The 288,358-nt window shown below is 39.9% G+C and overlaps 11 protein-coding genes across 17 annotated transcripts; 3 read left to right on the forward strand and 8 right to left on the reverse strand.

Moving 5' to 3' along the window:
* Positions 1-36,041: 36,041 nt before the first annotated feature.
* On the reverse strand, positions 36,042-118,903 carry efnb1 (ephrin-B1). The gene is made up of 5 exons (XM_086084865.1): positions 118,022-118,903; positions 83,061-83,338; positions 54,466-54,558; positions 46,256-46,372; positions 36,042-41,944 (listed from the first exon to the last, which is right to left on the reverse strand). Exons 1-5 carry the CDS (start codon positions 118,135-118,137, stop codon positions 41,550-41,552), a joined length of 999 nt encoding a protein of 332 aa, XP_085940991.1. The 5' UTR covers positions 118,138-118,903; the 3' UTR covers positions 36,042-41,549.
* Positions 118,904-135,506: 16,603 nt separating this feature from the next.
* stag2b (STAG2 cohesin complex component b) lies at positions 135,507-156,079 on the reverse strand. 2 transcript variants are annotated; one of them, XM_086084669.1, is made up of 34 exons: positions 155,985-156,079; positions 154,040-154,132; positions 153,871-153,952; positions 153,093-153,236; positions 152,907-153,003; positions 152,361-152,437; positions 151,989-152,193; positions 151,703-151,854; positions 150,774-150,847; positions 150,539-150,662; positions 149,130-149,228; positions 148,888-148,967; positions 148,613-148,720; positions 147,966-148,077; positions 147,755-147,872; positions 147,556-147,659; positions 147,013-147,105; positions 146,847-146,936; positions 146,381-146,584; positions 144,944-145,014; positions 144,748-144,835; positions 144,568-144,648; positions 144,395-144,487; positions 144,088-144,262; positions 142,970-143,109; positions 142,712-142,813; positions 142,456-142,604; positions 142,086-142,214; positions 141,764-141,990; positions 141,054-141,276; positions 139,858-139,965; positions 139,622-139,748; positions 138,330-138,407; positions 135,507-137,272 (listed from the first exon to the last, which is right to left on the reverse strand). In XM_086084669.1, exons 2-34 carry the CDS (start codon positions 154,081-154,083, stop codon positions 137,249-137,251), a joined length of 3,822 nt encoding a protein of 1,273 aa, XP_085940795.1. In that variant the 5' UTR covers positions 154,084-154,132; positions 155,985-156,079; the 3' UTR covers positions 135,507-137,248. The 2 variants fall into 2 exon arrangements, with proteins under 2 accessions (XP_085940795.1, XP_085940794.1); XM_086084668.1 differs by having other exon boundaries at positions 155,851-156,027.
* A 286-nt stretch (positions 156,080-156,365) lies between these two features.
* On the reverse strand, positions 156,366-164,769 carry xiap (X-linked inhibitor of apoptosis). 2 transcript variants are annotated; one of them, XM_086085810.1, is made up of 7 exons: positions 164,643-164,769; positions 162,680-162,939; positions 162,049-162,607; positions 160,195-160,294; positions 160,032-160,110; positions 157,531-157,570; positions 156,366-156,910 (listed from the first exon to the last, which is right to left on the reverse strand). In XM_086085810.1, exons 2-7 carry the CDS (start codon positions 162,917-162,919, stop codon positions 156,717-156,719), a joined length of 1,212 nt encoding a protein of 403 aa, XP_085941936.1. In that variant the 5' UTR covers positions 162,920-162,939; positions 164,643-164,769; the 3' UTR covers positions 156,366-156,716. The 2 variants fall into 2 exon arrangements, with proteins under 2 accessions (XP_085941936.1, XP_085941937.1); XM_086085811.1 differs by lacking the exon at positions 164,643-164,769 and adding an exon at positions 164,202-164,352.
* A 743-nt stretch (positions 164,770-165,512) lies between these two features.
* On the reverse strand, positions 165,513-169,526 carry psmd10 (proteasome 26S subunit, non-ATPase 10). The gene is made up of 5 exons (XM_086084359.1): positions 168,746-169,526; positions 168,558-168,656; positions 167,941-168,087; positions 167,367-167,533; positions 165,513-167,238 (listed from the first exon to the last, which is right to left on the reverse strand). Exons 1-5 carry the CDS (start codon positions 168,857-168,859, stop codon positions 167,085-167,087), a joined length of 681 nt encoding a protein of 226 aa, XP_085940485.1. The 5' UTR covers positions 168,860-169,526; the 3' UTR covers positions 165,513-167,084.
* nxt2 (nuclear transport factor 2-like export factor 2) lies at positions 169,187-172,458 on the forward strand. The gene is made up of 4 exons (XM_086084361.1): positions 169,187-169,354; positions 169,475-169,561; positions 170,800-170,944; positions 172,081-172,458. Exons 1-4 carry the CDS (start codon positions 169,340-169,342, stop codon positions 172,263-172,265), a joined length of 432 nt encoding a protein of 143 aa, XP_085940487.1. The 5' UTR covers positions 169,187-169,339; the 3' UTR covers positions 172,266-172,458.
* On the reverse strand, positions 172,334-186,953 carry acsl4a (acyl-CoA synthetase long chain family member 4a). 3 transcript variants are annotated; one of them, XM_086084358.1, is made up of 16 exons: positions 186,811-186,953; positions 183,874-184,043; positions 183,518-183,751; positions 183,242-183,419; positions 183,052-183,161; positions 182,134-182,272; positions 181,488-181,638; positions 179,391-179,514; positions 179,216-179,287; positions 178,997-179,136; positions 178,693-178,865; positions 176,848-176,922; positions 175,086-175,274; positions 174,884-174,998; positions 173,425-173,582; positions 172,334-173,336 (listed from the first exon to the last, which is right to left on the reverse strand). In XM_086084358.1, the coding sequence occupies exons 3-16, from the start codon at positions 183,743-183,745 to the stop codon at positions 173,179-173,181; spliced, it is 2,010 nt and encodes a 669-aa protein (XP_085940484.1). In that variant the 5' UTR covers positions 183,746-183,751; positions 183,874-184,043; positions 186,811-186,953; the 3' UTR covers positions 172,334-173,178. The 3 variants fall into 3 exon arrangements, with proteins under 3 accessions (XP_085940484.1, XP_085940483.1, XP_085940482.1); XM_086084357.1 differs by having other exon boundaries at positions 183,518-183,754; XM_086084356.1 differs by having other exon boundaries at positions 183,518-184,043.
* A 1,226-nt stretch (positions 186,954-188,179) lies between these two features.
* Positions 188,180-209,881, reverse strand: LOC147168256 (centrosome and spindle pole-associated protein 1-like). Of its 3 annotated transcripts, XM_086085670.1 has the most exons (29): positions 209,825-209,881; positions 208,039-208,169; positions 207,620-207,692; positions 206,663-206,766; positions 206,003-206,256; positions 204,750-204,850; positions 204,540-204,636; positions 203,674-203,731; positions 201,174-201,430; positions 200,823-200,941; positions 200,594-200,726; positions 199,526-199,637; positions 198,139-198,195; positions 197,386-197,533; positions 197,150-197,275; positions 195,908-196,021; positions 194,213-194,313; positions 193,714-193,863; positions 193,498-193,626; positions 193,240-193,368; positions 193,035-193,101; positions 191,471-191,597; positions 190,717-190,853; positions 190,497-190,625; positions 190,251-190,288; positions 190,085-190,145; positions 188,826-188,935; positions 188,605-188,716; positions 188,180-188,529 (listed from the first exon to the last, which is right to left on the reverse strand). In XM_086085670.1, the coding sequence occupies exons 2-29, from the start codon at positions 208,135-208,137 to the stop codon at positions 188,357-188,359; spliced, it is 3,315 nt and encodes a 1,104-aa protein (XP_085941796.1). In that variant the 5' UTR covers positions 208,138-208,169; positions 209,825-209,881; the 3' UTR covers positions 188,180-188,356. The 3 variants fall into 3 exon arrangements, with proteins under 3 accessions (XP_085941796.1, XP_085941797.1, XP_085941798.1); XM_086085671.1 differs by lacking the exon at positions 198,139-198,195; XM_086085672.1 differs by lacking the exons at positions 188,180-188,529; positions 188,605-188,716; positions 188,826-188,935 and having other exon boundaries at positions 190,085-190,173.
* Positions 209,882-210,775: 894 nt separating this feature from the next.
* Positions 210,776-223,408, reverse strand: snx25 (sorting nexin 25). Its single transcript, XM_086085579.1, has 23 exons — positions 223,279-223,408; positions 222,256-222,956; positions 221,026-221,110; positions 220,018-220,234; positions 219,702-219,874; positions 218,409-218,595; positions 217,915-217,985; positions 217,052-217,242; positions 216,832-216,963; positions 216,599-216,748; positions 216,376-216,501; positions 216,076-216,240; positions 215,749-215,880; positions 215,176-215,316; positions 214,949-215,062; positions 214,198-214,275; positions 213,852-213,935; positions 213,660-213,777; positions 212,629-212,695; positions 212,333-212,514; positions 212,093-212,193; positions 211,944-212,013; positions 210,776-211,850 (listed from the first exon to the last, which is right to left on the reverse strand). Exons 2-22 carry the CDS (start codon positions 222,598-222,600, stop codon positions 211,948-211,950), a joined length of 2,925 nt encoding a protein of 974 aa, XP_085941705.1. The 5' UTR covers positions 222,601-222,956; positions 223,279-223,408; the 3' UTR covers positions 210,776-211,850; positions 211,944-211,947.
* Positions 223,409-246,542: 23,134 nt separating this feature from the next.
* fgf20b (fibroblast growth factor 20b) lies at positions 246,543-249,081 on the forward strand. Its single transcript, XM_086084946.1, has 3 exons — positions 246,543-247,131; positions 247,357-247,460; positions 248,009-249,081. The coding sequence occupies exons 1-3, from the start codon at positions 246,846-246,848 to the stop codon at positions 248,252-248,254; spliced, it is 636 nt and encodes a 211-aa protein (XP_085941072.1). The 5' UTR covers positions 246,543-246,845; the 3' UTR covers positions 248,255-249,081.
* Positions 249,082-275,716: 26,635 nt separating this feature from the next.
* Positions 275,717-278,133, reverse strand: LOC147168259 (transcription factor HES-7-like). Its single transcript, XM_086085281.1, has 4 exons — positions 278,080-278,133; positions 277,422-277,517; positions 277,237-277,330; positions 275,717-276,333 (listed from the first exon to the last, which is right to left on the reverse strand). The coding sequence occupies exons 1-4, from the start codon at positions 278,131-278,133 to the stop codon at positions 275,717-275,719; spliced, it is 861 nt and encodes a 286-aa protein (XP_085941407.1).
* A 5,750-nt stretch (positions 278,134-283,883) lies between these two features.
* Positions 283,884-285,403, forward strand: her5 (hairy-related 5). Its single transcript, XM_086085282.1, has 3 exons — positions 283,884-284,002; positions 284,080-284,175; positions 284,599-285,403. Exons 1-3 carry the CDS (start codon positions 283,955-283,957, stop codon positions 285,040-285,042), a joined length of 588 nt encoding a protein of 195 aa, XP_085941408.1. The 5' UTR covers positions 283,884-283,954; the 3' UTR covers positions 285,043-285,403.
* The last annotated feature ends 2,955 nt before the right edge of the window (positions 285,404-288,358 follow it).

Genomic DNA, 288,358 nt, shown 5'->3' on the forward strand with positions numbered 1-288,358 from the left:
GCCCTGAGCAACTGTGATGTCATTTTCAGTCAACAGCAAGTGGCAAAATGGCCGCCCCCAGATTTTGCTGCCGAATTCATATTCCACAACCACAATATTAATCAGAATGTCGTGCTTTGGGTAGTAGAACATATTGAAAATAACATTTTTGACTTGAGTCCCCCTTCAAGTCTCATTCAAATTTGGCGGAGTTATTATCAACACTACAGTACACATTTTCAGTCACGTTTTATTTGACTTAACATCTCCAAAAGTCAAAGGGTGTATAATTATTAATTAAAGTTGAAAATCAATAAGTGATGTACTCGCCCTTGGCATGTTATGTTTTAAAAAATTAATGTGCAAAACTGATTTACAGTAGATGCTTACTGACCTGAAGTGTTACAAGACAATACAAGCAGCCTTTGTGCGTGATGGCAGTTGTACGCAGTAAAAGGCCGTCCTTCGTGTTCAGATTTTTGTGGAGCTTCAAGTGGTATGACCCTCGGGGTACGCGAGGTTTCAAAACATCTGATAAAGAAGGACACCTGCATTATTTACCAGCCAGAGGGGAAGATAAGCTTACAGTGAAGAGCAAGATAGACATCCCTGAATGATCCAAGCAGGACATATTTCAAACACAGCCGTCAAGAAATGACAAGTGAAATGCCTGCAGTCAAACTTTACAGACCACTAAAGTGTAACTTAATAAAGGCCGTGAAGTCACTGCTGCATCGGCTATATTGATGCAGCCATATCTTGATTCCGCAGTGATGAAAGATGCCCTTAAAAGCATTATTGATGACCTAACGCCGTTCCTGTAATCAAATTTTGATGTTCATCAGTGTCCTAACTAACGGCGGGGAGTAAAAAATAGTGTTTACTACACAGGTTGACATCCAGCAGCATGCACTTCCCTCAGGCCCTTTTCTGGGTAATCACACTGCAATTTCTTTCGTTCTAGGTCATTCACCCCAGCAGATCTGGCAACGGCACGGAGTTTGATGATTCTCGGAAAGCGGCGTTTTATCATCCCAGCAAGTGCAGTCTTTATAGGACAGGTCAATTCATCCAGTCAAAAGATGTTTGAGTTGGCAGGCTGTTGAGCTTTTTAAAAAGATATTTGGGCGATGGGGAGAAAGGCTCATTTTACCGCGACTGTTAGCAGCATCCAAAGTAAACCTTTTCATTTCAAATGATACAGAACCAGTGAGGCAGAGGGAGCGCGAGCGTGAGGGTGGGAGGGAGTATGTGAGAGCGCTGCCATTGTAAATTAATCAGTCTTTTGGAGGAGAAACAGGAAACAGCACTCCTCAAATTGTACAAACCCCAGCCCCAGCATGATGCAGGCGAGCCCTGGCTGTGACATGGCCGCCGTCCACTTCTCATGCCGAGCCAAGGAAAATTCTGGCTGAAATTGCCCAGGTCTGTTACAGGTTAACCTCCCTTGGCCAAATTGCTTCTCAGATACCCCCGTGAGTGCACTGTGTCATTGCGATGCACACGCGCGAGGATCTGAAGGCCACCAAAAAGTGTTGTTTTCTTCGGGATGTGACAACAAAGTCTGACTGTTTCTTTGGTATCCAGAAACATTCCAACTGCTGAGTTGCAGTGGACTCATGGCTTTTCCTGTGATCTGGGAACGCAGTAGGGAGGAGCCAAAGGGTGGATGTGGGGGGGCACATCCAAGCTGCTCCGTCTGGGCCGCATTGGACGGGTTCAGCCTGTCCTGCCTGTCCAGTTCCTTCACAGAGACAGTGCTGGGTTTAATTATCCCCAGCTGTGCTTCATCCCTCCCCAGCTGGGCTCGGCGTCCCAGTGTCCTCTGCCAGCATGCCGCAGTCGCACTCATGACAAGGTGAGACACATACACACGCACGCACACACACTGACAAGCACTAACACAGTATATGCATGGACAAATTAACATGGACAGACACAATAACATGAGCAGATGTACAAAAACTTAATTAAATCATCCTTCACCACCCGTTAACATTATTGTACTTGTAATATGAAGTTGTGATCCTCAAAGAGCCCTTAATTCAATTCACAGTATGAGGATGTCTGCAATTTTTGGTGTTTTGTTGGGTCATGTTGTTGTGTCATTTTCATTTTCTTTGATTTAGTTAGCACGTCTGCTGCACAATTCTGTGGTCAGGGATCTAAAATCTAAAATCTCCATTGACATTGTCCATGTATGTCTTCATGTGCCCTGTGAATGGCTGGAGACCAGTCCAGCGTGTACCCAAGGGGTGGGCAATTAATGGGCAAAGGGGTCACAAGGGGCTAAGCCAACATACGCACCTCAACTTATTATTATTATATGGTATATCTATATTATTTTTAATGCATTTAGAAAAAGCATATTTTCTTGTTTCAATAAATTGCTACTTGTGTAGATAACATATGTGTTGTTATACTTAACATTATAAACAACTTATTAAATACATATATATATATATATATATATATATATATATATATATATATATATATATATATATATATATATATACAGTGTGTAAGGGGTGTCAAAATTTGTGCGTTAATTTTTAGTTAATTTAAGGTTTCTTTAACACCACTAATTTTTTTAACACACGATTAATGACCGTCCCTCACTTGGTAAGCCTGTACTGGGGGAATGTATTTTACAATTTAAAAAATGTCCAGAATTTCACAAGTTACTTAATGTTAAAGATTAGACAGCTCATAATATGAAAAGAAAAATGCACTGGGCTCTCACTTACAAATGCAATGATGCCATCTAGTGGCAGAAAAATTACCCCAACATAAATCATTATCACACTTTTAGTTTTTTACAGTACAGTACATGTTTTTAATTTTAACTACATTTTCTGTATTATTATGAAATTACTGTAGCAATGACTAAAATATGCAACCATATTTAAGTTTAATGTTAACAAGAGTATGAAAACCTAGAGAAAAAAATATTTTATCGTACATTTAAAAGAGATATAAAATTTGTGATTAATCGTGAGGTAACTATTGAAGTGTCTGTGCAGGAAAGGGCCACTGTTGTCATTTTTGCTAGTCTCTTTTTGGGCAAATTGTCGCTAGATGGGCTGGAAAATTTGCTTAGTTAGCAGCACTTCAGACACAAGTTTTAGTTTGTGGTTGCTACCTCACTTGTACTAGCGTTCATGTGTGTGCACATAAAGTAAAACTGCAACTTTCAAAATAAAAGCACTGCATATTTTGCATTTTACTTTGACTTCACTGTCACTGTGAGGGCCGGTCAGAGACTGTGGGTGGGTCGGATGTGGCCCCCGAGCCATACTTTGCCCAGATTTGGTGCGCCCCACCCTCTAGCCGAATGTCAACTGGGATAGGCTCCAGATCAACCACCACTCTAATGAGGTTAAGTGTTATAAACAATTTATGGATGGATGGTGTGTTGTTATCCTCTACAACGTGTGATGTGATGATAATATACAAAAATGCTCCATGGTATATACATTAGGCATCTGACGAGATGTTATATTATGTTATGTTATGTTATGTTATGTTATGTTATGTTACGTTATGTTATGTTATGTTATGTTATGTTACAGCAAAAAATCCAACTGTCCGTCCATTTTCTATACAACTTTTCCTCATTATGGTAGCAGGTGTGCTGGAGCCTATCCCAGCTGACTTTGGACGAGAGGCAGGATACTCGAGACTGATCGCCAGCCAATCGTTATTCATGTCAATGTTTTGTACAGCAAAAAATCCAAAAGTAATTTTCAAGGGACTTTGCAGTGGAGTGCCATATGGTCCCAGGAACCACCCTGGGGCCTCGTCTCATTTCTCTATTAGATACTTTCTAGGTTCTTTCTCATTATATGCTAGCGCTTCACACAAGATATTCAATTGAGGACACAAGGAGATTGACAAAGGAGTGAGGTGGGAGAAAATGGAAATATTTTGGGGAAATTAAATAAGACAATCATTCCTCGACTCATCATTTTATGGCGATGTCTACTAAAGTCATTGACGCATGTTTCAAATCGATTGTCTGCATGGCCGAATTATTCCTATTACCACAAATATCAACTTCAATTCAATTAAAGTCAAATATAAAAATAATACTGTTACTCTTTACAACTTTGCAGATGAAAGCACAATCAAAACACGATCACGATATCAGCTATACAAACAAGATGCGAGGATTGTGGGCTGCAGGGGATTCGATGGGATTTGACAACAAAACGTTTGTAAATTCAAAGAAAGGGCGACCGCGCTACCTCTTGGAAGACTCACACTGTTAGAGTAGAGTTCAAGTGTCAGATTGAATTTCCGAATGCACCCTAATTAATAGAAGATCTACTACATACAGGCTGCATGGCCAATGTGAAAAAGATGAGGTTCCTGAACACCAATCTTTATTTGTGAAAGTAAAAACATCTTAAAAAGGTATGTTCTTATTATTCGTATTTATTATTAACTTAATTATTTGTACTTTTAGTATTATTTATTTGCTTTTCCCTATAGACAATTGTTTTGATGAATAATCCTGGTCACCACAAATATGGTTAATTTGACAAAGTAAAATGTCATTTTCTCTCATTCATTTATAATTAATTTATATTTACGTTATTTGTATTTGTAGATTGATGATCTATACTTCTCTCCTTTCCCTGTTCAATGTAAGTGTGTCTATAGGACACCAGGATCTTCACTTGACATATTAAATGAAAAACTAGCAGGTATGCTCAGTTACACAAATGATTTTTTTTTTAAATCACGAATAATATGTGGTGACTTTAACATTGATTTGTTAAATTCGGACATTAGAAAACAACTGATTTTATGAATACAATGTATAGTAACAGTCTTTTCCCTGCAATTATAAAACCTAGCAGAATAAGAGTTGATACAGCCACACTAATTGATAATATATTTATAAATAAAATTGAATATAAAAAGAGTGGACTTCTTATAAATGATATCTTCTTGTCTTTGTAATCTTACAAAACTATTTTGATTTAAAAAAAGAAAAGAAAAAAAGCTAAGCTAACATCTCACATAGCAGAAATACCTTAAAAGTACAACAACAATATTTAAATTAGGTATAATACAGTACAAATGTAGAAAATAGAGTGCAATTAAAAATGTATGTGTAAGCTTTTGTGCTGATTTATAAATCTGTAAAAATGTTTGCTTAACAACTAAATGTACAATACTGCCCGCTTATCTATGCACGTATAAGTGCAGCTGTTTATATGTAAGTTTGTGTTGTTGTTTTTTTGCTTTTGTGAGGGGGTAGGACTCAATAAGTTTTTTATTTTTATTTTTTTTACTCCTTCTCCCTTTTGAACATGTAAGCTGTGCTTAATGATGATTATGTATGTAAAAAAAATATATATTTTAAATATTTGTATTTTAATTGCAGTATTTCTATTACTGGTTTAAATAGGTTCAATAAACAAACAAGCAAAAAATATGCAGTATGCAGTACAGTTACGCACCTTTTATTTAAAAAAATGATTAGGGATGAGTGAGTGCCGATACCAGGTACTTACTCATCCATGGACTCACTGGATACCAGGCTGATACCTGCCAATAAGGTATCGGCAGAAATTAGGAGTAGCGAAAATAGCCATTAATTTTATCCTATTTTAACCCCCCATAATAAAAAAAATACTATATTGTGATATACTGTATTGGTCTTTCTTTAACATATTCTGCCATTGTTTTGTTTTTTTACTATAATTTTATGTACCAAAAATACTAGTAGCATCAGTACTTGGTTTCTGTGACTACTCAAGATTTGAGTCTTCGTACTTGGTATCGGTCAAACAAAAAGTGATATCAAACATCCCTAAAGATTTTTAAGTATTGTAATTTTTAATCATCAATATGTTACGAACAAATTTTTTTATAAATACAAATGTTAAATGGTCAGTTTATGTCAGGTTTTTAATTTTAATTTAAAAAAAACTAACTATTAACTTAATTTAAAAATATTAACTCGTGACTGAAGTGCCCCTGTGCAATTTGCTCACTAATTTCAACCTTTTCAAACACAACACTTGAACTTAATTGTTTTGCCTGTCAGATAGATGAACAAAATATATATTTGTAATTAATAAAAACAAATTAAAAAAAATAATTGGCCAAATGAAGTGTAATTGTATACTTTCTCTTGGCAACACTGGTTGGAAATCACAGAGATAGTGTCTTCATTCAAAAGAGCAAATTGAAGATTGCTGAAGACATTTGCAGAGTACTGTGTGTCCCAGTAACTTTTCACTGCAGTTTTTATTCACATTGGAATTATTTACTAGTTCACATGAAACACTGTATTCACTCGCCCCAACCTGAAGTACGCCTACACAATCAAATGATATGCAATACCAGAGCTGCAATAAACATTGTGCCTTTATAACGATTGTAATGCTGTTTTGATCAATACCGTTGCAGGGGTAATCATTTAACAACATATAACATCATTGTAGTTGCAGTTTACAGTGGTGGAGAACTGTATAGTATATTCATACTGAGAGCTGTTTCTTATGTTGTGATGATGCAATTTACCTACATGGGAGGGGCAAATTACAAACACATCTTTGTAAAGGTGTATCTATATTTATAGAGATCAAACTCATCCCTCTGGTTTGGCAGTTCAGAGTTTTACCAGAGAGCTAAAGTTCTGGGCCACCGACACAGCTCAGACCTTATTGGATGTACATAAAACGCTGACCAAAACCCACCTTTGTTTTCCCACTAAACACCCATTAAACGGACATTTTCATGAATTTAGAACATCCACCCTACCCTCCAAATCCTCAGGATGTAAAAAAATAAAAATAAAAAAGAAGAGGACATGTCAAGGCAAAAGAGGACGTTTGGTTACCCAAATAAAATGTATTGCATTTTAACCGAGTACCTAATGAAGTAGTGCGAGTTTATTTCATCATGAATTGGTTCATTGTCTCTATGAATGCATAGTCACACATAGTCACATAACACAGATGTGATTTGCCCCATGCGGTGCTGAGAATGAAACAAATGCTTGTGGAAGGCGTCCCTGCATGAGGCAGAGCATGACCACGGGGCAAGCAGGTTTGATTGAACCCCAGTCTGAGCGGGTCTGACTTGGTCCATCTGCTCGACTGTCCTTGGCCTGGCTTCCCGTTTGGAGCTGTAGGGGACTGCGGTGTTATCACACTGAGAGGCTGTTATGGTCATTAGAACCCTGTGCTTCAAAATTTCCACTTTGTTTAGAGGCGGCCAAAAGCTGTGCTGGAATCCCAGACTCTTGTTTCTGTGTCTGTATCTTTTGTCTGTCTGTCTTTGTTGCCATCTTTCGCCATCCTGTCCAGGTCTACGCCTGGCACAGCTGTGAGCAGCAGCGTGTAATAAAAGTCTAATGTGAGCAGCTGCTGGGGGTTTAAACTGTAATGAGATGGTGTGTGAGATTACCACACTTCGATAGTCGCTGAAAGAAAGCTTGGCACCCCGACAATAACCCCCCCCCCCCCCACCCCCAATGGTACAATTACTCTTCAGATATGGCTAATAGAATATCCACACAACGCCTGTAAGCAAGCGGCATAATGAGCTTTAGCTTTGCTTCTTCTTCTCTCTCTCTCTCTCATGCCCACAGCTGCATGAAGCGTTCCTCCCAAGGAGCCGCTGCAAACGTCTTCGGCTTGATGCAAGAAACAGACATTTCTGGAATCAAAGTCCTGCCTAGTCAGAAGATTCCCACAGAGGAAAGCGTCTACTTTTTTTCTTTTTTTTCAAAGCTTGATGGCCTAAAATACTATTTGCCTGGTCCAACCGAGTCAACAAATAATTCAGGCCTCAAGTCATGAATAGTTGAAAGCTCTGTGTCAACTTCATTAGTCACTAAAGGGCGGGTTGTGATACAGGAAATATGCATGTCCACATGGTGCCCATCCATTCAATTGGAGGGTTACAAAGGAGAGGGGACTCCAATGAAGTTGCTTTAGGCCTGCTGTGGAGCTTTTGTTAGTTGCTATTTTATCATGCAAAATCTCCTCTTCTTTCCTGCTCTCACTCATTGTTTTGCTGATTTTCTCCATCATTTCTTTGACTTCCTTTTGTTTTCCTTTGACTCTCAACCATCAGTGGAGCCTGATGGGAAAGATGTAGGAGCATAAAAGACCATAAAAGACCTAGTTACGATTCTGGCGCCTCCTCAAAGGTTCTCTGTAATGAAAGTTCAGGGTGTCTTGGTGTGGAGGGGCTGTACCTGTCATCGCAGCAGTGCCGCGATAATGGGCCCAAAGGTGCCACGAGCTCACCAGAGTGGAGGAGGAGCTCTGCTGAATGCGTACAGCCCTTCATTACCTCATTCAGAAGGCTGCAGTCAAGATTCACAGCCCTGCGGAGCTGGATATTGTAAGTGTGACCCCGGGGGAGCAGAGCAGAGGAATTTCAATGCGCCACCCGGTCGGTATTATTCCACACCTGAATGCAGAGCCTTCCAGACAATTAGTGGAGAATTATGGAAGGCGAGGTGTTGGGTAATTTACGGAGTCCGTCTCGCCTCAGCCTTGGCCTCGCTGGGAAGCACGGACATTTCATATTCTCACAGCGGAGGTGACGGCCGGCGATGCCGCCTGCAGGCAGACGGCTTTCAAAGCACTTAAAAGGGTGCAAACTCAATTTCTACATACGCTATATTTAAAGAACGTCCACCGAGACGGCCCTGGCTATTACATTTTAAAATGTTATTCAATTCAAACCGAATGTCTGCCTGCGTCACTGCAGCAACAGTAGCAAAGAGACAACACTGGTGAGATCTCTGTTAGAAAATGGCCTGCCACTGTCATACACCCAAACTTTTATCAAGCCGGTGACTACATTTCGAATTCAAAGGATGAACAAAGTCATTAGAGAAATTGTGGAGTCTTTCGCTCTGGCTTGGCAGCTTTAACAGTGCATTGCCCTCCTCCAACGCCGCTTTCACACCACTTCATCTTGTTAGGATGATCATCAGCCGATAGAAGCACGATGGGGGTAACTGTCATGCAGCGACACGGCAAACTCTTGATTAAAGTGCCCTATTAGGTGACACGCTGATGTAGTTTGGTCATGAATCAACCTCGCCTTCTTCAGAGAATTCGCTTGATTACGGGTCGGCGTGCAAGTAATCAAAAGTTCAGCAGAATTTATGACAAGCAATCGGATGAAAACAGCAATAGCTTGAATAACAGAGCGAAGACCTCCGCCAAGGTTGAACATTGCCTGGAGAGTCTTGGCTGTGTTTGTCGACACCAATGTGGCAAATGTCATGTCATGCAATCAGCAACATGTGCCCTAATGTAGTGTTACCCAACCTTTATTTAGCCAATGCACACATTTCACACGGGAAAAAATCTCACGTCACGCCACTTAGCAAAATGATTCACAAAAAGTGGAATACGGTTAATTATTTACTTTCTGTCATCTAGTGGACGGGCATTTGGTTTTTCTGCCTATATGTGGTTGGCATAGATAAATTAACACAAACACTTTTTTAGAATAGAAAATAAATGATTTTTGTCCAAATAATTGACATTGAATAACATCTGATGTCTCACGGCACATGGCTGGGAATCACTGGTCGAACAGGAACAACATTTTCTGTGGTCTATACCATGTACATCTGTTTATTATTATTATTATTATTATTATTATTATTTATTTATTTATTTATTTATTTATTTATTTATTTATTTATTTGTTATTATTATTATTATTATTATTTTTATATATATTTTTTTTATTATTAATATTAAGTATAGATTAAGTGATCTTTTCAAGAGGGGAAGTAAAAATTAACATAATAATAATGGGGTTGGAGAAGTGTGCACACCCTTATATTACTGGGGATATGGCAGTGTTCAGTTAAGCACTCACATTCAAACTCATCTTCAATAAGGATCAGCACAACAAATATGCCTTTTATTGAACGTATATCAAGTTAAAAGCAGAAATGATGTTATTTACGTAATTACGTCGTCCGCGCGTTCCGAACGGGTTATTCCAATCTAGCACAAATGAGCATGTAAACGGGAGTAACTCTTTCCGCTACGCATGGAAACGAGTTACCTCAATTGTTTCAGAAAACAGAATTGACCTTAACCCGAATATTGACTGCATGTAAACGTTGTCAATGTGTGTTAAGTGCCTTGCCCAAAGACACGACACATGACTTGGAGAGAGCAGGAATCGAACAGTGGACCTTCCGGTTAGTGTATGAACAGTTCTACCTCCTAAACCATGGCTGCCATGATTAATATTAACATGTTATACTGTATATGGGAATAAAAATGTGTGCTGTAATAAAAAAAACACTGTATCAGTTTCCCATATCTAGTATATGGGTTAATGAGAGGCATTAACTTTGTGCACTCTGGAAGTTGTTACTTTATGAACTTGACATGACATGGTTCATGCAGAGCCCCCATCAATTTTTGTGGACATGCTCATGGCCAGAAAAGAGGAGTTTATGCATGTCCATAATAACGATTGCTTTTTTGAATGGTATAATTTCAAGACAACAATCTATCATTTAATTGTCTTCTCAATGGAATGCATAACTGACATGAAGTTTAGTTACATTTTAGTTAGTATTTGACCCGCTATCGGTGAGTTAAGCTAACTTCACAGGTCACAGATTACCAGCGTTTGATGCTACATTTACACCGAAAGTGAAACATTTCATCTCACATTTCTTTCCGGAACAATGGAGAACAGCAGGAGCTCCTACTACTTCTCTGAAAGAAAGAAAAAAGAAGTAACATTGTTAGTCAATCAGGTGGCTTGGTGCTTATGCTAAAATATTGGCTAATTCTAAATGCTATTCCTATCGTGGTTCAAAGTTCAACAGCTTTAAACAAATACTTATCAGATAGGGCCTACGCCAACTTTCTCACTCTATCATATTCCAATTGGAAGCTGGCTGTGTTGTATGACTTTGGGTTCCCACAGACCACAATGATTATTTTATTCTTCCATTGTTTATCCACGCTACCAGCTTTGTGTTTGCATTTTTAATTTCCCAACTCGAGCGAATGAACCAACCCATCCAAACACGTCAATGGATTCGTGATTTCGATCCAAACTGCTTTGACTTGATATTATGTAATGACCTTGTGTGAATAATTCAATTGGGTTTGGTTTTGACTGTAGCATGACGTCCTAGCTACTGTGTCTCTTATCTTCAAGTTGCAAACCTTGTTTGTCTTTTTCCCAGTTTCATCAAAAGGATTATTTTTGAATCCAAATATATTCATCTTTGGACCGTCCAACGTAATACTTGCTAACTGAACGAGCCATCCTCAGCCTCATATATATATATATATATATATATATATATATATATATATATATATACACACAGAGAGAGATTTTTTGTGGTTCAAGGAGAATGACGTAAGGCATCACAACTGTATTTCACTCCCAGATGCTTTTGAGCTTGCAGAGGTTTAAAAAAAAAAAATCAAACAAATGATTCTACCGATGCATAAATCAGTTTACCCAAATTCCGCTTGTCATCTGCTGCAGCTCACAGTGGAATGTTTATTCCCACATGAGAACTTGGTCGAATTCAACTCTCTCACTCCAAAACGTGTGCTCCAGCTGTTCCTCCTCTATGGAGTTGTGAGGTTATAATGAGCATGGAAGCAGCTGCTTCCTCCTACAGTAGAGGCCCCATCCTCTCTAATCCTGATCATTAAGAGAGGGAAAGGTATGGAGAACCAGAGTGCGCAAGCAGTGCAGGACACGCTGCGGACACTTGGGTTACCAGACCGTTTTATGCAAAGTTTTACAGGGTCCCAATGATCTGCTTGAAGCGTTAAAAAGTATTAATAAATTCAAGACAGCTGGACTTAAGTGTAGCACAGCCATCAGGAGCCAAACATTTGTATAAGTTGATGTACAACATCGGTGGCGTGACTGCTCCCAACGGTAATAAAAACACAGTAGCTTGATATTTCTCTTTTCACACAGCCTTAACATCACCAAGCATAAACTCAATCTTATCTTGAAAATATCAGATTATGAAATATTTATGTTCTGACCTTTCTCCTTAATGATTTCATGATTTAATTTTCTCTGCCGTACCCTTAATGTGCTCGGCGAATACAAAACAAGCAGCAGGCACAGCGGGACCAAAGATGATCTATTGAGACAATGCCATCGGCATTCAGCTTGTAAATATCAACAGCAGTCAAGCTGATTATTCATTGGTCTGGCCTTGTCTTTTCCATCACTATGTCTCTATGAGCCCTCAGACATTGGCAGAGATGTCTCTGTGAGCCTTTCAATTTCACCTTAATCGCCAATTTGAGTGACAGGAGTCGGGAAAAAAAAGACAAATGATATCCAATGAGAGTTGTAAATCCAAAGCCGTGAACGCATTACCTTTTAGGAAAAATATAGGGAGCCATAAAGATGAAATGTACCGGTGTAAAATTAATAGTGTTACATTTATAACAACAAGCCCACTCAACCTTGTCACTGCCAAGTGGACTCTAACGAGACTGCAGTGTGTCTTTGGAGCCATTTTATGTAGATTAGTAATATGCTAATTTGAAGCGTGACCTCGCTGTTTGCAATAGAAAATCACTTTCTTCTTTGATCTGCATATTAATAGCTAAAGAACAGATAGAAGTTGGGACATGAAAGCTTTAATAAAATCAGCAGGTAAAAGGCAGCTGCATAATTAATCCTGTAAAGCGCAAGTCTTGCACAGACAATGGCGGACTCTCAAATTCATAATTGGTCCCGTTATTGATATTCTCAGTGCAGCTCCTGAAACAGTGATTAATCTTCCGCTGGTGGGAAAAAGAAAAAAAATAGAACTGGCGAGACGTGCTGAACTGCCTCCTTTACCTCACTGAACGGCGAATTATCTCAACCAGAACCATAAAACCCCTGTTGATAAATAGACAAACTTGCAAAATGACTAACCAAACTCATTTCTCAACCAGGAAGGTAAATGTGGTTGCACTTGAGGGGACAGGCAGTGGCTGCAATGTGTGACCGTCTGTCATTGCGTTTGCTCTACCTAACCTCTCCTGACACCTGGAGTCAGGGACCCCCCCTCTAAATGTGTAATATTCAATCTTCCTGACAGCTCTGCTAATGACCAGGAGGAACCAAAACAGAGGTAATAGGTGAGCCTCAAAATTGTGTTCAAATTATCCTTGATAATGATTCCCTTCCATGTACAAAAAGAAATATGTGTGTGTGTGTGGGGGGGGGGGTGTATGCGCGTGCGTGTGTGTGAGTGGCAGTGTGTTTACATCAGGAGAATGTCGAATGGCGGAGCTAATTATCAGCTCTATTAAAGGTAAGTATAGCCATCTGCATCCCGGACAAGTTCTAATGAAGGACAGCAGACAGCAGGCTGGACTCTTTCATGTGTCATGCGTTGTTGGTCAATATCCACACCGGACCGCCACGGTGCCACGCTGCCCACAGTACATATGTTTCCAACATTGCACAGCTGGATCTGTATTATTCCTCACTTTATCTCACTCCCATACCGTAAGGCATAATCTATATCTACCTTCTCTGTCAATTGTACTTGAAGGAGAAGCATTTTTTAGGATGTCTTTTTTTTTCCTTTTTCCAAGGTCAACACAGTAGTAAAACGCCATAAGGGTTCGGTTAGGGTAGTTTGGTGCTCAATTTTATAGATAAACTTAAAGACTTGCAGCAAAATTGGGAAAAGCAGGGCCTGCTGAATGGCCCTCACATATTTTATGTAGTCATAATAAATTGTCAAGTTTTGTAACTTGTCGTCCTCATATCCGCAACATTCTTATTTCCTGTCAAATGGGTGGAAAAGTGGAATTTGCCCAGGTAATGTTTTGTGAGACCTAACCAGTGGCGATTGCTCTAAGACTGCAAGGGAGGCTCAGCTTCCCCTAAATGTTGCTCCCCCTGAAAAAAATCAAGTGAGGAAATATGCACTGCTGTATGTACAATTTAAGTCAGCTTCTTATCACAATTAACTCATTCATTGCCATTGACGGCTATAGACGTCAAAAATTCATTTGAACTATTTCTATTAGTTTCACTTTTTTTCCCACTTTTGTTAACAAGAGTATGGAAACCTAGAATTGTTTATTGTACATTTAGAACAGATATAAAATTAGTGATTATTCATGAGTTAACTATCCAATTCATCCAATTGTCATCCAATTAATTACAATTAAAAATTTTAATCGTCTGACACCCCTAATTTTTAATAATCTTTTCTTCTTTTTTTATTAGGGGCATCAGGCGATTACCATTTTTAATTGCAATTAATCACATGACTTCACTAGTTAACTCACGATTAATCACAAATTGTATATCTGTTCTAAATGAACAGTAAAAAAAAATCTAGGTTTTTATACTCTTGTTAACAAAAGTGGAAACAAATGTGAAACTAATAAATACCTCAAATGGATTTTTGACGCCTATAGCCGTCAATGGCAGTGAATGAGTTAACTGACACAAGTTTACCCTGCAGTTCCACAACACTTTATTTATTTACACAGTCGGACTCTGCTTCGTAGAATGAGTTGTTCCACTGCGCAAAACTGGACGGTCATTGGATAAATGCTGGCACATTGTACGCTCAGCGTCACTGGGGGTTTATAGAACAGTGGGCGGGCCTAGACATTCGGCTAATGCATGATGATTGGATGATCTGTCTGAGGCATAAAAGAAAGCGCTACCCCTCATTTGAATGACCAGCCACTGGACCTAAATACTATGAGTTAGTGGTTTGTGGAACATCAGCATATTGCAAAAAGGTAGAAACATTATCGACACTGTAGACATGTTCTTTGTGAATGTTGATTAAATGTAATGTTAAAGCTGCGTAAGGTAGAAATCTGCCCAAAATATCTTCACAATAGCCTTCTAATGTGATCATTTATGATTCAAACATCTTCTAATTAGCAGATTAAGACTTTAGCTGTTCACAATGGGTACTCCTGCGAGCCTCTGGCCAATCATTTTCAGACTAGATTCAACTTTGAATTTCCTGCCCTCTGTCTGCGTATGTGACATCATGCGCACATCGAGTACATGAAAGGAGGAATGTGCAGTTTGATTTTTTGGCCACATGTGGCAGTAGTGATAAAAAAATATTTCCTGCATTGAGCAACTTTAATATGTGTAAATATGTTATTTTAACATAACGGATAATGATTTCTATTCATTTAAAATAAGAAATTATATCAACATATACGACAATACAATTGACTACTTGGTAAAAAAAAAAAAAACATATTCATATTTAACATTATTGAGGTTAGGTGGCCCTCAACAATGGTGCCTCTTTTTAAATTCCATTGCTCATGAGCACTAGTGCACGCCTGATTATAGATGAATAAGTCTGTGCAAATCTGCTTCTTTTTTTTTTTTTTTTAACAAAGAATCAAGTCAACTGAAGAGATGTTTCATTTCTGATTTCATTATAATCTTATATCAACATTGGAGAAAACATCACTACTACGACTGCTCTTACTTAAAGTTTTTCATATTATTGTTCCCTTTCTTTGCTCGGTTTTGAGGACAAAATGGCAGACTTCTGCTGTGTGAGGCGTCCATTCTTCTTTGTATGCGTTTTGATAGAAATTCAAACATTTTCTGAATTTTCTCATTTTGTAGCCTCTATGTAGTGTCCTACTAAGATTGATGCACTTCATGTTTTATTTACCGCACTTCAATAAAAGTTGGGTTGTTTTTTCCTTCTTCTTTTTTTTTTACAAATGGGAATCCAAATTCCAAAAGGAATGCGCCTTTTCCACACTGGATCTTTTGTCTGTTGTTATTTGCTGATTTTTGTGGCTTTTGTTTTTTGTGTTATAAGACGCTGCAGTGCATATTGCGGAATTCATCAGTTCTAATCTCGCCAATTTCCCACATGGAGTCAATAAGGTCTGTCTATAGCACGTACTTCAACTCCCAGCTGCAGAAAGATTGCATGTTTTTTTCCTGACATCCTAACATAGTGTGCCAAATATTTAAAAAAATGTGACTCATTTGATAAAGGCCACACTCCTTAATTAATTACACATCAATGTATTCCAACTCTCTGGTGAACTGGCTTGTGGAGCAACACATAATATGTCTGTCTCCATTTCGTCTCTAATGCATGTAACTTTCATTTTTACATTTCTAATCAGCACTGCTTAAATCTATCAGTCGCCTCGCAGGCCCCCACTTCCACTTGTTTCTTTGCTCAAATTACAACCTTTGTAAGTGCTCTTAACTTTCCAGAGCTGGTGAATTATGAATGATATGAAATATTTAAAAAGCAGCGCAGAGCTACAGCAAGAAGCCCATAATCAGGGTGAAAACGAGGTGGTCTGTGCTTAACCAAACGAACCCGAAGTTGTGTACTGCATAGCTGTTTGACCTCTTTGTAGCACATTCATTTTCCAAACATATGTTGGCCATTTTGGCAGCTCTGCACTGTGAAAGCGAGACAGGACGAAAGAGGTCTGTCTTGCATGTGAGCGCTGAGCTAACTGGCTGTGAAAGCCGGGGACGGCGGTTTGGAAGGGAAAGTGAGCAAACCCAAAGGCGTGTTTGTGTGATCAGATGCAGATTTTTCCGTGACCCTTTGATGGGGAGGGGGGGAATTGGGGAGTAACCCCGAGCCTTAGGGCTCTGAACTCAAAATGATTTCCAAATATACTTGAGCGCACACATATATGAGTAGAAGAAGAAAATCATACCTCTAATCCCCAACATTCATAAAGCGGGCGCACCTCTTGTGAAATTAAAAGACAAGGTGACTGGGTTTGGTCTTAGGCCACCTGAGAGGTGGCGCTCCACAAGGGGCCGCGGCAATCTATTCTTCTTACTATATTGAGAGAAATTTACTCGAGCATAGCAGCAGTTCTTTCCCCCCTTGTGCTTGTCCTCTGCTTTGCTCCCAATCCTTCCATGTTTGCCTTCAAGTCGCTCCCGGTTAGAACTTTCTAGTACGAACGCCTGCAAATGTGTGTCAGCAGCACGGCTGTACGGTTGGCTAATTTCCCCATCGACGTACTGCAGGGTGCTAGCAGCGTGCTATTGTGTGATATTGATGCGCTACAGATTAGAGTGAATCACCAGTGTGTGTCGTAAATATTCTATTGTCACTTTAATGCCTCCATCAATGGCTTTGGCTGGTGAAATTCAGTCGGCTGGTGTTTTTGTCCCCTCTGGCTTCCGCCAGCTCGTAGGCTCTCCCACACACATCTGCGCACACTTCATGCACACACATGCGGCTACACAGAGACTGAAATAGAGAAAATGAGGGAAGTAGAGTGAGATAAAGGACATCATACACACACACTCACACACACTCACTCACTCCCAGATTCCGCCCCAGGCTTTTTTTCTTTTGCCGTCACAGATGATCAGGCCCAGTTTTGGCTCTGGCCAAGTCCTGGTCCTGGAGCCAAACTGTTAAAAGACATTAAGTCAGCAGAGAGACGCACCGCTGCTTCCTCTCACTGCTAACCACAGGACACTAGAATGTGTGTGCGCAGTACTGTGCAAAAGGCCATCATTAGATTAGTTGTTTGAGCGATGCTTTAATGAGCACATATAATTATTTCTCAATGTCTTTATTAGAGTCCAATTTAAAAGAAAGTGACCTCCCCTTACATGACACTTAAAATAATACACACACACGATACAAGATCAACTTTTTTCCAGGTACAGTATTTACATGAGGATCTGATTCACAATTTAGTAGATTACACCAAATTTCATGCACATGTTACATGAGCAAAAGTAGTGGAACAGATAAGAATTAAAGGAATAAAACTAGATATTTAGTTAGCTTCCATTTTTTTTAGCCTATTTTAATTATTATAATACCTGAAGGGAAATTCAGCTTGCACTGTGCTGTATATTTTGTTTTGCACACCTCAGAGAATCATATCAAGTATAGGCAGGCATACAAAAAGAAAAGTCAGAGTGAAAGAGGTGTGGGGATGGTGCCTTGCTCAAGGACTCCTTGACAGTAGCCAGCCAGCAGACTAGCATCTCCAACAACTAGTTGCCAATTTGACCTTGCTATAATTTTACAATAATGCACCGTTGCACATTCATCACTCCGCCATGTCTGTCACATGTCACCACTCATTGGTGAATACTGTCCACAACTTAATTTTGCACTTACAGTTAAGAATGTCAAATCTTCTTCAACAAGCCTCCCCTTCCACTTTATCATGCATCTTTATGGGGCCATTTTGTATTTTATTGTACTCTACAGTCACAGACAAAATGGTCATCCTTGTATCTTCAGTTAAATTGTTATTTTAACGTTACATTTACATTTGTTTGGACCAGTATTTCAGTGAAAACAAAACAAAAACAGCTATAGCATTCTACTGCTACAAATGGTGCTTTCAGGCATTCCACATTTAGTTTTGTGTCAGATCGTCACTTCATACACTTTTAGTGGTACCAGACATGGACAAAAAATGGAACAGAACATGGTGGTCCTTGATTTTTTTTTCTATGGCTGTATAGAATTAGTGTAGAGCAAGGGTCACCAATGTGGTGCCCTTGGACCCAAACAACTACATGAGTAGCCCGTGGGCCTGTTCTGAAAATAGCTCACCAGTATTGGGACATTGTGATTTTCTAGAAATGTTGTCAAAGAAATACAGTATATCGGTTGCCTGATTATTGTGGTAAATTAATAACTTGATCATTGCCTTCACATAAATAAATATCATTCATGACTACTAACATACAGTATAACATTATTTTAGGTCATTTGAGCACATTTGTCATTTCAGCAGCGTGTATGAAACTGATAGCCTTTCACATGAATTAATCAGAATATAGCTCTCAGTTTCAAAAAGATTGGTGAACCCTGATCTAGAGGTTAGCCCAGGGGTGGGCAAACTCAGTCTTCGAGTCCTGCAGGTTTTGGAGGTTTCCCTGCTCCAACGCAGCTGATTCCAATCAACAGGATCGTTATCAGGCTTATGCAGAGCTTGCCGCTGAGCTGTTCATATAGCAGCGGTGTTGGAGAAGGAAACGTCCAAAACCTGCAGGACTCTGGCCCTCGAGGACCAAGTTTGCCCTCCCCTGGGTTAGCCTTATTATACCTGACAGTGTTAGAAGTGTTAAAATTGTTACTGGGGAAAAAAAAAGCCTGTGTAGTTAATAATCAAAAGGTTTTCTTAAGGTGACCATTTAGCGCTTCCCTATTTGGAAAATGTGGTTTCAAAATTTCAACAAATCATTCAAGTCATGACAAAGTCAACTAGTATGTAGGAAAAACATCCATAAACTGGAAAAACATTATACACCACAACAATGAAAAGGTGATCTTTGAACTGTTTCAAAATATCTTTATATCGTTTAGTTAAGTGCAAGGGCAGACAAAACAAGTTTGACTTCTTTCTGTCCCCTTTCATTTCTTTTACTTTACTTTCAATTTCAATATTGCTTTATATTGTCTTTTTTTCTTTTTACAAATGAATGAAATAAATTGAATTGAATTGAATCTTACCCACAAAATGTCAAAAGGACCCTCTATGAAAAAGGTCAGATTTTGTTTCTCTTATATTTATGGTAAGAATATAGTAAGAGGGTATTTGTTGAATTATTATTACTATTGTTACAGTCTTTCCCTGCTTAGAGACTAATCGTATGTTTCTATTTCCTTGTAGTGAGGCATGTTCTATAATTTCTTACCTTATAAAGGTGCACAAGAAATCTACTGGTGGCTCAAGACCTTTACACAGTACTGCTTATACAGTATGTGTTTGATAGAAGCAGGGTGAGCATGTGCTGAGACATGCACACGTGTACCCTAATGAGCCTTTGCATGTACTGGAGCATGCGTAGCCTTCTCCTTGATGAGGTCAGGGGTAGAATATTTGGAACAGCCTTCCGTCTCTCGGCGCACCACATGCCTGTCGCAGCTCACTGAGCAGACTGTCAAGGCTTATGTAAATGACGAGCCGCTCAGATGTGAAATCAGCCCTGTATTAAATGGTTTTGTTCCACCTGTCAGAGCTGATTAGTCCAAAAGCTCTCCAAAAGCTGCACAGGTATTGTGTTGATTGTATTCACGAAGGAGAGCATGGAAAAAAAAAATCTGCAGATCATCTCAGCAAAGAGCATATGTGTAGTTAGCGGGGTGCAATTGGTTTCTGAAGTGTGATCACTTTTGTCGCAGTTATCCCATGACAGATGACTGTGGGGCTCTTTTAGGCTGCTGGGCAACCCTCAACAGATGCGAGTTGATTGCGATCCGCCCACATAGGTATCCAGGAACACTCCACCTGTCTCTTCAAACTAAGACGTTCTTGCTCCATTGCAAAGAACCAATCACAGGTCTCATTAGTCTAACCCAGTGGTCTGCAACCTGCGGTTCTGGAGCCATATGTGGCTCTTTAGACCATCTCTCGTGGCTCCCTGTGGAATCCTCCGCCCCCTCACAATACACACACACACACATATATATATATATATATTCTTCAAATTAATTAATAATTTAAATATAAAATAATTAAATATTAAAAAAAAATTAAAGTCACATTTTTAAATTTGAGGTAGATGAAAAAGTTTCAAAAACTACCTTAACATTTCCAAAAAGTGACCAGAAAATGTCCAAAAAGGAAGACGAAAAGCAGTAAATTACCATAAAATGTCCGTAAAATTGCAAAAAATTAAAAAAAGGCAGAAACAAAAACATTTGAAAAATAACTACAAAATTTCCACACAAAAAATAACAAAAAAGTCAGAATTTTTTTAAGAAAAGTCAGGAAAGAAAATGTTCAAAAAGTAACAATAAAACGTCCAAAAACAAAAGAAGAAATCCCCAAAATTACCCTAAAATGTCCTCAGAAATAGATAGCAAAAAAGGCAGAAAAAAATGCCATGTCATGTCCAAAAAAAGAAGAAAGGCAGAAAATTACCATATGTCGATAAAATTGCCACAAATGTCAGATATTTGACAGAAAGGCAGAAAATCTAAGAATGTCTGAAAAATAAAGCAGGACAAATAAAAAATAAATTAAATTCAAAAGGAAGACGAAAGGTAGAAGAAAATGAATCTCAAAGTATTTCTGTTATGATGCAGCTCTAATGGGCTCTTGGGCCCTCAGCACATTAGACTAACACTAACAGACTGTTTCCATCATCACAATGTTTAAATGTTTTATGGCTCCAGACAGATTTTCTGTAATTGATTTGGCCTAAAATGGCTCTTTTTCCAAGAAAGCTTGCCAACCCCTGGTCTAACCTTAGGTTGTGGTCGAACATAGGCCCGTAACGCTCCTTTCTTGGACACGCACAAAACACGCTTGGAAGCAACGCAGGTGGCAACGCTCTTCAGGAAATTAGAACGTGTGGGGGAGAGGGAAGCAAGTTGGTGCAGAAAGCGATACAGAGGGATACATTGCGAGAGGGGCAGTGAGGACACCGGCGGGAGGACTCCCAACATAAAGCAGGCCTTTGAAAAGGGCACACGAAAAGAAAAGGTCTCGGCCAAATACCTGAAAGAATGTCGAGAGGAAAGACGAGCGCGGCCAGAGGGAGATAAGGCGGTTAGCTGCACACTGGGGCAGCTCTTGTGTCATTAGATCAAGTTTCCTCTGCTCATGTGTGTGTATGTATCTACGTCCATTTGAGCACCAAGTCAATACTGACCCTGCTGACATTCCGGAGTGCTCTGTCTGTGTTCATGGTCCAGTGAGGTCGCTGACAAAGCCGCGATGGCCAATGGCTGTAGACGTGCGTCTGTGTGTGTGTGTGTGTTTGTGTGGCGCCTTCAGGGTGAGCCGAGGTTGATATCACTAGACTGAGTTAAGAGATGGAAGCTCTGAATCAGGAGCCAAAAAAGGATAACTAAGTCTTAATATTTGTGTCCAACCCAAGAGATGTCTGGATCCCATGTGCCGCTTTTTTCTTGCTCTTCTTCTGGGCTTCAAAGCGTCTCGAGAGAAGCGCCTGCTTTGAAAGTGATTTTCAAGTGTGGGCTTTATCTGTGTGTGGGAAATCACCCTGGAGCTATTTTGTAAGCTTAGCCACCTTTGAATAGATTAACAGGGCCTTAGGATAAAGCGATCCGCCAAGCTAACGTATAGCAGCAAAATGCATGCCAGCTTCCTGTGCGTTGCCTCGGAAGTGACAACAAAACTGTCTGGATATTAAATGTTGCGTAGTATGCGTATTGAAGCAAATCTAAGAAGTTATTAGCTGTGAATGAGGTCTGATAGCAATTAGTCTCGCTCCAGCGCACAGACTGACTCCTGTCTAATGATATCATTGACCTTGTCACCTCCCAGAGGTCAAAGTGTCCATGTTAAACCATGCGTAATGGTTCCGTGTTTAGACTACATAGGCCTGTCCGACTAAATGGTGATGGATCGCTTCTTTTGGCCGCCTCCAGTATGTGTTTCATCAAATGATACGGGCACCAACATGATACGCTGTTGATTAAATCAATACTCCAAGGAAATGAATGGTGGGCTCCATTTCAATCCAATAACACAGCGGCTTTAGGTGTGTGCATGTGCCTGCACACGTATGAGCGAGTGTGCATGTACCCTTGAGGAGCGTTTGTACGCAACACCAAATCCATGGACAAGGACGTTGTGTTTGTTTGCAATATGCTTTTGAAATGAGGCCGTAAACGCTCGCCTCTCAGGAGGCAGCCGTGATCATCAGAAAGTAAAAATCTCATCAGCGATGACAGACTCAATGATGCCCATCATTTACTGCCTCTGGTTTGAAAATCATGGGACTAAAGGGGAGATGGAAAATGACAGAAGGCCCAGCAGGGTCCTGCAAACTACTGGAGCTTTTTCTATTTCCCCTGACTTGTTTATTAGATTTATTTTGTCTAGAAGCGGCCAGCTGCTGCAGAGGCAGAAAAACTAATGAAGCCGGTGGAATGATGAAGTAGGGCAAATCTGGATGTGCTAGATATGAAAGAATATCCTCTGCTCTGACTGTTGCGTCAGGGATACTTAGCAGGACAGGTGCTGCCCTGAGGCGGTGCACATGAACGAATCTCGCCACGCAGGCACACAAACACAAATATACAGCAGCTCACGACAACACGGATCCTTTCTGCTATTTCTAAAGCCTTCCTGTTTGTCGTCTATGCTTTCTTTCTTTTTGACTCACCCCAGCGGTGACCCCTAGCAGCCCCCAATCTAATGACCGACACAGTTTGACACTCATTAAAGGTGGTCAATTAACCAGAGGGCCCAGAGTCACTTTCATTAGACGGCTTGTAAAGGTCTATTTCAGTGCCCACGTTTACATAGGGTGACCAGATGAATGAAATATAAAATGAATTCTCACCATAAACTATTAATAACAAATTTAATCGCTAGTCAACCTGGCAACCACTCGCTGTGTTATTACTTTAGCTAATGCTGAATGCTATCATGGTTAAGAGCTCAACAGCACTAAACAAGCACTCACCATTATCCAAACTTTTTTTGCTTGGTCCTAATGTAGTTTTGAAAACCCTTGTTTATAAAACTGAAAATCAAAACACACCAAAGTGTGTTCTTCATTTCTTTACGTGAAAACAAATGCAGCACCAGAAGCTACTGTCTGACTACATTTCCCATGATTCTTAGACATAGAAGCAGGAAGTAGTTCTAGTTCCAGTATGATGCAAATGTGAATGTGAAAGTAAATAGGAAGGAATTGAACAGTAAAATTGCTTTTTAATTTGGTTTTTCGTATGAGATTGACATACACATGGGCCAAACAATTGGCTTGCTGACTAGATAAATCGGGACCAAACAATGGGACTCTGGACTCAAGGCTCAAAAACCGTGACTGCTGGTCACACTCCGTTTACATGCAGTCAGTAACATTTTTAAAACCCAAATACTGGCAATATTCAAGTTTTGAAAGGCCGCGTAAACACGTAAAAACCCGAATGTGCTCAGACCCATGGGTATCCTCTTTTCTAACCCGAATATTTTCTCATATAAACATGCACAGGGTACCTCCTTTGAACAAAACTTTGGTTTGTATTCAACACATACTCCATTTGCAAGGAACCTTGGACTGACCTACTTGTGCTTGCGCTGGCCATCTTACGTTGCCACTCGCTAAACAAGCCTAACTTGAATACATTGATTTCTCTGCTACGTTTTCACCTAATATTCTGTCTTCAGTGAAAATGCCACAGTGTGTGTATTAGGATTAGCAACTCCCTGAAAAAAACATTTAAGGGACAACTCGTAGACAAGGAAGGCCCACCAGATTGCCTTTAACCTTGCTGGCGTGATTATTATTTTATTTAAAAAAAAATTAGCTTTTCTTTTTGGAGGTGAAACTATTTTTTGACTATTTAAACCTGAGTTGAACATTTTTGAATGATATTAACATATGGAAAAGCTACTATCCAGAAATGTACTTGAATACAAACTAACAAAATTAACTTATCAAAATAGATATCTCTCAAACAGAAACCTTTCCTGGTTAACTGTAAAACAATAAATAATAAGCTGAACATTCATCCTGTAATTTATGAACAGCTCAATGCCACATTATGTGGAGACAGCCTATTTTTGCCATTTATATTTCATCATCGTCATTCAGTATTCTGAGAGTCAGCTTTAGAGCACAGTCAGCTGAGTTATAGCTCAAACCATGCTTACAGTATGATAGACATGGGCTACCTCAGCAGCAGTCACCTGTAAATTACAAAAACTATTTTTTACTGCATATATTTATAGTTAGCGTTGTATAGCAACTGCATGTGCAGTAAAAAATTACACATATCTGTTTGAAGTTGTAATAAATGTAAGACTGTGTGTGTATTTATCTATTATACAAGGATTACTTGTATGTATTATCTATTTAACGTTTCCATACAACACAGATATTCATTGCACATTTCCATATTTATCTTGATCAGAGGGCTAAAGGGATACTTGACTCGTTGAGCCATTTTCAGCAGTAAGAAGTTCATATTTTGTCCAGAATATAATGATAACTTCATTATTTTTCATGTAGAATCATTATCTATAAATAAATAACAAATTTTTATGCTTTTTGTCGACTGAAGATGACATCACCTGTGCTGAGGAAGTAGGTAATGACCTATCATGGCTCAGTTTGCTGACCAAACGCTAAAAAACAGGTGACCCATGATTGGTTGTTACCTACTTCCTCAACACATTTGATGTCATCTTCAATCGACAACAAGTGTAAAAATTAGTTTTTAAAGGTATTAATTGTACATGAAAAATAATGAAGTTATCAAATTCATGTCACATAAAGGGCACTGTTGTTCATTATTTCCATTGACATTTTATGGACAATTTTTTATTCTCACGGTATTACGGGACAAAGTGCGTCCCTTCACAATTCAATACGGGACGCTTACATATAGTTCTAAACAACAGAACGATTCCATATTTCAAGGGATGGTTGAAAACCCTAGTGTGTATATACACGTATTTGTATATGTGTGTATATATGTTTGTGTGTCTGGCATGCAAACCACCGGAAGTACACACACAGAGGTAAACTAAAATGGCGAAACATGGTAACGCAGGGCAGAAACACACTTTTGGAGGAAACCGGCTACTTTATTAGTGTGGTGAGCAACATTAATATAATAACTATATATGTGTTCTTGTACGTACTTATGTCCTTGTGATTACGTGAAACGTCATCAGTCACGTCCAAGTACTGTTCCAATTAAAAGTACATTTAAAAAGAAAGCATGAAATACCCGGATGTCGATCTTGTCAGCTATCTTAAACAAGGATGCATCGGTTGTTGCTTGTGAATGCTCGGATATGCAAATATCCCAAGATGCATTTCGTGCTAAGACGAAATACAGGTACACACCTGTTCCAATTTACAAAGAGAATCACCTTCTTAGGAAGAATGTTCTCGAGTCTTTAGCGTAGCTTAGCGAAAACCGTACTTAGCATTTTTCATATTGAGAAACGGCCAATGTCTATCATTGACCGTAGATAATTAAAAGCGGAAATGACCATTTGCATGATGATGGCCGGGCATCACAGTTTAGATCGGAACATGTATATATATATAACCTGTGTCAGGTTATCCTGAATGTTGTGTCAGAAACCAGAATTTTGACCTTAACCCGAATATTGGCTACATGTAAACGGGGTCGCTGAGGGGGAACTGGCAGGCTGGGGGTTACAGCGAAACCTTGAGTGGCTGAAGTTCTGCTCTGCATAAAGACGAGGGGAGCTTTCAAACCAACTAAGAGAATAAGACCACAAAACAGCCTTGGAGAGTAATTAGTTCTGTTTGTTATTTGTTTTGTAAAACTGGATGGAGCTGGTGTTTTATAGAAACAAACTCAAACGGTGAAAAAGAATGAAATTGCTAAACAGAGCTCTCAAAATGAGATCTCATGAGAGCAAAGATGAAAAACAGAGCCATCTGCGCCGAGGGTTGGCTCTCTAAAGACAATCTGGTCTCCTCAATCCTTTGTATCACTCCTTTACAATAAATTATAAGAGACTTTTTTGAGCGTGCATGCATTCTGTCTTGCAGAATGCACAAATGTTTTTCCCATTGTGCATGCTTGTGCTGTGCTGCTGCTGCACCATATCTGGTTTGAGGTAAAAAGTCCAGGCCCCGGCCTCTGGAGTCGTCAGCCTGTGAAGGTCAAGTCCGATTCCGCGAGAGACAAGGCAGATTGGCATGGAAATGGAATCCGCTGTCTCGGTGCCAAACGTCCAGACTGACTGGCTGCCCTCAAGTTCATCTTCTCATCACGCAGTCCACTCCTCCCACTTTGCAACCACTTCAGCCTCCACACTACCAGTATAATGCAGAAAAGGAAAATTCCTATAATGGAGCTGCTCTATAATTATAGTGTATAACAATGTCGGCATGAACACGAATCCAGCTGTCAGTGCATCTCGGAACCATCTGCTCCGAGCAGAGTTGCTTCTTGCTATTGCTTCTTTTGCATATGGCAGATTTAGCCCGGAGACATTTATTTCATAACGGAACAAGAGAGGCACTAATTGAGCTCATGGAGGCAGTAACAACTGCCACCATGATGTTATTCACATCATTATCAGATGTAATCTTTACCAGGGAAGTTAAGTTAGATGGTGTGCGAGTGTGTCTTTGAGTGTGTGTTCAGCTGTAGTATGTTGCGAGCGCACACTTTTGATATGAATGAGTGCAGTGAGGCGTGAGATGAATATGTGCCTGCTGGAATGGAAAAAGTCCTTGTACTTCTTGTGTGCTTTTTTTTTTTTTAGTTTGTGTGTGTGTGCGTGTATGTGTGATTATTGAACTGAAATGAGTCCCTGCCCTTCATGAATATTCAGTTAACCCACCCGACCAACCCCCAACCCTCCCATCCACAAGTTCGCCTGATGTCAGCATCTTGCGTGTGGAAAAAGTGGTCGCCTTGGTAACAGCGCTCCCCCAAAGCTGTTTTTATTGTTGCAAAAAATGTGCAATGTTTGTTTCCAGATGGACAAATGGTTAGACTCAAGGCAAAGTCAACAAACGGTAAATCTTATGTCGCACCCTTTAAACTAGGGCAGCCTTGGGGTCCCATGTTTAGGTCAGTCACCTAAGTGAAGCGTTGTCTAATGCAACCTGACAAGTGTCCTTACTGCTGCTCCTGACTGCGCTTCTCAGCTTCAACTTTCTTTTCTTGTGACTTTTTTTCAGCTCGGCGGAAAGCCTCAAACATTTAAAAGCTCTGTTAGCATACACAATATCCTATTATTCTGATGCCGACACGGTCAAACAGATACGCGTGCATGCTCACATTCACGCATTCACTGTCCGTCCGCATCCGCCACTTTTGCCCCCGCAGATGTTAGCCAGTATTTAGGTCAGTTATTTTGCAGATGGGTGGTCAGCGATGCTTGTGTGTTGGCTTGGATTTCCAGGAATTGATACAATAAGCCCCTCAGCTCTTGGGCCACCCCGAAGCACAACTCTCTGTAATCCAAACAAACGGCGTCAACCTTACAGTATTAATGTAAAGCTCATTAGTTTTAGATTGCAGGCGAAATGTAATGTAGTGACGAATGTTGCAACTGGAGTGAAAAAGATGTGGCCTATTTATGTTATGAGTGTCGCAAGCCCGGAGGTTTGGTCATGGGGCTATGGACCTCACACAGTATTAAAAAGATAAAACAAAAGCTAAGCTTCGGAAATTACAATTGGATCATTGTCACAACCATGTGTCATATTGACACAATCTTCAAAAATGTTACTTTAGTTTAGCTCTCTTGTTATGTGGTTGTTTTAAATTTCGTTTTTAACTGTTGTGCAGCATACTTGAGGGTCTTGAAAGGCGCTTCCAAATGTTCCAAATGCATATTATTATTATTATTATTATTATTATTATTATTATTATTATTATTATTATTATTATTATTATTATTATTATTATTATTATCATTATTATTATTGTCAACAAAATGATCATTTATGAATATTTTCATAAACGTATTCAATGTTACTATTTAATAAATTTATTTTATATAATAATAATAACAATTATTATTATTATTATTAATTGATTATTATTATCATTATTATTATTATTATTATTATTATTATTGTTTTGGGTATTTTTATTTTAAAATTGTAATTATTATTTTTTTATTATTATTATTTTATTATTACTTCTGACACTGCTATATCAAGAGTGAGTGACGACTATACTTTCTACAAAAGTGAGCACACCCTCGCATTTCTGTAGATATTTCATTATATCTTTTCATGAGACAACACTGGAAAAAAAATGACACGTATGCAGAGCAGTTCTTTTTTTTTTTCAGACCTTCAGAGGTATTTGCCATGATGTGCCATGTTGATCTTTCCGTAACCAGTATGAGTAAGTATGAGAGTTGTAATACCAAATGTAACACACCTAATTTCTATTAACACCTGAGACCTCGTAACACTAAAGTCACATGACAATTGGGAGTGAAAATGACTAACTGTGCCCAATTTCGACATTTTCAATTTGGGGTGTACTCATTTTTGATGCCAGGGTATTCGCTATTAATGGTTGTATTCAGATTTATTTTAAATGGACAACAAATTTGCACTGTCATATAAGCTACCGTATATAAGATGTAATTAAATACTGTATCTGCAAAATTGTGAGGGGTCTACTCTCTTTTGTAAAATGCTGATTAGGGAGGCAATTCAGCACCAGATCCAGTGGTCAGATTTTGTCCTTTGCAATATTTACTTCATACTATATATAAGATTGAGTTAGTGTGATTTGATTGGGAAATTCATATATATACGTGAATGTGTCTTCAAATAATCTTGTTTTTGAAACAAGCTAAGGTTGTTGTTTTTTAATTATTATTATTACAGTAAGTTGTGGGACACTTATAGTTGAGCAAATTTTAAATAGCAATCCCGATGATTCAGTCCAACTGCTATAATATAATTTCACTTGTTCTATTTAATAATGAATCATAAATTATTTCTGTTGTCTGTGTGATTTATATAGCCTTAAGAAATGAGTCACATTGTACGAAAGTTTACCAAGTCTTCCTAAATTGTCCACTGAAAGATACTGCTGCGGTAAACAACTCAACGTTTTCATCACAAATGTGAACCATATATCTCTACTATCTTCCCTGTCCTTCACTTACTGTATCTGCCTTAAGGTTACCAACAACAATGTGAAAAAGGCAAGCTCCCATTCCTCTGTGTACGACTGTATCGGCAAGGTGACTCTTTGCTGGTGTCAAACATGAAGAGCAGTTTGAGTGAAAGGGGGAAATGAGAAAGTCACAAGGAAGCAAAGCTTCAAGGCATAATACTGTAATTGGAAAATTGTGCAAATGCGTTTTGGAGTCGTATTATATAAATGGCCAGCAGAGATAATGTCTATGATTCCAGGCGAGGCCTAATTGAGAGTAGAAGATGGAGGAGAGGTGGTGATGTTGGTGGTGTGGGTGAAAGATATGTGGATTGGGGTTGGGGGGGTTGGGGTGCGGATGGAAATGGGATATGAAGGAAGTCTGAGAGCAAGCTGTTCCTTTTTAAAGGGGTGGAGCACAATAAAGAGATGGAATTATTACCACTTCCACCCGTTTTTTCCACACCTATAATGCAACTGTGTGTGGGGGGGAGGGGGGTTTGAGCGGGGAGGGGGGGTCAGGTCTCTTAAAATTCCGTCACTCTATGCATGATTGATGAATCTGAGAAGAGGGCCCGTGCATTATAAGCCCGATCCGTCACGTTGCGGTCACAACAGTGACACCAATTTATGGCTGACGTTTCTGCAGGTGTGTGTGCATGAATTTTATAGAACATGAAAAGATGGGATCCAACCCAAGGAAATTTTCACTTCCTGTGTCATTCATGATTATCATATTCAGATTTAATTCCCTTCATTTGGAGTTTGAATCAAAATACAGTAACTCCAACAGGGTTACCAAACTTTTTGAAACTGAAGAGCTGTTCCTGGATGCTGATTAATGTGAAGGGCTGCCAGTTTGACATACACCTCTGAAATAACAACTTACCTTTAAGCTCAACTTACCTTTAATGATATGTTTGTTTTAATTAATAATTGACGGCATTCATATAAGACACTGATCATATTAATGGGTTTTTATAATAATGTCAACAACAATTTTACAAGGTAGAAGACAGATAAATATCAATACACAACACTTTATTAAAAAAAAAAAATTCAAATGATCTCCTCCACAACATTCCTAGGAGATCATAATGTCCCATCACCAGTGTGGTATGTTTAGAACAGGCAGAATGCAATTTCTGAATGAATTGTGTGTGAATGCTGAATTGCAGTGGCTTTAAGTGAACTGGGAACATTTTGACACAACTGTGAGTACACCCCTCTCATTGAGAGCTGCGATGCCAAATTTAATGCTCACTATTCACACCTGAGACCTTCTAACATTAACGAGCCACATGGCATTGGGAGGGTAAATGACAAATTGTGCCCAATTTGGATATTTTTACTTAGGGGTCTACTCACTTTTGTTGCCAGGGGTTAGTTATTAATCATTTTGAGTTAATTTGAGGGAACAATACATTCACACTATTATATAAGCTGTACACTGACAACTTTTCATTGTGTCAAAATGACATTTCTTCAGTGTTGTCCCATGAAATGATCAGATCTAATATCTGCAGAACAATGTAGAATAGAATTTTGTCGTGAAAAATTGGGAATTGGGGAAAAGTGGTAATTAGTATCAAGGAAGTTAGAATGAGCAAAATGAGTTGAAATGAATTGGAATGGTTTGAAATGGTCCAGAAATGTTGAAGTACGATGCAAATTTGTCAAATATGTCTGCATTAATTTGTTATCAGTAAAAATGTGGAATTAAGGAAAATGTTGAAATTTGGTTAATGTGGAAAACCAGTTCCCTAAATGTCCTGAATGTGGTTTCATAAGTTAAATATGGAAGCATGCATTAAAATTTGGAAAATGTCCCCGTTAATTTCAGTGGGAATAATTTACTTGGAAATGAGGACTTGTACGAAATGTAGGAATTTGGGGAATGTGGGAAACAGTTCTCAAGATGTATGTGATGAATATTTTTGAAGTCGTTTGAATGTAGGGAAATGCGGAAGTAGTAGAATGGTAAGAACTAATAAGAAGCATTTGCAGCTATCACAGCAAGAGCTTTATGCCTTGAGCGAGAATGTTGGCCTTTGACTAATCAAAGCTCCTTTCCTGGCTTTAGCTCCATCGTGTCATCTCCCATTTCCTGCGACGCTGAAGACCCGACCTCAAATCTGCTTGATATTTGATGAGCAACATTTGATGAAAGGCATTAGCCTGTTTGCATTATTTACGAACGGTGAGTGATGCATTAACTCATGAAATATTGATATGTGCATTACATGGCAAAGAACAATTCCCATGGCATGTCACATTGATTCCGGTGTAAGTTACGGCTCTCTCGCACGATGCATATGGAAAAACATTTTGGAGATGGCACACCAACTGGCTTGAGAGCTATTGACGACCTCTCCCCCCAGGTGTGCGGCCACAACGGAGGAGTTGACCGGTTTGATCTCGCCAGCGGTAACACAAATCAAGGGGAGCGTGAGCGCGTGAAGCAGATTTTGCGCGGGAAGCCGACTGTGTAAAATAACATCAAGTTGAAACTCCAAGATTGAGCCAACCAACACCGTCAAAGGAAATGCGCCAGTTATTGAATTCTTTCCCTCCTTTGGTTTGCTATCATGTTGCAGTCTCAACTGACAACTTTATTTTCCATTTGTGGCCTCCCTGCAGGCTCCATTGGCAGCACCTCACACGTCGTAAAAAAACAACTTGCCCCGCAGGCGCTGATCAAGACAAAAAAAGGATTCAAATACACTTCTTCATCCGTTAATTAACTCATTCACTTCCATTGACGGTTATAGACGTCCAATATTCATTTTAACTATTTCTATTAGTTAAAAAAAAAAAAATCCACTTTTGTTAACAAGAGTATGAAAACCTATAATTTGTTTATTGTACATTTAGAACAGATATAAAATGTATGATTAATCATGAGTTAACTATTGAAGTCATGCGATTAATTACGATAAAAAATTTTAATCGCCTGACGCTCCTAATTTTTTAATAATCTTTTTTTTTTTATTGCATCAGGCGATTACATTTTTTTAATTGTAATTAATCGCATGACTTCAATAGTTAACTCACAATTAATCATACATTTTATATCTGTTCTAAATGTACAATAAAAAAATTTATAGGTTTTCATACTCTTGTTAACAAAAGTGGTAACACTGTTAAACTAATAAAAATAGTTAAAATTAATTTTTGACGTCAATAGCCGTCAATGGCAGTGAATGAGTTAATCAATCAGGACATGACTTGACCACTTATTTCCATCCATTTTCAATAGCACATAGACTCTGCTCATGCGTCAATTGGAGCCTATCATGGCCTAATTCAGTGGCTGTTCTTTATAGAGTAAGGATTTCCTAGAAGAAAGGTCTTCATATATTGTAGTCACTAAGAAGTCTCACGTCATATAGTGCTGAAGAAATATAGACCCAATTATTAAATTACAATGACAAGAAATAATAATGATAAATAAGGTTGGCTACAGAAAATCAACTAATAAATAACTTATTGGATCTGGTATTTTCAAATGTATGGATATTGTGTATTGTGAAGACGATGGAAACACTTTCTCGTGTACTGAACAATAGCCTGCCTGTTTATATCCATAATTTATCATTTAAGGGGGTTTGAAACATGTAAAGTGAGGACCAACAATAATATGCCTGCTGTTTCAGCCTGTTCCGGCAAGCGGCGGGGTGCGTGGCATGGCACATTGAATTTATATTCAAACCTGTTGCACAATTTAGAATCTTCACTTAACATGCAAGTTTTTGGAATGTGGGAGGAGTCGGAGTACCAGTAGAAAATCCACATGAGCACAGGGGGAGAACTGCACAAAAATCTGCAGCCCAGATTTGAAGCACCAACCTCAGGACTGTCACGCAGATATCAGCAGTTTTGGACAGTTGTATGTTTCAAAATTTTGTGAAATAGTTTTGTTGAAGGTCCTTATTTGTGCTCCAGTACAGTGTTATTACTATTCTTTATATCAAGCCTAAGGCCACGCACCGTATCATATACTGTATACCAGGGGTGTCTAAACTTTTCCTCTGAAGTACCCAAACAGAAAAAAGGATTTAAGGGCAAAATTTAAAAAAAAGTAATCTATAGTAAGATGACATTTTTAGCATCATTGTCAATCGGACCTTGACAATAAGAAGAAAGCGGATGCAAACATATTTTGCTTATTAGCTTTACTCACCTTAATAAAGAGAATTTTTGTCGCTAATTTAGTTGTCAATATTTTCTCTGCATTTTTGCATATTGTTAGGATAGTAACTGCACAAGAGTTTTTAACAGCTGCCACAATGTCAATAAAAAATATCAGTTTGATTGTTGAACATTGTCTGTGAAGCTTCTCGGTCATCCAGGTCAGATTAATCCGTAAAGGTTGAATTGAGGCACTGGTAGTTGTTTGTTGAATTTGTTATGTTGTTTTGTTTTTTTATTGTTTTTCGAAAATGTCAAAAAATGACTTGGCTAATTATGTGGAAATCTTTATATGAAACCAAGTTTTAGTAGTATTCATACTATAGTACAGTCATTTTGAATTGTGGATTTGGGTGTGGCAACCCGCCCACTCATGCTTTTCAAGCCCCCCTTTTCAGAGAAACTAAAAAATAATGATGTGGGCAAATGTTATTTTGAGTAGGCTAAATGCTGTGGGCAGCAAAAAAAAAGGGAAAAAAAGGAAGATATGTCTCAACCAAATTGTTTTTCTTTTTCAGATTCCACACACTGGATAATAATGGCACCCAAAATTAATGTAATGTAATTAATGTAAAATGAACATCAGAAATTTAATTATTCATCACACTTTTGAATTATTGGTTGCATTTCAAAAAGAAAAAAAGAAAATAAAATACATTATCACTATAACTCCAACTATGTCCAGTGCATACAAATAATTTTAGCTTTAACTACGTATATTACTTTTCAAAAATAACATCATCTTTTCTGGCTAAAGATGACTGGATTGAAATAGTTTGTTCTTTAACTCATTTTGACGTCTGTTAGTGATTGGCTTGACACAGTTTGTGCTCATTTAATTCACATTTATAACACCAATATTTAGACATTTTATGATAAAAAGTGCAATTTTTCTCTTTTTGTTTTAAATTTAATCTGCTTCATTAAAAAAAAAATCACACTACATTATAAATGCAACGTAAGTGTAAATTACAATTTGTATTCAAAGACATGGAACATTAAATTGTTCCCAAGCCGCTTCAAACTGCTGGCAGCTGTTGCTCTCCCAGGTGACTTGTTCCATCTATAAAAACACGTGAACGTACATGTTACATGACAAAGACAAAAAATTGCTTGGGGAATTGCACATGCTCACATCAAGTGAGAACTCACAAGGGTGTAAAATGGGTTATTCAATATGCACGCGTTTTGGCGTATAGAAATGCTGAAAACTGAGAAGAGACAACATTTGTTCGTCATTAAAATATTTCAAAGATGTGATCGTATGTAAATGAAAAGAGAGTTAAATTCTTGTGCAGATGAAACATACCGGACAAGTCAATGTGGAGTAAGTTAATTCAAAAATGATCTAATGCACTCCGCTTCCAAAAAATGGAGAGAAAAAATCGTCTCCAGTGAATTATTTTGCAGTAAAAATTCCTACTTTATGTGACGTTGATTGGAACAACAGAGGAAGCCTGTGGCAACGCACATGCACACGCACACAAACGGCGCAACACACAGTAGCTCAGTGGGGGGAAGGTTTTAATAAACACACACTAATGTGGATCTATTGGGGCGTCGTAGGACTGAGCCAAGAAAGCAGATGAACGTAGCAGGCCTGGGGCACCATGAAAGCAACAGAGTGTGTGTGTGTGTGTGTGTGCTACGTGTGTGTGTGTTTGTTGGGGGGCACTGGAGCCACAGGCATGTCATATCCTTCCTCCCCCCGGACTCGTTTGCTCTCCGGCCATCAATTTCTTCTTCTCCGCCCACGTCATCAGAGACCCCCACAAAAGTAGTACACCCACCAACACTAATGTGTTAGTCAGAGAAAATGCCCAGCCGCTTTAATAATGTTTCACGCCATCTCTGCTTTCACCAAGGACGGAGAATTTGCTCTCCAGTCAGATAAACACAGACTGTAATTCCAGACAAACTCAATGGAAAGGCAAAGTGCAGCCAATCAGATGTAATCATGTATGAAGAAATGTAATTTGGGAGGACAACACGGCAGAGTGGCTTGATACGGATATTAGTTACTCTGCTAAAAAGCGTGACCACACCCGCCCAATATGAATTTATGAAGCCGGTTTGTGATTTCAATCTGACTAACGTATCAGAACAAACCCATCTGTGTCTTGCTGACCCCCGAGGTGAGCTCGACTGCTGGTTGAGCGGGAAGCACTGCGAGAGTGGGCGGGCGAGTTCCTGCCTCCACTATCAAGTGGTCAGCAAGATGAGAAAATAATGTTTCAAGCTTGCTGGAAAAACAAAGACAGAACAAAGAAAGGCCGAGTTCCATGGGAAAATTTATTTATCAATATGCAGTATTTTCCAAACTGGTGGAACATTGTCGCTCCGTTGTAGCTGGTGCTGATAGGTTACGCTGAGAAGCGGCGAACAAAAACAAAACAAGAGGAGGCAAAATAAAAAGTGAAATCAAATAATAAATGGTGACAGTAATGATTCAAACATAGGGAAACAATTTGAACAGTTTTTGCTTATACATGCACACTGAAAAATAATACTGTGGCTTGGAACAATGGCAGAAATCACCCTACAGTGCGGCTCTTGGCGAGCAACATCCACGTGCTAAATTAGAAGGATGACAAGGGCTGACGGAGGAGGCGGCAGAGAAAAAGTAAAACAAAGGACAGCCTGGGAGATAATGAGTGGAGGAAGGCGGATGATTTATTGGAGAGCGGTCACACTGTCATACATGGCCCCTTTTCTTTTCCCTCTTCGCACCCGTGTGTGTGTGTGTGTGTATCTGTGTGTGCACTTATTAAAACTGGCAAGAGTTTCAACATCTTTCACCGTTTTACTTGATATCGGATGCGGAAGTGTGGGCAGCTCCTAAAAAGTGGACCTGATGAATTCACAGGGTTAAGTGCTGTTTGCAATAGGCTATGTTCACACTGCAGCCCATTTTGCACCGCGCGGGAGGGGGAACGTGCTTCGGAGGGAAACTGCCGACAACCATCGGTGAATCTGCAAAGTTGTTTTGAGTAACAGTGTTGACTTTATGCTTGTCTTTAATTCAATCCCAATTGAAACATGAAGTTGACATTTGTGGCGATCCAAAATCCATCCTAGCAGACGGGTCATTTATTACTTATGTGGAACGACGTGATGTCATCTGTAGTGGAATTAAGAAGCGTGACCAGAATTTCAAAATAAAAAATCGGAATGCTGCAATTTTGTTGAAAATGAAATAGACAATAAATTTCACCAAATTTAATCGCTTATCAATCTTTGTCAATTGGGGAGAAGGGGGGTCAATCGAAGCTACCGATCTAGGTTGACAGTTCAACAGCGTTAAACAATGCAAATAACTCACCATTATCCAACCTTTTTTGCTCTGTCCCGGCAGCTATTGAACGGCTGACTGGAAATATACCGCTAGAAAGCGCAGCTTGCATTGCCTGTGAATCGTAGGACACCATTTCCCATGATTCTCAGATGCAAAAGCAGGAAGTAGTTCTAGCTCCAGTCAACGCCTGCTACCAATTTGGAAGTAAATAGAAAGGAATTTAACAGTTAAATTTGGTTTATCATATGACAACTGAGTGATTGACATACACAGGGATATAAAAACAAACAAAACGGAATGCCTGGATGGGACCTTTGTAATATGGAGACAAAAATGTTTTTGTTTGGGCAGCTGTTCAAAAACAGGACTGTCCTGGTCAAAAGGGGACATCACCTGATTTCCTGCAAATATTTTGAACTCCTCCCACCTCACTAGTGATATGAGATTACCATACACAGGGCCACATTTGCTTCTGTAGACACTGTATTGATGCCATTTTTTTCACAGACATTATGCGTTCACTTTAGATGTCACATTTCGCTGCCGTTGGGCCGAAACCTCGCATTGCACAATTTGGAAATTGTCATATTTTTACAAAAATCTATATTTTTGATTAGTCCACGCATGTCATTTTTACAAACTATTGACGAATCTAAACTGTTGAAAATGGGCTGACCATTTTGCTTTTGTAATGTGAACGAATACATCTGAAAAATCAGATTTAACAAAAAATCCTGCCCTGTAGTGTGAACGTAGCCTTTAAGGAGTATGTTGTCACTGGTGCTTGGAATGAACTCGCTCAGTGTCACAGACAACAAGAAGCATGTCGAATGGCCACGTCAAAACTCTGAACCGCAGTTTATGCAACACTTGTGCTAACAAAGACAATACTGGACACTGCGAAAGAAGACAGCTTTGTTGCAATGATAGGTTTGACTTTGAAAGAAATTAAAATAGACATTTTGCAAACTGAGACAAGGAGTCATACAAAACACACTTTAGAAAGACAGCTATTTACAAATATCCTCCATTACAAAATTCTAATTTGTTCTTTTTTTCTTTTCTTTTCTTTTTTTTTTTTACTTATAAGCAGTGTTCAGGTGAAATTACATCTTAAATTGGGCTCTATGCATATATTTACATTTCTCTTTTATTGTTTCTCCCCCAATTTGAATAACATTAAGTGGTCACAAGAATGGATGAAAATGAAATATGGTTTGTGGTGACGTGGTAATGACTCCCTTGGCTGGTGAAGGTAGGGGCACGCTGATCCGAAAGCAAAATATTTGATGTCAATGATTTTCGCAGAGGAACGTTGAGGGCTGCATGCTGAGTTAAAACGCAGGACCACAAAAGCCCAGGCAGCTGTTTAGGTTGTTAACTCTTGAGGTTAACGACACGCAAGAGTCTTTCCCGAGCTCCTCCAGCGCGGCTGCCTTTTAACTCAGCAGCTAACATCCATGGATGTGGCTGTAGATGATAGGTGCCTGTGACGGTGAGTAAACACCAAGCGGCAGTCTGACCTGTAGATCAACCCGGACCCGTCACTCTTAATGTGTCTGTGTGCGCACGTGTGTGTCAGCTTGCATGCTGAGGAATGGCTGTCCTCTCCTCCTACACGTCATTACGTGAAGCGTAAGGAGCAGCACCTATTTCCTGCCCAAAAACAGGTCTGCTAGACCACAAAAGCATTCATGCACGCACAAACTCGCACTCACAAACTGCAAATATAAGCAATTAGCGCTTAGCAACATGTGCGCTACAGCTGCAGTGCGCGCAAACGTAAGCTCCCGGTGCTGCTGCGAAATGAGCTGCGGCATCCTCACAGGCTCAACATCTTAACCGTGGAATTTTATGCACAACTTTTTCCTCCCCTAATTCACACCAGAACCAGTGTGAGCCAGGAAAAAGAAAATTACCTAAAGCTTACCGTCTTCTTGGCGCATTAAAGCCAACTCACAAGGATATTTTTCTCCTTCCCGGCTGGTGAACGTGGGCATGGAGATGGCACATATTAGTGTGAACTCCACTGACTCATCTACAGATGGCAGCCAATTGGCATCGGACGATAGTGTAACCATCTGTGGTTCGCCATTCAACTTATATAGGATAAGCTAACTATGTAGGCCAACCTCCCTTTAGCCCAAACTGCTTACTTGCACTGCTGCACCGCAAACTAGAGCAAACACATTGCAACATGTCTACTGTCTTAAAAAAAAAAATCCTCCACGGGCACCAGAAATATTCTTCAAATATATTAAAGTGGAATGCTGGAGGAATTTGGTGTCTTGTTTTTAAGCTTCCAACACAGCACATGTGTCAAACTCAAAGCCCGAGGGCAGGATCCGGCTCGCAACATCACAAATCATGCGCATCAACTTCCGTTATCCTCGCTATATCTGTACCAACTTTTCAAATTGTCTTGTGGAATAAATAACATTGAGATTGTGCAAGATATTTTTGGGGTAACCTTTTTACAGTAACTTGAACAAAAATTTAATAAACTATTATTCTTGACTTCTAAATATATAAATTTTCAGAATTGTAAATTTGTTTTGTACGGAAGTGAGGAATTGCCAATGTCGAGTAAACATTGTTGACTGGCAATGCGTACTTGCAAATATGTTCAAACATACTGTACTTGTAGGCTAAAAGCTAAAAAGCTTCTTTTTTTTTTATTCCCATAATGCCATAGTGTTTTGACTTGCGCATGTGCAAGTGAAAAAAAAATGCTATTTTTTAGCATTAGGCCCACATTATACCAATATGCTTATAAATTAAGTACATTAACATTGTTTATTCATAAATGTTATGATTCCTTAATATATATGCAGTGCATGACTTCCAGTCGTCATTTTCCCATAATGCCACAAGGTATTGACTCACACACGTTAAAAAAAAGACGCTTTTTTTTTAGCATTTCGCCTTCATTATACCAAAATTAATTAAGTAAACATTGTTGATTTGTTATTTTTATAATTGCTTAATATATCTGCAGTGTATGATTTCCACTTTGCATTTTTTTAATGCCACAGTATTGACTCGCGCGATAGCATTTGGCCTTCATTATACCAAAATTGAGTAAGTAAACATTGTTCACAGTATTCATAATTTTTATGATTTATTAGTATGTCTGGAGTGAAAATTTTTCCCTATAATGCCGCGGCATTTGCACATGTGCAAGTCAATACTCCATGGCATTATGGGAAAAAATATTAAGGTTTTACAATTTAGCCTTAAGTACTTTAGAACCTACTTGCAAATGTTTAAACTTATTTGGAAATACATTTACACATACTTAGAAAGATGTTAGAACGTTTACTCCGCATTGGCAGTTCCATGCTTATTATCTTCAGGCTCTTCTTTTTTTTTTTTTTGCCAAAATTATTTTTTGCCTAAATCATCTCCTCATGATACAAATGGTTAATTTATTTGTGGTTCCTAAAAAATCTGAAAAAAAAAAGACTTTTAAGAAGGCGTTGATATGCAAAAATACGATGAGCCAATTCAATATTTATCTGGTTTTATCATCATATCGGCAGTGACTAACAAATGGCCTGCAATAAAAATAAGTTTGACAACCCTGCAATACAGAAACTCACTGTTCTAACTCCCTAAGCAAATACTGTAGGTCGTTCGAGGTGCCAGGTCTGGACATGCCCAAACACACACACACACACGTACACACACAGGACACACCCTAAAGTACACGTAAGTAGGTCATAAATACCAGAGTAATGGCAAAGATGGCAATAGAGGGAGTATTGAGGGGGAAAAAGACACACCTTGATAGGAACAGTGCAGGTTTCTACTGTAATGGATGACATGAGTGGTGCGATGAGTAATAATAATGATCATCTATTCAACTCTATACATTGTGCACTTGTAGGAAAAGTCTAACAAAATACAACTGCTTTGTGAACTGAATCAGGGAAGTCCTCCATCAAAAATAGTAAGGCAAATATCCGAGGTGCGAAGGGAGAGGAACACAATATGTCACACACTGTGTCTGATACCTGAGCTATCTGGAGAGTTTCCCGGCCCGGCATGGAGCCCCCCTCTAACACACAGGTGCACGCGCAGACACGCACTAGTGTGCAAGGTTTGTGTGTAGTAGCGCCAGGGAGTCAGTTAGGGTTACATCCGGTCCATTAAAGGGGACAGCAAACCAGAAAGTTCCATCATTTGATTCGGCCCAGCCACCCTCGGCCCCCGACGCCCCTCATCGGAGCGCGGCGGGGAGACGTACGAGGTGGGAGGTGAAGGGAGGAGGAAGGAAGGGCGGGGATTTCCAAACAAGCCAAAGAATAACAACCCACAGAATAAACCTCTCTCATCAGTCTGATCAGCGGATACTGGTCCGTGCGCATCTCTCCAGATTTGTGCAGCAGGTGGTGGAAATAAGACGGGCTTGAAGTCACAATCAAGTCCCCAAACACAAAACAGAAATCCGAATCTCCTCTGGGCTGCTTCTGCTGCTGAGTGTCAGACTTTGTAGTAGATGTTGGCGGGGCTCTGGGGGGGCATCTCCTGAACGATGTAGACCGGGTGCCCATAGTCGCCGCTCACCTTCTCATAGTGAGGGCAGTAGTTGTTCTCTGTCCGCAGCGGAATGATGATGTCACTGGGCTCCGTGCCAGCAGTGCCCCCGGGCATCTTGGGATTGGACAACGTGCTGAGTGAGAGTGCGGAGGGGCGGGGCTGCGAGTGTGTGTTTTTCCTGGCCCGTTTGCGCATCTTGATGAGCAGGATGACCAGGAGGAGGATGAGCAGCAGGAAAATGATGCATCCCGCTCCGATGGCCGAGAACACGGCCACCTTGGAGCCCAGGATGCCGTCCGAGTTTGCAGACGAACCAGACTGGTCCTGGTTCATGGTGTCTGACGAGACAAGGAAAGAGAGATGGGTTACAAGTCTCGCGGTTTGCCATCTAGAAACAATAATAATAACAAAATCGCATTGAGAATTGGTCATTTTGGCATATTTGAAGGGCCAAATGTCATTGACAAAAATAAATAAATAAATAAATAAATAAATGAGCTCAACAAAAGAACAAAGGTACTGATAGTAATGATCAATGTAAAATTAACGGGGGGGGGGTTAGACTGGTATATCATTATCATAAACATGTTGCTGATTATGATTACATTAAAGTTTCTAATTATCATGTACTAATATTTTAAGTAATCCAATAGGTATATACATACATGATTGTATCATTATCAAACTTTGATAAAAAAGCTTTTTCCTCCATGTTTGTTTTTTACATTATTATTATTATTATTATTATTATTATCCATCCATCCATCCATTTTCTTAACCGCTTGTCCTCACAAGGGTTGCGGGGGGCGCTGGAGCCTATCCCAGCTGGCTTCGAGCAGTAGGCGGGGTACACCTGGTTGCAAGCCAATCGCAGATTTTTATTATTATTATATTATTATTATTATTATTATTATTATTATTTATTATCTAAGAAACCTGGTTCGCTAATTAGCGACCCACCAGGCTTCCAATTCTGTCTCGTGTTTCTGTGAAAACAAATTCCTTGTGTTTTTATATACTTGGCCAATAAACCTGATTCAGATCTTGAAATTGTCTAAATTGAGTTTTAATTAGTGCTGTCAAAGTGTTAAATCATTGCTTAAACACAAAAAAATTATCGCATTAATGATGTACTAATGTAGATTAATCACACTATTAATTTTGACCGCAGATGATCCTTTAACTTGAGAGTGGATGGTTACGTTAAAGGTAGCACAGGTTATGTTTGAGCAATAATCATAACTACAGTACATGCATTCAAATAAAGCATTTATTAAATGTTTGCATATTACGTTCAGAATATTTGCTCATGTCAAAAATATTGGGATCGGTTTTTTTTCCCCATTTTAAATTATGCAAGTAATTAACTGATTAGAAAAAGAGGAGGATGAGAGTGTGCAATGGATCAAAACATGTTGAAGACGCCCTCATAAAATTAAATGTAGAAAGAATGCACACAGGTGCTCCTCAAATTTCGCGGGCAAAAAAAGGTTGATAAAAAACCTTTTTAATTAAGTGATTAATCATGATTAATTAAAATTCTAAAATGTGACTAATCTGATTTAAAGAAAAATTATCATTTGACAGCTCTAGTTTTAATGAAAACTAGAGAAAACTAATCAATAATAAAAAATAAAAAAAATAAAGTAAAGTTAAGTGGCTTAAAATCAGATGAAAGATGTTCACCAAAAGTTAATGTGTACTTTTTATGTAACCCTATGAGGATTCAGCCGAAACAATGATTATTACATCTGCTAAAAAATACATTTTGAGTAAAACCCACAGAATTTGGAGCTACATAGTTTTCAGCGGACAGCACCAATCTTGACAAATTGACAAGGGGATATCAAAACATCCGATTTGTATCGTGTATTTATTTAAAAAGAGGCGTTTGCGGTTGAGGGGCGGAAGGAAGCTCAAATATGAGGAGAACGAACACAGTGGTTGAGGGGGGGTTGTTACTGGACATGAGAAAGACTGATTGGCTCCTCTGGTGACTGAAATCTGAGAAGCAAATCTCTTTTCCATGCATGCATGCAGCTGCTGCCAAAGCCCCCCACCCCATTACCAGCAGCACCACCTCTTACTGTCCGCTCCAGCAACATGTTGAGGAGCCTCTTCTGAGATAAACGTGCAGATTGCCATCCTACATAATGACTACGTCTGCACACTCCACTGACCACTCCGCACTTAACCATTGGCAGAGAGGCCGAACGCTGCGCCTTCAAGCTAATGACAAGTAAATGACACGACTGAAAGCTACCGATCCCTCGCCTTATCTGTGCAATCAGAGGCACGAGGAATTTCATACATTCTGCACACGGCAACGTCGGAACGAGGCTGTCAGAAATTTCATTCCAGAAATATCAGCTCTTCAAGCCGCGGTGACACTTCCTTCATTCCACCTTTCACCTGTTCACTTGACATAATCACTGATCTAACAGAAGGAGACAGGTAAAAGCCTGAGTATATGGAAAAGGGATATTAGGAAATCTTTTTATAGAGCAGCTAATGTCAAATAAGCAATTATTGAATGGAGGGTGGCTTATCACATTGGGCCCGATGGAAAATACTGTACTTAGAATGTATATATATATATTAGAGCTGTCAAACGATTACATTTTGAAATCAGATTATTCACATCTTAGAATTTTGATTAATCACAATTTAATAAAAAAGGTTTTTTTATCAATATTTTTCCTCCGCCAAATTTGAAGGGCACCGGTTATGTGTTAATTCTTTTGACATTTAATGTAATGAGGACGTCTTCAACATTTTTTGATCCACTGCACACGCTCATCCTCCTCTTTTTTCTAACTAGCTAATTACTTACATAATTTAAAATGTATTATTATTATTTTGACATGAACAAATATTCTAAATGTGATTTACTTTAATGCAGGAAATTATGTTTATTGCTCAAACACAACACGTGCTATATTAAACGTAGCCATCCGCTGTCACTAAAGGATAATCTATGATCAAAATGAATAGTGCGATTAATCTGCATTAATTCATGATTAATGTGATTATTTTTTGTGGTTAATTAATCAATTAATGCTTTAACTTTGACAGCGCTAATATATATATATATATATATATATATATATATATATATATATTAGCGCTGTCAAAGTTAAAGCATTAATTGATTGATATATATATATATATATATATATAAGCATACAAGAGCATCTGATGAAAGGTGCTGGTGAAAAAGGCAAACGAAAAGTGCAAGGAGCACGTGAGGAAGCAAAAACGACTTCTTCAACCACCCCTACATGGAATCTTAATTGCAGGTCTCATTAATTTCATAATATCTCGACACATGGATATACCTGCACAATCTAATGAGCTCCAATAGAATGTAAAAGGTAATGAGGTCTGTCTTCTTCTTTTTTTTGGTGTGCCTTACTCATGTAGACTCAGTAAGATAAGCGAAAATTAGGAACAACTCTTAGGGCCTGATTTACAAATTTGAACCTGTTTGCAAACACATGTAGAAGCTGATCTACTAACTGGGCACGATCAGAATTGCATCTGCCAAATGCGCTATACAGTATTTCCACTCAGTTCAGTTTGCGCATTGTGGTAGGAGACGTGTGTGCAAATTGATTCATTTAATTCATGAAATGTGATTCATCAAACCCAAGACAAATTGTGCTGGTTGAGTTTGTGTCTTTAAATAGCGCCTCTAAAAGGCAGGAGCAAATCATTGCCAGCGTCGCACGGAGAAAACTTTTCCACTGCGTAAACATATTTGAAATGCCAACAGAAATGATGGCAAAATAGCATCTAGTCAACAAAAATACAAATCCCAAGGCGCCGCAAGTACATTTTTCAATAAATTAAAGATTATCGAGGTCACATGCGATAATACTGTAATATTCAAAACTAAATGTCATTTGCATTTTAAACAACAAATATGCAAACTGAAATGAAATGCAATTTTCATTTTGGCATAAATGAAAATAAATGAGTGTAAAACAATTTTCTTTTTCAAGAATGAGCAAAGAATGCAATATATATAGTTTGCTCTTGCGGTGCTCTGCGAAAATTTCTGTGGTGAAAACCATCAGCTCTACCTAAAGTGCAAACCCTCTTTTAAATATGGCGGTCTTAACTACTTTTATACCCATTGCCAACCACAAGGGCAATCTTCTTTTTCTCTTCACTAGCCCTAATCCTCTTCCGTACAGTTCTACACAACTGCAACACACAACCCAAAATATGTGATCTACTCTTAAAACTAAGATTTGTTATTTCTATGAAGGGAGAATATTGTATTAGATATTATTAGATGGCATCCCAACTGTATTCTTTATGTGGCAAATTAATAATGTATACATTTATGTACAATAGGTTTTTGGATATTGCACTAACTTTATGTACAATATTGATATTGAAAAACATATGCTATATTTTAATGGCTATTCGAATGTTCTCTACACTAGTGTAACAAAAACAAAATGAGAAAATAAGCACATAGAAAAACCTCAACTATATATAATGTTTTTGTCTTGTTAGAGGTACCCTTTAGAGGCTGTGATAATTATTTTTTTTATATTTACTGTGAGAGCAAAATGTGTACTTTGTAAAAAAATAAAAATAATAATAAATAAATAAACATTTGTATTGGGAGTGTTTACCAGGGTTTCCAGGCATCTCTGGTCCTAATCGATCCTGGTCTGGAGGATTTGGACTGGACTCCGGTATGGCGTTATCTTGCGGATCCTCTGGCAGTGCAGGGTTGACTGCATTGGGGTCTGTGGGAAACGAGAAAAAAAAAAGTCAGCCTTTGGCAGTGCACATATGCGGCATTACAATTCCATGTTCCTCTGCTACAGAACAGAATCATGTGTTATCTTTTGATATATTTTTCATGTACAGACAAGGTTATCTTTGCACGTGTTGCGAGCGTCTTCGAAGACACGATGAAAGAACAAAAAGAGGAAGGACGAGTTAGCGAGCGCCTGTGAAACACAGCAGAATCCCTGTCCTGTCGTTAAAAAAAAAAAGAGCTCACATCTACATCAGCAGACATTTCCAACACCGAGACATTGACGACACACACAAGCACAAACCTAGACGCTACTTACAATACACTTAGGCATGGCAGAATGAGGGTGAAGTAGTTATATATTAACTTTTTATTGCTTTACATTATTCATCACGTTAAAAGGCCATAATATGTCTTATTTATTGCACTGGCTTTAACTCGGCCTGAAAAGAGGCACACTTTTGAGGAGGAGGGCAGGAAGAGGAGAGGGAGGTGAGGAAGAGGAGGGGGCGCTCCGAGGGGAACGTGAGGGAAACAGATAGTTTATCAGTCTGTCTGTAGTGATTTCAACACGCGCACTTTGAAGTCTTTGTGCGGTGAGCACCGGCAAGTCGGCCGTGTGGCTTTTTACGATGGCACGGGCGGCAGACGCTTATAAACTATTAGCCAGGCCGGTCGCACGGGTTCCGCGCTACAATATCTGATGCTTCTCGTTTATATGGCCTTTTAACTGCATGTGCCCCGGGCCTGCTCAGGGGATACGAGTGAGGACTAGCGTTTGTCAGCAGGCAACTCCCTCAAGGCAGGTTTTGCATGTGTGTAAGCAATTGGGTGTGGATTTTCTGTCCTCAGGATGTGGGAAGTCAGATAGGAGGAAAAACAGTAACATTTAATTGTGTGCTGGGCGATATGACAATATATGTCATGAATACGAGAAAAGTTTTGATCGTGTCTATCGTCATTTGTCACTTACAGCAAACACGAACAATAAGAATGACAAAGAAAGCTTGTTTAAAAAACAAATGCTTCAACTTACCATATTGTTGCACAGAGTTGCCACTAGATGGCAGACTGAACAACAACCCATGGAAATGAATTATGATACATAGTCGACATATATTACAATCTTACGGTGCAATATCAAATCTAACAGTCAATGAAATTTAATAGACGAGGCGGGTAAATGCAAAGAATGAATACAACTACTTTGAGAAAGAATTAATTAGAAACAACAAATCAGTAATTATTATTAGCTATTTACAAAATGGGATACTCCTTCGAACTACAAAAGGCTTAAAGTAAGCGGTTTCGGTTTTGGCATTTTGCGCCTCATCAAAACACTAAGAATAGCAAAAGTGGGAATCACAGGCTCAAAAAGCTTTACCGGGCTGCTTATGTCAGCTACTAGTGTGTAGTTGGAGGTTCACCACAGCAGCTAGCAGCTCGTAATGAGCTTCAGCTAGCTACTACTGCGCATAAACACGTTGCGGTTTTGCTCCAAAGTCAGTTATCACAGCTTCCATGGGGATATATAAGAAAGTATCGATCCCACAAAGGGATTACGAGGAGTAATTAACAGAGGGAAAGATAGAGAAGCTACGCTAAGTTCTAAGCTAACCGGCTAATGTTGTCGTGAAAGAACGGAATTAGGTGCTTGGTTGACTGAGTACTCTTTTCACGGCGGTCTCGCTACAGCGCACTGTAGCCAACTTTGAACAGTAAAGTACTGTAGCAGGCAATTTAATAAATGTTTGGAGATAAATTATACAAAATACTGCTACACACATAGCTAAACAAGAATTGTATTGATTGTTATGTTAGCCGGGAGGAGTGGCCTAGAAGATGAAATATATATTAATATTGAGGATAAGGGGTTCAGAGGATGGATGGATGGATACAGTATATTGAAATCATCTGTTTAATGTCCTTTCAACAAAAAGTGATGTGTAACTTATTTATTTTTTCAACAGAATAACTGAAAATATATTGTGGTGTATCATGATATAAAATGGCCTAACTTTTTTTCCATATTGCCCATTATTAATTTAATTGCAGGTACTGTTCCTTTTTTCTTGAGCATCCAAACACAATCGCACTATTAACACATTTGTCTTCCTAATGTTCCGGCCACCACTTCACCACGAGCGCAGCACTGGTGAGCAGCGTCGTGTGCCGCGGAGGAATGTCAATAATTGATGAGAGAAGACAGCAGTATGAGGTGGAAACATTGGCACATGACGGTCGATATGAGGAGACACGCTGATCTGATTCGCTTGCCCCAATACTGTTTGCTACCCGATGAGCATGTGCAGCCTGCTTTGGTGCGTGTTCTGACCCATTTTTCGATGTGTACCGCTGACATTTCCCTTAGCTATAAAGACAGCAACTACCTCAGAAGTGCCAAGGCGCCAGAAGGAGGGAGACAGCGGGGAGGGTTGAGGGAGACAATGATAAAGCTGCAGAGGCTAGGAAGGAGGGAGGAAGCGAGTTGCATGCAAGGAGGTGAGTCAACATATTTCCAACGAGTGTGGCGGCATAATGGTGGCAGACAAAAGAGAAATCAACAACAGTAGAGGCGCAGAATTTGGACAGATCCTCTTCTAAACGAAACAACAGACGCAATACAAAGCATTTGAAGGTAAAATGACTTTGAGTGGGCGAATCATTTCATCGTGGATGATTCAGCATCACATGGCCCGTGATAAAACAATGGCCATATTGCACACTGTGATGGGTCACCAAACTGCAACCCGGAGAGCAAAGTGCAAAAGAAGGAAGAGTGGACATATGGGAAATTTGGCGATGGCAAGTGTTGGCATTGGGCTGCAGGGACAGAGGGAATGTGGATTAAACACAATGACATCTGGGGTCAGGGCCAAGCACGGCCCAGCATTTTGGAGGTTGACTTATATTCAATTATATAACAAAATACAGGCGACACCAGGCTCATAAATTAGCCACAAGCCGGCGCAGGCAGATGACTGCCCCACCCGCCTCGAGTCCATCTGCTTCTTCCTTCCTGTCAAAAATGAGTTTTTTTGATTTTTTGTTTTTTTTTACTTTCAGTTGGCTTTCTTTAAAAATAGAAGTGTGGTTCAAACCCTGGCCCAAATCAAACGTGCTCTGAGATAGCTGTTGTTATGATTTGGTGGAGTCCGATCTTAGGAGAATTAAGTCAGATTTTGTAACGCTTTGTAATTAGATGTAATCTTTTTTTATTAAGGAATGTTGAGAAAATAATATGCCTTCATGCTGATCCCTTAACCACTTTGAAAAAAATGTGTCGTGTGGAGCAGAAGTCTTTTTTCATACTTTTATTAGGAGAAAAATGGAACAATCCTCCTCATTACTTGTGGCATATAAAGAATTGTATGCTGCCTCACACACATTAATAATGTTGCTCAATTAATGTTTAGACATAAAGCAAAGATAGGTCAACTACTGTACATTTTATTTTACTGCACTGAATGGCATCTTCCAAATGGAGTAATTGCTCCAATGTGCATAACTATCAGTAATTTGGAAAGTTTAATGTCACACCATTGATGCACGGCTGTGGAAGTAGGTTAGACTTTACAGTCTGACATCTCCAGTGAAGACGACCCAGACTGAAACTACATTATCTCGGTGTTTAATGAGCACGTCAGACCACACAGCAGGATTTGGCTGCGGGGCAACCAAGTTTATTGAAGCAGTGGGGAGGGGATGCCTGCCTAACTCGCCTTCTACGTTTGACAATTAAACATTACAGGACTGATGGAATGATTGAATAGGGAATGTCTGTTTTTTATTTATTTATCTATTCTTTTTTACATATGGAAACGAGTCATGTTCATTGTGTCAAAACACTAATTACCTTTAGATTAAATTAATGAAATGAACTAAAGTTAAATTTTCAAAATATTACTATAAATGTGTAAAATTACACATATTGATCACCTCAATGTTTTTTTTTTTGTTTGTTTGTTTTTTTAACAAATGGAAGAAAGTAGTGCCCAGTGAATTTAAGCACTAACTAATGCAGACTCACACAGATTTGGGATGTTCGATACCACCTTTTTTCAAACCACTACCAGTACGAGGACTCGACTCTTGAGTAGTTAGTTTTGCTCAAACTTTTATCTGAGTGGCGAATATCATTGTATATACTGTACATGTCTATTTTGAACATCCTGTTATATAAACAAATATTGTTTTTTGTCTATTAAATATGGTGGTGATAGGGAATTAAATGAATGGTACGGAATTTTCGACATACTTTTCACACATTGGTTTACTGAAAGTTACATTAACTCATTCACTGCCATTGACGTCTATAGACGTCAAAAATTCATTTGAACTATTTCTATTAGTTTCACATTTTTTTCCACTTTTGAAAAAATACAAAAAATGTATGTTGAGAACAGATGTAAAATTTGTGATTAATCGTGAGTTAACTATTGAAGTCATGCGATTAATTACAATTTAAAAAAAATATCGTCTGACGCCCCTAATTTTTTAATTTTTTGTCTGATTACTTAATTATTTAAACTCAAGATTAATCACAAATTTTATATCTGTTCAATATGTACAATACATTTTTTTCTAGGTTTTCATACTCTTAACAAAAGTGGGGAAAAAAAGTGAAACTAATAGAAATAGTTCAAATGAGCCATCAATGGCAGTGAATGAGTTAAAAGCAAGTAAAAGGGCAGGAATTACACACAGGACATTGTCAAATTGTTTCTAGGTTGAATAGGCACGTTATCTACTTTATGGAAAAGGGAAAAAAAGTTAATCTGACTACATCTTTTTGAACCAGGTTTTCAGGGCACAGTGATTGTGAGTGACAGAGCGCTTCAAGCCATTTAGCGAAATAAGCGCACACTCGACTGAAGACGAAGAACAGCCGGCAGCAACATGAACACAAACGAAGTGAGAAGAAGTTTCCTAGAACTTTCTTTGAGTCAGATGTTTGCTTTCGACTTCCATTAAGTTCCCAAATTTGTTTTCCCCTCGCTAAAAGCCTTAAAAGTCGAAGCTTGCCTGCCCTCATTCAGCTGTGTTGTCTTTTGGTGGCGAGATCTCAGCCTGCGGGATGCTTGAAGTGACCCACATGGAAGAAGAATGCAACGCCTGCTTGTTTGTGAAATGATTGTGGGCATTTTTTCACTGTATCGGCTGAATCTGCTCCGAATCCGACCCTGCTAACATCAGCTCGTTAGACTCTATTTTACAATCGACTGCCAAGATATGCTGCTCTCGTCCTGCTATTCGGCATTCAAATATCAATTTACAAACACACACTGACTCACACATAAACTTCTACAGTCTTTTTTTTTTTTTTAACATGCAAGTCCCAGTTTGTTTTTGTTTTTATAATTTTTTTGCCGAGAGATCTTGTCCTTGGATAGACATTATTGTGCGTGCGTGCGTGGGTGGGTGCATGTTTACACATTTGTGTGCAGCACCCTATTAATTCAGGATATGTGAATCTGCTTCGTAAGTAAACTATGGTGCGAAGCAAATGTTGCGTCCAAACATATCCAAACAAAACTCGATTATTTACGTGCAAAATTTGGCTCCACTGACCACTTACGCATAAACACATATCAGTTTTGAGGACACTTTGAAAATCAGGATCAGTTGCATTGAGTTTATTATTATAAACATTCATATATACACCATATAGAAGACACACACATATATATGTATATAATACATGCAGCATATATGCACAGTTGCACACACATTTGTCAGAACACGGTTTACAAATTAGTGCAAAATAAGATGTACTATGTATGCACTGTGTGACCGTGTGTAATTGGAGATATTCATCATATTGATGCACAGATTCATAAAAAAAATATTATTTTATATTCTTGCATGCATAAATCATAAATCCTTGTTTGTAACAAGTGCCCATTTGTTAAATGATGTGGGATGAACGATGAAGGCAACAAAGTTTGTATTGTGACTTATTAATGGTTGACAAACGAGTTTCTGATGTTTAATTACCAACACCATCTTTGTGGAGAGATGCATTGCTAAACATATTTATAGCTTTTAAAAGCCGTACGATTAAATGGGAAAATGTTGTTGTGGTTAGAAATACTAATAAATAGTGATTTTACATTGAATTGCTACAGAAAACGGAATGTGTTTATGAGTGTATACATACAATATACAATGCTCGTACAAAAACTGTAACATAACAATGAGCACATTTAGTGTACATTTTCCATCCATCCATTCTCCATACTGCTCATCCCAGCTGACTTTGGGTGAGAGGTGGGATACAACTAGAACTGGTCATCAGCCAATCCCAGAGCAGACATAAACAAACATTTGCCCTCACTTTCAATTGAATTTAAAGTTTCAATTTAGATGCTCCATCTTACCTGCCATGCATGTTTTTTTGGAATGTGGTATTAAACCAGAGGCCCAGGCGAAAACCCATGGGCACAGGGAGAACATGCAAAATCCACACAGGAATTCATGCAACCGAATTTGAACCCACAGCCTCAGAACTGTGTGTCGGCCCTGGTGCCACTCTCTAGTGTACATTTTGATCAAAAAAGTATTTGAAAGTACACAAATATCAATTGGAATATTAACAAAATCATGCATGCAATTTGAATATGTTAAAATGGCACTACGAAGCTTTACGTCATTAAAATTCGAATTAAATGAGACAAAAAGATTTCGTTTTACAAGCAGCAATGTATACAGGAATTATGAAGAGGACCGGTTACACTGAATAAGTTTGCGAAACAATGAACTAGTCAATGTTTTGGAACATCAACACAAACATCAAAATGACAAGCTTGCCTGCAACACTATTTAGTATAAACATTTCTTGTAATATTATGACTGTATTCCTCTAAGTTTTTCTAATTATATAAATAGATACACAGTTAAAAAAATTATGCAGTGTTGTGTCTATCCAAGTAAAAAAAAAAAGCCGATTCCGATTTTTGGGTGTGCGATTCGATTCAGAATTGATTTTCGATTAAAAAAATTATTCACAATGATTTGTTTGACAATGATTTTTGCTTCAATTTATAGATGTTCAAGGAATCGTAATGATCTACTTTAGCCAGACTCGCTAATGCTAAATAGTGCGCTACTCGCGGCACTTTTATCACTCAAAAGAACGGCTCCACGCTGCAAAAAAACAACTTTTATTGAAATAACTTGATCGAGACTTTTTCCTTCTACTCTCTAATGTGGCTACAACTTAACAGTGTATCAGACCGCGTGGAACCACACTGCCCCTAAGTGGCCAAAGCAAGTACAACATGAACAGCGCTCCTAATAAAGGCACACAAATAAAGGGAAGACAGTATAAAATAATTTAAAGAAAATCAATTTTGAGACATTTAAAATTTATTCTGAATCGTACTAAATTAGAATCGCGATTTTTGGCACACTCGTAATGATTATATTTTGTAGGTTTTCCAGGTCCATACTGTGCTCCCCCTTAAAGGAGCCCAGTTTGAGCCTTGTTTTTTTCCCCCCTTCCTCCTCCTCTTTTCCATCCAAGAAACTTGTGGCACTAATTGCCACGCTTCCCATTCCATCTCCCTTCATTGTTATTTTTCTTGTTTCTCGGACAGGTTGTGACTATAAAGATAAAGTCTTTGTGTGTTTTTACATATTTGGCCAATAAATCTGATTCTGATTTACTGTATTATAAAACATTACATGATATATTATACAATCTATGGATGATAAATTAAAGTGTTTGTGTACACACACACACATATATATATATATATATATATATATATATATATATAAATATATACACACATACACACACACATGGAGAGTTGGATTTATTGCAGGAGTGTTGTATTATTATATTTCATTTGGTTTATCTGGTTTTGCCTGATCGATCAGCCATTGAGTGTATGTCACAACAGGACAAATGTGTGCACACTGACATATAAAAAAAATAAAATAGGAGAAGCCTTGTTGGAGGCCAGCGGCAGGGAGAGTCACGCTCGACACACACATGGCGATAAATGAAAATGTCACGGCAAAGTGAAACATGGCTGTAAGGCTGCATTGTGTTGGTGGTGCGCACACATTTACCATGTCCGACTTTCATGATGACTTTCATGGCTCGGTTCTTGCAGACGCCTCCCTCGCGGTTCTCCAGGCCTTCCACTGTGCCGTTGGAGGTTGCTGATGGAGAGGAGGAGAAGCGTAAGGAAAGGGAAGAAGAAAGAGATACAAAGACACACTGCTTAATGAGCACGTCCATAACACACCGTGCTGATCAATATTAACGACAAGCACTGATTAGCTGTTCCAGCGATTAGCCATTCTCACCCTCAAACAGGTGTCAGCTCCTCTACCGTATCTCTCGTTAACACAATAAGTGAAGTCAAATGAATGGAACAACATTAGACAGTGGATGGGGAGGCGAAAGAGGAGGCCATGGTCCGACGCTTGTGCGTGTGTGTGTGGTGGTGGTGGTGGGGTGGAGGGGGAGATTGTCTATTTGTAGCCGTGAGACACACCAGCCAGAGCTCCGGCACCTCTAGCTTCCCCCTTCGGGGCCACATGAGCCAAGGGCGGCTGGTAGCGCAGAGAGCTAAACGCAACAATAATATTTGTCTGCGGACATGTGTGTCCAGTTGTGCAGATTGTGAGTGTCAGCTTCTCCGTTTGTTTTTCAAGAATGTGTTCTGGTCTGACATGAGCGAGGGGCTCAGGGTCGAGGGGTGTTTATTCAATGTCACGCTCACTTCACACACCGTGACACAATTGGCTGTCTATTTTAGGGCCTATGATAATGACCTGGGGAGACGGAGTGTAGCGCTGACCTTAACACTGAGCGGCTACGCGTAAGAGGCATGGTGTGTGTGTACGTGTACGTGTGTGTGCGTGTGTGCGTGTGTGTGTGTGTGTGTGTGTGTGTGTGTGTGTGTGTGTGTGTGTGTGTGTGTGTGTGTGTGTGTGTGTGTGTGTGTGTGTGTGTGTGTGTGGGGGTGTGTGTGTGTGTGTGTGGGGGTGTGTGTGTGTGTGTGTGTGTGTGTCTGATATGCCATGGAAGCTCTCCATCTGGAATTCCCCAAATTATCTCCATCTCCGCTTAGTCTGTTGTTTAGACATACTCCCTTCCCCTAAAATGTTTCTCTTCCTTTTCGGCCTTAACCTCTCGGGACCTTTTCTTCTTCCCTCATGTCCACTTCATTTATTCTTTTTTAATTTATTTAATTTCCTTCCCTCACTGACATCTCCCTGAGGGACTTCAGATGGCCGCGTTGTGAGGCGAGGGTGTTTAGTCAATGTTGCCATCCAGCAGTGCAGTTTGGCTCATTACAGTGCAGAATTTGGTAAAAAGTCAAAAAGTTGCCAAGTTAAGTCAAAAGTAAAGTACCTAAAGCGTTACAGAAAAGTCAGTCATTGTGTTTTTATGAGAAAAATAATGTAAATGTATTTATTTTTTGTTAAGAAAACTACACCACAAAAAAAAAATCATACAACAAAAAGTTTCATTCATTATCAAATCACAACTAAATTAAAACTTTTAAAAGATGCAGCTTAGGTTCTTTTTTTCTAGTTGCATCACATGTTTGTGTGGCCAACTGTTGCTTGACAGAGTTCCTGTCTGGACAGACAGCAGACAGGAACAGGAAATTAAAGAGAGACACACTAAGGAGATTACAACCTAAAAAATAACACTAAAAGGATTATCTGACAACTTTATTGATATAGGACAGACTCATTTCATAGTTGAATCACTGATCTGTATTAAATATAAGATGCAAAGAGGAACTCAATAAGAACAGCATCATCTACAGATTTAAATGCAGCGTCGCCACGGAATTTGCAAGACAGAACCCAAACTGTTGGATTTGCTCCATTGTTGTAACTTTTTTTTTCCCATGTCAATTGTCTATTAAATCATTCACTGCCATTGACGCCTATAGACGTCAAAAATTAATTTGAAATATTTCTATTAATTTTCCACTTTTTCCACTTTTGTTAATAAAGAGTATGAAAATCTAAAAAAAAAAATTTTGTTATTGTACATTTAGAACAGATATAAAATGTGTGATTAATCGTGAGTTAATTATTGAAGTCATGTGATTAATTACAATAGAATTTTTTAATCGCCTGCTGCGATTAAAAAAAAGAAGATCATTAAAAATTAGGGGCTCAGGCGACTAAATTTTTTAAATTGTAATTAATCGCATGACTTGAATAGTCAACTTGCGATTAATCACAAATTTTATATCTGTTCTAAATGTACAATAAAAAAATTCTAGGTTTTCACGCTCTTGTTAACAAAAGTGGCAAAAAAATGTTAAACTAAAATAAATAGTTCAAATGAATTTTTGACGTCTATAGCCGTCAATGGCAGTGAATGAGTTAATTAAATGTATTGGAGGATTACAGTGTCATGCTGGTATAACATCACACTACATACAGCTTTGTGGGAGCATGGCTACAAAAAAAGGCTCAAGCTATAAAAATGTTTTAGGTGGTCCCAATTCAAGCCATTGTGGGCAAAACGCGATGGTCGTTGGGCAAATATGACAAGCAGTATTTGGAATGAAAACCCAGCAAGATGTTTAACTTGTCAAATAGAGTAGTAAAACCTAACAGTACATAATATTAATACACAGTACAAACATTTATTGAGTGGCAGTATGTGTCCCCCCACCCCCCGCACTGACGCCGACTCTGGAGCCAGGCCTGGCAGTTGAGCTTTATATGAGTCTACCCTGGCCACAAACGTGCACCAAAGCGGCCTGGCGTCCATGATTCATTCGTAGTAGACAGAACGTGAGAAACATGAGGGACGGGAACGTACTGAGGGAACGTACTGGCTCCTGTGGTAGACTGCAGGCTGAACTTTGAGCATCCACGACTCGGCAGGGAGAAAACGCTCAAAACATCCGCTACGTTTCAGGCAAATGGGAATGCCTGGCTTAAACGTAGCCTAAGCTGCAGAAGGGGCTTTAGGCTGGGTCCATACACCGAGCTCCCACATGCATCGTGCATCGACAAGCAGTTCAACTTGTGCTGTTTAAAATCGGGTTCAAATGGGTCTCTGCTGCTCTCAAAAAAACTAATCTAGTTGATTCGTGCCTCGTCATTCTTAAGTATGATTAATGTTGACGTGTTGCCGCAATGAGTTTCAGCTTTGGAATCTGGCAAAGCGGAGGACAACTAAATAATAATACATTGCTGTAATATTGTGTTACATTAGCAGATCTTAGCTCAGGCTCTAAATTATGAAGTGAGCCACAACATTTAGTTATTAGTGTGGCCTGAGTATGTGGGAATTTGTGCAAATGAATGCAATATGGCCACGTCACCAGCAAATCCTCTCTTGTAGGCAGCAGGGAGGCAACAGAGAATCAACAAGATAGAATGGATTGTCAAAATAAGATATACAAATAAATACATGGAATAAAATGCCAACGTGAACACTAAGTGTTTATGACTTAGAAAAGTAACTAACTCGAATTTACTAATCCAACCTGCATGCTGCTGAAACAAACAAAAACTGCATTTATGGTAAAAAGTGATTCAAGGTATCTGTTTATATCCTTTCCGGGGCCGAAAATGTACAGGTATATTTCCTAGTTGTAAAAAAAAAAAAAGGAAAAAAAGTCAAGGTTACTACCCCAGTCATTGCTCCCTTAAAGTGTTTTTTTTTTTTTTGCATGTGGAATTTTTATGATTAGTTTCAAGGTCGCGCCAAGAGCATGTCAGGACAACTGTTAAAGACAGTGGAGTCTCTACACCGACTTAATGTCTTAGACATTCCGCAGCCTGTAACCTTAGTCATGCATTTTCCAACCAATTTTGCATCTTTAGATTTTTTACATTTCCGGAGCCAAGTTAACCAAAAAATTAGCTCTTTGAAGAGTGAGCTCAAAGGCACTTGAATAATCACACGAGTTGAGCGTCATGCTCTGAATTTTTATATCCACTCAGGGAGAGCAAATCTTCCCAGTGTTAACTTGCGTCTGTCATCTAAATTAACTCTTCCTTCAGGCTGGCTGAACAGGTTCCAGCATTACTGATGTGGCATGATGATAGCTTTGCCCTTTGAGGCGTCTGTTTGGGCCAACAGCTGGAGGCAGGCCGGATTTATGATGAGATGATGATCACTTTATATGTTGTTTGTGTTCGGGCCATTTCAAACGTCAAATAATTCCAGGCTTTAGTCGTGCCGGCGGAAATAATAATCTGATTAACTGTGTCCAAATTTAACCACGTTTCCTTGTGTGTTATTCCATGTGAAGCCCCCTTTTGAGTATTATTCAAGATGGGAGCAGGCGACAAAAACAACTGTTGAGCACATAAACGTGCATGCTCGCACTTCACGCACAAAAAACAGCTCACTCACTATTTAATGCTGTGTTTGTCATTACAGCTTGTCAGATATCAGCATATTTACATCGATCATGTCAAGAGTTCACCCCGGAAAAGATGATTGCCAGCCACCGCTCTCAAACACCCCAACCCGACTACACAACAAGGACACGCTGTCAGCTTTTTCATTTAATCTGAAAGCCTCTCAGTCACTCCATCTCACTCCATTTTTTCCTCTCGTCTAACCCTCTGCCGCTCTTTCATTTCATCCGTGCACAGTAATGTTAATCCAAATCGGGATTTCCAGATATTAACAGTTTGTCGGTCGTGTCGTGTTTTGGAAAGAGGAAAGTGGGGAATTGGGTCTTCCTGAATCTCCACTGAGATAAAAACACAGGGGGATGAAGAGAAGAACAAAGAAAGTCCCAGCCTTCTGCTAGTGATTCAATAGCGGGTAAAAAAGGATTAGTAGTGAAAGAAGTGGTCATCGCATGGAGAGAAATGTTGATGTTTAAAATAAAGCAGTCAGTTCCAAAGCTGTTTATGCAAGTATGATTTAAGGCCTTCTTTGTGGGTGTGGATGGCTGGCCGCAGAGTGACTGGTGGGAGAACAAAAGATCTACAGCTGCTGAAGTCATAAGAGAAACCAGGTGCCAAATGTCGATGATGGGAAATATCTGAAGTCACATGTCGGAGCCAAGAGACGGCCTAACGGGGGGAAACGCTGGCTTTGAACAAAGCTTTCTGTTCCAATGCTACACATACACGCATTGCTTTTGTGTCGACATGCTAATAAAGTAGAGCGGAACTTCTACAGTCCAACGCCCCTGAGGTCGTACATTTGGAATGTGTCAGCATATCGAGCGAGACCTCAGATCAGCGAGTATCAAAGGATTACCTTTGCGCCTATTTTATGTTTGATTAATTTTTGTGCTTTTGCATATTCCTTAAAAAGGATCTCATATCGGGGTTGAGAACAAGAAAAGTATACACCAGAAGTTATGTGTAACTTTTGAAGGCCAGACCACGCAGTGTTTTCTGGGAATGGGAATTTTTTTTTTAAATACAGACAAACCATTTGGGCCAGCATGTCAACCTTGCTAGCGTTCAAGTTTTTTTTAGTCATATATATTAAAACTGTATGACTATAACCTGACAGAATCTGATTTATTGGCCAAGTATGTAGAAACCACACAAGGAATGTGTCTTCACAATCACAATCAGTCCAAGAAATATGAAAAATAACAATGACCAAGTAAGACAAAATGGGGAGTCTGGCGGTTCGCTAATTAGCGCCCCAAGTTTCTTAGAAAGAAAAAGAGGGAAATGAGGAGAAGAAAAACAACAGTAGAATGTTATTAAAATGATCTTTTGAAAAGTCATCCTTCCCTGGCCCTAATTTAATTGTAATTATTATTTTTGTTACAAAACTAGCCACTCAAAGATGTGATGAGGAATGTTGTCAATCATTTGCTCAAGCGAACCTCCGCTTACAGGGCCTCACGGGGACACATGCAGACTCTCGCCAAGGAGGCGTTTACAGTTTTTTGGCCGGATTATTTGACTCTGGTTAGCAACAAAAGTTATAAAAAGAAGGAAATGGACAGCTCTGTACTTCTAATTAAAGGTAAATACAGAGTGGTAGTGTCCAAGACATTTTCATCCGATCATCGAGTAATTTGATCAGCTAGCTCTCTTATATTTTGAATTGATTGTACATTCCCAAAAATCAAAGCAGTAACATTTCATTTTTGGCAATGCTGCCTCATGAATAAGTCATGCGAGCAATGTAGCTGCGGGTGCTTCTTTGGGCACCTTTGAGACCTGAGGGGGTGAGGGTGGGGGCGGGGAGTGAAGTGAGGTTACATTCAAATCTTGCTAACAGTTTGAAAACTGCATTCTAGCTATAAAGGAGAAGTCACCCCTAACCCCATCAACATTTTTTTTTATAATAAATTGACAATAACATGTTCGATGCAGCCCCATTAGTGTAAATAGTCTGGTTAATATTGCGTTAGTGGGATATGAGTAGCAGCAAAATCCAGCTGTTTTTAATCCATCTCAGGGGGCGGCCATTTTGCCACTTGGTGTCAAATGAAGAGGGAAGTGAAACCATTTTTTTTTCTTGACAATAACTCCACTAGTCTAGATATGGTATTCTGGATAATATTGCAAACAAAATCCAGCCGTTTTTATCCATCTTAGGGGGCGGCCATTTTGCCACTTGCTGTCGACTGAAGATGACATCAATGTTGCTCAGGTCTCAGGTAACAACCAAGCAGCACAGCTTCAGAAAACAGGTGAGCTCTGATTGGTTGTTGCCTGAGCCCTGAGCAACTGTGATGTTATCTTCAGTCGACAGCAAGTGGCAAAATGGCCGCCCCATGAGATGGATAAAAACGGCTGGATTTTGCTTCGTAACTCATATTCCACCAATGTAATATTAATCAGAATGTAATGTTTAGACTAGTAAAGTCACATTTAAAGTAACATGTTTTTGTTAAGAAAGGTTTAAGGTCGTCTTCCACTAAAGGTTCCACTCTATTGTGCAAAAGTCACCACAAGCTTATGACCTTTTTCACAGCAGCCATTTTGACATTAGAATGAAACAGCAGGAAAACTTTGCATTAAAATGCTAACAATGTTGTTAATTTGAGTTCGCTGAAAGGTTTCCTAAAACTTTTAATTGTAAGGCAATTAAGTTGTTGAATTGTGTTTAAGTTTGTAATTTTAGCTTTTCCGTGACCAAAACAGCAAATCGAATGATGGCTTGTGGCACAGTAGTGTAAGTGAATCTCAGTTGCATGTACACAAATGCACAGTTTTCACCTCGATATTTCGGGTGGGGTGACCGCTCCCTGAGGTACTCCAAGCAGAAGAATGAGCGCCGTATGAGAGATGCTGCGCCAGCCGACCCAAATGACACCAGCTAAGGCCAGAGTGCGATGCACTGCTCTATATTTATTCTCAGGTCTGCTAAATGAGGTCACTCAGGTGGTCCTGCTGAATACATTCCCTATCTCCATCATGAATCATCTGCTGCTTATTATTCCTGTCCAGCCCAAGGGGCTCGCTTCCATACAGCGCAGTCGGCTGTGTCTGTGTGGGTACTTGTGTGTGGTGTGTACATCCACTCTTGTGAGCCTGCGTGTGCAGCATCTGCCCAAAGCAGAGAATGAGAGGATAGAGACAGCCCATGTGACAGACATAGAACAGGTTGTTTAATGAGAAAGTGGATGAGAGGTGACATTCATTGGCTACCTTTCACACAGTGCACCCCCTTTTCCCTCCCATCACTACCACTACTGCTCTGCACGGCATTCAGACTTGTGCTTCGACGAACCGAGCAGGCACCTCATAGTCACAGCAACCGCCCGCTATAATGTCGATATTTGCGAGCGGGATAGGAAATGCACAATCTGATCACCCGCACTTAGCATAAAAGCAAAGCATAGGCCATTTCAGGCAAAGCAGGCGGCACTCACGAGTGTGGGTTGTGCATTAAAACGCGGCATCACAACAGAAAATGGCCACTTCTCATATCTGCAATATTTCCATCTCATTTTTATTTACGCTCACAAAGCAAAAGAGGAGCGATGGAGGAGGGAAAAAGAGGCTATTTGCACAAATATTTCACTCATGAATGAGCACAGAGAGGGTTAGATTAGGTTTATGGGCATGATTCCAGAGATAACCCTCCCCTCTGCAGCCATGACATGCATACAAGCATGTACACACACACACACACACGCTCACACATACACACATGACATGACATGTTAAGAGTGGAATAGGCAGACTGGAATAATATGAAGGATATGGATGTTTGCACTTTGAACCTTTTCTAATCCCGAGTATTAGGGCAGGGCCAAAGCCTGATTACGCCTGAACGAAATGGATCTAAATAGATGTCCCAGCCTATCAGGCCTTCATTTCTTTGTCCTAGAAATAGAAATGGAAATATGCAATCAACCTACAGCCTCTTGCTCGTCGTCTCTTCTACCACAGCCTTCCAGACAGGAAAGGAAAATATATTCGACTTTTCATATCAGCTCAGATGAATTAGGAATGCGCAGCCGGACCTGTGGTTCATTATCGTGTTTCTTTTCTATAATGAATCCTGGCAGTGTCTAGAGGGGGAAAAAAAAATCATACTCAGTACTAGGACATACAAAGCACTTTGTCTTCAACAAGTATGCAACTGTTGCTTGTTGTGGGCACACCTTTAAGTGGACGTCAATATTAAACATTTCTTGACAATAATATGTTATATGTGACTTCACTAGTCTCAAGCAACGACCAATCACAGCTCACCAGTTTTCTGAAGCTGCGCTATGATTGGTTGTTACCTGAGACCTGAGCAACACTGATGTCATCTTCAGTCGACAGCAAGTGGCAAAATGGCCGCCCCCTAAAATGGATAAAAACGGCTGGATTTTGCTGCTTAACTCATATTCCACTAACGCAGTATTAACCAGAATGCCATATTTAGACTAGTGGGGCTGCATAGAACATATTATTGTCAAAACATTTTGGGGGGGGGGGTTTGATGAAAACACAAATTGAAGCGCAAAAATTTGCAGTCTCACAAAGACAAACCTTAACTTAAAATTAGGGATGTTCAATACCACTTTTTTTTCAAACCGATACCAGTAATAGTACTTAACTCTTGAGTAGTCACCGATACTGATACCAAGTACCGACACCACGGGTACTTTTGATACATACAATTACAAAAGAAAAAAAAACAATGACAGATCATTATAAAGAAAGACCCTGTGCATTTTTCCTAAAAATCACATTCAATTAATGGCAATTTTCTATTTTTCTCATTTCGAGCTCTTGATTGTACAATAAGAGAAAGGCTGGGCATTGGCCCAATACCGATACCTGGCATCAGCACTCTCCCATCGATAATTTTGATATACCCCCCACCCCCCCACCAAACAAAATTTACGAATATGAATGTATAAATAAATAAATAATAAAAGACTTATCTATCCCAATATAGCATTTTTCCTTATTTATCTATTTTTTACCAGTACTAGTAGTCAACTCTTTAGTAGTCACCAATACTGATACCAAGTACCAATATCACTAGTATTTTTTATACCTACAATTTCAAAACACAAAAAACAATGACAGATCATTATAAAGAAAGCATTTGCAATGCGTTTGTCCTTAAAATCACACGAAATTAACAGCAATTTTCTATTTTTCTAACTTCTAATTTCTAGCTGTATGTCGTGCAATAGGAGAAAAGCCGGGCATTGGCCCAATACACCTGGTATCGGCACTTGCCCATCCCTAATTTTGATGCGTAAAAATAGACAAATACAATAAATAAATAAATAATAAAAGACCTATATATCCCAATGTAGCATTTTCCTTTCTTTTTTTTTTATCAATAGCCTTTTTTTATTCTTCTTATTTCAAATTCCTTGTTACTAATCATAGTGGTCCTGATCGTAAAATGGCATCATAATTATTGATGCCCATACCTGGTATTGGTACTCGCCAATCCCTACTTAAAATACCTTCCAAAAATGTGCAGCAGACACTAAAAGGAAGTATAATGTACCCATGCATGCATGCGCGCACACAAATCCCCACACCCGGACAAACACCACAGGCTGGCTGCCTGTGTAGCCAAAAGATCAGGAAGGACTTAAGAGCTCCTCCGGCACCGAAATTACAGGGTACCTCTAAATCCTCCCAGCAGAGAGCACTATGGGCTAGCACGGGGGTGGGAGGAGGTGCTGCGGAAGGGTGAGGGAGGGGCACGTGCGGTGAAGAGGAGATGGATTGAAAGAGGAGAGCTGGGTGAGAATCGTCAGCAGAGGAGAGGAAGCTGGTGATTCCTTTTTTTTTTTTTTTTGTTGCACGCCAAGTCAGGGAGGAGTGAGACTTGATCTGTCTGAAGTGCGCTTGTGCGAGTGTGTACGCGCGTGCACGAGGCGGAGGAGGGCTGTCGGTGTGCATATGGCGGTGAGGGAAATTTGAAAAGAGGTGATGAAGTGAGGAGTTGGGAGGTGGTGAGCTTGGTTTGGAAGGGAAACCAAGTGGGGGGTGATCTCTGTGTGCGTGTGCAAAACAAGTGTCTGCCAACTTGATTCTCTCACACTAACCAATTTTCGTCCTCTCTAACTATTGTGACTGTGTTACGCATCAGTACGTTAGGGTGTGTGGAGATGTTTAGACGGCCCTCTTCGCATTACGTGTGCACATATTCTATATATATTTTCTTCGTACTGGTTTAAGGACTTCCAGGCTGCCTATAAAAGCTTTTTAACCTCTACAGAGGACCTGTCAGCACCTCTCAACGTGTCTGAAAGTGTATCTGTGCGTGCGTGTGTGTGAACACAGGCATCAGCCAGCAGACAGAGAGACTCTGCATCATTTAGCTGCGGGTGTCTTTGTGTCACCTTGTGCTGAATCCAGCAGGGAAGAGCTTTAACACCATTGCACTCTCCACTCTCCATTTCCCAACTCAGCATGCCGCAAAGCCCTCGCTCCCATTCAGCAAAGCACCCGTGACACAAACACCTGAAGACATATCGCATTTGAAGTTTCCACTATGAGGGAATAAAATATGTGCACACGGCGCAGGTCGCCCATCAGATCAGTCGGGGATAAAGGATGCAGAATAACAAGAGGACCATAGGGAGCGGAATAAGTCATCTGTCTCAAACAGGAACAGACTGAGCCCACTCCAATATGACAGATGTGGACACACTCATCTTAGAGCACATCGCATTCTCAAGCTTTCCCCTGTGTGCCTGCTCCATCTACACACACACACACACCCACACACCCACACACACACACACACGCAGAATGAGACCTGCTCAAAATGTGCGTACATGCCTCAGAGCGGATAGCCATATAATCTGACAGGAATGCACCAAGGGGAGGGAAGATAGTGGAATTTTGATTATGGTCGATTGACACAATAAAATGGAAAAGCCTGCAGGAGGCTGTGTAGATTCTCAAATGCTTGTGCATAATATTAATGTAAGAAAGCGACAGCTGATGAAATATTCACTAATAATATCATAATCACCCTGAATGTGAGATGTAAGCCCATCGTGTCTGTGTGGCACGGAACATTTCACAATTCACCTTTACTAGCTATTTCAGCAATAATATCATCTATTGGCAGTAGCCTACGCAAGCCTCCCTAATGACAGAGTAGCTAATTGTCTCTAATGGCACTTTTCAGTACTATTCAGCTCCAGCTGCAGAAACCTCAGCATTTTTATCCACATCATGTGCAGCCTCAAACAGGGCTTCGAGGTTGCGGTAATATTTTGATTCATATGCGCTAATGTGTTTTGCAGTTTAAGGGTACATTAACAATGTTGACAGTAGCCTAATAAAAAAAAAAGGGGGGGGGGCGCTTTCTATGTATTTTCCAGGTTTCACATACAGATCTGGACCTGCCAAAATGATTGACAACACTGAAATGTTGCATGTTTGTCAGTGAACAATAAAGTTTAGAAAGTAATGCATCTTAGCTCCTTGCACTAGCATTGTAGTAAATGTAAATTTTACTCAAAAAGAGTCCTAATAAGTACTAGGGACGTGCATGAATCAGTGGTGATCCGAATGGGAAAAGCGAGTTTAAATTCCAAATTTTTTCGCTTAGATCAAAAGGTATGGTTCAAACGATTTGTGTTGGCCTGTTTGGCGCAGTTCTGGGCGGAGACTCAACGTTTTCCTTCCAGCCAAGCCGAGGAGGCAACCTACTAACAGTGGCATATGCAAATTTCGCTGTGCGAATGCCCGCTCCTGATTGGTGGGCTGGTTTCATGCTTGTTCCTGGTTGGCTGCTGTCCTCAGCGTCCTTAAGCGTCAGTTTTGAATGTAGTGTTTACAAACAGCAACAGAAAAACTTCAGACCATACCTCAATGAAATCTTGTAAAAACTATTGCATGTACTGTCTCTTTAATGAATAACTCAATGTGTATGACGTAGCTTTGTGGAGAGATGGCATGCGTCACGTGGGCTTAAGCGGTTTAGTCAAGCTGTTAACACATAAATGGGTTCCTTCATCCATAACTGGATACACGTGTATGTGGATAGTTAGTTAGTCAGCTAACGAGCTTTAAACCAACTCGTCAGCAGTATGGTCTAAATGAAGCCGATTTTTGGCAGTGCGTCAAACCTCTGTTAATAGTGTCTATCTCACACCGTCACACATGGCAAAGCATAAAGCACAAAAGAGAACATTTCCTCAGTTAGTTAGCTTTAGCTCAATCTATAATGAACTCATACCTGTCGGTGTGGAGGATTTTTTATTTTGGCTGACAGCAATAGGCGTAATAACTGACTTGGATTCTACCATTGCCCACAATGCAGAGGGAGCAGGATTCTGGTTTCAGTGAGATGTTTTAAACTAAAAAAGTAGGGCTGGGTATCGATCCTATTTCCTGTTTCCAATTTCAATTTTTTTCTGATTCGATTCGATTCACTTCACTTCAATCTGATATGGATTAATTATAGAGTTTATATGTTAACAGCAGTACTGCTGTACTCTACATTTCAATACATTCAATTTGCAAATTACTGCATGTGAGGCTTTGTGAAGCGGGGCACTCGCTGTATGATATAGATACACTGATATATACTGTAAGTGCACTCCATTTATCTTTTTAATCACATTGGATTTTTCGCCTGTTGGACTATGACATGTTTTAGTTTTTTTGTTATGTTCCCACAATGTGCAAGATTCAAAATCATTTAAATGCCATTTGCTGAAGTTAACACAAATTGCAAGTGGAGCTTTTTGGTCCGAACACAAACACTACAACGTTTCTGTGGAAAAAAAATTTCAAGTAAATGAACAGCTACAATTAGACCATTTCATGATGTATTCGGCAGTTAGTGTGTCTTGTCAGGAAGCAAGAAACATTTAGGATAGTGCAGAGGTTATGCCTGCTGGCACATGCAGGCATGTTACGCAAATGTCTGACACTAATCTGCACTGCCAGCCACTAAGGTTGTTGAAAAATACATTAGTGAGTGATGTCGGGAATGAGGAGTACCATCAAAAGTTAATGTCTTTGGCATAGTTGTGAATATCATATGGGAACCACGCTGCCCCCAAATTGCCTGGAAGATCAGGACCCCCTTAAAATAAAATACCTCAATAACCTGATTCTTTTTTTTTTTATTCTTGACTATCATTCGGTTTTAATGACACAGCCCTGGTGGTAACTCACACAGTATAACCCTTGAATACACTAAATGAACAGGTGAACAAATGCACCCCAAGTGCAGCAAACAATAAACACAAGCACAAAAAGACCAAAATAAAGTGAGTGCACACACACTTGCCTATGAACTCCCCTCTCAGACGCTGACATGGTTTAACTAATGGCAGTCGAAATGTTGCGTGTTCAGAGAAATAAGCAGAGGAAAAACTGGGTCACAGAGGGGGAAAAAATGTCATTTACCTTCCAATTGGTTGGAGGCATGTTGGGGCGCAACACGCCCCCACCCCCTCCCCCCAACCAGTCCCCCCCTTCACACACACACACTCACTCAAGAGCAAAAGGTTAATATTGTTCATATGGGTTTTGCTGCTTACTGTTTGTCTCGGCCTCAATATGTGTGCACGGGGCTTGTTTATGAGCGTGTATAACAAATTGTAAATCCAAACTGTTTCATCCTTGCTTAAGAAAATAGTCTTCCCAGTAATCTCCTCATATGTCCAGTGTATTTCTTTACAACAGAAAGCAGCAAGGGAAAAGTTAGTCTCTCAACAGTCTGACATCTGACATCACCGACTTGTCATCCCCCTTGGCATCATCACTGTACATTCTGATAAGTTCCTAAAGACTTCCCCCTCGTGCTTCAAACAAAATGGCGAACACGGTTAAATTGAGCATATAATTGTATTTTCATTCTCTATTAAGCATAAAAACACACTTGTGCGGAGAAAATTGATGGCCAAGGGAAAGTATCACAGAGGGAAAAGTAAGAGAGTCTTGTAATGAAATGAAACAACTCGTAGCGGCTGCAGGAAATGTTTCCAGTACAATCAAAAGAGAAATCCTTGATGCAGCAAATTCAGCATGGGGGCGTATGAAAGAGAAAGACAATGCAGTCTCTTGACACTTGCATGTCACACTCTTTAGCTGGAGCACTTTTTTTTATGTCAAAGGGACATTTTGGTCATCAAGTGCTGCTTTTCAAGTGAGCATATGCACTCCTTTTATTATGAAGCTGCTACAGTGAAGTGAAGTGCTCCTTTTTACATGGGGATATTAGCACACCTCGTAAAATAAATCCAAAGTGACCCTTCGCCACGTATTATGAGTTTGCAGTTTTACTGGAGAATGATTTTTCCTCCTTAGATTATTTGACTTTAAGGAGACAAAGGTATGCAAACTCAGATCTGAAGAAGAATAAAAGAGGAGTAAAAAGGTGTCGTAGATTTTAAACATTCCCTTTCAGACACCAGAGATGCTTGAGACCAAGTATTCGGCGAGGAATCGCTGATTTATATGGCGATACAGATGTTTATCGTCTTTTTTAGCGCGCAGATCAGTGAGAGGAGGATGAGATGACAAGCTGCAGGCGACAGGTTCTTATTGCAGCATGAATAAATCCAGGCCTTCATCTTTTACGATGCCTTCCTGTCGAATGGAAAACCCTTATTTTCCTTATGACAACCGTTCATTACAGGCGCTTATAGCAGGTGGCTGACATCTCTCGACTGTGACCAATCGTGGCATGTGAGGTATGAAAAACTATTAGGTGAGGAGATGTTGATTATATTGAAGATTAAAAAAAATATCCCCTGCCTGCTTTGAAACCCCTCATTAGCTCACTTTTAATAGATTTCAGAATGTGCTGTACATGTGCTACTCTATTTACCTCGTTTGTAATGTTTTTGAATAAATGCTAATAGATTATTATTTTTTTAATGGCCAGCTAGCTAGCTACCTGGCTAGCTAGCTATCCATCCATCTAGCTAGCCATCCATCCATCTATCTAATATCTATCCATCTATCCATCCAATATCTATCCATCCAGCTATCCATCTGTCCATCCATCTATCCGTCTGTCCGTTCATCTATCCGTCTGTCCGTTCATCTATATATCCATCTATCCATCTATCTGTATGCACAATATATTTTTTAGGCTATCCGCTTCTTAATTATTTTATTAACCTCTTTTTAAAAGCTCTAATTGTTGTTTTCTACAACAACAAACTACACATTTGTGAGCTGTGCTCTGTTGTCTGGTTATGTAATCAGCAGACACATGCAGACAAAAGGTCTCCTGGTGAGCTTGTTCCCAGCAGGAGGCTAACTGAAGTTTTGCTCTTTGGGCCTCATTTGCAGTGATAATCACACGAGGTGAACGCTAGTTCACTCAGTAAATCCCACCAGATGATAAAACTGATCCTCTTCGCCTTTTGTCCAGTCTTTGTTGTCGTCAAAATAAAAGGTGGTTTAGGATTCTGGACTCCAAAAAGAAGTGACCCTCCTCCAATCTAAAGGTCCACGAGCCACAAATCAGCCAATTGTGCTGATAAAAGGAGCAGTGGAAAGGATCGGAATGTGATGGGAGATAGTAGTGACATGTCAAAGGCCACAAGGCTCCAAAAATCTATCGTGCTAAAGAGCTCATCTGTGAGCAATACCGCAGCAGCAAGACTACCCCCCCCCCCCCCACTATGAATGATAAAGAGAGCTGAAGAGCTGGAAAACATTAACAAAGAGACAAAGACAAAATAGCCACACTCGCCACAAGTGCTTATGCGTGTAAAAAAAATAATAATGCAGTTGTGTGTGCATTTATGCAAATGCTCTTGGATGTCAGTGTATGTGTGTGCGCATGAGTCATCTGTGTGCACTGCTCCAAGACTGTGTCTGTTCATGGACCGAGGAGAAGGGTGATTCATCGTCACTGACCTTTTCAGGCTGAATTATGACAACGAGTTGGGCCATCCTTGCCGCAATAACACACGTCAAGGATGGCACACAAACATACAAGTAAACAACAACACACACTGCGGGCCATCGCAAGGAGTAGATGCAAAACAGGCCAGGGGAGCTAGCAAAATATTAAGCTACCGGGACACAAACACGAAGTGCAAATGAAAGACAACAGGAGTGGAAGAAATAGTTATTTCTTAGGTGCATTGCGACTCTTGAGTAGTCACCGATATCAATAACAAGTACCGATACCACTTGTCCTTTAGATACATAAAATCCACCCCACCCCCCTCAAAAAACAAAACAATGACAGATACTTTTAAATAAAGATCTATATATCCCAATATAGCATTTTTCCCTTAAAATTGCAAGAAATTAATTGCAATTTTCTAGTTTTCAAATTTCTAGTTCTTAATTGTAAAATTGCCACAATAACCCCATAGCGATACCTGTTATCCGTAATTTTCCCATCCCTAGTAATCAATTAATATGTTTAAATAATCAGATATTAATTAGCATATGGTTGGCGGAACTGGAAAAAGGTTCAATACTGGATGTTGAATGTTGGAAGCATAACATTGTCAATAATGTCTTTATGAAATAAAGAATTCAGATTTATCGTAGGTCTTAAAGGCACAGTGTGTAAGTAATAAGTGACCACTAGATTTCACTTAAGCATAGAATGCAGCCGAAGCGCATGCATTTAGAAGCATGCACATTACGGTGGCTCAGAGAGATCAAACTCCACAAGCCTACCACCAATTCTTATTTTGCGTGAGAAAACGAGCATCTCGGCCAGCGACGGCGACTTGGTAGCCGGTGTGAAGCCCGGCGAGCGGCACCGAAAGCCCGAGCGAGACAGATTTAGCCGGAGCAGCTAACAAGAGCGGCTAGAGGGAGAAGCTAGTAATAAAAAAGCTCATAAAAGCTTCCGAGAGCAAAGCAGAAAGTGAAAAGCGACGGGAGCCCCAGCTGTGGAAGTTCCGTCACTAGCCGCAAGCACCACAAGGGCTAACTACGTTCGCAAAGTTGTTCTTTGGGCATCTGTAGCAGGAAGATGGCGGCAAAACATGTCAGCATCTTGTAACCTGAGACTGCAGCCATTTAATATAAATAGTGATTACTAGACCTACGTTTATACTGTATAAAAAAAAAGTATGTTGATGTGATATAATTTTTATTTTTTATTTTTGCATATTATTGAAATCAATAGTGGGTTTTTAAATTTAATGAATTATTAGTTCATCACTAGATGGCGCTAAAGATTACACACGGTGGCTTTAAGATCGCACTTTTCTAGTTAATATTGTTTACTGTTAAGTATCACAAACTGTGTAAATTGTTGCCCATTCGGCATCCATTGCAGCCTGGTCATCCTGGAAGGGGGATTACCACATTTGCGGTCCCTTCTCAAGGTTTCTTATTTTTCCCCTCATGGATTTTTTGAAAGTTTTTCCTTGCCCTCTTGTTCGATCAGGGAATGTCGTTAATATTTGTCAACTGTGGGCATTTGAAGCCCTTTGAGACTCTTTTGTGATTAAGGGCTATATAAATAAACTTGACTTGACTTGATCAAGAAAGAAGTTAAGTTTGATTGATTCATTCATTGATGAATTAAAAGGTGTGTCTCTGAGATATAGCGTCCATACCAGGAGTGTCAAACTTGTTTTTGTCGCGGGGCACTTTGTTACATATACACCAAAAATTGATAGCTTACTAGTTTTGATATCTGAAGTCAAGGATAATAGTTTGTTGATTTATTGTTCAAGTTACTGTAGAATTTATTTATTTTTTAATCTTGCAAAAGTGAAGATTTTTGTTCAGATTTTAGCAAGTCTCGTGGAAAGCTACATGATTTGCTTTTGTGGGCCACATAAAATGACATGGCGGGCCGGATCTAGCCCACGGGCCTTGGGTTTGACATCAGTACCCGTAAGGGAAGTACTCCAAAATCAATATCAGCGTGTGGTTGTTTGCCGTCTTTAATGTATTTTGAAATGCCGGGCACGAGATTTACGAAAAGAAAAAGCTAAGATATGGGAAGCTAAAATTATAAGCAAATATTTGCCCGATCAACTCCACTCTGAGTCTTCTTCTGTAAGGTTTCTTTGTGTTAGGGGGGAATTTATCCAAACGCTCACTCATGGTGTCTCTAATTATATAAGGTGCACTTAATCCTACTTTACATGACAAGAGATAATTGCTATTGTGACTTGGTGCTTTAAAAATAAAATCCAGGCGTCCGTGTATTATAAGAAAGAGAAAATAGAGGTCAAAGAAAGACAGAATAACACAGGTGTGTGTAGGAGTGCAATTGTCCTTATCAGCAAGCATGCGCATACAACCGTTGTAGCATACACAAACTGAACAAAATCAGAGGGGCACACAAGTCCACATCCAAATGCAGCGATGTAGATTGTGATGTTGTACCACAGCTGACCAACTTCAGCGAGGCTCTAAGGGTCGATCGGTGACACGGCGACGAAAAGAAAAAGATTTTTCTTCCCTTCACTTGGTATTTGACAAAAGCCCAATCAGAGGGTGCAGCAGACCATACAGAAAATGCTGCTGATTACATCCTAATACACACAAAGCCAGTAGCTGGTGCACAAACACACGCTGATTACGTCCTCCCCGGCGCTCCTCTCGCCTCCTCCCGGTATCGGTTACACGGTAAAGCCATGCTGATCGAGGATCAGCGTTTTTGGCGCAGGGCGGCGAAAGAGTTTGGGGGCTTAACCTCGCTTCCAATACGGGAGGGAGCGACGTCGGCTCCCCGAGCCCCTGAGCCCCCCCAAATACAAATAAACAGCTACAACACAAAAATGTCTGGCAGATTCAAAACAATTTCCTGGAGGATCTGTCAGTGTGCAGCAGGAGAAGCGAGGTGGGGAGGATCTAAAGAGAGGAGCGGCTGGTGAGAGTTGGGCAAGATTATGTTGCAGGGAAAAAACTGAAAAGGAAGAGAATGAGGGAACAAAATTGCACTTGCGGGTTTGGATTTTAATCAAATCATCATGTGAGAGGCTGAATTATACAGCACATACTTATTTGATGACACTTTATTTGCAGTATCCATCCATCGACGTGAACAAAGTGTGGTCACCAGCATTCACACCCAAAATCAGACTGAAAATATCCCGTCTTCGCCACACTTGGTTTGAATGCAAATCATCACATGCGCACAGCAGTCTCATGAGTGCATGCTGTTTACTGTTTGCTTTTCCGGATCTCTATTTGCATGCGAGTGCGACGTTATAAGTTTATATAGATTTGAATTTGCTTATGTGGCTTTGAGGATATTTATTCCTGTGTTTGCACGCACACGTTTGTCTGCTCCTGTTGCTGCGTTGGTGCGCCTGTGGTCAGGCTGGAATGGAACACGGACATTTTGCCACTGAGCCGAATTCAGAGAAACAGGCCTGAAACGGTCCTGGCCTGCAGAACAGTATTTATATTCCCTATTTATCCGTTGGAGAACCACAGCAATCTCTATCACCGCCTTGTGATTCATGTTTGTTTGCTTTGCTCAGAGCAGATTCAATTTCATCACTGAGACTCTTTTCTCTTGCCCCCCCCCCCCCCCTCCCTAAAATGGGCTTTCTGCAATAATGTTCACACCAGCACTCATTTGCGGCCGCACTGAGCACACAGCGGTTTTCCTCAGAAAGGATAAGACATTAAAACTAATAACCTCCATAATTATAAATCCATATTTCTCCGATGAGAAACAAGCTCAGGTTCCAGTTCGAGGAGGAGGACTTCTTGGCAGGAGCCGTCTGAGGGTGCAACAGAGCGGCTGTTGGAAAACAAAGTCATTTCAGAACGCGCCTCGGAAAACAGAAACCGCTGTTCTATAGCTGCTTGGAGGGGGGGGGGGGGGGGTGAGGCCCATCTGACAGAGGGCTATGATTTCAGCTCAGTCATTGGCCCGTGAAGAAAGAATATGCGTTGCTGGCAAAGCGCAGCGCAAACAACCTCAGACATCTGAACTGGAAGAGGAAACATCCATTTGCATGTGTTAAAGAGAGTATAAGCTGCCATTGTTTCATCATGCTTATATGTTTTTATCCAGAAACAGGCCGCAATGTTTCACCATAAGGCGAATGATGCTCATCTCCTACATTTACTCTTCGCGATCACTTCCCCAAACATTAATCTTTCCAGCAGTCTCAAAATGTCTCCTCTTCTTTTTGCCTGGAGCTATTTTGAGGTTTTAAAAGCACCAAGATGGATTTGACATTGCAGATGGAAATAAATGAAACAAGGAAGTTTACTTTCAACTTTTGAGAAGTGCTCACAGAGAAAAGGAACGTTGTGTGAGAGGTTGCCAAATGAGGTTGAGAAGAAATACAAAAAAAAAAAAAAAAAGAATAGCAGTGTTGTTTTCTGTGTGCTGAGAGGAGATCCAAGCTATCAGTTAAGGAAAGTGACTGGAACACAATCTCAGCAAGGCTCACAAACACATTTAGAGATCTTAAAGGCTGAATAATGACGGTTGGGATGATTAGAGGAGGGGAAGACAGTGAGGTGGGGGGTAAAGTATTCTAATAAGGTAAGCGTGGAGCTCTGCTGAGTGTCTGTGTTAGGAGATGTACAGAGGCAACTAATTGAGATGAATACATGAATATATCATCTAGGTTTGAAGGCTTCAGTCGTAACCAATGACAACCATTCATTTGGCTGGCCACGTAAGCAGGCCCGCCTGCCTTTGCAACAAAGTCCTCATGGACGCCCGCCACCCCCCGCCATACCCCACTCTCAACAAACTCCTCTGTAATAAACGAAAGGCAATAATGCTGTGCCTGCTAACCCCCCTCAGCATGAAATATCCTAAGGAGAAGTAGCAGAGGCAGCCTGGATAGATTTGCAAAGCAAGCAGAAAGTCACATATTACACTGCTGCTCCATAAACACTCAGACAGTGGGGGTTAAATCTTCTTATCCCGGGCCGTGCTGCTCCACCGGGGCTAACCTGAGCTGTTAGCGGGGTTTACTTTGAAAGGGAAATCCGTTAAGTATTACTGATTAGCAACTTAAAACTCTAATCGGTAACATCAATGATAGTTAGCCCGAGTGAATGAGCAACTTGGATTTTCTTCAGGTGAAGCTTGCATTGGAGGCTAATTAAGTATTTGAAACACTAACTGCTCTATGATGACTACAAAACAAGCATTTGAACACTTTGATCGCCTGTAACGCAAGTAATGCATTACTCCAAAATGTAGGAATTCTCAAGTAACAACTCATCTAACGTGTTACTTTTTACAGTCAAGTAATCAGACTATAGTTACCCTTTAAATACTTTAAAAGTTACTACTTTGCTCATAAGTGAAAGTAATGTCAGTATTTGCGAGAGTATAGCAGCTTTCATCCACAGTGTCTCCCTCACAACCATATTTTTATGTAAAACTAAGGAATAATAAAATACAGCAAAGCACCTGATTCCTAAGACAATAATACTTACTTAAGTCACTAAACAAGTTACTATAAGTTATAGAACATGTAAGAAAGGGGAACTCTGGTATTTACAGCTTAAACATGGTGAAAGGCATTGTGGGAGTTTTCAAATTCACGTTACCGTCTGTTGGCGTTAAAGTAGGAAGGAGATTTTCAAGCTAGAAGTACCTTCATTATTTTGAGTTTGTGAAAACAAAAATGTCAAGGTTTATTGCACACTTTGTGCTGTCTACAGAGATAATGTAGCTCTAATAAGACAATGCCCCCAAAAAAACATAAATGCAGTATGTAGTCAAAATGCAAATTATTGTTACTTTTATAACCAATATACGGTGCATTATAAATATTGAGTTTTGGCATTGCAACATTAATGTAATGTAAAAAGACTGCCTTTTTTATTTACTTTAAAATATATTTATGTTAAGTGAAGTCTAGAAAGTCTGTCTTCTTTTTTTTTAAACAAGTAGCCAATTTTTGTTAAGTGAAATCCAGAGTAATTATGTTTTAAGTCAAAAAGGTTGTCTTTATATTATTTTTTTTAATAAAAAAAAATTCTTAAATGTCACTGTTAAAAAATGCAGTTCCAACTAAGTGTCAAAACTGGGTGTCATTTCATTTTTATGTTAAGCAGTGGTCGGTATTTGCTGAATGTAACTAATAATAAATAATAATGCATCTGATTTATAGAGCGCTTCTCTATACACTCAAAGACACTTTTACAACGGAATGGATACATTATTCATGCACTCACACATTCACACTCATTCACACCTGGGGCGGGTTGACGGAAGCGTGGCTGCCAGTGAGTGCCTACAGCCCCTCAAACCACCACCAAACATTCGCACCATTCATACACCAGTGTGAGTAGCACTGGAAGGCAATGTGTGTGTGTGTGTGTGAAGTGCCTTGCCCAAGGACACAATGACACATGACTTTAGGAGAGCGGGGATCGAACAACCGACCTTCTGATTACAAAACGACCGTCTCTACACCCTGAGCCACGCCAACTATAAAAGTAATTTAACTTAGTTATTTTTAAAATCAAGTAATCACTAAAGTAAGTTACTTTTTAAAGCGAGTAATCAGTAAAGTAACTAAGTAACTTTTTTAGGGTAACAAGCAACACTGACATTTTTCATCCACTTACTATGCTCTTATAACAGAAATAAGAACATCTGATCATGCTGCTGGTTCTGTAAGTAATTTTAAATGTCTACCGTCTGATAAATGTGCAATAATAGTGTCTGTTCTTTGTTCTACATTGATAAAGAGCATGCACGAGGCGCAACCATTTGGACAAAAAGAAAATGTGCAGCAGTCTTTCTTTGCTGTAATTCAAATCTTTGCGTGATTTTACTGAGGAGGTTACCAGATGTTAAAAACCCATTTAATTGCAAGTTGGAAAATGTGTGAATCATTTGCATCTCTATAATCTGACGTTCAAAATGCCTTTGTCTTTTCGAGAGCGCAGCTGACAAATGCATGTCATTTGAATAGGGGGCTGTGATTTGATTATGGTAATTTCATGTTAACGCTAAAAGATGACATCTAACGTTTTTGTTTTTTTGTTTTAGAAAGATTACTTTTATTGCACAATCTGAGTCTAAGTGACTATTGCCGTGACTACTACTGCCGTAGTTTGTATAAAACCAAAAGTGTGGGAGCATACATGTGGACATTCTGTGTGTTGGTGTATTTACTCCCTGGCAAAGGTAGGGTAAGGAGGATCTGGTGATCTAATATGAACCTGGCCAGGGATTTCAAACTTGACCTTTAACTTCAACCCAAAGGCAAGCCAGTTTGTAAAATAAAATTGTATAGCGTGTAAACAAGCCAATGGTAGGGGAAGCAAAAGAATGGCAGGAGTGTATGTGTAGGTTGTGAAGAATAAATAAATACAGGGGGAAAAAACACGTCAAAGAAAATAAGTATTGGTGATGTGCAACACGACTTCTAACCTTAATCCTGTCAAGTGTGAGCAATGCTGAGATCATCCCACCGTGTCAAATACAGCTGTCAAATGTCTTCTTGAGTCTAAAGGCGGCTTGAGCAACCATGCATAGGGTAGAGAAAGAAGAAAAGGTAATTTTAAACATTTGCGTAACTGCCAGATCCTCGGGCACACACTATCTGTCCCTTGCTGCTCGTAGTTGAGAGAGTTTCCCGGGATTTAGCGTCAAACCAAATGAGTGACAAGAGCACAAACATCTCCGCTGTTTGCTGCTAGTCATCATGAGGGCTGGAATCCTCCAAAGGTGAGGGAGTATGTGCCCCGCTGCGGCAGTTTTCCGGTGTAAAAGTCGACAGACCTCTGAGTCCACGACGGCACACTAAGATGGAGAGTGACAGCTGTCAGGAAGGATCAGGCTTACCCTACACAAGGAATCAAGGGAGAAGACTAAAGGGGTGTATGAGGACTGGCTGCTTCTGTTTACTGCCTGACGGCCTCAAGCCAGAACACACAGACACAGCCGGCATTCAGGCACCTTCATTTCGACAAGAGTAGGGATCTAAACTAACTTTTACTAGGAGCACAGTGTACTTAACCTGAAATCAGTGTGCAAGTAGAAAATTTAGGAATGCACACTGTAAATTACTCATTTCCACTATATTAGTTGTAAATTGGCTGATGTGTGGAACAGAAGTTTGTCAGTAACAAAAAATACTCAACAATAATAATGAAAAAAAAAAAGCAGATTAACTGGTTGCACATGCGCAAGTAGATAAAAAAACATTTAACGGCATTCTGGAGCCCTGAAGAGAACTCGATGAAAGAATAAAAAATAAAAAAACTAACCTTATATGTAAAATGAATTCTGGAATGACAAGATTGAAATATTCAAGAAAAGAAGTGTTGTTGTTTTCTTTATAGAAATAGTCATCAAAAATCCACACTTTTTTTTACAGATCCACACGAGTATTTGTTCCCTCAAGGTTTCTTTGTGTGGCTTTTTGAGAGAGAGAGAAAAAACAATCGGAAATTGTGATGGAAAAAGAGGCAATGAAAAACGTACTAATTCCTATCAAGTTACCAAAAATGTAATTTATGAGAATAATGTCCTGATTTAGACAAGTGCTGTGCTAGTTGTGCATAATGTTATGGCTAATGTGCATTATGGATGTGTGTGTACATTAGAGGTGAGTAACTCAAAAAAAACTATTTCAGCGCATGAATGTCAAATAAACTAAACATATAAATGTACAATATCACTTTAACGAAAACATCAATAAATAATTAAAAGGCTACTTCAAGCAAAAGAGATGGTCTTACATAAACATTCTTTGTTTTATGATGAAACTGCACAATAGACTCACCACGCTGAGATGATTAATTATATAATTATACATTTGAATATGCTGAACTTCAACAGGTGGATACGCCCATATTTAACAGCAAAGCTGACATCTGGTTCATTATTCAAAAGCAACATGAGTACTGACAATTTGCACATTTGTCTTCAGTGCAGTGCATACAATGCGAATTTCTTTTTTCGAACGCGCTCAAGTTTCTCCAGCGAGCAACAGAGGACTCCAGCAGGTCTGAACTGCAATTTGCATTCACGTACAAACCAGCTGGCTTTATTCCACAGAGCTTTATATTCCACAAACGCAAACCAAGACATCAAGCAAGTGGAATTCTTGTAGGCTGAAAGGCCCAAATTTTTAAGCAGACAAAGACGGCACTTGACATCGCTGTTCTTTTTTTGTGTACACATCCTACCCTTTTCCCCGCGCTCATTTATTTCATTTAATTCCTGCAGTCTTAAGTCACTCCCATCTGAGCCCTCTAGCCTCTAAAACCAGCACAGCTATTTTCCACACAAACATCTCATTGCAAATCCCGTGTTTAGACAACACAGTGAAATGCAGCCAGTTTGTTTGGTTATGTGTGTGCGTGCGTGCGTGCATGCGTGCGTGTGTACTGATGGATGGCACAGGCTGGAGCTGGTCTGGAGTTTAGATCAGAGCAGGGTTATCATTACTGACCCCTGCTGTGTCTCTGACCCTTTGTCCGTGGGTTTTGACTTTTAGCCCTTCCGCCATCCCCTTCCCCTCTGTGCACGCACACACATGCTTGTCAGAGCTGGCCTGGGATGCACAGAACCAAGTGGTGGCCATCCCCTGCAGTGAAACAAGGGCAACGGACTGCACCATTTGTTGCTTACTTTACCTCATGCCTTTTGTCGCTTGTTCAGCCGCAGTCATGCAGCATATAGTGGAGAGGGTGGTGGAGTTGATCAAAGAAAAGACATACAGAGCCAAGGGGGTCAAAGGGCAGGTGGGATTTTTGTCCTCACGTTGCATCCTTCTGCCATGTTAAACAGTAATAAATCAGGCCGGATAGGCTCGCCCTTTAGATTTGGATTTACATCGTAAGGCTGAGTGGGTGGACCACATTCCCACCTCAGGCAATGAGGCAACATTCACAAGGCAAGCCTTCATACACAAACATGCAGTGCACTCTACTTACTGTACAGGAAAAAACACAAACATGCGCTCAGCTCTCACTGTCTGCCCCTTGGGCTTTAAATGCAAACTGTACATGTGGCTGGCACGGCTATTATACTGTACAGGATATATGATAGATGAAGTGAGCCACGGTGCATGCACAGGCTGCGGTGTAATAAATAACGTGAACTCGTCCTGTTGCAAAGGACAACAGCATTAATATACAACAAAGACAAATACAAATTCTGATTATTGCTGACATGGGAGACTTACAGTATATGAGGCTAATAATGATCACTTGGATGGAGCCTGCATGTCTGCTGAAGCACTGCAGGCAAGTACTCCCACTTGCTACACCATCAATACACTCTTACACAGCGGAGACATTACAGATGTCCAATAAAGTTGTTATTGTCAAGTCTACAAATTGTTGCTTCAAATCCTTCACCTGTCAGAAAACTCTACTATTTCCCTGTGGAGGAAAATGTCCATAATTATAATGTTACTTAAGCAAAAGTATGAGCAATATTATACTACAAATTCTTAAAAATGTTACATATAAGCTTGTTAAGCTTACAACATGTTACAGCCATACTATCCTGGCGCCCACTATAACAAATAAAAACCTGAGATAACCCCCCCAAAAAATTCCATGTTGTTCTTATGCGGGAAAAGAGCCAAAATCAGTTGTTTTTTTTTAATTATTATTTGCCCATCAGAAAAAATGCGGGTCTGAAGGGGTTAAAATTCTGGCTAGGCATCAATGGGGATTACAACCTGTCAACTTTGTCCATCATGTTCCCCAAAATTGTCTCACGCCCATCCCGTTTTGTCCACGGTGACCTGAAAGATGCCCTCTGGGATCATAAAGTAAATGTAGCATAAAACAGCAACAAACCGCATGAGACATTAGTACCCAAAGGGTTCCCGAAAGACATCTCGGTATTATAAAAATAAAAGCTATTTCATTCCCGAGCCCACATACAGTAATACCTAGCCCTTTAAAAACATCATCATGCCTCGTTTAAACTCTGCCTTTGAGGAAGAGCTCACAAAAGAAAAACATGCGCTGTTTAGATTAGCATTAATGTGAATTTTTGCTTCAGAGGGTGCTGACATACTGTGAGAGTTATTTAAAACAAAATACTAGAATGGTTTTCTTTTCTCGACACATCTAAGAAATAGTTTGTATTTAGTCTGTCTGATATCCTCGTCCCTCGCCCAAGGACGTCTGGGATGGGATCCAGCTCACCCGTAGCCTTCGCGAGGACAAGCAATGCAGAAAATGGACGTATGGTGTATGTGGTAGAGATAGAGAGAGAGAGAGAGAGAGAGAGAGAGAGAGAGAGAGAGAGAGAGAGAGAGAGAGACCATCAACATGAAATCTAAACGTTCTCTTGGTAGCAACGAGGGTAATTTAACAGTAAGGAATGGAATGGATCTTTATTACTGATTAATGTATGTACATGGTGTTTATAAGCTATAAAAAAAAATCACGATATATGTGATATATCCGTTGTATATAGTATATAGGATTGATATTTTTACATCGCAGAATTTGTTAAAAAAAACATCTAATTGGCAATGTTAAAAAATATATACTGACTGGCCACAATTTTATGATTACAAGCACAATCGAAATGAAAAGCTGTTTCATGATTCTGCCTGTACTGCATAAAAATCCTCAGTTCTGATTGGCAAGAGGGGTATTTATTTGAGATGAGACTATAAATCATAGTACCCTGTGGGTTTATTTTACCGATAATAATTTATCACGGAGAAACAAAGAGAATTATGATCACACACATGCAAGCATGCAAGGAGAGCTATCAGAGTTTCGCGGCCCGCAGTGCTTCCCTGAAACCGTGGGGGTGTGCAGTACCTTGTTCAAAGGCACCTCGACAATGGTCAGGTCTGGCATAGTCGCCTTATTTATGAGAAGTCATTAAAGATTTCTTGAGCCTTAAATGCTGATAAACCGAGAGTTTCATGACGTTTTCAGTAAAACATTGTGGAAGATTTCATTGCTTTTCTTACGGGTGGGTTATAATGTAAACACTCATAAAACGCTGGCGCTGGCTGTGGTGGAATGCATGTTTTCTTTATGTGCTGTAAAAACACTGCAATATTTCCTCCTCCAAAGCCCTAAACGCGACAAGTACCTCAGCATATTTAAGTATAAGCATTAGGAAAGGGATTTTTTTCAACTAATCTTACCATTCTTATAATATAAACATTTCGGGAAAACTAACTGAGAGTCCACTTCCTGTTTGACCTTAAACAATCGCCAAGTACATCACTTTGGGCCGTTGCCACGGTGATGCCGCAGTCACCATTAAAGGACAGTTTAACTAAGGAGCGCCTGGCCACACATGTCGGTGTTCAACAGAGTGTGAAGCAGAGTGTATTACTTGTTCCGTCAAGCCCCTCCGGATAAATGAATGTTAAATCACGACAACAATAGATCAGCTTTCAGAAGAAACTTACACGTGATGTAGTAGTTGACGTTCCTCTTGAACTCCAGGCCCATGTAGTTGGGGCTGAACTCCTGGAATTTGATGGTAAACTTGATGTCCTTCTCCGGCTTGTTGCAATTGACCAGAACATTTGGATCAAGGACCGTGCTGCAGCTCTCCGCCTGCTCCCTCTTCACCAAGTACAGCTTGTAGTACTCATACTCTCGGCCTTGGTCCGCTCTTGGACAGATGATATCTAGCTTGTCACCAATTTCTGGGTAGATAATCAGGCCTTTGCCAGCAATAAATCTGTGAGGCAAAAAGAAAGAGGCAGACTGTAAGTAACACATCATAAAGGAAGTCTGGAAACGCAGCCACAAAATTTCTAAACAGTTTATATAGTCCTAATACTTTGGGCTTTAATGTTTTTTTAAATCCTCCAGCATTAGCTTTTAGGCAGAGCCGTTAATTTGGGCCCGCAAACACATGACAAGTTACGGCTTGACCATGTTCAGGCACACAAATACTCAGAGGGTCCTTCTCATACACAGGTTGGAAATAAAGTACACCAAAGGAAGGAAACAACCTGGCCACACACAAAATGGCAGCCATTAAAATGATTAGAGGAAGAGCGGCATGGAACATCATGTAAACTCGGGCTGGTGACTCGAATTGAGATGCCAATTGGTCGTTAAAAACAAATGCTGAATCGGAATTTTCGGATTCAAGTGCAAATGAATCATAGCATATTGTTGTGTGTAGTGTCACAAGAATGATCGATTGGCAACACATATGTACATATGTTAGCGTGTGTACAACGTTTAGTCAAATAATGGATAATGGACCAGAGAGACGAACCCTCACATGGGTTAGCTTAGCGCTAGCTAATTTAGGGCGACTATGTGTCCTCTTTTGCCATTCTTATACGTCCCAGTAAGATGGGAGATTGCAAATTTGGAAGGTCGACCAGAGAGATGAACCCTCACAGGGGTTAGCTTAGCGTTAGCTAACTTAGAGTGACCATACGTCCTTGTTGGCACTTTTTTACACCCTGTCCGGGGATGTGGGGGGATCTTTATAACCTCGCCAGCCAGATTGATAATTGTGATTCACTCGAGGGAGTTCTTCACATTATCTATCTGGTGCTTCACCTAAGCAGACCCCTTCGGGAAAGGCAGGGCTTGCTGTACAATACTTTGAGCTGATTGGACGATGCGACATCGTCGCACATTTTGTTTTGACCAATCAAGGCAACAGATGAAAATTTTTGAAAGTTTTTAATGGCGTAAGAGGTGTGTGACGTGGACACAAATGAAGGTCAAAAACACAGAAAAGAAGGCAAGCTATGGCAGTTAGGACAGCTGCAAGTAATAGAATGTTTTTTTTTATATATATATATGTGAGTGCCAAAAAACAGCTTATTGTTGAAATGAGATGTAATATAATATATAATGAAATATAACAATAATGCAAGCAATATGACATTCTGTTCATTTGTCTGTCTTTCACCAACGTTCTTGAAGTGGGCTCACCCTGAGGTGATTTATGTTACCAGTTGAATTAGTTGAAATACAACTGGTCAGTTTGCTTCTGAGTGTTCATATACGGTGCTGAGCTGTGTCAGTGGCCAAGAAGTTTAACTCACTACTAGTGACCTGCGCTCTCAAACCAGAGATGATGATGTGATGTGGGTTTGATCCCTAACACCACCAGCAGTAGAACTTGGTGTGACACCACTGATTTAGAACATGTCATTGAGAATTCAAAAGAGAGCTATGTTCATATCGGAGAGGCATACAATAAAATAGTTATAATAATGCAGGAATGGGCAAACTCTATCCTAGAGGGCTGGAGTCCTGCAGGTTTTGGATGTTTTCCTTCTCCAACACAGCTGATATATAATCAGCTCATCAGCAAGCTCTGCATAAGCCTGATAACAATCCTGTTGATTGGAATCAGCTTGTGTTGAAGAAACCTTAAAAACCTGCAGGACTCCGGCCCTCGAGGACCGAGTTTGCCCGCCCATGTAATAATATATGGGCAACTTAAGGTAAACTTTGGAAAAGTTTGTAAAACATGTAACTATCTCAAGGCAAGGCCGAGTGTTTTCTTTTGGGGAAATCAAAGAATGTAAGCTAACTGCTACAACAGACATGACACAGCGATGGATTTAAAACTTTACCAAGGCAAACAAAAAACAAAAAAAACCTGGGTTCCATCTTTAGCCAGTGTGCGGTGAGGAATCCTGGAGGTTTACAGTAATATATTTGAAACTAAAAAGGAAAACCTTTCTGTAGGTTGTGTTAGCATGTCGGACGCATATGTACACTCTGATATGATATATGATATGGTGTGGATAAAGCTTAATAGAAGTACACTTCATTTACCATTTACCATTATGACCAAATTGTATTTTAAATTTTTTGGACTATATCTTCCAGCAAAAATGCAATTAGTAACCCATTTAAAAGGATTCAAAATTTGGTGGTTAAACAGTAAACTCATATGCGAACAAGCATTTGAGTCCAGGCCCTACTGTAAACACATATACGTTTACATATAAGGCAGATTTGAACATGATATGGATTTGACAACGGAGGTCCAAGTATGAGGCAAACAGTGTGCGGGGTCAGGCTTTCTGGTTCATCTTCCCACTGGCGGATCATCTGCTAGGGGATTAAGATAATCCATTTGGCCTTACTGTACCACTCCACCTCGCTCACTTCTGCCAACTCAATCAGATCAGATTCTATTCTCTTGTATTCACAAAAGGTTGTGAGCAGGAGACGAGTATGCGTGTGACAAGTGGGGGCAGGGGCACACGAGGAATTGCAGTGTGTTTGAGCAATCGTGCGTGTGTTTATACAGGTCAGTGTGTGTGTGTGCGCAATATTTTTTCAGCAAAATGGGCTGAGGTTGCGGTCTGAAAGGGGGGTGCGGGGGTCAGACTGGGCTGAATCATTGTTCTGGACTTGTTTGAGGCTTAAAATGTCAACATGGTTCAGCTCTGCTGTCCCAGTTAGCCAAGCATTAACCCAGACAGCCGGACTGACCACGGGTGTGTGTGTGCGCGTGCGTATCTGTGTGTTATGATCGCAGACAGTGAGCACAGCAGAGAGCCTATCTGCAAGATCTGCTCATGCCAGCGGATTTAAGCAGGATTTAGCTGTGCGCAATGCATTTGCTGTTATTTCTGATCCCTCACATTTTAACAAGACATCAGGGGCCGGGGCACTGTCTCTCTCTGAGAGCATAATCTCACCTTATCTGCATTACGTATTTCATCATGGCCCACTAAAGAACTGACACCTCAGATGGGCTGGGGAGAGTTAATTTCATATGAGTAAGACAGAGGAGCGTGTGAGTACTATATAATAGGGATATACCTCATCTTGTTTATAGCACTGGAAGAAGGTCAGCCATGGTACAAAACAATCATTTAAAAAGACGCATTTTCGCAGAATAACTCCCCATGAAAATGAACATGATCGGATTAAGGCCTTGCACCATTCATGAGCATCCTTCTTAGAGAGACATTACCGAATAAATGCCTTCAATCACATCAAAGGATGAATACAAAATGAAATTGACAAAATGGTCCAACGCAGGTGCATCCGACCTCACATTTTGTTTTGTTTTTTTGCTGATGATATGAGGGCACAAACTTAGAAAAAGGGTGAGGCGCTATTGTCTGTTGCTTGTGAGGGTGAAGGGAGGGGTTGTGCTAATTCAAGGGCCTATACGAGTGAGAATGTAGGGAATCCTTTGTCCAATGTCTTTTAACAATTTCTGCATTTCAGCAGCAACCTTCAAGTGTGCGTCTGTGTGTGTGTGTGTGTGTGTGTGTGTGTGTGTGTGTGTGTGTGTGTGTGTGTGTGTGTGTGTGTGTGTGTGTGTGTGTGTGTGTGTGTGTGTGTGTGTGTGTGTGTGTGTGTGTGTGTGTGTGTGTGTGTGTGTGTGTGTGTGTGTGTGTGTGTGTGTGTGTGTGTGTGTGTGTACGCACACACCAAACCCCGGTTCACGTGTGTGAGTCTATGAAGACATGGACACAATCAGTCTCTAATTGGATCTACAAGATGCATCAGTGAGGCATAAACATGTTTCCATGGCAACGTTGGGCTTTGTTGCTGACCAGCCCATCTACTCCCCGCCTTCCCTCTATCCCTCACGCTCTCTCGTCTTTATTTCTTTCTACAATCCCATCCTCTCTTGCTTTATCCTTTCACCCATTCACCTTCTCCACATTTCTCTCGCTGTGTCCCCTCCACTTGCCCTCTACGGGTAGAAAAAAACCATAGCAGACAAACATGTGTGAAACCAGAGGGGAGAAAAGAAAGACTATCACAATTAGACTTTGAATTGTCTCGCTCAACAAGTAGGTCCTTTCTAATCCTTTGTTCAGATATTACATTTGTAAGTGTTCTCGTTCAAAAGGCCACCAATCGCAGCTCTCAACACACAGCCCAATTCTCAGTTTTTACATACCATTTGTTCCCGTATCAAAGATAGCCACAACCATTTAGATGAATAATTAAGATTTCTCAAATCTGGAAGTCTTAATATCCCTTAAAGATTTAATCACAAGCCGGCCCCTGTCATTGATTCAATTTTCCGAGCTTGTCTTCTAGTCGGTGGTTAGATTGCTATCCTGCTTCTGTTTCCCAGCCTTTGTCAACTGTCTGCTATAATGAGGCTCTGGCTGCTGTGGAGGTCTGGAAGCACCATCGCAGATGGGAACGAAGCAACATAAAAGAAATAGGGCAGCAATTAGTGTTTAGCCCAGTTTAAAAGCCCTCCACTTGGCAAGCTGCATGCCAACTCGCGTCCAGGATGTGAAACTAAACTGGTGGGGCTGCGACTTTGTCTCCCGTTTGTCTCTCAGCTGGCTTAATCAGCGGCAATCCATTGCTACAAACAGCCACGCAATGGAGAGGAGGGGATGTGGGACTGAAGATTATTGTACTTTTGAGGAGGTCAAAAGGGAGAGTGGTTTGAAAAGGGAGGTTGAATTGCATCGTTCATTCATGATGTCGAGAGACTTTGTAAGAGATGTTGATGAAAGGAGTTATCGTGCAGAGAGGAACAGCAGTGCTGATACAAACTAAAGTTCAGGGGGGCGGGGGGGAATCCCTCTATGTGAGACCGGCCTTATCCCCTAATGTCAAATTAGGTGGATCTTCCCACACCAAACAAAATAGAAGGAATTATTTTCATAACAACCCAATGAGGTTGGTTTTGTTTCAACTGGATGGCTCCAATGCGAGCTCAATCCTGTAAAGAGCTTAAACAAACAGCACAGAACAGAGAACAGAAAACAACCAAGCAGAGGAAAAGAGCCGACCCCTGCCTCCAAAACCCCCTCAAAAAACACCCAATTTTATACATTCCACTGGTGAATATGAGCACATGATCTCACATGTGCTTCACCCTCCCACTTTCCCATACACACACGTGGATGTGAGATCGTACAAAAGCACCGTGGGGTGCATCCTGGACCTTCCCAGCCACCCCTATTCATTGGCCTTGCCCTCGTCGACTTTCATATAAAACACCGCCTACACGAAGGCCCACTCAGAACCCCTCACAGAGCCTCAAAGCGGCCCTCATCCCCCCACCCCGCCCCCGTCCAGTCAACTCGGGCCTGTGCCCCGAGTGCCACGCTGGCAGGCAGCATTCGCCGCTTGAATGGATGGACGCGAGAACACAGGAACTGGGAGAGGAAGAGCCAGAGACGCTCCGTATCAACAAAACAGCATCTCATTGATTTGTTCCTCCTGAGCAGCAGCATGAATATGTCACACATATCGATAAAAAATCAATTATCCACAACAACACATCCAACCAACTCAGCCAACAGCTCCGATGCAGGTACAGTCAAGGGAAAAAAAGCCTCGCACCCTCTCTAACATGGATTACTGCATGACCTTTAAAATGAACACGAGAGTGTGAAAACAAACCCACACACACAAATGCAATCAACGCCACACCAGGTACTCCATTCTGCTCCCTATCAGTGTGGTAATTATCGCACCAGGAAAAGTCTTCCCTGCCCAATTACCATTTCTCTTGCACATTATACACACAATCAGTGTGGCTTCTGACTCCCGCCCTGCACATTATCACGGAAGACACCTCACATAGGGCAACCATGTTACTCTCATTTCAATCGATATTCCATTGATTCAGAATATGGATTTCGTTTTTTGGGGTCACCTGATGCCAAATCATCCAGTGGGTGTAACAAAGCAGATTTAAATTTAATTTAAATGAAACTTGGTGTACTTGTTGATAGTGATGCCACAACATTAAATCTAAGATTTTAGGCCAGTCGGAGCAGGGGGTTGAGAGCTACGGCCCGCTGACAGTTAGACAGTTTCGGTAAAAAGTAGGATGATATTCAATATTATTATTGATAATATAATAGCTATTCAATGCTATTCAATGATAAACCATGAGGGTATAGATACTTTGACTGCTGAGTAATTACATTTTATTCAAAAATTTTGTTCACATCACGTGATCCACAAGGTAAATTTCAAGGTCAAATACTATTAAAACTACTGGGTCAAAAAAATAACCCACTTTTGGTCAAAAAATGAAGTGACCCGCTACTTGAGTGAATTTGGCCCAACTTTGGGATCATCTGTATCAAAATGGCCATTTTTGTTGGGGTTGTTTATTACAGAAATTGGGTTAGTTTGCTCAAAACAACCCAGAAAGTTGGGTCAAACTGACCCAAATAGCAGGTCGGTCCAATTTTTGACCAAAATTGGGTTAGTTTTGACCAAGCAGTTTTAAGAATGTACAGTAGGTCAAAGGGTTAAATTGCTAAAATATGCACCAATCTTCTTAGTCATCCTTAAACATTTCTTGACAATAATATGTTATATGTGACCTAATTAGTCTAAACATGACATTCTGGTTAATATTACATTTATGGAATATGAGTTATGCAGCAAAATCCAGCTGTTTTTATCCATCTTAGGGGGCGACCATTTGCCATTTGCTGCCGACTGACGATGACATCACAGTTGCTCAGGGCTCAGGCAACGACCAATCACAGCTCACCTGTTTTTTTTAAGATGAGCTGTGATTGGTTGTTACCTGAGACCTGAGCAACGGTGATGTCATTTACACTCGACAGCAAGTGGCAAAATGAATAATTAAAAAATAAAAAAAATAAAAACTGCTGGATTTTGTTCGCAATATTAACCAGAATACAATATCTAGACTAGTGGAGTTATTGTCAAGAAAAAAAATTGGGTTCACTTCCCTCTTAAATGATTGCAGATTTGGAATCCTCGCATTCCCTTTCCAACAATACCTGTTTTGTGAAAATTGACACAGTAGCTCCTGAGATATAAGGGTTCAAAGGAATGTGGCCACGCCCCTTTTTGCCCAAAATGTCGGCAAGCCATAGTCCCCAACACCCACTCATTTAAATCAAAGTCTGCCTCATTAAAGCTGCTGGGCGATTTGACATGGAATCATCAGTGACCCTATGGCAGATCATGAAATGTTACAGTTATTTTAACACATTAACCCCTCTCGCTTATTGCAGCGTCGTGCAGATCTTGAGTGTTGTGTAATATATGTATAAGCAGAACCCCAGATTAAACGATGCAATAACAGCCAGGGGCTTTCTTCGTCATGAGCTACACAGCTTGTCCTCCTTTACGATCAATGTGAAATAATTATCTGCTAGTCAGCGCCGTTTCAGCCTCCAAATGTGATGAGATCCACTAGAGATAGAGTGACGCTCACACAATAGAAATGTTCAAGCAGTGGTGTGTGAACTGGCTGCGCTCCTCATGTGTGGTTAAGATCCACCGAGACTGTTGACTGGTGTGATCATTTCATATTATGGAGAAAGACATGCATGGTAAAGCTGTCACTGTCAGCATGCTTGAGTGGATGCTCCCGAGTCCTGAGAGCTGCCAGTCTCCAAGGTGTCTCCCTCGAGCGCTGACGGGCTTAAGAAAGCATGCTGCTCATCAAGCTTGTGACCAGAAATTCAACCGAAGAGCTTGTATTCATAACTGGATTGTGTCAGATTGGCGCAGGGGCAGATGTTCCCGGACTACACACACACACACACACACACACATACGCATACATAAACACTCAGCCTGCAGCGTACACACAGATTTCCTCACGTTAAACACGGTAAACAAGTCACCTCCACGGGAGTGCACAAGGAGGCCGCGTAGACAAGCATCCTCAGATTAAAGAAAACAAAACCCCGTATGGCTCCGGAATTGTTTAGCATAGCCGGAAGCATGGAATCCTTATTGTAGACTCAATTCAGCAGCGGAATTGGATCTCCAAACCTGCATTATGAGTAAGATGTGACCACAGAGATTGAAAAACATAATGAATGGAAGAAGAAGAAGCCGAATCACTTTCCACCCAGTAGAGAGATGCTTTTGTACGTGTGAAGGCAGACACCCTCCCTCTTTCTCTCACATAGATACACACACACACACACACACACACACACACACACACACCCACACACACACACACACACACTTGAGTTAGTCAACAGGCTGGCACGCAGAGCAAATCACATTCTGTGTGACTCATAACAGTTGCACACAGACAAGCTTTAACGCGCACACGCACACACCTCCCATGTTCAACAAACAAGCTCAGTACATGCTCGCTCTCGATCACTGTCACACAGGGGGGCTAACATGGCGCCGTAATGAGCTAACAAGATGACACCCAGATGGCCTTGCCACGAGGAGGAAACAAGTGGACCGGGTTGTACACCAACAGGCTGAAGAGGACCGCTGAGCCAGACGAGTGTCAGGAGTCATTACAGAGTCCAAGGAGCATAATCTGTTTCTTCTCATGGCCTCTGCGGTTTCGCTCGCAGCCGAGCCCATCCCTCTCTAAGAGCAGGCCGCTTAAGCACGGGCTGCGTGCGGTCGTGATTGAACGTCATCGTCAGTATCAGTGACAGCAAGAAGAGGCCCAGACGCTCGCTCGCTGCGTCTCCACTTAGCATCCATCAGCCCGATGAGCAGCAGGGACCTTTGACCTCGAATACTTCCGTTCAGGAAGAAACGATGGTGCTGTCACGCAAATACAACATGTATCTGGTTTGCAAACTTCCTCAGTCCGTTGGAAAGAAAAGATTGAACATTTGGCATTGTGTTGTGAAACCACACATTTTCAAACATGCTGTTACCAATTTATGAACATAAATAGATGGGCCATCAGAAGTATTCTTTTTTGAAAGCCAGATGTTTATTTTTAGCTTTCATTTTAGGACCCCAAAAATTAGTAACATAGAAAGACCATATTATTTTATGTTTGAAGGTTTCTTATTACCCTAGCATCTATGCTAATTTATTTTAGCCGGCCTATGGTGTTCCGCATTATGTTAGCAATAAGCTACCAGACTTTAGTTAGATGAAGTTATATAGTTTGATTGAACAGTTTGGTGTTTGAAAACAAAGGACCAAAAATGCCAAAATTATAAATAAATAAATATGACAATAAAAACAGATATAAAAATAGAATTAAAACATTTAATATGAAAAATAAGTAAAAAAAAATTATTTAAAAAAATTAATATAAAAATAAATGTGGAAATAAATACACAAATAAATATATAAATAAATAGATTTGAATATCCATCAATAAATAAAAGGCTCTGCTCTCATATTTATTTATTCCATGCTGCAGACGCTGTCAAGCATGGAATTTGTCATGAAATGTTTTCTTGTGTTTTATCTTAAATCAAAGTTACGAAGCTAATGTTAGCTAATATACACATTGTAGTCACATACAGTATGTAAGACGAAGCATTTTGGCAAATGCATAATATTGAATTCTCTTTTGTTTTATATGTCAGTTTTACCGTAAATTTCAACGAGGAGTGGCAAATAATTAGCTGGAAACAAGCATGCTTTGCCTCTTGTTTGTGTGAGCTAGAGGGTCTTCTTTTGATTTCTTCAAAGTTTAAAAAACGTGTAAGATTGGCTCATCTATTTTAAAAATGTTTAGTTTTTTTTAACAGTATGTCCCCTGTCTAGCCATATTGCAGATTTTCACCCTTTGCAGGTGGCTCAGGAACATATCCATTGCTATAAATGGCACTGTACTCTATTTCTTTCGATGCAGAAGCCTCTTCTCCCCCAGTTTAGCCTCATTCTGGGCTTCCTTTCTGACCCACACACACATAAGTTTGGTCATCACACTTTTTTTTTTACACACACACACACACACATACAGCCAGCTGCCTTCCATCCCTAAGGAGCAGCCACAGATGGGCTCTGCTTGCTCCGTAAAGATCTCTCCACAGGCCCAGTCTACAGTGGCTGCCAAAACCCGCCTGGCTAGAACCCACTGAATGTGTGACTGTGTTTGTAGATATATGTGTGCCCGAACATGTCTGAGCAGCTCTGTGCTAGCCTGCCCGACACCCGCGTGGGATGTGGGAGAACTGGTGTGTGTGTGTGAAAGAGAGAGACAGAGAGAAAGAGAGCGAGATCTTTTGGAGAAGGTTTGCTTGACAGTCACACAGAAATGGACCCCCAAGGACCAAGAGCTGCAGAGCCCAAGTCAAGAGCTGGACGTGCAAGTGAGGTTGTAATCAGCACTGAGCAGAGCACGAGGGAAGCGAGCAAGAAGACCTCCCAGACGAACAATAGCATCCCACTCTCCAAAAAGATTGAATTTCACTCGCACTTGAGGGAAGAAACTGGGGGGGAAAGAATCATCACCATTATCAAAAACAAGCAGACAGCAAAGGCTGTTAACCAGCAGCCATTTTCTTCTCCGTATCGCCATTATAAGCAAACCATCTCTCAGCAACCAGCCATTTAATGATGCAGCCTAATCAGCACATCACTGTACTAATAAAAGCACACACGCTCATGTACAGACGCACACGGCTTTGCGTGAACAATTTTAATTGTTTTGGGCTTCAATAGAGCCGGTCACGGTTAAATTTAATTTTTGACAATTGCCCTGCTATCTCAGCATGGCTCATTTAAACACATGGGATCACGGTTTTAGACTGAATAATGAGGCAAGGTTCAGGGCGATTGTGGGAAAAGCTGCATTTAGAAGTTAATGTTCATTAATTTGCTTGGAATGTGGCATTTCTTTGCCATACATTGGCGCGAGATACTGTACATGTCAGTTGAAGTAGAATATGCGTCTACTTTACTTGAGTATATACAGTGTGTTAAGAAGAAAAGGTACTTTCACACCACCACTTTGAACTGAATTCCATGTGTGCTGTTCACCAATCTAACGTATAACCATTAGGGACTCATTCACATGAAGAGTGACACACAAACACACATTAACAATAATACAATCATAACAAGCCAACAAATTTGTTTCCATTCCTAAACACGCTTTGCTGTTTGAAGTGGTTATAGATGAATGAGTTGACTCGTAGGTCGAATCTAGCATGATGGCAGTGACAGGTAGAAGAGTTAGCGGAGAGGAGTTAGCTTAGCTGACTTAAGGCAATACTGTACTGATATGTTTATCATTTTAAAAGTGTGTTTTTTATACAGATTTATATCCCCCATTTGCAGTATTACCATGGATATGAAATGTCAGGTTTTTGTAATACAAATAAAAATAAAAAAATACAATATAAATAAAAAATTTAAAAATATTAGCTTTTTCCATTTATGGAACCTATAACCTATGAAACTGAAATGCATTTTCAGTTTAATAATTAAATGTAATAATTTAAAAAATGCTTGTAACTGCAAATGAAGCTGTGTTAAAAATTAACCAATTACATTAAAGTTAATATTAAAAAGGAGTCCGCACTATGATCTGTCACTGTTAAAGTCCCTGTAAAGTGAAAATACATATGTTGTAAATTTGGCACACCACAAAAAAAAGAATGTTGTTAGCAAACCTGTCATATTTGAATGATAAAATAAATAAATTAATTAATTAATTAATTAATAAAATAAAATAAAATCACCAAGTACATCAAATAAAAATAAGGCTTCAAAATCATGAAAAATCAAGCCCTTCGTTCTGCTCAGTAACACTGTGGGCATGTCGAGTGAATATGCTGAAACCACACCCTCACTAGCACTCAAATGCCACTCATCTTTCTGAAGCCGAGATGTAGCAAAAATATATCCACGAAAATCCTCCAGGGCTTTCAACAGTCAATCAAAAATGCACATAAACTTTCACACACAAAAATATGTGATCGTTTGTAAACGAGACCTTCCAAGCCACACCAAAATTGTGTTTCACAATAATAGTTACCTAGATTTATTATTGGGAATGTACCTGTGATGAAACCAAAGCGCAGAGTCTCTGTCGCTGAAATGCACCCTTGCCGCCAGTGAGTGGGTCATATCACTGCCAGCAAATTCTCAAATTATCCACCCACTCTTCTGTATTACTGACTATTGCTTCACTTTGCTACCACCCGCTTCTGACATGACAATCGTGCCATGATTTGGAAAGGTTCAATACAGTGAAACCTCGATTTAACAGCCCCAGAACCAACAGACTGTGGAATTAATGGACAGGAAATGGTGTCCAGTCCACTCAAAATGTTCCTAAGTACAGTAGTTGTCAAAGTCCATCACTGCAACAATCAACAGACAGAGACTTGTAAATGTATTTCCAGGTTGAGCTGCTGGTGTCACAAATATACATTACAGACTTGAACAGGCTAACAGTGGTGTCAACTTAGCAGCCATGTTGGCGGGCGCGACAGTCTTATAAAAGGCAAGCTATGGAAAGCATGGACATAGACTTCGACGCTGGCACAGAGTTCAAAAGGCGCATGCCGTATATACCTATTTATATCTACGGCATTTGTTTAATGCGCTATCATCTGTGGTACGTATACACGTCCTTCAAAAATAATATTTTTGGTACACTGTAAACGTTTCATCTTAGTGTGATCGAGAGAACAGACGAGAGGCAAAAACTTGCATCCACGCCAAAGTTGGTGATTTCACAAAGAAAGAATTGGCCCGGCAGAACGTCCGCACGGTCACAGACTGAACTGTGGAACCAACCACACTTCACTTTGCTTTACAAAAAGAAAATGAGCCGAGTCAACCAGGAAAAAGTAAAGGAGCTTCAGCAACGGCGTCCTTCTCCTTCGAAGTCTGTACCACAACTGGCGGGATCTCAGGAAAGGCGCTTATACTTAGGCGCCACTTGATGACGTCATCCGTCAGCGACACACCCAGCCAAAGGATCCATATCCCTTACATCTGTTGTCCTGTGCTGAGAATTTGTAAGCCACAAAAACAGTACAAAATAATAATGTTCTGTACTGGGTGTTTTTCGCCCATGAAAAAAAATTCCATTTAACGGTCACTCGGGTTCGAGAAACGCACCCCCCCCCCCCACCCCAATTAGTCCATTAAATCAAGGTTCCATTGTACAGTGCAGTATATTGTATGTAGAGCCTCAGAATCTGATACAGAGTCAAAGTTTTTCCATTGCAGCATGCTGGTAGTCGTGTGAGAGTTTTCCTGCCACACAGCTCGAAAGTAACTCGGAATTGTGCCAGTTAACCACTGAAGCGAGCAATATTATATAGTAGAAGGATGACTACGCCCATTTAGCAATGTTTTTAAAATAAAAACATTTTATACCTTAGCCCCACAAAGGTCCTGCATAGTTCTCAGTCTTGGCATATGTTTTCAGCAATGATCTTCAAAAATGAATAATGCATTTAGAAAAAAATCAAATCTGCACTTGTCAGTCATCAAAGTGCCTTAGATATTTATTTATTTTTGTATTCTTATCGTACCTTTTTGTTTCTCTCTCTCTCTTCAGCAGAAGCCTGAAGATTTTTTTATAACACGAACTGCTATTTTGAACTGTTCATAATTCCCTTCAGTTTGTCTAAAGCCTCAGTTCCAGTTGAAGAAAAACAGCCTCAAATCACGATGCTGCCACCACTCTGCTTCAAGGTGGCGATGAGCACCATTGTGATTGTGCCAAACATCTTTTGGGATTATGGCCAAAAAGATCAACCTTAGTCTCATCGGACCCTAACAAAATCTACCATGTGGAAAATGTTGAATATCTTACTTTGATCAAGTCACTATGTCAATGTGCTAAAAGTGTAAGAAAAGGTCAAGAAAACTAAAGAAAAACCGAGTTTACTTTTAATATCAAAGGGAAGAAAATGCACACAGACTCAAATCGTTTCATTGTCCTGAAGATAGATGTAAAATAGCAGAGAGCAAAGTTCAAAATAATTCCATTGTCCTTCTGTCAGTGTGAGGGACAGCAGCAAGAGGGAGGAACATACAATATTTATCTTGCATGCCCTTCTTTTCAGACAAACACTATTTTAATGTATTCCGGCTATTGTGAGGAGCGCGAGGAGATGGATAGCTGGATGAGTGTGCTGGGTGATATGGAACTGCTACACACAGTCGCTCATGCATTTCCCCTGCCTGTAATCTTAAGCGCCGCCAATAATTCAGGCGTATGACAAACAGCAACGTTTTGTGGCATTTGGATGGTTGCTTGTTGGTGGGGGTTTTCCCGTCAGCATTGTTCTTAAAAGTGCCTCCCTGGGAAACTGGGAAAAGTCAAACAGCTGACGAGATGTCACCTCATGAACTCTCTCCTCGGTTTCACACACTTGCAAATCTGCGATCCGACACAATTCTCCCTCTCATTCTCTTTTTTCTCCTCGCGCACACACACATACACACACACCGAGAAAATTCTAAGACTCGCTCTCTGACTGCTTGTCAAGCTCAAAGGAACAAAACAGGCCACAAGCTACAAAAGCTACAGTTCCTGTTGTGTTTCATGACTGCTGACTCTTGATCATATCACGTCAAACACGAACGTCGTACGATGGCCTCACAAGTCGCTGCAAATGTGAGCGATTACTTCGCCATGCAAACACACTTCTCTAAACTTTCACTTTGCCTTAAGCAGAACAAGTGCGATGAAACATATTTTGAACGGTCATTTCATGCATGCCCGTACATGGGCCTCGATGGGCCTGTTGGGATTAGCGGTCAGCAACCTTTACTTTCAAAAGAGACATTTTAGGCAAATAAATAACCAAAAATCTGTCTGTAGCCGCAAAACATTTGAACATTGTGATGAACGAAACAGTGTGTTAGTGTTAGTTGAATGTCCTGAGGGCCCAAGAGCTAATTAGAGCTCCAGTATACCAGGAAAGTATGCAGCATCCAATACGTTAGTTAACCTTTTGTCTTCCATTTTTTGGATTTATGTATTTATTTATTTATTACATTTATTTACATTTTTATACTTCATTGTTCATACATTTTTAGACTTTTTTGCCGTTCTGTCAACTTTCTGACATTTTTGTCAATTTTATGGACATATGGTAATTTTTTTCCTCTCTTATTCCCTTTTTTTAGTTAGTTATAGTTTAGTTAGCCTTTTTTGCTTTCTGACATTTTTGGCAATTTTTGGGACATTTTGTGGTAATTTTTGGGATGTCTTCTTTTGTTTTTGGACATTTTATGGTTAGTTTTTTAGCATTTTCTTTCATGCCTTTTTTTATTCAATTCTCTTACCTTTTTTGACAATTTCATAGACATAATTTTCTGCTTTTCCTCTTCCCTTTTGGACATTTTATGGTCACCTTTTGGACATTTGTAGGTTTTGTTGTTGTTTTTTTACTTTTTTCATCTACTTTCCGTCGATCTTTTTCTGACAACTTAAAAATGTGGTCTTTGACATTGTTTGAATATTTTAAAAAATATGTTTTATTTAATCATTAATTGAATATTTCATCTAAAAAAAGGGAAAGGGACGAAAGAGCCAGAGGTTGCAAGCCCCTGATATATACCCTGACCCTCACATGTTCCTGCACAAGCAGTGACTTTACAGTATGTACCCGCACATGTTTCTCAAATCCGACAGTAGCCACCCAAGTGAGGATGGGCCTCGAAAAGTGCAACTGACAGATGCAATTACAGCTGGAGTCGAAACAGCGGCTCCCTGACTCACACAACACCGCTGGATAGCTTTCAGATGGATTTGGTCGAATCTTGTACAAACACTGAGTCAATAATGAGGTAATGGCCGATCGTTGAGGAAGAACCATTCACAAGTGATTTGCTTGGGGCATTTTGCACCACCGCCTGTCACCCAGCATAACAAGGGCACACTGCCAATAGGATCCATTTCCACAACTGCATGCAGGTGTCCCGAGCCCTTAATACTGTCTGGATGTGTACTCACTCCATTTCCCTTAACGCAAGCAGGCCTATGAGTGGTGGAAAAGAAATTCCGCTAATGAAAAGCTGATAATTGCGCCTGTAATGATTCAAAAAGCGATGAAATCAATGACAAATTTGTGTTCTGAGCAAATGTACAAGACATAAAATTTCTTTAGCATTTTGCTCGGGATATTTATGTCTATTGCTGGCGCTTTCATTATCATAAAACGGGTTTAATATTTCCGAGCCGTGTGAGAGGGCGGCCACGCCACGAGTGATTGAGCGCGCAAGATTTAGTGGCTCTTTCCGCGTCTCCTTGTCTTTCTCCAGCTGTGTCCGTGTACTTCAGACCCATCACACACTACCCGGTTGGATGGAGCAGTGAGGAGAGGAGGGGAGAGGGGGGGTGGAGACGGGTGCCAACCACAGAGGCCCACCGTGCTTTGGTCCCATCTCTCCAGCAGAGGGCTTTGATTCGCCTGATTGTCTCCAATATTGAGACACACAATAAACACAACACTTGGCGGACATTTGCAATTCTAATCAGTCCCTCTCAACCGGCCTGGACAACCCAGCGTCAGCCCTCTGGGATATCACTCATCTGACTGCAAAATAATGACACAATCATCGCCATGGCTACGCTCCTTTTGCATCCCATGAGCAGCCACACAAGAGAGGATATTAATACACAGGAGCTCTCTGAGGACTAAATGAATCGGCTAAGAGATTAGCTCGGCTCCCAGGTTAATGAATGTGCCATGCGGGCAAGTTCTCAAGGCTAGCATTTAGGGAAAGTTCACACACTGCCCCCCTCCCACAAATTCACTGGCAGGTCCGCACCTGCCTGTGCGAGACGCGCTGCAACATGATTTCAATAAACCATTTCCTGTCAACATCAGATTCTGACTAAGTGTTTAGATTGTGAGGAAGCAAGCTGCCATCTTATGACACTACTATCTGATTTGAATGTGACGATGCAGGCTGCGATACGATCGTAATCTGCCGTAAGAGTCTGAGTTGATCCTTGTGAAATGGATTTTTTTTTTCAGATTCAAAATCAATTCGAGTGGTTTTATCTTTTGCAAAACAGCCCTTAAAAGTCATAAAAGCCCATCTGCAGGCATTTACAGCATGTTTTCATTTACTTGACAACATGATGGGAATAGATGTTCGCAAGTAAATGAGAGCAAAGTGACATGCAATCATCCCAGTTTTAGTAGCCTGGATGTATTTGCTTTAACAGTCACTCAGAAGACGGGAAATTCAAATTTATTTCAGAAAATAACTGGCACGTCTTATGAAAGTGGCTATTTGACTTGCAAATCATCCCCATGATTCATAACACCGACTGTCTGCCCTCATTTTCAAACAGATACCTGCGTGCGCACGAGCGCGTGCGAGCGCGCACGGGCATGTGAATGACAGGCTGTCAGTGAAAGAGACGTTATTATCTGCGTGATGTGTGTGTGAGCGGCGAGCAGGTGCAGGGTCACATCACTCGTGGCGAACTGACACTGTGGACAGGAAACATTACTTTCTGATTTCCCTCTAGAGGGGAAACACTCTTGTCACAAATGTGCAGTGCTGCTGTTCAACCTCTTTCTGAAAGGTTATTCCAATATATGCAGCAGCTAAGTGCGTCTGTGCAGGTGAGTGTGCCACCCATGACGGATACTTATCGAAAACGGCTTTTAACACGGGCCATTTCGTTAAAACAATGTTTTGTTTTTTTTGCTTTGCTCTGGCCTTGAAGAGAAGAGTTCTGGTAAACCTCTCCCTTCGCCGTCCTTAGCCTTTGACTTTTTCTGTGTCACAACAATGCGAGGGGTTTTAGTTCAGTGTCCTGCGGTCGATCTGTGAGTACGCTGATAAGAGAAGCTGATGGATAGGTTTAATCAGCCGAGCCCAGGGATCAAGACCACGGGACAGATCAATCAAATGCTGTGTGCTTTATAATAGAGGCGGCTTTTATCACACTCACAGGGGTATTTGCTCGCTATATTTTATTGTGGGAAGGGACCTATTTTGGGAGAGAGAGAAAACTATTCAAATAAAGGAAGCGAGGGGGAAAAATCTTTAAAGCGGAAGTCGACGATCACAATTTTTTTTCTTTACGATGCTATGTTCTACATGACCAAACAAGTCAAAACGCAGCATTCTGATTAATATTGTGCTTGTGGAATATGAATTAAGCAGCAAATTCCACTCATTTTTCCACTCATAGCATGGCATTATGTGAAGATTAGACTTTAGAAGGCTCAGCTATCTGATGTCATTGTTGGTTTCACGTAGTCTGGAAGGCTTGTGGAACTCAGACCTCATGGCAGGCCCATTTCTCTATAAACAAAACGCTCCGGGGGCAGCCATTTTGTCATTTTCTGTCAACTGAAAATGACATCACAGTTGCTCAGGGCTCAGGGTAGGGACCAATCACAGCTCCCCTGTTTTTGGAGTTTAGTCATGTGTCATTCGCAAGCTGAGCTGTGATTGGTCGTTTACCAGAGCCCTATGCAACTGTGATGTCAATTTCAGTTGACAGCAAGTGACAAAATGGTCGTCCCCATAGATGGATAAAAACAGGTGGATTTTGATGCTAAATTTATATACCACAAACTAAAGACAGATCAAAATGTTTTGTTTTGTTTTTCAGGGCTAATACCGATCCTGATTATTAGCAGTCAACGAGGCCGATAACCAATATTTGGAGCCGATATTAATTTTGACTAAAAAAGGAAATATTGGTGTCAACATTTTTACAACATTACAAACAACTCTTAACTTTGTTAATATTTTAAAAAGTATATATTGAACTTTTAAGATTAGCAAAATATAGGAATTTTTATCTTTAATCTTAGTCAAAAGGCATCTTTGTTTTAAAATTCTAACAGATAGTTCAGGGACCTCCCAGGATCTTAAAAAGTCAAATAAAAAACTTAAACAAGTAAACAGCTTACATTGCTTTCTACAGTAAATCAAGTTTTCCAAAATTTCAAAGTATATGAAATGTTAAATTTTTACTTATCTTAGTTTTAATTTCAATCAAAAACAGTGCCGAGAGTTGCCGGGGTAAGCTTAAGTTAAATGCAAATTTAAATAAATAGTTCCCTGAGCCTAACACAGTTTTAAATCGATCAATTATCAGCCGTATGATTCTTCAAAAAGGCCGATGCCGATATTCGTCAATATGCTGACAATCGGTCTATCCCTACCACAAACACAATATTAATCAGAATACATTACTGTGTTTAGACTAGTGGGGACGCTTAGAACATATTATTATAAAGAAAATTTTGACTTGCCATTCCCTTTAAGTGTGATAGTAACAAAGCATAAGAAATAACTAAATGTTGACGCTTAGAATCAGCTTCCGTGACATAAAAAAACAAAAGCCCAATTTGAAATAAGAAAGAAGGATTAATTCCACAAACTACATGAAACAAACACTAAATCTGCATATGAGAGACATAGCCAGGCTGTGTTCTTCTAACTAGGACACTGTTTTAATACACAGCTGCCTTGTGTGTCTTAAAAGAAACCTCTTATCAGACAATTTGAGTGACAGGTCTATTTTCTGTTTACTCTCAACTCGTGATTGTAAAAGACAGTTACACATGTCCCACCCAATGCCAGACAAATTATAGTTGATCTTTCTTGCCTCCCTTGGTTGGGAGCTCTTATCCCAGCGGACATACAGAAGTTGTCAGTCGGTTTCTAGAGGCCTTATTGAACACCGTATTGACTGATGCAATCACACAGACACACATCATTAGGCTCATTAACACTGAATGCAAAAGGGGCGGATGGCCTGACTGCTGTAGTCTGATAACACTCAGCAGGCAAGATGCAGGCTGTCGGTATTAAAATGAAATGCGCGTGTTAATAAATAGCGTGTTTGACACGACGCTATTCTCATTCACACCATCCGTTTGTGCTACGATAGTCGAGCGGATTGTGGCCTCGTAAAGGCACTCCATGTGTTGTTTTAGGAAGCCATTACAAACTGGGCCGTCTCCATTACAAGGGCTATCTGATCGTTATTACCACCATCTGTAGCGTGCACGCTAATGTTAATCTCTACAAGCCAACCACAGCTGACTCCTGAGCGAGCGCTCGCATCCGCGCTAGCACCTTACGCTAGTACTGTACAAGTAAGCGTGTACATCCAAACGTGACAGCTGTTCCGTTGTCACATTGCAGCTTTTCGGGTCAACACGTTTGCTCTTAGTGGAGCGGTGGGTGCAATCTTGAAGAGGTCGAACCCCGACACCCGTGCTGCACAATCTCGCCGCCAGGAATGCTCACTCCCTTCAAAGGCTCATCATGAGACGCACGTCTAATGTAGTGGGAAGGCCGCTTAAAGCCTCAGTCAGATATGCTGCTTTGAAGCGACTGCTGCAGTCCCTCCAACAGAAGAGAAATCATTTCCCCTCTTGCTGCCATTTCAGTGTGCAAAGGGAGCACAAGTCAGCTCTATTGGGTGGACACATGTGGGCCGTCTCCAAGAATCACGCCACTCTATTCCAGAGTTGGGCAGTGGCAGGATATGAGAATCTCCCATAAGCATCGGGGCTCCTCCACAATACATTAGTGGCGCAACGGATCATCTTTGGTCCTTCATCCGTACGGATCATGCACCACGGTTCGGGCTGCAAATGTTCCGCTGATTGGTTGGTGGAAAAAAAAAATTTGCGAGTTCATGTGAATCAGGGTCAAAGAAGCTGCTAACAGACTGCCTACACAAAGGCTAACTTCAAAATAAAGCTACAATGAAGCCATTACAAACTGGGACCTAGGCTTTTATTTTGAAGTTGGCTAATGTGGTGGCGTGACAGCTAGCTTGACTTGTCTTTTTAACATTTCGGCATGTCTTATCACAATTTTTATTGCCTGTAATTGCTACCAATATCAGTATAACGCCATCCCAAAACCATATTCAATCGGTAATTTGGGATGCTAAGAAACTACAAGTTAATTACGCCGTCATTGTAAGTCAGCGTTAGCGGCTAACAGCTCGCTGCTAGAAATGAATGCTCGGGCTTTACTTTTTTACTGTATTTTTAAGTAAGACATAAGTCGCACTTTTTTTCAAAGGTCGGCTGTTCCTGTGACTTTTATACTCTGGAGCGAATTATACATAATAAAAAAAAAAAGTATTTACACCAGGGGTCAATTTCTACCTAATTATGCATTTTTGGCCTAGTGCAATTTATATTCCGGGAGCGACTTATAGTCCAGAAAATACGGTAAATCTTTTTCAATGATGTAGGCATTGGCTAGTTTGTAATTCACACTCCATGTTTAAAGGCAGAGAACTTCACTTTGAGGTATTTTTCATGCTTTTTCAAAAAAAACAAGGTAAATAGAACTTTGTCTTTATTTATTTTATTTTATAAACTTTTGCCTAGTAAATAAAATTTAAAAAAACAAGGTCAACACAAAATAATATGTTGTATGAGCCCCCACTAGTCTAAACAGTAATCTGATTAAAATAGTGTTTGTGGAATATGAGTTGTGCAGCAAAATCCACCCGTTTTTAACATCTCAGGGAGCGGCCATTTTGCCACTTGCTGTCGACCGAACATCATAGTCATCACAGTTGCTCATGGCTCCGGTGACGACCAATCATGGCTCACTGTGATTGGTCAGTGCAAAATGGCCGCCCCCAGAGATGGATAAAATCAGGTGGATTTTTCTGCTTAACGCATATTTCACAAACGCAATATCAATCAGAATACTGTGTTTAGACCAATGGGGCTGCATAGAACATATTATTTTTTTCAGTTGACTTTCTCTTTAAGTGTAACATACATGGACCAATGGTCCATGTATAAAATAAGAAGCTATCCTTCCTTATAGTCCACTTAAAGTTGTGTTCCTAAATTATAAACATCCATACTTGACATTTTGAGTTGAATGATTTGTTTTGTTTTATTCACTCAAAAAACTTTCCGATCCATGACTCAAATCTCTGATACCATCCTAACTCTGAGTTGATGTATTATTATTTTTTTTTATCTGTTGCATACATACATAGTTATGAAGATTTCAAAAAAGATCTCCATGCACACACAAAATCCTGACGTGCGTGAGGTGCAACAATCGGGCATACATAAATAAATGAGAAAATGCAGCAAAGGGAGTTCCAAAAAGCAGCAAGACGGGCCAGGCCCAGCGTGCATGAAGGGACCATCTGCAGAGAAACGCTTTCATCTTGGAGACAGAGAAGGAGAGCAGAGGAGTGATGTGGCGGTGCGGCCTGTCATGTTTCACGGTGGGAGACAGATGAGCAGAACAGTTAAAAGTAGTCAAAGTTTTCGGGTGTAGAAAATAAGACCGCACCACATAATAGGACACCTATTTGATATCAAAGTGTGCATTAGTATCACAGTTGAGACAGTCAAGTCGAAGCAACATTTGCATTCCATCTGGTGGGTGCAAAAATGGAAGATATTGTGTTTGCTTTAGCAGGCCTTCTCTGCTATTTCCAATATAGGAGCGATGAGAGGCTTCCATGGCCGCGCCGCGCACATCATGGGGGAGAATAAACACCCATTTAATGGGAAGCACATGTGCACGAGATGAAGCAGCCTCCCCTCATATGAATAGGATGAAATATAGACGTGTGCCCCACTGCGCCGTAAGAACTTGGCGAGGGGGGTGGAGGGTGGTATGGGGCGGGGGAGGGGGCATCAGACCCCCCCGACATGCTCTCTCACTCAACACACACAGCTGCCAATATGGTCATTCTGGAGGGGATTCATGAGGAGGCCAGTGTCTGACAGTGACATCTCCATTCACTCTTGAATTCTTCATCGCGCCTCCCAACATGCGAGGACACACACACACACACACAAACACACACACAGCAGAGTATTTTTTTTTAAACAAAACAAAAAAACATTTTCCCCGCCGTAGGTCTCTGTGGGGTTTAGCATGGCATTATGTGAAGATTAGACTTTAGAGTGCTGAGCTATCTGATGTCATTGTTGGTTTTACATAGTCTGGAAGGCTTGTGGAACTCAGACCTCATGGCAGGCCCATTTCTCTATAAACAAAACGCTCCGGGTTGTCGTCGTGATTGATAGCAGGTTCCTATTGTATCTGTCTGGTACGGCTGTATTGGAAGACGAATTAGCGGGACAAAAACTCACGGAAAACGCTCCACATCTGACTCCATCAATCAAGTCAGCAATCAAAATAATTCAATTAAGAGACTTAAGTCCTGCTGGCTTGCGAGTCCCTGCTCCAACAGGCCAGAGACAAACTCAATTTACTGACAATCCATACATGATAGCATTAACTCCACTTTGAGGCTCCAATGTTTTTCCATTACTTACATTTTCTAAATATCCCGGGACATTCAAAGGAAATAGCCGAGTTATACTGTTTACTTGGGCAGGGGGAAATTCAAGGGATAAAGTAAACGAGGACAACTTTAATGAAACTGCAGACGGGCAGCCTGGACAGCTAAACTAATTTGCAAGTTCTTATTTGCAAAACATAAGGAAGTTGAGAGATGTTTCTCATCAATCCGCTAAACGGCCGTACATCACAGATGCGTGCTTGTGGGGAGACTGAGAGGAGGAGGTTGCTGAATATGTGTGTAATTGTCTTTCTCTGCCGTTTCCGAGGTGTGAAAGGGAATGCGGCCCTGCGCTGCGGTGTCCCGGGGAGCGCCGATTGAAGCGTCAGTCACAGCTGCCACACAGGGCCCCGGCGCGCAGCAAATCCCAGGACCGGCCCACGCGGGTAGAGGGGCCGGGCCCGGGCCTGGGAGCGGCAGGAGCCCCACAGGCCTTTTCTTCCAGCTCCTCACTAACACAAGGGGGAGCGGCTTCATGCTGGGAGTTTGCTTAGAAAAGGCTGAGCCAAGACTTGGCAGAATGGGTTAACGAACGCATACACAACACACACACACACACACACACTAACTCAAGGGCTGTTGGGGCTGTTGCCAGAGGGCATGGTGGAGGAGGAGGACAAATATCAACTCATCTATACATTTGAGGAACATTTCTCGCCACACACATGAGAGAGAGGGAGCTTGGAGGGCAGCAACTAAATTACTGGAGGAATGATGTTTTTGCTGGGGGGGCCCAGTGAGCCGAATGGTGGCAAAGTCCTGAGGATTATACGCTGCGCCATTTCCATGCTCCCCCTAATAGTCTCCATGTTCTGCCTCTGTATGCCGTAGATGGATTATGATGCTTTATAATTAACATGGGTGTGTGTGTTAGGGGAAAGGGGGGGGGGGCTCTTACAGACCACCCATCTGCCATGCCGACACACTTTACCAGGGGATCCCTCGGGAAAAGCAGGCTCCTATACCATACTATTCCATTACTTTATCATTCTATCATTCTATTATCTTACCACTCCATTCAATTACACTGCCACTCCATTAGTGTACTCATAACAGTGAACAAAGAGCTCCATGATGATCATTGATGAGATGTTCAGCGCTCGTTTGGTGCGGCCATGATTCATTCAGTCTTGCAATATTTGCAGTCATATCTCAAGTCAAAGTACTTTGCTGCTAATTTCATTCTCTTTCCGGGCAACAGTGCACAAGTACCAAGAAAAGTTCGGCAGATTACATTTATGGTATTTTCTGAACATAAAGACCACTACACTTGTGCAATCTAATGGCATTCAATACAACATCTGTATCAAATATTCTGTCTTTACAAACATGCTCATGTTCATATATTTATTTGGAATGTTTTGGAAACAGACTAAAGATGTGCAGTATGTAGGTACGTGCTACGTACTCACCACACTCACATGCTTAATAAAACTATGCTGCAGGAGTAGACAAAAAAAACCACAATGTTTTTGTATTCTTTAAACCATATATAAACACTCGGAGCACAAAAAACATTAAATTAAAAAAAATCAACATAAATAAATGCAATAATGAGAATCAATGTATTATTTGCTGCAAATGTATTATTGTACTTTCTTGCTTATAGGGATGAAACCATTTATGGTTTACAATACAGTATATTACTTATGCCACGGACTTCCAACTTCCGGGTTGACCGCGTTCCGACACTCGCACCCCGACCCCTGCGCCCCCCAAACGCAGGGCGGGAGTACGCAGGACGTCTCAGCTCTCTGAAATTATTCGGACAATAGGGACAGACACATTACACGTTGACGGGAATGCGTAACTGAGGGGCACAAAAGCAGAAGCGCAAGCACTGGGACGCAGCCCACACGTCGCATACCGGAACCGGAAACAAAGCTGATGTGTGAAACCCGGAAGTCTGAGGTCCCGCCTCCTCCGTAGCATATACCCCATTATAGTTTAACGCTCAAAATCATCCAGCAAGGCAACGTTTTTATCAGCATTTCTTTTAATGTGAACGACCCTTGTGAGGATTAAGCGTTTAAGAAAATGAATGATGGATGGTGAAGCCCACACATGACTTTTTTCTTCTTCTTTTTTTTTACATCAGCATGTTTGGTTTTACTGGCTGCCACTCAATCAACAGGGCACAAATAATCATTTGTATTCACATTCACACATATGGGAAATTTTAAATCTTCAATTAACCCAAGAAGCATGTCAGGTGATAGGAGAGGAACATTCAAACACGGATCCGCTAACTGTGAGGCAGATATTCTAACCGCTAACACCACACCGTCGAATCAAGTCTTAACCTTAAAATTAGAAGTCTAGTGTAGTGCTTGGAATGACCTGGAATAGGCATCATCGTGCCACAAAACACCCAGTCTGCTGTAAAACATAAAGAATGGAAGGTGTAGTAGAAGAAGAAGAAATAAGCTAGGCTAGCTGTTTGCTTATCTGCATGGTCATGATAACAACAATGTGTGTGCTTCTCTTTTTCATTTCTATACTTAAGGGGAGTGTTGGGACAAAATATATGCACAATCAACCAGGTGAACATCAATTTATGAAATCTGGCAACAGAAAGTTGCAATTCACTTCCTGATCAGCATGCTGATTCACAGATCGCAATCAGTGTGTGCCTCGGCTATCCTCATTGTTGAACACACACACACACACACTCACCATGATTTTTAAAATCACCAACATCGAACATTCACCACTGTCGGCCCCACCTGTTTTCATAACAGCTAGATCGGTGAGAGAAAATAAAACTCAACACACCCACACCACAAGATAATCGTCAGGATTATGTTGACTGCCACCCAATAATTGCGCGTTTGCTGACCTTGGTTAAAAAGAGAGGAATCGAGTTTAAAAAAAACAGACAATTGTCTATATGGTAGCAGGCTTAAGTTAAATATATCGCTGTGGTCAATTGAAGTACATTTTCTGGGGTCTTACATTCATGGAAATTCAATTTGGTTGGTGCTGTCTACGGTTTCAAAAGTTTTCAATCTAAAGTCGTAAATAAGCAGTCCCATGGACGTTTTGATCATTTTATCTGTACTTGAGTAACTTTTTCCAAACTTGTAATTCACTTAGCATAATACTTTATGTTCTTTCATTATGAGTTGTTTTCCTATTTAATATTTTGGTGTGTGAAATCTATTAAAATCCACGTCAGCGTCCTAATCTCGAAAAATAACTAAAGTGACAGTGATACTTTTCTGAGAATGGCCATGTCAGCTAACATTTGAGAAAACAAATTGTCCTTCCAATGCTTCCTTGCTGGACGCTGTAGTTCCCCTTCCCTCAAGTCCAAGCACAGCACATACCAGCGTCCCCACAAAAGTCTTTGCGGTGCCACAAACTGTAGGAAAAGACATCCGTCCCCGCCTGCATGCCAATGACAAGTCATGACGTCTTACAGGACGTGCTGTGCGGCTGACTATGAAGTTTGCCGGCTGCCCTGCCCTGCAGTTTGGGCCCGCTTCTGATGAGGTCTGCCTCGGCTGCACAGCGCAGCGGGGCTCTCTGAGAGAGTGGATGAAGTCAGTCTGAATGAGGAGGTGACGAGTTCTCCGGCGGGAGCCGCAAGGGTAATGGTTTTAGAGATGGCTGTCACACAGATCCGTTCCACTGTCCAACACCGGCGCTGATCTCCAGCAATCCAAAGCTGCTCGCTTTTCAATCGCTCAACTTCTCTCCCCGTGTCCCCCTGCTTCTTTATTCCCTCGCCTTCCACCTCGCGCTGACACATGGAAGTAATCTGGGAGCTGTACGCTGGTCTGAAAGGATGTGTGGTTGAGCCCAGGGCTGTGTTTCAACGCTCTATATTAGCTTCCTTTCCTCTGCTGCTTAATCCCTTTCATTTTCATCTGCTCTTATGTAAAAGAACTCAAATGGCAAACAAAGGCCGACTTTGCGCATTCAACGTTCTCTCTACTTCCTGTAACACCGCATACCAACATTTTCAATTAATTCAGCCCCGGCGCAGACCGGGAGACGAGCAGAAACGTTCAAGGAAGATTTTCCCGGGGCCGTGCCGGCGCTTGGCACCGCCGAGGCTGATGGGAACTTGCTCCCGCTCGCTGCCAGCCAGGCTTCTGTCTAATGAAGGCCGCTTGCTAACAGCCTGTAAGGCAGCCACTGTTGAGCCACTCCACACTCTTCCTCAACACTTTCACAGGGGCGCACTGGCACACTCCTCACACTTCCTTAATGTTCCACTGTGGCTGAACAAAGAACAATAGCGCGGCGACATTCTCAAGCACTCGTTTGCTGTCTGCCATAAGCTTACACTTGCCCCTTTCACATGCGGCCTTCACGTGTTTTAGCAAGAGTGTGAACTTGCACAGTAGCAGAAATTGTACTGACTTTTGGTCGTTCCAAGTGGTCCTCACAGTGCAGTTAAATCAAATTGGCAGGTTTCATTGGTAATTATACCTTCTCAATAATGTGCTGGATTGTAAAGAGTTGAGGTGTAGTTTTATGTGCGAAATTCAACAGTCAAGTGAGAAGTGTTCCAGTATCAGCAGTTAAGAGTTTCTATAATGGTCATTTGGGAGATTGTAATTTGTCAGAAAATGTTTTTGGTGCTATTAAGAATTATGAATTGAACCACAGAGGAAGAAGAAAAATCACCACGCTCGCTAAACTGATAACAGTAATAAAGACAAGAATGAAATAACTACATAATGGGTTTTGTGGCATTATTACCTTACAAAGAACTGCAATTATTTATTTATTTTGTGTTTTTTCATTCTTTGATGTCAAAAACTACAAACATATATGTTTGTTTTTTTAAATGTTGAAGAATATTTCCCTAAAATACGGAAGAACACCTTTTGTACTAAAACTAATTCCAATTGTATGTGTGACTATCCTATCTCCTATCCTAAAGTTTTTTTTTCTAAAGGGCAAGTATCAATACCAGGTATCAGTACCAAGCCAATACCCACCCTTATTTCAAGGCATCGGTACTTGCGGCGGAACTTAATACCAGTATCTGCATTAGTTTTAGGAAAAAATGCTATCAGGGGATATATAGCTTTAAAATTATTTTGTCTTTTATTTATTTATTTATTTATTTATTTATTTTATGTGTCAAAAATACAAGTAGTATCAGTACTTGGTATTGGTATCAATGACTACTCAGGAGTTGAATATCTGTATTGGTATCAGTCAAAAAACAAAAAAAGTGGTATTGAACATTACAAAAAAATTAACATGGCAACTGTAGCAACTTTCTAATTGCTCAAGTCATATAAATTGATTGTTTGTGTAATAAACTAAAAGTAAAAATAATAATAAATGCAATCCGGTCTGCTTAGTAACCTACTGGAATAAGCATTTTTTCTGTGTTTGAGGAAAAAAAATACGATCGAAATCATGAATGACTTCAGCATTGGCCACCGATCATTTCAATGAATGTTCTGTCCATCAAATAATTAATATGCGATGAATCATGCCAGCAGAGGCCCGTCTTTCCCACTCATTTATTACATTCAGCTGTTGTTCCAGTTGTGAATCAGTCCTATAATATGTCTTCAAAGAAAACCAACTGTAGCTCATGTCACGTCGGCCGGGGCGGGAACACATGGAGTATGCACAGAGGATAAGAGAGGAAGAAAAAAAAAAAAGAGAACGGAGCTGAGCTGAGCTGGGAATGTGCAACTGCTTGAATAAACACAAATGATTCATCAATAGCACAGAAAATCAGTATGATCAGTTTTCAGTGACGCAGCAGCCAAACCACCAGCGGATAAAGTGACTCCATCTGGATTGAAACCATGAGGGAAAAGAAAACATTTTTTTCCCCGAAATATCCCAAGGAGCTGCTACTTCTTTTCTAGGCCCAGGTGTGCGTGTCGTTACGTGGCCCTGAAACAACAGACATGTCGACACACAGAAGTGCACGCACATAAAAGCAAATGCAGCTGTCGTCGTCGTCGTCGTCGTCGTGAGACACAGGGTGCCTTTACAGCAGTGCGCCAGTTGCTTTGCAAACGTATTCCTTATTGGTTGGAGCCGCTCTCCGGCTCTCGGAATGGGGCTCGGGCTCTAAGTCCTCTCTGCGTGTAATAAGATCTCGATCAGAGGGAAACACAATCAGAGTGGAAGGAGCGAAGGGGGCACTAAGGTGCATATCGCGGGGATGAAGGGGGCAAGCAGGCCTCTGACCCTCTCAGCAGTGACCCACACGGCAGCGGGCGGCAGAGGGAAGCGCTATGCAGCCAAGCAAATCCTGTTGCTGGCTTTGTGCTGTTTCTGCTTCTTGCTCAACAGGTTGTGGCAGTTTCGGCTTGAGCAAGCGAGTTTGTTTTTGGAAATCACCTGAACACAGCAGCGCTTTGAATATTAATTAGCTCAAGTCAAAATATTTTCCTGGTGTGGCTTTAAACACTGCTTTGATAAGAGAGGTTGATAATAATAATAATAATAATAATAATAATAATAATAATAATAATAAGACAGAGAGGTTCTTCAACTCATTTACTGCCATTGACGGCTATAGACGTCAAAAAATCATTTGAACTATTTCTATTAGCTTAACTTTTTTTTCCCCACAAGAAACCTACAATTTTTGTTATTGTACATTTAGAACAGATAAAATGTGTGATTAATCATGAGTTAATTAGTGAAGTCATGCAATTAATTAAGATTAAAAATTGTAATCACCTGACGCTCCTAATTTTTTATAATCTTTTCTTTCTTTCTTTTAAATTGTGTCAGGCGATTACATGTTTTTACTGTAATTAATTGTATGACTTCAATAGTTAACTCACGCTTAATCACAAATTTTACACTCTGTTCTAAATGTACACATTTTTTCTAGGTTTTTATACTCTTAACAAAAGTGGGGAAAAATGTTAAACTCATAGAAATAGTTCAAATGAATTTTTGACGTCTATAGCCGTCAATGTCAGTGAATGAGTTAAGAGTAATTGCTCACTTTAAAAACATTTTACCCTTTACTTTATCAAGCTAATTAATTAATAGAATTCCTATCTGAAAGGAAAGGAAAATTATCACCCTTTTGTACTTTTAACAACTGCTATCAAAATGCTATTTTCTCCTTTAATACGATGTTAAAGATGAGTGCTAATCAAATCCACATTAGTCATGAAATTTAGTGATGCATTAAAGCAAAGCAGTCAACTGTTAAGTGAGTCAGCCCGCTAAGGTCAAAAGACAGCAACGTTGCAAGAGGAGTCTCGGCAATAGAGGCTCGTGTTGACCTTTCTCAACACAGAAACCTCCCTTATGCTACTTTTTTTTATTTTGTGGCCTTCAAATGCGAGTCAGAGGCCAAAAAATTTGTTTCCAAGCCTCAGCAAAATGCGAGTTCAACATCAGTGCAGCAGACTGTTGGCCAGCCTGTAGCCGTTGTCTTGCTTTATTATTTCAGAGGTGTGCAAGAATGTTTCCCAGCCTCTCCCATCGTACTGTTTGCCTCCTGAGCTGCGGCAAACAGGCCGCCATGACTGCGGGTCATGAGGTAAATATTAGCTAGGGAGGGTTGGACTCGAGGACGTGCAGGAGCCACTCATGGCAACCTTGTCAGATTATCATTAAATTGGCATCACTGCAGCATTCCTGGACGCGCTCTGTGTGTGTGTGCGCGTGCGTGTGTGTGTGCGCGCGCGCGACAGGACGTGATCAGTCATAACAAAGTGACATTTTCTGGAGTAATCCCACTCAGCTAAATGAGAGCTAATCCGATTTGCTCTGATCATATGTTACTGTCTTTTTTTTCTTTTTTTTTTAAACCAGCCAAGACATTGAAACGTCCAACATCCTTCTCCCTGGAATAAATAAATAATAATAAAACTAACTTTTCCAAACAAGGGATGGACATTTGTCAAAATGTCCTTCATTAGGTATGAGGGAAATAAATGATCAATTAACTTATTTTTTAATGGAATGTCTGAATGTTGCGTTGAGCAGAATAATGGCACCATAGTGTGCATTAGGGGTGTGCCAAAAAAAATCGATTCTCAGAAGAATCGCAATTCTCATTTAGTAGGATTCAGAATCGATTTAAAATGTCCCAAAATCGATTTTATTTAAATAACTTTATACTGTCTTGCCTTTGTTTGTGTGTGCCCTTATTGGGAGCACTGTTCATATTGTACCCGATTTGGCCACTTCGGGGCAGTGTGGTTCCACGCGGTCTGATACACTATTAAGTTGCAGTCACATTAGAGAGTAGAAGGAAAAAGTCACAATCAAGTTATTCCAATAAAAGTTGTTTTTTTGCAGCGTGGAGGCGTTCTTTTGAGTGATAAAAGTGCCGCGAGTAGTGCGCTAATTAGCATTAGCGAGTCTGACTAGATTAGATCATTACGATTCCTTGCACATCTCTAAATTGAAGCAAAAATCAGTGTCAATCAAATCATTTTGAATCAAAAATCGTTCTTAATCGAAAATCGATTCTGAATTGACTCGCAGACCCAAAAATCTGAATCGAATCGAATCCGATGCACACTGTGCATCTAGCTCAGCTTTTCATAGCTGACACCAAGATGCTCTTCTTTACACCACAATCTAGTTCAACAGCGCCCCTGCTGGTTTGGACCAACCAGTGCACTTCATTTTGCCTCAGTTGCTTCAAGTCGTGATTCATTCACGAACAACGTCATAGAATCAATAGTAGGGCCGCTGCTATCAAATATTCAAATATCCTACTGAAAATGTAAATAAAATAATCGGGTATTTGGATAAAAACAACAAAATAAATATTTTTGTTTGGAATTGTAAACAAAAAAATATATATTTCCATTTAATAATGAACCACCAACTGGTTTTCATTTTTCAACACTCAATTTTTTTTACTTAAATTTAAACTGTGCTTTTATACAAATCTCTGTCCGTCTATGAGACGAAGTGACATCAGAACTACATTAGTGATTTTGACGACTAAAACAGCACACACACAAAAGTGATCAGTAGAAAGGGCAAACTGTGTCAGGCTGTCAGCATCATTAAAGTGTGCAGAGTCATTGAAGTCTTTTAAATTGCCTTTGAAAAGCATTTGGACGTTAGCTGCTAGTGCTGCTAGCCGCTAGCGCTCTGCCGCTAAACAATAAGCAATAAAATGTCAGCGGAATTAAGTAATTTTTAGCATAGGACAACGTTAGGTTGTTTGTGATGGAAATAATAGTAAATAAATAGTTAAGAATACGAGTCAAGTCAGTCGTTACTCTGCAACTCGCTGCCGGGAACAACTTCAAAATAAAAGCATACCACGGCATTGATGTCCATATATTATTTGGTAAGGTCATGTTTATTTTGAAGTTGGCCTTCTCCATGCAGAGGATAAACAATTGTTGCTGCATTCGGCTGTAAATAAGCGGGTATCCAAGGCAGAAAAAAAGCCCTAAAGCATTTTTTTTAAACCGTGGAACTCAAATTACTGGTGGACTCGTTTCACCCGTAATTAACAGAATTTTTTACGATCAGTTAATGGATTACCGTCTGCACCTTGAAGTAAAAGTTTGACTCTTTCCCACAATGCACTTTTGTCATGATGTATCTTTGCTGTTCAAACACTTTAGAAAGAAATCAATTAAGTAGACTTCAGTTATTGATAAGACGGGCGCCAGAGTTCTAACGCATTAAAATCTATAACTAATGGAGCAACCGGCAGCGACGTGTACATAAACGCAGACACACACCTAAATAAAAATAACAGGGCCAGCCCTCCTGCTTTCCTATACTTAGGCTCGTAACTCATGGCCTGCGGGGAGGTGCTGGTATTGTTATATTTGGTGTCTATGTGGTACAGTGTGCAAGCAGAGGGCTGCATTAATTTATTAGCCGAGACAGCAGCTCTCCCCAAACTGCGAACAGAAAGTAAGACATCATAAATCGAGATAAGTCACCTGATAGTGTACTCTATTGTACATTGCTGTGTTATCACAGCAGGGCGATATAGGCCCTGACACAGATGGATTTATTAAAAACACAAAAAAACAATGCTGATTGCTGTGCAAGAATTCCTTTTTTTTATTGGCCGTCAGACAGCGCTGCTGACGGATATGTTTCAGAAGAAAAACAGGTTTGTCTGTTGTTATTGCCGAGCCTGCAAACGGCAAGATAATTGTCTATTGTTTTCAAAGCACACAGCAGCAGGATAATTAGATTGGGGGAGAACACTTTGCCGAGCGCCTTATTGTTCCACTGTGAACTTTATGAAATATTCGGTCAGCGTGGGGAATTGCCGCGGAGCACAGTGGAGAAACAGATGGGCGAATAATCTTCGACTCCCTAAAGCGGCGTGGCAACTTTTGAACAAATTCCCTTCAGGTGACATCAACAATAAATCAATAAACATAATAAATGTCACATTGTTTTTTATTTGTCTCCAACCTGCTGAGGGCGTTTAATGAGTTTAGCTTCAGTATCTGACGGCGATTATTGCTTCTGAAGGCTTGGGAAAAATCAAAGCGGGCGGGTCGGCGGGCGGCCTTTAGGGTCTGACTGTGACCTCACACACATTCTGTATACATTCTGCACAAATATAAATACACAACTAATATCCCTACCCACCGGCTGCACAACGAGCTCCTATGACATGTGACATTTAGGGGATAAATCAATTCTGGCCTCACTTGCTGTTGAAGGTCAGCTCTCCAGCACCAAGCACACAGAGGCTATTTTTGTTTTTTTTTAACTAAATTTCCTCACAAGACGTGAGCGATTTAACACCACGCGAACACAGGAGTTGAGGCTGAGAGGGTGATAATTGCTACCAGAATGTATTTTATTATAAGCAGTCTGGGCTCACACTGCTGCGTTTTGATGAGAATAATAAGATATTTTCCCAGCAGCTTGCATCTGAGAACCTAAGCCCGATTTCCCTGATTTGACAGAACGTCAACCTGGATCCAAGTGCAATTCAGCTCCCTAGCGTTTCAAACATTTATTCCTCTGCTATCTGAAACCACGGCTTCACACATTTCTGTGGGTCAATTTTGGAAGGGTGCAAAGCTTCTTTCTCAAGAGCCAATGTTCAGAACACCTGGAACAAACTTGATTCATTTAGCTTTTGACTTGTATGTTTGGTGCATTACGTATAATCGAGATCCTGTTGATTACAACAATTGGGAGAAATGGGAGGAAATGAGTGGAAAATTCTTAGAACTCCCACACAGTCTTGATTACAGCAAAAATGTCCTTAATGTGGCGTATAAAAGGTGCATGTTACAATTTGTTATAATGAACCATTTATCATGGCGCCTGTAGTGATGTATTGTTTATAGTGTGCAAGTGTGTAGCTGGTGGTTAAAATTAATCAACACACAAAAACGATATTTTAGTTAAGCTGTGAATAATTGCCACATTTCACAGAACATTTCAACCAAACCCTGGCAAGTGCTCCGTTTCCTCCAATGCGCACGCACCCAAGGAGTCAAAAAATAAATGAAACGAGAGACTTACTTGGGATTTTGCGAGCTCCAAATGATGGTCTCCATGGATTTGGCTGAAAGTAGCACCGTTCTACACGTCAAGATAAAGATCCAGAGATAATACTTCCAACAAGCCAGTACTGCCATGCTGATGAATGTACACACACGCAGAGTGGGAGCCGAGAAGGTTGGGACAGAACGCCCAGACCGGCAGCGCGGAGTCGGACAGCCTTTATGAGAGTTTGGGCCGGTGAGAAGGTGAGCGTCGGTCAGTCGGGAGCATGTGAGCTCACTATCACATTCATGTCCTTGTGGCCAACTTTGTGGAGTCTAGTCCGGGCCCAGTGTCCTTGACTGAACCCTCGATTTCGGTTGATGGCAAGAGTCCTGTATGACCTGTAGCCGACGCACAAGCGGCGACCTTATGGTCAAAAAAAAGCTAACTAAAAGAAATAGCAGCTTTTAAAGGATGGGGGCGCACAGTCAGACAGCTTTGTCAAATTTCGCTCTCTGTCTGTCTGTCTACTGGTACCTGTCGCTTGTTCCACATCCATCCATCAGTCACAAGTCCGCTTGGGGGTCCAGCAGCTCCAAGACATTCCAGGGTGCTCTTTCACTCCCCGCTGTTCTTATTGAGAAAGGAGTGAGTTTCTATTGTAAATATCCCTCCGGTCTCCAGGGGCTGCTCGGCGTGCGTTCCCGCCGAGTGTGTGCTTCGACTCGGACACGCTCCTTGGTCCAAATTGGAGAGAAAAAATGACAATAATAAAAATAAAAGCACTTGTGTGCGCGCCTGTGCTGGCGGATAAAACAAAACAGCCAGGTGAAGTCAGCTCGCTCAGTGACTCCCAATCCAGCCGCTTCCTTGCATGCCGGTGTATTTCTTTGGCCGTGTCCAAATCGCACTCACTCCGGCGGCTCCAGTCTGACTGTAACCCGAGCTGAAGCGAGCTGGGCTTTGGGGACCGCCTACCGCGCACCGATCAGCCAATCACATCGCTCGCAAGCAGGAAGCGATGGAATTTCTGGGAGGGAGGGGGAAGGCGAGGAGCGGCGGACCAGTGTTGATTGGGCTGAGCCCCACACCCCCAAACCCACGCCACCATCCACCACCAGTTCTCGACCCAAATTCAAATGGACTTTGCTATGACTTTTCGTCATAGCAAAACCTCAGCGTGCATGACAGCCTGGTGGACTTTAAACTCTGGCCCCTATAAATTCAAACTTGCCGGAATAGCCCTTTAACACTTGCCCATAAACATATCGCCAGTGTTGACGCTGAAATAAATCTAACTGACTGACTATCATTTCTATGTAAACAAAACGTCTAAATCTGTATCACTTGGAGTGTTTCAAATGTTTCCAAGTCACTGTATAGGATTACAGTGGCAGTTATTCTGGTCCTCTCTTTCTCCTCTTTGAAGGGAATGGTGATTAATGGCCTCTTTGGATCTCTTTCGAGTTGTCCCCTTTCGGGATAATGAACTGCATGAGAACTTATCCTCCAGTGTTTAAAGACAATAGCGGGCCGGTAGCCTATAGTCACTGCAGGCCATTCATTCACTGAGGAAGAAATGCTTGACACATAATTGATCATGTCCATGTCTGTGCCCCCTTTGTGAGTGTGCTGTGTGTGTGTTTAGTTTGGAAGGCGCGAGGAGAGAGTTTCGACTCATTTTTGACCAGATTTGGTCAAGCAATACTGCCCCCTAACGGCTGTGATGGTAAAGAGAAACGTAAGGCGAGCATGTTGAGTTGCTTTTCCCAAACTTTATTGAGCCAAGCCGCCAAGGCACATATTTTAAATTAGGAACGTCTCACGGAACCATTCCTAACAAAAAATCTCACAAAATGTGCATGCAAAGGTCAGCTCGAGCGTTTAATTCTTCTGCTCGCATAGAACAATGATGCACTGTTGTGATAATTATTTTCAAAACAATTAATAAAATGACATCATTTACCGCAACACACCCGATCAGCTCACGCGTGTGTGTTTTCAGAAATGTTTTCTACCTCCATCAAGGAGATTGCATTTTCATCTTTGTTAACAGGTTAATTAAAGACTACAGTAGTCTACTGTTTTCAATTGAACTACTAGCCATAGGCTATGGAAGAACCCATTACATGTTGCGAAAGAGCCACATACTCTATAACAAATTACTTTTTTGTAAACAATACAAAATAAGGCTTTTTTTAAAGTGAGTTTTTCTTTATTTCTAGAAATTAAACATAGCTACCCTCACATAATCAAGAAAAAGTTGGGCTGGGGGTGACTAGGGATGTTCCATACCTTAAAAAAAAAATCTGACCGATATCAGTACGACGAGTAATCGACTCGAGTAGTCACCAATACTGATACCAAGTACAGATACCACTATAACTCTTGATACAGAACCCCCCAAAAAAACAAACAAACAAACAATGACAGAGACTTTTAAAGAAAAGCAGTGTTAAAATTTTCCTTAAAATTGCATGGAATTAATGTCAATTTTCTATTCATCTAATTTCTCATTTCTAGTTCCTGATTGCAAAACGTCCACAAGACATGTACCAGTATCAGCTGGGTAACTGCTACATACCAACACCTTAAAAAAAATGTTTTAATTAAAATAAGCAAATGCTTGATTATTTGATGTCTTAAAAAGTTCATCCTATTTTATTATTATCCCCTTTTGTCTTCCCTGATCTGTTGGGAAAACCGTCCAGGCCAATAATCATAAATGTTAAACTCCAATTCCAATTATTTGTTTTTATCGGAAATGTGTGTGCTCATCACAAGTTCCACCGAGCCATTGACTCTGTGACTGTGACATAAAACGGAACGACAACCAATTAGTAAGTGACCTGAAGCTTAGGATGTTGCAGTACACAAATAGAGGAACAACTGGCAATTCAGCACACTAGTAGAATGAAGATTAGTAGAACGACTATATCTCATTAGTGAAGTTGAGTTTTCAACTGTCTTCCAGTAATGAATGACATTTTTTTTCATATCTTTGTTGACAACTCAGTCACTAATAGTACTAAGCAATCAAGTACACGCATAAACATGTATGGAGACGGATAGAAGCAGTGCTTGAGCCAAAGCATATGACATCATGGTAGAGGCAGGGCATGTATGGCAACTAATATGAGCTGACTGATGTATATTGACGGTGTGACGACTGACAGAAGTAACAAGATCAATTGTGAGGTGTATTGAGCTGCACTCTATTCACGTATAGCCAAATGCTACATAACGTTAAAGATGAATAATGACCCTATTGCCACAGCAATTCAAAACTTTCTAATGGCCAAAAAAAATGAATTCTTGTTTGTTTTTTAATGAAGTAAAAATAAAAAGTGACATTATCCAAATACCCCAGGAACTAATTATATCGGCCTCTAAAGACTTAAATATTTGGTCTTAACCTGATACCTCTGCTGCACTGAGCCTCAGATTGACACCTGATCTTGGAGAAAGCCGGCTGCGTAGAAGAGCTTGAGGTCTACCACAGCCAGTGCTAGCAGTCCAATAGGAACAGGACTCCAAGGCGTTAATAGTCGACATCTTGCACTACCATGATCAAGCCATAGCTTGGGATCAGAAGCACGTTTTTTGCCAAGAGCAACATTACAGCAAGATTTGCTGTGGGAAGCAATCAAAATGAACGTCGGAGCGGCAGAGTTTACCATGACGTGTGGCACTGGAACAAGAACAACAAGTCGTATCTATTTCTTGGGGATTAGCAAAAGAATGTGAAAGATCTACAGAAAAACACAACGGCTTAAAAGAGAATGATGGGTTTATGAGGAAAAAGAAGTGTTGAATGATGCTTTCAGGTCCCTCAACGTGGCACACACACAAACACACACACGTTTGTTTTACTATCTTTGTGGGGCCATCTCATTGACATAATGCATTTCCTAGCCCCTTTCCCTAACCCCAACCATCAAAAATGAATGCCTACCCCTTTTCCTTACCCTAACCTCAACTATAACCCAATTCAAACCTAAACTCTAAAACCAAGTCTTGACCCTCAAAAATAGGTCTAAACTTGTGGGGGCCAGCAAAATGGCTTCACATAGACGGGTGGGCCCCTCAACTCTGTGAAATCCTGAAATGTTGGCCCCACTATGTAGCAAAAACAAGACCATACACATGTTTGTTTTCCTATCTTTGTGGGGCCATCTCATTGACATAATGCATTTCCTAGCCCCTTTCCCTAACCCCAACCATCAAAAATGAATGCCTACCCCTTTTCCTTACCCTAACCTCAACTATAACCCAATTCAAACCTTAACTCTAAAACCTAGTCTTGACCCTCAAAAATAGGTCTAAACTTGTGGGGACCAGCAAAATGGCCCCACATGGACGGGTGGGCCCCACAACTCTGTGAAATCCTGAAATGTTGGCCCCACTATGTACAAAAACAAGACTACACACACACACACACACACACACACAGTCGGCTAAGAAATGGTGGCATTTCCCTGTAATGAGGTCATCATGTTAATGTGTGTACTGGGCGGTGATTAGTGCTTCTATTAATAGCCAGAATTAACGTAGAAGCTGCCACAACAACTAGACAAGATTTTAATCGTGTGTTAATGTGTTGAAAACGTGTTTCCATTATTGTAATAACAGTTACACAAATCAAATGAAAGCAGAGCAGCTTTCTTAGAGTCTTGAGTTTCCCCCCCAATATGAACCCTGCTACCAAGGACAAAAGCCCTGTCCAATCTGATATCTGCACTAAACAAACACAGAAACCATGACATCATTCCTGGATAAGGCAGCCGGCAGTCAGGCCAGCAACCTCAAAGTGAAAATAAATCTTGGTTTAAGTAGCCTTCTCTTGCTTTTAATCTGCCCCTTAATGAAATCTGGCACATTTCCCCCCTTGGTGTAGCTCCGGGACACTGCCGTGATCTACGGGCCGGGCTCGGAGCGCGCCGGCCCCTAGCCTCAGCGCGAGCCGGGCCTTTTATCGGGCAGCGTGGACGCAGGTATGAGCCGAGCCCCTCGGCATGCACAGGGTCAAGTGGTTAACCCTCGTTATCTGGGAGAGGACAAGGAACATGTGACGCCGGCGTTCCAGTTGTAATCAATATCGAACAGCCATTAACCAGGGAGACAACGCATCCTCAAAAACACACTCACACATTTGCCATCTGTCTCACGCAGAGTTAAGTGTTCTCTATTATAGTGGCGGATACACACGGCCGTAAACAACATGGATTCTCTCCAAACATCGAGCCATTGAAACAGTGGGAAAACTCTGTTAATGTAAACGTGCTATTTTGAGTTTGTTTCACTCCGCTTTGATTCAACTGGAACAGCAGCAAGGCCAAACAAAACAGCCGGGCCATCCGCAGACGTACATTTCCTGTTTGTGCAGCGCTTGCTTGATTGCCGCCCAGACATCGTCGCTCGCTTCCTTCTCCATCGTTCCCATCCATCATCTCATGACTGACGCTCAAGTGCTAATTACAGACAAATAATCATCTCTGATAAACATATGCTCATCGGAACATCCCGTCAGGAGATGGAAGCATCACACACACACACACACACACACACACACACACCCCACCCCTTCCTCTTCTCCCTTCTGTCATATCACTAATCAAATCTGAAAGCAAGCCCAGACAATAGATGTTTTCCGTGTAACCATTTTTGTCGACATATAAACATGTGGAGGGCTCTTGATAGCAATCCTAATTAGTAGATGGCTGTGATCCTTTAATCTTAACTCACCACAGCTCCTGCCGTTATAGCTTCTTAAAGAGCTCAAGATGAGATTTCAAGAAGAGAAATAGTGCTTTGAAGCTGAATATCACAAATCCGATAAAGGGGAAGAGGCAGTTAAGTCATGCGCTCACGCACGCTAACAAACACACATTTTATTAACTGGCTGATTATTTGTTAGCGTAAACCGCATTTTGTAGGTCTGTGGCCTGGAGTGCTTAGAGAAGAGCTAAATTAATGGAGAGTATATGCCAAATGCTTGCCGGCGGGATGCTCTGTCCATTCTAATAGAATTACAAGCTTCTGATAGATGCATCTTTTCTCCAGGCCTACTTGTCTGTCAAACATTAGGTCACACTCAGCGCCAAACGGAACGCAGAAGAGGGGGGTTGGAAGGGGGCCGAGGGCAGCCAGAAGAAAACGTCTGGAGAGGTGCCCCCGTCCCTGCCAAGAAAAGAAGGCAACAAAAGTGAGAAAAGGGGGTGAGGTTGGACGGGGAGAAAGCGAGAGGGTGGGAGCTGCTGAAGGAGAGTGAAGTGAGTGGAGTTTGGGGGTGAAAGAAAGAGGAGAGAGTGAGAAGGCTACAAAAGGGCTGCATTTCAATCCACACTAATTACGCGCTGCGTGATGGACAGGACCTGCAGACATCTGCTATTCTTTTTGAGTGTGTGTGAGAGTGTGTGTGTGTGTGTGTGTGTGTGTGTGTGTGTGTGTGTGTGTGTGTGTGTGTGTGTGTGTGTGTGTGTGTGTGTGTGTGTGTGTGTGTGTGTGTGTGTGTGTGTGTGTGTGTGTGTGTGTGTGTGTGTGTGTGTGTGTGTGTGTGTGGAGGGACGGTGTGACGATGGGAGGGGCCGGCTTCGAGTAGAGATGTCTACTGCCAGCAGCCTGAATAGGACTAAGACCTGAATAGAAACTTCAAAGCGACCTCTCCAGCCTCCTCGGCCCCCTCCCACTCCCCCATCATGGTCCCTCGGCTGTGCGATGGTCAACAAGCTCCTGTTCAAGTGTTGTGTGTGTGATTCTCATGTTATTTTCACGCTAGGGGGAGGGAAAAAAAACATGCATTTCAAAGTATTTGGTGTAAGTGTATTTTTCTTACTCATGAGGCTGTTATGCTTTTAAGGGCGCATTGCAGGATGCAGAAATAATTGGAGCAGAGGATCTGACTCATTGCCCCCCCAGCCCCCCCACCCACCCACCCACACACACACACACACACACACACATCCCCATTCCACCCCTTTTCACATCCCTCCCTCTGAACTGAGCGCTGGCTCTCTTTGGCAGGACCCGAAGAAAAAGGAGCCCGCAGAGCTAACGTGCTGAAGACATGATTGCTGCTAAATGACACAGAGGGATTCAGCATCTCATTTGATCCCAGTCTCATTACTGATTTTGGCTTGTGTTCGAAGATCTTGTGGTGTGAGTCATCTAATTATTCCATCTAGCGTGGGCTTCTGATGAACATCCACTTATCTCCACCTTCTCCTCTTCAAAATGTTTCCTCTTACAGCTTGACTCCGCCAGTGGCTGTGGGAATAAACAGGAAGGCTCGAGGGTGAGGGCCAAGCCAAAAGAGGGAAAGATAAGGTTTGTGTGAAGTGTGTGTACGCCCGTGCAAACGTGAGACTGTTTGTGTGTGTGTGTGTGTGTGTGTGCGTGCGTGCGTGCGTGCGTGCGTGCGTGCGTGCGTGCGTGCGTGCGTGCGTGCAGTACGAGTCCACTTGCACCAGTCAAGAGTCAGGTTAGGCTCCAGAGCTCATGGGATTAGCATGTCATTGTTGCTGCCTGGTGTCAGCGACACATCCTCGGTGACATCATCACTCAGGACTCAGGAGCACATGATTCATCTCACTTCACTGCTTAACTGAATTCAAGTGCCATTATACTCCACCTCTAATCTGAGGACTGAATAAAGTAGCCTTATCGGAGTTCTATTTTACGATGGCAGGTGCAACGTAGAGGCCACATCAGCTTTGATCATATTAATTGTATGCCCGGCTGCAATCTGAGGGCTGTGTTTACATTTTCATTTTTAAAACCCTATCATTGCACCTTTTTTCAAATCTTTGCAACATCCATCATCTGCTTCTGGGAAAATACACGTATACTTGAGCCGAAGAAAATCCACACCGAGATAACCTTATCGTAAGATATGTTATCCGTCACTCTGATGATGTCATGTGTTTTTAGCGAGACTATAAATACAATGGCCATAAACATTCCTGAGCTCAGTGCCCACATGCCGGAAATAGCTAGACATGAGGGGAAAACACAGCAAATGCCACATTTGCTTGAGTAGTACCTGAAAAAGAACAGATAAAATTATCAAATCGTCTAATGTTGAATTGTTGTAACTCTCTCAATACAATGCAGCAGGAAGGAAGAATGTGAAAAGCATAAGAAAAATATACACACAAAAAACTCACATGACACCTTTTCTTGGTGACACAAAAAGGTTGAAAACCTCGAACAAAAAAAAAAGTGTCATTAATACATGAAAGTAACTTAGATTATAATTGCAATTGGTTCCTAATTTTACATTAACACTAAACAAAACCACATGGCAAGAAACACAAGCTAAGCTAAATAGGCTAAGGTTAGGCTAGCATGGCTCCAGGTATGGAATGGACTGCTAGCCTATTTCTATAACGCTTTTTTATCTATAGTGCCCAAAGCGCTTTACAAAGCCTCACATTCACCCATTCAAACAGCAGTGGTCAGCTGGGCGCTGCCAATTCCACTGGGAGCAAATCAGGGTTCAGTGTCTTGGTCAAGGACACTTCGACATGTTCACCATGGGGGCGGATCGAACCTACAACCTCACAGATGGGAGACGACCACTCTACCACTGAGCCACACCGACCACAGGTAATTGGCTGGGTAATTACATTGCAAGTCACATGGTACTTAGCATTGACAATTAGCATTAGCATTAAGCGAATTGCTATCGCTAAACTAATAGCTACAGTAGCATGAACACTCAACAACAATCCTTAACCCAAAAAAATCACTAAGTTGGCCCAGATTCACTCTTATTGAGTGAAACAGAATTGTGAGCACTATTTAGCCTACAGGAAATGTATTTTTGTGTTTTGTTGTAAATTGATGTATGATTTATTGCCTCTCATTTTAGCCTGGGTCTTAGCTAACCTGGGTATATTTATGTTGTAAAATGTTAATGTGCAATGTCCCTTTTCAAATAAATAAATTCAAATTGAAACTTTTGAAAATCGTACACGTTTCACATGTTAGCATTAGCATAACGGCAAGGCTAATAGCTGGGAATCATTCACCTTACATTGTATTTTAGCATCACCATGTTAAGCTAATGGCTAGCCTATATGTGAGGCACTACTGTGGAGTTTCCCTTCATTGCAGCTACAACGTCCACAAGATCGGGGTCTTGCCCGGTCCCTGATCAGCTAATTAACTAATTAGTTGACTGATTAAAGAGTTCCATGTCATTGTTGTTGTTGGCAAAACATTTGTATATCAAACAGAGAAAGTAGAAATATGTGATTTTAAAAGTAGAAGTTGGGCTATGAACACACCTTTGGCATCGATCAATAGAGACAAAAATAAGGTAGTTTAAACTTGTAAATCTGAAGGTGTCCTTGTTAGTAAGGAGCTGAGGGTACACAAAGCACACTCAGCCTCACCATCAAAGCATTAGCAATTACTCCCATGCTCCTTCACTCTGGCATAAATCTGCTCTTATCTCCGCTTGCTGCAGGATCTGGGAATATCAGCCTCAGCATCTGCTCCAACTACAAACCCAGCCTCTAAAAGCACAACAAAGTGGCTCTGCGGGCATAAATAAGGGAGGGAGGGGCAACGGAAAGAAGAGAAGGCAGCATAGGAAGGAGCTGACAAAAAAAGATAGGCAGAGAGACGCGCAAGGGTGTGTCCCTGTTTGTCTTATTAGCCCGAAGCAATTTGGCTCGTTTATATTACAATCTGTCAATCAGCAAGAAATAATACTTCAAAAGCTGCTTTTCTCAACTTTTACTTACTTGTTACTCAACCAGCAAAGGAGAATCAAGTCTTCACAGGAAATGAGGATGAGTATGAAGAAAAAGGTCAACAACCTTGGTTTGGGTAAAAGGTCAGAGTTGAACAGTTAGGTGAAGGCCACGCAAGTGAAGGCCACTGTGTCATATTTATTAGAGGGGTTGAGCTAACAGTTGTCTGTAAGAGGATCTGTGAAAACTGAGAAGTTGCTTTCTTACACAATGCTTTGAACTCAAAATGGGGGCGGGAAAAGTTATTTTTGGCTATTTGTTTATACTGTATAAGAATGGAGTTTTGGAGCCCCAAAGTCTTTTTTTGTCTATTTGTTACGCTGGAATTTTGAGCCCTAAAACATTTAAAAGGGGGCTTAAGATGGAAGGTCTTGGGCAACAAGAGAGTTATTGTTTCCATGTGAACACCAAATGTTTGTGGAAACAAACGACAAGGTTTCATCAAAGGTTTCTGAGAGTGAACAAGAAACACTCAAGGAATGTATGTGCTTCTCACGTCGTGGTTAATTGGTCCTTCTCTGCCTCACCAGAGTATGTTGATTTATTTTTAATAAACAAGAAGGATAAGACCCAACCTGTTGAAAAGGACTTACTTAGATCCAGATGCGGACTGTGGTTGATTGGCAAACTCCTATATCAAGGGCACACAAGAGGGATTTTAGGACAGTATTAAGGCAAGACCAAAACTGTTTGGAACACAAGCTTAAGCTGCCTTTATTAACCTTTTCACTTGTTCCCTTGTCCTGGTCCTTATCTTCCTTTTATTGTAGAGGTAGACACGTCAGATTCCAGAGTGTGAGCGGTTCTTTCATGGCGATCCCCGGTTGATCAGAAGCGTCACCCCTGCGCATTCTTCTCTCAGTGCCTTTGTCCAGCTGAAGTCAATTATGATGGTGGAAGAGAGAACTGTTGGCCATCGTACTGGCTCTACAAAAGTGGATGCACTCGCTGGAGGGCACGGCGGAGCCATTCCTGGTCTAAACAGATCATACAGTCCAACTCGGGGTTGAATTTCCGTCAGGCACATTGGGCACTGTTTTTACTATAATCCTTTTCATCTTAAGAGTCACTTAGCATTCTGAATCTCCGAAGACCAAGCCTTCCAGGAGTCAACAATTCTTGATTCCTGATTGCCCAGAGGTTTTGGTTTACCTACTCTGTGCTTGTACATTCGATGTCAAAACTAGACTTTATCACTGGGCTTTCTCAGTCTAGGGGCAACTTTGTAATACTCGATGAAGTTGATCGTTTTTCCAAATCCTGCCTAAGTTTCCTTCTTTACAGCTAAGACATTTTTGGTCTCTGACCGTGGACCCCAATTAATTTCCCAAGTTTGAAACACAATCTTCCAGCTTTTCTTCTGGCTATCATCTCCAAACCAATGGTCAGGCAAAAATGCTACAATCATAGAGAAATTGCCACTTGTGAGGACCCAAAAGCAGGGAAGAAAGGTAGGATGGCACTCAAAAGCAGGGACATCCACAGATGCAATGGTTCGACAGAATGAAAGGAAAGAGGGAACCTAGATACCTAGACAAGACACTGGTTGGAGGGAGCTGATTGGGACCAGGCTGATGAGAAAAGGTGAAAACAAAGCTAACGAGCAAGACAAGAAAAAGGCACACGAGGAAACAGGACATACCATGAAACAAAACTAAACCAAAGCGAGTGACCAATCCAGAATGTGACCCGCGTGTCACCCGAAATCAGCTTGGATGGTTCCCAGTTACGTACCTGGAACTCTTCTGAGGACAAGCGTTATAGAAAATAGAGGGACAGATTGTTTTGATACAGTGGAACAGTTAATACAGTACAGGGAGTTTCGAAACACTCGAGCTACGACGTTTCGACGGCTGCGCCCTATCCACGATTTTGTCCCTCGTCCGCCATTTTGTTCCCAGTGTTTCTGCTTAGCTAGCTGTTAGCTAGCTATTAGCTAGCAATAGCTTTCCCCCTTTCTTTTCCATCCACCTCTAAGCAGTAATGGTAAGTACAGCATGTTATCTTTTTATTTTAATGTATTTTTGTTTTTGTGTAGTATTTTGTAAATTTTGACTTTAAAGGTGAAACCTGACTTATGCGGAAATTCAGTTTCCATTGCCAGCATAGGAACGGAGCTCGTTCGTAACTCGACGACTCCCCTGTAGAAGGATTGCGGTCATGAGTGACAATTCAACCTGGGGTAATGTGGTTAAATTAGCCATAAGCAGCTTTGTGCAAGTTAAGCAGAGCTGCAAGTTCTCATCAAATTCCCAGACTAGCAATAGATAAGAGCGTTATCTTCTGATAAACAGCACCTATTTGATTGCTCGGCACGGAAGTGGGGGAGTTGTGTTTGGCAATCGCGTCCTTGAGTGACCTTCTGCCTCCAGGAGTTCAAATACTTTGAATATTTTGAAGATGAAGGGAATTGCTTGTTTTGCTGTGCTTCTGAAAGTATAGTAGGAGAAAGCAGGCAACCAATGTAACACTTGCTGCCAAGTGAGGCGGAAGAGGAGACGGCCATTCGCCAGAAGGAAGGCTCCAGCGAGATGCAGACCAGTGGTCGTCATCCTAATGAAAGCAGGAGCAACCGTCTTGGCTCACTGCATGTGACAGATCAGCCCATAGAAGAAGCTAATTTAAGCTCGGCAAGAAATATGCTAAATTCTATCATTCTTGATCCTTGGGGTATTTTGATGAAAGAGACATTTTATTAAGAGCTGGAATCTGTTTTAACTCGTGAAAAAAAAGAAGAGTATGTCTTATTTAAAGCATTTTCAGTTCATTTATTCGATCAGCTTCAATCAGAAAAATACAATACAGAATTTTTTAGAGGCTCATGTAAGTAGCATTCATTTTGACAAAGTGACAGGAAGGTCGAAGCCAGCCGGAGATTCAAATATCTGAACTTTCAGGCAGATGTACTAACCACTCAAATATAATGGAAAGGAAAATCCTTGTTTTTACTTGTGTCAACCAACTGCCATCATTGTCCCTGGACTCATTTGTTACATTGTTAACCCAGTTTGCAAGATCGTAGATGTTTGCTGTTTCCTACTCATTGATCAAGCGCCACATTGCTCACACGCGACAGAAACCACACAGGTGACAGATGAACGAGTCTCCGAACTATTTCAGGGGACGGTTATTTTTCTCACGCCCCCACTCAAGCAACATCTTTCATTGTGACCTCTTTATCGCACCCCCACTACTACCGCTGCTTTACCTTTGCCTCCCTCCTCTCCTTGCCACCCAGTCCGTGTGGAAACCAGTACCCACTATGAAGTCGCACTATGCGACTGTAGAATGTTACTTTCCAGTTCAAAGCGAACATGAGCCCCAAAAACGCCCCCCCGGGTCACAAATGTGTTTTTGGAGACAAAATGTTACAAGTAAATGTTATGAGGAAAATACCTCAGCTCCAGGTGCTGGGATCGGGGTCATGGGTGAAAGGTGGGTGGGGTCACCCACTGCCCCTCAGGGCTGCATGAACCCTGACCTCACGAGACTGATGAATTGTGTGCTAACAAGGACCAGCTCTCCCTTTACTGTGCCTGCACTCTCTCGTTGTGTCTTTGACGCTGGCAAATTTGACCCCGCCCCTTTCTCCTCCTTAGTTATACCTGCTTGGACCTTTAAAGTAGCTCACCATCTGTCCCCTCCCTTGGATTTATAATCATCATCATATCACAGTCAAACTCGGTACAGTCGCACTCTTGCATCATCTAACCCCTAGCGCATGCAATAGTTAAGAATAGATTGAATGAAGCCATATTGGGAGGGGTGTTAAATCTCGGGGTGTTAAATCTCGGCCAGCCATTGAAGTGCTCTCGCTCTAATGAGGCAAGCCTACCTCATCGCTGGCTCAGTCACACACAAGTGAAAAGCTAATCACTGGCACGTGCATGGCCAGCCATACACATAGAAACAGACAGACGTTGCATTAACACACATCTGCACCCTGGGCCATTACACACACACACACACACCCACACACACACACACACAAGCCAATTAAAGAGACGAGTCTTATTAGTGGAGGTGTCCCGGCTCTCGTTAATCACTGGGGTTTCCTGGCAGGGGCTTAGTGACACTCGGAGCTCTTCGTCATCTTTATGGGACCCGTCTCATCACTCCTTATAAGAGACTCATCCAAACTTTAGTGAGACTCATGATTTAGCCGAGCAGCTTGGCCCGGCAATGCATTCAGTCATCCGCGGGTCACCTTTGAATAAGCTTTGAGGGATTAGGGAAGAGGGAAGCGTACCAGAGGAGGTCTCCGCATGCATGATTTCAACTGTAAAATGACTATAGTGGTTCTTCTTTTCTGCACGAGAAGCCATTATAATCCTTGCCGCTCAAGCTCAGACCCAGTGGGACGAGGGAAAGTGGCCCGACAACAATAATGTGACGCCAGGCGAGAAGCTGTAGAGAATCCGATTCCAGGGTAAATATCCATCTAGTCCCTGCTGAAAAGTGTTCTTGTTTTCTCGCCTGGCGGGGCTGAATGGCCTGCTCGGACCTTTGGACCACCTGCAGCTCTGCTGATGACAGATTCCATCCTCACACTTGGACCATCTCTGGCCTCTGCGCTAATCCTACTGCTTGTGTCGTCTAAGGTCAATAGTCCTATCACTCGTGCACACCTTTAGCTGCGTTGACGCCTGCGTGTCAGTGCACAGCAAACCAATGGCGCAGTTTGGAAGTTCCCACGGCGCTCTTATTCATTATCTCTGACCTGTTCTGGCCTGTCTCATGAAAGCTGCTCCTTGTCATTGAAGGGCATTGATCCTTTACTCACTTTACAGTTAGTCGCAACTGTGCTTCCTCCCCCTGATCCAAAACACATTCCTTCACTTTATTTGCTCAACACATATTTGACTGCATTGTTGTAGTCAAGGGCCCACAGTAGCGGTGCCAGAAGCTGTAGAAATTGAAACTGGTTGCACTGTTGAGGGGCTGTTAAAAGCAGGATAGGATACACACATACTGATTTGAACAGTTTGTTTTTCGAATGTGAGAGACCCCACACGTAATGACAACACTATCGCCAAGTGTGTTCTTCATACTCTTAAACACTGTCGTGTGCTCGAGATAACCAAGACAGGACACCACACCACACACAAAGATCTCTCCACAGAAAAATGGGAGCCTCCTCCCCCAAACTAGAAGTCTGTTGGAATACCAAGACTGCCACAGGGCATGCAGACTGCCGGAAAATGAAAAGAGAGAAGAGTAGAATGGCAGGCAAAGGCACACAAGAGGCTAGGCTAACTGTTAGCTTATTTGTTAGCTAGTTAGTTTGCCACTGCAAATGCTTCTCCTTGCCATTTTTATGGTGGCGAATGACTTGTGAGATGTTATATGAACACTCAATTCAATTAAATTTTGTGTCAAACTTCAGGTCACGTCCTCGTTGACTACTGTATTGACAATTCCGAACATCCTGGCATTTCTGCTATTCCCACAATGCAACGCTTCATTACCACGGTGTATTGTATTGCTTTTGCCTGTGACTAGCATACAAACCAGGCATGTTATAGTAGTCAAACATTTGATCACATTTTTAAATCAAAAATAATCCTCACAAATCAAATTACAACGATCCAAAGTCCAATGCTTTTCAATGAGCGGATAGCATCGCTTCACCGAGGAAAAATGCTGCATTCAAGGAAAGTGGGAAATCATATGTCCCACTCGGATTTTGCCAGCTCCGCCCTCAAAGTGTTCGCGGTAAATGTAAATACAAGACATATGTTCAACAACAACAAATTTATAGGAATCAGCCATCTTTATTGTTTAGATTTGCCTCAAATGCTTTGAGAGGGGAACTGGGACACACCGAGTGGGATAAATCCGCCATTATGACTTGTGATGTCATTTCGGAATTGTCAATTGCTCTGTTTTACATGTCGTGGAGTTCGTAGCTCAGCCAAACTCTACGATCACACACAAGAGTTTGCTATTGTAAATAACTAACAGGTTTAACATTTAGAGCAAATCAGGTAGAAAAAAAAACAAACAAAAAAAAAAACAAGAATGTCAGGGTTGTCACAAACGGAGCAAACACTGGACAAGTGATTGCACATTGTTTCTATCTATTGACAATTGCATGCAATAATACAAAACCCAAATAAGTACACAATACACATGTAAAAATAAAAGCCTGTTCAGAGAGGATAGAAATGTTTCATTGCACTGTGACACACTTGTGAAGTGCAATCAATTGAGTTGTGTGCATGTGTGTGTGTGTGTGTGTGCTCTAATCTGGGGCAGGTCCTGGTGAATGATTTTCCAGGATCAGATGCTCTGCCTTTACAAGCAGATTACAGGCGGCACACTCATTAATGATTTATTCACGGAATTCAACATTTTCTGGGTTTATCTCCATACAGACTCTTGGAAGTCTCAGCCTGTGTGTTCGGAACCCCCTGAGAGTCCATATCCAGTACATGAAAGGAGAGGTTGTGTTTAACATACACTATGCGCATTTCACATTTTCATAAAGTACTGTTTCAATGAGATGACTTTTCTCTTGTGAACTCATTCGTGTGAAGCACGGTTTCCAGTCCTCCTTGACCCTCTTGAGGTCTTAACATGGCCTGCGCTGATAGGCCTGTGGAGGGCTGGAGGTTATCAGGAGTAAATAGAAGCCACTCAAGAGGCTCAGATTTAGGTCCGCAGCCACCAAGCTCGACCCAACACATGCTCGTTAACTGTTGAAGGGTCAAATAAGAGAAAGTGAAACTTGTTTTCCCGCAACAGCAATGTGGACATAAAGTAGTCTTTCAACTGGCTTTACTGCTTCAGCAGAACTGGTTTCACTTTTAGTTAAATGTTTATCACAAAAGGGTGATAAGATAAGGATTTTTCTGCACGATTCTGATAGCAGATGGGGACAAGATAGTAAATTGCATAATGTGACACTGTTGGCAATTCTCATTGTAAACACTGGCAGATCTAGAATTCGTCTGTCGATCTAATTAAGTGTACACAACATAATGATCTATCTTGTTCAAATGTTGTCAGCAGTATTGATAGATGTATTTATTTTTATTACTGTGGTTGAAAACGGCAAATCATCATAATGTGTTTTCAATCGTTTCCCACTCTCAGCTAAAAAGACGAGCAAATATAAAAGCAGTGTGGTACACACAACAAGACAACCACAATATGAGTCAAATAAAAACCACACAATCTATCAAAACAGAGCAATATTGTCTCTGGGAAGGAACAGTAAAAACAATTCAAGATACAAAGTGACATCATTGGCAAAAAATAGCACACTAGTACCATTTGTGTACGGTTGGTTGACTACAACTTGGTCTACATTGCCCCCTGGCGTTTGCAAAGTGAACCTCAATAGGGTGTAGGGATGAGGGCTGGGTCAAGCACTGTACTGCCAAAGCCAAAATATTCCACGCTCTGGTTGGAGTTTGTGCATTTTGGGTATCTTGTAAATTAAACAAGAAAATGGATGGAAAAGTCATACTAAGCAAGGAATGCAACATTTTTAGTTATATGGACACCATTTTTCAATACAGGTAATTGTCAATGTTGTAAATTAGTTGATGAAATTGTTGCCCTCTTGATTATGATGGTCAGGAAGTTGAATGATTGTCAATAATAACATCAACCATAAAATGGCTTGTTTGATTGCCCGTCAGAAGAACGATACCCACTGAAAAAAATCCATTCAACTCTAAATTGCGGCAGCCTATTATTCATGGTTTGGAGCTTGAGGTAGTAAATTGAGTAAATATTTATCACAGCGGAAATTGAGTGTTGATTTTTATTCAAAAGTTACTGTCTCCAGACAAGTACAAATCAGAAAACAGAGTGACTGAAAGCGGGAGAATAAACAACTCAGGGTGTAGGCAAGAGTGCAGAACACAAAAAAAGCCAAAAGAAATTAAAATTGGAATATATACAAGATATCTAATAAGGATTTATACCAATGTAGTGGTAAGCAACAAACAATAAACAGTACTTTTTCCTTAAAAGAATTTTCTTTTTACTTACATAAAATAATTAGGCAAAACACACATATAGACTGCTCATCTACTTGATCACATTACAATTGACCACCTCATGTTTCATGTTCTAAGAAGCCAATTATCCACCCTTTAAACATGACCAATCTGCTGACATGGAAGATTAGCGTGAGAGAAAAAGCATGTTTAAGGCTTTAGCATGGAATGAGTACACACACACACGAAAAAAAAAAAAAACCTCAGTAGACAACAGTTCATTAAAAGTCGTGTGTGACAAATATGTCAAAATCTAAGCTTTGTCTAGCTGCCACATCGCTGCTGAATAACTTGTTCAGTCATTTCTGAAAGACGACCTCCTGTTTATTATCATTTGAAATCTCGAAGTATTTTTGTGACAAGACTCAAGCTGAGAAACTCTTAAAGCTGAATTTCATTCGTTTTATCCAAACTAATTTACACATTAGGAAAGAAGGTAAAAACCCGAAGACATTATCAAGACAAAAGGAAGAAAACAAAATCAAAACGTAAAAATACAAATCTAAAAATCTCTCGCCGCATGTTTTTACATGCTTTCAATTTTTCAGTTTCTTACACGTCTTTCATTTTGTGACTGAAGGTTGAAAATAAGAAAACCATAGCACATATATAAAAATCAGCACCAATTCATATATATTTTTTATTTAAAATGTAGAGATACCCATTTTGACATGATGCTGCTAGATTGAGAAAGAAAGAAAAAGAAATGATTTTATTGGACCGAGCTACTTGTTGCTCAAGGGAACAATTTTCTTAGCAGATGGCGGTTTAAGGAGAGGTCCAAAGCTCGGGTACGCTCCAAGACTTACGTACTACTGGACTGTGGGACTCTTCACAGCATAAACAAGGATTGGGACTGATTCTACGTGACATCTCACAATCTTAATTAACCACCAGTGGTTATCAGGACCTCAAAGTGGGAAGATGAACTTAAGAGAGAGGAGGGCAAAGAAAGTACAAGAACAGAAAGACCTCCATCCACTTGGCTAACACGGTATACAGGCAAGCTACTACAGTCTGTTTATAAATTACTACATCACACCTGGTAACTTACTACAATTGTAAAAAGGGTTAGACCAAAAAAAAAAAAAAAGAATGTTTCTTAAGTTAAAACACACCGATCCGTCCCCGCTGGGAAAGAAAGAAATGAATAAAAGGAAATGAAACAGGGAAAACGCTATTATGGATTTTTCTTCAGACACGTATCGTCTTGAATAGGTTTGGAAGTGGCCTGTTTTACTATTTTGGTACAGGAAGATCTTAACCAAGATTATAAAAGTATATATTTGAAGTCCTCTCTGAGCAAGCAACACTGAGTGTGGGTCATCATTGGTCCACGTGGAGTACAAGCCAAAACCTTTTTTTGTTTTTTGTTTTTTTTACATTTTTGCTTTTTCTTACAGAAAACACTTGTTTTCGCTTCTAAAATTCTCTTTAAATACAAAGCTCCTCTTCTCGCATCCCAGCTTCAACATCATTTGGATATTAGTTTAAAACATAGACACTCCCAGGACCTAGAAGAGAGGGAAAAAAAGTGCTTCACTGAGGTGACACATTTAAAACGGATGAAAAGATGACACATTTGTGAACTGTTCAAAGGCAGATTTAAAGACAAAAATATCACTAAAACCAACCAATGCATTTAAACTAAGGATTTAGGTTGGGTTATTTTAAGAGCATGACGAGATTTTTTGGGGGGGGGGGGGGGGCAAAAAAGGAATTTGGCCGTTATTTAATAACATTTATTAACATATACATGTACTGGTAAATATTAATTATGTCAAGCAATCATCAAAAAAAATTTAAGAAATTTACCACACAATTTCCCATAATTGCAATTAAGCATATTTTTTCACTTTATTTTTTGGAAGTTTGTAACTGATAGAACTACAGAATTAACGTAGAATAATAAAATAGAAAATATATTTAAATTTCCGAAAAAATATTGAGATTAAGATATACAGTTATATTTTCCTCTTGTAAAAACAAAAACAGACTCGGCGTAACAGGCACATACATCATCTCATAAAAATAATTCTCAAAACTTCTCACTTGCGTGTTTAGTTGTGCGTACGCACACAATTCAGCAACGTTGATTTGCGAGTCCCCATGGAGGTAATTTGAGCATGCTATTTTGCTTTAAGATAATACGTCAAAGACGTTTTAATTGAATTTGGCTTTGCAAAAATTACTCTCGATTTCTCCAACAATCATCAAGCAAGTAAAACTGGAAGTAAAACTACCTGTAGTCTGCGTTTGGCACACGGTTTCTTTCAAATGAAACACGTTTATAATAAATGTGAGTAATAAATCATTTGGCTTTGACACAAAGCACCCATGAACAATGTTCAGGGCTCAGCGTCTGGTGCCTGACCTGGATTTGAAGGCCAAGGGTAAAGGAATTTGTACGAGTTGAGCTTTCTGAACTGTGCACTGTAGCCAAAGACGTTTCATAAGCTTCATGTCAGCAACTCCAATGAACCATGGCTGACACTGGCCCAAGTTTGGTGGTTGAGCGTGTGGAGACTTGTTTGTCAACATGCAAAATGTCACACGTGTAAGCAGTCTTACCGACTCATCCATAATAGAGGCAGGGTCAAAGTAGTCCGGCTTGAGCTCAGACCTCTCGCGACGATTTTTAGATGGGGGCTAGACGAGAGGAGGAGAGCATGTTTAAAGGAGACATGAGAACAAAAAAAGAAACATAAAAATAACCTTTTCATAGGCAGAGGTCACTCAGGTCGGTTTATGTATCTTAATATGGAAAATGGGCAAAATGACAAACGTACTGTAGCTACTTTTCTTGTGAAATCAACATGACATTTGGTATGCAGTCGAGACATATGTTTCAGATTATTACATTTAGTTCTGGTTTTACACTCATCATGCATGGATTTGTGGAGCGGGTGCAAATTGTCAAATAAATTGGTCATGATGTTGCAACGCACTGTCAACACAATGTTTCATTAAACAAAACACAGAGAACCTTTTACATGCAGCCAAAACAAAACTTTTGATGATTAAAGTTCATTTCTTTTCGCATTTGGAAACGACATTGAAAAATCAACACAAGCTGCTCCGTAATAATTGGTGCAGACCTAACAAATCAGTCTTCTCTAAAATGACTGGATCCTCAAAGTCAACAAGAGCTCTGAGGGTTTCAGTAAAGCTCTCGTGTCGTTTGGGTCAAAGAAAGATGTCTGTTGGAACACGTGGTGATGAAATAAATTGAATGGTTATGTTTGTGGAAAGAACTGCCAAAGGAAAATGGGCAAGTGAAGGATGTTGTTTGGGATGCTGAGATTCATGAGTTTTAAAATGTGACATTAAAATTGAAGACCACAGGACGATAAATTTAACTAGATGGTGGTGGTGGTGGTGGTGGGGATGGGGGGAGGTATTTGTATTGCCCATTCACCAACACTGAAGTGACCTCGAAGACTCGTTGCAGGCGTTTTATGATGGAGCTGCACATCAACACAGACTACAAATGGAAGAATTATTAAGACCAGGACAGTCTTGAGTGACTACTTTATACAATGACTTATTTTCAAAATTAGCATTAAAAAGAACCTAATCAGTCATGAGTCAACATAAAGTGTCTGAGAGCAAATGAAATGGAACACCTATACTGCTAATAGTTGCAGTAATGCCGCTCAGTATAGATGTTACGATTAAATTAAATAAGTAAATTCAGTGCACTTTGCCGCCTTCTATGTAATTTTACAGACATTTTTTCCATCATCTTAAAGAACAGGCTTGATTGACTGCTAACCTTCACACAAATAACAGAAAGTAAAAGCGATATAGTTGCTATTACATAAGGAGTTTGGAATCAATTATTAATGGCAAATGGTTCTCACCAGGTCAATGTCCATTGTATCAAAGTCCATGCCTTCATTGAGGTCATCCATCCGACCCTCTGATGACATCATCACATCTTCCACAATTGGCTCTTCATCTTCCTCCATGAGGCCGGTGCCGCGACGTCTGCACGAATGACCAATACGCAGATATTGATTTCCATTTTTCTTTTTGGAAGAGACATTAAATCAACTCGACATCATCGCGCCACCGGGTGGTTTTCTGGATATCTTACATCGCATGCTGCAGATTGCTCCTGAGCTTGGCGTAGTTCATGGCTCTTTCCTGCTGCTGACGAGCCTCTTCTTGCTGTCTCTGGGCCAGCATCCACGTCACCTGGGAACTAGAAAAATGACATGAATTAGCCCAGAGGTCGGCGACCTGCAGCTCTAGAGCCACATGTGGCTCTTTCATTCATCACAATTGATTCACAATCAAATTCTAATCCCAGTCTCACACAATAGACACTCCATTAGGATTTAAGGAAACCATGAAAGTGCAAATTAACAAAGATATGTTTCAAATGACAGCACAAAACTAAGGGTCATCATGTAGGAAAACTTAAATTACATTAAAGCAACCTTGTTTCTGTTAATTATGGCTAGGGATAGACAGATAATCGTCCGGGCCTATAGTCAATGCCAATATTTAGCATTTTGACATAAAGACGGCATCTCACTGAACTGTGAATGTAGCAAATTTGGGGTTTTCATCACCATTTGTAAGAAGTTCACAGACAGTTTTTACTTGTTGCAAATACACTTTGAACATATTCAGACAATTTTTCATTGTCTGCAAAGATCATTTGAAACCTTTTACGAACCCTGGCGAAAAGCCAAAATTCGCTTTACGTTTGCATGCATTTGTTGCTCAGTGAGATATAGCGAACTTTTCATTTATGTATTAATTTAAATGTCCACTTTATAATGCTGACACTGGAAACTACCTAAAAATATATATATTTTTTTAAATTACAATTTTAGCTAAAATTAAGATATTATGTTGAACATTTTATTTGCAGTAGAAAACTTTAGAGAATTATTTACTTGCTTTTTTCTTATTATTTAGTTTAACACATGGGTAATGACCCGGAAAGCTCCATGCAATAAAAAAATTTTTTTTTTTAAACAAAGCTGTCTTTTCTTTAGATTTAAAATTCAAAGAAAAACCTTCAAAGTGAAAATTTGAAAAGTTGTTTTAACAAGCATGCTTTAAATGCATTGTCCATGAGGGAATGTAGTCTCTTAGGGTTATGACAAAAGTACCATTCAACTAGCTTTAACTCAATGATTCATCAGAAAAATTCTGGAAATATTTTTTTTAAGGTTGAAAAGTTCCCAAGTGTTGCTTAGAATAATTAAGCAATAAGAAAACAATACATTTCTACATTTCAGTGACTGCAGTGACATTTTGCAGCAAAGACATCCATACTTGTAATCCATGGGTGTCTGGTGGTGCTGAGGTGCCTGTTGATGGTGTTGTTGTGGGTGTTGGTGGGGCTGCGGCTGGTCATGAGGGAGAGCGTAGACACCCATGTAGCTGTCATCACGACCCCGTTTAGGGTCTCGCATGGCAGTGGAGGTGAGGTGGGGGGATGGTAACATGACTGGAGTTTGAATGCCCTGCTGCCACACCTCACTGCTACTGCTTTCCTCTGGAAGGGAAGAAAAATCATTCGACAAAGTACACACATGAAAGTGAGTTACACAGACTTCACTTTGCACAGATGGCTGTTGGCTTTTGTTAACAATTCAATCAAAATTCCTGTGATGACAGCAACTTGATCCAAAATCCGCTACCGTCACCACCTTTGGGTGATCCAGCATTGAATTCCATGTTCTTGTTGTTTATGAAATGATGTGGAAATTGTGATAATTAGAAGGCTCCCACCATCTGCTGTTTTATCTCTTTGCCCATCAACTTGACTATGAGAGCCAAGTTGCTTGGAACGTACTGAACAGTTGGAAGACATTTTTGCTTTTCTGGGCTTCAACTATACTATTACAGCCTTGTATTAATCCATGCCACTCTCATGAACAACTAGATTGTTTGTACATGATTAAATAACAGAAATGTGACATATGTTCTTAGTGTTAAACAGTGAAGATGCATGATTAAGTTGATTCTCAAATGATTGCTACCTTCGGGCAGCTTCCGCTTTGCTGCAGTAGTTCCAGGTGCAGCAACAGGAGCCTTGGTCTTTTTCGAACGAACGGAGGATCCTCTGCTGGAGTAGCCACTCATTACTGACATAGTGTCGTCATCGCCACCAGCCTGTAGGGAATTCCTGTATGAAATGAGGGGGAGCCAGCAGTCCTCTCTTTGCAGAGCCATCTGGAACGTCATGAAACGCTCCAAATACATGTGGCTGTGGAAGGGGAAAAAATGGATTAGATAAGCAAACATGCTGCCACAAAAAAAAAAAAAAAAAAAACCTCTTCTAAACACATAAATTAAACTTACACAGTCCTCTTGTCTTGTTTCATCAGTTTAGAGGAGAATTCGCTGAGGATGTCTAAGAAAGCCAGGTTGAGGGGAGGGCCTCCTTCTCCCTGCGGACTTGGATCCTTGAAAGAAAACTCGATTCCATCCCTAGGAAACAAGCAGAGATGTACATGAAGAAAATGGGAAATTTAGGTGGGCATAAGGAATGTTTCAATGACTTGAAATTAGGAGAATATTACTAAAAATTTAGAAATTGGTCATTTAAGCTTGACTGCAACAAGTATTATTGCATTAAATCTTCCATCAAGGTTTAAATTGTGTTGCTTCTATAGACGTGGTGTTTGCAAGTTGACAAGTAAAAACAACAAACACAACAAAAAAAACGTACTTGTGTAGCATGGCAATGGCATCTCTGGTTTTCACTTGGTCAAGGCCAAAGGTTAGAGAAAATCGACGGGCCAACTCTTTGATTCCACAGAAAGCAGAGGAGGACCGATCAAACCCATGGCCCAGGTCTGACAGCATTTCATTGAAAAGCTAACAGAGACAGAAAAGAAACATTTGCATGAATAATTGCAATGTGGCTGAAACAAATCGGAAGTTCTTGTGCGCTAATAAGAAACTAAGCAAAACTAAACACCAACCTGCTGAAGACTGATGATGAGGGTTTTGGCACACTGAATCTTGTCAATTTGCCGGGTCTTACTCATTGTTTCCTTGATGATGTCACCATAATCATTGTAATACTGTAGAAAAACAAAACAAAAAAATCTTACATATGCAACTCTAATAAGGCCAAATAGTCATGATATTTTTTTTCTGGGTGGGGTGCTCCTGTTTCAAAGAATGTTGATTGTAGCGAAAATCGTGGTGAAATAAATGATCTAGAAAAACAAACTAACCCTCATGTACTGTTTGAAAATGTCAGCACCGGTTCTCATTTCTACCACACAGTAGATGATCAGTTTACAATAGCCAGCCAGGAGGTTTCTTCTCTTGTGTAAAGCTTCAATTTTCACTGCCTCGTCGTCCTGTTGGCCATCTAAAAGATAGAAAACCCAACAAATTAGTTTTTCTGTTACTCTTTCGTTTTTAAATACAAAGATCAATTACCAGGTAACACACAGTACACGCCCTTTTCCCGTCACTTATCATAATTTATATTAACCATACAGTAGACAATGTTTACATAAATAACGTTGTCAATTAGCGTTGGCCATTTCATAAAAATTATAAGTAGATTTATTAGGGCGGCTTGTTCTTCTGTAGTAGCCAAACTATTTATTTTGCCTTTGAGTTTACACTTGTTCCAGATGTCATGACCTTTTCTTCCCCAGTAATGGCAAAGAGATGGAGCAGAATCAAGTCAGAGTGACCTTGGTCTTTTCAAAATCTAATCAGGTCTTCCCTGATTCTTTGTAGAAATTCCTTGAAGGCAGTCTTACATATCAATTTCACAAGAATAGGATGTAAACAGAAGTTAAAACTAAATGCCTCTGGCTAAAAGGCAAGAAAAACTACAGGTCACTTAGCTTAGACCTTTCGCAAGGCCTGTTTGAACCTTTCACAGCATTAGCCTAAGGACAGCCAGAAGGTTTTGCAAAGATGGTGTGGATTGTATATGACAGTGTTCAAGTCAAAATTGCTGTTTCCAAATACACCATATCACTTGCTAAGAACAAGTGAACCACGAGGATTTAGCAACAAAGACAAAAAGGTAGGGGGGAAAAAATCCTAAACTTCGATTGTTCATAGATATCGATGGATTATTTATAGACACACATACCAGAATTATACAAGTTAAAAATCTGACTTGACTATTACATCACTTAACATTGGCGCCAGTCAATGTTTCTTACGAATTCCCTAAAAATATAAATGCTGCTTCAATGCTATCCTAAGCTACACCTGGTTTGCAAAAATTCTACACATTCACATCTGTAGACCGACAGCTTAATATTGAAAAGAATACTTTCATGGGTATTTCGAGTCATAGCAGTGGATGCACATTTGTGTGTACCTGTGCTATTGGTGTCGTCATCCTGGTCTATGAAGACATGATTTAGGATGAAAGAGAGCAGTTCAGACTGAAGCGAGTCCTCTGGGGAATAAACCAAGGGCTCAAGGTGTTCCCTGCCTCCAGCCACCATCTGGTGGCTGAAGATCAGTAGGAGGTCACAAAGGATGGTGAATGCCTGCAGTGGAAACAACGAAAGAGTAGGAGGAGTCTTTGTTAGATATAACAATAAATTGCAGTACATCGGTCAATTTCTATAGGATTTTTCAGCACTTAAACACATTACATTAATTCGAGTTAAAAATGTCACCTGTTCTTTAACAGCTGTGTTGACATTTGTGAGGTACCGTTGGCACATCATACAGAAGGCCCTCATCTGTTTCCTCAAGGTAACCATGTCATCCTGAAAGGTCAGACAGGTGTTTAGCGGTACAGCCATGCTTCGCTGAAGTACAAACTGATGTTGGGTGAATCGGCCCTCACCTTTCTGGAGCTGCCTTCAGATAACTTGGCCAGCTGCCACAGGATCACATAGTGGGTACACTGCAGCGAATGGATGACTATCTGCTCAAAAAAGAAATAAACATTAAAATTGCAGTTGCTCATAGAGGACATGCTCATCGAAGCGTTCAACCAATCTATCTTTAAGTGTTTTTAATTAACCTGTTCGGGCATATCTCCATTTTCTATGCCTGTGTTGAGCAACTTAAAGTTGCTGGTGAACAGGTCCCATCCAGAGAGATCATGTGCACTGCAGGACACACAAGTAAGACAAAGTCAAAAGAAGACACTTTTCACACACACCTTCATGGACAGACATGAAAAACAGCAGATTGAGAACACAAGAGGAAATTCGTACTTGTGAAAAGCTGTGATCCTCTTTAGAGTTGACAAAACCTGATAAGCATCGTCTTCATCAGTATCTTCACCCTGGAAAGAGAAATTTAATTCAATGAATACTCGTGATGGGTCCAGCAACATCAACGCGTTGCTCATGGGTCAAGTGAATTTGTGTCGTTGCGCGTATCGCTTAAAGAAGAAGCAACATGACTGATTCAGCCACAATATCGCTCAAAACTTCACATCACTGAGGCGGCGAACTATATAAGGAAGCACATCTGTCAATGGGGTGCGTCTCTGACAAAAAAATCACTCATCTTTTGAAGAACAATTCTTTCCTTCAAGCCACTGTCATATGGAGCCCGAAAGCAAGAAAAGGGTTCTACCGCGTTTGGATCTCATATCAGCAAATAAGATACATATTTTAATTTCCTTGTTTCATGCTGTTCCTCTTAGTTTCCACTTGATCTATTAGAATTAAAATCTATTTCAAAGTAACTTCTTTGTTGAAATGATTCATTTATTTTTTTGAAGGCCAAATGTCATTTGTTTGACATTATAAAAGAATATGCTCATGGAAAATAAATCACAAATCCAACCAGAATAAAAACGAGTGTACAGACCTTTTACAACTCTCTCATTGTCACTTAATAGTCGTGAATACATACATTTGAAGGGCAGTAGCTTCTTGCTTGCCATGTCGAAATTGTGGAGATGGGGTAAATGACGAGATGAGAAAACGAAGGCAGGTCATGTCAATTTACTCTCTACATATTTTGGTATATTCTTTGTTAGGCTCTTTCAATATCAAGCTTCTGTGCATCTTATTAATTTCATTATGAGCCAAAAAGAAATGTTTGCATAGAAAATACATAGATATGTAGTTAATATATTTTAATATTTAGTGTAAATCTAAATCATGGGTGTCAAACTTCGGTCCTCGAGGGCCGGAGTCCTGCAGGTTTTGGATGTTTCCCTTCTCCAACACAGCTGATAAATGATCAGCAAGCTCTGCATAAGCCTGATAACGTTCCTGCTGATTGGAATCAGCTTGTGTTGGAAGAGGGAAACCTCCAAAACCTGCAGGACTGAGGCCCTCGAGGACCTGAGTTTGACACCTATGATCTAAATATACCCCCTTTGGATGTCTCCACTGTTTAGGCAGGTACCCCAGCCTCATCAATGCCTCGTAAATACGACGATGATTTTGCGTATATGCCCAACTTGTGCGCAGAGTACAAACATTCCTATGCATTTGTCCAAAAATAAAGCCCAATGTGAGAGAAATTCTGCATGAACTGCAGTTTTTTGTGACATGCCACAATTAATCAATTAATTACCATTCAATTATAACTTAAGATGAGCAGACGCAGGGACAAAACTAAAAGAAAGAACAGAGGATAATCAAACATGGTTGTCAGAATAGAGGGTTTACAAAAAGGAAGTGGACTCCTACCTCTTGTAGAAAATCCTCCAGTAGCCTGTTAAACTTGTCCACCAGCTCATCCAGCAGCTGGGAGTGGGCAATGTCAACCCTGTTAAATATTGTGAACTCTTCATTGCAGAGGGCATGGTAGGTTTTGGAGCATGTCTCCAAAACTTCAGTGTCTGTGTGCTTCTCTACAATTTCCTTGATTTGGCGGAGAAGGGCTTCAAGGTGCTGCATTCAACATTAAAAAGATATTGATTAATATATTTGTACTGATTATGTGGCAGTATTCATACAGTGCAACAACAACAACAATAATAATACATTACATCCCCTTGCGAGGTAACCAAGGACTTCTGAATTGTTAAGTGGATGAGCAAACTACAAGCCCACTGTGTCACCCCATATCATAACATAACATAACATATTTTGTATGCATGGGTGGTGTATTATCCATGTTATAATACAAAATCTAAGAAGACATTTGGCTGACCTTTTCCAGACGTCCTGTGGTGTAAATTTCAAGGTCAAAGAACTGAGGAAGCTGCAACAAGTTGGTCACCTTCTCTGCATCTACGGCATACTGTTGGGCGAACATTCATCTAAATGCTATTTTCTGAAGAACATACAGGAGCCAAAGTATCCAAGTAATGACATACCTTGGCCAGTAGAGGGGGCAAAGCTACAGCAAAGAGCTCTGTCATTCTGGTTCTGTCATCAAGCTGAGTCTTCTTTTCTTTAGCTGTCATCACCTGAATGTGGATACAAGTCAAATACCTTTGTGCTATAACAATTCATTATTGAGTAAAAATCAACTAGCAACTAGAAAGACATTCTCCTAAAAAAAACTTAACATTTCATGGTGCATCCTGCAATTGTTTAGACAGAGGAATCCGGTTCCAGTAATAGTTAACCGTCAGTTTCCATAGTGTAGTTACATTATACTGTTTACTGTTATTAAAATTATTTATCATCATTACCTTTCAAGGGCCAAGGAAGAAATTATTTCGTTGTGAAAAGGGTGTTTTTGTTTTTTGTAAACAGTCATTGGTTCATTTAATTAGTGAAGAGGCTGAATGCTTTGACCGATAATGTAATAATTTTAAGGCGATAACGTTCCATATAAAAACATCAAGAACCGCGACCACAATGCCATAAGTGGCGAATCCTTTAATTACATCTTTATCCACCGTGCAACTTACCCGCTTCCCTGTGCCTCTTCCCACAGGTGGGTGACATTCAGCAGCCTGGCGTACAGTGCACAGCATGATTTCGATCAAAGCTGTCTCTTGTCTGTCAGTAAGAGCTACAAGTCACAAAGAAAAAACAATTCTGATTAATAAATAAACACATTTGCTTCAAGCCACTTATTAGTAATCCGTGATGAGGTTTTCGTCATACCTTCCTCTCCTGGCAATGGGTCATCTAACAATAAGCTGCTCATACAGTCCCAGTCCTTCAGTAACTCAGGACCACAATCCCAGAGAGAGTCCACCAAGTAAGCTGCATGTTCATGGAGCTAAAACAATTTTCAGACAATATGGGTGAATAACTTGATAGTTTGGTTACAATTACTTAATACAGACAAAAACAATACAAAAAACTTGTGTACCTCACTCTCTAGGAAGAAGAAGACGGTGGTCTTGATGAGGTTGGCGTTGGGGCTTTGTCTCCCTCTCCTTTTAGGGGCACCCTCCTCCTCTGGTTCTCTCTGGCTAAACAATCTTTGAAAACAGAGTAGTTTGATATCTTAAATAACCTACTCCCCTAAATCCTCTATTTGAGCCTTAAATGTAATCTGTCTAGAAGCCACAAATGTCTCACAAAAAGTTGAAATGCAAGTTAGGAAATTCTTCAGCTGGACACATAATGGCGGTACTGTACTGTAAACCTGTGCCTTTTTTCCACACTAACGTCACAGGTTGTGATATGCAAATTAAATTCACAGTAAAGAAACTACAAGTGTAAATTCCACTGTTTGTAGTTTTTGAATGTTAGAATTTATTGGCATTACAGTGGAGAAGGTTGACAAACTACATTATTATTATCACAGAACACTAAACCATTTAAAACTTCACTGCAATCCAAATTTGGTTTTAAAAAGAGTTCATGTAAACACGGCATATGAAATAATATGAACTCCATGTATCCTGGCAGGTAGGACACAAAACTTGAGCCAAGGCTAAGGACACACGCCAAATGACGAACTTCAGCTCGGCGGTGAAAAGCACAATTCTGTTCAGGTTATGTCTGACATACTTTTTGTAGAGGAATTCTCCTGCTGCAACAGCAACAGGCCTGTGTGCCGAGTAGACCAGATGATAAACGCTCTCACAATCCTCGGGGGTCAATACCTCATCTGTACTACTGCAGAAACAAACAAAAAGAGCCAATTGTTACAACTTCCTCGGATGTGCTGGATGTAATACTTTATGTGTGAGTGAGTACAAGGTGCTTCCAATGAAGAAGGTTTTTTTTGTACTGATAAAATGGTAAACAGTGTTTCAAGAGTGAGACAAACATTTAGAACTTACTTCAAAACTAAAGTGAGCAACTTAATTGCTTGTACTGCAACGTCATACTCCTTATCAAGGGTCATGGAGACAATGCGGTCCTAGGAAAAATGAAAGGGAAGAAAAATTTGACAGGTTTTTAGGTACAAATGAAGCATCAGCGATAACCCTTCTGGCACCTGTGCCAGACAAGTCAATGGCAATTGAGCTTTTATAGTAAGTAGTGTAAATGTTGTTTAAGATGTCCAGCAGGTGGCGCTGACCTTGAAGCGACTGGTGAAGAGTTCCAGCCTTGCATTAAGTTCTCTGTTGTAGTACAGACCCTGGAGCGCTGTCAAACATTTCAGACGGACCTCACCTTGCTAAAACCAGGAATTTGAAAACAGCAAAATGTATTAAAATTCAAGTATTCGGCAATCACAGACACCTAAAACCAAACAAAAATGAAATCCTTTTGCCCAAGATAAAAATAACAAATGTTTTGTATAACAAACGTTTAGCCATTTTCAGCAGTACGAAGTAAAAACACCTTTTGCCACTTGCTGTCAACTAAAAAATAAATCACAGGTGCTCAGAGCTCAGGTAACGGCCAATCACGGCTCACCTGTTTTCTGGGTTTGGTCATGTGAGGTTCACAAACTGAGCCATGATTGGTCATTTGTTCCCTGAGCACACATGATGTCATTTTCAGTCGTAGGGGGACAAAATAGACAATAAGTGGCAAAATGTGTTTTTAAAGGTATTAATAGTACATGAAAACCAATGACATTATTAAATCAATTACAGACAACATATTAACTTCTTATACCGCAGAAAATGGCTAAAATGAATTAAGTAGCCCTTTAATTGAAACATTAGAAACCACCTACTGTAATCACACTGTTTACATTTTTGGTTTCATAAACGAATGATAAATGTTTCCCCCATGTGTTTGAATTAGGCATGGGATAGTTTGTGAAATGAGACAATACTTGTTATGGGCCACAGCTCTTCGGTTTTTACATTCATCTTGCATTGCCACTGTGTGTGTGCGTGTGTGTGTTTGTTGCACGTTCCACCACTAACAGTTATATGGGGCTTCAAAGTGCAGCTCATGAACGCAATAAACCGAGGATCTGAGAGACTCAGACAAACGTGAAGAAGCACTTCATTCAAAACTCTGGTTGTCGATTAATTTCAATTTCACCAATGAATACGACGACAGCATGAACACTGTTGACGTTTTACTGTATGTAAATATTGAAATGTTGAAAATATTGAAAAATCTCTTGCACTTTTGAAGAAAGTAGCAATTTGACCAAGCCTCTGCTGTGTTTGAATCCTTATATAAAGCTTGCTAGACGCACAACAATCAAATAATTTTAAAAGGTAACATTAGCAAAACAGCAAGTGTCTATTGAGAATCCTTTTCAATACACCTACCTTGCCATTTGATATAAACAAGAGAAAATAACCCGCACAGTGTGAGCATTTAGAGCCCTTTTCTGTGGTTGGCGATGTTTTAATTCCCAACCTGATGCTGCGGTCAGAGTGAATGTGAGTTGAGCGTTTCTGGTGGAGCTTTTCCATATATAGTCAACGCAACTGTGGGGTCAAGCGCCATTGCATGCCAGCAACGCCGATGAAGCTAAAATTTTGCTTATTTTCCCATTTTGCAAAGGTTTGCACCCACCTTATCGTGCATGGTCCATCCCACATACTTCAGGTAACTGTCGTTAAGGAAGGCATCACTATAGAGCTTCATCCAAACTCCAATCTCTTCTATACAGATGGCTCTGATTTCTGCTATTGAATCACTGTTGAAACATTATGATTACTGGTTAAAAGAAAATACAACAAATATGTGTTTTACAGCAGCAAAAACAAAACAAAACAAACTAAAACAAGTTAATTTGGTGGTGCCATACCGATAACGATGTACAAAGACTCCTTTAAATATTGCATTCATCATGTTTTCAATCTCATCCTGGTTTTCTTGGAGCTGAAACGGAAACAAAATATATTGCTCAATGTTGCCTGGAGAAAAACAAAGTATCAGCATGCGAGAGTTCTGCTGCACAAGGTTAACAATTTATTTGTATCATGTTTGCATTGAGCTGATACAACTTGCTAAAAAGCGCCAGTTGTCTCGTGTCAAAAGGACATTCTCCCAGAAGCTTTGTGGAAACCACTCACTAGTCTTGTCAGTTATTTCAGTGATCATTGTGGTTTTTTTTCTTCCTTTATCAAAAGTTGCTATTAATATTGCCTGTGTGTGTAATTGGCAGCCAAATTTGCCACCAGGCTGTACAGTACAAAGGCAGATGGAAGGCAGGTTGGACCTGCTGGGATATAACCCAGTTAACACAAGATGCTAGTTGACTAACACAATGTATGAACGTTTCCACTACCAACATAATTGTTGCATCTCCAAAAGAGGAAGAACATATCCTATATCAAAATAAAATGATTCACACTGATTGTTATGCATGGCAGCCAAAGCGCAAATGACTACGCCAAATTATGTATCTTTACTGTAAAATTGCTCCCTACATAAACCATTGCCATTTATTAAAAATGACCATGCTAAGTCTGCCTGCGTTTGTGACATAGTGGAAGTTCATACAATAGCACAGTGTGACAAAAAAGAGGTGCAGAATTATTTTCTAACCCTAAACCCAGAAGAGGCATTGATCTCTGCAGTTTCTATTAAAAAACACATGAAGGTACTGCAGAGAAATGACACTTAGATACATCCATTCGCCAAACAATATATAAAATATTGTGGCCCAAATGTTAATTGAAAATTAACTCAAATTTTCCAAAACTGTATTCATATGAATCAAAGTGACCATACCTCTTTACGTTTCTGCAAGAGGAACTCCAGTCTGTCGTTGGCCCTTTTGGCCACGATTTTATTCCTCTCTGCCTCGTATTGTCGCTGGGTGTTGTCCATGTTAATGCTCAAGTTTAGAGCTACATTCACCAGGGCTGTCATCAGCTTCATTGCTGTTCAAAAGACACAGAGTAACACCTTTTACTGGCGGGCTCAGTGCAATTCAAAATGAGTTCTCCCGCAAGACAATGTTATTACGATGGCACATCCAGCCCTTCTATTCAATTTCAAACAGTAATAATCTTACCTGCCAGTGTAGATGTGTGCCTGAAGGCTCTGACTTGAGAGTCTGATAGTCCGGTGAGAAGGGAGATAACTGTGTCCATCATATACTCATCATAGATGATACTGTATTGACACTGCCGCACTAGGACCGAAATGAATTCACAAAAACTTGACTTGAACTTCTTCCACAGGGGCCCTGCTATAGTAAGCGGGTAGTCTCCACTGTCCTATGGAGGCCACAGAGGAAAAGAGCAGAGTTATTACCAAGAAGTGCTCCTCCAAGTGTTCTCCATCACGTGCCATAAAACAGTGGCTGCGAAAAGCAACCATTTTAAGCAAATATTAAACATTTACAAAAATGTACATTGTACAGGAAAGGGTCAAATTAGATTACCTCATCAAATTCCTCTGTCATTCGTCTGATAATTTCAGAGTTCTGCATGTTGCGGAACATCTCTCCACTAACAACACCTGATCAATTCAGAAAAAGGAAAAATTGTGTTATCCACAGCAGCGTTCAAAGGAGAAACATGAGTAGGAGATGAACACAGCGTACATTGTTGTTTTCATGTGTGTAAATTCATAGACACAGTTAAGATTGTAGTTTCTTTACCTGATCTATGAATTACAGTTTTGCCTACCCCATCCACTCCCCACACAACAAATATGCCATCAATATCTATCAACACTACAGAAGAAGAAATTATTTTGGGCCATATTGAAATCACGGCTACTCTTAAAAAGGTACACAAAATCGGAACATGGTCCAAATAAAACTGTAACCTGCAGTCTGCAGCGACATTCAATATAACTCAGTAGGATGCTACAAGTGACAGACACTACTAAGAAATGTAATAAGAACACTTGAACTAGTTAAGGGCAGTTGTTAATTAAGATCCGAAATACAGTATTCTAAAATAGCATTTAATAATGAACATACCTTTACACCCTGAGCACTGGATGAAGAAGTTGATGAGATCAAGTAGTGCGACATCTCTGTCATGTTTGTAAGACTCAATCCAGTCATCAACAACCGACTGTATAGGACAATAAACATGTTTAAAGAAATATGAAAAAACTTTTTTTTTATATGCAACATCAGTGTTAGTGATAAAACATATCCCACCTGCATTGCACTCCGCCCCAGCTTAACGACCTCAAACAGCATCATGTTTTCCATGCCATTCTCCTGGTGGTGGCCATTTATCCGACCTACCCCCTTTACCATCTTGGGTTTGTCTCCTGCTGCTTTCTTCCCCTTCTTTCCACCCTGAAAGAAAACCAATAACATTAGGGAAACCCATAAAACACCCTTTCCAACAGATGCCCAGAATGCAGATTAACAACTACACAAGTGTCAACACCAGCCAGTAACAAAACAGAAGCAAATAACAACAAAATCATCAAATACTGTTTTATTTTACCAAGGCCATACGGAAGAGGCCTGATTCTGATTTTACTATATCCAGTTGTGAGTACGTTTTGTGTCACTTGAACCTTGTAGTGTAACCAGTCCAATTAATGGGTCATTAGTGGATCTCCAATTGACAATTTAGGATTAATGAAAATGTGTTGCAAAGATGTAGTAACCACATAGTGCTGTTGTGCACAAATATGTGCACAACAATGCATTGTTGCCTAATACGTGCTTGAAGTGCAGCCAGGTAAGGGCACATTTGGCTCCTTAGTTCAATGAGAGTCTCCACTGTGGTTTTGTTCATATTTTCTCATCCAATGTCTGATGTTTAAGCAACAGCTGGAAAAAATAAAATAAAACACACTGATTGGCTCTTATGAGCAGCTCATAAGGAGGGAGGCCTACAATCAAGACTGAACAAAAATATAGCTAGATGGTGGGACAACTATAAAATGTATGATAATATTGCCAATACTGCTTTACATACCTTTCCTTTTGCTGAATTTGAACTCCTGCCATCAGGATCTTCAGAAAAGTCGGTGTCTGAAGAAAACTGTGTGTCTGTATCCCTAGTGACAAAAAAATAGATGTTAAAAAGAATATCGAGGTCCATCTGAAGCAAACTAACAAAACCAAAAATCGAATGTAGCACTTACGGCGCATAGGGGAAGTCTGCTGGTATTTCTGGTGCTGCTATCATTTCTCTAACATCTTCTGGATAACTTCCAATTTATGACTGGCTTGTAATACTGAGAAAATACAAAACAGAGAAGCTTGTATGAAACCTGAATTGAGATATCAAATTAGAGAGGTAAGAGTTAAAAAACAAAACGAAAAACGGATGACAACAGTTTTCTTCTTCACATGGTAACAGTGGGCGGTACGATGCTCTTGTGGCACTCATCCCCCAAAGCATTGGCTCCCTCTTCCTCATCCCCCTTGCTTTACAATCATTGGAGTATCTTCCTCACTGGCCAAATATGGATATGCCCTGTCCGCCCCACAAATATTTCGACCAATCAAAACGCGTTACCAACATCAACAAGATACTGCAGGCCACAACTACTGCTGTGCTGTACTGTATGGAAAAGTGTCACACACATGCAAGGATGTAAGTAACTTTTGAAAGGCAATCATCTACTTGCCTATTGCACACATTTACCAGTGTTTGTATACCACATCGTGCATCCTATAACATATGATGATCCATCATTATAGTATAAGAGGAGATTTAAAAAATAAAATAAAAGCATAATACAGGAGGAGGCCTATCGTTGCTTACAATAGAAAATATTTGTCACGATGGTGTGGACGTGTTGCACGATAATGCAGGTAAAATATCTACTAAAACTAAGATGATATGAGTCACACCTGAACACAGGCGTTTTGATTGCAATGTAACATGGCACTCATTGCTTGTTAAAACGGTTGTTTTCCATTTGAATACATCATCAATGTCCCTATTTCGCGAGTTACTGCGTAAATATTACATGATGACAAGATGACGGGATTCAATGGGTGTTGACTGAAAAAGTGGCGCCAAATCGCACAGTGAATCTCATAAACTTGCCACGATGAAGCTAGGGCGAGCATCTTGGATTGCAACGAGTCGTAAAGCTCCATATGGAGGAGTTCTAAAGTCAACGCAGCAGCACATAAATACCCGCGTTCCCTCCAAGGAAGCCGGCGTGACTACGCTCTTCGTCGGTTCCTGTCAAAATTGACACCGGTGCGCGGGTGGTGCTAGCAGCGCTAGCAACCGTGAAATTCGTAGACCTCAAGAGTGGAAATGTACAAGCAAGTGCACTCAAAACTCTGATTGGAAATTCCACCCAAGCTGTGTCAGGAACGGGTCAGCGTTTGTTGCCGCTATCGTTGGACGACAGTAACAACACAACAACGCAAGCTCGACGGTGCAATCACATGCTAATATAAGCGAGAAGAGACTGGCGTTAGGAAACGCATCCAGTGACCATTTTTCTTCCCAGTAAACTACTCTTACACCAAACTCAGTTTTAATACCACGAACACCATTAATTATGATTAATTTCATGAGCACGGTAAACTCCGATTGGTCAACCATGCTAACAGTATGTGCTAACGTTCCCTAAAAAAAAACATCACGTCCTTGCGTCCTCCATCTTGCCTCGGGAGTTTCAGTACCGTATTGCATAAGCAACAAACACTGTTTACAATTTTTGTGAAGTGCAACCAAGTCCATCGAAACAACTAAACATTTCGTTGCGTTTTTACCGATATATTTTGCGTCATTGTGGTAAGAATCTAGTGCGTTAGCTCGCTACCAACCACAGTAACGTTAGCCTCTCGCAGCGGAGCTAACGAGGCGACTCGACTGAGGAGGCAGACATCCGCGCTCTAGACTCAACTAGCCTGGCTAGCAAGCGGCTAGCAAAATACAAATCAACTAAGTTCCACATAGCTTTCCGCCATTTTACAGCTAACTTACCTTGCTGAGAAATAATAGTCCCAGCTGATTCCTAACTTGAACTACTTCGACCAGCCTCAGGTCGAATCACACTCTAAATTCTGTAAAAAGAGTTTAAAAGTCGCGGTCAGAGGCGGTTTCGGACGTTCTCTCACCCGCTTGCTCCGTAGTTCAATTTGTTGTTTCGACGACCTGGGAGGAGGAAATCCTAGTACAGAGCTACCACCTAGCGGCCACAGCGTCATTGCTCGACGATTCGACACCCAGTGGCCACTGCTCAGTATTGCACGCCAGACAATCATGTGCAGTACTGTACTAGATCGACATAAGTTATTTTGCGCTCTCCCAAGTTAAATAAACCATTTCAAATTATGTAGCTGAAATCTAATGCATATTTTAATTTGGAAGTCATTTGCTGTGCTTGTGTATAAATAGGCATTACAACATTATGACCAATTTGTGCATTTTATTGCTGAAACTGATTTCACATCACATATATATTCAGGTATATATTTTATGGATTGATCAAATAACTGTTCAAAATGTCTAGGTATTTATTAACAAAAGTAAAAGGTAACAAGCATGAAATCAAATACAGTGTATCCCCCACTACAAGTCATTTGAGCTGCTCCAAGCACATCAAATAAAAAGCAAACTTAGCCAAAGGCACCTCTGGAATGAAAAATAGGATAAAATTATTTAGTGTTTCTTAACTAGACACCTATTAAAAAAGGTTTATAATATACTTTTGATTAGCTTTTCAATAGCCACGCCGTCGTTGTCATACAGTAATTTGCAATATTACAGACTATCTACACTTAATATTAAAATACAAAATCAGGGATTGTTAGACAGAAGCACAGAAAGTTTGATTAGAAAAAGTATTTTTAAGCTATGTACGTCTTGACCTTTTGTGTAATGGTCCCACAACAAATTGGACATTTAATAAGCGTCTGTGAACATTCCTCACAGGTGGCCAGGTGACCGCACGGGATGAAAACGACGCAAGTATCTTTGTCCATACACACTTTGCACTGTTTTTCCCTCTGCAGTTTCCGTAGCGTTTCCATTGGGTCGTCATCTGAAAGACAAAAAAAAAAACCACACAGAAGACAATGTTTACTCATGATCAGAATAAGATGTTTTTCAAAGTTTACCAAATTCATTGTACAGCGACATTCATTGTTAATGTTGACATAATATTGTGATATAGTATTGAGGATTTCCTTCCATTGCTGCCATCCTGTCAGTCTAAACTATAGGTGTCAAACTCCGGTCCTGGCGGGCCTTGGTCCTGCAGGTTTTAGATATTTCCATTCTCCAACACAGCTGATATATGATCAGCTCATCAGCAAACTGCATAAGCCTGATAACGATACTGCTGATTGGAATCAGCTTGTGTTGGAAGAGGGAAACCTCCAAAACCTGCAGGACCGCGGCCCTCCAGGACCGGAATTTGACACCTATGGACTCTAAACTAATGGAGTAGTGGTACAACTGCCTAACTTCTGTTTAGACAGCGTGGGTCTTTTTCGTGCGCCCTGTGATTAACTAGTGATTGGTCCAGCAAGGGTAGAGTCTGCATTTCAGCCAAAATCAGAATAAGAGCCGGCTTCCAGTGATCCTAACTAAACTGAATAAGAGGTACAGAAGATTGATGGATGGAGGGATGGATGAAACCTAGTGCACACATATATTTACCATTTGTGGATGGTGTAAATCCATTTTGATGACTTGAGGTCTGAAAATAAACATGTGCATAGTTAGAAAAGGAAAAAAAACACTTCTGATTATATACACTGCATATATTTATATATTATAGCTTTCCAATAGTGTTCCCTCGTTACGTTGCAAAAATACCTGCAATTGGTGAAAATCGGTAAAGTAGTCAACTTTATTTTTGTTTACATTTATTATGTTTTAAGGCTGTAACACCCCTCACCACACACACTTTATAGCATTTTCTCAGACAGGCATAAACATGTTCTCACATTTCACTCTTCTTTAAACATTCTCAATGTTCAAACCTTTATACATTTTAGGGCCGAGGCTGTGAAACGTGAACTACGTTATAGCGAGGGAACACTGTACACCATTTTCCACAACTCAGTAACTAGATTAACTTGCCAAAAATGTTTCTTGATGTGACTGGCTCTGGCAAAGTTAAAGTTAAAGTACCACTGATTGTCACACCCACCTAAGTGGGGCGAACTTTGTTCTCCGCATTTGACCCATCCCCAGAGGGAGCGGTGAGCAGCAGCAGTGGCTGCGCTCGGGAATCATTTGGTGATCTAACCCCCCAATACCAACCCTTTAGTCTTTATAAAACCCACAACCTCCCAGTCTCAGGGCAGACACTCTACCACTAGCCCACTGAGCTGGTGGTCCGCATGGGTCAAAAAATGCATACTGAGGTATTCATATGATCCAATTCTAATTAATATAAGATCCTGCTTACAATTGTTCTCCTAATTAATCATCAGCCAATGATTGGTTGTTTATTTATGAGTTCAAATTACTGCAATGAGAAATGTGACTTGAGAATTTTGTGTCAATTAATAGGGTGGGCCTCAAGTATGGAAAAAGAAAGGGTCCGTGGCGGAGGTAATGTCGTGGCTTGAGCTTTCATGCCTGCTTCTGGAACGGGCTCACTAGTTAATATTGCTGATAAAACTCATGGTGGTAGCAGCAGAATTAATTCAGAATTTTACAAAGCCATTTTGTCTGGCAATTACAGAAAAATGCATCCTAACTAATCGGGAGAAGCTTCATTATGTAAAAAGACAATGATGCACTGCCAACACAACAAAGGACTTTCATCAGGGAGGGAAAAAGTAGAAGGTTTCAAACTGGCCAAATCAATGACCAGACCTTAACCCAATAGATGGATTTTACCTCCTGCAGAGGAGACTGAAGAGAGAAACCTCTAGAAACAAACAAACTAAAAGAGGCTACAATAAAGGCCTGAAAAACATTTCTAATGAAAAAATGCAAATGTCTGGTGAATTCAATGGGTCACAGGCTTGATGCAGTTATTCCAAGTAAGGGTTATGTCGCCAAATATTACGTGTTAATCACTAAGTTAATGTCTGTTCTAATACTTAATACTATTGCTCACTTTAAATATGGGTGGGTTCAAACTAGCGATGTCAAAGTTAAAGCGTTAACAAATTAATTAATCACAAAATATTATCGCATTTATCATGTATTAACGCAAATTAATCACACTATCAACTTTGACCGCATGTGATATTTTAGCTCACAGCGGATGGTTACATTAAAGGGAGCACAGGTTGTGTTTGAGCAATAAACATGCTACATGCATTAAAGTAAAACATTTAATAAATGTTGGCATATGGCATTCAGAATATTTGTTCATGTCAAACTATTGGGGTCATTCTTTCCCCATTTTAATTTATGCAAGTAAATAACTGAGTAGAAAAAGGGAAGGATGATATTGTACAGTGGATCAAAAAATGTTGATGATGTCCTCATAACATTAAATCTCGAAAGAATTAACACAACAGGTGCTCTTTGAATTTGGCGGGCAAAAAATGTTGGTAAAAAGCTTTTTAAAATCTGGTGATTGTGATTAATCAAAATTCTAAGGTGTAATTAGTCTGATTAAAAAAATTAATCAGCTCTACAGTAGTTCAAACAAAAAGGTGCCCTATCCCGAGCTGTTTTACACATCAAAATGTACATACCATGAAATAAAAGCTGGAATTCTGAACCTTTGTCTCATATTCATCTTTTGATCTGAAAACCAAACGTCTTCAGTGTGTTCAACAGACTCAAAGCAATTGAGCGTGTGGTCAAGAAAAAACAATCCATGGTTGAACCTGAAACAATATAATCTATTCAGGCCAGGTACCCGGATTGACCTCATATGGATTTGCATTTTTTTCAAACAATAAAAATATAAATAATTAATTTATTGGCCTAACTGTCACCTTGAAAAAACAATTAGCAACTATATAGGATATATTTTAATACAACTTTTAAAAAATCTTAAATGTTATACAAGTGTAAAAAGAAGCCAGTATGTTTTTCTGTCACTTATGAGGCATATTTTTCAACAAAAAGTTTGGTCGGTTTACAAATTGGTGGACCTTTTGGGAACGTCACAATTTTGAGTTCTACTGTATTACATGAAATTTACCAAATTTGAGAGGCAAAAAATGTAAAAATTGTAGTCTTACAGCTTTGTTTCGTTGAGGATCTTGTAGCTGGATGGTGTTGAGAAATTCTTGTCCTTTTTCTGCCAACAAGAAGCTGCATCTAGTAGATAATTTAGAAGTCTTGAGCCAAGTTTGAACACCAACGTTATGTGAAATGCACGTATGATCAAATTTTTCTTGTTACCCAGGATAACTTTTGGCATGTTCTTCCCATGGGTCTTCATCGGGCTGCCAGCCTTTTAGTCCTCCACCACAACGAAAGCACATCACCTTGTCTCCTGTCCCTACACACAAGCACACACCCAAAATAATTAAGAGTTCATTCAGAATATCATGACAATAAAAGTTAATCCAATGGAAACCCCAAAAGGAACAATTGCCCCCACTTGGAACAATTTGGAGTTCAACCAAAAAGCAAATATTTCTGGTTAAGTTAGATGATTGTTGAATTGGTCGATATTGCTGAAAAGTGTATCACGATATAAGTATTTAATATCAGTCAATATAGTTTGGATTTATTATTTTTATCTAATCAAAATCACAAAAAACAATCCAGAGGAAAAATAAAATACCATTCAAAATATCTGGCAATTTGTGTACACTAAATGTTGTCATTCCATCACATGCATGAAATTGAAGACAGACAAAATGATGCTACTCCTCATTTAACCCATTAAGGCCGGGAGCCCACGGACGCATTTTGAACACTTTTGTGGAAAATAACACCCACACGTGTGGACTGGCTAACAGTATAGATTTGTGAGAAAATATTAGATTTACCGATTTGGGACATGGGAGGTTTTGGCCCAACGCCAGCGTTGTGTACATTATTTTTATGATGGCAAGTTAAGTGTTTAAAAATTGCAGTCCACATGTTTATTTATGTTTCAAGAAACATAGTTGGATATGTTGAAGAGGTAAAGCCCCAGATTTATTTGCATTATTGTTGTATATGCTGTATTGTATTGTGATTTTTAACGCCACACTTGTGTGACAGAATTTTGTTGTCATGGTAAATGCTTACAAGACTGCATGCCAAAGTATTAAGTTTACATTTGTAATAATAGTAGATAAACATTCATATTAACGAATGCTTCATCTTCCATTATCTTAGAATGTTTTATGTATAATAGATCTGATTGTTAATTAGATTTAAGATTAGTTAATTGCTTGTTTGTTGAAAAACACATGAAGGAGGGGAAAAAAATTGCAATTAGATTACAGTGGTACCTCAGAATTTGCACATAATTTGTTCCTGCGAAGTCCTTATTGTTCAACCTCCGAAACATTTTTTCCCCAAGGAAATAATGTAAATGCTAGCTTTAGTTCAGTGCTGAGTTTGTGTATTTTACATTGGGCATATTGTTAGACTACTAAAAGGTCCTTGCGTGTGTTGTTTAACGTCAGGCACGTTGTTGTACAGCTAAGGGGGGTCCTCGTGCCAGTATTTACAGAAGTAGTCACGGTAGTTGCAACTGCGCGATAATCTCCTTCCTAATTCCACTGTGGTTCGTAGCACTGTATGTTTTTCTTTGCTGGTTTTCTTGGGCCCATGGCGAAGAAAATTGTCGTGGATAAATCAAAATGCACTCGCGAGTATGGAGCACCTCCGGGAGTATTCACGATCTGACTGGAAATGAGCAGTGCATCGTCTCAACTACCGCAACGTGAGCATTCGGCATTACTCGGCTTCACTCATTTACCCGTTTACCCGTTTTCAAGGTATGTTCAGCTTAGCTTGCTTTGCTTGGGTGTTTGATCTCCGAAAATGAGTTCGAACTCAGAGGCATTTTTTATTCAGATTTTTTGGTTGAAGTCAGAATTGTACAAGTTCCGAGACGTTCAAACGCCGAGGTTCCACTGTATTTTCAAAAAATTGTTCAGCCACACCTGGAACCCTGGTGATGCTAATGTGGCATAGCAAATGAACAAGAAACAAGATCATTGAATTCAACCGGATAACATAACAGATTATGTTTGATTTAGGAGGTTCCATTGTACATGTGTTAATTGATGTTCCAATCAGGTGCATACACACCTGTGCTGTAGAAGCCAGCCCTTGCAAGTCGAGCATGGTCTACTGGGTGCTGGATCCCTGCAAAGCTGCGCAGCCTCTCTTCGAAACTTCCCATGGGGACGGAAATGTTTACTTGAGGTGGACCGCTACGATTCTCCTCTCCCGTACCTCCCTCGGATGGGATGTTGCCCACATCATGGCCAAGGATGAAGAAGCAGTAGGGAAAATGTTTGCCATGTTCACCCCAGGCCGTGTCGCCTGCTTCCCAGCCACCTAGCATGCCACCGCAGCAAAAGCACTGAACCCGATCACCCTGTCCTACGTAGAAAAGGCCAGCTTGAGCCAAATCTCTTGGCGTCACAGGAACAGTCGGTAGCCAAGAGGAGAAGGTCTGACGTCTGGCCTCCTCCCTCCTCATATGAGGGACCATTGGGTAGGTGGATTCATCAACCACCTCCCCTGTTCTCAAACGATATTCCATGTCTTCGGCTTCTTCATTGTATCTGGAGCCGGTCAACTGTGAACTGTGCTGGAAATCGGTGCGATGGGTGCAGCTGAGGAACTTGCACACCGGAGAAAGCTAAAATTCAGATAAAATATGTTTAGGCAGATAACAAGAAAGGTGTGTGTTTCCATTTCCATGCCATCTTACCTCCTTATGCCTCTCTACAGGTGTGTCTTCCCTGCACCAGTTTTCCACCATCACCTTACAGCTGAAACAACGGACGCGATCGCCGTGACCGGTGTAGTAGAACCCGGCTCGGGCGAGTCGCTCTGCGGGCACCTGCTCAGCCAGACAGGAGCCGTTGAATGAATGGAGACGGTTGTTCATTAGGGAGAAGTCAACCCTGCAATCACTTTCTAGTCCGCCATCTTCTCTGAGGTCGGCCATGACAGGAGCAGGCAGGGGATCTATTCCAAGATAGTAGAGAAAGTTAAAAAAAAATTATATATATATAGGAAAACAGTCAGACATCTGCTGTATGACTTAGAGCCATCCAGACATATTCACCATGATGTCAAATGTACTTAGATCCAATTGTACCACAAGTAAACAAAAATTCTTGTCACTGTATCGTAGCAGAGCCATTGAGAAAACAGACAAAATTAAATGAATGATCGTGACCTCCCCACTCACCCCCAATGATGAAAAAAAAACATCCTTATTTTTCACAACCCAAAGATGGAAAGTATGGCATAACGGTTAACCATAACCATTGTTTTGCAAGATGGCGCAGTAAGTTGGCAGCCGTCTTCAGGATTGTTCTTGTCACACTGTGTTTTGTCCTTCACGTGGACCCGTTGTGGAGTGGACTGTTCTCAACTTCTCAGTACTTTGATCTTGACAATCCATTCTTCAAGGGAGAGGAGTGCTAGTTAGGTGCGCTTGTTCTGCAGCATGCTTCCACCAGCACTGATTTTGATGGTGGGAATGTTTCCTCTATTTGTCTGTTGTCGCTAGATAGCCCCGCAAGGCGCTTGTGCTTTTAACGCCAGTAAATAATCACAATTTTTCACAGCCGCATTTTTGCTCAGCGGAAATGTATCAAATATTATATTTTCATCTGAAAATAGATTGTGCTGAATAAAAAAAAAAAAGAAGTTATTTACACTAACATTTCAAACAATACATTTTAGACCTGCTCAGAATCTGATACTGGCCTATGTCTAGTGGTGTGTAGTGTATACTGTAGTCCAAGAAGTGCACATGCGCAAAGGACATGACAAGTGCGTATGTGTGAGGGATGGGCAAGGCAAGTTTGCCTGCAGGCTCAGTCAGTACGCACAACAGAACAGGGTGTACCACGCTGCCACCTAGCAACACAAACCCTGTCAACACAGACTCGTAACATTAATAGTTTTGTTTAATATGTAGAAGACACTACGAGGAAAAAAAAGTGAATTATTGTTGCTTAAGTTTGGACTCGGTGATGTAAAACTGCACTGCATAATTTTGTGTTTTATCATGAGATAAACAATGTTCCTACTCAACTAAAAATTGTAACCTCTTTATGTTTTTAAGCAACCGTCCATCTAGCTGTTTTATTCCATTCCAAAGAGGAGCGCTATCACGTCATAACTATAATTTCGTGCAGCGGCCACCAAGAATTCCACACCCTCCCCCAAAAAATAACATAAAATAATTCTGACCACAACATCAGAACACAACTCACGCGGCTTTCGACAAGCTCGCAGTCACGCTCTGTCTCTGGTCGTTTGAGGAAGTAACTGCTCCTCCTCGCCAACGAATTACCACTTTGATGATCTGCGTCCTATTGCATTCTGGGAACGGTAATTATGTTCGGGTATAAATTGTATGTGAAAGGTGAATGTTGCAAATTGTCTCTGATTGTCCGAAAGGAAAATGAACCAATAAAAACAAAAAACAAGCAAACAAACACAGCATATAGTCGATGGTTTTACGTATTACGAAAATATAAAACGCAGGCATTCTGTTTAGGACTCTGACCAGAATTGTTAAGGAACAGCGAAATGTAATTTTGCAATAAAGCTTTGTGCTAGCTGTAAACGCGTAGCTAGCCTAAATATCTGAGCTATGCTCCATGCGTTTAGTTTCACTTTTGTTTGCTAGAGTTTAAAATGTAAGTTTTTACCTTTATTTGTCCGGATCCTCACGCTTCAATCCACCTTCAACTTCACTGTAGAGTTCTTCCCAGTAGTGACATAAAAGAGGTGTATCGTATGACGCGACCCTTTCCGGAAGTAGGTGTTAGCGTCGTAAAGGACGTCTGGTGCGCAACAAGTTATGCGCATCCCATGTGACCCATCAAGGAATGAAAGGGAATCAAGAGAGGCAAAACAAAAATGCTCGCTTGAGACTTTTTTTCTTAACCGAAAATGTCGGTTAAACAGAGAGGCATGTTATTTTTATTTAAATCTCGGCTTTACCGCAAAGCCTTTACGTAACACAAGAAGCCCAAATTTGTGGTTACAAGTAGTACGTAATGCCTGTCTTAAACTACAAACTAAAAGTGCATAAAAGATCCAAGCACAAGTATACTTACTCAACTGCAATAAAACCAGGGTTGGAGACTCCAGGTCCAGAAAGTAAAAACCCTGCGACAGATTGGCTTTAGCCACATGTGTTTCTACTTAACTGGCAGGTAAACGAACTTATAGAAGCACCTGTTGAGTAGAAGCATATTTGGCTAAAGTCAAACTTTCAGGGTATGTTCTCTCTGGACCAGGATTCCCCAACCCTGAATAAAACAAAACATTTGATGTGAAATTTCCGCTCAACAGATGTTTAACATCTCTTTATGTTGAAAGTCCCTGTAAAGGGAAAATGTCATACATTTGACACACCACAAGGAATTGTGTTGTTAACAAGCCTGTAGTAGGCAATGAGATTACAAAATCACAAAGAAAAACAAACCTCAATGAAAATCACTATTAGTAGTTTGACTATTCATCCATCCACCAAGATAGCAATGGATGTGCAACAGTATAAATAAAAACATAAACAAGCTCAAAACTGATTTTATTGAGTAATTTGCAACAATTCAAACTTCACAGAAGGTGGGCCGCGGTTTTGACCAGTGCATTTCAGTGTTTTTGGTCAGATATGTTAACATATGTGCTGCTGATGAGGAAGTCAAACACTTTCACTTGTCCCCAGTTGGGTGATCAGTCAAAACAAGCCACTCAATAAGGACGGGGCATGAAAATTGCGTGATTTACAGCTGAAACGGAACCTTTAGGTTGGGATAAGGGATGCACGATATTGCTATTTTCAACCGATGCCGATGAACCAATACAGTAATTTAGAAAGTGCCGATGTCGATAACTGATAAGTAAGCCGATAATTGTTTGCAAAATTAATTTGAATACAAATATATTTTCGTATCCTACTATAAGTCTATAATGTACAAATACATTAAAACATTGTGTAAAGCACCATGAAGCTGAAGTTTGAAGCTGAGGGTGTATTCAGACCAGAAAAGTCCTTTAGTCTGCTTGTTTGGTCCGGACCAAATGCAGACTTTTTTTTCCTTTTTCGTTTGGGGCGGTTCATATTCACACTGTACTTTTTGCAAGTGGACGATCTGTGCTCCCATTGGACAAAAATGACTAGGGCTGAACGCATAACCAAACACGGAAATAGAGGAAAACATGAAATTCCGACATGCTGCATTACTGCTGTGCATATTTGTGGCGTTATTAGATGCAAGATATTTGCGAGCGTCAATGGCATCTCATTCAACGGAGGTTCTAACTTTGGAACGCGCCATTGATTGTGTGCAGTAACCGGGGGGAGCAGTTGCGCTCCGCGTGCCCACCACAAAATGCTGAGAGCAGTGTGGCTAAACAGAATACGGATGATTATGAATGAATCTAGCACAATATTCACTACCGGCCGGGCAATAATTCCCCCTGCGATGCTTTGCTACGGTGGCTTCTTAAGGCCAAAAAGGCTCATATGTCCTGCAGTTGGAACGGATCAGCCGTGGTTTGTATTCAGACCGCGAAGCAAACCGCACCGAGTGCGTTTGGAAGCGATCCTAGACCACCTCAAAAAGTGGGTCTCGGTCCGCACCAGGATTCGTTTGTGTGTATTCAGACCTGCACAAAAAGTCCCGATCAGCGTGGGAAACGAACTGTGGTCCGTTTAAAGCGGACCAAACAGTGCAGGTCTGAATACACCCTGAATCTCTGCTTCAAAGCTAACCAGTAACTCATTTTGAGTTTGCCAAAATAAAACAGTCATGTTTTAAAAATGCAACAAAAAACTGTGAGGGTAACATTTTGGGGAGTCAGTCGAGAAAGCCCACACTGGCGACTGCCAAGATGCATCTTCTGTGAACACGAGGTCACACGCATTATGACGTCACAAATAACTACCATAGGAAAGGGGAGGGGTTGAGGAGTTGGGCACAACTTGAGCCACAACCACAACAGATGGACCAGCGTGGCATGTCAATTATTATCGGTGGATTTCTTTATTATCTGGTTTATCTGTATGATGTCAAAGTGGTTGATAATTGCAGATAATTATCGGCCACCGATATTATCGTGCATCCCTAGTTGGGAATACATCATCCTTCAACAATTCGACGAAGTACGTTGCCCAGGCTACCCTTGGTCATCTGGAGTGGGGTTTTCTCCTCCTTGTTTTCAATGTAAATGCTGGCTCCGTGTTCCACCAACAACTTTGCAGCTTCAACACGCTCCTCGTCACACGCCAGGTGTCTGATTCAACAAAATTGCACAATAGTTACAAATACGAAAATTCCTTTTGCCGTTTAACACTTCCACGTTGTTCACTTTCCATCATGGTTTTATGGTACAGTGTTATGACAGCGTTGCTTCATACATACAGTGCTGTGTTGCCCTGGGAGTCCTGGATGTTGGTCGAGGCACTCTGCTTGAGAAGCAGCTGGATCAGGCGATAGTTGCCCTTGGTGGACGCTCTATGAAGTGGCGTGGAATCAAGTTTGTCCTTGACATTTGGGTCTGCTCCATTTTCAAGCAACAGCAAGGCAATCTATAAGGAGAGAAACGCAACACAGAAAGAAGCCTACTTGTCTTTGTTTGTCTGCATCGTTCACATTGTGTTCCCTTAAAGACTGCCAAACTAGTTTCAAGACAAGTTATATCTCAATAGTCATGCAGTGTTACTGTTTATAAACTAAACTATGAGTTTTAGATTTCGCAGATGTAGATGACTTTCACTACTTCCCATCAGAGAATCAGCACACACAACAGAAGAGCCAACCAAACCAAACCAAACTTACGAAAAACTTATTAACAGTTGTATATGCATATGCACTAAAAACAAAAGCCTAATGTATGAATGTGTTTTCTTGTCATAAGGAAATTCTGAACATGTTCAATAAAGAAAAAAATAAAAGGGATGGAGAATAGTCATCGCAATTAAAAAGTTATGTTTACCTCATATCTGTCCTTGGAGGCGGCATAATGCAGAGGAGTGCATCCATTTTGATTGACAGAGTTTAGCTGCGCTCCTTTGGATATTAGTGCTCTGACAATGTCTTCTCTACCTGCAGACGATGCAATGTGAAGAGGGGTCCATGCAGCCTGGAAATAATCATTTGCATTAGCAATCGGTCTCATGTTGAGTTCTTCCATAATCAATATTTCTCTTGCTATACCACTATTTACATGTCTGTACTGGCATGAAATCAAAGTGAATACCTGAAATTAAAACTATTTTACATTTGTACTCAGAGCAATAGATTCCTATATTTTCTAGCTTTAAAATATTTTTGCAGATATAATACAGAACACTTATTCAACGTGAAACAAACACAATTGTCATTTTACTCTACGGCTTATTCGCAGTTTGCGTACAAACTTGACTTGTCTCCATGCAATAGTCAATATATTTACATATACTTTAGTAGACTATTGTTACTTTGTAAGTAAAAGTGGAACTGTATACTGTGGTCTTAAAATGCACTCAACGTAAAATATTGACAACTTCTTCCACCGCATATTATTATTATTTGTATTAAAGCGGCGAAACTTCATTGTGTTATAATCCATACATCATCTTGCAGGTTCACTTCCACTCCGAGGTCAAGCAGAAAAGAAACAATGTTGGTGTGGCCAGCCGAACAAGCCCAGTGCAGGGCCGTTCTGTGATCCTGCAATAAGAGAAACGTGTAAAAATGTCAGCGTGGAACACTGCTATTATCACGTCAACAAAACAAGTTGCTGGGTCGTGCATTCTTACCTGGTCCGTTTTGCAGGCAAGGGTTTTATCTGATAAAATGCACTCTTTTAATTCCTCAAACTGACCTAAATATGCCAAATTACACACGTCGACATTTGATACAGAACCTTCCATTCTTAAATATACTTAATGTAACGAAATGTATAATCTGAAAAACAGAACGCGTGTATGAACGTACACCGCTGGATTTGAAACACTTGGGAATGACTCCGGAAATTATAATTTCTACTTCCGCATAGACCGCATACACTCGTCACAATAAAGCAAAACAGGAGACCGCTCAACCTTCCTCCAAGGTGTGAGGATGAAATTATTTACGTTTTAGATTCTTATAAAACGAAATATAAACATAAGCAATATATTACTGGCCCGGAACAATCATAGTGGGCACTGGGAAACCAATTTGTATGTAACCCATAATTTATTTATTTTGGTAGGTCAAGCTACTGTTGCAGGAAGTAAACCAAGGCTCAATGACGCCACCGAGTAATCGTTGAAAACAAGCCATTTGAAATAATACATTATACAATACAGAATTATATCCTCTTACAAACTCTACAGCGTCGTTTTGGAACATTGCAGACATTTTTACTCATGGCAGCTACGCAGGTAAGCTACAATTGAAGCCTGTTTTAGTCGACAGACAGCGCAATGTAGTTAGCCTCTTGCTCGTATTTCACGTGCACGTGCTAAGGTACAATATCACCAAACCGTTTTCCCATCCCGCAGGATTTCAGGACCCACGCGGACCAGTCTTGCAGATATTCTGAGGAGTTCGTCAACATTTACTACGACTGCATGGATAAGAAAAGACGGGTGAGTGGTACTTCCTGGTTACGTCTGTGAGTAGGCAAGCCAACTGTACAAAATAATAATTCATTTAATTTATAGGCGCCTTTCAAGACTCTCAAGGTCGCCTTACAACACAATAAATACAAAAAAACAGTACAATAAAACAACAAAATATAATACACAATTAAAAATAGCGAGTACAAAAGTGCATAGCTCAATATTTGTTGTACTATTTATTGTCGACCAACTCTCATTTTCAACTTGTTTGAATTATGTCCCTATGTCTAAGCAAGACCTGTTGTGGATTTAAATTCAAACCGTGCAATGGGTCAACATAGAACATTTCGATTTTACGAGCTACAGGGAGTGACTTGTCTCACTCTTTAACAATTATTCACACGGATAGTTTTTTTGTGATTGCATTTATCGCGACTTATCATCTGTAAATATTCAATTCTGCTTGTGAAGTGTTGAATGTACGTTTGTTGATCAGCAGGTACGCGTTTATTTTTTATTATTCACATGCCTTGAAAAGCTGTCCCTCCTCCGTCCGCTAGGGGGGCATAATGTTGCTGTCTCTATCGAACGGGAACGAGCCTTCCCTCGTTTCTTGTTTAACAGTTGGAAATTGAAAACCGGAAAACGAGCCTTTATCAGATCTTCTTTTATGTGTTTAATCAACACAAGTCGGCGAAACAAAATACGGCCGTAATCTATTATTTATTTTCCTCGCGCTTGTTTTGCCTTGACCCGGAAGAAAAAAGTAACAGCTGCAAGATCGTCTTCCGGGTCTAAACAAACGAAGATTTGTTTTTTTGTGGGGCAAATTGGTAATTTGAAATAACCGTTTTCTTTTTATAACGAACTGCATTTGGCACAAGAAGGTAGTCGCCGTTACTGCCGCAATTACAGTTTTATCCTGTGCAATGACAATAAAGTTGAACCCATTATAATCTACAGTAATATTTGTACATGTTCTTCTATCAGGTAAGGCAATTAGGGTTAATATGGGTTAATGTTGCAGTTGTCATCCACATATCATGACAGTGATTATTAATGAGCATTAGCACTACTTGCAAGAAGACACACTGTTTCTTCCACAAATCCTTGAAACAACCAATTAAATAAATGACGTCCACTTCTATTCCTTGCTGTGACTCTTCCAGTCTCTCTATGTCGCTGTTGCAACCTGCTGATCATCATATCATAAGGTCGAAGTACTGTACACACTGTTTTCTGATGTCTCGCTGATTGTGTCTCAGAACCTCAGCAGACTCTACTTGGATAAGGCAACCTTGGTGTGGAATGGAAACAATGTGTCCGGACTAGATGCCCTGGGAGAGTTCTTTGAGGCACTGCCTTCTAGCGAGTTCCAAGTCCATACACTTGACTGCCAACCAGTTCACGGTTAGTGGCCCCCCAAGAGGTTCAAACACCAATATAATGTTTTAGTGGCCCTTTATCCTACTAAAATTGAGCCACCCCGGAGGGCAGCTGAACCATATCTCCACATTCACATTCATTCAATCCATTGTATAGATGGATTTAAATTAGGGCTGCACAATAAGTTTATTTTTTACACCAATACCAATATTTTCCTGCTTCTCCAAATTGATATTGACAACTTTTTTTATATACTTAGTACAAATATACCTGTTGTTGCAACTCAGAGAAAAAAAATCACACTTTCCTTTCACCCGGCGATTTTTCCACTGATGGTTTGTCCTAAGACTCGTAACGTAAGCACAAAGTTTGATGCACGTGTTTCCACAAATGTTTAAGGAGACAAATTGTTAAAATAAACCGTTTTGGGAAAACTAAACCTGTGTAACTAATTGCTCAGTTACCTTTTAAGTTGTGCCAAACAATAATGTTTAGTGAAAAAATAAAAAGGCACCATGTTACGCCCGACGTCAAACAGAAAATGGTGCTTAAACAGATGAGATAAGATTTTTTAATGTTCATTAATTGGAAAAACCCACTAATTTCAGTAGCCTCACCTTACCCTACACACTGACATGTTTCGCCATCTTTCTGCTATGGATACCTGAAGATGTGTAAATAACCATAATTACAACTTCTTATCGGATATAATAAGTATTTTATTTTGAAATTTGCATTGTACATGGTTACTTCCGGTTTTGGGCTCAAAACTTTTGTTGTGAAAGGGCACTTTCAGTTTAGTGTCGTTTGTACATGACGTAGTTTGATAGCTTAAGTTGTAAAAATTTGCTGCGTAGCTTTGACAAATGTCGTATTTTATATTGGCAACCCCTCAAAGCATTCGGTATGTTTTAATATGTTTATTGGCACTTGTAAAATGTGAACATTTTTGATAATTGTTTGCATGTTTGTTGCATTCTCGTAGTTATCACTAGATGGCCAACATTTCTAGTCGCTTTAAAGTGACAGTGACCAGACAAAGTGTATTTTGCAGATATCGGATCAATAAAAAATTTCCCCAACATAGGTTCAATAGCAATTGTGCATCCTTAATTTAAAATTGAAGATCTAACATTACCTTTGTCTCCCTTGACTCACAGATCAAGCAACCCAAGGTCAGATGACTCTACTTGTGGTGACCGGCGGAATAGTGAAGTTTGAAGGGAACAAGCAGCGTTTCTACAACCAGAACTTTCTTTTAACAGCTCAGGCATCACCCAACAACGATCAGCCAGTGTGGAAGATTGCTAGTGACTGTTTTCGTTTTCAAGACTGGAATAGCTGAGTGTCCTCAGCTTTTTTTTTCTTTTAATCTACAATTGTTCTGTAATGGTTAAAAATGAGTTCAACACATTATGAAAAGGTTTTTATTTTCAGGAAAAGCTTGAACAATACGGCCTGTGATCAGAATGGAGTGGTTTGTTTGTGTACAATATACAAACAAGCTCATGAAAATATAACATATAAAACACTCATGATACTGACATGATCAGTTTCCCCTTTACAAAGTCTAAAAGTGTAGCTGCTGCCACCAAGCATGTTCTTTAGCCGTCCAGCATGAACAAAATTAAGATGCTCTGCTTAGCATGTGGCAAAGTGCAAAGCAACCCACTTTTGGCAGTGTCCAAAAAAAAAAAAAAAATCTGGTCCTGGTGTTCCTGAGTCATTTGTGGTTGGACAATGGACATTTGGTCTTTTTTTTCTCAGCATTGACATAAATAGCATAATAAAATTAGCCAAAATAAATTAAGTCAAGCATATCTCTGGATAGGGGATTAGGGGTGTTAGTGACCTAATGCTACATGTAAACGTTTCACATGGCCATACAAACTACTTATCAAAGCGCCACACAATTCTGCTGACAAGTGCTGCAGACTGAAGGCACAGTAACATGAGTACTCCAACTACAAAACAGCATCAATAGCTCTGCGAGCTTAAACATCACACAGTATTAGTAACAAATGGAGTGTGGTTTTTTTTTTCCCAGTGTGGCAAAGTTCCTTCCATCAAGTAGCTACCTCAGGTCATCTTTAACAATTCTATTCACGCCAGTAACAGGTGGATCATCCCTGTTCAGCCCATTTTCATTTGTGTGCCTCTGGAACACAGACCGCAAAGAAACCCACACATTTCACATGAAAACTACAGGCAAAAAAGTGGTCAAGCTGAAATAAAGCCTCTCGGGAGAGAATGTGATGTTATTTTCCTCCATACATTCTCTCTATGTGGTGGCGATAGTGGTTCTTCAGCTCTTTCCGCTTCAGCTTGAACGCATCTGTGACAAGACCCATCTCCGGCGTCCACGGCTCTGGACTCAGATGGACCTTCACGGGAATTTCAAAGCGCTGGAGTTTAACTACAAGGATGAGAAGACGGCTTCAATTACACCGTGTGGGAAACAATACAAAAAGGTACAAGAGAGGAGGACAGAATTGAGCTCCTACTTTTAGCAGCAACCTCCTTGATCTCTTTCAGGACCTCTTTCTCCATGTCAGCATGGGTGCAGATTTCCTCCCAAGGTGCGACCAGTCCTCTCTGCTTGGCCAGTTCCGTTAGCCGCTTCTGGTTAGGAACCACAAAGCTGATCACGTAGTTCTGGTCACTGAAAAAGGGGAGGGGGATCATGCAAAATTAAATTAGTAGGAACCAAGACTTTGAATTGTTGCCATATGGATGTCGCACAACACATTTTTGACCAAAAAGCAGAAGTTAAAGTGCCAACAGAGAATATGGCAATCTGCTCAGCAGAAGATGACGTAACAATGTAAATGCAGGGGGTCCTCGAGTTAAAATGATCCTGTTTCCAACTACAGTTTTTTTTTTACTGAGATTGATTTCATACGAGTATATACTGTAATTATGTCCTAAATTCTAGACTTATAAGAAAGCAACGTGGTGCGGGAATCATTGATTGGTTTACAGTTAGTGGTGAAGCTATTAACCGGTTTCACGATTAGCCGAGGTTTTTAAACTTCAGGATTGTATAACCGCAGCCATTCTCAACATCGTTATTTCCGCTCACAAGTTAACAGTTCATTTGGCCAGAGACCTTTGAAGCCGCCATCTTGGGACTCCCAAGAAACGTATCTCGGCATACACATTTGGCTGCAAAATGCCTACATGTACAGCGGCAAACTGCACAAATCGCCAGTTTAAAGGCTGTGGACGAAGATTTCACCTGTATGATTGAAATGGAAAGATGAAAGAAAAAGAGGATTTGTTTTAAGATGAAAGAAAAAGGGTACATTTTACACTTGTTATACATAGTGCCCAAGATAAGTGTATTATTTATGTTTCAAATGGCAGCTATTTTATATTTTATTATTTTCACTTTAAAATAAACCTAAAATTAAAGCCAGTTTGAGCTTCAAGTTCTGAAACTTTTTTTTAATTAATTTGTGTGCTGTATTTAATTTAAAAGGCAGCAACTTTATTTATTTTCAGTTAATTGTTGTTAAAAATAAACATTTTCAAAGAATACTAATGCGATTTTTTTTTAATGCCGACAAGAATAACCGTAAAACCGCATTTTTTTCTTAGATTATAATCGTACACCAAAATCTGAAACCGTTGCACCCCTATTTACACTATGCAATCAAGTGACTTTGCTAACGATTATCATGCATAAAAGGATTTTATAGTTTTGGAAGAGATAACTATGGAATTGAGAGACTCCTTAATGCATGCGAGCTTTGTAGCGTGCCTCTTTTGAATGACGCTTGGAGACTACTGCCACCTTCTGGTTATTTGCCCGTACTGAAAAGAGAAATTCTCTCTCCCCCAATTGCCTTTCCTTTGCAACAAAATGCAACATATTGGCCTTGAAACGGACCATGAGCCAATCGTTATGCTCCTTGTTGACACAATTGCAAGCATTAGCACTGGCTTCATCATGTGACTCACCTATTCGCATAAACACAGATGTTGTCTATGAGGGAGCTGTTTTTCAGGGCGGACTCCACCTTACCGAGAGACACATACTCTCCCGCCTGCAGTTTCACCAGGTCTTTCTTACGGTCTGAACAAAAATGAATAAATAAAATATGTCATCCCTAACCAACCAATCAGAAGTTGTCTGCCGAACCATTTTTGTGATGACACGCACCTACTATTTGCAGACAGCCATCTGGGTGAACTTCACCAATATCTCCCGTGCAAAACCACCTCTGACCACTCTCATCCACAAAAAAGTCCTCATCCTTACTCTCGTACTTGAAGTAACCCATGGTCACGTTTGGACCGCCAATCAGGACCTCGCCTCTGGGGTTAGGCTTATCTTTGCTGGTGTAACCGCCTGATTAGAGTAGCAAATGAAGACGTACAATCAAAAATAGTAAGACTATGGCAAGCCCTTTGAGCATTTATTCCATATCCTTGATAACAGACAGTAGTGTTTCCTAACTAGTGCAGCCTTCGTCAGAACTAGGTGGACATTCAGCCATACTAGTTCTGCGCTTTGTCGTACTACTTGTACAAAAACACTGACATGTCACCCATTTTCTGCAACTTGCGCCACTTTAATCCAACTAGTGCTGACACAAGTCTAACTAGTGACACATACAAGCATACATGTAGTGCCAAACTCGCAGCTAGTCAGCTTTTTTATGCACTAGTTGCCCACTGGACCAAATGAGTAATGCTCAAAGTCTTACTAGTTAACTAGTAAGGCACAAAAGCTCTAACATGTTTACTAGTTGACCGTGAATTATTCTAACATGTTAACTAGTTACTACCTCTGATTTTCTGCACTAGCAAGAACTGAAATACCTACTTGTTAACTAGTGAAAGCCTCTTTTAGTCTACATGTTGAACTAGTGGCACTCAAACGTTTTTACTCGTTAACTAGTGATGCCCAAAATTTCCACTAGTGAGACATTTTGACTGAACTAGTTCAACTAGTGATGTCCAAAATGTTCACTAGTAGAACTGCCAACATGCTCACTAGTCAAGAAATCCAGTGCAACAGTTCTGAAATAAATTCGGCCTTCTTGAGGATTTTAATTGTCATTTGTTGTTAAATCTGTTCAAAATGCTGGTGGTAGGAAATGCATCATGATTGGCTGATTGGCTGTCCGAAGTCACGCAGATCTTGTCTGGTGCATCCTGGGTAATAAAGGCGGTGTAAGAATTTGTCTTGACGAGTAAGTGTTCAAAGTGCTTGCCGGCACACACTTTGTATATTTATTCCTTAAAGTGTCCACTATATCAAGGATATCAAGCATGTCAACATGCACACAAGGATGTCAACATGCAAGCTTGATATCCGTGATATGAAGCTCAGCGTGCCCACTAGTAGGCACGTTACATCGAGCTTGCATGTTAACAAGTGAGCTTGCATCGAGCTTGCATGTTAACAAGTGAGCTTGCATGTTAACAAGTGAGTTTACATTGAGCTTGTAACCTTATATTGGGCTTACATGTTAACAAGCCCAAAAATGACTGCAACATCACTAGTTCGTGTCTCTTCTTGACACCACTATAGTGTCCATTTTTTAGCCCACTGGTCACACTATCTATACAGTTAGTATACTAGTTAACTAGTGGATGTTTCAGCTCTCACAACCTAACTAGTGCAAGGAAATCATAGGGCACATGTCACTAGTGAGAAGAATTCACATTTGAGTAATTAACACGTTGCTGAAAATGAGCAACTAGTCAGAGTTTCTGTGCAACGAGTATGACAAAGTGCATAGCCAGTGTGGCTAATTGTCCAACTGGTGCTGACAAAAACGGAACTAGTGAGAAACACTACTGTCTGATATCAAGGATATGGAATAAATGCTCAAAGGGCTTGCCATATAAGACCGTAATTTACAGTTTTACTGGAATGTGCAACAAGAGGCAACACGTTTGTTCACCAGACATACCTTCAGCCCAGTCCCGCAGTCTGAACTCACAGCAAATAAGTGGTGCGCCGACACGGCCGGTGCTGTTGTCTGTAACTGTAGGAGAGGATAAGAAAAAAGAAAAAAAATCACCCTTGGAAAAAAGTCATTACAGTTATGAAGTCATGTGTGTTTGGGGCAGGTCACGTTCCTTTCTAAAGAACATCTGTATCAAAATTGATGACTTTTTACACATTAACACTAAATCTCCTAACTGAGCGACAGTTGTATACTGCACTTAAACATTTGGCTTTCCCATAGCTTCTCATTTCATATTCAATTTGTTGTTGACATTTTTATGATTTTCTCAGGGAGGCGCACGATCGTAAAGTATTGGACACTACTGTCCAACAGGATTACTTCAGAGTGTTTTTATGCACCAATCCACAACCCATCTTTAGTATTTTAAGGCAAAGTTGTTGACAAAGAGCTGAATTCTGGTCTCTTCTGAGGTCTTCATTAAGAAAACGTTAGACAGATGTACCTTGTGCATTACCAATGTGTCTCAGTTGCTAAATGTGTTACCAACTCCCTTCAACCTTTTATCATTCTTAATCCATTTGCAGGAATGACGAATGGTTACTTTGTATTCTTCCATTTATATTAGTAACTATATCCTTCTCATCAAAATTTCTACCGACTTGTAACCCATTCCAGCCATCGTGAAGTCCTTTTCTACATTTAAAATGTTTGAACATTCGGAATGTAAGAACAATTTCACGGTCAGCTTCTTTTACACATAACTAATTGAAAGAATCACAAAAATGACAATGTATAGCAGTTATATAAAGTATTCTTGTAGTCTGGTTATCACTGTTAAATACACCAACCATAAAAACTAGAGACTGCTCATTAAATTTGCCACCTGTGAAGCACTAATTGAAAAAGGCTAGGCTTGAAAAAGTTTTGTACTCAGAATCCCATTTAAAAAAATAACAATAATAATAATAAGACTTACATCTCGTGGTTATAATCAGCAACAAAAAAAGTTGGCATCAGTTATTTGCCAACATTGAGATTTACAACATTGTGCTTAACCTTTCGAAAAGCTTGACAATTAAGAAATCAGTCATTATATTGACAAAATTAATACACAAATATTGGATACATTCCTTTTATCATAACTTTACTGTGCTGACTGTCGAAAACATCGATAGACAAATGCTAATAGCCTGTCTGTTTTTAGAAAAGTTTTGCTTTCAACAAGTGTTCATTTTCAATTATCCAGTTTTGACGATACAAAGGCATGAATAATTTTTTCGGTATCCTCAAATGAGAGAACCGACCTGATTTTAGCAATATTGCGGAGTTGCAAGTAGCATGACTGCATGAGCTTCTTTACATAGATATCAAATTTCAGTTTAACACACAAGACACATAAAACTAAGCTGTGTCTTTACTATGTTTCAATGACAAAAATATGTCATCTTAAAACTTAGTTTTCAGCCAATTGAATTTTTTTTTTTGCACAATTGCCTGAGATTAAATGTACGGCTGTACAATGAATGGAAACACGTTTGAACATTAAATCAAGTGCAGTGAACCGTTTCTGAGTGGTTATTTTCTCCCGCCGGCATTCCATTCCTTTTCCTGATTGGATTTTGTGAATTTAATTATCATCATCGTCGCAATGAATGGCTTCTATTTTAGCTTTCGTTACATTTTCATGTGGAAAAAAAATTGACTATTTTTTGTCACAATTTTATTTTTTTTGTCGACGAAATAATGACGGTTTTCAACCATCCAAAAGTGTGTGGCACCAGAGCCAAAACGCAATAAATGTGATCAGTGCTTGTATATATCTTGTGCTTGTTGACATGGCCTTACCCTCAGTAATGGTGCCTGCGCCACAGGTTTCCGTGAGGCCGTAGCCTTGACCCACGGGGCAGCAGAAGCACACATTCATGAACCTCTGTGTCGCTGGGGACAAAGGCGCTCCTCCCGACAGCATCAACCGCACCCGCCCACCCAGCAGCTTCTTCACTTTGGTAAACAAAAAGCTGCACACGGACATGAATGGGTCACACCTTATCATTTGAAGAAGTTCAATGTGCTGCTCTACTTTTACTTTACGAGTAGAAACATGAGAACACTTGTTCTGATGGAAAAAAATAAAATAAAAAGTCCTTACGCATTGCAGAGTGGTGCGTCATAGCCTCTCTTGATCTGCTTCAGTTTGTATTGGTAGCCCAGGTTGAACATCATCTTCTGAACATAGCCCATCTCCTGTACTTTGCTCATCACATTCTTGTTTATGCGATCCAAAATTTCCTATTTGGTGGGCCAAAACAAGACATGATGATGAGATACAAGCAGGTGACGAGACAAAAATCAGCAAAAGGATTCTTACCGGCACAGCTGCCATCAGTGTTGGTTTAAGCACAGAGGTGTCTCCCTTGCTTCCTCTCTTTATTTTTGAGGACTACAAGAAACAAATGATCAGTCTCATTAATAAGCCTATGACAATTCGGGTCAGCACATGTAGCACACAAAATGACTGATACAAGGCCCCGCAGACCATGTACCTGATCAGACAGCGTGTGGGGGGAAGAGTAGCCTATCGGACATCCATATGTGACACAGCTGATCTCTGCAGTCATCTCCAGCACATGAGCCAGCGGCAGGTAGCCAATGTAAACATCCTTCGGGCTGTTGGTGAAAAGAGAAGGTGAGCGCCTGCACCCATGTAGGCACATCTTATCTTATGGTTGCTAAGTTTTAAAGCACAATTGATCAATATGATATGAACTAACCAAGTACTCTTAATTTCTTCTTTTTTTTGAGTTATTGGTTTTTTAGTCAGGCAAAATTTTAGACAGACAGGTTCCATTGATTTAGGAAATACTCTTAAGTAATAAGTGATGAAAGATATACCATTTCAACAGAGTGATGTCAAATTGTGTCTTCTATTATATTGTAACTTTGGCAGTTATAGTGTTTGGCAAAACTGCTGAATTGTAATTTTATTTAAACAACTGTAAAATTGGGTTCATAAACTTCATACACCAGTGAAACCCATATTAGAAAGACTAGAGTCAGTAGGTCAGAAGTGGCTTGACATGAGGAAGAGACATATAACCCGTGTCTAGGATTCAATCTTGTGCAATGGCGCTTTGTGTACAATTTTATTATGTTTTCTTTCAATTTTCCATGCATAAGCTTTGATATAGCACTTATGAAAAACCAAGGCTGCAGGCTACATCGTAGCCATTACATTGCATTTTGGGCATGATGAAGGTGTGCGTTTGAGCAGAGCAAATCTGAATCTTGATCAGAATGCTTAAATATGTGCAGATTTAATTTGAAAACGGGAATGTTCTGTGATTTATGAATCAAATATGAAAAGACCAATAGAGCAACATAAAGCTTTTAACATTTTAACTAAAAAAAAAAAAATACTAGGAGGAACATATCGTAAAAATAAGACTAAACTAAAACCAAAATTGCAAACACTTGCAGATTGCAAAGATATAAAAACTGAATCATTGCAGGGAAAAATACAAACGCTTAAGATTAAGTTTAAACTTCACCGCGTGATGATCCGGACTTCACTAGCACATCAGCAATTTTGCCTTGAACAACAATGAGAGAGACTGAGAAATGGCCTAATCAAGAGGTGGCAAACTGTACAATGGTTACTCAAAAACATTTCTAACAGAACTACAATAATTTGAACAGCTAGTACTTAAGTAAACATGGGACTCACTGATCAGTAAATCCAATTTTGCAAAGTTAATGAGAAGCAAAGAGACAAAAAAAATGCTCTCCTAAGATAGGGAAAATCCACAAATCTATTGCATGCAGTAGAACGGGTTAAACATGGATAAAAAAATGTTGTAGGGTGTGTTTCAAGCAATCAAGAAAAAATGAAATCATACCGGATCAAACTGAGCAAAAAAAAGTTCAGTTTAATCTACAAGCAACATGAAAAGTTTCATACGATTGCTAGAGAGTAGAATGTTCATCAAACAAAACGATCTAGCGAGCATGTCTTCAGGCATTATGTCAATGTCACGTGACAGCATTATCAAACCATATCATCCAGCTTTTTTGCTTCTTTCTTTCTATTCACACAGTCTACTCTTGTACTGCATTGTCAGCACTTGTGAGGTTCTTTTTGCAATATCTGTGACTGAGAAAATATGCAGTGCATTTTTGTAGTTCCAATGAATGAATGAGACAGCAGCTGATTTTGTCTGTTTTGCACCTCTGCCAATTTTGATTTAAAAAAAATGTAAGGGGCTTCCGCCTTGCTTTTGGGTGATCCATTTTTCACTGGCAATGCATCTAAAGGATTTTCTAGGCAGTTGTTAGCCACAATCTCACAGCACACCTGCTCGTTATGCTTTCTGGTCCAACTCTCAGCCTCAAACGGATGCCTGCTCCTAGGCAACTAAATCCGCTTTTTTACACTGTATAATATTGAATTTAATTTAACCTTTTTATTTTGTGAAATATAGAAAAAAAAGCACCAAATTAAAAACTAATTTGTCATGACCTCAGTCTATATACTGTACTTTTAATCACACACACAACCAGTTTGGGATTTAATTGTCACAGCCTTTACAGTTCAAATTTCAACTGTTTTGACTATATGTGTTGTCTAAATATTCAAAACATACCCGAGTCCTGGGATGCGTTCACATTGGCCGGTCATTCCTGCAATCAAATTACTGTGGATAATCATGACTCCTTTGGGCCGGCCAGTAGAGCCGCTGGTGTACATGACCACAGCCAAGTCAGACGACTGCGGCTTCACAAGTTCCTTTCCCACTGTAAAACACACATACATATCCTTTTACAATGATTGCAATTATATTATTATAGTCTGCACAATCCCTACAGTTCCCTAGGAAGTTATCATATTTTGAAAAACACAAATTGCCTTAAGCTTGCAAAAACAAATCCGGCTGTTAATACACATAAACATAGAAGTTAAAACCAAAGATTATATTTAAAGACTGGACAATTTGTATAAAAGTGCATCCAGCTGACTGAGGAATTGGATGCAACTATCAAGTGAGACCAAAATCGACCTCGAATGAACCCCAACCCAAGCACTATTGTTTAAACTCTAACTAAACACGGAAGCAAAAACAAACTGGAGCTTTTGAGAAGCATTGTTGCTGCTAACATGCTCCAAAGCACATTTATAGATAATTATAGAATTAATTTGAAGTAGCTGATGAAGAAACAAAAACACCTCAAAACAAGGTATGATCATTTCTCTAGGCATTGTACTTGCTCAAGGTGTGAAAGAAAACGCACTATTTTCAGGCAGTGCGCCCAGATTTTGCACTTCTTGCATGCTGTGGATTGAGAGTCCGGCTGGGTAGCCCTTTGTAGTCACTTTCTTCTGGTCCACATAGATTATGTGTTTCAGTTTCGGGATATTTGGAAGCACATTCTGCACACAAGAGCACAAAAGGGATGTCAAAACTCTTTCATACAAGTTTTTTGCTCCAAATCTGTTGATATGACTGCAGCTTCTCTATGAATTTGATTTTATGGCTTGTGTGCTGGAAACTGAATCTCCAAGAAATGACTCACTTGCACGGTGACAAATCCAGTCACTAACCAGAACTAGTGAAACAAGAAACGGCTTGACGACTAACCGTGGTTACAGAATATTACATTATAGCAATTCTCACAAACCATGAAAATAAGCCATCAGAGGGCAGGTATGTATTTTCTGATTTGACTAGCTTTGAACAACCTAACATCTGAAGTAGTGGTTATTTACGATAGCATCTACAGTATTTGCACAAAAGCCTGCTTGAGTTCAGCTACAGACAGTCTGTTGACATTAACGGCCTGACATTTACATGATTCCTTTTTGTGGAGGAACCACCGGTACAGTCCATGCACCTGGCGTAATGCTCTTGCAAATGTTATCATACGTTTACTTCTGCACTTGCTGTAATATAAACATGTTGGTGTATGCACTCAGTGTAATGGTCAGATTACAGAACCAGACATATGCGAAATATACATTACCCATGTACAAATATTGCTATTGTAAAGGTTTATAATGGTATAGATTGTGCGATATTTTTGTTAGGAACTTTTTTTCCAAAGGGGAATACATTTTTATTTTTTTAGTAGTCATAACTGGCGACATCTATTAGAGCAACCAATTGAGTGTCTATACCAAGTTGAGAAATGGCAAAGCTGGGATAAACTCACTTTTAGTTTAGTCTCAAGCAGCTCCACGCTGGTAACAAGATGTGAAACTCCAGTTTCATTAAGTCCAAATGCAATTGCGTCCTCTCCCAAAGTTGCATAGAATGTCACCACTGTTGAGGAAACAACAATTATTGATGCAGGCTGTGTTTTCGACACAATTCACTGGAGAGACAGTGTAAATAATACGCACATGGGAAATTATGCCTAAAGCAGGTTTGGGCAGTTATCATCCATTCTGCTCTGGTCTCACAGAAGATTGCAATGGTGCTTTTGGGTTGCTGGCCGAGAGCTGCCAATCCACTTCCAAACTGACTGACGAGGGAGTCGACTTGATTGTAGGAGCGCCATTTATAATCACCTAGGATCAGCTAGCAGGAATCAAAATGAAAAAAACAGAGCCATTAGTCGTCAAATACACAAACCAAATAAAGCGAGCCTCAAATGAATACATGACGTTGGCACAAACTTTTTTAAAAACTTTCCCGTTGGGCTGTGTCTCGTTTTCTTTACTCAGCACCTCCCTGGTGCCAAGACACGGCAACTCTCCAAAGCGCTCCACAGAGAATGCAAACAACTTATCCAGAGTGTCCTTCTCAGGCAGGTCTTCCTTGGCCAATGTGTCAAAGTGGTCCACTGAGCGGTAAGGTCCCTCCGCACAGCCTGAAGTGGAGCGGGCCTTGACCCGCTTGGACATGGTGTTCTTCTGGCCAGCATCAGTGATGTAGTACCATGGTAGGAAGGAGAGGACAGAGTAGAGCCACACCACGAAGTGGACTGGAAAAAGGAGGACGGATTGGATAGTGTCTGACTGTAAACCCATACCGTTCGTTACAGGAGGAGTATGTGGGGATGGGTGGGGAGGTCAGAGTGGCAGCGATGATCCTTGCTTCAGGTGGGGAGCTGCTCTTAAAAATTGCAGGGACGAACTAGGTGCCTTAGAAGCCAAGAAATGGCTTGATGTCCACTTTCCAACAGATGCCAGAAAAATCGAACTGAAATAAAACAACAGCCTGTCAAAAGGCATGTAGAGAGCAATGTGCAGTTAAATTCTACACCTAATCAAGAAAAGTCTAAATGCCCTTTCACGATGCAGCAACTTGACTGTAGAACTTTTACGCTTTGAAGTTTAGGAACAAGTTGTACTTCCTTTATGTTTCATAAATGCAGTTACGTCCACCATACTGATTTACATGAATATTTGGAAGACTTTGGCTACCGTCTAAATGCAAAACAGTAATAAGTCACAGGGACTTTTTGTACTAGGAACTAAGGAATATTTATGTCCTAGTCATTCTGGTGCAGTGCCAAAAGAGCCTCCCAACCGCCATCAGGCACAATGCTCAGTATTGCATAAGCCATCAAAGACTTTTGAGAATGCATTAATGCAAAATTCACTTTTCAATTCCATTTTGAAATTCCATTTACGTTCAACGTCCAATGTTGTCCCATGTTCCTACAGTACAGAAATGATGGGCATCTGCGCTTAAGAGTCCCCACTAGAACTACATCGCTGTTTTGTTGGTTCCGTTTACTGTGATTTTTTTTTAAAACATTGAGACTTGAAACTATTCACAATCATGGATTCAATGCCCTTTAAGACTTTTTAAATGGGAACTTCAACCCCCCAAGAAATTCCACTAGCATTAGCATTCTGATTAAATATTGAGTTTGCGGAATAGGAGTAAGGCAGCAAAATCCACCTGTTTTTATCCATCTCTGGGGGCGGCCATTTTGCCACTTGCTGTCGGTCGACTGAAAATGACATCACAGTTGCTCACAGCTCAGGGGATGACCAATTACGGCTCAGCTTGCAAACGTCGCATGACCGAATTCAGAATTCAATCCATGATTGGTCAGTACCTGGGCCGTGAGCAAATGTGATGTAATTTTCATGCGACGAAAGTGGCAAAATGGCAGACCCTGAGATGCATAGAAATGCATGGATTTAGCGGCTTAATTCATATTTCACAAATGCAACACTAATCAGAATGCCATGTTTAGACTAGTAGGGGTGCTTACAACATATTGTTGTGAAGACAATTTTGGGGCTAACTTCCCCTTTAAGGAGCCTTGCTACAATATAACAACAGAAGTTGCATGTTGTAATCTAAACAAAAGTGGAAGATGTTCTGTTAGAAGTACTAATTAAAATGGCTTTGCATTAATTCTTTACATATACAAAATCATATGTCTCATGTAAATTTTGTAGAAACTTAATTTTTGGCAGTCTTCGAAAGAATCCAGGAGACTTCTAGTATAATCTAGAATTACAATTACTATACATTTGTTGGTTTGTGAACTTCGTGATAGTATCAGAGTTTTTCCTGGCTCAATAGGTTTTCTGGTGAGCTAACAAATACACGCACGCACGCACGCACGCACGCATACACATACTCACCCACACACACAAAAAAAAAAAATATATATATATATATATTAAAAAAAAAAAAAAAAAAAAGAGCAATGATGATGACATTTCCGAATGAACAATACTGAGCTCTTAGAAAAAAAAAAAAAAGTACTAATTAAAATGGCTTTGCATTAATTCTTTACATATACAAAATCATATGTCTCATGTAAATTTTGTAGAAACATAATTTTTGGCAGTCTTCGAAAGAATCCAGGAGACTTCTAGTATAATCTAGAATTACAATTACTATACATTTGTTGGTTTGTGAACTTCGTGATAGTATCAGAGTTTTTCCTGGCTCAAATTGACGCAAAGGTGTCATCATCCTGACTATGATGGGTGACTACCGATACCAGTCTTCTTTTAAGGTATCGTACTCGCGGGGGCCGCCTCTGAATTTTGTACACAGGAACCCCCTCCCAGAGTATGAATAACTTGAAATTACGGTTCATCAAACTATAAATCTAATTTGGGTGCTGGTATTGTTTGGCTTCACTGTCCATTCATGAGACATAGTCAAGCGATGGCAACGTCTGAATGACAGAGCTAAAACACACAATGGCAAACATTCAGTCGCATTAGGACACGTCAGCCTTAAAAAGCCCAATTAAAGTTTCAGTGATCAGTCAGATGCACCGCTTAGGATCTAGCGGCACTGTCAAGGTCAAGCTCTCCTCCTCGACCTCTTGCTAATAACCTTGTAACATTAACTACTAAACCGTTTTAATGCGACAAGTTGCTAATAAAAATTGTTACAAGTCACTCACGTGTTGCGTGGGAACCTGAATATAAAATGTAACAAAATACGTACGTCCACTTTTATCCCATAAGGACTAAGATCAGAAGTTAAAACAAAGACATAAAAGGAGTACGTCCTCCTTGAAGTGCACAATTGCGTAACGTGACGTACGTTAAGGAACATTTGGCTGACTCATGTCTGTGAGGTGAATCACTGAACGTTAACGTAGTTTTGACACCAATGATGCTAGGTTAATCTTTGTGTGACTTTATTACCACATTTCCCGTTAAATGGCGCCACATAAAAACAGAGCCACCCCAACCGTATTTGTGGCATACCATGAACAACAAACCGGCTCCATTAGCTTTGTATTTACTGCCAAAGAAAAGGAAGCAAAGAGGACAAAAGCCTCCGCTCGTGCAAGTGTGCCAGCTCGGCTTTGAGCAACCGTTGATGCCCGCCAAACAACGCAGACAGGGAACAGTTAAAACCTAAACCTATTCTACGCTTCCCTCTCAAATTAACCGCCATTTTAGTCTACACACGGATAAAGTCAGTAATAAGATTCTAGTGATACCGAGCTTAATTGACAGGCTGGCTCCATTCTTACCTTGGACAGCGAGAATCCGGCGAGTCGTGACTCGTGTCTCTCTTCATTCAGAATGACCGACAGTTACCTCTTCTAAGGACTCGGGAACACGGAACTCCTACGTCATCTGATTCCATTTCTTTCGACCAATGAGCATGTGAATCATCTTATACCCTCTCAATCAGCAACACCCCAAGTTCTTCTACCTTCCACTCCCCCTAGTTGAGCATGTGCAGTTACGCATTCTTGCCTGGAGCTTATCATTTGTCGACGATGATGCAATAAACTACTAAATAGAAACAGACATATTTACCGTACCGAGCTGTACTGTTTTACTTTTAGTAAGAGTTTAATCATGTACTTTACCCAGGTCAGCCACCCCCAATTATTTGTTTTAAATACACAAGCTCCAGCAGGCTTTATTGTAAAATATCTCATATCTTGTAGGTTGAACATTAGTAGTAGGCTACAAGTGCACAGTACTGTAAATAATGTATAGCATTTACCGATTAAATCAAAGACAAGGACTTTATTTGTAGCCTTTTTTGCACCTGTCGATTAACCAATTTGTAACTTTTTGATTGGTCCATGATTGTCCAGTTCAAGTTATATTGACACTGATTGCACACTTATTTTAAATAAAAAATAAATAAAATCGATTAAATTGTTTTGTTACAACCCTAGTTAGGACCCTTTTATAACACAAATTACACTATAGCCAAATAATACCTCCTAAAAAGTTGTAACAAAAATAATATAATTTTGGGACATCAGTGACCTAGCATTTAGTTCTGTTCTCAGGTCTGGGGTTCAAATCTCATCAGAGTATACACAAAACATTTAACAAAACAAAGGTTATCGTTTTCAGGGGATCCCCAACTATCACATTTTCAGTTAGTGTATTGGATCTATTAAAAACATCCTATGCATTTTGACATTATGCATGCATTTTATTACATATTTAAACTTTTTATAATTGCTGTAGCGTAGCTGTATAGGTCTTGTCCGAGACATCTGTCGTCATCTGGCTGCGATGATTCCACTGGCAGAAGATTTTCTAACACCTTTGTTGGTGGTGAGCAGCTTTGCGGTCAGTTGGCAACAAGGCACTCCTACAGACTTGACTTGTTAAAAATTGCGCTTTCAAATCAATGCCACTGTCTTGCTTGATTGGCTTGGCTCTGTATCCTAATATCAAAAGTGTCCTTGAGCAAGGCACTGCTTGTGCTTTGTTTCTCATTAAGTCAGAGCATTGTAAATTGAATTTCCCCTCGAGTGATTATAATAAAAATACATGCAACCCCTCACTTCTTTTGCTCCCACGTTCCGCTGCCTGAGACTCATTCATGTAAGATAACATTTTTATTTGAAATAAACCAGTCGTAAAACATCCGTAAGAATAATTTATTACAAAACATTGTATCAATACATTGCAAAAGTAAATTATTAAATAAAAAGTAACCCTGTAAAGTCACTGAAAGTTGACACCAACCTAAAAACATTAACACGGACCCAATTCTTCTGTCATACATTAATCCCGAACATCAGTGACAGAAGTAATAGGCTCCTACGTTGTCAAACGGTCCCTCTTCGCTGATCCTCCTAAACATTTGAACGTTTCTGAAGTACCTGGTCGCATCCAGGGATCAGTTGAGAAGGATTCTATTGAATTTTGACGGTTGTGAGTGAGGTGAGAAATTTGAGGAGGTAACAAGTCATCATCGGACAGGTCCGGTGTTCCTGGAAATCAGCGAGTAGTCACTCGTTGTGTTTACACAAAGCTTTGAACATTTTTCAATATGACAGAAGCGTTACCCGATGTGTTGCCACCACGACAGGGGGACATCTTTTCTTGGCTTTTGTCCTCACTGCTTGACTCCGCTTCTTCCTGATGCCTGCTACCTGAGAGGATGGGATTGTCTAGTTCCTAACCAACAGAGGACGCACAATGAGTAAGGCTCCTAAACATGGTAGCAGTACGTTAAGTCACAGGGACAGTGAGAGGAACAACATGGGTAAAGTATAGAGAGGAGCACCAGGGACTGCAGGGTCTGTTTGGTCAGCCGCCTCCTCTCCCGTGCTGACATCTGGATTTTCTCCTCAGCCCTTGGGGATCTTGGCACAGGAAAAGCATCTCCCAACGGGGCTGAAAACACCCAAAACCAGAAATTTGTCTACTCCAGGGGTCTGTAATCTGCGGCTCTGGAGCCACATGTGGCTCTTTAGTCCCTCTCCTGGGGATCTCTTCAAAAATTAGTACAATTTTTTTCCCCCGATAATTATTTTTTTGGGATAAAATATTCTTTAAATGAATGAATGATTCAATTTCAGATTTAAAAAAAAATGTCAGAGTTAAAATTTTGTTGTCAGGAAAAAAGAGATGAAAGGTAGATGAAAAGTTTTTAAAATGACCTAAAGTCCAAAACATGACCATAAAATGTCCATGAAGGTGCCAAAAATGTAATACAATTGATTATAAAACACAGAAAAGAAAATATTCCCGAAGTAACCATAAAATGTCTCAAAACAAAATAAATCCCGAAAATTACCATAACATGTCCACAAATTTCCAAAAATGTCACAAAATTAATAGCCCAAAAAATGGCAGGGATAATGTCAAAAAATTGCCATAAATTTCAACAACAAAAAAGGGAAGGAAAGGCAGAACATGTCCATTAAAATTGACCCAAAAATGATCAGAAATTTGACAGAAAGGTAGGAAAGTCTAAAAATTTATGAAAAATTACAAAATTAAAAAATACTTTGTAATATTTTTTTAATATATAAATAAAGCAAAAAATCCAAAAACGAAAGGTAGAAAAAAATGCATTTTAGCATTGGATGCTGCATATTTTTGTGTTATGGTGCAGCTCTAATAAGCTCTTGGGCCCTCAGTTCATTACACTAACACAGTTTCCATCATCACAATCTTCAAATGTACATAACAAACGTTTTTTGTTATTTATTTGCTGAGGTGGCAAATCCAGGTCCACAAAGTAAAAACCCTGCCACAGTTTGGCTCTAGCCATTGATGCAAGCTAGCTAGCTTCCTAGCAGGTAAACATGGACCATGGGAGCTAGCATCTGGTGCTAGAGCCAAACTGTGGCAGGGTTTTTACTTTCTGGACCTGAATTTTTGCCACCTCTGGCTTAAAATGGCTCTTTTGACAGAAAAAAGGTTGCTGATCCCTGGTCTACCCTAACCACAGCACACACTTGATTTATTCCACTAATGATGTGGAAAATATTGCTTTTAGATCTTGAAACAATACTTTAATTTGATCAGCTTTCTTACCAAGAAAAGCGCTATCCGACTCAAGGAGAGAGCCTCTTGCACGTCGCCCCATCATGCTCTCCTGAAACACAGACACCCCCCATTCACAACTCCACGCCAACAGTGAGTGTCCAGTAAGTTCACATGAGACATATTGACAATGACAAAGCAATTATTTGTCGCTCACCAGTTTGTTTTGGTGAGTAGAGTACACATCAAAATAGTCTGTAAAACAAGAAAATACATTTTATGAAATGGATCCCATTTACACATACAAAAATCGGCTTGCATCTTTCACGTTTAGACAACAACTTTTTCCCTATTTGAGAAGCATGCAATCGCATACAATTTATAGAAATTCCCTCCTTCGTGACTGTGGCACAGTTGCATGTAGTGTCAAGTGGAATTTAAAAAAAACCCACTGTTCTCTAACCATTTGTGTATGTGGATCTCTGGCTACTGAGCTTCTGATGCGGATCATTGTAGGCACGCCTCCTCCTGCTGGCCCCACCCACTCTCTCCATCCTCTCAACATCGATGGCGCCGAGCCTGGATTCACAATCTGACATGCACATACAAACCAGTCAGCGGTAATTTGGTGTCATTATCAGCGATTCTGGAAGGAAAGCAATTAACAGCTTATGTTTATCAACCTGTGTAATTGAGCTGAAGTGAGTCATGAATTTGCAGCAGATTCCTTGGTTCCATGTTTCTGGAGCGGGACTTCCGAACCGGAGCTGGTAGCCGCAGCATTGCCATATTAAAAACATCCGCTTGTGGACGTGCTTTTCTGTGTTAATGAATGAACAGGAGGAACATTTTATACAATCAATTTAGAACTAAATTTACACAGGTAACCACCTATTCATCACATAATTGACTATCATGACTATTTAGACAAAAAACAACAACGTTATCAGTCATTTTAGCATTGCTTTATAATATTTTACCATGGTTCATTATTCATTTCAGCCAATGATGTTTCATGGAAATGCAGCTGGTAAGCACTCCAAGTAGTCTTCTTCTAGCTAAGTACAATATTAGGATATTGCGGTCTGGTCTATCAAAGAGGTCATTGCTTGTTCTCATTAACAAGCATTCTCTTAACTCCTTTTCGCTTGAAACAGGATATGAAATAAAAAATCAGATATGTTTCTATTTTTCAACACTAAAAGAACGGAACCAATTGTAGGGATGTCCCTATCACACTTTTTTGATACCCGAGTCTTGAGTCTTTGGTTTTAACTTAAGCATCTGCCGATACCGAGTCCCGATCCAAATACATTGGCAATGCATTACGAAAAAAAAAGACACAGCAGTGCAATTGCTTTTTAAAGTTGTATCATTTTTCTTTCTTCTTCTTAAGATCAATATTTGATGATGAATAAAAAATATAACGATTCTGACCTTCCAGCCATTAGGGAGTCCAATTCATCACAACTCCCCTGCAGCAGATCAGTCTCAAGTCGTTTTTGCTCAGCGCGAAGCTGCCGACGCAATGCTGACAGTTCACTGTACACGTCATGTTTACTAACTGAAAACAGAAACAATACATGGACAATAAATTGACTTTTTTCACAAAAAAATTAAAATATGTCACGATTGCGGCGCTCAACTTCCGGTCCTTATATTTAGCGCTAGAAGCAAGATGGATCGCAGAGTATATTGTACACTATCGCAAGCATTTGCCCCAAATCACCTTTGCCGATGTGGAAACTAGCATAGTACAAGAAAACTCCATCAGGAAAAAAAGAAGAATGAAGAAAGGGTATGCATTTTCCACGAGAAAACTCATGAAAAATCGCTTCATGTGCGCGTATGTCACCTAAGGTCAGAAAACTTATATGAATGGTCACTAATATTCACCCACATATTTTTACGTTTTATGCCCAGTTCCACCTCTGAAAATATAAAAACAATCGCCACAGTATTTTGGATTATATTGGCATTCAATTCAGCCTTCCTCCACATAGATGCGCTCACTATAAAAAGCTTTAACGTGTTAACTATGACCAATCCCTACCAAAATTGACATGCACATCTCTAAGTCAGGCCCATATCAATCTCTTAAAATAGCAATATGATCAGCTCAATAGTTTGGGTTTGATGGACATTAAGCATTTTTCTCATTAAGCGACGTGACAGATGTGCGCACCTATGCAGAGCAAGACAGTAAATACCTATAAAATCCAAAATACTGTGTCGATCGCTTTCATATTTTCAGAGATTTCTGTGGGCTTACGTAGATATGTGCATGTGAATTTTGATAACGATCGGTCGTTGTTTTCTGAAATTAAGCCACATACGAATGAATTCAATTGTGTGTTACCACTCAAAGTAATTTTATTAAGATTCAATTCTGTTTAATCTTAAATTGGTTCAACAGTTCTCTTTTTAGAATGTACTGCAGGTTACTACTTGTGACCAGATATCACTACGCGCATGGCCAAAACACTTTGTAATGGCTATTTAATGCACATAATAATAATATACAGTAATTTCTGGACTATAAGCCGCTACTTTTTTCACTTGCATTCGACCCTGCGGCTAATATAAAGGTGCGGTTTATCCATCAGATCACAAGGGGGCGCACTATAAAGGAAGCGCAAGAGCTTCAGGCAGAGCAAAATAAACCAAGTGAGCCCAAATACAGTAGGAGAGACAATACGAGAGCGAGACAATTAGCGCGCTCATTATGGAAAAGAAAGTCGCGGGAACCCGGTGCGGTAACATCAAAACACCTGCGGCTTATAGTCAGGTGCGCCTTATAGGCTAGAAATTACTGTAAGCCTCTTTGTGTAAGTGTGCATTTATGTGAATGAAAGCGGAATACTATGGAAAGTTCCCATTTAGATAAAATAGAAGGGCCTTGAATACAGTTCTAAATTGGACCCTCAAGGGAGTTGAACTACTTGATGGATGCAAAGCAGTTGATAAGTGTCAAATAAATGATGTGTGTGTGTGTATGTACCTGCAGCTCGTAGTTGATTCCTACAAGCGGGGACAGGGGGTGACCGGCAACCAGACAAAGATTGCTCCTGAAGACATAAATAGAAAAAGTGGAAGGGTCACATTTCCGAGTAGAAAGAGAATCTTGTGAGACTTAAAGGCATTTCTGCTTTATAAGAAAAAAAAAACCAATCTGGCTCAGCCAAGAATCATGTCCACAGGCTTACAATTATATGGTTTGTACACGCATGTGTGAGACTCTCAGACAGCGGAGCAGTAGAGTGACGGCTCGCAACAACGGGAGACCGTGTCCTCCTCTGCACAGTGGGAACTGGAGCGGACGACTCCCGGTGGACCTGAAGTCAGTCACAGGGTAAATGATACATATGAGACACAGGGGAAAATGTCATTTGTATCTCGAGTGAATTTCTTTGTGACACTTTCAAAATGTCACATTTTTCTTTCTATTATACTATACTTCGTACCCGTGCATGATTATTTTGCTCACGTTGGTTCATCTGCACTTCTTTCTCCATCTCTTCAGTCCTCTTTCTTTCTGCTTCCATCTTCCTCTGTTCTGCCATGTGAAGCTGTTGCTGTTTTTTGGCTTGTTCCTGTAATGCAGATTTCACCCACCCCACAAAATGATCCATAATTTAAGTTTTGTTTGACATTGTGCCTTTGTACAAAAAGCACCCGACCTGTATCGCTTTCTGTTTCTTCTTCTGTTCTTCTTCTTCATACTCCTCCTTGATGAGAGCCATCTGCTCTGCCACCTTCCTCTCTAATTTTTCATTATCCAGTCTGTTACGTTCCCTCTCCTCTGCCTGTCTTTTCAGCTTGTCCTCAATCTGAAAGCAGAGGCGGGTTAAAATCTCTTGAACAAAATTTCAAATACGAAACCAGCTTTATCGAGATACACCAAGTGGAGCTTCCCGCTTGTGGCAGGCATTGCAATGGTGGATGATTTTAAACTGTATCTAAACACTAGATGGGCAGCAATACAAATTTGGGTGCAACCGTCTACACATGATCGTCAAATAATGTGACCAACATCCAAATCTGTGTGTAGTGCAGCAAAATGGCACTCACAATTGGTCTTTTAGGACAAATAACTAAAATCAGCTCTCAATGTTGAGCTTGCCGTTTGAAGACAAAGTATCAGAACTCATACTGGACCAACGGCGCTTTAAGAGATACCTGCTTTTTCAGGTCAGCTTTGTACTTGTCTTGCTCATCGGGTTGCTGCGGTCTAGGCTGGTTGGTAAACACACTGCCCCTGGCAAACTGGGGTGTTTGAACTTGGGTGGAACATGGGGGGGACAAAAAAAAAAAATCAGCATAAAATTTATATTGTGTATAAAACCAAACAATCAATCAAATTCAAATCAATATCAAATGTAATTTTTAAATGACAAAGGCTGCAATTTGGTGAGGGGGCGTGGCACTGCTTAAATTTGCATTACAGAGTTTAAAATGTTAAATTTTTTTCTACATGATGCATGCTCCACCAATGCCCAGATGAGTATAGCCCATACATGCCCGTGCAAGCCATTGAAGCCACAGGGTGGCCATCTTACCACTCCCATCTCCCGAGCAGACTACTGTATATACTATACGTACAGATTAGACATATACAGCTCATAGGCTCTTAAAATAGGGCAGTGGTTTGCGGGGTGGTCACTATTTTTTTAAGTGGATGGTATGTGCTGCTTTGAAGACCCCCTTTTTATCGCTCAGTTCCTTAGACCCCAATATTAGATTTGGCAGAGGCATCTTTTGTTGAATTACAGGTATAGTTTTTTATTAGAAAATACAAAAGTTTCCTCCTGTAAACATCATTAACTCATTTGCTCCCAAAGACGTATAAATATATTCAGATTTTAAATGTTTTAAGTGTCCCAAAGACGTATGTATACGTTTTTTTATGCTAGAGCATACAGAAGGCTTTGATGCAGCCTCTCAACTGCAAAGAACGGTTGAAGAAATGGTGGTTATTACACAAATGGCCAGCAGGTGGCAGCAAAGCAAAATATATCAACCAGGGCCATATTGAAAAAAAAACTCAACTACTCACAATTCTAAATAGATTTGTGAATAATGATGAAACTTAACTATATTCTAATGCTAATTGCTGCAAAACGGAAACAGAAATATACTTTTCCTGATGAAAGAAGAGACTGTTTCTTTTGGTAGATTACATGTTTTTATAGCAATAGAACACAATATTCTGTGGGCCTTGCAAAATCTGTCAAAATCCAGTAAAACAATGAAGGGAGTTCAGTAAAAATGGCTGGGAGTGAATGAGTTAAGAATATAATTTATACATGGATTTAAGGAAAGTTGTAAAATATCTGAAGTCTTCTTATTTATGTTTAGCGAATTTAAAACATCATAAATCATGCTGTTTCTACTAAGTACTGTCTCAAATGTTCTTCGATTTCGATACTGTAAACGTATAGGATCGTACGGCCAGAAACATTTCTTGGGAGTGGTAATATGGCGGCCTCTTGATTTCAAAAGACTTGGCCTATTGGATGGAAATTGGAGGGGGGGAAAAAATACACAAAAAGAGCCTTCAAGCACGTCCCAAACTGCAGCTCAGGCACAAAGAAAACTGGGGGGACAGAAGTGCAACATGCACAAGCTTGACACATAGGCTGCAGTTACACTTTAGGCCAGATGTGGCAGTCGCGAGTAAAAAAAAAAAAAAAAGTGACAACCTCCGCAATGCATCTTTAACAGCATATATTCTTGACAGAATATTTGTAATGTACATGTATTTCAAGCATGATCACACGGTAATTTTCTGGAGAGGAAGGCTATGCCTAAAAGATTGTATAAACATTCGCGTTGCAGCTTGATTGCCATTGATACTTATCTCTGATTCAGTACCAGAAGTCTTGTCGTTGGGATTCTGATCTGAGCTGGCTGAAACAACAGCTGATGCTCTCTCTTGCTGCTCTGGGCTGCTCTGGGCATCTTCAAACAACTTGTGTATCTGGTGGCCTGCATAATGAAATTACCTTCAAAATATTGCTCATCTGCATTTGTTTTTTCCTTCTTCTTCATTTAAAAGATCAATTTGGATTTCAGATGTACAGAAATAAAAGGAAAATATAAAATTTCAGGGCGTACACTGTAGATCAACTTGAGAAGTAAATATCCACATTTCCACTGTTATTGATAAATGGGCTGAAATGCGGAGAAGATGTTTGTCAGGAATAAATAATATTCATGAACAATGGTAAATAAAATACTAATAATTATTTATTTATTTAATTCAGAAAATGTACTAGTTTTACATGCAAGATGAAAAGTACTTGCGCAGGTCTAAATTTGGGGTCTGGGGAAAATGACACCATTTAGCAGAGGTCATGTCGAAAAGCATCAAAATCAAGTACAAGTTCAAATGTCCCCGTAGGGAAATTATTGTTGCAGCAAGCAGTCAACAACATTTAAAACCAACAAAACATAAAGAACTAAGAACATAGAAGGTTTAAGAAAATACAGTGTATACTGGCACAAGAATCAACACAACCGAAGCAACGCCCATACATGACGGGGAAGTGCAAACAGCAATTTCTGTATATATAGAATACTCATAACAAATCAAGCAATTCAATAAAAATCAATAAAAACTGTCAATCAAGTACAACTCCTCTCCCGACCGGAGTTCAAGAGAGAAATGGCTGAAGGGACAAAAGGAATGCTTGTACTTGTTGCTTTTAATTCCCGGAAATTTAAACCGAGATCCAGACGGCAACATCTCAAACTCAAGGTATAAAGGATGGGAGTCATCCGAAAGAACGGCATTGGCTTTCCTCGATACCTGCCTGTTCTCTAAGTGAGCTTTGATGAACTCCCAATATTTTACTGCTTGTATTAATTATTTTGCTCAGTCCATTTTTTGATTTGGTGTTAACATTGCCAAACCAACAGAGAAGAGAGATAGTCAACACAGATTCAATGTATGATTTATAAAATAAAGTAAAATTTAACTTATTGTCCAAGATCGTCCCAAGAAATTTATAGCTCTCAACAGTATCTACTGACTGGCCTTTACTAATGGTTTGCTTTTGGGAGTTTCTTTCTGAAATTATGCACATTTCCTTTACAGCATTATTGCTACAGTACCAGAGGTCCTGCTATTGGGCTCAGGGTGCTCAGTTGGGCAGGTGGCCATCATAGCTGGGGTTCTCTGTCGGCACCCTGGGTTACTGTGGGCATCTTCATTCACCTTGTGCATCTTCTTGAGGTCAGCTGGTCACAAGAAAACAAAGGTTTACTCTTATGTGTGCGCAAATCAGTGTAGTGCAGTCATCAAATTGTGTATTATAAGGCAAAGCTACGAGGTTAACAGTAGGACACACCAATGAGATTTCCTGTACTGTCTTTAAGTGGGGCTCCACCTCCACCTCGACCCCAAGGCTGATGCCTCTTCATGTCGGCCGCGACCTTGGCCTCGTAATGCTCCTGCTCCTCCCTCTCCACACGCTTTCGCTCTTGCTTCTCCTGAATCTTAAAATCAAAAATAAGAACAGTGCTTTTTTTAGTCAGATGATCCTGCAGTGCTACTTTTGATCAAATGATGATACTTCATTGATACGTAGGCTAGATTTTTTTCTATTCCATCTGACCAAATACAGTACTGTAAATAATAAATCAAATGTACTACTATAATGGCAACTTACCTATATTAATGAATGAATGTATACAGCAGAATTACCATTGGACAATAAAAGACTATTTCTGTGCTAACTACTCCAAACACAAGATACATATTTTTCCCAGGACACTAGCAGGATCCAGAAAATAACCTAATAATCTCTTTGAGATAAAAAAAGAAAAAAGGAAAAAAAAATATTTTGAAAGGACGTTCATTACATTTACTGTATTAATGAGAGATAGTGAAAACTGTGGAACAGGCTCTCAGGCAAAAATAGGGTCCCTACAACACAAATGATGAGACGTACTACAGAAAATACAAAGGAGGGTAGGAACAGGTTTGGTGTGGCATGGGAGCATTTAACATCTGACAGTATAACAACTACATCTAAAAAATACATGTCGTCATAACTGGGGATCCAAGTTTTATATAGGGCTGGTCGTAACTCTATTTTTACCTTGCTCAATAGCTCGCTGCTCCTTTCCCTGGCACCGTTCTGCCAACATGTCACAAACTAAGATGCAATGAATGAATGAATCCAAACATCTTCAGACTTCTCTTGAACCATTTCACATTTTCATACAGTATGTGATGGCCATATACGGTATATTTAATTAATTCCACACAGTCTAGAAAAAAAGCCCTTGTAATTACAATAGAAGCAAAAAAAAAAAAAAAAGCCATAGTCCTATTCATCGTGGAATTTCAAATTATATTACTTTAAAGCCGTGATGTTGGTCTTTCAGAATCAATAGATCAGTGATTTCCAACCAAGGTGCCGTGTTACCCGAGTGTGCTTTGCAAGATCAGGGTGCTATGGGAAGTAATCCAATTTCACTTAATTTGTCAAAAAATTATTCCTCTTTGCTCATCTATCTATCTATGCCAGTGACATAAAGTATATCAGTTTTGTGTTGAATTAAACATATTTGACACTGAATGAGTCAATTTGTGTGAAAATTTAAACAAAATCATTATTTCAGTATTTGTGTCTAGTAGTGTACGGTAAGATTTTTGTAAAATGAGTGCCTTGGCTCAATAAAACATTGGGACACAGTGCGACTGCTAACTATACTATATATAAAGTCCTTTAAAGATGCATTGTGGAGTTTCAAATGTTAATGTTAAAGCTTGTTCGACATCATGCATGCTCCACCATTGCCCAGATGAGTACAAAGAGCCCTGACTTTTTAACTGCAACTGTGCTTATCAGATTGTTTCTTCCTTTCAGTGTGGAGTGTTGCCATGCACGAGCTTGACACAGAGGCTGCAGTTACGCTATAGGCCAGAGGTGGCAGTCACAAGTAAAAAAGTGACAAACACCACAATGGACCTTAAAGTTAAGTTTAATAAATGAAAAGAAAAGATTTCATCTGTAGCCTACAATCTCCCAAAATACACCTGCATGTCATCATAAGATGCATATAGAAGAGATTTCATGACTGCAGGCATGCATACATGCACACTGTATGAGTCAATTTGTGTGAAAATTTAAACAAATACACCTGCATGTCATCATAAGATGCATATAGAAGAGATTTCATGACTGCAGGCATGCATACATGCACACTGTATTAAGTGTCTGTCTGTGCCTACAGAAAGAAATACTTGCTATTAAAAAAAAATGTTCCATGGAATTTCATGTACAGACAGAAGATACAAATATGCATGTCCTCTCACCACTAATCAGAACTTTTGACTGTAATCAGTGTGTGTGTAGCATATGAAAAGAAGAACCAATTTATAAGGTGAAACAGACCATCGATTGAAGAATGTCACAAAGAAATTGTGACAATAATGTGTAACTGTTTTTGTGGAAATATTATTTCTAAAGTACAACTTACCTGTTTTTTCAAAGCATCTGCATAGTTCAAAGTCCTTTCCCTGGTTGATCCGGGCCTCTCTGGAAGGAACAGCCCAGTATTGGGGGCTGTTGTAATACTCTCAGTATTAGGCCTGCCAGGAAGAACACAAATTACACTGCAAAGGCCATTGGTAATTTTTCCATTTTACTGCTCTAGTACTTTTAACCTATTGATTTACAGTAATGATTTCCAGAAGAGTTAATAAAATGGTACTTACATGTACAGTATCTTAACTCAAATGCATTGGTGATACTAGATGCAATGATTACCGGTAATTGATTAATCAACAATTAATTAAATAAAAAAAAGTTTTTTCTAATCAATGAATTATTTAGATACATTATTTAATTAAAAATTCTCCAAATGCTCAGAATTTCAGCTTCAATACTAAATATTAAAAGTGGACTGATTAGCTGTTGAATCAAAACAAAACATTTGCTTTTACTTTGGAAAACAATGAACATTTTTGCCTAGTTTCTGAGATGTAACGAACGGACTGTGGATTTTCTGCACTGCCAATTTGAAATAAGATCATTTTTTTAATACAATGATGGAAATTAAGACATAAAAAAACCTTCTGGATTAATTGACAAAATAACCAACAGATGAATTCACTATTAAAATAAAGTGTAATAGCAGCCCTAGGTGATACCCAACTATTTAACCCTCTGGGCTCTATACAGGCCATTTGCATTCACCATTGCATCCTTTTTTCTTTAAAAAACAAAAAAAACTATTTAAGCAATGTTCATTACAATTTGAGTAAACTCATTCTACATTTCATTAAACTTCATTCTAGACTCAAAACTGGAACATATTAGTTTCTACCAGATTAAAACTTAAAGCAATGTTTGGACAGGGAGGAACATTTCATATTCTTAATATCTGAAAGAGCCAATGATCAAGCTAAAAAGGGTAGTAAAATCAAACAAGGCCTGAGGGTTAAATAATAAAAGATGACTATATCATAAAAAAAAGAAAAAATAGAATATGATGTTCATTTGGTGCTCTTGCTAAACTGACATAAAAAGAAAAGAGTATATTTACTGTATTGAGGACTCATTGAAACTGCTTCTACTTTGGGGGCTTGTGTCACCAAGCTGACTGGGCACAGCTCCTCCCGGTGGTATGTTATAGCAAGGCAGGGGAAGTCCCACAACAGGGTAAGGCAAATGACCATCTATATAGGGAGATATGTTAAAAAATAAATGCTGAAAGCTTACTGTCGCTGAGATGAGAGAGTGTCCTCTATTCAACAGAAGGATTTAGTACTCACAGTAGGCAAGGTTTGGGTCAAGCAGGTTTCTGGTGCTGTAGTTGTAATGGGAGTCTCGATAGGGACCACTGAAGGCTTCGCCAACTATGTGAGCGGGATGAGGAGGGAGCAAAGGAATTCTGCAGAATGCCACAAAGTTGAATTAATCATTATGGCACATTATAAGGATTTTTTAGATACACAGCAAAAAATTACAATTAGAACAAAAAATGAGACAAGCGTGTCAAAAAAAGATATCTCCCGGATTTTCCCACCAGATTATCTTAATAAACATGAAGTCAAATTTTTATACCAAAAATGGTTCCAACAACCAGACATGAAAAAAGCAAAGGCTACAAACACAATATATACCTGGAGGTGTCCACAGCTCTGGGGACGGTGAGGCCAACAGGCTGCCTATTAGGCGACAAGCCATCTGCACTGCACTGAAGCAGTGGGGACTGAAAGCCTACAAGGGGCTGATCCGGTGGAGGCATCAGCCGGCCCCTAACGGCAGCCTTGTCATGATTAGGTAAACTGGATGATGATTCATTCTGTCCCAACATGGACTGCCCCAACAGCTGAGAATCTTTTCTCCTGCTCAGTCCAAATTGCCTGATTTGGTTGGGCTAATGAGTGGAGACAGACCAACAACAAAAATGCTATGAATAAGTGACAGATTTTCTAAGATGGCTACCTTAAACTACTGATTATCTGTTGAACCAAAATAAAACATTTGCTTTTACATTGGAAAACAATTAACATTTTTGCCTTGTTTCTGAGATGTAACGAATGGACTGTGGAAAAGATCCACTTAGTATTGACTAACAGTTTTTATATTGGTAAATGATGTAATCAATCAAATTTGAGAAATGCCAAAAATAAGAATTTTATTATTATTATTATTTTTTTTTTTAAAGGTAGTGTTGGTTGTTTTTCTATTGGATCATGGATTCAAATGCTTGGACAAACCTAAACTGCGGTGGCCGTCAGCTTTATACAGTACAGGCGGGTTCTTAGGATTTGAGTTGTCCCGCAGCTCAATGTACAGGTACGAATTTTTCAGATGGTGCTACCAACAGACCGGTACAGTCATCAAACATCGGAAACTAAGTACAAATGTAATGCATTGATTGATTACAAGATCAATACATAGAACGGAAACGTGAAGCATACGCTTTTTTCTTTTTATAGGCACAAAGGAAATTACCTCTTTTCCGCTTGCCAAGGTTGTTTATGCAAGATAAAAGACTTCAGGCTGTGTTTCTGTAGCTTTAGTCTGTCACGGACATTGCTTTGTGTTTTCAAAGTCTCAGTCTCCCTGACACATCTCTCATTAGATTTCTATCAATCACTTTGGCAGAGGTTTGCTTTTAAAGCTTTGTGACATGGAGATGATTACCAAGAGTAAATGTCATTGAAAAGCTTTGTGACATGAAGATGACGACCTAGTGTACATGTCATTCCGTAACGTTCACACTGGTGATTATGAATTTTTGTTCAATCTTTTTGCGTGGGCATTCATGTAACAGAAACAATCGCAACTTGTAATGTGCACAGAATACGCCTGGGAAGTGACACGCGTGCACACCAAACATGTCACGTATAGGAGGACCAAAAAAATGCCAAAAAAATAAAAATAAATAAAAACGGATTAAATAACATTTTATGACACATTTCATGCTGACAGAGTCTGCAGTATAAAATAAATAAATATAAGAGCAGGGCGTTTTTATTGATTGATAATTGATAATTAATTCTATTTATATATTTATTTCCACATTTATTTTTGAATCTAGTTTATTTTTGTATTTTTACTTTTATTAGAGATAGATAGATAGATAGCTAGAAAGAAAGAAAGAAAACTGGTCACGTCCATGTCCCATTGGGCAAATACGAATTCTCACTTTAAATTCAGATTTCTGAGAATAATGTGAGAATCCTGCCAACCCTTTTTTTCTTTCCACTGGCCCTAATCCTCTTCCGTAGGCAAAACAAATGTGAGCTTGATAAATTAAATAACACACAATGGATTTTTTTTTTAGACATTGAACTCCTGACCAATGCGGATGCACTACTTAATCTATGGAAAGCACCAACTTTTCAATCTGTCTCTCAACAAGGGTAAAGGCAAGTTAGCGATTGCCTTTAGTTTTGACCCCAATTTGCACCTTACCCTGACAGACAAGTCCATCACTTCTCATCATGGTCTTCACCAATTTACGTACAACTTCCCCTGGTTTAACAATGATTTTTGAGAAATTTATATTTTGGGACGCACTAGGTTTTGTGCCAATCCTGGCTGTTTGATACGAGATGAAGATACGGTACTATTTCATCATCGGTTGTGTCAAGATCCTCTTTCACAAACTCAGCAGGAGGCGGATATGCTCTTTTGCATTTCATTATGAGCAAAGCTTTGGAGTAAACGGTTCCAATGCCATAGGATAACTGATCCTAACTAACTACCGCCAAATGCCAGTTATTAACCACAGCCATGGCTTTGTAGTACATGTTCACAAAAAGGAAGCGTTGTCCAGTTACGATTGCCAATTGACTTCGAAAGGCTGCACTTCTGCCGTTGAAGACAGAACAGCTCAAGCTCATCTGGGAATTTGTCTGATGATGTAATTGACTACACCGAAAAAGACTGATAATGTGTGTACCAAGATGTTTTGAGGTGGTAAAGCATAATTTGCTATGCGTCAGACATATTTATTATGGAGAAAAACCTTGCATTGCAAACCTTGCATTTAGATGACCTAAATTCAGTTAATTTACCTCTTAAATCGCTGCAGCTATGATGTCACTATTGCACACAAGTACATCACAAACAATAAATCGTGCAACCCTACATCAGATATATGCTGACCTGTTTCTCTGGATCGTTTGACTCCGTCGCAGCAACTTTTAGCTCCAAATCTTTCTCCCTATACAAAGGACACAGCTCACAGTAAGTGGTTAAATATAATACATCAGCGGTGCAACAATTAATTGAAAAATAATTTTCCAATCAATCAATCAATGACTATTTTGATAAATGATTCATCATTCAGAACCATGGTTTAATTTGAAATTGTCCAAATCCACTGATTTTAGCCTTATAACAGTACATAGTGATTTCTGTAGTCCTCCATTTCCCTTTTTTTTTTTGGCAAATGTTAATCATATAGGTTTGTTTTCGTTTGCTGGGATTTTGCAGTTTTGTTTTGATCTTAAATGCCACGCGTCATAAAAAAATACCAATACATACTGATTTATAGGTTTATTTGTTTTTATTCTGCATGATGCAGTTTTTGGTACATTTATACTCAAGAATGACGTATACATTAGTCCGAAAAATATGGGAATTTTCAGTACCGCAGTTTACGCAAGACACTACATTGTAAATGTAAGAGTGAATGGTTGTTTTGTCTATATGTGGACTAGCAACCACTCTAGACTGTGTCCCCCAAGCCTCCCGCCCAAAGTCAGCTGGAACTCACCCACGAGCCTCATGAGAAGCGATATGATGATCGATGTTATTGATTTTTACATTTGTCAGATTTAAGCTTTTTTAGTTACTGGTGTAGGTTTTCTTGAGCCAATAATTCAAAAGTGCACACTACTACTTCTACTTGTCCATTCACAGACGGCTCCATATTCCCTTGTGATTGTAGTTCCAGCATTATACATGTGAGCACATTTTGTTTGCGTGCAGTAGAATATGTCATAATAATCAGTTAAAACTGAGCTTGCCTCTTTTTGTTTCTGTATTGCTCGGCTATCTGTTCCTGGAGCTCCTCTCTGTAGCGCTCTTTCCTCCTTTGTAAGGTTTCAGTGGTAGCGTTTTCTCCTGAAAAAAAAAAAGTTTTTCTGATAACTTTATTCAGAATTGTCTACTACCGGTCACAAGGCTGCATGGTGGTACAGGCTCAAATTAACTATAATTCTGCAAGTCATTTTTACCAATTAAAAGGCCAGTAGAAAATTCCGCTTCATCAGCTTTGTTTTGTGCTCTTGATCGCCTGCCTTTGCTGATAAAACCTGAAATAATCTCCCTCTCCTCCCTGGAAAAAAATCCGAAACTTAATTAAAATACACAAAGAACATACATTAAGTGTGGACATTAAATGAATGAATGATGTCTTTGTATTCCTCTCAGCTCACAACAGCTTAATGGCACTTAAAGTGGAAATCTTTGACTGTCTCACGATTCGATTCAGATTTTTGGGTCTGCGATCCGATTCAGAATCGATTTTCGATTCATAATGATTTGATTAACAATGATTTCTGCTTCAAATTTATAGATGTGCAAGGAGTCGTCATGATATCCAGTCTGACTCGCCAATGCTAATTAGCGCGCTACTCGCGGCACTTTTATCACAAAAAAAAAAACAGCTATTCATACAAAACGTTTCAGGAATGTATACAGAGAAGCATGTTAACATTACTCACCGGCATATGCGCTTCCTACGCTGCAAAAAAAACTACTTTTATTGGAAAAACTTGTTTGTGACTTTTTCCTTCTACTGTCTAATGTGGCTACAACTTGCAAGTCACGAGTTTCGATCGACACGTAATCGCGTTGCGACGGTTTCTGTGACGTCACCCAAGTACAGCGTCACAAAAATCAGAACAACAACGAGGAAAGAGAAAAACTTGTGGCGATTGCCCTTTCCCCCCGCTTTTTTTTAAATGTACTTGGGATGGATGGATGGTTTGAGGGAGAGGAGACAGCGTCTAGATAAAGAATTTGAAAAGGCTAACAGTAGACTGGAACGAAAATAAGCAAAGGATTATCAAGAGAATTGTTTTGGTGGAAGAGACTTAAGCCGAGAATGCATCATCGTCGCGCATGAAGGTAAGATAATTTTTTATACTAAATAATTTTTAGCCAATCAGCACGAAAGCCCCATCGGGAGTTTTGTAGTGGAGACGCACACATACGGGGCTGGCCCAGTAAATTTACCCCGAAGTTCCTGCGGTGGAAACGTGGCTATGGTGTTTTTGTCGCAAAGCATTGCCATATGTGATAAATCATCTGTCAAACTTTGGGGGGGGGGGGGGGGGTGTTGCGCTAGTATATAATTAGAGCAATATCCTTTGTGAATAGGACGTATTGAGGGAGTAAACTGCTGGCGCAAATGAAGAGCAAATGATGGCGCTATCAGCGGACGCAGTACATTCTTAGTGCATTTGGCCCTTTGTGTTCTAACTACCTGTCATCATCCTTTGTGTGTTGCATCTTCTCATAACTGCAGTCCAGCCCCAATTGTCTGCTACTTCTGACCCCTGTTAGCTTTTCCTGGGTGTACTGCTCCAACTCTGACTCCTGGTCCACGGGCATCTCTCGCCTGACCTGGTGTTTGGGACTTTCCGGAGGGGAAAGAACTCTGTGAGGCTCCTTACGGACTTCTGTCAGTGTGCCTACATCCCTCCGTGAATGGGGGCGTTGTCTGAGGACACCATTTTGCTAGAGGAAGAGGAATGTGATGTACAGACATTTTTTTCTTTAATGATACAAAATTAATCATTTAAATTCTTACCCATGTTTTTTTTAACTTCAAGAGTCTCCCTTGTTTACAAATTAATCAGCGTACTTATTTTTAATATAATTTAATGTATTCAGCAATAACTATTTTATTTAATTGTCTTGGTTGTTGCTGCTGTATTAACAAATGGTTATTGCTATTTAACAAATGGTAAATACCTGCTAACACAGCATTATCAACTCATTATTCAAAACTGTGCAAGCAGAGAATATTTCACTCCACAGAGTGTCAAATGTAACACAGAAAGCATGTCATTACAGTATTTAGGCACCTGGGAATTGTCACTGGAAAGAATCATGACGGATAAAAACACTACAAATCTGTCACCTGTGCAATGTAGCGTCTGTAGTCCATACGAAGCTCATGCTGAAGCCTCTTTTTCTTCTTTTCGTATTCCACACCGAGGGGAAGACCCACAATGCTGCTTTCCTCTGATAGAAATGCACCAATTAATATTTTAACTGTCTTCATTGCAAGGGGTTCAAAACAAGACAAATACAATTTTACCATTTTATAGTGGCTATCCTCAGCTCCTATAGTCGCTGCGCATGGATGTTTTTTTTTTTTGTGCTCGACTCAACAATTGGGCATGCTGTTCTCTTTGCGTGGTGTTCCAACTTTATAGTCAACTTCAATGTTTGAAGCTTTAATTGTGATGCAGATAGATTGTTTAGCTCATTTGCTCCCAAAAAACGTATAAATACGTTCTATATAAAATATTACCATACTCTCAAAGATGTATTTATACGCTTTTTTTGTGGGTTTTTTATGCTATAGCATACAGAAGGCTTTGATGCAGCCTCAGAATTGTAGAGAACGGTTGAAGCAATGCTAGTTGGTAGCAGAGTATAAGAGATCAACCAGGGCCATGTTGAAAACAGATTTGTGAATAATGATGAAACTTAGCTATACTCTAATGCTAATTTCTGCAAAACCAAAACAGATAGAAATACACTTTTTTTTTTCCTGATGAAAGAAGAGTCTCTAATCTTTCTTCAGTCAAAATCCAGTAAAATAGCCGGGAGCGAAGAGCGTTGCTTCAGTGAAAATGGCTGGGAGTGAATGAGTTAACATTGTTTGAGTCTGTGAATAAACTAGTGGTAAAAAACACACGACCCCTACACTTGTGCTTTTAAAGAATAGAGAGTACCCTGCACTGCCACCGTGGAGACCTGCTATAAACGCATGCATGACAAATAAACAGATGTGGCCTCTTTAAATTTACTGCAACAAACATAACAGAAAACTAAAACTAACAATGTGGATTACTGTATAGTCACGTACCTATTTCCTGCACAGCTAACCTGGGAGGGATGTTCTCCTTGAGAAGGGGCTCATAGCTTTTTTGAGGTTTTGTCTGTCAGATGAAAATCAAAATATATTCAATGACTTTAATTGGCTCACATCTATTAAAATAAATAAATAAAAACAAACACAGTAGAGTAATGAGTTCAACCTTTCAATTACAGTCTAATAACAAAATATGTGATCGGCTGAAATGTCCTAGTTTGGTGCTTGATCAATGACGTCATTGACCAGATCAGTGAAATTAGTGATCTGCCCCAAAATCCTGATCGTAAAGCCTGCTTTCCATAATGTTTGTCTGTTGACGGTATACGACAAATGTGTACTGTTAACGCATCATCGTCATTAGGTCATAGTTTGAAAAGTGTAGCCCAGTTTTGAAGAATATGCCAACTCACCTGGATTTCCATGTAGGGAGGATCTTGCTGCAAACTAGCTCTATCTTGGGCCACTCTTGTCTTACGCTCTCTGATGAAGAGCTCCAGCTCATCTTCCATGGCTACCTGGCAAAAAAGTATCCACGCACCACCTGAAATCACAAAAATAAAATTATGGCATACATGCACATCTACAATTCTACAAATATATTACAAAAGAAAATTAATAGACAAATCTGTGGAAATTAGTACAAATGGGGATTGGATATTGAACTTTTTTTGTTGTTGCATTATTTAATACACTTCTACATAAATCTGTCAGTGTTAAATTTCCAGTGTTCGATGAAATCTGGTGTAAACAGTGTTATTCTGACACTGTTAGCATGACAAAAAAATAACTCTGAAAAATAATAATAAAGATAAAATTAACACTTTGAAAAGTGTCAGATTAACACTCTTTGGTGTGGACACATATAAACACGTTTCTAGTGTTATATTTAACACTACACAGTGTTCGTCTAACTCTAGCGATTTTGCTGTGTGGTATTGGTTGCACAAAGCAAGACTTTAGTCCTCAATGCCGGTGCAGCTCAATTAGTTCAGTTAGGTCCTTCCGTAGCATGAACTATGCAGGGTAGCCTCATCAGTGGTACGGGATCAGTGATCTTTTAGTTCAGGTCATTTTCTGTTGAGCATTTTTGTTCAACATAATCCTACAGAAAAAAAAGTGCCAGGGAGTGATACTTGATGATGGTGAATGGGGTGGCTAGAGGATTTGGACATCTCCAATTCAACGGTCTGAAAACATTTCAACAACCCGCAGATATGCAGTTCCTGATGTGGTGGTGCACCATCTAAAATAAACTTTGAATAAATCCAATTAACATGTCCAATCATTTGGTTTTGTAATGTAGTGTTTTAGAGACAACTTGTTTATCCCTGAATCAGAATACACGGCAAATTTCAAATTACCCATGCACAAAACAAAGAGACATCCTTTATCAGTAAGTCTTCCTCTTCATAAGTGTTCGCTGTAGAATGTCGCTAAGGAAATCACCTTCACATTCAGCCACATTTCAGAAATATGTTTATTTAGGCGCCTGAGTACCTTGTCATAAGGTTGCGCCAATTTCGCCAACCCATCACAACAAAAAAAAGTGATGGTGGGTCTAGACCTCGACAAATCGAAATGAAATGATAAAAACAGCAAGCCAGTGATTTCGGTCAAACGAATTATAAATGCAAAAGGCTTTTCTTTTTTGTCCTTGTTTTTTTTTACTGTAACATACCTTTAGTAGTAAATAATTTTATGCTGCAACATAAGTTGTGTTTGTGTTCATGCGTGGGTCTGTTATACAATTGCAAAATGTACAGAGGTACTGAAAAGTCTGTTTCAACTTGCAATTAGTAATAGGTGCTGTCCAATCATTCTTTGACAAATAAATACTGTTACTGCCACTTTAATTTCCGTTGTCTGGCAACCACAATGCAGCCATAAGCACCGAGCAATAAGCTATAGTGAGCTAAAAATGGCGTTAAATGTATTTATAGTTAACGAGTGCACTTATTACCGTGGTGGTACTAACGATCAATTAAGTCTGTAGTTTACAGCATGTTTGTTGTGCAAGCTAATAATATTCCGCTTTGATATCTTTAAGCTAGCCTGTTTGCTGAAGAAAAGAGTCTAGGCCAACATTTAAACTAAAAAGCTAACCAATACCTCACATACAATTAAATGCAGGGATGCTAACGTCTCACGCTGTTACCCAAACTTAAACATACATTCGTAATATGCAACGTTACCTACCCGGTAGAATGGTTTGTACCTAGCAACTGTTTTGTGGCGCCTTGTTCTTAATATCCGATAAGTCAATGCAGATGCAGTGCAGATTCCGGTGTAACATGTCAAAATAAAATTTAATTAGCATTTTTTCGCCCTTCTTCCATATTTACAATGAAAAACTAACTACTTAGCCGATTGAGCCGTAAATTATTGGGGGATACGCGGATTAAAAGATCCTGATGTACCCATCCCCAGGATACTCGTTATCAGGTTGTGCGTTGCGTGGACTTCGGAGCCAGCCGTGTCAGCGATAACTGTTTTTATTTTGAAAGCGTGAAGCTGCACTTCCTATAGTTTATCATTCTCGAATTGACAGAATCACCGTGGTAGACGGTGGCAACGACTGTTACTGGGATACTAGTTTGGTCAACGTCCCCTGGTGGGAATAACAGTATTTTACTCCAATTCTTTTCTTCCACGTTGTAGAGAGGTATTGTATCAACTTAACTCTATTCGTATAGCACTTTAAACACACAATGTGCTGTACATGTCATAACAGACAGTTAAAAGTAAATTAATAACAAAGACAGTAAAACACATTAAACTGCATTTCAAATTACTGTTTAAAATGTGTTTATAAAATTGCATACTCTACAAACGTTGTCTTTCAGAATGACGGAGGTCAGGTTAAACTTAATTTGTTATTCTGCACAATACAGTATACCATTAGCTCAATAACCAAGTATATGTGATGCCTTCAGTGTATCTGGATTAATGTCTTCATCAAAAATGTACTTATTTATTGCTGGAAATGCTACTTATCAAACACTAGAATAAAATGTACTTAAATACATAAGCTGCATGTTACCGCTATTCATGTTGGAGCTGTGGTGTGATAATTAAGAGCACAATAAAAGTCAAAGCTGTTATATTTGTCTCGGCCATGGGAAACAAAATAACACATGGAAGTTTTTTTAAATTTATTTATTGCTTATATAAACGCTCTCTAAACAATTTTTTGGTAAAAATAAAATCTATCAATAATTATAAATAAAATAATCACAATGACTTTTACATGGCATTATATTGCACAATTATAAGCCTTAACAACAATCACAACACGTGTTGCTCAGATTTTGTGTAGCAGGAATGTTGAGAGGTTGCAACAAGCAACCTGAACCTCATTTGTTTTGCTGCATTTAATTAAGGTCTACTTATAATTTGAACATGATGACTCAACAACCAAGTTGTTCACTTTAACAACTTGTTTCTGCCTTCTGAGCTTTAGATCAAGAAACGATCTTAGCTGGTTGTAATACACAAGAAATCTGGCATTTGCTGCTCATGATAAAGCAAAAGTGGATCTCACAGTTTCAAAATGTTAATTCACACATTGTTCTTGTGTGAATGTCAGCCTTCTGGAACAAACTTGAACGGTGTAGTTGCTCTCGTTTGAGTGTAAATAATCCAAATCTTTGTAGTTCTAGTTTGTACCAAAATTAACATCAGTCCCTTTCAATTGCTATGCCAGTCCAGCATTTTCTCATTTCACAGTTGTTTTATGTTGAATCAGCACAACAGCTAACACAACTGCCTTTTGTCAGTCTGTTTTTGTAGGTAATGATCAGTTAACTTAATAAAGACTTTCTGTCCCCCTCAGAGTTTACCATTTTTATACAACCACTCATAACGCATATCATAGAAAATGGCTCAAAAATTCATTAAGATGCCTTTGTTGTCATTAGCAACAAAAATCACACTTTTGGTCATGTCTCCATCACACCCAGCTAAACTTCAAGGCTCATTGTGTGCTACCACTGTGCAAGACCTGTAAAAGTACGAGAACAGGACTCTAATATTGACCTCATTGATGTTGACAAAGGATCATGACATCCTCTTTCCAGGCAACATCTTAAAGTCACCATTTATGATAGATATGAAAATAAACAGATGAATAATGTCGCAATGCGTGAAGGTTGTCACAGACAAAATCCAAACCCTGTTTTTTCCAAATCTGGATATCACTTCATCCCAATCATGGCGGTGCGGTCTGCAAGAAAAGCCACATTAAATGTAAAAACAAACAAACAAAAAAACATAAAAGGTAAACTAGTACAAAAAGTTTCTGAGTGTAAAAATGTACTTGTTCACATGTTGTCAACTTCTACTCTGAGTTCAGAACACACTTCCTTCAGTAACATTTCCATCAAGACCTAAAAAACAAAAAACAAAACACAAAACCGTTACGTTTGTACAGACAAAAAAAACAACTAAGAAAGCTAATGTTCTTACATAGAGAAGATGTTTGTTGGCACTAGCTTCCTGCAGGGCATTGAAGACCTTGATGACTCCATAACGGGCATTCTGTTGGCCCACTAGATTTGCTAATGCATCTGACATACAAAAGGTAACATGGGGGTTGCATTTTACATCTACTGTAGATTTCAAACTTATCAATTTTAATATCACATTTAATTCACTTAGCTCCTTCTCTCTTTTTGATATACTGCCCAAACAATATTTATTTGCTACCTGGAATATTGTCAAGTAGTTTTTGTTGAGCTCGTTCCTTGGTTTCAGTGCGTTCAACATCAGTTCGGACATTGACATGCGGTGCCAGAATCCCATTGGGCCAGAAAGTGTCCTTAAAGACATTGATGTAACAAACCAACATCTGTTCAGAGAAGATCCAGTTCACTGTGTCCCTGATCTGTCTGGAGTTGGGATGAACAAAAGGTTTAAAGTACATATGCACAATAACATGTTCATGGTTTAGAATTACACATTGTTTGTTATTCATATTATTTTGACTTTTTACTTGAACTCACTTGTTGATAGTTCGTCCAAATGTCACCTGGACTAGTGCAATAAGTGTTTTCCTCACCCATTTAAACACTGTGTATAGATGAACAGAAATACAGTACATACATTTAAATGAAATGTTCATAAACACAAGTACTCATACAGGATTAATTTTCCTTCTGCAATAGACATCAAGAACAAAAGCTTGCACCGAATACTTGACCATTCGTCCGAAATAAAATTGAAGCAGAAAGAATATGGCCGAAATAGGATGTTGTGGTGACGCAAGCAATTAAACAGTGAACGCGAGAGTGAGTGTCCGCCTCACTTCTAAAAAAAGACAGAACCGCCGAGTACTCCAGTACAGGGGAGCCACTCTTTCTCCTGCAGCGCTTTCCCTTTTTTCTTTGATTAGAGCCCCTTGAACCCTTCTACTTTTTCATTGGCATCCTGGTGGCCGTGCTAAATACTTTTGCTAATGCTAGCACTATTGCTATCAACAGTTTTAACACACGGAAACACTTACCACTATCTCCGGGTAACTACAGACCTGTATGGGACGCTGTGAGTGACTTTGCAGTCCGTTCCTGAAGCCGATTGGCTGGTGCGAAGAAATGTACTGTATTTATTTATTTTTAAACTTTAGTGAATATGTGAATGTGCGGATTTTAAGTGCACGGCACCGTGTCCCAAATTACATTGACTATTAAGTGCAATCGCACCGCCAGAAAATGCTTACCCCTCGTTTGGTGTTAAATGTACCATTAGCCAACATGTATGCGATGTGGGTGCATTTCAATTTATATTGTGCTTTGTTAAAATGCCAGTGCTAAATAAATATTTTATAATAATATTATAATTGTAATTAATTATAATAAATGCAATGATAGTAAAAATTGGCATAAGTCTTTTCTGCGTTTCGGTTTTCCGCCACGCATTTCTCATTTTCAGTTTTGGCCCAAAATTTTCATTTTGGTGCATCCCTAACAAAAGCAAGCCTGGCATCAAGACCGAATCTTTAAATTGAGCAAGTGTGACTAAAAGGTGATGCACTCACTTCCTCGGAGTTCAAATATCTCAGCAATGAGCATAAAGCAAGGTTCAGCCAGGGCGTCTCTCCTCCCGTCTGTCTCATCACCGTAATCTGACAAGTCGCTGTCATCGTCTGCCTCCTCCTGTAAGCGGCAATGACAACACATGCGGCACTCGCAGTCCAAATGATGCCCAGATGTTCTATATGAGATGGTACCTCTGTGTGAGAAAAAAAATCCCCAGGAAGTTTCTCCAGGAAGGAGGCCAGAGAGAAAGAAGATTTCTTCTGAATGGACATCACCTTCAAACATTAGACAATAGCATAACATGAATGTATTGTATTGCCTTTACACCAAATTAATTAATACTACTGTATATTAAACGCGTTATGTTTAATCACTTTAGAGTATCATAATGACATAATTGACATGGTTAAGATAAATATCAAAACCATATTGTCAATTAACTTAAAAAGCTGCTGTGAGCTCAGCAGTAACAGAAATGACAAAACTGATTACGCAATATGCATAGTTACTTTTTTGAAATGAGGAAAAATTGGTTACCTTTAGATGTTCGGGAGATGGACTGAGGAACGCATAAAGTGCCTCTGACTGACACAATCGCTCATCTGTCAGCAGACGCTGCAAACACATGTACCAAATTTAGGAAGTTAGCTGTCTTGAACCAAACTAGCTCAATTGATGTGTACTGAGTTCAAGTGAATCTACAGTACAATTAAAAAAAAATTTCATGTATCTTGTTGAGCATTTTATCTTTCTGTGCTTCCTGCTGGAGGCAACGAGTTGAAAAAAACCCCTGCTAAAATGTGTTGAAACAAAAAAAATTAAAAAAGTAAACATTTTTAAAAGGGAAGTTATCCCAAACAGAGCATTCTAATTAATATTGTGTTTGCGGAATATGAATTGAGCAGCAAAATCCATCCGTTTTTATCCATCTCGGAGGCAGCCATTTTGTAGTCAACTGAAAATGACGTCCTAGTTGCTCACAGATCAGGTAACGACCAATCACAGCGCTCCTGTTTTATGAAGTTGAGCCGTGATTGGTTGTTACCAGAGCCCTGAGCAGCCACTGTGATGTCATTTTCAGTCAACAGTAAGCGGCAAAATGGCCGCTCCCTGAGATAGATAAAAGCGTGTGGATTTTGCTGCTTAATTCACATTCCACAAACACAATATTAAACCGAATGCTGTGTTTAGACCGGTTAGATTATTTCATTAAAAGAAATGCTTTGTAACATTCTATCTAATACTGGTCTAAGAGTGGCTGCACATTGTGTACAGTTTTCTTGTTTACCTGCAAAAAGGTATTGAGCTGAGTTTTGCTCTTGTCCAAGAACTTTTGGTCGATGGATTTGAAGGGGAGTTTGCTGAGGGATGGTAATTGGAGTTTCTTCAACGATGGAAAACACTGAGAGAACAAGACTGAAATTACTAGTGCAGTGATATTATACATCACACTAACGCCACAAGTACTTTGCAATATTTCCATTACTGGAATTAGTATGTTTGATGTTGTATTACCTCAGTCAGTTTACGATGCAACGTATGGAATTCAGTAAGTTTTCTTTGGACACTCCAGCGGCTGTTAACCGTCTCCTCACCTTCCAACAGGTCGACACACACACTGTAACAAGCGACAGTTTCCCCGCCTTCCTCTGTAGCCTGAAACACACATTAGGTCTCAAATTATTCTGACCATTTTAAAATGAACACAGTACACATTTTACAATTTCCCACAAAACCCTGTAGTATTCAATGCATTCATGTGGATATTCTTATTCATCCGGGTGACTTCTTTCTCAGGACATTAACTCAATCACAATTGGTGATGTTCTGTTTGTTTTAGAAGACTTGTCAATGCTTTGATTTGAAGAGAATGATCGTAGGATCGTGCAGTTTTGTGAAAATAAAATAACATTTGAAATATTTCTCCTGCAGTCAGTAAAGAGGTCGCAAGACCTAATCTTCCCAATTATCCCCCCCCCCCATGTTTCTTCATACCAAAAGAATGATGTGGGAAAACAGTGGGCTAATTATGTCAAGGTAGAGTCCTAAGTATAGGATAAATCATATATTGCATCAAAAATTAATTACTTCAGCAGTAGTAATTGTAGCCCTCCAGTGACCCAGGTTCTCACACCACCAGTCAGTCCTGGTGATATGTTGCTGAAGTTCACTGTGCTCTCTCTCCATGGCTCCTATTTCTTCCTTTAGTTTGCTCACAATCTAGCGACACACAAACAGTTTAGCCGGCATGCTGAGCAATAGCACTGAAATTGTCAGGAAAATAATTTATCATTTCTAGATGCCAAGATTTCAACTTATGTAAACTATCTGTATCGTACAAATTGGCCCACACCCTCACAAAGCTCTAGGTCAATCATTAGTTATGACAGTAATCTTCCATTAGTATTTCCTTACCCTTTTATCTGGTTTGGGTGCATTTTGAATAGAGCCCAGGGCTTGTCTCTTGTACTCCAATTTGTCATACAGCTGGCGAAGTTTAGTGGCCGCATAGCTGGCCTGTTCATTAATTCCTTTACTGCCCTCATCACACACCTCCTCTCCAGTGTCTAGACCCCGACACTATACAACAACACAGAATCATTTCCCTAAGACATACAACTAGAAATGTATACAATTACATCCAAGAGGAAAGTAAACAGAAACATGAGCAGTTACTGTGCATTCATGTTAGGAACGTGTGAACATGTGTCTGACCCCTTCGTCCTTCTCCTCAGTGCTACACTGTGATTGGCTGTGCTGCTCATCTCGCTTAATGAGCCTTTCATAGAGATCCGAAACCAGGAAGGAAGGGTAGTAACGCTCCCTCATCGTTTCAGCCACCTAGAAAATGACAAGGAAAGGACTGACATTGTAGAAGCCTCTTAACATTTCTTGGCTTTTTTTTTTTGGCTCATAGTTTTATGAATGGAAATCTGACCTGTTCCTGTAGTCTCACAAAGACTTGAGTTCCTCTATTTCCCACTAAACTTTGTTGGATCTCCTTCAACAAAAATTTCTCCACCGGAATCTCTCTGCTTTCTACAAAGAACTTCTGGTAGATTTCTCCAACAATTTGGGGCACCTCATTCTGTTAAATAAGAAGAAATAATGATGCACCCTCACAAACTGTATGGTATTCAAACTTAGTGAATATTTTGGCATGTGTGTCACCTTGTTGGCAGTTTTCAGTGTTTCCACCAATTCCCAGAAACTTATCAGAGCTCTCTTATCAACTCTCTCCATGTAATCTCTGAAATGTTCCCTGTAACCTGGATTGCACATGATGTCATCGAACAGGAGAATCTGAATGTGAGGAAAAATAATAGGAATAATTCAGGTTTCATCCTTTAAGATATTCCAGAATAGTTTGAGTCCGAATAAATAAGAATACCCTCTGGCTTAGAGGCTCATCGCTGTCATCAGTTCCTCCATCTTCATTGTTCTCGTAGTTTGGTCCACCAAGTAGACGGATACGTTTCTCACATTGTTTCTTAGCAACAGTCAGCTGATTGATGTATCGTTTCATGTCCCTGGCCCTTAGCAGGTCTGCCTTCATGGCTGCTGATTCTTTGCCTTTACGCTCTGGGAGAGGAAGAAAGAAAAGCACCGTCATTTACTACTCAAAAGAACATGCTTAATAGATCATGCCACGTTCACAACCCAATTGCTGATAGAACTTCAATTAAGTATTGATTACTGCAGTTTTAAAGATCTAAAATGTACAGAACCCCCACATCTCACACTAATGTGTAATATTTTGTCAGCAAGACAGATTTCAGCAGCAGGGTGTGTTTAGAGGGTGATATTGAGTACCAAATTTAGTAAATCTGATGCTGAAATGTAACATCAAAAAACTAGAAGTAAGCCAAAAAGCCTGAAAGAAGTTGGAAATTATAGGGATTCTTGACTCATTGAACCATTTTCTACAGTAAGAAGACAATATTTTGTCTATAATTAATGTGATGTCATTATTTTTCATTAACAATTGATATCTTTAAAAACTAATTTTGCCACTTGCTGTCAATTGAAGATAACATCTCCCATGCTCAGGAAACAAGTAGCGACCAATCGTGGCTCAGTTTGACCAAACCCAGAAAACAGGTGGGCCGTGATTGGTCATTACTTATTTTCCCAGCACAGGTGATGTCATCTGTTGACAGTAGTGATTATTATTATTTTTTTAAATATTGAAAATGGCTCAATGAGCCAAGTATCCCTTTAAAAACAATCTTAATGACAAGCAATACATCGTACCTTTCTGTTTCTTGAGTTGAGGCAGGCTACTGATGGTGGTGGCATGAATAATTTCTACCACTATCTGATACCTGCAGGGAGCAGAAATTATGTTGTTCAGTAAATAAAGTGCCGTCTTAGGATGTCAGGATTACTACAGTATTACAGATACAACAAATATTACATGCACAATCATTTTGTATCTTTTGAAACATAATGTGAAAGTGATTGGAGTATGAGTCATATGACTTAAGTAAGCAAATATAAAAATATAATGAGACAAAACCGCAATATGACGGGGGGGGGGGGGGGGTTCCTGCATCGAGGTGCCTCATCATATTGCCTCAGAGGCACTGTCTGCTGCCATGGTAACATCAGCTCACAGCAGCCAAAAGATGAGCTAAACATGTTTGTGTTTACTGCACTCAGTATTAAGAACAATAGGCCTACATGTTTCGCAGTATCCTGTCATTGAATATATTGCCAATGTGGTATGCATTAGTTCAGTGTCATGCCTGAGTTGTTTGAGGAAAATGACATCTGTGGAAGTTGATATCAGTTTAATGAAGTCTTCGTAAGAGGCAGCATAGGTGTAAGCTTTCTTCTGCTGCTCAGCCTGCTGCTCCCGCTGCTCCATTTGAGACAGCAGCATCCTGTTAATGGAATCGGGGTCGCTAAGAACTTCCACCATAGGCTTCAACACTGCAGTACACACACATACACAATTTTTTTTTTAACTTCGTTATCACATTCTCCTGAGGAAAAACAAAACATTAGTTGACATACACAAGTGCTGTGACATGAAGTCTCAGGTGGCAATATCTTGTAAAAACAAATGTCAAATTCTACTTAATGCATTTTTGGTTGTTGCAATCGTTTACTCGCAAATGCTATAGATGCAAATTCATTGTTGTGTGCTCTACATAATGTGACATGAGTTTGCAGTGGTTATGAAAATACACAAAATTCTTGTTAAAATGTCATGGTTTTGTGAATTTATCAACATTTTACACATCAATGTACTTGACTGTGTGCAGTTGAAATCTCTGAGGTGAGCTAACAAGTTTGATGCGCTAACAAACTTGCAGATCAAGATTGACAAATACTGCCAGATCAAGATTGACAAATACTGCCAGATCAAGATAACCTTGCTCTGCCAACTGAATTATTGCGGTAATTGTGAATTCACAAACTCCTGAGAATCCATCTTGTACCGAGCCCGCTGATTTTCACCGATCCGAACCACTGGTGGTTTTGACCATTCGCAAAGCAACGTTGTGTTTGGGGATGGGATATGCAGCTGTGATAAAAAACAACAAACGCCAAGGCCGTGGAAATCAAACAAACCTAACATGGTGACACTGGTGGACGAATGCATGGACGCTACAATTAATTATCTGTTCTCGCATAATTACTTACAGTTTTGAAGAAAAATTGCGAGAGGCGCTTCGTGCATTTTTAGCTGCTAATAATGTTTGTGACTTTTTTTCTCCTACGACGACATTCATATCCTTTGGCGTGATTGTTCAAAACAATAGTTTGATAGGCTTGCACAAGTTTACGCATCGTCCAATTAGCTCAAAGTATTATAAAGCATGTCCCGCATTTCCCGAGCAAATCACAGTGGAGCAGTCCCAGATTGATATTGTGGATAACTAACTCCCTTGAGTGAATCACAATTATCAATCTGGCTATCAATCAAGATGAGCCATGCTGACAAACTCATAACACATTTTTCAACCACATTTTGTTTAACAAGTTATAAAGTATTGACCTATAATCGCTTGCAATGACTAATAAACAAATACCTTTAGTAGTGATGACTTCTGTGAGGCAGCAGCGTAGTGTGTGAGACTTTGCATCCTTTTGTGGCAGCAGACATAGCAGCAGTATTCTGGCTACACAGCGGAGGAAGGCCAGCTCTGACTCCGGACTAACCAAACATGAATGGAGAGGAAATGGCCGAGCTCCTTCATCCGGTCTGTTCACATTTTCGAAAAGACATCTTAACATTAATTACTTAAAGTCCTATTGATATTAATACCAAGCACTGCATTGCGTTCCAATGGACTTTCATGTTCTGTATGTTTTTATTAAAATAAATGAATAGGTAGAAGTGTGTACCTTGCAGATGCAGCTTTGAGGCCAGTGAAGTGTGTATGTAAAATTCGAATGGTGTCATAACACACCACGTTAACAAGATCTATATCAGCAAGTCGACATCTCAACTGCCCAATCATCTGCCACCAGTCCTCTGACAGCATGGAATACAACTGGCCCTCATCACGACTCAAAGGAATGTACCAGGACAGGATGTAGTCTCTGTAGGCATAGTCCAACACTGTGGAGAGACCAAATGTTTTAAATCAAATATATTTTATGGTTAAGCTAAAAATATGTTCACATTGCTGTATATACAATATATAATGATACACATAATTAACAAGTGAATGTGCATATCCTTAGCCTAATAGCCCAAGTTATTTTTTGGTCTAATTGTGACATCTGTGCAACTTTCTACTCATACTATTGCTGCGCCATCCTGCCTTATTGCCTCAGTCCTCAACATATCAGATCACTTGTTTGAGCAAAAAAAACACTATCTGCCCAAGACCTCTTTTTGACTTGGCCATTTTCCCACAGGTTCAAATACACTCCCTGTGTAAATAAGGAAGGCAACCACTTCTTAGTTTTGCAACTCATTTTGCAGGCGTGTTATACAGCCCTATTTAAAAATATCAGTGTCTGGTTGTGATGACATGGAGGAAGAAAGATCCATCAGTCAGCAGTTTTTTTAGAAGCTGAGGTTGTTGTGACATTTAGCAAAGCCAGTGTAACACATTTGACATTTGCTCAGCGTAAAGTAGTTCCCCTAGACAGAGTCTACGGGTAGCTGCAATGTGCAGTATTGTTCATAGTAATACTACCATTCTTGGGTTGTATAAAATAAAAAAGTAATTACAGGAATTACTGAAAAACTAAATTAATTAACTAGTGTGGATGTGACATATAAAGTATTATAGCAAATATGATTGTCAGCAAATACATTTAACTGAAGTGCAAATTTCATCTATCTTCATCCTGTGCACTGCCTTACAAAAAAATAAAAAATAAACAAAATTCTTCATTTACCTTCCTTTAGGGCTTTGTCCAAATTGTGTGACACCACCACCCTCCGACTCTGGCTTGATTCTTGTACTGGGGCCAAAAATCGAGTCTGGAAAAAGAGACATCAGTTTATTCCCTTAAGTCAACATTGTAAAAGAGCAAACGGTTGGGAAAATGTGCTAGTGTGACAAATTTGGATAGAATTGACAATCTGACATATAAGACTTAAAGTAAAAGAAAATGAATACAATTAAGTAGATTTGTTTCTAAAGTAGCAACATACCAGTAAGTAATTAAGAGAGAGTGAACGAACAAACAGCTTTGCTCATAAATGCCAGACAGCTGATACAGTATCACTTTCATTTGAACAAATCAGCCAAATTGCACAGGCCTGTTCTTTGTTGATAAATGCACATGGTCCCTTTTCATAAATCAATTTAATTGAAAGCCTTTACATATGTACACTGATCTCACTGAAACCAATACATTAGTTCAATTCAGCGCCACATGACAATGTCTGACATCAATCAACCTGAACAATTAGGTATCATTATATAATAGTTAGATAAAAATCTAATAAACAGCTTTTGCAATAATATTAGTTGTGGGTCTAATATTTACCTTATTTAACTAAGCAATTTAGAAAATGGACAGATGGAAAGTAAAAAAATAGAAACAACTCTTACTCTGACTTTGATGTTGTGCAGTCACTGCAAACTGTAACAGTACCAGTAATAAAGATCTGTTAAATCAGCACTTCTCTGGTATAAATAGGTAGGTTCGTTTTTTATGCAGCTTATATTAGATCAGTTTCCCAACCTTGACTGAGCCAAGCCAATTTGCCCACAGAACAATCTAACAGCACACACTACACACAATTTTCCACAAAAAGTATGAATACTGAAACGATTTACTCACAAATTTCCCAAATCAGATTGAAATCTGTGTCCGTTTAATAAAACACAAAGCTCAAATACAAGCAGTCATGACTTGTTCTGCTCAATGAACAGCAACAGGTGGATACAGAGGTTTATTGTACCGTTACCATGAAGAAGGAAGCATTTAGCCTGTAGCTACACTTTGTTGCCATAGATGAACACACATATATTTTTTATTCCCAAAGAACCCCTGATTAGCTCTCAAAACATGAGTTTACAAAGCACCCTGGTAGGGAATAACTGCATTTGATTGTGCCAAATGTTGTGGTTGACGGAATGGAGTGTGTGTCAGTTTGAGATGGTAGTAGCGCCTTACCATGAGTTTGTTGAAGAACTCCAGTTGTTGGACTGAATGTTTCCTGTGTCTGTCAAAGCAGCTGACTTTGAGAGGACTCTTTCTGACAAGCAAAACAAAGCTCCCAGCTAGGAAACACAGTAGGGCGAATGACACATAAATGAAGAGCTTTAAGAAGAAAGAGGTAAGGGACAGGCCTCCCCATGACAGCTGGAACACTACTGCTGCCACCACACCCAGAAAGAAAGCTGGGATAAACCGGAAAGAGGAGCTAAGAGATGAGGAAGAGCAGGCAAACATGGGCCCCTCTCCTGCACTGCTGCTCCCTCCAGTCTGTTTTGTTGTGGTAGATGAGGGGGTGGGCATACTGTGACCCCACCATCCATATATGTGCCACTGCTGGTTGGGCAGAAAAGTTGGTCCCCTTGTCCAAGTGCCGAGTCAGAGCGGTAGGTACACTCTTCTATACCCTCAACTACAACATTGTGTTCAAGAAGCGGCATCCCCGCTTCGGCATCTCCTGACCGACCTACTCCGCTGTGTGCCCTGCTCCTAACATCGGGCCGCCCATCGGCGACAGCCACGAAGCACCGTCACTTCAGTCATCCACAGTATGGTCCTCTTGACAGCACCAGAGTTGACCTTGAATGGTCGACGGTGGCACACGTCTTGCAGAAAGATACCAGACGGAAGGAGATGAATGGAACCACAAGCACCGTCACCTTGGAGACAAATATATAGATGTAGCTTAGTTACGGTGCTAACACGGATAGCGAGAGGCTAACACACGGTGTTAGTTGGAGTTGTTAACTATGATAAACGAAGGCATAAATATTCATGTAATACTCTGCAAACACACTTACGAGTTAGCCATGAAGCTAACTGCAACATAGTACAATACTAGCCAACTAGCATCCTCTTTTAATAAGCAATTCAACGGCAGCTAACATTAGCTACTTCAATATCCTTTCAAATGACCAGTCGACAACAATAGATCCTTCACGTTCTTCCTCAAATAAGAATTAGTCGAGCTAATTCAATTACATTTTAACTTTTTTAAAAAGGTGGCTTTGATCCTGAGAAAAATGGTTTCCGCCAATTAGTAAAAACAAGCTGTTATTTTTCATCAAGCTCCAGCTGAACGACAATCTGTCTGAATGCGAGAGTGTCAGCCAATCAGCTGTGGTGTTAGCGCCAGGTGGTGTGCCTGTTTTATGTTTCAGCACACTCCGACCGGACGGCACAACTCACCGTAATGGGACCGTAGCTATGCTCTGTGGAATTAAAAAACGTCAATGGGGAAGCGATTTCTCATAATCAAGTGCACACAAATGTGAAGGCTTGTACACCACCGGCTCTGAATGAGTTATTAAATCCATCAATTTCATCCATCATTCCATTTTCTGAAACGCTTATATGTCCCCTAGGAAATGTGCTCTAAGCGATTTGTGACAGCTACGGCTGTTTGAAGCGCTACACTACAGCTATATAAATAAAGATGACTACTAAACTAGATGCGACACAAAATGATGGGGGGGAATGAGGGTACTCATACTTGGTGGTTGGGGAGTGTGTAAATTTTTTGCTTTCATTAAAAAAAAAATGCAGGTGGTGAAACCAATTTGTACCTTGGAATGTTCACGTCATCATATAGTATTCCATTCCGTCTATTAAAGCAATAAGCAGCACTTGGGAAAGTACCTTCACCTGCACCGTGCGTCCAATTTAATCCAGTAGATGGTGGTAATGTTCCACTTTTTGTAGGCAGTCACAAGCATAGTAGTCTCCATTGGATACTTTCATAGGTTCATCTGCAGTTGAGACACCCATGTTCAGAGATTTTGGTAGTGGTGGTGGTGGTGGGGCGTGGGGGAGTGGGTAGGTTAAATAACAAAACAAAACAAAAAAACATTATTTTTTTTTTTTTATCCCACACAGATCATCTTCAAAAAAATCCCACGACCATGGATACAGTGGCAGAAGAAGGGAAAGAGATGTGTTCAGTCCACCCCCCTTGCTACACACCTTAAGAAATTCATGCCACTTATCAAGTACTCACAGAACAGTCATACTTTCCGGTCATTACTGAGCATCCCCAAATGAAGCTCCTATCAACGTCCACATTTAGGGACACGCAGCATTTAGATATGTCCCACAGTTAACGCAACAATCACCAGCTGCAGTATGCTAGTAAACACAACTCAGTCAGCAAACGTGTGTGTTTCAACGTGCCTTTTTTTTTTATTCCAAAGGGAGACAAGTTCCCTTTAGTGGAAATATCCAAAAATCGATATTGTATGCGATCCAGAAGTGCATACATTTATCTCATCCGACCATCCATTCATTCTCCGAACTTCTTATCTTTACAAGGGTCATGCACGCTGGAGCCTATCCCATCTGTCATTGGGCGAGAGGTGGGTACACCCTGAACTGGTCTCCAGCCAATTGCAGGGCATATATTTTCTAGACAAACAACCATATTTGCACTAACATTCACTCCTCTGGACAATTTAAAGTACAAGTGTCAAATTGAAGGCCCACTGCATAACTTTACCCGTGAAAGCAAATCATGTATGTCAACTTCCATGATCCTTGCTAAAATGATCTGTACCAAAATTCCAAATTGTCATGTCCAATAAATACAATACTGATATTTTGCAATAATTGCTTTGTTTCCCACTTTACAGTAACTTCAACAGTAATTGAGCAAACTATTCATGGCTTCTGACTATTCAAAACTAGTAATCTATTTGTTGTGTATATGTAATGATATGATGAAACCGTTTCACCGTTAGAACGGCCCTCTTGGGGAAGCCATAACTACAGAGGGGCCTGTGACAAAAATGAGTTTGACACCCCTGATTTAGAGTCTCCAATTAACTTACCAATATCATGCATGTTTTTGAAATATGGGAGGAAACTCATGTAAAGGGAGAAAAACAAATGTCTTAATTTAAAATAAACAATGACAAGGTGATAATACATAAAGTTGAGAACAAATTTATTTTTCTTAGTTTCAATAACAATACCGCTGTTACAATGTTGAAAGTAGCAACAAATAGCTGGACCTAAATTCAACATTAAATTTAATTTTGGTAATACAAACAAATGGAAATGTTGAGAAAAACATACGTATACATTGAATTCCAACCATCCATTTTCTATTAGGCTGGAGAAATCTTAAAATACCCACACAAGCATTGGGAGAAAATGCAAACTCCACACACGAGTGTCTGAGTGTTTCTCAAACTGAGCTGAAATTCAAATCTATCTGGAACCTCTTGTACGTACAGAAGACATGATAACCAGTAGTGTCACTAGGTTTTGGAGATTTAGTTTTGTGGAAAAATTTAACTGCACAAATAATATTGCTGAGTACCATAACCCCAAGTTATAGGTCTTCTTTTCTGCTTCATCTGTCATTTTTCACACCTCGCACACACACATGCACGCACGCACACACTTCAATCAAATCCACCGCCTTAAGCCACCTGTGCCACAACTTAGACCTGCTTTTAGGTGATCTAAAATCCACTCTTTTGTGCACTAAGTTGCCAGATGTGCCGAGGGAATGCAATAGAATGTGCCGAAACACCTTTTGAAGTGTAGCAGGATCGACCGAATTCACAAACTCACTCAACTACTTGCATGGCATAAAAATTAAGATGCGCCCGTTTTTACATTGAGCGCAGTCTACTTTTGTCACCAATTTGTCAGGTGCGCCATCTACCACAATGCCTAACAAGGCGCAACGTGGTCTACCAAATTCCCAAACATGGTAAAGTAGAATTGCCCCTACACAAAAATGAAGGTGTGCCCATCTGTCTATGAAAATGGAGCCCATATTTTCTGAATGTTTTTTTCCTGGTCATTCTGATCAATCATTGCCCATAAATTACCACAACATACTAATATAAGTACTGTGGTTTATCCTATGACAAATGTACATTGTTTTATTAGAACAGGACCATCATTGTTTTATTTCAAGGTCAAACTATTTCACATTGATGCTTGAAGTCTATTTATCTAATTGATTTGTCCAACATAAAGATCTCTGTATTGTCCTGTGTCCTTGTGTTTAACATGACTCCCGGTTTTTATCCGTTTTAACAAGTCTGCATGTACTGGCCCTGGCCCCTGACATGTGTGATGCCTCAGGTTTCCCATCAGCCAGTGCATCTGTGAACACCTCTGTGGTATGTCCCTCCATCTTGTTGAAGGCTAGATGCGCATATTCACGTCATCTTCAAGGTCGAATTATACTTTTTTGCAGATGTAGTGATTCTTATTAGCTTATTCAAGCCCAATTTGAATATTGCTCCTGCAGTCTTCCCAGATGACAATATATTGTATTGGAGACAAGAGCTAGGTAAAGTGTTTGACTAGTTGGCAATTGTACATTCCTCCAGGTTGTTCAGAAATTGTAAAGAAGACTTGAAGTCTTTAAAACCAATTCTCGACAAAGAGATAAACTTGAGCATTGTGAAATGCAAATCGTCAAATTATAAGTGCCACATAAAGCAGACAGCTGCAAGTGTCAACAAAGGGCAGCGCTCCAGTTCACACAAAACATAATCTTCTTCTTTTCATCCCCAAGGCGATTCCTTTAGTGTGAACGGGACCTTGAAGCCATCAGGTAGATAACACATCCAAAGAGATAAAGCATACATTGCTGGATTTTCCCCGTGCAGTATGGACACGCTGAGCTGTCAACAGGAGAAGGGGGGTCAGCTGTAGCTTTTGGGAAGAGGTCAGGCCTCTTGCAGACTTTTCTAAAGCAGATTAACCTGATACTTGAATAAACAAAAACAAAAGTGATGAATCCCCAAACATCTCAGGCTTGGCTGATGACTCAAACATTGGGCCTATTGATCTCCACTCAAGCATCCCACGGGACTAGTTCCTTCTCTCACCGGGGGCCCTGCCGAACAGGCAACACGCACAGCCTAACAAATGGAGTCATGACTTCTCTGCGATGGTTTGCTGTTTTAACAAGGTGTGGGCCATAAAATATCTCTTAGCCAAATGATGAGGCCCACTTGATTATCAATGGACATCTCGCAACATGCTACTTGAGGCTGCTGATAGCTGTTGGTGTCTTCTCGTGCAGGTCAGGATGAAGCTACAATGAATATACAGTTGCCATTTAATCACTTCCTCCGAATTAAAGAAAGAAAATCATCACGTTAACTATGCTCTTTTATTCTTGTCAACATTTGAATAGAAATGTGGGAAGAAAAATCACAAATAAATTATTGAACAATATAATAAGATACAACATGGACAAGTAGATAATTCTTCTGTCACCATTGAATAAAGATTTAACCAAAAACAACTGTACTTTATCAGTGCTACAGTAGGATCAGACTTATTATTATAGATTTACTATTTTACCTAATTTCCTCATTGCTGAGTGCTGACATTGTAAAATAAAAATGAGTCTTCCCTTGTTTGGTTCCAAATTCTGTTAAGTTGCAGTTGTATTTATTTGTTCATTCATTCATTCATTTGTTCAATCTTTGGTGTACTTTTAACAAAAGGGGTAAAAAATGTATTCATATCTTGCTTGGACACTCTTTGATGTGTTTCTGTTCATATCCAAGAGGTTGCACAAGTTGGGGCAAAGATGTGTCTAAGGTTGCACAAATTCTGAAAGTTCCAACCGTTCTAATGATAATGAAGTTATTTGAAATGTTATTATAGCATATGTTAGCATATTGATTGAGACCTTCGCATACCTCACAAGAGGTTTGTTCAGTAACCAGGAAAAGATTAACTGTGTACATGTTTTTCTTTAGCGTTTGTTTTCTTTACTAAAAATGTCCACTTTGCATAATTCCACATTCCACGGGAGGAAATTAAGTTTATAAAATGTTTGTGTTTTTGAAAACGGCATTTATTTTTGTGAGACCAAATCAAGTTTCCAATAAGCTCAAATTAAATTTAGCAAAAATATTAAGTCAATGCATGTTAATGAAAACTACGGGATATAAATTGTTAAAATTTCAGCCTTTTTGCTATTTAAAAATAATGATAAAGATAAACCTGTTAAAAATGTTTTACACTACATGTGGTAAACATGACCAATGACATATACAACTCAACTGCTAAAAAACATTTTGGAGAGGGAAATTAAAGTAAGAATGTTCACATCCTCTTATAACTGTGATTTAGCTGTTTAGAATTAACCAGTCACATTAAAAAATTATCCCCAAACACACATGTGAAAATTTGATATGGTCCGATAAAATCAAGGTCGAACTTTTTGGCCATAATCTCAAGAGGAATGTTTGGTGCGATCACAACTCTGCTCATCACCCAAAAAAAAAGAGAAAAAAAACACATACCTAGAGTGAAGCATTTTCAGGCTTTTCCTCGAAAATGAACAAAAACGAAAATGACAAGAAAATAACATCTGCACTTTATTTAGGGTTTATCAGAGGCAAACTGTGGCAGACCTGTACTGACTCCCATTTTTACATGAGTTTACATGTGATGAATTAATTCTGAGCACAGCTACATCCCATTTATAAGAATGTGATTGCACTTCTGCCGCTCTTCCCTATAGAAAAGATTAAAATGGAAACATTTTCTCACTTTTTTTTATTATCTTAAAAACCTGGCATTTGAACAGGGGTGTGCAAACTTGACTTTTATGTCCACTGTACAGTAGTCCAAATTTCTACTCTGAAAAAACTGACAGGAAACATTCATACATGAAGCTCACTAAATCTGTAGGCAAAAGTAAATATGACGGTGCATCTTTTTTTTTTTGTTGCTATGGTGTATTGACTGTAATGACATACACTGACGTACTATAGCAAAATGGACAAGAGCAAAGTTCCTTCACTGATAGTACGTAATAGGTATGTCTTTGGAGAAGTAGAAGAAGCCCCTCTCAAGTAATTCTGTCTGCAATTTGTCCATGAACTCGGGTGAGAAAGCCAAACTGTTGACAGGAAATGCCACCACCACAGTTGCCCATTACAAAGCAACACTTAACCTGGTCAATACAACCCACAACAGTTTCATTGTATGGAAGTCATTGAAGGGATATTAACATGTGAAACCATATTTACCTTAGGAAAAAACACAGATTAAGCACACTTTTCTCCAAACCTTTCTAATGAAATCTGCACACACACAAAAAAAAGTACCATCAAAGCTTTTTTTTCAAAAAATGTTTTGGTCAATGTTCTAAATGGGACAAGGGGCATTAGAACATTTGTGTCATCATATAGATTGTTTTGTCAAATGCACTTCACCAGTACACAACTGATGAATGCAAAAATACAGTATCATCTGGATTTGTTTCACACTGCATCTCCTGCAATTGGATTGTGGTGCAGATGCCAGGTAAATATTAACACTGGCATTAACTTAACTATGCCCAACGCTGTAAAGATGTTAGTTAATAGCTGTACAGAGATCCAGCTATTAAATAATTACTCCAAGTTAATGTTTAATATCTCATTGCGCCTGGAAGCGAATACGGGGTCGTTTATCCTGCACAGTACAAATACAAGCTGTGCAACACATTTTTTTTCACATGCGACTGCCGTTTTTGCAAGTGTTGTTTAACTCAAAGGAAGTAGAAAAGAGATTTTTAATTAACAAAAAAAGTTTCCACTTTACTCCGTAAACACCAAGGCATATGGAATTTGTAGAACTATAAAGAAGGTAAACCACTATTGAATTCCCATAAAAGCAAATAAATAAACAAGGCATAGCTTCCTTGGTGAGATCAAAAAACAGACCGTGACTGATGCCATCCCACATGCTCCGGGCTTCCGCATGCTGGCTCTCTTTTTTCAGACCTGCAACGGGCATTGAATGTCAGCTCTTAGAAGCCAAAATACTGTATATTATGCATATATGATCTAGATTAGGGAAAAGGCAACGGACAACAGCAAAGAGGTGTAGCCGACCTGATTTTGCTGATTTAGTGATGAAATAGACAACAGAAGAGAGTCGCCACGCAACATGATACGAAGGAAGGATTTAATACCCCTTTTTAGAGCAGTCATTCGGACTTTTTAGAGCAGTCATTTTGTCTTTTAAAGCACAACTAATGATATGACTTTCTGGTATCCAGCCCAAGGTGTCGCACACCTTTTGCCCATATTCAGGGACGATAGGCTCCAGTTCAGTTGCCACCCTAATTAAGATTATGGGGATAGAAAATGCTGTAATAATTTTTACAATAGATACATCCAGTTAGCAAGACAGTAAAACTAAAAACAACTCACACCGAAATTTGTATGGGGGTTGTTGTGCACGAGACTCGGATGTGGATAAAAGTGCAGATGCAATAATGTTTTTTTTGTTTTTGTTTTGTTTTGTTTTGTTTTGTTTTGTTTTGTTTTGTTTTGTTTTGTTTTGTTTTGTTTTGTTTTGTTTTGTTTTGTTTTGTTTTGTTTTGTTTTGTTGTTTTTTTTGTTTTGTTTTGTTTTGTTTTTTGTTACTATTTGAGTCACTCGGGCATCATTGAAATCAGCACCGGAGTGAGTAATCTGGACATTCTGTCCAATTGCCACTGGGCCGGGCTGCAATTTACAGTGGTACCTTGGAGTTTGAACACAATTCGTTCCTGTGAAATGTTCAAAGTCCGAATTGTTCAACCTCCGAACTATTTTTTCCCCATAGGAAATAATGTAAATGCAATTAATCCGTTCCCAAGTTTCAAAAAGAGAAAATTCCTATTTTTATTTATATTTATGTAAAAAACATGTACACCCTGTACAGTATTTTAAACAATAAAAAAGACCATACCTTTTTTGTTGTGGTGTGATTGCATCAGTGGATGAAAAATGCTGTCTTAATGCATGCTTTAGTTCAGTGCTAAATTAGTGTATTTTACATTGGGCATATTGTTAGACTACAAAGGGGTCCTTGTGCGCTGTTTAGCATCAGACACATTGTTGAACAGGTAAGGGGGGTCCTTGTGCAGTATTTACGGAAGTAGACGCATTAGTTATAACGGCGCGATAATCTCCTTCCTAAATCCACTATGGTTCGTAACACTGTACGTTTTTCTTTTCTGCCACTGTAACTGCTGTCTTTAATTGGGCACATGTTGAAGAAAATTGTCGTAGAAAAATCCAAATGCACTCGCGAATGTATGAAGCACCTCCGGGAGTATTCACCCGCTCTGACTGGAAATGAGCAGAGCTTGGTCTCCACTACAACAAAGTGAGCATTCGGCATCGCTTGGCTTCACTCGGCTACCCGATCAAGGTACGTCGAAGTCCGATTTGTACGAGTTCCGAGGTTCCACTGTACGCTGATCGAGCCGCTACTCCAGTATGTGGACCCATTTTGGAATCTGTATATAGTGCGCCCACGACAGCAGGTTATTCATTATCTTACTGTTGTGCTTGAAAGTTGACATACTGCAGGGGTGGGCATTTCTGGTCCTTGAGGGTCAGAGTCCTGCAGGTTTTAGAGCAGGGATAGGGAACTCTGGTCCTCGAGAGCCACTGTCCTGCCTGTTTTCCATGTTTCCCTCCATCAACACATGGAAAACAGGCAGGACAGTTGCTCTTGAGGACCAGGGTTCCCTATCACTGCCCCACATGAAACAGGAAGTAGCTTAATGATCAAATTGTAAAACAAATAAAGACAGATACAATGCTATGGAGTATGCTCTATAAAATGGTTTCCACATTTTTAATCACTGGCTTTTCACGCTTTAGATAGTGGCCTTATAGTTATGCATGATCATTATGGCATTGCTAAACTACAAATCTAAAGGTGCCTGTTGCAAAGTACGCTATACTTCAGCATTTGTAGAAATAAAGGTCTCCTCTGAAATAAATGCTATTCCAGTGTCTGAAAATGAGTAAATATACAGCCCAAGTTACTATTTGAGAAAATACAGTATTGTGTACACTTGTATGACTATGAAAATTGCTTAAGACATTGCCTGTAAAGTCGATAAATGTTTCATGATGGCATCCAGGAATCACAGAACGGATTGTGTTTGAATTTAGAGTTCCACGATATGTTCAGACAGGCCGAAAAGGAGTATGGCAGGCATGATGTACTGTACTCTATCTGAGAGGCCCATCATGTCTGACATGAGACTGGCTGCAGCCACGCATGCAGTCTCTTGACAGGACCTTGAACCAATGAGTCACATGCACAGGGTGCAGCATGCAGTGTGAAAACCTGACAGGTGATATATGCAGGGTTGGCTTTGTAACTAAAGCCTAATGTCTTATCGTTTTGGTACTAGTTTTTAAGGTAAATTATTAGGTGCCTTGCAGTTGCTGTTTGGGCTCAGATTTAAAGCAGCATGGTGTAGATTGTTTGATGGCATAATATACTGATCTGGAATTCCACAATGGTTATTATTGGTACACTTTGCAGAGGTGCTAGTGTGTTCTCTGTGGGTGTTGAACCCCTCTAACTATACATTGCTGACATACAACAGTCCATTTTATGTGCAATGAATGATCACAGGAGCATCACTTACCATATTTCTCAGGAGCAACCTCAGCAAACCAACTTGTGCTCTTAAGTATGGCTTACAACTGCTCAAAATGTTTATCAGTCCGTAATTTTCAGTTTTTACATGTTTTTTTTTTTTTGCATGCAGGATGTGAGACAGCTGATAAAATACCACCTCCTCTGTGCCTCGCTGCTTTTCACCAGAGAAGGAGATTTACAACATGATCCCACAGCTAATTACGGAACAACTCTTGAATGCTGTTGCCATTTCATCCCATGAAAAGATCCTGATACACTTGTAATTAACACACTGGGGAAAGCCCAACCGCAAGCCTGAAGACATGTCAGTTATGTGTTTTGCAACTGTTTCACTTTTGAACTTTAGTTGGAAAGATACCAAGAGTATTGCAGTGAGAATCAAAACAAAAAAGACACACCTAAGGTTCAAGTCTTGAGGCCGCATTCTGAAAGGATGGATCTGTCTATCAGGCAGTGTGTGTGTGTGTGTGTGTGTGTGTGTGTGTGTGTGTGTGTGTGTGTGTGTGTGTGTGTGTGTGTGTGTGTGTGCGTGTGTGAGTGAGAGAGAGAGAGAGAGAGAGAGAGAGAGAGAGAGAGAGAGAGAGAGAGAGAGAGAGAGAGAGAGAGAGAGAGAGAGAGAAAGAGAGTGAATGCTTTCCACAGTGACGCTTCCCCTCTTCTGACTGGTATCGTCATGGTCAAACCCATCACAAAAGGTAACCGGAGCCCAAATACCACTTCGCAAGAAACTGTAAAAATAAAACATGGGGGTCTGGACAGAAACAGTGTCAATCTTCAGTTAAGAGGTTTTTGAAGTACAGCCTCTCGGCCAATCCTGACAAGTACATAAATCATGCGCACGGCAGTACCACACACGCTTACATGAACAAAGACAAGAGCAATAGCTAAGATGAAGTAAGTGAAATAATCTCGCATTAAGAGACGGTGAAACCCTAAAATACATTTGCATTTTTAAAACACATCATGTAAGACGCACAAAAAATAATGCATATGCTGTGTGGTAATGATCTGTGTTGACTCAAGTTGCAGGCGCTAAAAGAAAAAAGGAATGGTGCGTGAAAGAAATAGAGCATTAAGAGAAATTCCATACATAATTTATTTAGTATTTTAGAACTGGAAGACAGAAAAAGCTTTCAATTGATTTTTTTTTTTTTTTACTCATAGCCATCTGGTTTATGTGATTAGTGGTTCAAATATCCTCTGTCTTATTTTTTAGCGCTATGACTGCATGACTGCGTGTGTTTGTTTGCCTGAAAAGCGTAAATATTTTCAAATCTGGAGTAGCCATTTTAATGATCTTTTTGATGGTTGTGCGGGCTTCAGATTAATGCAAGACCTTCCAGAGATGCTAAGGTTTGGCCCAGCACAGCTACCCTATGCCGTGTGTGAGTGATAAAACCTCAAAGAGAAACTCTTATCTCTATACAACTATGCGTGTTTACATCCACCTGCATGTAGCGCTGGAGATGAAAGCTTCAGGCAGGTTTTACCCTGTATGGACAATTTCATACTTTAAGTGGTGCAAGCATAGATTCATTCATTCATTCATTCATTCATTCATTCATTCATTCATTCATTCATGGTGGATAGGGATGTAACAATATTCAAATGATAGGGATGTTGGCAACAAAAAAAAGCTCATAATACTATACACATCAACCTCTGAGTTTTCTGCTATATCCATGCCAGTATGGTCGATGCCCTCCGCCATCTTGAATTACTTTGTAAACAACGCACAGCGTATGTTACTATTGGCTCAGCAGTGTAAAGTATCATAGTCTATGTAGTTCATAATGCTGTGCTAATGTTTATTGATGGAGATGTGGTGGTTTAAATATCGTAGCATGACGACGATATTGTGGCAATTTTAATATCGCGATATCACAATATTGCGGTTATTGTGACATCACAAATGGTGGATCAACACATACTCATAGCACTCTGTGAAAGTATTTTCCATAGGCTTGTCTAGGCCATTTTAGGGTTAGGGTTCATGCAATGTCATCCTTTCATCAATTTCTAAGAGACACATTGATTTTGCCTCCACCAAATACCAAACACACTGTCCCCTTCGATGGGAGAAGTAGCTCCAATACCTTTTTACAACTGAATAGACTAATAGTTCCCACCCAAAAACTTGTTGACTGAAAGAGGCCTCTTTGCAAGGCTTTTTCGCTATAGTTTGTTTAGCATCCCAAAAGAATGATGCCAATCGTGGTGGTAGCTTGATTTTGTGAGGAATTCAGCTGTTTTACAGGGAGATATTCACTTTACTATATTCTTTCCGGGCGTCTGGGCGGGTTTGAAATTGTCCGTTTTTCGTTGTGCGGCAAATAGGACTCAGAGTGCACTGCAACGTTTACCGTGGCTGGCAGACGGCGCAATGGCTGTGACGGTGGCCCAGAACTTTAGCTGAGTGGCAAATGTTGAGCTGCTGCACCGGAGGAGATGCGTACGAACCCTGCTCAAAGTAAAAAAAAAAAGAGAAAAAAAAGATTGCGGGGCAAAAATGTAAGACTTCAGAAGAGAGTAATGTTTTGTTTGTTTGTTCTATTTTCTACCCATGCAGAGGAGGCATATGTTAAAATAGTTTGAATGTATGGCATCTTGCATCTGAGTATCAAGGATCTGGAGGTCGGGCTGAGAGTCCTCTTTTTTTGGAAATGAAAATATGGTCTCCCTAGGATACGTTGTACACTCACCTGCCGACACAAATTTGTAATTAGTGTCTGCGTCTCAATTTGCAACTGCCTGCATACCCAAACCTAGAGCTCATTACACGTCACTGCATTTCACCCGGACAAAACCTTTCCACATTCCACATAATTCTACATTTTTTACCCTAAAATCCCCTATTCATTTCAATTTCCATTCAACAACTTGTTCCCATTCTAATTTCCAAATTTCTGTCAAAGCTACTGAATGCAGAAAATTGAAATTCGAATCACTACTGCCACCTGTGGCCAAAAAATTTAAATTTGCGACTGCATGCCTGCCCAAACCTAGAATTCACTGCACGCCACTGGTACAAACAGACAGGTAACCTCATGGATATGAGATTGCTTTTTGGCAAAAAAGAGCCAGTTTCAGGTAAGAGCGTTCAATCAACGGTCCCGGTTTGTATCTGTTACAAAAGTGGTGTAGCGGTATCATCAGTGGATTAGTCTTAATATGTCTAGGATTATGCTCCTAGATTTCTAATTTTTTTTAAACATCCTTTGAACAGTTTTCAATGTTTACAAATTACAATAAAAAAATCCCACAAATGTCATTGTTTTTTCAATTCATCCATTCTCATCATCATTTAACATGCTAAAAACAATTCTAAGCTGCTCTTTATGGGGCAGTGTATTCCAATAATTAAAAAAAACAAAACAAGAGAGAGAATGCAACAAAACCTAACTCAACTTTGCACTGACTTGTTGACAAAGAGCATCTCTGTGTAGCGGAGGACAAATACAACAGCGAGAACAATTAGTCAAGAAACAAAAAACACGATGTTCCTTTTTCTCTCCAAATGTGGCATCAAATAGCATCACATAGTTTGCTTAAGGTGTTTACAAATGTTCAAAGTCACGCATCCCAGATGAATAAGCCATCCAAAGAAAGAGAGCACGCCTTCAGACAAGAGTAATCTTCTCACGCTGACTGATAACATCTTAAAAGGTGCCTTTTTACTTCATGCTTGGTGTTCTCCTCACACAAACACAAGCTTTACTGAACTGAGCTGACCTATCTCGACGCAAACCCAAACAAATTTAAGGCCTTCGGCTTCTGATCATGTTTGGGTAACAAGGTGTAATACATTCTCAAGTGATCTGTCACTGATTGAGAATGGCCGATTCAGGTTTTGTGTCGCGTTCTTCAGCTCCCTTTGTTGTGTGACACGGAGATGGGAAGAGTAAGTGTCACGAGCCATCTCGGGAAGCTTGTCCCCTCTGCCTCTGAAAGCATTCCCAAGCTTTTGTTTGCTCGGGAAGATAGAGAATCGTGCAAGATAGTTCTGGGTGACTGCTCGGAGTGTTATGGGAAAGAAGAAAAAAAAATCAGGTTTGGGATTTGCTTTGGGGAGACATCTAGAAAATAGAACACTTGAAGGTAAAAATGGTAACCAATTAAGCTTCTTCTTCTTTTTTAAATATTTGACTTCTTAAATATTTGAGTGGAACAAACCTATTTAGTTGATATCAAAGTCAGAGGAACACGTGCACATGCCAAAGTTCATCTGAAACTTCGGCACACCAAAGTGCTCCTACTTCTCACCCAGCTCTCTCACTTTGGCAGGTACGGCTCTATAATGACAAGATATCTTTTCCTTTAAAGCCTTTAAAGCTTAAATGGGTTGAAGAAAAAAAAAACTTTTAAGATTCCAGCCATGTCTCACCAATACCACACACCTTCACTCCTAGAGGGAACCCCCCTCCCTCCCACCAGCTCAGCCTGTGAGCTCAAGTAGATGTTGTTAGACAATACAGAGAATTCCACAGAAACACTTCATACAGAGTGGCAGTCCCGGAGATGTAATCCAATGCCATTCTAAGGCTTCATAATGTCCGTAGTGATCAGGGGGTGGCCAGTGGGACAAGTCTCGACATAGCTGGGTTCAAACGGCTCCCTCATTCTCGAAAGCAACGCTTTGTTCCCAGATCAATCCAGTCTTTTTTTCCCTCTGACAAAGCCGCAACGTTTAACAGCAGGATTAAAAGCACCGAATCCCAAAACTGGCACTTAGCTAAAGCAACACAGGAGAGAGCAGAGTTGGGAGAGCTGATGCTTCACTGGCTCACCTCACCCACTGAGCGAAAGGCGCTTGCTCAGGTGGAAACCTTAAAACCTCATTTGTCCACACGGGTCGCTTTGCTTACATCATGCAACCTCGCTAGTTTGCAATTAAGGAGCCCGATGTTATTTAACAACTAACAAGTTAATGAAGTCCTTCACTGAAGTTAAAGCTTGTATCAATATATAACTACACACTTGAGGTAAGACACACAACCCGATATAGCTCTGCCAGAGTGTTTACAGATTATTCTACATTTTATAATTCTGCTGTGTTTGTCCTCCAACTACTTTGTTGACCGGTTCAAACAATTTCAACTTGAAAATGTTCCAACTATTCATGCTTTGCGTGCTATTATTTTTCTCATTCCAAACATTCACAGTTTTCCCACAATTAGACATTTTTAACCCCCAAAGTCCAGATTTCCAATGAGGCATTCAACAATTCGCTCACATTCAAAATTCTTAATGTTCAGCTCATTCACCTTGGGATCAATTGGAATGAAAGTTCAATTCCCCAATTTCCACATAGAAAAAAAAATCCACATTTTCACTGACAAAAGCCCTCCCTCGTTTCAAGGGTATGGGTTTAGGTTAGGGCTAAGGGTCTGGGTTAGGGGTCGCATCATTCCTACTCAAAATTCAGTATCATTACTATTCAAAACTCAAAATGTTCAGCTCAAGCCTATACTACCTATAGGTTTAAAAGTAACAACATTTGGTGGTTTTCATACCTTAATTAAAAATGACGTTGTCTGGCCTGCAGGCAAAAATGCTGCAAAAATTATCCTCCTGAAGGCACACCGTTACTGTGCTTTTCTCAGCCCTGTCTGCGTAACAATGTGTGTTCGCGCATGCGTAGTCAGTTTCCCAGTAGAAAAGTCCTTTACGCAAATAGGCAGATCGCTTCGCAGCCTTTTTACGTCGCTGTATTATTCCTATGAGAAAGTACGTTCGCACAGTGCATTCGTGAGTTCAAAACACACTGCACAACAAAGCGGTAAGATGATGCCAGTCTGGAGAATATACAACTATTTTCACGCCTTTCTTTTGAGGGGAAACGCCATCTTTTGAAGGATGGGAGACCAACGCCTTAGCTACCGGATCTTCAGCAAAGTAAGGGACAAAGAATTATTCGTACTTTTCATAAAGAATGGTGTAAAAGGAAAGATTGGCTTTGTGGATGTCTTTCGATTAACTGGCTGTTTCACTTTACATGGTGTTTGGCATTGCTATTGCTAGCGTTTGTGAGGAATTAGGCTGTTTTACAGGGAGATATTCACTTTATTACATTCTTTCCGAGCGGGTTTGAAATTGTCCGTTTTTCGTTGTGCGTCAAATAGGAGGCAGAGGCGGAGCTAAAAATGCAAGACTTCAAAAGAGAGTAATGTTTTTTGTTTTATTTTATGCCCATACAGAGGAGGCATATGTTAAAATAGTTTGACTGTATGGCATCAAGTATCTCGAGGTCAGGCTGAGTATCCTCTTTTTTTGGAAATGAAAATATGGTCACCCTAGGATACGTTGTACACTCACCTGCCGACACAAATTTGTAATTAGTGTGTCGTTTCAATTTGCGACTGCCTGCATACCCAAACCTAGAGCTCATTACACGTCACTGCATTTCACCCGGACAAAACCTTTCCACATTCCACATAATTCTACATTTTTTACCCTAAAATCCCCCATTCATTTCAATTTCCATTCAACAACTTGTTCCTATTCTAATTTCAAAATTTCCGTCAAAGCTACTGGATGCAGAAAATTGAAATTCGAATCACTACTGCCACCTGTGGCCAAAAAATGTAACTGCATTTTCCCTTTTTCACATACACAACAGCACAAGGCATCACATCAGCTGACAGAGGGCAGGAAATTTAAACCCAAATTCAGTCAGAAAACTATTGGCCAGAGGCTTGCGGGGAGTTTCCATTATGAACAGCTAAGGTGTTAAGCTAATAATTAATATTTTAGTCATAATGGTGAAATAAAAAGGCTATTGTAAATATATTTTTGGGCAAATTGTTATAAACCTTTCAGCAGTGTATTTAATGTTGTGAATACAGAACCAGGAAACAAAAAGTGAAAACCATGTTCATGTGGACAGCAATGCACCCCGTGTAATGCTGCCCATGCATTCCAAAGGCCAATAAAGGAGAAGATAAGAGCAGGGTGTCATAAAAACACATGGTGGACATAATGACGTTGATAATGCTGCCAATAACCCTTCATTGACACAATTTAGAGCCTGCATGGAAATATGGAATGATAGTTAATGCTATGTGATAATATGACTCTGCTAAATGTGCTATTAAGAATAACAAACATTACTGCCTTATTAAGAAGCAAAAGAAGGTTGCCCTTGCAAAAAAGAAAAAAAAAGTGAAATGAAAGTTTACTCCTACAACACCAATAATAATGCTCTACTACTATTGGTTAATATTACAAGGTACATCAGTTTAATCTGTCAAAAACTTCAATATAACCACCAAAGATAGTGATTAACATTTTAAACACAAGTGACAAGGGAATAAGGACAGCAGGTCAGAAACTTTAAATGCCAATCAATCACAGTAATGAAAACGTCTCATCATTACATTTATGACAAGCCTGTTGCATTGCTTGGTCACTGTGGATCTCAAGTTTGTTGCCACATAAATGAGCCATAAAAGTGGGGTTGCTGGTAAAGATGTCTATCTTTATGCAGGTGTTATGACTGAAGCACATCAAGCCTGCCCATATTGTCTGATGACGCGTCCCTTGTGCCAGGAGGGACCCAACTTGGACAGTTTGACAATGTGATCTGTGTCAAGACAAATGAAAATGTTTAGAAAAGGGCAGAAATAAAGAGTAAAACTTATATTGTGATTGGATTAGTATTTTCTCTGTCAGGCGAAGAAGATGAGCTAAACTACAATAAATATACAGTATCGCCAACCCCAAAAAATTGAGTAGCACCATCAAATCTAAATCTGACTGATGTAAGATTAATAATGTGAAACAGAACATTCTGTACTCTTCATTCAACCTGTGAGGCCTGGCCTTTCAAATAGGAGCCAAACGACGGGTTGGTACGTGCCATCTGGACCATAAATCTTTGCAGTTGGAAGGAAAAGTTTGAGGCATTTATCAGATAACCGGACTGAGGTGTGATTAGGCAAATTGCTACTGAGCACATGGTCAGTGTATCAGCAGTGTAGCAAAGATAGGAACATCTTTGCAGTCATATTGACATTAGAGAGTTTGCATTGGAATAAACCTACATTTAGCGGTTACCAGAAACATCTAGAATCCTAATCTAACTCTGAAAACCACCTGAGCGCTAACAAAGTCAACAAGTACACACCCCCATCACCAACCAGTCAGATTTAAATCAGCCCTTGCAATGTTTGTATAAACATGTCAACAGGTTACAAAATACAGTAAGTGGCTATCATAAATCACCTTTGTGGAGGCAATAGAATCAATTTGCCTCACAGAATGTTTGGAGGCAGCACTGTGATGCTGTGATTGGCATTACTGCGTCACAATTCTGAGGTTCTGGGTTAAAATCTCGACTCTATATACAATTCTGAGACTTTAAAGTGAGAATTCTGTCAACCTTTTTTTCTCTCTCTTCACTGGCCCTAATCCTCTTCCGTACAAATTAGTTCTAGACAAAATAATAACTTTTTATTGCTGAAAATGGCTATATGAGTCAAGTATCCCTTTAAAGGAAATGAGGCTAGCCTCTTCGATTGACCGGGAGTTGGATGCATTCCCCCCCACTACCACGCACAATAAAACAAACAATTATGCTCTAGTCTAGTAAAATACCAAAAGAAAGAAAACGCCACCGAAACGCACAGTTAGACTTGTGTGGGGCATGAAAATGAGGCCCGGTGTGTCAAATCTATTTTTTTGTTGCTAGCCAGATTGTAATTTAACTAAGAGAGCCATTAGTAGTGTGAAACCATATAAATGCTTAATTGCCATTATGCACAACAAATTGAAGGATAACTCATTTTAAAAACAAAAGTCAAGGAAAATAGTTGTTCAAATTACTGTAAAAGGGGTTTGGTAACATGAATATATTAATTTATTATTTCATTTACGTTATTATTTATGACGTAACAATTTGAAATTTTGGTAGATTTGAGCAAGAGTCATGAAAGTTGATGGACAACATTTGCTTTCACGGGCCACATAAAATGATGTGGTGGGCCGGATCTGGCCCCCGGGCCTGAGTTTGACCTTTGTGATTTAGAGTCTTCAATTATCCTAACCTGTATGTTTGTGGAATGTGGAGGATGCTAGAGTACTTAGAGAAAATACACAAACTTCACACAGGAAGGCCAAAGCCTGCATTTGAACTCCAACCTCAGAACTAGATGGATGTGCGAACTTCTTGGTCACCATCCATTTTCAATCATTACACATAACTCTGTCCTATTATTTTTATTTTATTTTGGTGGCTGTAAAAATGTGTGTTTCTGGGATGCTTGATAAACATTTGTAATGTTCCAACAATGAAGTCTACATCCATTTACTATTTGGTCTAATTTCTACTTTATAGTACGGCGTATTAGGGCCATGTATAAATGTATATATATTTTTAGAGGGGGGGGTTATATTCTGAGAAAAACTCACTAGTTTACAAGGAAAAACTCGTATATTTGGGACATTACAAAGTGGCTAATTTGCAAGAAAAACTCACAAATTTATGAGAAATAAACTCGCAAAAAAAAATCTGAAAGTTGCGACAAATTCAGAGCAAACTCGGATGTTTGCGCCAATACTTTTCGATCGTGTTTTCAAGTAAGGAGATAGTAATTGCTTTAGCAGAGGTTAGCCCTATCATATTAAGCGTTGGGTACAAGTCGCTAAAATGATGTGTTAAATCTGTTGTTCTCAGTCATTTACTTGCATTTACCTAAAGTCTGCTGGCTTCTGATTGGTTAATGTTAGTCAGCTGACAGAGGGTCAGGAAGTGACGTCGCTGTAGCTTACCGAGTGTAACGAGTAAAGCTTAGAAATCCGTCTCCATCCTGCCTTTTCATTTTATAAGGATTGTTCCATTAACCACCAACGAATCTTCACGTTATATAGCTCCTTATATAGCTATAGGTGGACAAACTACACAGACTGGACAGACTATAGCTACGCTACGTCTTGCAAGTTTCTGAGGTTTTTTTCCTCATAAATTTGAGGGGGGTTTCCTCGCAAATTTGCCGCTTTATAATGTCACAAATTTTTAAGTTTATTTTTCATAAATTTGGGAGGTTTTTTTCTCAGAATATTACGCCCCTCTATAAAAAATTATAATTAAAAAAATAATTAATTAATTTATATATATATATATATATATATATATATATATATATATGCAAATTTTGATTTTTGACTTGATAATTTTTTTTTTATTCTGTCATTTTATTTATTTATTTTAAACTCTTGCCATGAGTGCCAATTCTTTGTTCCTCAGCAGCATCTCACTTTTGGTTCATTTACTGGAGTTGAGTAATGTCAAGTTGAGCTGACAAGGCACATGCACCCATCTCCATTATGACCATAAGTCAGAGCCTGTTAACACACATACACATTCATGAATAATTGAACGGTGTTTTTCCTGAAATGGATGTAAGCTCTTTTTTTGTGACAAAAAGACTGATCGCACGAAACAAAGAAGCCTTGCTTGAATTTAGTAACAGGCTGCATGTTGTGTTGGTCCTATTTTTCATCCGTGTGCACCAGATAATGTCTCTTCAAATGAACTGTCTCAGTCAGATCAGAGCGGCTGGACTGGTGAGGACAGAGCGGATCTCTCAGTCAGGTCTGGCACTGTGCCAGTTCTAATGGGTACAGAGAATGTGTTTCCCCACCGCTTAACCATTAACCCCCCTCACTAACTGACCCCACCAATCATCAAATGTCAGCTCTGTGTACCAGGGTTCCTGCGGCCTAGGCAGAAGTTACCATCCTCCAACAGCAATTTGTTTTGTACTGCTTATCCTCTATAGGCTTGTGGGGAAACTGCAGCCTATTCCAGCTGACTACGCCCGAAGTTGGCTACCGGTTAATCACACTTAAAGACAGGCAACATTCAACCGCTATGGAATCGATCCCACACTGGCTGCTCGAAAGTCAGTATTGTGTCCACAACACCAAGCGTGACCTACTTTCAACGATAATATAACAATTAGCAACAATACTATAGTCACAACCCATTGAGATTCATTTAACACTGTGTTTATTATTGTGATGGGTGGCAAAGTACTCCACTGCATAATGTGAGAGTTACAGTGAGATTCAGTGCAGTTTTACAGCACTGCAATAAAAATCGGCATAATAATAAACAGACTCAACCAAAATATAAACGCAACACTGTTTCTGCTCCTATTTTTTATTAGATGAACTCAAAGATCTAAAACTTCTTCCACATACACAATATCACCGGTTATCTCAAATACTGTTCACAGTCTAAATCTGTGATAGTGAGCACTTCTCCTTTGCCGAGATAATGCATCCCACCTCACAGGTGTGCCACATCAAGATGCTGATCAGACAACATGATTAGTGCACAGGTGTGCCTTAGACTGCCTACAATAAAAGGCCACTCTGAAAGGTGCAGTTTTGTTTTATTACGGTCTGGGCTGACTGGTTTTCTGGCATAAATGTGAAAATTGCCCATTCTCTTACAATTCAAAATAATTTTCATCAAAACTTTGACTACGCTTCACATCAGACCATCTCTCCAGAGTAAACTGTCATCTCGACAACATGACTATGCAATTTGACTTTCTTATTTGTACACAATGACATAAGGACTTGTGATTCTGATGACACTCAAATGTGCATTGACACAAATGGAGGAATTTTACAGGTAATTCCATGGTGTTTTGCTATTTGTGTGAATTGTTTTGAGAAATGCACTTGCTGCTTTGCAAATGTCAAGGAAGATTGAAATAATTTACCAAAGCGACTGAGGAAAAACTATAATAATAGCACACTTAAGACACTCGAAATGTTGGGTTGCTGGAATTAGCCTGTTTTTAGAGGTAGGGCCTGTCTGAATGGACCCAGCCCTCATCCCGCATTACATATTGCTGGGCCGATGGTAATGATGGGCGGCATTATGGGCTGCCCTTCATCATCTCACTGGCATACAAAAGCATTTTCATTTGTAGAAGCATCAGTGCATATACTGTGTGTATGTGGCCCATAGACACATCACCAAGAGGAGTAACTTGCTGTGGGGTATTGTTATTTACATGCTGCGATGTGAACCTTTCTATAGTCATCAAAAACATTTGGGTAGGACAGCTATTAGGTCATGTGGTCACTGTGCTGTTTCAGCACCAGAGGGCAATGGACAGCGCCTGATAGTCACAACACTAAAAGAGAGTACTGTACTTTCACATGCACTCGATGATGTCATAATGAAGTCAAACCGGTTGGCATGTGATTGTACCTTAATTAAACTGAGTTTGAGCAGAGTGTTGGCGTGATGATGTCATATTAAAAGTACTTTTGTCGTTTTTCATTTTGTTTCACTCTGCTGTATGCATTTTATTTGATGTGTTTGAGAGCTCAGAGTCTGCCCAAGATAGCAAACTAAGCACCAGCTTTGGGCACTGCAATCACTAGGGGGCACCCAAAAGCAATTAACAATCAACAGAGCCGGGTGTAGTATTAATTTTTGTAGCAGAGCTGGCAGAACAAGGGGGGCACTGGCCATTTGTATTTGCGTGACGGATTATTGACAAATTGTTTTTAAATATTGGAATTGCAGTTTTAAAGATGACACGACTGATTTCTTAGAAATTCTTTTGGAGTGATCATTTGAAAATATTAACATTTTGGAATTAGGTATTTATTTATTTAACTGGCAATTAGTCTTTCTGTGGAGATATTTTGGCTCACTCTAGACCACTTAAAAACAATTATTAATTAATTAATTAATTTATTTATTTATTTTTAAGGCCATTCAGACGTTGACTTGCTGGTATGTTTTGGATCTTTGTCCTGCAACACAACCCAAGTGTGCTTCATCTTGAGCTCATGGACTGATAGCTGAATATTCACCTTGCAAGATTTTCTGGTAAAGAGCAAAATTCATGGTTCGATCAATCACAGCAAGTCATCCGGATTCTGAATGAGCAATCAGCCTAAGACCATCGCACTACCACCACTATATTTGACTGATGGTCTGATGTTCCTTTTTTTGAGATGCTGTGTCACATGTACTTCAGCTGTAACGGGACACACACCTTCCGATAAGTTCCACTTTTGTGTTGTCAGAATATTCTCCCAAAAGTCTTGGATTTATTCTGATTTTTTTGTAGTAAGTAAGATAAGCCCCCCGTCCAAATGCAAATCTGGATACCATTTTTGTCTCAATTAATCTTTAACAAAGGGTCATGTTAGTTTAGTATAGTTGTTCCCCTGAATAACACAATCACTATTTAAGAACTGCATTTTATGTTTTCTTGGGTTATTTTTGTCTGTTATGTACATTTGTCAGATAATCCTAAATATTAATTTGGAGAAATAAATACGGACACAAAAAAGAGATTTTAGAAAAGAGCAACAGGACTGTATAAATAAAGGTAGTTTATTAAGCAAATTCGTTTTTTCAATGCGTGGTTGTGGCTCTTTGCATTGATCAATACACAAGAATTAGTTCTGGACTCCTAGCCTATCCTACTACTTTATCACTTGGAATGTGGTTTTAAATCAACCAGTCTGCTCTTGTACAGTTGAATTTATTTTTACATTTTGTTTTGAATTATACTTAATCCCTCATAGGGAAATTCAACAATGGACGATCATTCATCAATATTATTGACAGACATTCAGGCCCCATATTCAAACTCAGCGTCATGGAGGCGTGGGCCACCCCTGTTTCAGAGGAAACGTGTGTGTGTGGGGGGGGTCGCAGGGGTGCAGCCCCGCCAGGGCTCGTCTCAAGTGTGACAGCTCCGCCCATTCTTACGTCTCTGCTTTTGCACCTGCTTTACCTTGCCTGCCACTTTGAGCGCAAACCTCCCAGGAGCCTACTTACCTGCCCGCACTGCAGCTTGTCCGCATCCTTTAATCTCTCCCCCCCACGGACCCGCAGAGGCATCAACAACCGCAATGACGAGCAGGTATGCTGCGTGAGGAGTGGTAAAAGAGAGCGAGCGAGCGAGCAAGCGAGAGAGTGAGAGAGAGAGAGCGCGAGACAGGAAGAAGCGTGTATTTGCAGAGCGTGGACAGTGGAGAGAAACGCTTGCACAGCGTGGGTCTGTAACAGACAACATGGAATAAGTGGTCGTGGCGTTCACGTTTCACGCCAAGTGTGCTCCACTGAGAACTTCGCGATGGCTGCTGCTTCTCTCGGGGAAGTTGGTGGCGTCCTGCACGGCATTGACGGTATCGCGCACGTCGGTTCCCATTTCCTCTTGACCCCAATCGCGGACAGTGCGCCTACCCTGCTGGGGGAGCAACTCTTACCGGGGGACAGACTGTCTCGCAGCTCGGCCGCGGATTTAACGCACCTCAAAGGGATCCTGAGGAGGAGACAGTTGTACTGCAGGACTGGTTTCCATCTGGAGATACTTCCGGATGGCACCGTGCAAGGGACCAGAAAGGACCACAGTCGTTTCGGTACATTGACTTTTATATTGACGCAGAGTACAGGAGAGTAGCGCAATGATAAATGTGAAATTGACCCCCACACTCAAAAAATAAAATAAAGAAATAATTATAATTCATCTGACATACTTGTCTCTTATTGCAAATTGTCTTATTTGGTAGTTGTCAAGTCGTTTGAAACATGATTTATCTATTATTATATTGACTGATATGTTTGTTTTTTATTACTTGTTACAGGTATTTTGGAATTCATAAGCCTTGCTGTTGGCCTAATAAGCATCCGAGGAGTGGACAGTGGACTCTATCTGGGGATGAATGACAAAGGAGAGCTATATGGCTCTGTAAGTACCTTCGGAAGTAACGATAGATAGATAGATAGATAGATAGATAGATAGATAGATAGATAGATAGAGATAGATAGAACCTTTCACGTACTGACTGCTGAGAAACAACATTAAAAAAATCAGTAAATGTACATTATATAATATACATAAGTTTACATAGCTCTGTGGTAGGTAAATTTATAAGTATGTGAACTTTTGAGCACAACTATACATGTACAAAAGCTAAACGTCACTTAATGACACAAAAAAATCTATGACTTGTCACCAAAATTCACACTCACATCATGTCCACTTCAACCTCTGAAAATATCAAAACAATTACTATAATTATTTTGGATTTTATGGGGCATTAAGCTTTTTTCCCCATATACAACTGTGCTCATAACTACATATCGCTAGTATATGTAAACTTAAGAGAACTACTGTATATGAGCAAAAGCTGCAACATTTTTAAACCATTTTGACCGTAGCAAATCCATGCATTCTGAGGTTTTGTGATTTGAACAAAAAACTGTTTAAAAAAAGTGTTTTCCCTGTGTTGTCAGGCGAAGCTGACAGCTGAATGCGTCTTCAGGGAGCAGTTTGAGGAGAACTGGTATAACACATACTCGTCCAACCTCTACAAACACGGAGACAAAGGGACACGTTACTTTGTGGCTTTAAATAAAGACGGGACACCAAGGGATGGGACTAAATCCAGGCGGCATCAGAAATTCACACACTTCTTGCCCAGACCTGTTGACCCTGATCGCGTGCCAGAGCTATACAGGGACATCCTGGGCCACAGCTGAGACCTGCCAAGGTCTGGTCCGGAGCGGGAATAGCTGCTGCCTTTACACGCAGGCAGCAAGCGATAGGGGATGGACGGACGCAGGCAGTGCAGGCTGGAGGACAACGGGCCGACCGGCGAGGATAAAGGCACCGGGGCCCCTTGTAGGAATGCACGGGCATCTCTCAGCAGCCACAGACAGGCGAGACTGTCTGACTCTGTCAGTCTGCACGCTAGGCATGAGAGGGTCATTTTGTCCGTGTGGACGGAAGAGCCTCAAAGTACCTGCGAGGAATAGGAGTCCAAGCGGAAACGGCCTTCTCCTCTGATAGGAGACATCCAACGTGTCTGTGGGAACGTGTTTATTTGGGTGCTTTGGTCTGTTCGGGAGGACTTTGAAGGAAAACAGACTCTCTTTTTTTTTTATATATATATATAAGAAGAGCTCAAGTGTACCGATTTATTTATTCCTTTTAGATACATATATTTATGTTATATATTTATTTATTTGAGAATATATTTTTACATTTAGATACATGCAATATAGAGAAACCACTAGGAACTGTATGAATTATGTAAAGACTGAAACACTGTACTATTAATATGTCTTATATCCAGACAAAAGCTCCACAATACTGTAGTGCCACCAAGAATATGATCAATATTATGACTTTTGTGATGGACCGTCCGATACTCTCAATGCCACAAGTACAAGCCACAATTGGGAAAACCCCCATCTGACTTAGTCACAGACAAATCGTGTGTGTCATCAAGATCAAACAATAAATACAAATGTGATTATGATGTGTTTCACTGTGAGAATCACAGCTAACTTAGGTTACTTTATAAAGTCACTTTTTAAAAGCAGCACACTTGACTGGTTGCCTTTATCATCCACAGTTTCAACATATAAACCTACTTACGAGATCACTGTTGTCTTTCTTCATGAGCTCCATCATGCTTAGGGGCAGCTCATATAGAGCTGGTACACACATAAAAACCTCAAAGTCCACAATGAGCTGAAAAGGCCAATTACAATGATGACCTCGAGATCAGCCCTGATGAGTTAGAGGCTGAATAAAAGCGGAGGTTAGAGTGATAAAGATTACGAGACCTTTGCCGGCAGATTATTTTTGCAATGAAAGTTAAAAGGCTTTTTTATTTATGTATTTTTTCCCCAAATAAGAGAGGAATGTATCTCTTACAAAGTGTGTGGTCATTACAAGAATTATAAAGCCAGACCACTTGCACAGTCTCATTAGATCTGTATAAAATAAATCTACACTGTAAAAAAAAAAAAGAAGGTAATATTTACTTGAAAAACTAGTATAGTATTGTTCATTCAGCAATTCTAAGTCAATTTTTACAAGAAGAATTTTGGGTAAATTTTACCAGTTAATTTATTTTCAAATAAAAAATTAAGTTACTCAAGAGAAACGAAAGCATGCCATTCAGCTTGGAAGAGAGCCCCTCTACCACCCGAGCCATGCCACTCTTGCTGTTTGCCACTATACTGCAATGCTGCTGTGTCTAAAATGAGAAAACCAAAAACTGGTCTTTTACAAGGATTCCGCCTGACACCATCAATATACTAACTCACAGCAGGGGTGGCATGGCTCATGTGGTAGAGTGGCTGTCTACTAACCTGAAAGTTGTGGATTTGTTCCTCAACCCTTGAGCAGCAAAATGTACTCAAACTCTCCTTCTAAAATGTACTTAGAAATGCTGAATGAACAAACTTTACTAGTTTTTTTTCAAGTAAATATTCCTCTGTGTGCCTCTGTAAGGATAATATTGCACATTTTTGATTAAAGGTGTTATTACTGACACTGCCAGAGAATCATTCATTGAACAATGTCGGTGTCTAACTGAATGTATGAGTGATATATTTTTAGGACGGCACATTCTCATATATCTGTGCACCGTTTTCTCCTCGGTTGAGAGCAGATCTGTACTGAAGCCTGAAAGCTCAGCCTGTGATGTGCGTGCGTGTGACGGCGAGCTCAAGCCTCCTGCCAGCTCTCTCTCTCTCTCTCTCGATTTCTCTTGCGTGATACTCTGGGACTTTCCCACTTGCACACCTTGAACATCAGCACGCCTCTGTCATCGATTAATGTCAGCAGCATGCAACTGGAATTATCACCTGCGTGTGTGTGGACCTCCCTCGTCCGCTGTGTAAACACGCGCATGCCTATCGTGATACACAACACTAATGTGCTAATGTCGCTACTCATCTTTCTTTAACTTCACACAATAGAAGTGATGGAAGGGGTGTGTTCATCATTCCTTTCCAGGTTCATCTCTCCAAGAGGTCCAAAGAACACAGTATCGTGCAAAAGGCTTTATGCCCGCTTTGTTGTTGTAATGAGTTATTTGCAGCAGTTTAAAGAAGAAAAGAAAAGGAAAAACATGTTATCCCTCTGCCTTACATTCATGTTAACTATGCAATTCCTAATACAAAAAAATGTGATATTAACACCTTTGCATTATACCTCCTCCTCACTACATATCACATCTAAGTTACATATTATTCATAATTCATGCTTTTGCCAGAGTACGTTTTGCAATCTGCTTGCTACAGCTCCTCCAGGTGGTGCGTAACAACTTGCTGAAAACACTTAAAGGCTCTCTTTCTCAATACTCTGGACGCTCCCTGACTTTCATCACCTTCTCAGCGGTGGCCTTGAAAGGCTCTTGGAAACCCAATCGAGTGTGTGCACAGTGCGCGTGTGTGTAGCCAGTCCACAAGCAGGTGTGGAAACCGGTGATCGTCCACCCCGACAGGTGTTCCCTCAAGACTCTGATCTCAGAGCTGCTGTTGAGGTTGGGACTTAGCGGGAGGAGGGAGCAAATAATATAGCCTGCTTTGTTGTCTGACCCCGATGATCCCAGAGCATCACTTCTATATTTAGATGGCATGTTTAGGGAGATACCAAGAAGCTCACCTGTAGCCTCTTCGGAGACAGTTTTATGCCAATTGAATCCTGTGACTATTGATTTGGGTTCTTTGAAGTTTACCCATTTCAGAGTTAATTGGTATGTGCACACATGTGGAGTTGGGTGTTTGTTTATATGGATTACTCCAGCAGTTTAAGTGTGGCATTATGCATTTGACATCAACAGCCAGCAGTGTCATTCATCCTTTTCCCGACACCCATCTATCATTCATTTATTGCTGCATTGTGCTGTGTTTTAGTTCTACCCTCTTGGGTGTTGTTACTGACAGGACTTTGTGGTCTGACATCTGCAAGGAGCAATTAGAGCAGCATACCTGATTTACTGAGTTACACTCAACATTTCAAGCTGTCAGTTCAAATGGAAAATATTCTCCTCTGTTTGCATCTCCATGGAGACGTTAGTAAAAAGCAGCCATCATTAGATAAGGTGGCAAATATAACAAAATAAAAAATAAAAAAAGGGGGGGATAGTCAATTCTGCAAACTTTAAAGTGGTGTGGGAAGCATGTTATTTTAAGCAATATAATATACATGCCAAAATGAACAGTTCCTTTTATCAATAGATACATATTAACCAAATATTTCATGATTATTTTAATTACGCAACGAAAATCTTCCCACCGTCAAACAATATGCTTTTTTCCCGTAGTTGATTCTGAAGAGGAGTCCGTTGTTTCACTGAGACCTACTGCAGAACGCTCACTTTGAATTCGTAACTAGATAGTGTTGTAGAATCGTAGATAGTAAAGCCATGTTGTTAACTGCTAGCATGTGTTTTTTTCCTCTTCCTAATTCATCTCATTTTTTAATTAATTTGTTCTTGTTGCATTGGTTGACAGCTTTTGTTTAAACCGACGGGAGAATGGCATGAGCCTGTTACAGTTCCCCAAATGTGTTTTTAAACAAAAAAGATGAAGACAGAGCGGCCCCTTCTCGCCAGTGACAGAGCGACAAATGAACAAGGCACAATATTGATATTGCTTAGTCAAGTGAGGCTTCATTACATCAGATCTCAGCAAAAAACAAATTTCACCGGACACTGGGCGTAGAATAACAGATCGGGGTTAGCATCAAGACGTTAGCAAAAAGACTTGCCCATTAGCTTCACTGCTAATGAATGAACAGTGATGGATGCATTATTGGCATTACGTCTTCCGCAGTTGTTGATACAGAGCAGAAAGTGGAATTCCGGAACACCGGATAGTGGATCCCACAAACGCAGAGAGGGGAGTTGACAAATGTATTTGTACACCGTTGAAAATTACAACAAAAATCCCTGGACGAAGCCAGGAGAAAAACTGTTAACAAAAGCCGCTTGCCACATGGCATGGAAATGAGTAACAAAAAAATATACCCGAAGGCTATAAAACCACACAACGCGATTAAGCAAAACAAAAATACAAAACAAGCTGTACAACGCGATCAAACTAAAGGCGACGTGAAAAACAACACGTGGAGAACACCCAAGCGTAAAGCTGAGGCAAACAGAAAACTACGGAGCAGAAACAACTCAGCGCGTGGAGAACATCACTCAGGCAAAAAGTCGAGGAGACAAAACGTAAAACTACGGATCAAAAAAAGGACTCAGGCAATAGCTGGAAACAAGGAACGCAACTAGAAACATTAATTTGGAAGCACTAATTCATGATTGCGCGCTTGCCCATGGACGCAGCTAGGTCAATACTCCGACAGGGAGTGTCAGTAGTTCCAGGCCTTATATTGCGTTGATTGTGAATGTGGAACAGGTGCGGCGCAGGAGGACACGCCCCTCTACTTAATCAGAGACTGAAAAACACGCACACACACACACACCACCCTGAGAGCACAGCCATGACAAAAATAGAATTATCTTTATTCACCACAGTAGTTTGAAGAGAAATTGTGTTATTATTTTTGTCATAAATAGTTTATTTTTATCTTTGCGCAAATGGAAAAGCTTTACAGGATAAATCCATTCATTTGTAGTAGTAGCATCAGCTGCAGCACTTTTTTTTTTACACCCTACCTCCTCTTCTTTTTTCTGAACTAGTCTTTAAGTATATGTTGAGGGCCACTAAAGAATGGATAGTGGGCTGCAAATGGTCCCTGGGCCACAGTTTGCACACCCCTGGTCTATATAGATGTTTAAACTTACCTGATGTTTTCAAGGGGACAGTAATACCCACCACATAACAGACAAAAACTAAATACAGTTGTGCTTAAAAGTTTACATAACCTATATTTCCATGTTTCTGACAAAAGTCTGGCTTTAATAGTATATTAAGTGATTTAATCTAACAAAAAGCAGACAGCTTAGAGAAAATGCACTACATTGTTGTGACTGATTAATGACATATACCCTGACAGCATTTGAGCGGCCATGTTGTAAGCGCTCACATCTGCTGAACAAACCGGTGAGTGAATCCCTGTGGAGAAGTCATGTCACCCCTTCCACTGGCCCATGTGTGTGTCCACATTACACAGTCACAAATTAGGGCTTGACATTTGGGCGCCATAATTGCCCAACGAAAAGCATGAGGCATCAATTAGGCTCTCAGCACAGTGACAGGTTATCCCTATAGGACATAATCACCCGGCCGGACTGCCCTGCCAGGACATACTCAATACACATCCATACATTTTTATTATATCATTACTCCTTGCATTTATACTAATATTGATGATAAACAACACCTTGCATTATTAGAAGTGGGTGGTATCTTATGTGAACTGAAGCCATGCAGCAGGAGTGTCAGCATGTCTCACAGTGCCATTGCACTAATGACAGTGTAGAGCTCCCCCTTTGATTTCCAGACTCTGGTGCCGCCTGACAGTTTGTTCTCCCACAGGGCGTAGAGATCTTTGGGGTCAGGCAAAAAGGTCAATTGGTTCATTTCCATAGCTTCCACATGAAACATTCCTCTCTGCTTTGGAAGCAATTCAATCAGCAGTGAAAACACTGGTTAGCAGGAATTACTAGCCGCAGCATTCTCCAAAAGATGGATGGATTCCTCTCAGAAATATTATCTAGATCTGACAGGATTGGGGAGATGATGCGGATGACTTTCAGACATATTTTCAACATCAGTGATGCCATATAGTCCTCTGTATATCTATCTATCTATCTATCTATCTATCTATCTATCTATCTATCTATCTATCTATCTATCTATCTATCTATCTATCTATCTATCTATCTATCTATCTATCTATCTATCTATCTATCTATCTATCTATCTATCTATCTATAGGTGTGCTGGGGCCTATTCCCGCTGACTTCGAGCGAGAGGCAGGGTGCACCCGGCCAATCACAGGGCACATATAAACAACCAACAAGAAGATGTCAGCGGGAATTTGAACCCACCTTTGAACTGAAAGGCGGATCTGCTTACCAGTCATCGACTCACGCCACCTAATTCATTATTCATATTATTATATTTTTTCATTAATAATAGAAATAATAATAATAATTCAGAATAGTCCTTCTCAAATAGGGGCCGTGGTGCGATGCATAGGGTGGGGGGGCGTTTTAGTTTTTTGCTGTACGATAATAAAGTGCAATTGCACATCCACTACTCTAGGTGGCAGTGACGCTCTCATTGCCAGAGAGTGACCAAAGAGTATTAGCACGTCTGCAGAGGCGTAGACAATTGACACTAATTATAGTCGCAGCAGAGAGTTGGGGGGGAAATATTTTGTTATTCCTGGGTAGGTGTAGCAAAAAAATAAAGGATGGAGCACTGATCCAGATAAATAGAAGAATATGGCTGGATGGATTGCTACCTATTTATTTATTTATTTATATCAATTGCCTTTGAGGCCACGATCTAATTATTGTCGGGTATTGAAGGTACAGTAGTCCCATGCGATGTGGTCGGTCAGGAACAACTAATCATGTTTTAGGAATTCCCACGCAAGCCTTTTGGCAGATGATGTTAAATGGCTTTTGTGCATGATGCAATGCAGATGCAAAGTCCATTAAAGAGTATACAGTTTCGTGCACATCTACCAGCTGTCTGTCTGGTTTTGCTTCGGTGCCGTGGATCAAGAAGGATAAACACAAATTTGAAGGGAGTTATTGGTGAAACCATAAATTAAAAGATAAAACATGCACGTGGTGTTCTCTCAACACTGCCAAACTAAACAGGGTGCTTGGCGGGAGAGCCGCTGCTACCAGTAAGGAGACAAGAAGCACACACACTTTAACACCATTGACTCTTTCATCTCCCCCCCCTTGTCAATTATCTTAGCAAACACATTTGTCAGTACAATCCATCCTCTTTCAGCCCTGCATCAGAGATCAGCTCATCATGTGACGTCACACTTAAAAATACACTTTTGTAGAAAGAGCACATCAAGGCATTCTTGTATTTTTGGCATCTTGATGCGCTGCTGGTTCGACAGGACCAGACTGTACGCTGGCTGACTGGACTGAACAGTACAAGTGGAAATGTGCTTTGTTGCCCCTCATTCAGGTGGAAAATTGTGAAGCCATTTGTCATTGTGTGCCAAGTCGCAGAGGTCGGTCAGTGGATTCCTTCATGACAAGCTCTTATGTTTTTCCACAGCCTCACCCTTTCACACCTGCACCTCCAGGTAAAATAACAATACAGAGGGGGCAAGAGAGAAAAGAGAGCTTAAAGGCAGCGCGTTAAAGACAGGGAAGAGAAAAAGGATATGTGAGAAGAATCTACCGTGAAATCCTGCACGTCTATCGGCCATTGCACTTGAGCCCAGTGTACACGCACATGCAGCACAGCTCACAGTGGCAGATGAACTGCTCGGATTTGGCTGTCATCCCAAACTGTGAATACTACCAATTACTCCTGCTTGTGAACATACTGGCGAACAGCGTTGTTGGTTTCTCCCCACTTGGTCAAAACAGCAGCTGTTGATTTGAGGCAATAAATGACACGGCGCAATAAAACTCTTGCAATGTCTGATTTACTGCCTGGTCAGAGGCTACTTTTTGATTGAGTGCAGTCGAAATGTCAGCTGGTAGAGGGCTTGCAAAAACATATACCACGGTGACCTTTCATCCCAGGTAAGTGTCTTCAACAGCAGAACTTCCGAGGTCAAATGCAATCTTTTCACAAATGTTGACCTGTGATTTGTTCAGATTGTTACTTTCAACAATCCTGTAGGAAAATTATTGAACTCAATCAATCCATTCTTGGGACAAACTTTTAAGATTTCTGATGAATCCATCCCCATCCTCTTCCTGCATGTGTTTGTCTTTTCAGTGGCTGTTGATACATTTTTGCACATCAGTCATTATAGCACTTACTGGTCATATGTCATTCAGGAAGCACATAACACCTGGTAAATACATGTTATTTATTGTTTTGTTTTCAGTTTGGATAGGAGAACATGTGGTTAGCACATCCGCCTCACAGTTCTGAGGTCGTGGGTTCAAATACTTCCTGTGTGGAGTTTGCATGTTCTTCCCATGCTTTTGTGAGTTTTTGCAGGTACTCCGCCTTCCTCCCACATTCCCAATATCCGCTTGGTCATTGAAGAGTCGAAATCAGGGGTCACAAAACTTTTTGAAGCTGACTTCTATGGTACTGATTAATGTAAAGGCCTACCAGTGACATACACACTTCTGAAATAACAAATTTGCTCAAATCATTTTAAATAATGTAGTATATGCTAGTATTAATAATTAATTATGTTGATTTATGTGAATACACTGATCAGGTAAATCATTTCTCACAATTATCTTTTGAATCTCTGCCAATATTTACATTTTCAATGATCACTTCCTAGAAAATGACAATGTCTCATCAGTGGTGAAGTATTTTTAGAACAGACCTGCAGGCTACTCATGTATACTCATTCTTGCCGGAATAATATTGGGCAAAGACAATCTTATGCATGATCTACAACAAGGGTCACAAACATGATATAACACCCAAGGAGAACATGAGTTGCCTGCAGGCCTGTACTCAAAATAGTTCACAAGTGAGTTGTGTCTTTTTGTTGTTGTTGTTATCATAAAAAAAAAAATGAAAAAAATGAAAAGGTAATTAATAGTAGGCTGCATCCAACATATTTAAAAGATACATATAGTACTGTATAGCATAGTTCAAATTTCAGTATTGGAGTGCAAGACCAGACCATAGCGTTTGTAAAGAGGAGATAATTTACCCTCAAATAATTTCAGCCATTATTTTTATTTTTTTCAGAAGTGTGTGAAGAATCAATACCTAAGAAATAGATTTCACATGAAAATGACTTTAAGTTCCAAGGTAGGAAAGTTTGGGTTTTAGCTGTACATCTGCCATCTTTTTGTTTTATTTTATTTTTATTTTATTGTTACAATGCTGAGATTATATTTGTTCGATTTTCATGGGAAAAATGTTGTCTGAGCAAACGAGGCAGGTTGGTGTTTACATGTGTGATATTTTTTTCTGTTTAGGGGTTCCCACGATCTCAAGAAAATATTGGTCCAAGTGGGCTGGATGACTCAACGTGGACTAGATAATGTCTCGGTTGCTAGGTTGTTGCTAAGGGTCAGCCTACTTGCTGGAGTGTACAATATCTAAATACACCCAAATGTGTACAAGTGAAGTTTACATTCCTGTTGTTTTATAAACCACATTACTCAGAAGTGTGCCTAATGGGAATGATGCAAGGTAAACTGGGAAAACACTATCACAGTTGGTTATTGGCACACACAAAAACGGAATATTTTATTATTACATTTCTATATAAGATATAAGCAGAATTGGCCCAATACACAAATATTCACATTTCAGTTTTGGGTGTCTTCCAAAGTCATCTCTTTTTCACACACATTCAAACTCCTGGTGTGGTTTTTTTTTTTTGTTCCTGAATCCTTAAACTAACAGACTAAAATGGTTTTAATTTCAAAGCCATGTAAAGTTGAAACAGTGCTTTATCATATACTACATTAATCTCTTGCTCTCACATTGCGGCCCGCTACGATTTACAGTGTAAATCATGGGACCAAACCTGAACAAGTCCCAGCAAGTAACAAGTGATTCGTCCGTGTGTGCTTTATCGAGCAAAAGTGAGCCTGAGAAAAACACTTCAGTCAATTCCATGTGAGGCAATCGATTTATAATCACTCAAAAAGCTATATTCAAGATCCAATTACATCATTTAGCATAATTGACTTTTTTGGGTCTTTTAGCAGAGCAGTGAATAACATTTGGAATTTCAGAGAGGCGTTATGGCAGCAGAGCTGTGATCCTCCTCCACACTAATAACTTTGAGTGCTTCTGGAAGAAGGAAATCCCCTGGCCAGCAAAGACACATCACTACATCATCAGTGCAGAGGCAGCAAGCTGGGTGGTTAAAAACAGCCAATACACACACACCACCTTGAAAGAACAACGTGGAGGACTGCTGGCCTTGTGTCCGAGCCAGAGAACATTTGTTAAATCGCACAATGCGCCTGTAGTCCAATAGGATCCAGTTCAAGTGGGAGGGCAAGTTGATACTGCTTCCTTCACGGATTCATACTTTTAATTTTGGTTAATTCGGATGAAAACAAGAAAGACAATTGCAAGGAGGTATTTATGACAAAAAGACTATATTTTCTCACCTCTTTTGTACAAATGTGTTTATGTAGAGCAGAATCCCACATTTGTCACACTCCACATTCAGTCTGAAAGAGGATGCAATTATTATCTTTTCTATTGCACCTGTCTTTGTAGGGTCAAGGTTGAAATTCAAAATGTATTATTTTTATTTCATTTTTAATCATTAAGTATGAAATCGTTCTGAGTGTTTATACCATCAGAGATGACTTCACGCAATTCATTTTTTAATTTATTTCATTTTATTTAATTTTGTTCTGTTTTACTGAATATTTTTTTCCAATTTTGGGGGGGCGGGGGTTCTTTTTTTTTCTCTCTCTCTCAGAAAAAAAAACTTTAAAGCAGGGGGAAAATTCCATAAAACAGAAAATAAAAACAAAATACTACAAAAACAACAACAACAACAAACACAAACAAAAATAGTGTCTAAATATTTGCTTTAATCACCAAAATGACTGAATGAAGAAGCTTCCTGTTGATGTGTGCTGCTACGCTGTGTGGGGACGGAAATTAAGAATCATATATGAACTGGACTGAACTTACAGTGGCTATAAAAAAAAAAGTGTACACATCCTTGTTCAAATGCCATGTTTTTGTGATATGATATTTAAGTTCAAGATAAATTATTATGAAATGTTTTTCACCATTAATGTGACCTATAACCTGTACAACTCGTAAAAATAGTTCAACCTTCGCTTCATTGGATCATAACAGAACCTCCCAAACACATGTGGAAAAATGTCGTCTGATGACATCACATTAGCATTTTTTTTTAAATACCACAAAAACCTGTCATTTGAGCAGAAGTGTCTAGACTTATTTATGGAGGGTTAAAAAGGCAGTGCCAATGAAGCCTCTGCAAGCTCGTCCTCCTCGTAAGCCATACATCCATTCACTTCCCAGCAGCTAATCATGGCACAGATCTGGCAAAGAGCAGAGTCAATGGTCACAGGAAATATCATTGTCAGGTTCTCTCGAGTTTCACCTGAACCTCCTAAACTCATTTCCCATGCCATGATCAGGAAGATCTCCTTGTTGTCTGCTTCATTAGAGACAATTAGCATTCACAAGCCTGGACGGACCCTGACGGAGAGCAGGATCGAATGTTTGAGGGCAAATCAAAGTATAGTTTCTTGAAAGTTTTTTTTCTGAAGGACATGTTAAATGTGTTCAAGTTCAAGGTTGCACTGTAGATCGTTAAATAGCACTATGTGATGATATTCGTATGGATTGACTTGAACATTTATTTATTTATTTTTATAATGAAAAATATCAAACTGCAGGTATAAGCAAAATGCATATAATTAATAGGAATGCTCAATGCCACTTTAAAAAATACAATAAAATTGTACCGATACTTCAAGTACTTTTGATGCATAAAATGTGCTACACTTCCGTAGTATAGCGGCAACTACTGTTGAGGAGGAATTACTCAATGTCAGATTTTCTTTGTCGTAAGTATGGGTGGGGCGGCACGGTGGCTGACTGGTTAGCACGTCCGCCTCCAAGTGCAGAGGACGTGAGATCGAGTCCGGGCTTCGGCATTCCTGGGTGGAGTTTGCATGTTGTCCCCGTGCTTGCGTGGGTTTTCTCCGGGTACTCCAATTTCCTCCCACATTTCAAAAGAACTGCATGTCAGGTTAATTGAACACTCCAAATTGTCCATAGGTGTGATTGTGAGTGTGGACGGTTGTTTGTCTCTGTGTGCCCTGCGATTGGCTGTGAACCAGTTCAGAGTGTACCCCGCCTACTGCCCGAAGCCAGCTGGGATAGGCTCCAGCACCCCTGGGACCCTTGTGGGGAATAAGCGGTTAAGAAAATGGATGGATGGAAATATGGGTGGCAGGTATTGACATCCTCCACGAGTACCCAATACCTAAAATAAGGACCATATCAGCCCAATATCGCCCATCCCTAATAAACATACATCAACATAAAGAGATGAGAGGATGATTGTGGTTACATACTTTCTTGTGATTGAGGAGGCCTCTTAAAGAGGAAGTCAACCACATTTATTGGCAATTATATGTTATATGTGACCTCACTAGTCAAAACTTGACATTCTGATTAATATTACATTTGTGAAATATGACTTATGCAGCAAAATCCAGTCATTTTTATCCACCTCAGGGGGCGGCCATTTTGCCACTTGCTGTCCGATGACATCACAGTTGCTCAGGACTCAGACAACAGTCAATCACAGCTCACCTGTTTTCTGAAGATGAGATGTGATTGGTTGTTACCTGCGACCTGAGCAACTGTGATGTCATTTTCACTCGACGGCAAGTGACAAAATGGCCGCTTTCTGATACTGATAACTGCTGGATTTTTGCTACATAATTGATATTCCACTAACGCAATATTAACCAAAATATAATATTTAGACTAGTGGGGCTGCATAGAACATATTATTGTCAAGAAATGTGTGTGTGTGTGTGGGGGGGGGGGGTTGTTCTTCCCTTTAAAGCTACAAAGACGTTTCAAGTTCAGTGTTTTTGTTTTCATTCTGTGTGAGACTTTTTTTTACAGTGACATGGGGCGTCATATTCAATTATCTCTTCACTTTAACAAAACCCTTTTTATTCAAATTTAACGCATTGTCTTGAATGTTTTATATTAGGGTTTAGTATTTCTCAGCAATGTCTGCTTGGCTCGGGTGCCGCGCTTGCCCTGGTATGTTTTTATTGGAGGCAAACTTATCAGTGAAATGATCAGAGACCTGCTGCCAACGGGGCAGGTCGGCCTCTCCGTGTTATGAAACCAGAACATAGTTTAATTGCTAAAAGGGGATAAAAGTACCTTGATGTTGGCAACAGGTATGTTGCGCAGCATAGCGGCCAATATGACAAATTCGTGGAAGCTTCTTTAAAAAAAGAAATAATCTGCCATTCCTGTCGACAGCTGACGCCCACCTGCTTGGCAGGATCAAAGCGCTTGTGTGTGCACACTAGGAAAATACAAGGGGACGCATTTGAGCTGCTCCAAGTGGCACATGGATGCTTAGCCGCACATTCCCCCTGTCAGGCACAGACAAAGATGGTTTTCTGGCAGGCAAATCGCACGGCGTTTCCACAACAAGCCTCATCTGCGGTGACCAATCACAAGTGGTGTTCCAATCCCAGGCCCTGAAGGGAGATAGGTGAGGATTTATGCTGTCATTGGTGGATGCTTTACAATCGGGCGTAAAACACGGCGCGGATGGTGTTTATTTTCACAAGGACCACCTCATTCCTTTGGTCTGACCCGGAGAGATGTGGCGTGTAATCATAACAACATTGATAGGGACGCGTTTAAACGTCTGCACAGCGGCAGACGTTACACATCCATTCAGCATGCGCTGTGTCAACAAGCACACTGTCATGCGGAGAAAAGTCTTCATTTGGAAAATGTGCACGCAATGACACACACATCTACCGGGAGTCCTTTCTTTTATTGTGTCTTTGTCTTTTTCAATGGTGTCCCTTCTCCTCTTTTTACAAGATGAGTGTAGTTGTGGAGACAGAAGGCTCAGCCAAAAGAAAACAGAAGTGCCAAGTTCCCGAAGACAGGGAGTGGTGGCTACTTCCTGTCTCATTTTATTTATTTCACTTAAAAAAGCAACTACAGTCATGTGAAGTCTCAGATGGTGCAATCTATTCTGAGTCAAGAGTTGATTAGACCTGACTTTTTCTCACAATCCACACATTCGCGAGGGATAACGCATTTTCTTGTTCAGCTTATTTTATCAATAGTTTTTGCTTTGCACACTTGCAGACATCCTTTAGCTGTGGCATATTTTTACTGATTAAAAAAATAATAATTAAGCATTACAACTGTTTTAGCCATGTTGTTGACTACTGAACAGAGATGGCAAATACAAGTACAAATACTGTGTTACTGTACTCGAGTAGTTTTTTTCCAGTACTTTTACTTTTATCCATTACATTTTAGCAGCGCTTTCAAAACAAGGTTGTTAATTTTGTTTTTAAATGCATGAAAACAATTAAAATACTTGACCTGGAACAAAAAGCAGCCGTCAAAGTTTCCTGGCTCCGCCAATCATATGAAGCGTTACATCCCAGCTTGTGATTGGCTCTACGATACGTTATTATCACCTGACGTGCAATTGGCTAGATGAGAACGACCCATAAATATGAGGGCAATGCATGCTGCCAATACAGAGGTATACTTTGAACTTGATAAGAAAAACGCTGCAGACTGCCAGTAAACAACATGAAAGAAGGTTCAATCATGTCAGCAATGAGTGGACCATGTGAGCAAGTGATACTCAACAGTGTGGACTCGACACAGGGCAAGTCAGAGGCAAAATGGCCGATGTCTACATATGGCAAAAAATGGCAAGTCTTTCTCCATTAGCTAATATTCTTCAAATTGACATAGGAGGAAACATTCAGTAAAAATACTTTTTACTTTTATTCGTCAAGTACATTTTAGAGCCTGTACTTTTTTACGTTTATCTGAGTAATTATTTGAGTTAGTACTTTTCCCAATTCTGGAACAGACAGATTTTCTTTATTAAAAACTGATTTTGATGTATAGCTCTTATGAATATTTAATCTAAACCAGTGGCCCCTTTATTAATTATCAATTTTTATTTATTTTTTTAGTTTTATTATTTATTTGTTTGTTTGTTTGCATACAAACCCAAAATTCTTCAATAAAATGCAGACGAATTTTCAATATAACTTTTTTTCAAGGAAGAAATGAGGGAATGGGACAAAATTCAATGAAAAACAGAAAAAAATCAAAATGTGATTAAAACAAAAATATTGAAAACAAAAAAAATGCAAATATGCAAATTTGTGGGTGCCAAACTGTGACTATGCAGGGATCGAAACTATGCAGATGGTGCAGATGTGCTTAATAAATTGTCCGGTAAATGTATTTAGAGTCATTGTATCGTATCGTTGCAATATATATTTAATTTTTTTAATTAAATTTGTATTTTATTTCTTCACGCTAATGATTCAATTTCTCAATCACAGCATTGTACATTAAATATAAATATGTCTCTCACAGTCTTTGTCGAGTTATTTTTGATGAATGTGCATTCAACATGTGCCTTGTGATCAGCTGGGATAGGGCGAGCTCACCCGCTACCCTAATAAGAATCAGCGCTATAAAAATGGAATGGAAGAATAGTGTCTGGCTGTGAGCAACCAGCAGTGAATACATTGAGAATATGCACATTTAACAGTAGAAAAGTCCTTACCAGGGCCAAGCTTCACTCCTGAAAACGGAGTAACGTGCAAACACGCTTTTTATTGATGCTGTGTTGTTGTGGGGCACTCAAGAGAGAAGAAAAAAAGTTGATGACAGGACACTTTCATGTTACTTATCGTGACGTCCTATCAGAAGCATCTAGATGTGCCAGACAGAGTACCACCAGCTCCCGTAGCTTGAAGCAGAAAATCATCTGTTTCATCACATCTCACCGCCTTTGCTCCTCAGAGGAGATGAGAGCTTGGTGGTCTACACTGTTGTACCATGCTCTGAACCACAGATAAGTCGTGCTGGATCCAATGGGGGGCATCTGTGTTTTGTAAAGGAAAAAAAACACGCACACTCACACACACACACACAGGAGAAGAAGAGAGAGTAAATCTGTGATAAACTACACACACACAGTCTCACGCAACACTTCTCAAGAAGAGATAAAGCACTCATCTCTCAAATGTTCTGAAGCTTCAAAGATGAAACGTCAGGATGGAGGCAGCATGAATGACGAGGACAGCGATTAGACAAGAAGGGATGAAATGATTATGCTTTTCAGGGGACATATACTTGCCTTCATGGGATTTCTTTGCATACGCCGACTCCTTCCCAAAATTCCGAAAACAGAAGTGTTAGCTTTATTGAAGAAAGTTGCGAATATGTGCCATGCAATTACTGGCGACTGGTTCAGGGTGCATCCAGCATCTTGCCCAAAGTCAGCAGTGATAATATCCAGCTCACCCCACAACCCTCGAGAGGACATCGGGACGAAAAATGAGTGGATAGATGCATGAATCTGTAAGCCACATACACACTGCATAGTGTAGTGAATATTGATTTGAATCTGAACATTGATTTATTATAATAATAATAATTATTATTATTATTAATAATAATAATAATTATTATTATTATTAATAATAATAATAATTATTATTATTATTATACTTTTTTGTAATTATTTAATTATTTAGTTGTTTTTTTAAGCTCAAAACGTGCGTGGGTTTTCTCCGGGTACTCCGGTTTCCTCCCACATTCCAAAAACATGCATGGCAGGTGAATTGGACACTCCAAATTGTCCATAGGTGTAATTGTGAGTATGGTTGTTCGTCTCTGTGTGCCCTGCGATTGGCTGGCAACCAGTACAGGGTGTACCCCGCCTACTGCCCGAAGCCAGCTGGGATAGGCTCCAGCAACCCCGCGACCCTTGTGAGGACAAGCGGTACAGAAAATGGATGGATGGATGGATGATCTATGTTTGTCCATATCCTGAACCCTTGCAACATGTGGACCCTTTAGCCAGAACAGGTCACATATTTATGAACAAAATATGATGTCATCCACCACACATATCAGAAGAATGCAAAAATCTATCTGGTCCAGGCCTTGATCAAATTCACCAAACTCAGGTTACACCACCTGCGCCACAATTTAGACCTGCTTTTAGGTGTTAGTCTACTTTTTGTCACCAAACTGCTAGGTATGTCGCAGGGGTGTAAAAGAAAACACACTCGAACGGCCAGCATTGCACAGTGCAATATGAGAAATTCTCAAACATGGTAACCTAGACTTGCCTCAGCACGAAATTGAAGATGCGCCAGTTCTGACACACGTGCACCTGCCTATGAAAATCGAGCCCTATATGTGCATTAGTCATGGTTATAGCAGTTCTTACGTTTGGATCACAGGGAGGGTCTATGTGTCTTATTTGATCAAAACCTGTCATAGATTTACACTACAAGAATGACAAATGGAGCATTGAGATTTTTGCAGGATTTGATAGAAATTGTGGAAATCATTAACTATTTTTTTAATTCAATCAAACTTCCAGTTGGTGTACACATTACAATATTACATATCCAGGGTGGGAGCTATATGATAAGCCATTTTTTGTGTGTGTACAAAACTGATGTTCTTTGTTGTACCCTCTTGGGGAAAAAAATATATCATTGTGAATTTACACATGAAATGACTTTGCAAAAATCCTAGGAAGACATGCCATACACATCCCAGTTCCCCATAAACGATATTCGTAGTACTGATCCTCATTAGGGTCACGGGTGAGCCGCAGCCAGTTTCCGGGCACATATAGACAGACGACCATTCATTCACATTCAACAGGAGTCTTAAAGTTTTTGGAATGTTGAACCCCAGAACATGCCAACTCCACATTGGCTGGAGCCCAGATTTGAACCCACATCCTTAAAACTTTGAGGCAAATATGCTAGCCGAGGGGTCTGCAACCTGTGGCTCTGGAGCCACATGTGGCTCTTTGGTCCCTCTCCTGTGGCTCCCCATGGAGCGCTTTAAAAAAAAGAAGAAAATAAGTAGTACCGTATATATTTTACATATTTATTTTAAATTTTTTGATAATTTTTTTTAATGAATTAATGATTTTTTTATGAATTATTAAATATTGAAAAATGATCAAAATCCACATTTTAAAGTTTTAAATTTAAAAAAATTTATAAGAGGGACAATGGGTAGAGAAAAGTTTTAAGTTACCTAAAAACGACAATAAAATTACCATAATGACCAGTGACCATAAAATATCCAAAAAGGAAGAGGAAAACAGAAAATTACCATAAAATGTCAGAGAATTAAAAACAAAAAAGGCAGAAAATATATATATTTTTTAAGTAACCATAAAAGGTCCAAAAAGAAAGGAAGACTGAAAAAATACCATAAAATAGCTTTGGAATTAAAAACATCAGAAAAGAAACGTTACAAAAGTTAATATAAAATATCCAAAAACAAAAGAATAAATCTTGCAAAATTACTGCAAAATGCACATAAAATTGCACAAAAAAAGTCAGAAATTTTGTTTTTAAAAAGCCAGATAAGGAAATGATTAAAAAGTAACTATAAAATGTCCAAAAACAAAAGAAGAAATCTCAGAAATTACCATAAAATGTCCACAAAAATTTTAAAATAGCCCTAAAGTGTCCAAAAATGGAAGAAGAGAGGCATAAAATGACCACGTGTCCATACATTTGCCAAAAATGTCAGAAATTTTACAGAAATGCAGAAAAGTCTAAAAATTGATTACAATTAAAGTATGAAAAAAAATACAAAAATGGAAGACAAAAGGTAGATAAAAATTAATGTCAAAGTTGAATGCTGCATATTTTTGTATTATGGTAGCAGCTTTAATGAGTTCTTGGCCCCCAGTACATTGGACTAACACTAACACACTTCATCACAATTTTCAAATGTTTTGCAGCTCCAAAGACAGATTTGACCAAAAATGCCTTTTTTGACAGTAAAGGTTGCTGACCCCTGTGCTAGCCAATCAATGGATACCATGCCACCTTGTCATGATTTTCTGCAGTTAATATCTTCTACCGTAAATGTATGGATGCACCATCCCAAAGAAGCTGCACTATCTGAGCAACTTGCGAAGGCAGTGGAGAAATTCAAAACGGCAGGTGAGAATGATTCATAACCACTGCAGGTTGATATCCCGGAGGCAAGATTGACTTGGAGTTCCGCTTTGATGATTATGACTTTTTTTTTTTTATGAGCTCTTCATCAACCCTTTGTTGCGACACAATGTGAAACACATTTAAACATAATAGCAGTTGAATCAAAGTCAAAAAGATTGATGTTCTTGGGGCCAAGCTAGGCGATGTAGGCTACTGCAATCAATCAACGCTAATATCTCAACCAAAGTAGGGCTCGTACTAACACAACTCTTTACATCTCGTCCTCCCAGCTCAATAATCTTTGAAAGTATTTGGCAGCGACAGTATGTAATTTCCTCTTTTAGCGTCGCTCCTGTTCACTGCTTGGACCTGCGTGGATGCAGGTGTTGCGATGGGAAACCCCAGCTAGCCAAGACGCAGCTCATCTGCAGCAGTGATGACAGGTGGCCGCTTTTGACACAGCAATAAAAAAAGTGTATCTATTTTTCCATGCTTGTAATGCCTGAGCTCAAATTCCACAAATAGCTTCAATTGCAGGCTTGTCATTCTTTGCTTAGTCTCTGGAGCACGGGGTGGTATATTTTGGAGCACTGCACGCAAAAGTACCTGTCATCTTTGATCATGTTCCTCTCCACTGTTAAATATAGTACTATTGTAATACAAAGACCCCCCCCCCCCAAAAAAAAACACATTTTAAATGAGACTAATTTTAGACTAGGTGTGAGCTGCATCATTGAAAAAGCGCACGTCTTAAGATGCCGCCGCTACCGCAGTCACGGTGGAATTCTTCCATGGCAGAGATAAGGACAGACTGCTCTATTTGTCAGGGCATGGGGCCCCTTAAGGCCCTGGAGAATCTGATGGCCGCACTCTCTTTTTTCTTGTGCACTCTGACATTTTCTCAGCAGTATGAGGTTACATGTGAGGAAAGGGACATCTACATCACTAAGCCTCCTTTTTCTGCAAACGCACTCTTGTTTCTGGTGACATCCGGGCAGACGTTCCCATAAGGCTGCCCTGGAAATTAAGTTGTTTCTAAATGAGAACGGACACAAGCCGGTATTTTTAGATGACCTGTGAATCACTCACTATTTTTGTCGTCCGCCTCTGTTTGGTCTACTGACCTGTGGCCCGTAGCTTCTCGCTGAATTTTGGAGGAGGGCAAAGTGCACACAGCGTACATGCCCGGGATTGCAAACGTTTCAGGGTGAGCGCTTGCAACCGGCGGTGGCTGCAGGCTAGCGGGGTCACAGCCCACCCATTGGGGGAGGCTGGGCAGGGTCACAGAGGCTGAGGAGGAAGTACTTTCCCAAAATGAACAGCGCCAGAACCTAAACACTCTCTCACGCCACAGGGCGAACGGAGAACACAATTGCGAAAGCCAAAGGAAGAGTATGAAGACAAATTTCAAATGAATCATCAGGATTCGTTTTAAAAGCTACCTGCAATCAGTGAGGAAATGATTAGAATGGTTGAAAGCCAATGGCAATACTCCCTCAGGAGGAAAATGTTATAGGATCTCTGAAAAGGCAGTCATTGTTCATCATCCCCAGCAAAAAATGACTGCTGTAAAATAGCGAGGGAGAAAGATAAACCATTGGACCAGTGCGATAGAAGCCCCTGATAGTGAAGAGCACTGATGCGTGAGTCAAAAGCGCCTTATGTCAAATATCCAAGCAAGTCTTGTCTCATTTGATTCCCTCCTGTTTGGCTCTGGTTACTTCCTGTCTAGTCTGAGTGTGCCAAAGTCAAGTTCTTGGGCTTTGATTGGACTTGAAATGACTGTTTGTTGGAAATGGAATACATTATTAACTTATTCACTGCCATTGACGGCTATAAACGTCAAAAATTTATTTTAACTATTTCTATTAGTTTAACATGCCCCCCCCACACTTTTGTCAACAAGAGTAATAAAAAAAAACTATTAAAAAAAAACTTTTATTGTACATTTAGAACAGATATAAAATGTGTGATTAATCGTGAAGTGAAGTCATGCGATTATTTTCAATTAAAAACTTTAACCACCTGAAGCCCCGAAATTTTTATAATCTTTTCTTTTCTTTTTCTTTTTTTATTAATTCACTGCCATTGACGGCTATAAGTGTCAAAAATTCATTTTAACTATTTCTATTAGTTTAACTTTTTTTTCCACTTTTGTTAACCGGAGTATGAAAACCTAGAATTGTTTTTATTGTACATTTAGAACAGATATAAAATTTGTGATTAATTGTGAGTTAACTTGTGAAGTGATGCGATTAATTATGATTAGAAATGTTAACCGCCTGAAGCCCAAATTTTTAATAATCTTTTTTAAATTTGTTTTAATGACTTTATGGCAGCGAATGAGTTTTAAATGGGAAGTCAAACCAAAAAAACTTTCTTGACAATAATATTTTTATGCAGCCCTACAAATCTAAATACAGTATTTTGGTTAAAATATGAGTTAAGCAGCAAAATGTTTTCATCAGTATCAGAAGGCAGCCATTTTGCCACTTCCTGTCGATTGAAAATGACATCACAGTTGCTCAGGTCTCAGGTAACAACCAATCACAGCTCAGCTTCAGAAAACAGGTGAGCTGTGATTTGTCGTTGCCTGAGCCCTGAGCAACTATGATGTCATCTTCAGTCGACAGCGAGTGGCAAAATGGCCGCCCCCTGAGATTGAGAAAAACGGCTGGATTTTGCTGCGTAACTCACATATAACATACAAGTATTATTGTCAAGAAATGTTTAAGGTTGACTTCCCCTTTAAAGGAGACCTATGCTGCCGGTGCGCCATCTGTAAAGACAGTTGCTTGTCCGCGGTGGCTATAAATATGTCCATGTTTTTAGAGGAGCCAAATTTGAGTAAACCCTCATACACGTCAAACGAACTGTCAACGGTTCTTGTGAAAATCAGCAATTGACTGACATTCATTCATTCATGTGAGTGTATTTGTATATAAGTCCTGGAAGAAGTAAGCTTTACAGTCATGCTTAACCTGATTAATTTCCCCTGCACATTATTGTGTCATAAAAAGTTATCAAAGTTTTGAATCAAAAGCTCTGGTTATTTCTATACCACACAAATTTTCAGGCGTCTGTGTTTTTTAACAACTAGTTAGCTTTTAAAATTGCACGCACCCACCCTGTGTCATCACAGCTTTATGATTGTGACAGTTTGGTTGAAGTCTGCCATCTAGTGGTGAAAGGTGTTATTACAACTTGAATTAACACTGGTCAGGTACTATGGAGGAAAAATGTGCATCATTTTCCAAATAAATCCAGGGACCACGTTACAGACTGCCAGTTGTCTATCCCTGGTCAGAAGGATTACAGAGACTCACTGGCCATGTTTGTGATGGAGGTGTGCTATTTCTGAACTTACAGTCAATTACTCACTGCTGAACACAGAAACAATCCTTGTGAAAAGTTTTTCTAATACACTATGAAAGTATCAATGATGTAATGACTGTAATGAATGATATTGTTTCCTTTCCTTGTTATCAATATGACGTCGCATTGATAACACCCCACTCTAAAGCCATGCAAAGGGATCATTCCCGAAATGTGCTAACCCTCCCACGTAAGTCGCGTCCCCCTGGCCACTCCTCAGGTCTGCTGTTGACTTGTTGGCTCGGTGCTGAGATGTCTGCAGTGGCCCTTCTCCTGGCTTCTCTCTGGCCCGTTACTGGCGGCCCGCAAGCAGGTCCAGCTGTCCCATCATTCTGTCAGCGCCGCTGTCTCCCTCAGCCCCAGATTAAAAACGCCAAAGGGGCCGCCGGGAAAAGTGGCTCGCCCCTTCTCTCAGGACTTATGTCAAAAATGCTTCAGTCTGCAGGTAATTTGCTACAGTCTGGGGTCCTTTCACTATTTACTTCAAAGTAGCCTAGCAAAGAGAGAGAAATGAAAGAGAGGGAAAATGATATTTAGCTCTGCTTATTGACAGATCTACATTCTTGTGCATTGACACACTATCTGAGTGCGGTCGTCCTCTGCCGCTGCACTCATGCTCAGATCTTAAATCTGATTGACTGATTTTGAAGGGGAAAAAAAAAAAACATTCTTTGTCCATAGGCACTTCTTCCAAAATGGTCAAACGAAATGACTCCACTGCAAAAGAATGCAAAGTCATGCCTGTTTGACTAGACAACTGATAAAACCATTAAGCGCTCATTTTATTGTTCATTTTGACAAATGTAATTGTAAGGCTATGATATCAATCACGAAATATTTAATAGCAATGGTAAGGCAAGTATTTTGAAGACAAAAGACTGCAGTCTGTGCAGCTGATCGGGTAAAGTACTTAAGTCAAAAACGTTCTGGAAATTGTAGTTTTTTTTTTTATGGGACAAAAGTTAGCTCTGTCTTCTGTGTAAAATAATCCTCTGCTTTTGGATTAGCTTCAAACTGTTTAAGAGCTCTAGAATGAGGACGAAAAAGACCACCAGAATGATTTGTAATATTGAATGTAAATCGTTGATGTCATAAAAGCAGAGTTGTTGTTTTTTTTAGCTTACTTGGTCGATTTTCAATGATTGTGAAGTTCTTTCAAAATCAACTTAAGTACATACAATTTTTGTTATTTCTACATGTCGGTGTTTGTATGGAATTCACACATCCTCAGCGGGCCGCGTGACATCTCCCCTGCACATCTCAAGTTTTCTCCCAATCACCAATCAGGAATGCTGCGGCACATTCACGACAAACAAAACAGCGATTAGATGTGGTAACAGGATCAGCTCTAATCAGTGTGTCAGGAGAAAATGCCAGGGAGTTTTTCCGCCATTGTCAGGTCACTCCTAAGGGTGCTCTTTTCCCCCTTTTCCCTATTAATTATGTGTGCCGTGCCTTGGAAAGCATCCTTCACAGCGTGGGCAACCTTCTCCGCTTTCATACGCTCAAAACATGTGATGAGGCGCAGTGGAGAGTCAAGCTGCTCAATGATGTGCATGCCCTCTCATTTGGCTGACAAAGAACAATGGCCGCCTCATAACTAATGGGACCCACACAGAGGAGCTTCTTCGGAGCAAAGAGGGGGAAAAAATAACCATTATCCAATGTACATGTTCTATCATGTGATTAATTCTCTTTTTCCCCCTGTCGGACCCTCTACTAGAAACAATTTCAAGATTGTTCTAGAAATCTGATCGTCATCAGATAAGAGTGTTAGGAGAATGATTCACATTTTGGTGGGAATTAAAAGAACACAAGAATGTTGATCTGGTCTTATCACTGATAGTTAAAGTGAACACTTTTATTATTTATCTAATTTTGTGATAAGCAGTGACACGGTAGAAGAGTGGTGAGCACATTTGCTCACAATTCTGAGGTTGGTGGTTCAATTCTGGGCTCTGGCTTTGCACTTTACAAAAACATCCGTGGTTAGGTTCATTAAAATTAATTCTCTATAGGTGGGAATGTGAGTGTGAATGGTTGACCCTTGTGCCGAAATGTGCTGTAGAAGATGGATGGACGGAGAGATGAGAAGCTAATCAAGGTTGGAGTTCAGCGCCTCTACTATGCAACAAGGGTGTGTCAGTGCTGCCCTCTTCTGGCCAACAGTGAAATACGTATAACAGTTTTAGCCAAGTTTTTCTTCATAATAGGTGCTTCTAAATACAGTACACGTTTATCCATCCGTCTCTTCTCTCTACCATTTACAACAACAACAACAACAATAATAATAATAATAATAATAATAATAATAATAATAATAATAATAATAATAATAATAATAATAATAATAATAATAAATTATGGAATATCAAATACCAATAGCACAAAACTGTCATTATTAGTAGTAAATTCTGATGGTGATTTGACATCAATTTTACAATATAAATATTTTGTCGCTGGTTATAAATCTGTGCATCGTCGTCAAGAGGTAAATTCTAGAGATAGAAATAATATCTCTGAATGTTGATATTTTCAGAACCTGTCTGACAAAAAGGCAAAACCAAAAGATCTCAAAAAGCAAACACAATGTGATGATCTAAAGAAATTCAAAAGCAAATGAAAAATAAAGTACCGGTAACTGTCTTCTATCAGTCTGGAAACGTTACAAAGTCATTCAAGAGCCATTGTCCACAAATGTAGAAAAGAAAACAGTGGTGAAGCCTTCCCAGGAGTGGCCGGCCTATGACAATGAGTATGACCCCAAGAGTACAGCAACGACACGAGTCAACCAGGAGGTCACAAAGGAACCCAAGATAACGCCCAAAGAGCTGTAGGCCTCCTTCACCTCCGTTAAGGTCAGTCGGTGTTCATGACTCAACAATGAGGAAGAGACTGTGCACAAATGGCAATAACAAATGAGAGTTCCGAGGCAAAAACATCTGCTGACCAAAAAACAAACAAAGGATCATCTTACTTTTGAAAAAAAAAAAGACAACATCTGAATGAATCCCAAATCTGTAGAGTAAATTTCACTCTAAACGGAGTCAATATGTTTACACTCTAAACCGAGTAAAATTTGTTTTTAAAAAGTCACACAAGAGGAACAAGCACACAACTTCAGATTGGAAGACAGTCAATCAACTCCCTGACCCATGCAGCTCCTGCTGTGTGTTATTATATCGCTTGTGTTAGCTGGAATTGTAACTTTAGATATAAGCAAACAGTATGAGTGGCATAGCTCAGGTGATAGAGTGGCCACCTCCAAGCTATGATGTACCTTTTTTTTTTTAAATAAACTAGTGAAATGTAGACAAAATTTCTCCTTTCAATTTACTAATGCAGAATTTTTTACTGAACAAATCTTCAATATTTTTTTCTCATGGGATAGGCAAATTCTCGTACATACTAAAAATACTTTGAGTATATTTTACTCAGAATATTTTACTCTCTTCCAAGTGTAAATTTTTGTTTAAAGTGGGACCAAATAGACTCTGTTTGGAGTAAAATTTGTTCTACAGAATTTACTGCATGGCCAGAGAGAACTAGTTTTGTGAGCGGGTCAGATGTTCTGTCAAGGTTTTTGTGTGAAAGTCCTTAGTTGAGTTTAGTTTAGTGCTCTGACATCTACAGACTCTGGCCAACCAGTGGAATCCAGAGTTTGAAGTAAACATGGTGAAGCTGCATTTAGCTGTTATTCTGCACACAAATAAGCTGCCAACAGAAGTGAAGTCAGCCCCAAGTGTAAATGCTTTTAAATCCAGGTTAAAAACGTTTCTTTTTTTCCACATACCTTTGATTAAGGTCTTTTGAACAGTTTTACATCATGCCCCCCCCCCCCTATTAATTATTTTTATTAGTAGTAGTATTTTTAAACTTCCTTATGCTACTTACACTAAATGTTTGCTGTGTAATGTTTTAACATTGTCAATGTATGTTCTTTTAGTAAACTTTATAACATACTTTTGTTTTATTTTCTTTGCTTCTGAACTGCTGTGTTTGTTGTTGCTTATAAGTGTTGTTTTTCCTTGTATGAAGCACATTGTGTATGAAATGTGCTATACAAATAAACTTGCCTTGCCTTTTGTTTTTACTGTTGCCAGTTCAGTGAGAGTTTTTGGTGTGTTTTAGAGTTGTTGTTTTTAGTTTGGTGTGTGAGAGGGTTTTTTTGTGTGTTTGAGTGTAAGAGTGTTTTTTTTTATGTGTGTAGGAGTTTTTTTTATGTGAGAGATACAGTTAATATTATTTTGGCCAATAAAACACTAAAATGTTCTGTTGGTGTTTGAGAGCATATTTTGTGAAAGTCTGGGGGGGAGAATGAGAGGTTGTTGGTGTGTGAAAGAGTGTTTTTTTTATGTGAGTCTTTTGGGTATGTATGAGAGTATTGTGAGAGAGGTATATATTAGTTTTGACCAGTACAACACCAATAAGTTATTTAGTGAGTGATTTCTTTGGTCAGTGTGAGAGATTTTTTGGGTGAGTGTAAGGTCTTTGCCCTCGAGTCTGAAGTTTTTGTAGAGTGAGAAAGATTTTTTTGCGGGTGTGAGTTTTTCGCTGTGTGTGCAAGGTTTTTCGTCTTTGTGGGGTAAATGTAATTGTTGCCCTCCACCCTTTTAGTGACCTTTTTGAAACAGTTGCAAAATCACATACGCAGCTTTTATTGACAAAGTTACTTTGCAATGCCATCAGACGGAATTTTGACTATTAGTGAGTCTTTTTTATGTTTTGCTTTTAATGCGATAAAATCTGTTTATGTTTTCAGTATTTTCTGATGAGTGTCTCTGCAGCTCTCACACAATATTTGTAATGACCTATTCACATGCAACTTTATCGTACTATTGTAACGAAAGACCAAAACATGAGTTTATTCACAAAGGGAATTCCAAAATAGTTCCATTTCATATTTACACTGTCCATTGCAGGCATGATGGAGCTCCAGTCACACACCACTAGAGGGCGCCACACTTCAGAACCAGGGTCTCCACGTGAGTGAGGATGACTTCTGTGACTGCGTGGAGGTGACCGAGGGATAGTGGAAGAGCGTGGGACCCGCCTGGTGAGCCAACGTGGGAGAGGAGGAAGTCGCGTGTGCAGGAAGGGTGTGAAGGGAGTGTGGCAGCGTGGAAAAAGAGGTGTTGGCCGACGGAGGTGACAGGCTGGGGGGGAAAGAGAAGTGACGGGCGAACGAGGGGAAAGGAGGAGAGGAGGAAGCAAATGTGGAGAACGAGGGGGAGAACCAGGGGGAGGTGGGAGGGGTGTGGAACGGCGTTGAGCAAGCGTGAGGCTGAGGCGGGGAATGCGCGAGGAGCAGAGCATTGTGGGAGTCTTGACCCTCAGATGTGCAAATGACCTCCGCTGACGCCGCATCCGTCAGTCTGGAGAGGGAGTTTAAAGATGGCGGCTGTTTGGCCCGCTGTTTCTCGGCGTGGTGCTTCAGCCCCTCCATCAAACCGGCTCGCTGCAAGGCCGGCATCTTGTGCATGTAGTTGGCCATTTGCCACACGCACTGCTGAAAACCTGCACCCTCAATGGTAAAGCGAGGAGGGCCGCTCGGCTGGAGACTTACCACACCGCTGGAAGCATCTGGGGGATACAGAGGGTTCGAGTCCCCTCATTAGAGGTTGCAAAGGTTTACATGAACATGACTAGATCAGTGATTCCCAACCAGCATGCCGTGGTAAATGAGCATCTATCGAAGCCGAATAGCAGGGGTGTCCAAATTTTTTCTTCCGGTGGCCACATACAGAACAATAGAAAGATGTGAGGGCCACTTTGAATTTTTTTATTAATTATTTATTAATAAAAAAAAATAAAAAAAAATTACATTTAAGCAATCATACATTGTTGATATAATGTAGTTACTTTTTGAAAAAACTGCTTCTGCTAAAGGTCATAAGGAAAATAGTTCAGGATTAATTTTTTTAGGTTTTGAGGTGAGCCCTGTGTGCCACCATAATAGATCTGCCTCTCCACTGAACAGCAGCTGAATCCCAACTCAACATTCTGAACCACAACAAGAACAATCTGTAGTAAAATGACCACACCATTAATGTAATGTTTTCACAAATTGGACCTTAGCACTAAGTAGCAAGTAAACTATTGTTGTTTCTGAAACTGAATTATCATGATCTCCATACTGTTACAAACAGAAATTCAGATACTATTTTAGCTGTACATTTATGTGTTCATAGCTACAATAGTCTCTTGAAGAAAAAAAATAGCATTGTGGCCATGTCACAAATTAATTTTTGTATATGCCTTGGGCTGCCCAAAAATATATAGCAGGCCGCAAATGACCCCCGGGCCGTAGTTTGGACATCAGGCGTATAGTGACAGGAAGAACAATTCAATACTCTTCCACTAGATGGCAGAATTGTATCAACTTTTGTAAAATGTTGCTACAATTATGTATGTAAATAATGTAACTCAGCTGAATAAAGTTTGGGAATCACTGGTCTAGTAGTTGAAGCACATAGAGCAACTAACCATTGCTGATTTTCTTTCCATCTGTCCACTTGTGAAGATATTCCACAGTCAAGTCCAAAATTTCTGCTTTCTCAATTTTCGGATTCTGCAAGCGCTGTTGGTGATAATGTTTTCAATAGTGTTCCAAAAAATAAATCCTATCTGCTTACTTTTTTTTCTTTTTTTTTTGAATTGTGACAACTTACCGGATCAGCTGTATTAGTCAACAACAAGTTTCTGAGCTCTGCGAGGCTTTTGTTTATCCGATCTCTTCTCTTCTTTTCCACGGCCGGTTTGAGAATCTATCGATAGCAACATGAGCAGATGGTGAAAGTTTTGCTTTTCTAAATGGCCAAATAATGCGACACATTGCGTGTGGCCTCAGGGAATATGTTGCTGTTGTTGTTGTTGTTTTCCTCCGTACTATGTGTAATTACAAATCCGCTACTGTAGGTGGTGGTAGTGGCTCTCTCATTGGTGGAGAGTGCAGAGGGAGCTATTAGCCCCTTTGCAGATGCGTACTTAAAACTATTTTGTAGACAAATAATACTTGAAAAAAAAATAGAAAATATAAAAAAAAGCACTGCCAAAGGCTTGGGTCAACACTGAATCTAATGATATTCAATACTGTATCACGCTTTATGAGTCTTTACAAAGATGACAATTGCTCATTTTGGTTTGACCTCGTTAGATATTCATTAATTGTATTTTTAGATTTTAAAATTCTAATGAAATTTGACAAGAACTCGTCACTATTTATGCTTAACATAAATAAAAACGGCATTTATTATTTAAGTTGCTTTCTCAAGCGTAAATCACGTTGAAAACTTTTGAAAACTTTTTTTAGCAAATGATCAGTCTCACCCTTTTTCTACTCTTGTTATCCTCCTCGAGCGTTTTTTCAAAGGTCCTGGTCATGATGGTCCCAAAGTGAGAGCTGGTGTAGTGAAGAACGTCGGGATGATGGTGCGAGGGGTGCTTAAATAGCCGCCCACGAGTCGCCTTTGATTGGCTGACAGGTGTCTGTGACCCCACCTCAGTTTCAACTGGCTTTATTGAGACCTTTTTTTTTTGTCTCCCTCACCTAAAAAAAAAATCTAAATTACACTTTACTGTACGAACAGAGATGAAGTCTTGGGAAAGCTAAAATAAATAAATAAATACTGTCCAACAATGAAAGCCTAACTAGGCTATATGTTAATTGATTGTTTTATTTAATACTGTATTTCTTTAAAAGATAGCATTTATAAACGTGCAAAAAATTATGTCAGTTGCATGTATTTGCTTACATTTATTTTTACATAATTACATGGAGATGAGCATATTTCATTATTTTGTGATCAGGAAAAAAAATGTTGATTCGCATTGAATGCAAGTCGATTAAGATTTAGTTCACCTTCAAATGCCCCCAAAGGAGTGCGAGGCTGGGAAAGTGCTTTCCTTCTCGTGGGAACCGAACTGAAGTGAGAAACTGCTCAGGTTTTTATGATGTGTGAGACTTTGCATTAAGTGATGAACACGACCAAACGAGTGCGAGTACACAACGTGCATCAGTGAATACCTGGGTGCAGGTCCGAATGCTATTTTATACTTTACCTATAAGCCTATAGGCTAACTTTGGAAAGACGCGCGCACACAGGCGCTATGTTTAACGTGATTATTGGCGTTTGTTCCCATGGGAACAGAGGACTGGGTTGTGGGGTGGGGTGGGGGACACGTTTGTCTGCTGCTGCTGATGAAGGTGATGATGAAGTGTGAGGATGATGATTACACCCGTGTGTCAAGTGTGCTGCTCGGGGGTCAACTTCATACCTCCTGTTTGCACTTCACAAGCCAGACGACCACTTGCTGCCTTCACTACACGTTCCCACACCCACACCCACACCACGCACACACACACACTTGCGTGCATGGAGGAGTCACGATATTGAAAGTAAACGGTCCATTTGGTACCCACACTGGGCAAGTTTAGTTGAAAAAAAGGGGGGGGGGATTATTTGTTTCCTCACAGCTCAAGCGAGGCTATGATTGGTTTTATTATTTAAGGGGTGTGTACCCTTGGTTTAACTCCTCCCCCAGACAAAATCTATTAGATTACATTCAATTAGGTTAGATTCAATTTAAGACTGTTGTCCTAAATTACACTTCACATGTATGCAGTAATTAAATAGAATACAGCAGGGGTGGGCAAGTATGGCATGCAGTCCACTTGCCACCCACTCCATTATTTAATCCAGCCAACAATTAATAGCAGATACATCATCAAGATAGTATTTGTTGCATTAATTTAGCCCTATTCGATTAAAAAAAAAAGCCTATGTATTAAATTGTTATATTTTTCTTTGTTTCTTTTTTTTATTTATGTATGAAATTATTTATTTATTTATCACAAATTGTTTAATTCATTTATTCTAAATGATACATTTGAGGGTTTTTTTTGTAAGTGAGATGAACCATTTGACCTTTACTACCCTTTGTCTGTATTTATGTTTTAACATTTTAATATTTTAACATTATTGGCTAATTATAATTATAATAATAATAATAATTATTATTATTATTAATAATAATAATAATAATAATAATAATATGTAAAGTACAGTAAACTTTTCTCATTAAAAGTTTGTGTATAGAAGGCTAGTCAAATCAAGAATGTTATGCAATGCAGTACGTTAAACATTTTCTAATTACATCCATCCATTCTCTGAAGAGTTTATCACTATAGGGTCACGGGCATGCTGGAGTCTATTCCAGCTGTCTTTGGGCGAGAGGTGGGGTCCACCCTGCAGGTTGCCAGTCGATCGTGGTTAGCTGCATATAGACAAGGTGTAGGCAACCCTGGTGCTCAAGAGTCGCAGTCCTGCGTGTTTGAGATGTTCCCCTCCTTCAACACACACTGTAAAAATTATAACCCCGCTTAAACTAAAAAAAAATAAAATTAAATGTCCAGATATCACATTTAAAATATTTGACTTCACAGAAACTAAATTGAGTGACAGATTATTTCTTGTTGATGTAAACAACAATTCTTCATTTGAACCAACCTTAATTTTTTGCCTTGATCCAAACCCTATTTTCATAACATTTTAGTTACTGAACCAAACTAATGTATTTACTTTTAACTGAATTAACACATTCACTTTGACACCAGTTTATTCATTTATTTATAACCAAGTAATATTTCTCACATTTTATGGGGTGAAATTCATTCACTGCATTTGACCCACCCCCTGACAGAGCGGCTTCAGCGATCATTTGGTCATCTAACCCCCCCCAACTCCAACTCGTAATGCTGAGTGTCGAGATGGGAGGCAAATGGGTCACATTTGTATAGTCTTTTGGTATGACCTGGCCGGGAATTGAACCCATGACCTCCCAGTCTCAGGGCAAAAACTGTACCACCAGGCCACTGAGCTAATTTAGTTTGACTTAAAAAACATATATATATTTTCCATCTTATAAACCTGATGCAAAAAGACACTTGGCCAACAGTGTTATACTCAAAATATGTTTATTAATCTTAAAACATGAGCCATATGCAACATATGAACTAGAGATGAGGTGAAGATAAAGACAGAAGAGGAGAAAGAAGATGGTGGGGAAGGCAGAATATCCCATTTGTAATATCCCATGGGCAGCTCTTTCGAAAGATGTCGGACAACAATAACAACAACAAAACAGATTGTCTAACATGCAAATGAGTCCGGACAAACACACGTGGTAACAGGCCTACACATCTGAGCTGTAATTAAACATATCAAATGAAAGACTGCTTTCTAAAAGCAGTTTTGACCATCAAACTAGCAAATTCAGAACTGTCACTCAAAGTCCAACAATATAGCATAGCCTTAAATGGCTACAGCTACAGTACAATGCCATGGTGGTACTGATGTGCTATTGTTTTCTATGCGCCATTTGACTCAAACTGAATATATTACCTGGATGGCATAAAAAAAATGTAATTGGAAGGAAATCAAAAACTTTATTTTGGGTCCTTTGAAAGTATATTTATTTCCGTACAAATCAAAATGTATGTCTGTCAATGACAAATAAATGGTTTTCACAATCAAAATCAATAATTTCCTGTTTTGAATGGAAATTATTACTTTCAATGAACAAATGCATGCAACAATTTTTTACAGTGCAGGTGGGATCGTTATCAGGCTTCTCCAGAGCTTGCTGATGAGCTGATCATATGGAATCACCTGTGTTGGAGGAGGGAGACATCTAAAGCACGTAGGACCAGGGTTGCCGACCCTATTTGCCACATCCATGTAAAATAGAAGGTCAAATTCTGTTATTTCTGACATTATGAATTGCTTTTGTCATCTTCATCAAAATGTGTAATGATGAGTCTCTGTTGAATTTTCTTACACCCCCACAACATTTCGGCACGAGGTCGTTCGCTTTGCAATTTATTTGTTCAAAATGATGTTTGTGTTTCTTCTCTGGATTATGTATGCAACTCAAATAAATCAGCCATTCATTGTAAAAGTCTCTACATGCAAAATTAATTTGTCATAATATGTGAAAGAAATGTGCGAGGCATTAAATCAACCAGTTTTCTGAAATAGCAAGATAAGATTGGCCTAATTGTTGTGATGTGAAAGAGAATTTGTGGCCTGAAAGACAGGAACATAATATGGTCAATGGTTAATGGATTGAGTTTATATACAGCATTTTTTACACCAGAAATGTGTGAAATGCAAATCTCACCCACTCTCCTGCAATCAATCTTCCACATGCACCTCCTTCAATTTAGAATGTATAGGTCCTCGAGGTCAAGGCCCGCAGACACAGTCCTGCATGTTTTTTTTTAAGATTTCCCTCTTCCAACGCACCTGATTCAAACTGTCAGCTCATCAGCAAGCTCTTCAGAAACTTGATAATGATCCTGATCATTTGATTCAGGTGTGCTGGAGGAGGGGGAACCTCTTATTAAAAAAAAAGTCCTGCGGGTTTTAGAGGTTTCCCTCCTCCAACACAGCTGATTCCAATCAACAGCATAGTTTTCAGGCTTATGCAGAGCTTGCTGATGAGCTGATCATATGAATCCAAAACTTGCAGGACTCCAGCCCTTGAGGACCGAGTCTGCCCACCCCTGCTCTAAAACATGATGCAGGGCGTGGGTAAAGCACAAAATGGTAGAAGTAAGGTATTTAGGCTGTTAATATAAACAAATACATATATTTATATACATACAGTACAGTATAACATTGTGGTATGAATAAACTGCAGTGTAAAATATTCACGTAAATTGACACAGTTGTGCAACTTTGCTAACTGCACATTGCGGTAGTGTTAAGTTGATTCAGTCCAAGGAGTGTTAGTGAGTTTGTCCTATGCATATTTGACAAAATTATATTGTTATGAAAATGGGAACGTTTGTTTTGTATAATAATAATTTGGAAATGTAACATCACACTTCACTTTAACAAAATAACAACATTAAAGATAGATAGATAGATAGATAGATAGATAGATAGATAGATAGATAGATAGATAGATAGATAGATAGATAGATAGATAGATAGATAGATAGATAGATAGATAGATAGATAGATAGATAGATAGATAGATAGATAGATAGATAGATAGATAGATAGATAGATAGATAGATAGATAGATAGATAGAACCTTTCTTTTTGTAGTTAGTTAGTTAGTTAGTTAGTTAGTTTTTGGGCTGTTGCCATGGTTACCGGCACGGTCTCTGGCCTCCACTAATCGGCCCTCTTTGATTTGAAACGGAAGTATTAGAGCGCCTTAAAGGGCATAGCCAAAATCAGATCATCCCGGTGTTATCTCCACACTTGAGCCTATTATGGAGATCAGGGCGGCCACAAATGCAGTGACTGCCAAAAGTGCCGCCGTCCATGCACGTTCCAATCGTATAGGACTAATATAGGCCTATATATACATGTGGACGTGATTCAAACACGTGACACGTGTTGTGCTGCTGTTTAACAACTACACTCCTGGAGGCAAAACAAACAACACGCACCGGCGTTCGGGTGTGACGGTGAAGTGAGCGATCTGGTCGGCGGCAAATGTGTGTGTGTGCGCGCGCGCGCGCGCGCGCGCGTGTGTGTGTGTGTGCGCGCGCGTGTGTGCGTGCGTTCGCGTGTGCGCGTGTTGTATTGCGCTCCCCCCCCTTCTGTAAAAACTAATGATTTGACATTGTGTGATCAAGATCACATATAGCCTACAGTAGCACATATCGCCTACTTTATGTACTTTTATTTTATTGTAATCATGTGTTAATATCTCGTGTGCTTATTTTGTCATCGAAAAAGGCGAATTCACACTGTACGGGATAAATAAACTTTTAATCTGTTATATTATTGTGTCGCTGTGTGTTGTTATCACTCATGATTCATGAACCTCATGGTGTATTTTCTGTTTAGTCTTGTGCTATATTGCTGTTGTTTTTTTATTGTTTTGTTTTACGGGGGTCTATTTGTTTCATTTTTATTTTTATTTTATTATAACATATAACTCGCATTTCACAAATCGAACAACACGTAACGAATTTTACAGTCAAAGCGAGGCCAATAAAATTAACATTTAATCCTCTTTGACGCATGCGTATCACGCATACCACCTGGAATTTAATTCACATGTAAAATAGCTCGTTCAAGCGCTTGTGGGCGCGGAGGGACGACCATATATTTGCAAACCAGGTGCGAAACATCCACTTTCTGTTTGGATTTGTGCAGAGTCAGACTGGCCTACACAAGTCATGAAAGCGTTAACTTCACCACAGTCTCACAGGCACAGAATGAGGAGGGTAAGTTGCGGATTTGGAACTGATAAAAAAAAAAAAGTGTTTCTGATTTCTAGTGATATGATTAATGCCTTTTAAAGGTGTCGAAACCTATGATGGAGAAACGCAGAAGGGAGCGCATCAACTGCAGTTTGGAGACCTTGAGAGTTTTAATGCTAGAGAACACACACAATGAGGTAGGCTTACACGTTAGCATAGCTGTTCTCGGTTTACGTCCCGCTGCAAAATAACCGAATTTGTGCGTAAATAGAAACGCGTTTAGTTCTTTATTTGGAAGGGGGGGGGGGGGGGGGGAGACAAACACTGAAAAGGAAAAATGTACAGTGAAGTCATTGTGCCTCAAAACTTCAAATTTTGGTTGTGGGTGCCTGCAGGCAATCTGTTTACACTTTTTAGACCATTAAAAAAATACCTAAGTGTTTGTAAAAACAAAAAAACATATTAATGTAAGCCACTGTAACATTATGCAGTTTGAACATTAACACTGCATACATTTAGATGGGAAAAAACCGGACTTAAAAAATGGCTCAAATAAATGCATCGCACATTAAAGTTCAATCCAAAATGTGACTGTTCAGACCTTTTCTTCTTCATTTTAGAAGTTAACAAACCCCAAAGTGGAGAAGGCTGAAATCCTGGAGAGCGTGGTGCAATTCTTAAAGTCGGACAAAAAAAAGGAGAGGGCTCCGTGTGCGATAAAGTCCGTCTTGTCATCCAAGGGCCAACGACCCGGTGGCCCCCCGCAGCAGCTTGACTACCAGGGGGGCATGAGGTCGTGTCTCCAAAGGATCCGACATTTCATAGCCAGTGATGAACCGGGGACCAACCAAGGGTCTCAAGAGTCCGCTTCAGTGAGTCCACCCGCACACGTCCACCCTCTGTATCCTCTACATCTGAACCAGGACCAGATCCAGGACAGCATCTCCCATCCTTACCCAAGCCAGGAGGCCGAGTATCAATACTGTGACACCAGGAAAAGGTTCTCCTCCGCCACAGCCTGCGCCCAGAGTCCGGATCCTGTGTGGAAGCCCTGGCCACAGTGATGAATTCTCGCATGTAGTCGAGCGGTAGATTCTATTTTTGATACTTCTGCAGTAAGACATTTGCTAAAATTACCTTCAATTATACGTTATTAGGAAACAGATATGTATCAATGCAAAACTTTATTTACATAAATCTCTGCAAGTAACGATAACTTCTACAACATTCCCAGGGAATCACAATGTCCCATCACTGCATGGTGAGCCATTTGTACAACAGGCCCGCTGATTACTCATGTGGTCCTTGTGACCATGTTGAGGTCCCCTGCAGTAGATTATGTAAATTTGGACTCACTTATACAATTTTGAATACTTTTGTTTTATCCTTTTTTAAAGGTTTTTCTTATATTTGTATTACGGTCATTTTTTTTAAGCGAGTATGAGAACAAGATGCAATATAGCAAAAAGTCTTGGTTATATTTTGGATTTTTACCTTTTTTTCATTATTTTTTCCCCCCGGATAAGCGGTAGAAAATGTATGGTTGAATGAATTTCTTCTCTTTTTTTTTTTTTTTTTTTTTTTTAAATACCTGTGGTGTCTAGAGGCATCCACAGTCAATTGGTCATCCAATGTCAAAGGGGAGTGTAGTTCACACATAATTGATGCACATTGGACGTTCCCACTGACATGCTAATGAGGGGTTGGGTTGGTTTTCATATGCAAAAAGCCACAAGAGTGGCCATTCGCACAATATCCACCAACCCAGACTGCACCCAATCTACAAAGGCGTAAACACAATGGGATGATTTGTTTTGTTTCAACTTGCATTTCACATTATCTTACCACAATGGCTGTTGTTTTAGTCATTGCTGTTTGTTAGAATGGGCTCATATACACATGATGACATTCCTGAATAAAAATTTCAACATAATAACGTTCATATAATTGTTATTAAAATATAGAAATAAATTAGTATTAACTGAGGGTCCTGTGAAGGGGTGTTTATAGGAACACCAATAAATAATTAAAAATATGATTAATAATTAATATAAACAAAGTCAGGTCTCATTTTTGGTGAAATGTCATCATGCTTGTAACATTCGCAGGCCGTATATACTGATGTTGTATAGCGACAACAAGTGTCATAATCATGATGGTGCGTGTTGTATCATAAAACTGCTATGAATAAACATTAATACAGTTGTTGTCGGTGCATTATTTGACATAAAGTTTTGGCGACTCATATGGTGCTTCACTTCATCCCATCGTATGAATCTTTTGAGATTATAGCCGCGATAAGACTAGCTAAAGCTATCAACATGAGGCTAATATCTATGCTATGCTCACCCTTACTGACAAATTCCAATGCACTTGCCTGAACTTTATCCATAAAGTTTTCAACACAGTGTCAAAATGTTGCTGTTTGAATAAAGTTCTCATTAACACAACAGTTGGCCCTCCATCATCAAGTCCTGCTGGTAGGCTATATTCAAAGACTTTTGGTTGACTAGACTAGCGCTAGCTGAAGCTAGTGAGACTAACTGCCGTGCTTATCCGCAACACAACCATTTTATTTTCATGCTGTTGGACCCACGCAGATGTATGACGACTGTCACAGTGATGGCCAGACATTTTGCTGTTCCAGCAATTGTGACAGACAGGTTAGTTGACAGTCATTCATAAAAAACAAACATGATTAGCGATTAGTCACTTTTTTTTTTACTCGTGACTGCCACCTCTGGCCTACCGCGTAACTGCAGAGTGCGCTTGAATAAACTCTTCATTTTTATATATTTTTGTTTTTAGTTTTCTTGGAGTTTGAGCTGGAGTTTGCGTTGTGCTCAAAGCCGGCCTCTTGAAAGCCCCCCCCCCCCCCCCCCCCCGTTTTCATCCCAATTGTGTCATATAATAAGCTAACAACTAAATGCCTGCGAGGACCAGCATGACGTCACCCTCCAGCACTCCACCCAGCCCCGCCCCCAAGAAATTGTGGAGTGTGAACCCCGAACCCTCCAACACTGAAGGGAAAATACAAGCTGATAAGTGCAGTCGCAGTTAAAAAGTCGGCTCTTTGTTGGTGGAACATGCATGATGTAGAAAAATATTTTTGCATTAACAATTTAAGATCCACAATGCACCTTTAAATGACGATGCGGATACATAAAGTCGAGTCGTCGACTAATCTGTAAATGTAGTCAAACCATTAGTATATTTTGTATAAAACAACCCAACTTTGGGTCAAAATGTAGGTCATTTTGTATAAAACAACCCATAAAGTTGGGGCAGATCCTCCACGTGGGTTAATTTGACCCAACTTTGGGTCAAAAACTGTCCCATTTTGTTTAAAACAACCAAGAAAGCTGAGTTAGATCCTTTACTTGGGTCAGTTTGGCCCAATTTTCTGGATTGTTTTGCAAAAATAAAAAAATTGTTAATTTTGTATAAAATAACCCAGGAAAGTTGGGTCAAATTGACCCATAAAGCGGATCAGTCCATTTTTGATCCATACTTGTGTTACTTTGGCCCAACTGTTTTTAGAGAGTACATTTGGAAATGATTGTACATTTGAAACAATTAAATGAACACTAATAAGTAATGTAAAACGAGTGTAAAGAGTATCTTCTTGCACTGCATGCCATTCATATATGGCGCTAGTACCATCAGGATCCATGTATTGGAAAATTTATGTTATTTGCTTTATGTGGTAAATCAATTAAATAGGCTATATTTATATCCCCCTTTTATTTTATTTGCGTTTTATGTGTAGTTACTTTATGTATCCAGTTTTATTTGTGATCTTATTGCATGATATCACACTGTATGGAAACCTATCACGTAACCAGAGAGTAGGCTATATTCCTTTTATGTGATTGTCTTTATGTTTAGCAATTTAAGGTAACGGCCACTGCCGTTTGTTTTCAAAAATGAAAGCACTGAGATAAACATCACGACGTGCACCTTAATGGGTCATCCATATTGACCATCAGGAAACAAAAGAGCGGCAACAGCCCTGCAGAAATGGTTGTGGAATGCGTGCACGTCTTCTCCCCGCATTCGACAACAAAGAGCAGCTGCTGAAAAACAAAATGTGGAGAGGGACCTCACACGCGTTTCGTGCATATTTACTAGCTCCGTTCAAAAACGGAAAATCTTTATTATGCAGATTCATCCAACGCATATTTTTAGAAGACCAATTACCAACTAATTTCTATATTAAAAATATGTTTTGATTGTTTCTATTTTTGTTAGCTATGACATTAGGCTATATTGGGGGAGGGGGGAGGGGACATAAATATTTCGCTGTGTACATGTACTATAATCTATTGAATTTCACATGTATTATAATAATTTAGTACAAATACCAATTCCTGTTATGCT

This window comes from Leptonotus elevatus, chromosome 9, assembly GCF_054856555.1.
Source record: "Leptonotus elevatus isolate MCC_2025b chromosome 9, RoL_Lele_1.0, whole genome shotgun sequence".
Taxonomy (NCBI): Eukaryota; Metazoa; Chordata; class Actinopteri; order Syngnathiformes; family Syngnathidae; genus Leptonotus; species Leptonotus elevatus.

Excerpts from the sequence above, each read along its gene's own strand:
- LOC147168259 (XM_086085281.1), bottom strand. The coding sequence starts at position 278,133 with ATGACCAGGACCTTTGAAAAAACGCTCGAGGAGGATAACAAGAGTAGA. Across the intron at positions 277,331-277,421 it reads TGACTAATACAGCTGATCCG|CGCTTGCAGAATCCGAAAAT; the intron begins GTAAGTTGTCAC and ends TATCACCAACAG. Across the intron at positions 276,334-277,236 it reads TGGAAAGAAAATCAGCAATG|ATGCTTCCAGCGGTGTGGTA; the intron begins GTTAGTTGCTCT and ends TGTATCCCCCAG.
- psmd10 (XM_086084359.1), bottom strand. The coding sequence starts at position 168,859 with ATGGAAGGTTCTGTATCAAATGTCGACGTGTGTAATTTGGCATATTTA. Across the intron at positions 168,657-168,745 it reads TTGCCTGCAAAACGGACCAG|GATCACAGAACGGCCCTGCA; the intron begins GTAAGAATGCAC and ends CTCTTATTGCAG. Across the intron at positions 168,088-168,557 it reads AAGTGAACCTGCAAGATGAT|GCTGCATGGACCCCTCTTCA; the intron begins GTATGGATTATA and ends GATTATTTCCAG.
- her5 (XM_086085282.1), top strand. The coding sequence starts at position 283,955 with ATGAAAGCGTTAACTTCACCACAGTCTCACAGGCACAGAATGAGGAGG. Across the intron at positions 284,003-284,079 it reads ACAGGCACAGAATGAGGAGG|GTGTCGAAACCTATGATGGA; the intron begins GTAAGTTGCGGA and ends TGCCTTTTAAAG. Across the intron at positions 284,176-284,598 it reads TAGAGAACACACACAATGAG|AAGTTAACAAACCCCAAAGT; the intron begins GTAGGCTTACAC and ends TCTTCATTTTAG.
- fgf20b (XM_086084946.1), top strand. The coding sequence starts at position 246,846 with ATGGCTGCTGCTTCTCTCGGGGAAGTTGGTGGCGTCCTGCACGGCATT. Across the intron at positions 247,132-247,356 it reads AAAGGACCACAGTCGTTTCG|GTATTTTGGAATTCATAAGC; the intron begins GTACATTGACTT and ends TACTTGTTACAG. Across the intron at positions 247,461-248,008 it reads AAGGAGAGCTATATGGCTCT|GCGAAGCTGACAGCTGAATG; the intron begins GTAAGTACCTTC and ends CTGTGTTGTCAG.
- efnb1 (XM_086084865.1), bottom strand. The coding sequence starts at position 118,137 with ATGGCAGTACTGGCTTGTTGGAAGTATTATCTCTGGATCTTTATCTTG. Across the intron at positions 83,339-118,021 it reads TGGAGCTCGCAAAATCCCAA|ATTTATTGCTGGCAAAGGCC; the intron begins GTAAGTCTCTCG and ends TTTGCCTCACAG. Across the intron at positions 41,945-46,255 it reads AGAGATGCCTGGAAACCCTG|ACACCATGAACCAGGACCAG; the intron begins GTAAACACTCCC and ends TTGTCTCGTCAG.
- snx25 (XM_086085579.1), bottom strand. The coding sequence starts at position 222,600 with ATGCCCACCCCCTCATCTACCACAACAAAACAGACTGGAGGGAGCAGC. Across the intron at positions 216,502-216,598 it reads TTGTGAGACTACAGGAACAG|GTGGCTGAAACGATGAGGGA; the intron begins GTCAGATTTCCA and ends GTCATTTTCTAG. Across the intron at positions 212,194-212,332 it reads ACTACTTGACAATATTCCAG|ATGCATTAGCAAATCTAGTG; the intron begins GTAGCAAATAAA and ends TTTGTATGTCAG.
- acsl4a (XM_086084356.1), bottom strand. The coding sequence starts at position 183,871 with ATGGGTTTACAGTCAGACACTATCCAATCCGTCCTCCTTTTTCCAGTC. Across the intron at positions 179,515-181,487 it reads GAACGCATCCCAGGACTCGG|CCCGAAGGATGTTTACATTG; the intron begins GTATGTTTTGAA and ends TTTCACCAACAG. Across the intron at positions 175,275-176,847 it reads ACTGCGGGACTGGGCTGAAG|GCGGTTACACCAGCAAAGAT; the intron begins GTATGTCTGGTG and ends TACTCTAATCAG.
- stag2b (XM_086084669.1), bottom strand. The coding sequence starts at position 154,083 with ATGATAGCAGCACCAGAAATACCAGCAGACTTCCCCTATGCGCC. Across the intron at positions 146,585-146,846 it reads CCACAGGACGTCTGGAAAAG|CACCTTGAAGCCCTTCTCCG; the intron begins GTCAGCCAAATG and ends TGTTGAATGCAG. Across the intron at positions 142,605-142,711 it reads TCATCATCAGTCTTCAGCAG|CTTTTCAATGAAATGCTGTC; the intron begins GTTGGTGTTTAG and ends TGTCTCTGTTAG.
- xiap (XM_086085810.1), bottom strand. The coding sequence starts at position 162,919 with ATGGCCGACCTCAGAGAAGATGGCGGACTAGAAAGTGATTGCAGGGTT. Across the intron at positions 162,608-162,679 it reads CTGTAGAGAGGCATAAGGAG|CTTTCTCCGGTGTGCAAGTT; the intron begins GTAAGATGGCAT and ends TCTGAATTTTAG. Across the intron at positions 157,571-160,031 it reads ATCCTCAACGAAACAAAGCT|ACCTCAAGTCATCAAAATGG; the intron begins GTAAGACTACAA and ends GTTTATTTTCAG.
- nxt2 (XM_086084361.1), top strand. Across the intron at positions 169,562-170,799 it reads GCATGGATAAGAAAAGACGG|AACCTCAGCAGACTCTACTT; the intron begins GTGAGTGGTACT and ends ATTGTGTCTCAG. Across the intron at positions 170,945-172,080 it reads TGACTGCCAACCAGTTCACG|ATCAAGCAACCCAAGGTCAG; the intron begins GTTAGTGGCCCC and ends CTTGACTCACAG.
- LOC147168256 (XM_086085670.1), bottom strand. The coding sequence starts at position 208,137 with ATGGAAGATGAGCTGGAGCTCTTCATCAGAGAGCGTAAGACAAGAGTG. Across the intron at positions 199,638-200,593 it reads TTCAATGAGTCCTCAATACA|GCCTAATACTGAGAGTATTA; the intron begins GTAAATATACTC and ends TCTTCCTGGCAG. Across the intron at positions 198,196-199,525 it reads CAGATGCTTTGAAAAAACAG|TTTGTGACATGTTGGCAGAA; the intron begins GTAAGTTGTACT and ends ATTGCATCTTAG.